General features: G+C 40.8%; 3 protein-coding genes across 42 annotated transcripts; 2 read left to right on the forward strand and 1 right to left on the reverse strand.

Annotated features, from left to right (window-relative positions):
* Positions 1–14,587: 14,587 nt before the first annotated feature.
* FIG4 (FIG4 phosphoinositide 5-phosphatase) lies at positions 14,588–116,153 on the reverse strand. Of its 7 annotated transcripts, none has more exons than XM_036317388.1 (24): positions 115,878–116,152; positions 101,821–101,919; positions 99,950–100,073; positions 94,667–94,823; positions 92,558–92,608; positions 89,000–89,148; positions 85,667–85,795; positions 83,777–83,877; positions 82,399–82,561; positions 81,905–82,002; positions 77,392–77,525; positions 75,837–75,953; positions 73,363–73,408; positions 72,534–72,682; positions 71,397–71,563; positions 66,725–66,863; positions 61,143–61,201; positions 59,771–59,918; positions 55,562–55,645; positions 53,591–53,786; positions 52,439–52,521; positions 48,145–48,231; positions 15,494–15,688; positions 14,588–14,698 (listed from the first exon to the last, which is right to left on the reverse strand). In XM_036317388.1, exons 1-23 carry the CDS (start codon positions 115,941–115,943, stop codon positions 15,511–15,513), a joined length of 2,724 nt encoding a protein of 907 aa, XP_036173281.1. In that variant the 5' UTR covers positions 115,944–116,152; the 3' UTR covers positions 14,588–14,698; positions 15,494–15,510. The 7 variants fall into 7 exon arrangements, with proteins under 7 accessions (XP_036173281.1, XP_036173283.1, XP_036173280.1 ...); XM_036317390.1 differs by lacking the exon at positions 14,588–14,698 and adding an exon at positions 102,323–102,401 and having other exon boundaries at positions 15,161–15,688; XM_036317387.1 differs by lacking the exon at positions 14,588–14,698 and having other exon boundaries at positions 15,161–15,688.
* Positions 116,154–116,951: 798 nt separating this feature from the next.
* AK9 (adenylate kinase 9) lies at positions 116,952–220,009 on the forward strand. Its single transcript, XM_036318314.1, has 41 exons — positions 116,952–117,040; positions 123,778–123,905; positions 126,524–126,587; positions 128,219–128,271; positions 128,366–128,462; positions 130,609–130,721; positions 136,327–136,515; positions 137,374–137,502; positions 139,477–139,551; positions 141,806–141,904; positions 146,607–146,746; positions 146,828–147,008; positions 152,183–152,327; positions 159,074–159,157; positions 159,248–159,346; positions 163,469–163,573; positions 164,923–165,059; positions 168,097–168,253; positions 169,369–169,483; positions 174,294–174,370; positions 177,330–177,479; positions 180,963–181,043; positions 181,532–181,735; positions 182,090–182,211; positions 186,625–186,837; positions 188,658–188,918; positions 189,810–189,934; positions 191,720–191,939; positions 192,181–192,246; positions 197,657–197,860; positions 198,225–198,443; positions 203,929–204,142; positions 207,317–207,518; positions 209,676–209,822; positions 209,931–210,151; positions 212,878–213,074; positions 214,087–214,256; positions 214,466–214,564; positions 216,579–216,681; positions 219,113–219,227; positions 219,632–220,009. The coding sequence occupies exons 2-41, from the start codon at positions 123,789–123,791 to the stop codon at positions 219,832–219,834; spliced, it is 5,712 nt and encodes a 1,903-aa protein (XP_036174207.1). The 5' UTR covers positions 116,952–117,040; positions 123,778–123,788; the 3' UTR covers positions 219,835–220,009.
* Positions 220,010–223,035: 3,026 nt separating this feature from the next.
* Positions 223,036–237,017, forward strand: ZBTB24 (zinc finger and BTB domain containing 24). Of its 34 annotated transcripts, none has more exons than XR_004968949.1 (7): positions 223,037–223,227; positions 224,107–225,089; positions 227,421–227,588; positions 228,079–228,162; positions 229,197–229,377; positions 234,815–234,896; positions 235,675–235,730. XR_004968949.1 is itself a non-coding variant. In XM_036318007.1 (7 exons), exons 2-7 carry the CDS (start codon positions 224,135–224,137, stop codon positions 236,393–236,395), a joined length of 2,094 nt encoding a protein of 697 aa, XP_036173900.1. In that variant the 5' UTR covers positions 223,038–223,227; positions 224,107–224,134; the 3' UTR covers positions 236,396–237,017. The 34 variants fall into 34 exon arrangements, 19 of the variants coding, with proteins under 19 accessions (XP_036173898.1, XP_036173907.1, XP_036173904.1 ...); XR_004968950.1 differs by having other exon boundaries at positions 223,038–223,227; positions 228,079–228,172; positions 229,294–229,377; XM_036318007.1 differs by having other exon boundaries at positions 223,038–223,227; positions 229,294–229,377; positions 235,675–237,017.
* Positions 237,018–242,481: the final 5,464 nt, after the last annotated feature.

Consider the following 242,481-nt stretch of genomic DNA (forward strand, 5'->3'; position numbering starts at 1 on the left):
TCTTCATCCTATGGACTCTCAGACCACAGGGCTCCCCTCACCCCCCCCCCCCCCACCAGTTCTATAAGAGGTGGAAATTGGGGGAGAATTTGGATAGGGCGTTCCTGGCCAAGGCCCACATGCTCAGCCTTCAGGTCGGATTCTCTTCATCTTTCATTTGAAGATCATATTCTGTGTGCCGCTGGTCAGAGGAACTGTGGGTGAATTAGTTTTGGTGAGCTTTTCTAGTTCTGTTTAGGACAAAGCCAGGGGAAATGTTTTATTTGATCCAAGCCATCAACAGGAGAAAACAAAGCAAAATAACCAGAGTAGAAGGTTAGACAAAAAGCAGGTGTTTGATTCTGACATCAAACTGTTCCCTGGGCGTTCAACATTCTGCAATGACTCTCAGAGAAATTTTCATATGTTGCTTTATAGCCCTGGACCCAACAAGGTAAAGCTCCCTTAGGAAAAACTATTACTGTCGAGTTAAAATGGCATTGCCCTTCCTGAGTCTTGTAATTACAGTCTGTAGCCTCCTTCTGGGTAAGATGATGAGTCTGAGTGTTTGACAATGAATGAGGCAGTGTGTGCACCAGGGAATCTGCAGGGGCTCGCTGCTGCCTGCTTTGCCTGAGGGTCCCAGCCACCTGCCACTTCTCCCCACGGAGCACACCTTGGCTCCCTAGATCTAGGGCAGTATTCCCAGGATGGGTGAGCCAGCCCTGACCGCCCAGCAGGGGAGGTGGGGAACTAAAAGGTATACAATTACAGCTGGTAGTTGTGGTGGAAGAAAAAGGCAAGAGCGGGGAGAGAAGAGAGAGGAGCGGGGGTCTTGTGGAGAGCGGCCTCGTGCTGATATTCTCAGGAGCCACAACTTGTCACCGAGATCACTTAGCTCTGGACATGCCAGGGGACACGCTGCTGGGTGGGAACATAAACGGTCTGTGCAGTGAAATTCTCCATTCATGCAGGGGGGGTCTGAAAACCTCAGCTGTCCAAATGCTGGGTCAATAGAAAACCTTTCCGTCTGTATTGTCACATACAGCACAGAAAGAGAGTGGGACTTGCACACAAATGACTACACAAGGAATTCCAAGTCCCAAATGATTGGGGGCATCTCTTCCCAAGGCCCCCACGCCCAACCCGGGCCCCTCTTCCTGTTTCTCTTCCCCAGGAAGAGGACTTAATTCCACCTTTTGAGAACAGGGCTGCCCGGAGGATGGGAGCCAATCAGAGTACAGCTGAATTCGTGGTTTCTCCCAGTTGGCATCACTGTTGGGTGCATTACTAGGGCAATGTATGGGGGACTGGGGTGGGGGGAACTGAGCAGAGTCCTCTTCCTCTGTCTCCTTACAGGAGGAAAGGATATAAGTTTTGTGTGTACATAGAGGCCTTCCTTTATAAGAAATGGAGACCCAGAGAAGTGAATGGGCCTTAGAGTTTCTAGGCCATTTCAACAAAAATGATAAATTGTGGAGATGACAAAACAAGGGAAAGGGGGTTTGGGCGGGGGCAGTACATTGTGGGAAAGTGACCAGGAAACATGAGGGGAATTAGTGGGAGGCAAGGGTTGTTTTGGAAGGTTTGCTTGTACACAGTCATCTGTGGGTCGACTTCCCCATTTCTAGGGATAAGAATGTTCTTCTTTTCCAGGTACAGGGAGGGCACCTTTTCACAGGAAATTTATGCCCTGCTCTTCGGTAGAAAGAAGGAGGTCAGAGAGCCCTTCCTGCATCTGGTATTTCTCCACTGTCTTCACCTCAAAGTAATCAAGATGCAGAAGTGGCATATTTGGGGATGGCGTGTTCTGAACCCCTGCAGTGTCCTTGCTTATTCCTGTTTTCCAGGGTTGTGTCCTTGTCCCACATGTTACTGGGGAGCCTGTGGGACACTGGAACACTCTGCTAGAACATCCGTCACCCCCACTGTAATCAGCCTTTGGTTGGCACCGGCCACCACTAAGAACCTCCTGTTCCCTTCTGCAGGCTGTCCACACCCATCAGTGACTTCTGAGCCTCACTTACTGGGACTTGCTGGAACAGAATTTAGGGGTCTCATTGGGGAAGTTGAAGGGTCAATCTGCCTGAGCAGATCATGCAGCCACTCCCCTTCTAGGTTGGGCCTCAAGGACACCCTGTGCTAGTCTCCTGAGCCTTTTCCACCCAGGTCCTGGCAGCTGAATGCAGGAAAGGAGGTGAGTGCTGGGCTGAGCCCACACTCCTGCAGGACTCAGCAGTCCCACCCCTGCTCCTTGTGGTGTCCAGGACAGCTCCCCCCAAGCCCACCCGGCCTCCTCCGTGCTACCTGTGGGCTCTGTATAGGTATGGTTTACCATGAGACTCTTGGTTTTCTTTTTTCCCCCATGACCAAGTAGACTTTATTTCAGGAATATAAGAAAGACTTTACATTACATTAAAAAATCATTTAATTGATCACATTAACACAGTAAAAGAGAAAAACCTCGTGATCCCTTTCAGGTGTTTCAATGAGTGGATCTCTCAGATGTGTTTGTGCATTGAGTAGGGAATCCTTTGTTGAATTATAGCTGTTCAAGCTGTTGAAACATCAAGGGAAGAGATCGAGGGTCCCCTGACACCGTTATTCCTCTGATGTCCACGATTCTTGGTTTTCTGACAAGCAAAGCCAGAGGAGCACACTTGCAATGCTCCCAGCTAAGACCAACCATGTGGGACACGACCGTGTGGGACACGTGCCTGGAATACATACATACAAGGGGTTTCTACCGCTTCTGAGCCCCCTGGAGTCAAGCTTTTGCTCCTGGTCTCTAATCCTGAGAATCCAGAAGGGGCCTGGGCCCATTCGCTGCACAGCCCAAGGTTTCTTAGCCGCGTCTCAATGTGGGGCTAGTGTACTGCCAAGCACTGGTAGGGGCTGCAGCATTTGCTCCTCAGTGCTGCCTGCCCACATGGGCTGTTTCTGAGCCACCCTGTCTGACCACTGCTTTCCTGTCTGTTCGCATCTATGCCGTGCACATGGGCAGAGGAATTGTCCTGCTCAGTCTGGAGCATGCTGGGTTCTAGCACCTGAGAGGCTGCCCAAGGCCCTGTCTGCCACCATGTAGCCATTCTGTTTCTGAAGTCTGTTACTGAAGTTCACCACCCCCCGCCCCTTCCCCTTCCGCCCCTCACCCCCCCTCCCCTCCCTGCAGAGCTCTCAGAAAACACATCCTCTGTTCTGGAATCCTCAAACCCACCATTAGGATTTACCACTTCCCCAGCCCTGGAAAAAGAAGGCTGGACTCTGTTTTAGTTATTTGTTTCTACATAACAAATTAGCCCAAAATTTACTGCCTTAAATCAACCATTTTTAAAAATTATATATATATATATATATATATATATATATATATATATATATATATATATTAGAGAGAGAGAAGAAGGAGAGGTAGAGAAACATCATTTGGCTGCCTTCTGCACACCCCCTAGTGGGGATAGAGACCACAACCTAGGCCAGTGATGGCGAACCTATGACACGCGTGTCAGAGGTGACACGCGAACTCATTCTTTGGTTGATTTTTCTTTGTTAAATGGCATTTAAATATATAAAATAAATATCAAAAATATAAGTCTTTGTTTTACTATGGTTGCAAGTATCAAAAAATTTCTATATGTGACACGGCACCAGAGTGAAGTTAGGGTTTTTCAAAACGCTGACACGCCGAGCTCAAAAGGTTCACCGTCACTGGCCTAGGCATATGCTCTGACGGGGAATTGAACCAGCAGCCTTTTAGTGCCTGGGCAAAACAACCTTCTATTTTTTTAATGTTCATGGAATCTATGGGTCAGGAATTCACAAAGAGCACATGGTACACCTTCCCTCTCTCTGCTCTGACGTCTGGAATCATCTGGAGGCTTCTCCCCTCACATGTGTGGCTGTGGATGGCAGCTGTCAGCGAGGACCTCAGCTGGGCTGCTGGCCAGAATATTCCCCAAGACCCTTCCAGTGACTGGCTTCCCCACGGCATGGCTGCTCGGGGTCACAGGCAAGTGTCTCAGCCTCCAAGCAGAGCTGCATGGCCTTGTAAGAACTGCTCTCAGAACCCACACAGTGCTGCTGCCGCCGCCTTGGCTCCCAGCTACCCACACGCAAGGGGAGGCGACACAGACCCACCTCCTTTGGGACAGCCATCACCGTCACTTTGTAAGGAGAGCATGCGGAGCGAGGGACGTTGTTGTGACCACAGCCCATCTCTCTAGGACCCTCCAAAGTGTATTCTTATTTCCCCACCATCTTTTTTCCTAGTGTGTGTGTGGGAGTGGTGGGTAGGAGAGAGGCAAAAAACAGTTCCTCTTTCTCTCTCTCTCTCTTTTTTTTTAAAATCCTCAAACAATTCAGCAATTCCAATAACCGCCCGTGCCACTGGCTCATGGAAGCCAACACAGAAATGCCCCCCTGGCTTCCTTTGCGATGGCTGTGGTCCCTAACTGGCCCGCTGAGGGGGGAGGAGGAGTGAAAGAATGAACTATCAGGGGAAAGATCACTCTCTCCATGTATTATCTCACCACGAGGAAAATAACATGCATCCCATAGACTTGTGAGAACAAAGTGAGAACCTATGCAAAGCCCTGGAAATCGGACTTGAACTTGCCTGTCCTTTCCCTGCGGGGACCACGCCCTGCAGGGCACGGCCGGCAGCAGAGTTGCTGATGCTGAGCAGGGTGGACCTGAGGAGAGTGAGTTAATCAAAACCTGGACTTGACGGCGGGGATACATAAGTCGTCCTTGACGAGCATCTGGAGAGAGAAATGCTATTTCCAAAGCCCTTTATGGCTCTAAGCTGCCTCGCAGTCTCTCAGAGAGTCCAGTCCACTCACCGGCTTCCCGGTGCCCTGAGAGTCAGAGAGTCACACCGGCGTCTCCTCATTGCAGACCAGACCAGCCGTGTGAGCTGGTGGGGAGGGCAGCTTCGGGGGGCATTTGGCTGGCCTCAGTGCAGAGGTGACTTTTCCAATTGTGTCTCCCCGAAGAGTGGAGTCTTCAAAGCACCCCAGCCTGTGAGTTACAGCTAAGTACCACAGCTGGGGGCCACACGGGCAGGAATAGAGGCAGCCCCTGTTGGCAAGGAGTCACCTCCCCCCCCCCACACCTCCCCCGTGGCCAACCCACAGTAAGGCTGTGGCCAGCGGTCATGTTCACACATGGCGCCTGCCTCGAAGATTGTTGTGGATAATTTGTTGCCTGCAGTACCAAAGAAACTGTTAATATCCCCCCTGCCCTTTCTTCAGAAAGTGGGACTAAAGTCAAACTCTCAGAATGAAAACAATCTTTCAAAAACGTGTAGAGAAATTGCTTTGTCATTTACAGCAAAAGGAAACGTTTACCTAAACCCTTTCACTGAGCAAGCTTTTCCCCTCTCAGCGCAGGGAAGAGGCTGGCAATGGGCTCAGACTGGGTTGTCCTTACCGACGTGGGAAGCAGAAAATGTGCCGCCTTTGCTTCTTGTGGTTTAGGCTGTAATGTAGCAATTCTCAGCTTTTTTGTGCGACCACAGCATTTTCTCTAATGCTGAAAGGCTTGGTGATGCATGTGAAAGTGTTGACAGATGAGAACAGCGCAAAGCCCTCCAACAACCTTTGCAACACAATCCTCACTGCGAGGCAGCGATGATTGTTGGGTTCCTCTCATCGCCTTCCGCACATTTTTGCAGTTTGGACAGACAGTTGCTGCCTGGACGCCTCTTAAGTGCTCTGCGGCCCAGTTCCCCTACAGTCCCACATGTGGAGGTCCTCTCTCTGGAGGGCACTTGACTGTGCGCCACTTCTCCCCTCTTGCCGGTTCCTCACCACCTGCCCAAACAGCCCAGCTCACCTTCTGTCTCACCACACACCCGGCTCCAGGGACACGCCATGGCCTCTAAATGAGTTACATACACCGATCAAAGATCGATAGCACATGTGTGAAGGGGTTGCTGCCCCAATGAAGGGCCTCTGGACAATGTGTCCACATGAAGCCTTGTTTCCAGTCTTCTCTCTACCTAACCCCCGAGTCCTGCGGCCTGGGTACCTCCTGTGTGTGTTCTCGCCAGATGCCCTATACTTACCACATGTCCCCACGCTTACCATTATGGATCCAAAGTGCCCTTTTCAACTCCTTGAGGAAAGGAACTCTTGCCAGTGTAGTTTCAATCTCTAGCAAAGAGCCTAGCACATAGTAGGGGTTCAGGTCTTATCTGATAATGGTTCAACTTTGCCACATGGCAAGAGCTGCCTTTTCCTTTTTGTAACTGGCAGGCACACTTGGGGAGACCTGGTCCCTAATTCTACAGTCTCTCTGTGTGTCCACACAGTCTACTCATAGCCAATGCACCAAAAAGAAAAAAAAGAAAAAAAAAGACTTCGCTGAATGAATTATCTGGAGGTGTGCTTAAGCCAAAGAGTGAATGGATGTATTCATGTTGGTTAGGTAGCCACTGTATTATCTTTGGAGGGGACTGGGACCTCTTAAGATAGGGACGTAGGTGACTGACTGTTGTGTGGTGGGGAATGGGAAGGGTCAATGTCCAGAAGATGTGCTTGTGGGACTAGTCAAAGTGCTGGGGGAAGGCTACCCAGGCAGAGAGTGTTTGGTTCAGAAAGCCCTGGAACACTCATCCCTGGAAGTGTCGACACTCGTGGCTCACTCCTAAGGCTGAGGACTTCCTCAGGCCGGGTTTGTCTAACTGGGCTACCTCCCATGTTCCGGGGCTCCCATCGGCCAGATACAGGCCCTAGGGCTCCACCTTCCTACGGGGTTCCTGCAGGGTTCCTTCCTTCCTGATCTCGGCCCTGCGATCCCCACCCGTCAAGGCTGGGCGGAATTCTACATCCTACGTGGGCCCAAGAACGCTGCTTTCTCAGAGAGGAAGGAACCCGGCTGTGTATTCCTTTGAGGGAAATATTCGCCCATTACAATTTCAACATGCTATTTCAGGAACACATTTCCCAAATAAAGAAACAGCTAACCTTGTTGGCACTTTTTAACTTGAAACTGACCTCTGTGTATTATCACATGCAAGGTAACTGCCTCATCACCAGGTTTCATGGAGCCGACATGCATTAACGGGATCGTCACAAAACCAGGGCAATCAAGAGCCCTGACTCCACTCCGTTAGAGGCCCCAAGGGGCGTATCCAGCAGACGGGGCTGCTCTGGAGGCCTTGAGCAGGAGCAGCAGTGCACAGGGCCAGCGCTATTGCCCTGCTCTTCTCATGCGGAGCCCAGCCTCACATTGTGCTTCAAGTTCTGCAACTCAGTGTGCCCGGCAGCCCATGTACTCAAAATAATAATGGTTCTTAAAGATTCATAAAGGCTTTTTATCACACGTGACTTGCCAACATGTGGTATCTTTTCTCCATGCAATCAGAGTCCAACTGCTAGAAAGGAAGTCTAAAATACATATTAGAAGAGACCTAAGGATTTTACATATCGCATTCTGAGCTTATCAGAAACCTTAAGAGAATGACTTTCTAAAGTGAAAACAAAATGATACTCATGGGGCAGTGGGGTCCTGAAACCGTCAAGGCCAGGGGGCAGCACTTACCTGCCAGAGCTGGGAGGCTGCTCTTACTATAATGACCAGAAAATGGGACAGAGAGCCAAGGCCTGACCCACAAGGTGAAGATGAGAAAGCATGATGTCCCAGGGGAAACACATAGATGGCAACCAACAAGAACACTGCTTAACAACCAGAGGAAGAATAAAATGCCAGTCCCTTGCTCAGTTTCCGGACCTGAGCAATTTTCTGACGTAGTTACCCACTGACTGAAGAAGGGGCTGCAGCCGTAGGAGGAAGGATGCTGCAGTGCTCCACAAGTATATCCCATGGCAGCTCCTCCTGTCTTTCCTCAAAGTGGCCTAAGGCCACTTACTTGAGTGACTGGGCCATGGGGAAAGGAAACTACCCAGACATTTCAATCACAGACCTGAGATACAGACCTGAGATGGCACTGACACCTGGAGAGGCCAAGTGTCATCATGACACCTCCCCTTCAGAGTGAGGGATCACAGGGGCCAGGTGATAAATAGAGACTAGGCCAGTGATGGCGAACCTATGACACGCGTGTCAGAGGTGACACGCGAACTCATTTTTTGGGTTGATTTTTCTTTGTTAAATGGCATTTAAATATATAAAATAAATATCAAAAATATGTCTTTGTTTTACTTGGGTTGCAAATATCAGGAAATTTCTATATGTGACACGGCACCAGAGTTAAGTTAGGGTTTTTCAAAATGCTGACATGCCGAGCTCAAAAGGTTCGCCATCACTGGACTAGGCTATAGTCCAGTACACTGTGGACCCACTGGGTCTGTGGTGGTCATTTCCACAGACTTTGCTGCATAATTAGACCTGTCATACTTGGCAGTTGGTGTAATGTCCACATTGGATCCTTGGGCTGTGGGTGAAGAGTTCTCAGAGTGGGGTTAGCCAAGTGGAAACCTTTCAAAAGACTTCCTCCTCATGGGCCAAGATCATGCATCATAAAATACCACACCCCCGGCATAAGGTGGAGATTAGTGCCATGATTAATGGAAACAATAGTTTTGTATAGTCCTGGATGGGTCCTTCCTAGTCCCCCGAGTGCCTTAGGTCCCCTGAGTTGGTGTAGGTGTGGGACATCACCATAAGCAGCCAGTTCTGACTCATATCCAGAGGGGCCCGTTCACTGTGGCTGCCAACCCTCCCAAAGTTGATTTTGTTTAAAAATAGTAATAAATTTACCCTAGTAAGTATGTAAAATAGGAGTCCTTAATGCAGGTAATAAAGTGAGTTCCTTGAATAATTTTTTTTAATGTACAAGACTCTCAGAAGGTTTATAGAGACATTTAATTTTATTATTCCAAAGATTTCGATCTTTGTCCCAAAGATTTCATGAGGAAAATATAAAATAGATTTTTTACACAAGCTTAATTGGCCTGAAATGATGATTTAAAAGGTCATATACTTCCATTTACTAAATGTTTTCTGTGAACAAGCTGACCTGTGAATTTCTCTCTCTCTCTGAAGATACAGACAAAATTAAATGTTTTATTGAACTGAATTAAAGATGACTTCATAATCAGGGAAGAGAGATTCATAAAGGCTTTTTATCACACGTGACTTGCCAACATGTGGTATCTTTTCTCAAACTGAGTTTTCAGAGGCATTAGATTTTACAGAGGCAAAGCCAAATGTAACAAAATTGTTATCCAGATCTTTTGGGGGAAAAACAGACCTCTATAGCTAGTTCATCTGGAAATAGAAATATAATTCTCCACAGTTCAGTGAATAAAAAAACACCACATTAATATAACCTCTAGCTTTTGTTCTCCTGCTAAAAAGCCATCAAAAGTAAATAAACAGGGATTTTAAAAAGTACATAGTTAAGTATTTTCAACATTGTCAATATAATTTTTAGTATGTTTCAAAGACCAAATCCAACAAAATTAAGGTTCTGCACTAGCTGATTTTTTTGGATGTGACACATAAAAGCAAAACCTATATTCACATAAACCTTTCTCCTCCAGAAAGACAAGGCACATAGTACTGTACTCAGAACATCCCTGCTGGTAGCAGAACCATGAGACAGGTTTGGGGGTGAGGGGTTGAAGGATGGCGCAGTCAAATCTCCCTCAAATGTCTTTTTTATTTTTTAATCAAATGTATTGGGGTGACATTGGTCAACATGAACATATAAGTTTCGGGTGTGGGTTTCTATGTTACAAGATCTGTATACTGCACCGTGTGCCCAGATGTCTTTTAAAACAGGCACAAGTGAACATTTTCCTAAATGGGTTAGACACTCAAAAGCAACAGGATGATTGAAGTCTCCTGCTGGTCCAGGGTCTCATGTTACCTGCCACTCACCCTCGGGGCATTCTCTCAGCAGCACTTACGGAGGGCCTCTGGCGTGCGAGGTGCAGATGAGTGCAGCAGGGCTCTGCTCTCACAGTGCTCCGTCTTCCTGAGGAGACAGACTCCTAACATGCCCTATAGAACGTATGCTAAGTGCTGTAAGAAGCCAGGATGCTGGAGGCACTCCGAGGAGAATGTGTCCAACAGAGGCACTCTCTTCAAGACCCTCAGGGGTCCCACTTGTCCACAAGTGAACACTCATGGCCTGTAGTCCAGTGATGGCGAACCTTTAGAGCTCGGCGTATCAGCATTTTGAAAACCCTAACTTAACTCTGGTGCCGTGTCACATATAGAAATTTTTTGATATTTGCAACCAAAGTAAAACAAAGACTTATATTTTTGATATTTATTTTATATATTTAAATGCCATTTAACAAAGAAAAATCAACCCAAAAAATGAGTTCGCGTGTCACCTCTGACACGTGTGTCATAGGTTCGCCATCACTGCTGTAGTCTCTTCGCAGAGTAGTCCTCAAAATGTGGCTCGCACACCCCATTCTCATAATGAGACTAAGGCATTATTTGCCTTTCTCACTGTATCGATGTTGGCACTGATTGTGCAAAAGCCATGTGGGTGCAACTGTTGGAGCCTGAGCAGGAATCAATGTGGGACACTAACTGGACTGGTAGCTTCACCACTGTGCACTTTCGGTAGATAAGCCACCCGCTGCACTTAAGAATGTCCCCGATAAAGCAGAAGAAGTGGTTAATTTTATTAAATTTCCACCCTTGAGTACAGTCTTTTGAAATATTCTGTGTAACGATATGGGAAATGCACCCAAATATAATGGTTACCTTGAGGAATATTGTAATTGTTTGAGTTGTGAGCTAAAGTAGACACTCTTTCCAAGAAAGACCATTTTTACTTGAAAGAAAGACCATCAGACAAACTGCAGTTATCAGGCTTGGTTCTTTGGCAGCCTTTATTCTTGAAAATGAATAAAATGAGGCTGCCTCTTTTTATAGGGAAAATTGGGAGTATTTTGTTGCCAAAGATAAATTTGAGCTTTCAAGCAAAGATTAGAATTTTGGAAAACTGGTATCCACCACTATGAGTTTGGCAGCTTCCCAATGCTTAAAGTTGGCTATAAATGAGCTTGTACACATTTGAATGACCTCCTTGCCTCATTGAACTTTCCAAATGACCAATGCATTTTGCTGCAAAATTGGGCATGGGTAACAGATCCATTCTATGAACAAGAAAGACCAACAGATTTTAATGTCACACACTGTGAAAAGTTCATTGACAGTTTCAGACTCCACAATGCACCTAACCTTTAAGAAATTACCAATTGAGTGTTTGTGTATTAAGAAAGAATATCCATAATAATCTAAAAATCCTCCTTTTTCCAACTCATCTGTGTAATGATGGATTTTCTTTATACCTTTTAACCAAAACAACATGTCAAAATAGATCAAATACAGAAGATACAAGAATCCAGCTGTTTTCCATTAAGCCAGAAGTTTAAAAGATTCCTATATAATAAAAGCCTAATATACAAATTGTCCCCTCGGGCCATCGTGGGAGTTCAACTGCTTGTTATGACGTGCGCTGACCACCAGGGGGCAGCACGGAACATGGCGGGCGTCAGTGACACAGAGCTGGCAACAGGCGGGTGGCAATGGAGGAGCTGCCAGCTCTGGTGGGCCCCGACAAGAGTGGGACCACGGTGGGATGGTGGAGCAGGTGAGCAGTTGGCGCCAGGCCAAGGTAGGTATGGGCCCGATTACCCTGCCCATTGCCCCACAGACGGTGAACAGCAGCCAGCAGGCCCCCATCTCCCAATCAGGGCCAGGCCCTGGGCTGGGACGGGGACCTGGGGGTGGGTGGCAGCCACCAACCTCCTGTGGCACCTGGGCGGGGGGCTGCGACCTCTTGCCAGCTACCTAGGGGTGAGGGTGACAGGGATGGAGGTGCAGTGGGAATGCGGGGTGTCCGCAGAGCTTTCTCTCACTCTCCCTGCTACCCTCCCCTAGGTTTCCAGGGCTCGTGTGCCAGGGAAGACCCCACGCTCAGGTGCCGGGTGCCCGTGAGGAGCCTGCCCCGCACCTGCGCGGCCTCTTCCAGGTGAGCAGGGCTGCAGCCACTGGGGACTGTAGGGGCCGGTCGGGCGCCCTGTGGGTTTGCACAGGGGCTGGTCTGCGAGGCTGGCCAGGAGAGAGCATGCTGTCCACCTGGCTTCTGTGTGGTTCTGGGTGGCCCAGTGGCCCACACTGTGCCCGGCCTGTAGCATCTGGCTGCGCTCACCGCATCTCTGCATGGGGACTCGGGCGCTGTGACTCAGGTGGAGGGGGACGCACGGGGGCCCGGGGGGCCCAGGTGCTGCCCAGGGCCCAGCGATCAGCTGGGACCTGCCCTTCCACGCCAGACACTTGCACTTTGATCGCAGGCCAGGCCTAGGGACAGCACCCGTGCACGTATTTCGTGCACCAGGCCTCTAGTTTGAGATATAAAAGAATGCCAATCATTATTATTGTTGTTATTTTTTTAAAGTTACTTTTCACACACACAAAAATGCTATTTGACATGTGATGGGTTTATTATGTTTTGTTATGGAGAAGTTATTTTTAATAAAAATATGCTGTTTATATTAAGATGGGTTGGGTTTATTATTATCTTAATAAATTTATACATATTTCAAAGCATCACTTTCAGTTTTTATATGTGATAAATATTGGTAGATAGGACCCATATAAACAAGAGCTCTTTGGGATCGTCAATAATTTTTAAGATTGTAATGGGGTTCTAAGAGCAAATGTTTGAGAACTACTGAGTGAGCCTATCAGGTCCTTCATAATCTCACCTGACTTATCTTTCCAACTGTATTTGCCAACCTCTCCCTCCTCATCTATCTTCCCCTCTTTCCTCCACTATCTCCATGCCCAGCAGTGACTAATGACTTCCAGGCCCCCTAACAGTCTGCTTGTTTCCATAGTTCTTTTGCATGCCTTCCCTGCTACCCTATGTGTCAAGTTTTCAGTCCTTCTCTTACAACCAAGTTCAGTAAAAATTCCCCTGGAAAGTTAGTTACACCCTCCTTGGGGCTATGTGCAGAGCAGTGATCTTGAGAAATTATTTTGTATGAGATTGTCCACAAAACTGCTTTCTCTCTATGCTGCTGAGTCCTCAGGGCAAGGAGCAGTCTTCCTCCCGCTTAACTCTAAACTCCAGCAGCCAGCGTGGCTCCCAGCACATGCCGGTGCTCAATAAAGTCAAGAAAAGGAGAAGCAGGGAGGAATTTCAACTCTCTCCTGCTCTGACCTAATGACTCTGGGTCAGAAGGAGGGATCACAGTGGGTGGTGTGCAGGGGAGGCACTCCACAGAGATGAGATGTACTAGACAAAACAGCAGGTGCACACACAAACGCTAGCTGCCCAGCAGACACACAAACCTTCTTCTTTGCCCCAAACACTTCCAGAAATGTCTTCTAAGATAACCAGAGATCCCCTCCCACACACGTGAGCAAGCACTCCCTCCCCTCCCCACAGGAAATGACTCAGAATCCAGCTGGTGTAGCCCCAGGTGGCACCATGAGGCCACTGCTCCCTGAGTGCAGGATCTTTGGAATGCACCTGTCTTAGCTATTCTGCCACCTTGGGACCAGATGGTAAATTCTATCACCAGCCCAACCACCTCTAAAGTACAATTATTGTGGTGCAGGGGTAGGGGGAGGCAGGGGACAAGGGAAAAGAAAACTTTGTATTTAAATTATAATTCCCATTTTTTTAAAGGAAAAAAAATGATGGTAGGGGAGTGCTGGAATTATTTGCTTTTTAGCAGGAAAAAAAACTGCAGACAGAGGCACTTTCCTTATTTCTACAACTAACCTGGAGGCCAAAGTGTTTGTGACCCTCCCCCCATCATCCAGGCCAGGTTTCTCTTGCTTTTCATCAGCATTCTAGCTGCTGCCTAGTTTAGCAAATCCTGTTTCCCAGTCCTCTTTCTCTACAAGCTAATGCAGGTGGTTTAGTTTTGTGTTTTTCTTTATGAAAAAGTCTTCTTCAACTACTGAGGATGAATTTCAGACTACAGTTCTTATTTACCAATTGGATGGCAATTACATCAGAGTCCACTCAGATGAATGTACCAAAGAAATGAACCCGTACAAGTATTTTGTGTGGGGGTAGTAGTTAAATGATAGCTGACTGTTCTTTATTAGTAAACTAGTGGCCCTGTGCATGAAATTTGTGCACATTAAAAGGAGATTAATTAGAGGAAATATTTTACTATTGCTATTTGCCCTTTCTCTGTAGTACACGTGCCATTTCCAAAATAATCTACTGCCTCTTCCGAAGGGAGCCAATTCAGTATCAATAGGGAAGTAAAATAGATAATGTTCTCTTCAATAAAGGATCCATTTAACTGTACCAAATATCAGTTAGCTCTATTGTTTGTGAGGCAGGAGAGATTGAGAAAACAAATAAAAAATGCCAGGGGCAAACTAGAAAGAGAGAATATGTTTTAAAACGTGAATGTATTTTAAATGAGCAAAACATGACTTCAAGAAAAGCATGTTTGGGACATTGGGCTAGTTTCGCCTCCTCTGGCCACGCTAAGCAGTTTTATTCTGAGCAGACAACACCAAATTCCTCTTGCCTATTATTTTGCCATTTTTTCATCCTGGCTTTATGATGGCATCAACCAAATGTGTCTATTCTTAGGGGCTTAACTTTTATCTGCAATGTAGAATCTTCCACAGAACCCCAGAATCTCGGGTTTGCAGATACCTTCAAGGTCACTTCGGATGATCAGTTTCCTTCTCCCATTAGATGCTTGGTTTTCTTCTCTATTTTATTTATGAGGAGGGAGAACTGAGACAACTTGGGGGAAAAGCATAGACATAATGAGATCAAACCATTTGTGTTAAACTACTAGAAAATGCTGAATGTTGTCCGTGCAATGTTGAACTGAACAGAGAACAGACCGTATGTGCACATGATGAGTCAACCCCGACTGGACACCCAATGTCAAATCATGTAACACAGTGGCACACTATAAAACTTATGCAGGTAACTGGTTTTTCATGTTTAATTTTACATAACTTCATATCTATAGAAAGTTGGTCGGGATAGTTCAAAAACCTCATGTTTACTTTTTCCCAGATTTACAGTGACTAGTATTTGGCTCATTAGAGAGCACTTTGCTGACATCTTTATCCATAAATATTTAAGGGCTTCAAAGTAATACACTTTTTTATCAAAACACAAAGTTAACATAAAAACTATCAGAATAAATTTTAAATATATGTTAACTACAAAGAAAAATAATCTGACTTCATTTTGCAGGAATTTATTGGTCTCTCATTTTTTTTTTTTTTTACTGTGGTTACTCCTAGACCCTACTATAGTGCCTGGCACACAGCAGGTGCTAAATAAGTACCATTAAATTAATTTCATAATGTGATGATGTGATACTATATTGACCGCATTTCTAAGCAAAGCATTTTTAAAATAAAGCAAAGACAATGACAGCAAAAATAGTCAGTCATTTCTTTATAACCTATAATTTATAATTCACCAGTTTCAAAAAGAGGAAAACCCTTTAGATGTAAAGGACTGCCAGGAAATCACCCTTTTAAAATGAGACAAAGCAGATGACAACATAAGCAAACGGACTTGGTTGGCCTCTCTCCTCACAGGTAGCGGTTTCGGATGTACTCCCGGTACACGAAGGAGTCTTCCTTCCCCAGGGGCTGCATGATACCTTCACTGGCCTGGATGTGGGCCTGGAAGATCTCAGTAGATTTTCTGTCCACTCTTGGTGGCTGAACTTCATAGATATTATCTTGTGAGAAAGCTGAAATGGGTGTTCTACAACAGAGAAGAGAAGAGAAGAGAAGAGAAGAGGGCTACATTAAAGAAAATAAAGGAAGGACCACAGGGAGCGGGGGTCTCAAAACGTCTGAGAGCTGCTGACCTTGAACATGCGGACTTAGCAGTAACGACGGGCTATAGTGACCTCTGTCCCTCTGGGCTGGCTTCCTCCCCTGCCTAGAGGACAGAGCTGGGCCAGCACCTGCCCAGGGAGCCTTTCCTGAAGCACAGGCTGGGCAGGCACCCTCCTCTGTTCCCACAGCTGTGGGCACACCCATGTCTCTGCACCCGTCTCCCCCCTCACATGACTGGAGAAACTTCTGGTGGGGGCTGTAGGGACCATTTGCTCCTTGGCCACATACAGGCACTCTATCATTTTTTTGTATGTGTATATTGATTCTGTATTCTGCAACTTTATTAAATTTTTTTATTAGTTCTAACAGGTATCAATAGTTTTTTAAAGGAAGATTTAGTAGGAATCTGTGAAGTAGAAGATACTAGTAATTCCCATCTCACAGGCTGGTAAGAGGAATAAATGAGTTTATGCGTGTGAAGTGCTCAATTAGCACAGTGCCTGGCACACAGTAAGTGCTCAGTAAACGTGAGCCATTGTTAATAACTATAGGTGCATAATTCCTTGTCTGCAGTTCTGAAATCCTAAAAGCTTTAATGACCTAATGTTACTTTGCTGGTAGAACCTGACCCAATGGAAACTCATTTGGAGGCACAGCCTAACCTGAACTGACAATACTCATCTCACTTCTTCATGGGACTGTTACGGTATTTGATGATCAGACAAGGCCTCGAATCACACTGGGGATATTATTATAAGGCCTATGTGCCATCTTGGTATGTGAACATCCCCCAAATTCTGAATTCTGAAACACATCTGGCCTCAGGCTTTAGGATGAGGGATTGTGGATCTGTCATAGGCAGCTTCCTTCCTTTCTGAGGTGATCTGAAAAGCACCCAAGAATCTCTCTATTCAAAAACACTCCTCCATTCCCACCCACCTAGCCCGCTGTAGTGCGTGAAATTGCCATCCACCCCTTGGGGAAGGCGCTGCCTCCAGAAAGGCCTTGTCATAATGCAGCCAGGAGTCTGACACACCCTCCACTCAAAGAAGGCTGGGCACCCACTAGTTATTACATTCTTAACTGGAGGCAGGTCCTCAAGGGATGAGTCAACCAAGTCAGGTGCGGTGCGGAGTGAGTATGTGCAGAGGGTGGGTGGAAGAGGCCACCGATGGGGGAGGATGGTCATCTAAAACGACGCCGTGAGGCACTGGGAGTGCAACTGCAACACCCTGGACCGCTCAGCCCAGGCTGGGCCTCCACGGGGAGGGGAGCTCTCCCCATCAGGGCACCAAGATGACACAAAGACAAAGTCATCTTTGTCCAGGCTGGGGTCCCAGGAGCTAACCTCCGTTGTCTGCACCTTGGTAACATATTTAAACTCAAATCTGATATATAGTTTATGAAATACTCCCTTTTTTTCAAAGCACTCTTGGTAATGTCACATAATCTCAGACTGGATCCTCATTTAATTAAACAAAAACCAAAGGATAAAATGGTTTACTCACAGTTTTTTAAAAAAAAATCAATGGCCAAGGTGAAAGAATCCTGAGATTCTGAACCTCAGTCTGTACACCAGCCTGGCACTCCTGCTCTTCTTCAAGATAACAAAAGTCACTGTTATTGTAATTTCTGTGGCTGACACATTATAATGGTGAGTAATTAGGATGAGTAATATATGAACTCTTCTCAGTTTTCCCTCACAAAAACACAGCAACTCTACCGTCATTTACATAATTCAAAGTGAGATGCTAGAATCCTTCAACGATTGATAATATTCAGTCAAATCATTGTAACCTGACCTTTAAAAAGGAGGCTCCACTAGCCTTTTGAGAGATTGTCATCAGAGCGCCAGCCACAGTAACGCCTCCTGAACCACACCCTCTCCGCCTGTCTGTCTCCTCCCTCTCACATCCCTCTCACATATATTACTTTGATTTTCGCACCCATCCTGGAATTATACTCTCCATTTTACAGATGGGACATTTAAAGTTAATTTTTACATAGGACAAATGGTTTCTATCCTGTCTTTGAAGCCAGGCCTTTGCCAGGAACCCTCTCTGGGTGAAATCACACCAGACGTCCAATGAATGGAGCAAGACACGGTCTGGGAACTAAATCTTAATGTAGCCAAGAAGGGAAAATGCCAGGTCACCAAAGGCCTCCGCTGAAGACACAGGCAGGCAGGCTGCAGGAGGTAGCAGCCTGGAGCCCAGCGACTGCCTGGCCACATACGGCCAGCACAACACAAACAGGGCCACAGACCAGCCACTGCCACCCGGTGCCCGGGCTTTCGGTGAGCAACCAGGAGTCCTCACCCTAGTTCTAGTTCTCAGTAACTGCTTCACTGCGCGTGGAGTCAAACCATTACAAACACTCTAAATACGAAATGCCGAACATGGGCCTTAAATGGCACCAGGCTGAGTGCTGGTGGAGTGTGTGTGTGTGTGTGTGTGGAGGGGGGGGGGGGCGGGGGGGGGAGTTTCAGGGCTCCAACACTACCTCATCAGTTTCAAAACAGTGTAGGGAGTCAGCAAATGTATCAACCTGCCCGCCGCCCCCCCCCCCCCCCGGGTCCTTTTTATTCTTCTAGATTCAAAGTCTATATTAAATAACAAAACTGTAATATTAAAATGTTTATTAATGGATTTGGGCCAGAAAGAAGCTTAAGGCATATCTATAATGAGAATGAGTTCCTCAGTCTTTTTTCTGTTTTTTCAGAGAGAGGACAGGAGAGGGAGAGAGATCCAAACATCCATGAGAGAGAAACATAGATCAGCGGCCTCCTACACGCCCCCACCTGGGGATCGAGCCCGCAACCAGGGCATGTGCCCTGACCAGGAATCGAATGGGTGACCTCCTGGTGCATGGGTTGACACTCAACCACTGAGCCACAGCAGCCGGGCATGTTCCTCAGTCTTAAGGCTGCGGTTTTCCAAGTGTGGTCCCCAGACCGGCAGCATCACCTAGAAACTTGTTAGAAATGCACGTTCTCAGGCTCACCCAGACCGACTGAATCAAAAACCCTGAGGGTGGGGAGCAGCAAAGGTGAAACAAGTCTTCCAGGTGGTTTTGATACTTGGTAAAGTTTAAGAATCTTTGGTCTAAGGAGACCAAAATTATCTAAAATGCCACACACAAAAAAAATCTTTTTGTGGACAATGAGCAAAACTGAATATTTTAAAGCAAGGTATATCTTTTTGAATGATATATTATCACTAACTCTACCGAGAAAGCATCATTTAACATTTGTAAACATAATTATAACAACTATAAAGAGAAGCAGCAATATTAGATTCACCACACATTTGCTATTTTTTTGTTGGCTTACACATATCCAAGGTGGGGAAAAAATACAAGAACATCCAAGACCCTCATAGGGCCTGCTGGTTGGCATTTTGTCTCTGAAGGCACTGGGCAGAGATGGAAGTAAAACCACTAACATTCCCAATACTACTCGGAATTGCCTTTTTATTAGCTTACATGGCATCTGTTTCTATATGGAAAAGAAAAAAACAACAGTATTTAAACACTAAATGATGTGAAAACTTTCAGGCTCATTTCTTTTTATCTACAACTAGAGGCCTGATGCACGAATTTGTGCACAGGTGGGGTCCCTCTGGGTGGCCTGCAGGGATTGGGCCGAAACCCTCAGTCTAATGCTGCCTGCAGCTCCTATCTGCCACTCCAGTCCTGATCAGGAGAGGCTTGTGCTGCTGCAGCAGCACTTACCAGCCATGAGCCCTGCAGTCTGGTGTTCTCCCAGTGGGAATGGCCTGTGGGATTGGGCTGAAATCAGCTTTCCAACATCCCCTGAGGGGTCCCGGATTGTGAGAGGGTAAAGGCCAGGCTGAAGGACCCCACTGGTGCACGATTGGGCCGGGGAGCGACCAAGGGAGGGCTCTAGGGGGTGTCCAGCCCATCTCGCTCAGTCCGGATTGGCCAGACCCCAGCAACAAGCTAACCTACCATCTGAGCATCTGCCCCCTGGTGGTCAGTGCACATCATAGCGAGCGGTTGAGCAGCCTTAGCATATCATTAGCATATTACACTTTGATTGGTTGTTCTGTTGTTCTGCCGTTCTATTTGCATATTATCCTTTTATTATATAGGATACCTAGGTCCATCTTTGAGGAGAGCTCTGCATTTACCCTCAAGGAATGTTACAGTCTTGTTTAGAATAATGTATTTGCCAGCTCATTTGTGGGCTGCTTACCCCATACTGCTGGGTGCACTCAGACAGCGAGGCTGGATGGCACTTAGCCTTGACTGCAGTCCCCATTCACAGAAGGGCAGCCCTTCAGACAGAAATCCATTAGACACACCACATGTTTTTAAATGAAATCTTACTGGTGCCCTGCCATGCTCTTTCTTAAATGTGGTATTACTCACTTGGTTAAAATCTGACCATGTCTGATAATAACCATATCTCACACTTGGATGCAGAACTAATATTTGAGTCCCTTGTAAAGTTCAATTCCTGTTAAAGTAAAACTTTTTTTCTGACTTATACCCGGTAAACACATGTTGGTTTCACAAGAAAATATTTAATTGGTCAGATTGAAATGTCTTCTGAATTTAGTAATGCCATGATGATTTGCAGTTGGTAACAGAAGAACTAGATAATATTTGTATAATTTCAACAATTTTATATACGGTATGTGATACTTTTTCATATGTTAAAATCGTGCACTTTTCCTATCATTAGCATTTTGGCATACATCAAATCCCATGTGGCGTTTCCAGAAAATTGAGTAATGGTTCTAAATACAATATATTTCCCTTCTAGTGGTCCCTTCTGTTGCTACCACAAACTCCAAGTTTTCTCCCAACATGGCTGTTTTCACCTCACCAAATCATTCTTTGTCGGTCATGACCAAGTCACAGAATCGAAAGAATATCATAGCTGAATAAGACCTTACAAAATACCTCGGCCAACTCCTTTATTTGCAGATGACGGTCATCATTAGGTCCTTTCTCTTGTTACTTTCTCTACTTTCTAGGAGAAAACTATAATTAAGGCATGTTCATGGCCATCAGATGCTGTGGGCTCAGTGGAACAAAACCTCAGCAAATGCTTGACTAGTACGAGCCCTTGATCATGAGTCTATTTGTCTTTCTGCCAGTTTTGTAATTTCTATTAGGAAATAATAACCCTTATCATCAAACAGGCAGAGGGGCCTATGGTACACATTGCCATGAAATGGTTTTCTCTCTTTCTAGCCTTTAATATTTCTCAGGCCCTTGAGCCCTTAGTTTGTGGATGCCATTCTAATAGCTTATTTCTGTGACCATCTATTGCTTCTTTTGAGCCCCCTTGTTAGGATGCTTGTATCTTCACAAGTTACGCATATACACGGAAGTCTAGTCATGAATCTATTCTACCAAGGTGATATAGTTGCTTTTTCATGTTGGAAAAAAATCAAGCTAATGTGCTTAGAGGTGGTGCCTGTAGGGCAGCAGAAGTACAACTAGCCTTAGGGACATTAAAACATGACTGCTTATCAGCTATGCTGTTACTGCAGCGAATGGGAGACGGCTAATATACCAAGGACCTTACCCCACTCTCTAATTCGGGTGCTTTCCTCATTCTTGCCTAATGGAATTTCATCGCCGCTAACAGCAATGGCAGTTGTATGTTTCCCATTCTCTCCCTTTTGGAATGAGGGTTTTTCTCTCCGTTTGCCATTGTATGTTGGGAGCAGACAGGCAATCTTTTTGTTTATAGGTCACTAGATTAGAAGTCCTCATCTGGGCCTGGTAAAGACAGCTGCATTAACCCCAGAGATCCTGGACTTTGAGTGGGATGCAATATCTTAGTGGGAGGGGGAAGGGGGTTCTACTTATAGCGAGAACATATTCATGGATAATTGGATAGCTAGAGAGGTAGGCTGTGACAGATAACAGATTACTTTTTTAAAAATTCTTTATTGTTTAAAGTATTATATATAGTATTACATATGTCTCCTTTGACCTCTCCTCGGCCACCCCTACTCCCTAGCACATGCCCTCACGACCCTAGTGCCTATGTCCATTGGTTATCCTTATATGCATGCATACAAGTTCTTTGGTTGATCTCTTACCCACCCCACTCCCGTGCCTTCCCTCTGAAGGTTGATGGTCTGTTCCATGCTTCTCTCTCTCTGGATCTATTTTTATTCATCAGCTTATGTTGTTCATTATATCACACATATGAGTGAGATCATGTGATATTTATCTTTCTACAACTGGCTTATTTCGCTTAGCATAATGCTCTCTAGGACCATCCATGCTATTGCAAATGGTAAGAGTTCTTTCTTTCTTACAGCAGCATAGTATTCCATTGTGTAGATGTACCACTTTTTTAATCCACTCATCTGATGATGGGCACTTAGACTGTTTCCAAATCTTAGCTATGGTAAATTGTGCTGCTATGAACATAGGTGTGCATATGTCATGTCTGATTAGTGTTTCTGGTTTCTTGGGATAAAAAATTGAAGTTCCATTTTGAATTTTTTGGGGAAACTCCATACTGTTTTCCACAGTGGCTGTACCAGTCTGCATTCCCACCAGCAGTGCACGAGGATTCCTTTTTCTCCGCATCCTCACCAGCACTTGTTGTTTGTTGATTTGTTGATGATAGCCACTCTGATGGGTTTTGATTTGCTTCTTTTGAATGATTAGTGACTTTGAGTATTCCATATAATAAAAGCCTAATATGCTAAGTGTCCGGTTGTCCATTCAACCAATCAAAGCATAATATGCTAATGATATGCTAAGGCCACTCAACCGCTTGCTATGATGTGCACTGACCACCAGGGGGCAAACACTCTGGTAGGTTAGCTTGCTTCTGGGGTCCAGCCAATTGGGACTGAGCGAGGAGCAGGCCTAAGCCATCAGTCGGACATCCCCCAAGGGGCTCCCGGACTGCGAGAAGGCACAGGTCGGACTGAAAGACCTCCCCCATCCCCAACACACACACACACACACACACACACACACACACACACACACACACGCACAAATTTCGTGCACCGGGCCTCTAGTGTTTTCATATGTCTCTTGGCCTTCTGTATGTCTGCTTTCAAAAAGTGTCTATATAAGTCCTTTGCCCATTTTTTGATTGGATTGTTTATCTTTCTTTTGTTAATAAGATGTATGAATTCCCTATAAATTTTGAAGATTAGGCCCTTATCAAATATAAGATTGGCAAATGTGTTCTCACATGCAGTGGGCTTTCTTATTGTTTTGTTGATGGTTTCTTTTGCTGTGCAGAAGCTTTTTATTTTGATGTAGTCCCATTTCTTTATTTTCTTTTTAGTTTCCAATGCCCTAGGAGCTGTATTGGTGAAGAAATTGCTTCAGCATATGTCTGAGATTTTGTTGCCTTTGGATTCCTCTAGTATTTTTATGGCATCCCATCTTACATTTAAGTCCTTTACCCATTTTGAGTTTATTTTTGTGTATGGTGTGAGTTGGTGGTCTAGTTTCATTTTTTTGCATGTATCTGTCCAATTTTCCCAATACCATTTATTGAAGAGACTGTCTTGACTCCATTGTATACTCTTGCCTCCTTTGTCAAATATTCATTGAACATAATGGCTTGGGTTGATTTCTGGGTTCTCTGTTCTGTTCCATTGGTCTATATGTCTGTTCTTGTGCCAGTACCAGGCAGTTTTGAGAACAGTGGCTTTGTAATACAGCTTGATATCTGGTATTGTGATCCCTCCAACTTTGTTCTTCTTCCTCAGGATTGCTGCAGCTATTCGGGGTCTTTTTTTATTCCAGATGAATTTTTGAGAGTTTGTTCTAGGTCTGTGAAATATGCCATAGGTATTTTAATGGGGATTGCATTAAACAGGTTAGATTTCTTAATAGCCACTTGAACTCCCCTTCTAGCATGCAGAGGCTCTAAAGCAAAAAATAATTTTGTTCCCTTCAATTCAGGTTCAAAATGTGATTTACATTCTACCCACCACTTGTACTACAGAAGGCTAAGATTTGGAACTGAGTCATATGTAAAGAAGCAAGATATACAGTGTCCATTTTGCAGACTGTGGCAGAGGTGACAAGGTCCTGAGTTGGCCCCTGCAGTGGCAGCTTCCTGGTTATGTCTGAGGTGGCTGGTTTTTCAGCCAGCAGCCACGGTGATAGCTTCCTGATCAGGGCAGATGCAGCAGCCACTTCAAGAGTTTGCCACGTGGTTTTGGGAGTTGTTCCTGGAAGTTGGTCTACAGTCGGTTTCTTTGGCTCTCCTGTGATTCTGAGAACCACCTAAAACCCTATAATAAATCACTTTCTGTATAATAAACTACCTGGAGTTGATTATTTATTTCTGCAACTGAATTCTGACCACCATAGCCAGCCAAAGAGCAAAGCGCATCAGCTCCAGCTCTCTCTTGCTTTACCCAGGAGCAGGCAGCCAGGCTAGTGGGAAGGGGCCACTTGCAGCTACTGAAGGGACAGGCTGCCACAGCACGTATATGGATGGCAATGGAATACTTTAATGCCTAATGTCTTGGCCATAGTCATTTATATTTTTATTGGTCCAGGTACAACAAATGACAGTGGTTTTATATTCTCTTTGAAAACGAAAATGTTATTTGTGTTTCTAAAACAAGTTTTGGTTTTAGGGAAATAAAGCAGAATGCCTTTTGGACTCGAAACAGGTAAAATGTTGTCAATTTAGAGTGCAATTTATAAACTGTATGGTTTCCCTCCATCTGCAGAGCATATTATCTTTCTAGTTGTAAAATGAAATGCAGTTTTCCTCTGTTTTCTGTTTTGATGACAAAGACCGGGGAAGTGGCCAACAGTATCTGGTGCCACTGGCCACGGGGACTGGTTATCTTACACATCCTGGGTCTTTTCTGCCAATAAGGACAGGCTGCACATTACAGGCATAACAGCTGTTCTCAAAGGACAAAGAATGAGGAGAGCATCCCAACAGAGGACAGACCCAGGTGGGGAGTTAAAGGCTGAGGGGTCAGCAGGGCTCCGTGTGCAAGGGTAGCCTGAAGAGGTATGTTGGAGCCTGAGCAAGAAGAGGCAGATGTAGGAATCCCTATGGGGGAGGGGTCTGCAGCCCAAGGGGATGAAGCAGGCATTCATGAGGGTGGGTGTCTCGCAATAGAGTCAGAGCCTGAATGGAGGGCATCCACATTTGGGAAAGGGTGGATGCAGTGGAGATGGGAGACTGGGTATGTATGGAGGAATGAATCAAATAAATAAATATAATATGGGTAACAGGCGCTCAATCTCTCACTGGAGAAGAAAACACTAAAATGGAAAGGGAAAAAGGTAGAAAAAAATGCTGGATACCTATAATTAGAGGTGTCAATATGAACTTAGGGATTTAAATATCCTCCTATATAATAAAAGGGTAATATGCAAATCAGCCAAACAGCGGAACGACGGGTCGCTGTGATGCACACTGACCACCAGGGGGCAGACGCTCAACGCAGGGGCCACAAGTCAGGTTGATGGCTGGCGAGCACAGCAGCGGTGGTAGGAGCCTCTCCTGCCTCCGTAGCAGCGCTAAGGATGTCTGACTGATGGCTCCTGGACTGCGAGAGGGTGCAGGCCGGACGGAGAGACCCCACTCCCAAGTGCACGAATCTTGTGCACTGGGCCGCTAGTATTATTATTATATAATATACTATATATACACATACACACACACACATACATATATACACATACAAATATATAGTATATACATATATATGTACACATTTACATATACAGGTCTGCATATACTTACATATATATGTATATGTAAATGTGTGTATGTTCTATGAATGGTCCTGGCAACAGCAATGCCCCAATGCAATAGGCAAACCTAATGCCCAGATCTTGGCTTTATTACCATTTTCCACTAAAAGAAACCAGAGAGCCTTAGAAAAATTACTGATTTCAGGGTTAGAGCAAGTACAGGACATGATGAGATTAGAACAACTTGTGCCAGAAATCAAGGATGTGCTCAAAAAATGATGAGGACATGTCCTAAGCACACACTAGCCAAGTTTAAGGCATCTTGTGAAATTTGGGACAATTTGAACATCAACATAAAAAATGATAGCAACAAATTATCCCCCATTGAATAACACAGGAGACCAAGATCTCACAATGAGAAATATAAATAAATAAATAAGTTTAAAGATCGATGAAGGAATATTTACATAGTTTCAAATTAACTCCCATAAAATATTCACAAATTAAGAGAGAAAATAAAAGAGAAACTGCAGAGTAGAAAAGCCCAGGAGATATCACTTTAATCAAGGGATTGAAATAAAGACCATTAATAATGGGATGAACTGAAATTGTGTGTCACCTGATAGGATGCAATGAAAAGAGCCCATGCTGCCAACTGGTGTGGCTCAGTGGCTGAGTATCAACCCATGAACCCAGGAGGTCACAGTTCAATTCCCGGTCAGGGCACATGCTGGGTTGTGGGCTTGATCCCCAGTGTGGGGAGTGCAGGAGGCAGCCAATCAATGCTTCTCTCTCATCATTGACGTTTCTTTCTCTCTCTTCCCCTTCCTTTCTGAAATAAATAAAAATATATGTATATAAAAAATAAAAATTAAAAAAAAAGAGGCCAGGATCACTTCTGTGCTATTCCTGCCTGTATTCATTATGTGCTGTAAGCCAACAAACACTTATGTCACAGTTTCTGGGGGTCAGGAATCTGGGAGTGGCTTCATTGGGTGGTTCTGGTTCAAGGTCTCACAAGGTCAAAGTTAAGTTATTTGCCAGGGCAACAGTCAACTCAAGGTTTAACTGGGGCTGAAGAATCTACTTCTAAGCTCACTCAACATGGTTGGCAAGGCCTCAATTTCTCACTGGCTGTTGGCTAGACGCCTCAGTTTCTTGCCATTTGGGCCTATCCAAAGGGCTGCTCACAAGATGAAGCATGCTTCCCCAAGAGCAAGTGGTCCAAGAGATCACTTTTTAAAAGAAATTTATTTTATTTTTTCCATCACCTTTTATCCCCTCTATGTCCTCTTCTACCTCACCCATCCCCCTCTGCTAGAGATCACTTTTGTAACCTAATCACTTCTGCTATATGCTCTTGATACAAAAATTAACTCTGGCACAATGTGGGAAGAGACTAAGGGTCTGATAACAGGAGGCAGGGCCCATCTGAAGTCTGGCTAACACTGCCAAAGATACACTGAAGCATGGTGGCAACCATGCCTGGTGGGAATTGCTGCTTAATATTTTAACCCTGCTGACTTGGCTTCTGTCGTTATTTGCTTGCTAAAACAATAGAAAAGTTACTTTGATTTTCTGAACTTATGTATGCTATCCCAATCGATTGAATACTGCATTGTTGGTGGTTTGAATATCCCATTGATTGTGATCTTACTGGTTATCGAAGCACATTCTTCTGTACTTGGAAACCAGAACAGCACAATTACCCTAAATTGCCTCAGTGGCTACAGATACTGTGTTCCGGTTGACTCAGTGGACCCAAGACCAGGACAACACAATTATTCTAAATTGCCTCAGTGGCTCCAGATAATGTGTTTCCGTTGATTCAGTGATCCGAAGACCCAAAACTATAATTAATCTTTATAGATAACTAACTTGCTCAATTTTGCTTCTGTAACTGCTTTGTGCAAACCAGGTTCCTCATTCCAAACCCAAAGATGTAATCAATACCTTTGTGATTTTTGCCTATATAAATCTGTGTTGCGGCTACTTAATCACTATGAGATTTGAGAGAGCAAAATGCCCCCTCGTAGTCCCGGATTTGAAATAAATTTGACTCCTTAATTCGACTTCTTGAGGCATCCTTGTGTGATTTGCGGGGTACATGACAACAACATAACCTGAAGATAATCATGGCAAACCCAGATTGAGGGCTATTCTACAACATAATTGGCTTGTATTTTTCCAAGTGTCATGGTCAGACCAGATGGCTTCACTACTGAATCCTACCAAACATTCAAAGAAGATTCCTATCTTTCTCAAACTCTTCAAAAAATTGAAGAAGAGGCAATACTTCCTAACACATTTTATGAAGTCAACATACCCCTGATACCAAAACGTGACAAGGATAACAAAAAAGAAAACTACAAACCAATATCTCTGATGAATATGGATGCAAAAAATCCTAAACAAAATACTAACAAACAGAATACAACAATATATTAAAAAAATAATATGCCATGATCAAGTGGGGTTCATTCCAGGGGCACAAGGATGGTTCAACATATGCAAATTGATCAATGTAATACTCCACACTAACAAAACAAAGGATAAAAATCATATGATTTAACAATAGATGCAGAAAAAGCATTTGACAAGATACAACACCCATTTATGATAAAAAACACTCAATAACATGGGTATAGAAGGAAAGTATTGAAAGGGGGAAGAAATAGAATGTTAGGGAACCAGCTAGTATTGTAAGAAATATTAAACATGCTCTGTTAACTGTGATTGTTTTATTCTGATTAAAGAAGACACATTCTACCCTGGCTGGAGCTGACCTGGAGATACAGCCCTTCCTCCCCATTTGGAGCTGCCTATTATCATGGAAAGATGAACAACTTTGCTGCAGAAACCAGAATCGACAGCCCTTTGAAGGTCCCCAGCCCTTTTTGCACACCTGCAGGCCTTTGCAAACCACCGGCCTGCTTACCTGTTAATTGCCCATCTGGCACTCCTTTTGGCTATTTCCCCATGTAACCCCAGCCCTTGCATATCACTAAGCCCTCTGAAGACCCCTAGTCCTTTTGCATATCTGTAAACTGCCCTTTTGCCTACTTTTCCTTTGAATTTCTATGTGTATATAAGCAGCTGGCTAATGGTGGGCAGCAGAGCAGATTTTTATGGATAACCTGCTGCTCTCCCATCCTGCCAGCAATATTGGAATAAACGCTCATATATGATTCAACCCTGTCTCTGCTTAATTGGCTCAAGTAGTGACAGGCAGCATGGACCCATTGTTTGTCCGATTACAGTATCTCAACATAATAAGGTCATATATGAAAAACCCTTAGCCAATATCATACTCAATGGTGAAAAACTGAAATCTTTTCCTCTAAAATCAGGAAAAAGACAAGGATATCCACTCTCACTATTCTTATTCAACATAATTCTGGAAATCCTAGCCAGAGCAATCAGCCAAGAGCTGGAGGTAGCACACTGCTGGCTTCAAATTATACTACAGAGCTACTGACAGTTTTAATTTGAATTTCCCTAACAACTAGGGAAATGCAAATCAAAACTACAATGAGATACCACCTCATACCTGTTAGAATGGCTATTATCAACAATATGGGTAATAACAAGTTGGAGAGGTTGTGGAGAAAAAGGAACCCTCATTCATGCTGGTGGGAATGTAAACTGGTACAGCCGCTATGCAGAACAGTATGGAGGTTCCTCAAAAAAACTACCAATACAGTTACTATATGACCCAGCAATTCTTCTTCTGGGTATCTACCTAAAAAACTCAAAAACATTTATTTGCAAAGATATGTGCACGTCTATTCACTGCAGCCAAGATATGGAGACAACCAAAGTGTCCTTTGATAGCGGATTGGATAAATAAAGTATGGTACATATATACATGAATACTACTCAGCCATAAGAAAAAGTGAAATACTGCCATTTGCAACAACATGGATGGAACTTGAGAACATTATGCTAAGCAAAATAAGTCAGTCAGAAAAAGCTAAGAACTACATGATTTCAGTCATATGTTCCATATAAAACTGAAACTCAGAGACACAGATGGACAACAGAGTGATGGTTACCAGAGGGAAGGGGGTGGGAGGGTAGTAGAGGGTAATGGAAGAAGATTTTTGACTTTGGATGGTGGGTACACAATGCAATGAATAGATTATGTGTCATAGTAATATACACTCGAAGTCTATATGACCCTGTTAGCCAATGTCACCCTAATAAATTTAATTAAGAGTCATGGTCCTGAAAATCAGGGAAGACTGGGGGACTGTTCCAGAAGGAAGGAGACTACAGAGACATGACATTTAAATGCAACATGAGATGTTACACTAGAGCTTTTGGGGATTAATGATATTAATGAAACAACTGGCATAAACTTGAATGGGGTTTCAATAGCTTCATCGGAGGATAGGCTGGTAGTTTTGATGTTAATTTTCTGATTTTACTAGGTTGTATTGTGATTTTGTAGAAGAATTTTCTTATTTATAGGTAGTACCGTAATACCTACTCAAATGTTAGGGAGAGACAGAATATGAGGTCTACAACTTACTCTCAAATTGTTTGGGGGGGGGGGGGGAATGTTCTTTGTTCTGTAATTACAGCTTTTAGATAAGTTTGAGATTGTTTCCAAATTTAAAATGTATATAAATGATAAAGACCTATGAGAGAAATTTAAAATTGTCTAAGTTAAAGTAGAAAATCGTACTTCTATTAGGTAGAATTATGTAACATTGATATTTTTGTAGGTCAAAATGTGTGCATATTGGTAATTTCATATGGTTCAACTTAATACAGAAACTCCCAACAAACTAATCAACATCAAAGATAATGAAATTATGGATTTCAATAAAAATGCAAAACAATGCTTTGTCCAGAATCCCCAGCATCTGCATCTCTGCAGCCCCCGTTTCGTCAGCACAGAGAAGCTGCTGGAGACTCAGATCTTAGAAACAATATCTTAATTTCATATTCCCTTTCAGGTCCTATTTCTTTGTACCCCTTTATAACATTTTTAAAAGAATGGTTTCTACTCCCCATGTCCTCTCAATCACTTCCCATTTTTTCCTAAATTCACTCCAAGTGGGCTTGCAAAGTTACTGCCGATAAACATTTCCTCATAAAGGCCACCAACAGCCTTCCAGTTAACTTTTCTGTATTCAACAATGCTGCCCACTCCTTCCTTCTTTTTTTTTTAAATCCTCACCTGAGGATATGTGTTTTTTAAATTGATTTTAAAGAGAGAGAAAGGGGGGGGGGGGAGGAGAGAGAGAGAGAGAGAGAGAGAGAGAGAGAGAGAGAGAGAGAGAGAGAGATGTTAACACCCATGTTTGCCCTGATGGGATTGAATCTTGAAATCTGGGTATGTTCCCTGACCAGGAATCAAACCTGCAACCTTTTTAGTGTGTACTAGGAGGACGACGCTCCAACCAACTGAGCCACCAGGCAGGGGCCCTCTCCTTCCTCCTTGAAACATTTTCTTCTCTTGGCTTCTGTAAAACCACACTTATTTTAAATTTCTTATTTCTCTCTTTGGTTACTTCCTTGCCCCCTATAAGTTATCCTCCAGAAAGTACCCATAGTTATCTTTTAGAGATGTGAATCAGAGCCTTCCACTCTTTACCGAAAATCCTTCAGCGTCTTCCCACTGGACAGAATAACGGCTAAGCTCCTGAGGGATCTGGCCCCTACCTGTGCCTGACTCCATCCATGCACACTCCTCTGGACCTCTCATTCAGCCTTCTGCTTGCATCTCAAACATGCCATGCTGGTCCTTGCCCTGGTCTTTTGTGCATGTTCTCTCTGCTTCGAACACTCTTCCCAGTCATCTCTGGCCTCCTTTTCATTCAGGTCTCAGCTTGAACGTTACCTCCTCGAAGAGACTTTCCTTCACATCCTAATCTAAAACAGATCACTCTCTTCCATCACCCTGGTTTGTGTTGCTCAGGGCATTTATTGAACATGTAATTGTCTTATTTATTAGTTCAGTGTTTGTCTGCATACCCCAGAACATAAATCCCCTGAGGCATCTTGTCAGGTTTGTTCTTTATCGTATCTCCAGTGTCTCAAAGAGTGCCTAACACATAGCAGGTACTTAATAAATATTTGGTGAATAAATGAATCACCTATTTTTTTGTTTCAAACTGCTAATGATCCCAACCACTGGACGTCCCATGGCTGTGACACTGGTAACTGCAGAATCTTAGCGATGACCTTCCTTCCGAATCATCTTGTCCAACCTCAGGTCAATGAAGAGACTCTCCGCAGCAGTGCTGACGGGCCATCCAGCCTCTGCTTTAGGCCTCTTGGCTCTGGGACAACTGATGCCTTTGACCTAATGGAATGTTTACACACCATTGTTGACAGCTCTACTTATTGAAAGATTTTCTCTTCAGTGGCCTTCAATCTTCCTCCCTGTATGTTCCCCATACAGGTCCCAAAGTAACTCAAAAAGGCCCTGCCTTCACCTATTACTTGAGGGACTGATCACAGGACTTCTAATTCTCTTTGCTGAGGTAAATACTGCCAGCTATCTCAGCACTTCACGTGACATGAAAAATGAACCAACAATGCACATGAGAAAGGTCTCCAAAATTTTAGCGGCTTAGTTCTAAAAAAAATAAAAATAAATAAAAATTTTCTAAGCATTTTATCTAAATAATAAAGTGTAAGAGTGCTTTTGGGTATTCGGAGAGCATGATCTCATTTCTCTCAACTGTTTTTCTGTTCTCTTGATAGCTGGCTTCTCTATATCACACTCTTTAGAAGGGCAACAATCACACAGCCAGGCCCACAAGCATTTTTCCTGAGGACAAAGACTTATCTTTTCCAGAATACAATTTGTGGGTCTTCATTCTCACCTCTGAAAACATTTTACATTTTACTAAGATGAGAGAGAACCCTCCCCAATGTAACTGTCTGCTAATGAGCTTTGCGGAGGGCATTAAACAGTTTATTCTACAAGTAAGGAAAGTTTGGATATTACTTCCCTTTGGGCTTTCAATGCGTGCCTAGTGCAGGAGGAAGCACGTCTGCTGTGGTTAGGCATCTGGTGCAGATCTGTATCCTGCCTGTGACTTCCACAATAGAGTAAGCACTCTAAGTATTACAGAATGAAGGAGTTAGTGGGTGAATAAAGGAAGCGATGAACCAGAAGATGTCAGAACGAGTGCTCTAGTCCAAGCCCTCATTTAACAGAGGGAGCATGGGAAGGACAGGGCAGGACCATCACTCAACAACGTCAGATGTGAGATCAGACCCACGGGCTCCCGATTCTCAGGCTCAGGCTTCTTTCCACAGGTTCATGCTGCCTCTCCTGTGCGAATGAACTAACAGTTAACTGGAAAAGTATAAAATTTTGGGGGGGTTTGTTTTTAATAACTAAATCATTGTGAAATGACTTCTTCACATCCAGGTTCCCCAACATGATTATTTTAAGCCAATCACAGCCCATGGCCCTTGGCAATGACAAGTTTAGGGATGAGCACGTGACCCAATCCTGGCCATTGAGGCATGAGAAGTCTGCTGGGCAGAGTGTGGGACTTGAGGCACAGGGAAAATGCCCCTTTCTCCCTTAGGCACGGCCATGTCTGACTGTGGAACCTGGGCCTGCCCTAGCCATCCTGCTAGCAGTCCGAGGATGGGAGAGCAAAGAGATGGAAAGACACTGGGCACTTTATGATCCTCTGAAGCTCCTGAATCAACCAGCTCTGGAACCTGCCCTGTGTGTAATCTTCAGTGAAGTCAAAGCTGTACATTATCCTAGAGGTGAACCCAGCTGTTAGATGTTCTGTTATTTGGAGCAGAAAGTATCTTACGAGGCCCAAACAATTTTTTGATAGAAACCTTTTAAAATAACATTTGCTTCCGCAATTCCTCTAAATAAACATAAAAAATAAACATTGATTCAACCAGTCAAGAACATCGTTTTGCTGGCAAGGACTGAGACAGGCTACAAATGTGGTAGTGCCTTGGCTGCCTCAGTGCTGCATACTGACATAAATGGTCACCTACTCGATGCCTTTGTAGTGTCAGGACACTTTATCTCTTAAAAACATTACCAAGGACCTCAGTAAGCTTTGGTTTATGTGATGTTGTATCTACTGAAATTTACTATATTAGGAATTTAAAAATATTTATTAACTTACTTAAAAATAACAATAAGCCCAAAATGGACATAATGTGATATATTTTAAAGAAAAATAGCCATATTTTCTAAAACAAAAACAAAAATTAGTGAAAGGGATAGCAATGTTTTACATGTTTGCAAATCTCTTCAATGTCTTATTTAATAGAGAACAACCAAATTCTCAAATCTGCTCTGAAATGGTCATGACATGTTGTTTTGGTTAAAGTATATAAATTAAATCTGACTTTAGAGGGATATAGCTGGAAAAGGAAGCATTTAGTAGCCCTTCCAAATGATCGTGGATACCTTTCTTTGATATTACACCAACATTTGACATGTTTCTGAAAGGTTAGTTGCAATGTGGAATCTGAAACCATACCAATAAACTTTTCATATGATTTTATCTTAAAATCCACTGGTCTATCTTGCACTTGGAATACGTTTTCTTATCCATGGATGATTTTTAAATAGCATGCATTGGTCATTTGGACAGTATTGGTTCATGGAGTTATGAACATCTTCCAAATGGTAACAATTTCATTATACAACTAGAGGCCCGGTGCACAACATTTGTGCACTCGGGCGGGGGGAAGGAGGTTGTGCTGCTGCAGAGGCAGAAGAGGCTCCCACCACCGCCGCTGTGCTCACCAACTGTGAGCCCTGCTTCTGGCTGAGCGGTGCTCCCCCTGTGGGAGCACACTGACCACCAGGCGGCAGCTCCTGCATTGAGCATCTGCCCCCTGGTGGTCAGTGCGTGTCACAGTGACTGGTCGTTCTGCTATCAGGCTGAAACTGGCTCTCCAACATCCCCTGAGCAGTCCCAGATTGCGAGAGGGTGCAGGCCAGGCTGAGGGACCCCACTGGTGCACGATCGGGGCCAGGGAGGGATGTGGGAGGTTGGCCAGCCAGGGAGGGACTGTGGGAGGGCTCCAGAGTGCGTCCGGCCTGTCTCGCTCAGTCCCAATAAGCTGGACCCCAGCAGCAAGATAACCTACTGGTTGGAGCGTCTGCCCCCTAGTGGTCAGTGCACATCATAGCAAGCAATTGAGTGGCCTTAGCATATCATTAGCATACTACACTTTGGTTGAGCAGTCGACCGGACACTTAGCATATTAGGCTTTTATTATATAGGATTTAAAAAATCACACTTATTAAGATTGCTACCAATCTCATCAGAAAAACCTTCAAGTAGTGTTCATGATGGTGGATACAAGTTTTACAAAATTTTGATTTTGGCTTATCGTTGTAGACAAAAACTCTCAATTGGTTTTCTTAAAGTAAAAGTCTTATTTTGTTCATTTCTTTAGAAAGTGTCTGCCAAATACCTAAGTCTGAAGAACCACAGCTTGTCTGTCATCATTACTTCAATTGGTGTTCATGAAAAAAGTAGCAAGTCCAGCTCACAACTTCGACAATCTTACAAGTGCTTTTCCTTGAGACAACCATCATATTTTGATAGTCAATCAGAGTATTTTATGTAGTATGTTTCCTGTTTTATCACAATAAATACTAAAAAGACATGCATTCGAGAGTTGCTACTTAATTTTTACTGCTTCATCAAGGACTTGTCAGTGGCTAGCCTGCCTCCCTCCCTTCTCTCTCTCTCTCTCTCTCTCTCTCTCTCTCTCTCTCTCTCTCTCTCTCTCTCTCTCTCTTCTATAAGTGTGTAGCAGTGAAGATAATGATCGCCCACTGAAAGGGTCTCAAGGCCCCCAGGAGTTTGCAGATCATACTTTCAAACTCACTGCTTTATGCTTATCTTTCCCCTTTTTTCTTCTTTTGGTGACAACCAGCTAGATGTCACTATTTGTTACTATCCATGCCCCTGTGGGAGGCTCCCCCAGTTTTAGCTGCACCCAATAGCAGTATGGGTTGGGGAAATTCCAGCTGTCTGGCTCAGGGATCGCATGTTATTGCACTTAGTGTTTAAGTCTCAAAGAAATGAATTTGAGTCCTAGCTTTGTCATTTAAACGTTTTATAACTCTGAGCTGCTGACTTATTCCAGGCTTTATTTTCTTATAAAAATCAGAGGACTGAATCCAAAGATCTCTAGGCATTTTCCAGTTCTCGGATGTCATGGTCCTGATAGGTGCTAAACGCATGCTAACAGGATATTCTCAGAACAGCATCTAGCCCCTCTCTACACAAGTTTGATTATATATTTGTATCTCTAGAAGCCATTATAGGCAGGCTTTGGGAAGAAAGATGTATATGAAAAATCCAGATGATACCAATTGATGTACTTATTATGAGACTTTTGAGAAACACCCAAGATTCCAAATGTGTAAAAAAAAAATTAAAGGCTAAACTGAAATAATAAATTTAAACTAGTAAACAATAAATTCAATTTAATTATATCATCAACATGATCTATAAACAAACCAACCAATAACTGATTTTGTTTCAGCAGGAGAAAACTGAGAAGAGTATTGCCTACTGTGTTAAAAATGTTCAAAACAAGTAAAAACAAAATATTTGGGCCAATAATGATGAGTTGAAAGCATGCGTGTGGGACAAAGTTACTAGTCTGAGAAACTTCAAATATAATCCTTTTTAGAGTTCCCCAAAAGATACCTAATATAACATTTTAGCTATCTGCCAAATAACTTTTCCGATCTGCTAAATATTTACTGATGCTTCTGAGATTATCAGAATGTTTTTCCTACTTCTATTCTATTATTAAAATTAAATGTATCCAAACACACTAACTGTTTTAGTCAATCTATTTTCCTGTTTTCTTACCACATGATAAAGAAACTACCAATTTAGCTATTCATCTTTTGAAACAAACCTAAAAGAGTTTTATTTTCAAAAAGTATTCCTTTGATGTACAATGCTTAAAAAGCACTAACTGACTTTATTTTGATATTAAGTAATGAATTTTAATAATTATAAGTGACAAAATAAAAAGGTTAACAATATCAGGATAGTCTCAATCCCTCTTGTTTTTTTTCTAGATTAAGAACAAGATACATTTTATTCAGATATTTTGGGGCTTAATTGTGTTTTGGTGACATCATGCACACAGAATAGACACTGTGACCCTTCACTAATGGATGTAAACCACCTTACAAAGAGTGTTTTGCAAGCTAATGAGAAGTGTGCTTGAGAGGGAAGAATTTTAAAAATGTAAAAATTTTCATTCTTTGCAACTGAGATCAAACTGCCATAATTTTTTTATTATAAGATTTCAAGCGTAAATTACATATAAAAAATAAAGCAAAATTTTTAGAGCTTCTTGTATTTGGAAACAACAGGTAAATGAAAATCAGGAAATCAGGGTTTTAATTCTAGGTATGTTGTTCAAGGGACTCCGAGAGCTAGTTACATTACAGGGGAAACTAGATAATCACATGTAAAATAATGAAAACAGACCCCAAACTTACACCTCACACAAAAACTAACCCAAAAGAGACTAAAGACTTAAATGTAAGATGTGAAACCATAAACTGCTGACAGTAAACGGAGGGGGAAGGCTCCTGGAAACTGGTCATGGCAATGAATTCAAGGGTATAATACGAAAAGCACAAGCAACAAAAGCAAAAATAAACAAGTGAGACAACATCAAATTAAAAAGCTTCCGTGCAGCAAAAGAAATGATCAACAAAATGAAAAGGCAACCTAGAGAATGCAAAAACCCCCACAAAACTCAATAGCAAAACAACAAATAATCCAATTTAAAATTGGCAAAGGACTTGAATAGAAATTTTTCCAAATAAGACATAAATGGCTAACAGGAACATGTAAAGGTGCTCAACATCACTAATCATCAGGGAAATGCAAATCAAAACCACCATAGATATCATCTAACAATTATCCAAGTAGCTATGAGAGAGAGAGAGAGAGAGAGAGAGAGAGAGAGAGAGAGAGAGAGAAGGAACAAGTGCTGGCCAGGATATAGAGAAAAGGGAACCCTGTACACTGTTGGTGGGAATGTAAACTGGTACAGTCACTATGGAAAACAGTATAAAGGTTCCTCAAGAAATTAAAAACAGAATTATCATATGACTCAGCAATCCCATTCTGGGTATTTACCCAAAGAAATAACACAAACTTGAAAAGACATATGCACCCCATGTTCATAGCAGCATTATTTACAGTAGCCAAGACATACATGGAAGCAACCTAAGTATCTACAGATGAATAAATGGGTAAAGAAGATGTGATATATGTATTACTCAGCCATAAAAAATAAGGAAACCTTGCCATTTACAACAACCTGGATGGACCTTGAGAGCATTACGCTAAATGAAATAAGTCAGACAGAGAAAGATAAATACTGTATGATCTCACTAATATATGGAAATAAAACAAAAACCCAAACTAACAGAAACAGAGAACAGGTTGTTGACTGCCAGAGGCAGGGGTAGGAGACAAGGAAAATGGGTGAAAGTGAAGGTGGTCAAAGGGTACAAACTTCCAGTTATCCTATATAGTAAAGAGCTAATATGCTAATTAGACCGAACAGATGACCCTCCAGACAAAGCCAGGGCTGCGAGGGCCGGCCGAGGCAGCCGGGGCTGCAAGGTCTGAGCCCCTTGCACGAGTTTCATGCATTGGGCCTCTAGTAAGATAAATAACTTCTGAGGATGAAACATCCAGCATGGTGACTACAGTTAATCCTGCTGTCTTGTATATTTGAAAGTTGCTAAGCGAGTAGATTTTAAAAATTCTCACCACACACACCACACACACTATGTGAGGGGATGGAGATATTGATTAACCTTCTTGTGGTAATCATTTGGCAGATATCCATACTAGAAGCCCAGTGTACGAAAATTCCTGCACTTGGGGTGGGGGGTCCCTCAGCCCAGCCTGCTCCCTCTCACAGTCTGGGACCCCTCGGGGGATGTCCACCTGCCAGCTTAGGCCTGCTCCCCCGAGGGATTGGGCCTAAGCTGGCAGTCAGACATCCTTCTGGCAGCCCAGGAGCCTCGGAGGATGTCTGACTGGAGGCCTAAGCTGAAGTCAGACATCCTTAGCGCTGCAGAGGAGGCGGGAGAGGCTCCTACTACCGCCACTGCGCTCGCAGCTGTCAGCCCAGCTTGTGGCTGAGTAGAGCCCCCCTGTGGGAGTGCACTGACCACTAGAGGGCAGCTCCTGCATTGAGCATCTTCCCCCTGGTGGTCAGTGTGCATCATAGCAACTGGTCATTCCCAGTCACTCTGCTGTTAGGGTCAATTTGCATATTACCCTTTTATTATATAGGATATCACATCATTACATTGTACACCTTAAACTTACACATGTTATGTCAATTATATCTCAAAAAAAAGCAGGAAAAAATTAAATTTAACTTTAAAAATCATGATCATATTTTAGCCTGTCCTAACATAATGTATAATCTTATATAATAAAAGCCTAATATGCTAAGTGTCTGACCGTTCATTCAACCTTTGGACCAGTCTCTATGACTCGCACTGACCACCAGGTTAGCTTGCTGCTGGGGTCCGAATGATCAGGACTAGGCGAGACAGGCCGGACATGCCCTGAAGCCCTCCCACAGTCCCTCCCCGGCCCCGATCATGCACCAGTGGGGTCCCTCAGCCTGGCCTTTGCCCTTTCACAATCAGGGACCCCTCAGGGAATGTCTACAGGCCAGTCCAAGGGACCCCACCAGTGCACAAATCCATGCAACAGGCCTCTAGTTAACTAATAAGGACAGCAATAGTTGGTCAATTAAAAAATCCTGAGATACCTGCCAAGAACTCTGAGTTGTTACATCTACAACTGAAAATAAACTACAGTGAAATAAAAACTTATAAACATTTATCATCTGCCTTGCCATTTGCTTCAGTTTGTTAACCCTGGCATTTCTCTCTTTCTCCTTCACAATTAATTTTGTACAATATTCCTCCAAAGAGGTAAAAATATTGAATATCAAATATTACTCATTTGTAATTTACCTAATGCTTACTGTGTACCTGGTACTGAGCTATGGCCTAGGGATACAAAGCCCTGGTCTTAAGTAACTTAAAGTCTTTTTCTATTTGTTTTAAATTTAAAATACCACATAGTGGGTTCTAATCAAGGATTTCCTATTCCTATAAAATTGGGAGGGATGACAGAAAGATTTTATAGAATATGAGCAGCCTTTTAATTATGAAGACAATACAATTAATTTTCACAGTAGTATTTCTCAATTTTTTTCATAAGACCATATGAAAAGTAAATAGCAATATTACAATATTAAACATGAAAAATTACTGATACAACATTAAAAGACTATCGGTGAATTTTATTTATTTATTTAAAATATATTTTTATTGATTTCTGAAAGGAAGGGAGAGGGAAAGGGAGAAATAAACATCAATGATGAGAGAGAATCATTGATCAGCTGTCTCTTGCATGCCCCCTACTGGGGATCGAACCCACCCAGGCATGTGCCTTTGACTGGAATCAAACCCAGGACCCTTCAGTCCACAGGTGAATGCTCTACCCACTGAGCCAAACCGGCTAGAGCAAAAGACGACTGGTGAATTTTAAACACAATTAGGACTTAATGGGATTTGTATTTTATTTCTAAAATCATGTTTACAAGCCCCAAGGGGTTCTGAGTCACACATAGATGATAAAGCTACATTTAAATATAAAATTGAAATGTCTTTTTCTTTATTGTCACCAAAAATTTCTCTTAACTGTAAGACTTCTCGTATATCGTCAAAGAAAACAAGGGCAAAGAACATATCATACCTGGGCACACATCTTCATTGTGCAAAAGCAATGCTTGCCGGGAAGCCACAGTGACATAGCACAGCCTCAATAATCATTCTATCTGCCCCAAATCTTCCCACCCACCTTCCATACATAAATGGATGATCATTCAGTAAAGTAACAAAATATCAAAAGGTTAAACAGTTACAAAATGTGTTCCTTGTATACAGAGCTAAAAAAACCAGTGAGTAATACCCCTCACATGCCATATCAGCTATCCAAATCTGTTCCCACAGGCTTATCCGGCTTGCTCAGATAAAAAAATAAGTGTTTTATGGGCTAAAAATACACTTAAAACCATAATAAGTCCTTCTTATCAGTAATTACAGGATTGTTTTCCTCTTTAAACTGACCATGAATCTCCAGGAAATTTCAAAGCACCTATAATAATCTATTTAACCTCGACCCTCTTCAGAGAAAGTTAAGAAATTCCACTTACTTGCTTTTTAAATCAAGAGCAGAATAAAACTCAATTGCTGAATCTGCTTAATCTAAAACCTCTTTAGCTCCAGAAAATCATGCCGGATGTCCTATAATCGTCACAAAAAACCACCTGAGCCTCCAAGTTCGGTTTGTCATGTATTTCCAATCCTGGTGGGTGACCCATCACCATAGCTAGTTAACCAAGCTAAAAAACTCCTGCCTCTCACATGTCCTTCACACACAATCTATCACCAAGTTTCACCCAGGCCTACAGCAGCGGTTCTCAACCTGTGGGTCGCGACCCCTTTGGCGGTTGAACGACCCTTTCACAGGGGTCGCCTAAGACCATCCTGCCTATCAGATATTTACATGATGATTCATAACAGTAGCAACATGACAGTGATGAAGTAGCCACGAAAATGGTTTTATGGCTGGGTCACAGCATGAGGAGCTGCATTAAGGGCCAGAGGTTGAGAACCACTGGCCTACAGAGTGTACGTTTACAAAATAGCCCCTTTCTTTATTTCAACTGCCGATAGTACTCTAATCACTTTGTCCCATTTCCTACAGATATGTTGTTTACCTCCCTGCCTCCAATCCCTTCTCCATGCTATTTCCAGAGTGACCTTTCTAAAATGCAAATATAAGCCTCTCACTCCCCTGATTAAAACAGGCTTTTAATAAAATAAGGGTCACTCTCTCTCACTTAGCACCTCCTCCTGATCCTGTTCCTGCCTGCCTGCATCTCTCGCCTCCTCCTTGATTATCCCTGGTGTTCGACACACAGGATTGATTATGTATGGGTCTCCTAGCCTTCTTCAACCAGACAACTTCATCGTCCCCTTAGGCTTCCCCCTGCCCAGGAGCCTGTCTGATGTGTATTCTTCCCGTAGTCCCACAGCCTGCTCTGCTGACACCGGCACACCTCCCCACCGCCTGGAGTAACGCCAATGGACACCCAGCAATGTACACCACAGAGGCAGGAGCTTTATCTCATCCAACCATGTCTCGGAGCACTCAGCCTGGCACGGAGTGAGGAGCGCTCAATAGCTACCTGTCATTCAGTGCTTTTAGCGTCTTACCAGTAAGGCAAGTACATCTTACCTCACAGAGATCTATGCTCCTGAAACAACAACAACAAAAACCCATGTTAAGGGGAGGGGGAGGGGGAACCTAAGACCTTCTGTGAGCCTGTGACAGCTTCCCTAAATGGTATGCTTTGTAGTCACCAAAATAAAACAGGCAATACACGAAATTAAAAAAATATATATATGAAAGTCATTGTAGATGCCTTCAATTAATAACACCAGTGCCTACAATTAAATTTACATTTATTATTCCTTATAGGCTAGAAACCTTTCAGGATAGCCCTCCCTAAAAGTTTCAACGAATTCACGGGTTCACTAAACTTACCTTGTTTAACATAGGATGCAGATGCCATTGTAGATAATATTCACACAAAGCAGCATTCACTTTACGGAATAGCTTTTTCGTTCTGACTTCCAGCTGTAGCTTCCTGCTACCTCCATCCGGTGCATGCTCATCCCTGCTCTCAGTTCACGCTGAGTCACGAGTGTGTTTCCTAAGACCCACATTTATTTCGCCCACGATGCACATACCACAGAACCCTCTCTTCTCTTCCTGTCCCCCGTCCTGACCTATCTTCTCCTTTTCTAATTATTCCCCATAGGAATCACTCACACATACTGTCATTCAATCAACAAACATGTGTTAAGTGCCTAGCTGCCAGGAGCAGACCCTAAGTTTTTAAACTCGTGTGGTTCCAGAAAAGATGCATTCATATAAATCCAACCGGTGACTGCCACCCAAAGTAAGAACTGCACTTCCCATGGCAAATCGGCACGCACCTCGTTATGTGTATGTATTGATGAAGCTGCATTTACGCACAGAAACAAAATTTCATGAAATAAGGCTTAACCGTACTACATGCCACACACGGGAACTTTCTACTGGATTTAGTCCGTTTTACCTCGTTGCACTGTGTGGAGGCCTACTAAGTCAATTTCATGACCCACTAATGAGTCAAGAATGACAGCCTGAAAAGCAATGTCCTAGAATACCGGAAGGAAACTTGTGTTTTTGGAGAGATTACTATATTTCAAAAACAACAACAATAAAAAACTTGCTGGAGGGAATGGAGAGAGGATGGTGAGGAGAAGGAAGGAAAGAAATAAAAGTAAAAGAAATGGGTTGGGGGAGCGGGGATGAGACAGAACAAGCTAACTTAGAAATAGAAAAGATAAAAGGGAAAAGCCAGGGAGGGTTAAAGAGAAAGAGAAGAAAAGTAAAAGCCAGAATGAAAAGAGAGACGACTGTTGAGGTAATTTCTGGGGTGAGGGAAGACGTCACCACCTCCTTGGGCTGAGGACTGCCACCTATCAGCTCCTGCCTGTGGGGGGAATTAGCAGATTAATCATTGATCATGGCCTCCCAACTGCTCTAATCCTTAAGCCTTTAAAGACTGTACTTCCTGGTGTCTGGGAAAGATAACAAGGTTTACCCATTAGGGTAGACATGATTCTGCCTGCAGCACAGAAGCCAGAGCACTGTCTGCAGAGGACTAGAGGAAATCAATGGGGGGGGGGGGGGGGAGTACCCACAGTGACTTGGGTTTGGGGCACATTGTTGGAAATGCTTTCATGACCAGTGAATAACGTGGAGCTCATCAGGGCCCTGGTGTCACACCCATCTCAGCCGTGTGTGCTAACTCTGCCTGGAGTCAGCACACACTAACTGACTCATGACACACTTCCTGGCCAGAGCCCATCCCCAGGGGCATACACTCTGTAAGGTGTACTTAGGGAATAAATTCAATGTTCAATCCTATGACATACTTATTTACCTTATATTACCTTTCACCTCATCCTGCATTGGAAAAATCCTAAGTTAGACAGCATTTATCCAAACTCTACGTGTCACATTTTGAACCATTTCTTGGAGATAATTTCTAAATGAGTGAGACATATTCCTGGAAAAGGTGAGCCACCAGAATAGCAGGCACTAATAATATGTGTGCTCATGTTCTTTTTAACCTATAATGATTGGCATGTGTTGCTTGGCCAAAAACTCCCCGAGAACTGGTAGGAGTATAGAATGAGCACAGGTTGGTCCCGCCCGCCCCTGCACAGCAAGCCCTGCCACTCGGGCCTTCTCACTCTGCACTTGCTTGTAGGTGCAAGTGGAAGCAGAATAGAGAAAGAAAAAAAAGCTACGCTCAACCAAAGGACTTGTATGCATGCATATAAGCCTAACCAATGGACACAGACACCAGGGGGGTGAAGGCATAAGTGGGGGGAGGGGGGAAGAGGGAGAAGGACACATATGTTATACTTTAATCAATAAATAAAATAAATAAAAAGTTTTTTAAAAAGCTAAAAACTTGGTGTGCTTTTTTTTCTCTCTCTTTTATCAGAAGACATTAGGGGAACCAAAAAACAGAAGAGGGCAGAGAGTGATTCTGAGCAGAAAACAGAATAGGGGAAGAACTAGAAATGTTCAGGGTTGAGGGTGAGAGGAAGGAACCCCTAGGAAGATGGCTGAAAAGAGGGAGACACTGGGTGAGGTTGCTTTCTAGGGATGCTCAGGGGGCCTCATACAGACTGTGACAGCAATGGAAGGGATGGGGGAGGCGGGAGAGATTCAGTCCATTTCAGCAAATATTTACTGAGCCCTCAATTTCAGGTACTCTTCTGAGGGCAGCAGGGGACACAAAGATGGGCTACCCTCTAGGAACTTATAACCTATAACTAGGGTGGCAAGAGCCCTAAATAGCAGCAGCACTGTTCTAATGATGGCTAAGCCAGCTCTACACCATGTCCCGAATCAAGCAAAGTATGCTTGCCCAGAAAGTGTGTCCACATTAGGGACAGGATGCTGGGGACTGGGAAAAGAATAAGGTATGTACTACCTTAAAGTATCTTTTAAAAGTCAAGATCAATAGAGCAAAAATATTGTGTCTGCATATAGATCATGTCAGAGAATCAAAGGGAGAAATGTTCACACTAGTGATAAAGTATTTTTACCATTGTGGTTTTAAAAGTAACTGCTAACCCTAGGCATTTATAGCTTAGTGATGGAGAGCCAGCCTGCCTGAGTTTAAATCTGGGTTCCTTCACTTGCTGTTTGACCTTGGGCAAGTCACACACTTCTCTGTGCTTCAGTTTCCCATCTGCAAAATGAAGGTAATAGGAAGACCTACTTGATGGATTATTGTGAGGGTGGAGTAATACAGGTGAAGGTATGTGGAACAGTGCCCATAACACTGAGTGCCCTGTAAATGTTGGCTGATGTCACTTCTCCCTGATCACCAAGTGGTATGGATCAAAGGCAGGGGTCACACTCAAACAAAATACAGCTCTGAGCAGCTGACAGTGCAGACAGTGTTTGGGTATAACATCTACTTCTAAAACATGTCCTGCAAGACCTTGGGTGACAGTTCCCAGCTCCCCCATCCAGGTTTCTGTACCTCTGTTGCTGTATTTATCTCATATTTAGAAAAAAAATAGTGGCTGCCTCATGATTTCAAGAAAAATTTGTTATATTATGAATTATCCAGAAATGAGTAGATACATCCTATATAATAAAAGGGTAATATGCAAATTGACCGAATGGCAGAACAACAGATTGCTATGACACGCCTGACCACCAGGGGGCAGATGCTCAATGCAGGAGCTGCCCACTGGTGGCCAGTGTGCTCCCATAGGGAGCAGTGGCGGCAGCGCTAAGGATGTCTGACTGACGGCTTAGGCCTGCCTCACCAGGAGCGGGCCTAAGCTGGCAGTTGGACATCCCCCAAGGGCTCCCAGACTGGGAGAGGGCACAGGCCGGGCTGAGGGACCCCCCGAGTGCCCAAATCTTGTGCACCGGGCCTCTAGAAGGTATATAAACTTAAAATAAACTTATTACCATTTCAAAATCTACTAGAACTTAACACGTAACAAGATGAGAATTTTGATTATCTCATAAATCTAAATTCTCTGGGTTTTGTCATAGCTTTAGAAATCTAGAAATTATTAGTTGACATTTTAAGAACTAAGTTGCAGTTTCAATTTAAAGTGTACACCCATGCGCACACACAACAACACTCTTGAGCAGCTGCCATGACAACATAATGCCGAGCCTACCAGGCTCTCTGTTATCTTGCTGCTGATGCTGTGCAAAAACACACTCACATTAGATTCTTTACCAAGTAATTGGAAAAGGTTAAGAAAATCTACATCTACTAGTACATGGTTCTCACATGTGTTAGAACTCAGAAAAGCAAGTACTAAATGTTTTAAGAGAAGAATTTAAAATTAGTAACTGCAAGCTCAATTGTGGATCAAAGTAGCCCCTATGTTAAAGAGAACGGGGAAAAGGCTTTTCTTGTATTTTGTATGCTATATCCATTTCATCAGCTCCTCCTCCTAAATTGTGCCATATTTTAATGGAATAATCAATTTGTATAATACAATTTGGTTAACAGAGTCTCTTATTTTACTAACACATTTAAATACTTTCCTTCTTTGGCCACATATATTTCAATTCATATGGGAGCCCACACTTCCAAATGCTAGTTAGACATAAGAAAGAAAAACTGTCTCTAAGTTAACTGGAGTCTGTGTGTTTATAAAAAGAAGAAAAAAGTAAAAAAAAAAAAATAGTGTTGAACAGACAGTCAAACCTCAGAGGGAAGGCAGGGGAGGGTAGAGGGTAAGAGATCAACTAAAGGACTTGTGTGCATGCATATGAGCATCACCAATGGACACAGACACTAGGGCAGTGAGGGCATGTGCTGGCGGATGGGAGTGGCTGGGGAGACATCAATGGGGGAAAGAGGAGACATATGTAATACTTTAAACAATACAGGATTAAATTAAAAACAAACAAATAATTAGTGACAGAGAGAGAAAGAAGGGATAAGCAGCCGTTTTGAAGGTTGTGATAAAACACTGCCTTGGTTCTCCTCCCCCCGCCGACCGGTTCTGCCTCCCTTGCAGGTCTCTGTCTCGACTGATAGACCCAGACCCCTCAAGACTCAGCTATAGCTCTTTTCTCTCTCTACTCTCGTTCCCGAGGTGGTCTCACCCTTAGACAATAGCTTCAATGGTCATCCAGGTGCATTTACAGCCCCAGAAGGCTCTCTGTGAGTTCCAGGTCAGCTGAGTCAACTGCTTCCCAAACAGTCCACTTGGATGCTACTTAAAAGACAAACTGGATCCTTCTGTGGTGCTCCTTACCTTGGCAAATGGCAGCTTTGAATGGTCCTAACACAGGTATACTCTATACCTATCTGCTAAATGAATAAATGGATGAATGAATGAATCAATGAAACCTGTTACACAAACCAAACCACCTAAGGGGCATCCTTGACACGGCCCTCCTCCTCCATGATGGGTCAGTATCCAAGTCCTGTCCATTTCACCTCCTAAACATTCCCCAAACCCCTCGCACCTCCAAACTCCTCCCAGCCACTGCTCTCTCAGGCACCAGCCTCTGCCTGGATTGCCATAACAGCCTCTCCACTCTCAATCAGCAACACACGATGTAGTACACAGTCAAGTTGGGCTGTTCCTATCTGTTACATAATTTAGTGAACTGGTGAAGTTGGTCAAGAAAGGGGAAGCTCATCTTTACTGAATGTCACCTATATGCCAGGCACTGATCTGAACACCTCGCACACACTAATCTCCATATGGACCCATTTCCTGGAAGACCTCAACGGAGCATATGACATCTGGAGCCTCTCCGGGCCACAACCTTTGCTGTGTCCAGTGCCAACAGGCAGAGAATGATGACGGTGATGATCACTGCTTATGGAGAACTTTTTCCAGACACTGGCCTAAGTGCTTGGTATTCTTTCATTAAGCCCACCTACAAAGCAGGTGTGATTACTGCCCCACTTTGCAGATGAGGAAACTGATCTACACAAGACTTGTTATTTGCTCAAGGTTAGAAAACAACACAACAAAACAAGTGGTAGATCTGCGATGCTGTGATTCAGGATATGAAACCAGTTCTGTTTAAGAATTTACTGAACACCTGTTTAACTTACAGTAAGTTATCCGAACTGGTGAGGATATACAGTTAGAAGAGACAGGCATCCCTGCCTTCAAGGGTCTTGCATCAAACGTGAAGAGCCCGTCTGCAGGGTCAGAGCTGCTTTGTCATCTCAGCTCTCCCCAGTGGAGAGCAGAGTTCATAGAGAGATGCCTCCTTCAACTACAATCTCACCTCCAAAGGGTGCACTTTAAGTCGAGGCTGCCATCTCTTCTCCGCCCCCACAGCTACCCAGTTTTCCTCAGATAAGGTACCAGGAGAAGATGTTTATGCTTATACTAACATGATGACAAGACGTTTTTCTTACAAAATCTTTATAAAAAAGCACCGTGAATGGCATGAATATAGGTGTTTTTTAAAGGTCTAATCTAGTACTCACAGTTTTATAACTCCATCTGGGCACCTGGAACAGAGCTGCTGGCTGCTCTTGTCCTGCTGATGTTGACTCTGACCCAGCTGAACAAATCTACAAATTACAATGGATAAAAAGTGAGCTAGGGAAGAAACTATTGGCAATACAGTCAGTAAAGCATGGGATGAGCTTTCAAAGGACAACAGTGTGCTTATGTCAGAAAAGCCCACAAGAGCACCCCATGTAACAAGACTGCTCATAGATGGTTGCCTGATTTTAGAACGGGTCTGTGAGAAGGAAGAGAAATTCTGCTTAAAATATATCAGAACCATAGATACAACAATGATAAGAAATGTGCACTACATTGCGTTTCTATTTATTTAAACATAATTAAAAAAAAAAAAAAAACAGAAGCAATTGTTCCTGAAGCTAAGCAGCTGATCTCTCAGGGCCTCACATACCTGAGGGTGGCCATGGCAGGAAACATGGGGAAATGAGAGGAGAGGTTTGCGGTGAGACAGATGACAAGGACAGGGCGGGACCAGGCTGCGGACCCATCCCCTGCAGCAGACGCTGCTGAGAACCCAGGATTTGGACTCAGTTTCCACAGTACCACAAGAATCGCCAAGTATTCCCCAGTTTAACACAGATGGAGAGGACTGACTGCCACTGTATACCACCCCTCCTTAGAGAAGACTGGGGCAACACCAAGCCTGTATTAAGGCTGAGAGCCACAGGGAACTGCCCGGGGCCTCAGCCGGGTAAGAGGATGCCATGATGGCAGAGGGCCCCCAGCTATTTCTCAAGAGCAGACCTGCCTGAAGCGTGGCCTGCAGTTTTGCTCTACGTGCCCTGAGGAGGTCCCAGGGCAGGATACAGGGCTGATTCCCTTTTCACTTTTCTACTATTTGAAATATTTTCTTTTGATGGCTAAGGATACTTTTATAATTTACTTTCTTAAGTAGCTTTTTTAAAGGTCAAGCAAAGTGCTGTAGAAACTAGCAATTATTAAATCACGGGCTACTGAAAAACTTTTAAATAGCTTACTTTTATCCAACTTTATACTTTTACCAAGCGAACATTTTTGATGCATTTTTTAAAAAAGAATTTCACATAGCATTTAATATTTGTACAGAACTTTAAACTTAGCAAACCATGTGCACGATCATGGCCAGAATTAAAAAAAAAAAAAAAAAAAAAAAGATTTGGCAAAGGTCTGAGGCTTTGAGGAAGTCAGTAAACTTCTAAGTCTGGTCAAAACAGCAAACCAAAGATATCAGAAAAGATGTGGGCAAAGGGAGGTACAAAGACTAGGGCTCAATAATTAGAACAAAACTATTAAACTGAGAGATCTTCAGGAGTCTAAAGATGGTTGAGGGTCAGCATAAGAAAAAAAAGGCAGGAGAGCAGGTAGCAGGAAGACGGGCTGTAGAAGCCAGTTCTGGCTGCATCGCCTCCCTCCCCACAATGTCCTGTGGTCGCCCAGGTGGCGGCTGTGACAGGCAAGCCAGGCGACCACACCATCTTCACATGCACAAACTCTAGTGAGTCAAGCCGAGTGGGTGCAGAACAGCAGTGGGAGAGGGTGCCTCACAATACAGGGCAGAATCCATGGGCTCTCGCCCTGTCCTGGAAGCTCCGCTTTCTGGGTCAGAGGAGGCAGGAAGAGCCCCAGGACCCAGCATCATAAGCAGAGGCAGCTGATACGATCACGAGAATGAAGAGAATGGCACAGACTAAGATCACAGACACCCCAGAAGCACAGGACAGGTCTCCTGGGTAGGCCACTGCATGGCTCTTCCCGTGCCCTCAGCCTTTAGAGGGATAATAACATCTTTTCAGATGCTGTCTAAAGAACAGGTAAAACGCTGTGAAGTGTTATACCCCTCAAAGGAGGAGGTGTTGAACTTCAGAACACCAAGCACAGAATCTCATTCCAGAACATGGGCTCCTTCCTTCCTGCATAATCCCTTCCCCGCAGGCCTGCCCTGGCACCTTCTGAGACTGTTTCCCAGGGGTGTTGTGGCTGAACAAGGCTGGATCTCACTCCCCAGAAGGGAGAACTAGAAGTGGGCCTCAGGGGCAATCTGAGCTACAAAGGCTGCAGGTGGAAGTCATGCCTGAAGCAAGAGACACTTTTTGCTTAATTCACATGAGCCCACATTTCAGTCCTTGACATGTGCACTCACGCTCTCTGCACTAGGCAAAGTCATATTCATTCCTAACCCCAGATAATGCATTCTTCCAGCCGTGCTCCTGACAAAGGCCAGCCTCAACCGGTAAACAGTTCAGCTGCACTGCTGACAACGTGAGGAATAAGCCACTGCATGTCTGTGTCGGGTGAGGAGGGTGTGGCTGAGTCCTGAACGACTCAACTTGCCTCTGGTAAGACAGCGATGCAGTCACACCAGTGTCTTTGCGGTCAAGAAAGGCTGTGCATTTTTGTATTTTACATGTTATATCAGTGATGGTGAACCTTTTGAGCTCGGCGTGTCAGCATTTTGAAAAACCCTAACTTAACTCTGGTGCCGTGTCACATATAGAAATTTTTTGATTTTGCAACCATAGTAAAACAAAGACTTATATTTTTGATATTTATTTTGTATATTTAAATGCCATTTAACAAAGAAAAATCAACCAAAAAAATGAGTTCGCGTGTCAGAGGTGTCATAGGTTCGCCATCACTGTGTTATATAGCAGGTCTTACTAGCTTGAAGGAAAAAGCTGACAATATTTGGTACAACGGATTCTATAAATGCAATACCCTCCTTAAAAAGGAATGGTAGGTCAGTGCTCATATATAATACAGAGTTTACATATGTCAAACTTATATGAATGAAGGACCTCTTTATAGAAGTATCATAGCTCTATATTTAATGAAAGCCACTGCGCTTGTGTTTTTTTGTTTTGTTTTTTTTTTAAATATATTTTATTGATTTTTTACAGAGAGGAAGGGAGAGAGATAGAGAGTTAGAAACATCGATGAGAGAGAATCATCGATCAGCTGCCTCCTGCACATCTCCCACTGGGGATGTGCCCGCAACCCAGGCACATGCCCTTGACCGGAATCGAACCTGGGACCTCTCAGTCCGCAGGCCGACGCTCTATCCACTGAGCCAAACCGGTTTCGGCTGCGCTTGTGTTTTGATTGGAAATTCCTTTAGCGTCAGATGTTTAGAAGTTAATAATATCTGCCACTGAAATTCACATCCATAGAAATGTTATACTTTCACAGAACTTTGTGTTAAGAGGCACTGTGCATGCAGAGTTCATTTCCAGTTTGACAGAACTGTACTTAATTCTCTATTATCCTTCACTTTTTAAGGGCTGTCCTCTAATGAGAATATGTTCTATCTTATTGTTAAAATCTAATTACATCTGCTTTAGAATTTTCTAAGACAGACCTTTGCGTCCTATACATGTGAATTTTGACACAATTTCTACTAATAAAATTCCACTGAAGCAGTGAAAAAAAAAAGCCTTCTCAAGGCTTGTATTAGGCTGAGGGGGTGTTTACAGTGGACCCATCAGTTTCCTGAGGATTTCCAGGTGAGGGGTTCCTTTGATTTTTTTACAGAGAGGAAGGGAGACGGATAGAGAGTTAGAAACATCGATGAGAGAGAAACATCGATTAGCTGCCTTCTGCACACCCCGTACTGGGGATGTGCCCGCAACCAAGGTACATGCCCTTGACTGGAATCGAACCCAGGACCCTTCAGTCCACAGGCGCTCTATCCACTGAGCCAAACAGGTTAGAGCAAGGTGAGGGATTCTTTTGAGAATCTCATAACTACTAATCTTCTCAGAAAAACACACTTACATGCAAAAGTATGCATGTGATTTCAGGGAATGCCTTTTGGGGGATCCTCTCCCCCAGCTAGACATGCCTACCCAAGGGCTATAACATCCTGAATCAGCTCCCTTATATCGTTGCTTCCTTTTTCCTCCTCAGACACCCTTCTCACCAGCAGCCCAGAGCTAAAGTGACTACAAGGTCCTCAATCGGCAATATCCCAGGTTTATTTTGTACCTGATACTGAGGACTGTTTACTGTAGAACTGTGTTTGTACTTCAGTTTACAGCTTATATGTGGGCAGTGAAAATACATGTACTCATCATAAATTTTTATCTTAGGCAGTAGGTCCTATTCAAATATAAATCAGTGTTTCTGAATTTGACCTTCTAAATGCTATTACTATATTTCAGATGGAATTCATTTCCTTCTGTATTGACTATTTTAATTTTTTAAAGTTATACTAGATATGTTATTGCAGTAATACATTTGCATTTTTTTCTCAGTCTCTACATGGAAGTAGTTTACCTTGAATAAATGGAGAGATCTTCCTCTGAGATACCATCGAAGAGGTTAATCCCATATACCTCTTTCATGGGCTGGACCACATTCTGGGGTTAAAAAAAAAAAAAAGGGGGGGACCAGGAAAATTTTTAGACATCTAGAATATAAATTATTTCCAAAGATGAAGAAAATGAACCTGTGAATTTTCCCACTAAAGGAATCATAATGTTTCTTCAATCTATTCATTAAACTTCTCAGTTAATGCTTTTTTAAATTTGATTTTATTTCCACTAAAAATAGTTTGTTTTAGGGTAAAAAATAAAACACTGCTAAATAATTATTAGTGGTGTTTATATAATAAAGGAGTTAGCAAAAATTTCTGCAAAGGGCCAGATAGTAAATATTTTATGTTCTTTGGGTCATACCATTTCTACAGCTACTCCTCACCTCTGCTGTTACAGATAACATATAAGCAAGTTAAAATCAGTGCCAATAAAACTTCATTTACAAAAACAGACAGTGGGCTGGATTTGACCAATTGTTTGTAGTTTGCCAACTCCAATAAAACTTTATTTACAAAAAGAGACAGTGGGACTTGACCAGTCATTTGTAGTTTGTCAACTACTAGGACAATAGATTCAGTTCTTGCATTATCACACTTTGTCATATCAACCTCTAATGACTTTCAGCTATGTCTAGAAATCAAATTTCCCCCAAAACTAGATTAGTTTCTTTTGTTGTTTACTTTTATTTTCCCTTACTGTACTGGTAATATCAAATTGAGCAGGATGAACTGCCCACTGGGGCTACGCAGAGATGGTGAGGCCCAGGTCCAAACCCTGCATTCCAACAGTGTGCTGAGCAAGGGAGTGAACGAACTGCAAGTGGGTGGGCTGCCCAAAGAGGCACAGGATTCTCTTAAAAACTCGGAAGTAATAAGAATTTCACTGTTACATCTGGGAGCAAAATTGCAAAATGAAGCCATTTCCATTTTGTCTGTCTATGCTGGATGTCTTTATCTCTGCAGTGCCTCCAACACCACACATTACACATGATCTCATCTCAATGGTGTGAGATAATGTGACCTTTTCTCGCTCTCAGCCTTTCTCCTGAGTGGAACTTAGAGATGGTTCCCCAGTGCCTCACGCTGGACCACGTGCGCTCCTCTCCCCACACCTCGGTCACTTTGGCACTGTCCCCCGTGTCAGTCATCTTCACTGGGGTGGAGCGCTGAGACACAGAGCCCTCCTCCTCCCGGTCGGTCCCGGAGTCGTCATCAGAGCTGCTGGACACAGCCTCCTCGCTGGGGGGAGGCGGGGCGCTGGCCGCTGTCTTCCGCTGTAATACAGCCTCTTCTCTATTGCTTTTGTTCCTTTGAAATGATAAGTATGAAGGTGAGCATCTTTAAACAGAACCCTCAACATTCACTGTGCATCACTCTGTCCCAAAACCTTGGTCCTGGTGAAGCATAAGAAAATGACTGTGAGAAACTAGTTTCTGAGATCAAGTCGTGCTGAAGGGAAAACCTTCATGTTTTACCATGTACAAGTATGGGCTCTATATGAATTTCAATCCTGTTATAAGTTCTGGAAGAAAACAAAGTACATGCATGCAAACCTATGCAGAAAAGTCTCCTGGCCCCTTGGCTATTGTGCCTTCTTTTGGTAACTGAAATCGGTACATTCAAACTTTATGGTACAATAATAGGCTATATGTTTTGAGATATTAGCAAAATTACCTATAATTTGTAAAAGCTTCAAGAAAAGGTCAAAAGCCAAATCCATGTATATTTTCTTCCCTCCTGTGATTTCTCTCAATCACAGTATCAGCTAATTATTTGAGAATATGAATAACTGATGAACATGAACTACATTTTAAAGTTTATTGTGTTATTAGTAAATAATTATATTTGCTGAACATCCCTTCTAAGAGTAGGGAATAGATTGGGTGGGGGGAACAGAAAAACTGACACATAAAAATATTTACTTTTATTTTACTTCCAAATTTGAGAATTGTAAGGATATTGTTTTAATTCAGAAAATATTTTATAGTAATATTTTGGCTGTTATGAAAAATGCTTAATATTTCACTCTTTGAAAAAATTATCTACAAGGGACTTAAAATACCATAATATTCTGAAATGTTCTAGGACAGGCCATGGGTTAGATATTATAGAAAAATTAGTTTCTGACTTTCTGCAACTAAAAATTAAAGTTGCTAGCACTTCTGTGGCATACACTAATATAGCTGCTCATTTATGTATTTGTGCCAGGAAGTCTTTGAATTCTAAACTCCTGAGGACATCCTTTCTTTTAAATGCCTTAGCATCTGGTCCAGGGTTTAACATGTAGCTATTTAAAGTTACTTATTTTAAGCCACAGAAATGATGTGTCTAAAAAATACTAATAAATACCCAATTTTATAAATCACATGTAGCTGAAATCCAATTAGGACCCCATGCACACACTAAATACAATTAGGACTCAGTATCTACAGTCTGGCCAGGGTTTCTGGTCAGGGTCATGAGAAAACCTTATCACTGGGATTATTCAGGTCCGTGGCAGTAATAGAGATTCTTATGCTAGAACACAACACATTTCGCTCCAGTCTCTAAGCATGAAGATATAAACATGATTTGTCCTCTTCCCTGAGTAATTGGATATAAAAAAAAATAACTGTCTTCCCCAAAACAATGCTACAGTAATACACAGAAAATCTATTAATCTCTGAGCATTTTGTTTTAATGCTTATTCAGGATGCAAACAAAAATAAATACTATGAATAAAACAAAAAACAAATACTATGACTATAAAATTTTACCTAAGTATTTTATGTTGAGGGAAATAGAGGATGCTGAGTTACTTATAGGACATAACACACAATATCTGCTACCAGTCTTTATGCCATCTGTGATAGTCCTAATTTAAAATAATAAAATGCACCATGTTACTAAAATTTCCGTAAATTCTACTCTCCATGTTGAACACTTTAGTGATCCCAGTACTATAAATAAACTACCTGTATAGATGCAATAAATGGACTGTGTCCCAAACTATGTGAAGTTATTAGTTTTTGTGGAAATTATATTGCAAGTGCTATATTATTTTACATGAATCTTTAAAATTTCATTCTATATGCAAATCTTACCCCAATACTGATTTTCCAGTTTCATCTGGTTTACGCACAGTAAATGGACTTGGATCAATGCCAACAGTCTTGGGCATAAAGTCCCTGAAGAAAGGGGAAGAAAATTCCAAACAAATCACTATACATCCAGATAAGGATGGCTTCCATTCAGTTCACATTTTTATACTATTCCTTCTTAGCCCTTGCAGCCACATACAGGGGTGGGGCAAAAGGAGGTTTACAGTTGTGAGTACACAAAACAGTTTATTCTTGTGCCATTATTTATTAATTATGGTATTTATTTGTATTATAACTATAAACCTACTTTTGTTCACCCCTATATATTCAGAGCCAAATGTTCAAGGGAGCCTAGGTGATCTGGGTCATAAAACCCCATGAACTAATGGCACTTGGTGACTTCAATGGTATCGATCTTCAGCGTGAATTTTCTTTATGATTCTGAGGCCCAATGGTTATGGCTTTAAGATTTTGTTTACTGGAACAGAGTTGATATCTGAATTACTGCTAAGATGTATACCTTCCGGTTATGGATCATGATTAATTTTCAGGTAAAATTAAACTCATAAAAACCAATGATGAAACACTAAGCCACTCAGTTTATGGATAATGTTTTTATTACACTATCCCACCTAAAGAGACTGACATAATGATAAAAAACACAGTGGTGTGAATTAAGTATCAACTTCTACCCCATTAGGCTACGGTTAATTCATTAAAACACCTTTGGAACTCTTCAAATAGAAACGTTTAATTTACCACCAACTAAGAAGCTGAAGCTGGTTCCTCACCATGGATGTCAGGCCTACCGATCACTGTTGAGGCCAGACCCCGCTCCTCACTACATGCCAAAAAGGCAACAGTTATTGGCAAGGACGCTGCGCCAAGTGTGACCCAGCATTACATTTTTTGAAAGAAAGTAATCTTGAATCTGACTCAAAATGTCTCTTAAACAGTTTGATATTTTTAAAAATTTAAGTGGTTTAGTATTTCTTTCTTTTGAACATATACAGCTGATCCTCATTTGTCGACTCCATATCTGAGAATTTGCTTACTAACTAAAACTTATTGTAAACCCCAAATCAACACAGAGCTTTCATGATCACTCCCAGACATACGCATGCACAGAACAGTGAAACATTAGAGTAACCCAACACTCATGCTCCCAGCTGAGACCGAGCAAGGTGACACCCTGCCTTCTTGTTTTAGCTCTCATGCTGTAAACACGCATCCTTTCCACAGTCTACTTGGTGCCATGTTTTTCATATTTCTGTGCTCTTTGTGTGTGTGTGTGTGTGTGTGTGTGTGTGTGTGTGTGCTCTCACTGCTAAAATGGACCCCCCACTTAGTGCTGAAGCTGTCTTGTGTTCCTAAGCATAAGCAAGTTGTTATAGAGAAAAGAGTGTGTTGGAGTAGCATCACTCAGGCATGAGTTGTAGTGCTGTTGGATGCATGTTCAATGTTAATGAATTAACTATATATTAAGTAAGGTATCTTTAAACAGATACACACAAAACACGGTTATGTATTGAACGGCTGACAAAATGACCAAAGGCTTACAGGAACCTAACCCTATTATTTCTAGGAGCAAAGGTTCATTGTTCGTTAATTTAGTGTCTGCAGGAACTTTACAGAACATAATTCCTGCAAATAAAAAAATCAACTGTATATCTGTATGTACACATGCATGCAACATCATTCACACTTCCTTGAACTTGAAAACTTCTAGAAATGACAATGACAGTTAAAACTGCTAAACTTTAACATGTTTAATTGAAAATCAAGCAAGTAAGAATTCCAAATTTCCCATCTAAAACTGAAGCAAAATGTAGAGTAATTTCTAGAAAAAAAACACACACATAAATTATGTTTCTACAGCCCTAACCGGTCTGGCTCAGTGGATAGAGCGTCAGCCTGCGGACTGAAGGGTGCCAGGTTCGATTCCGGTCAAGGGCATGTACCTTGGTTGCGGGCACCTCCCCAGTACGGGGTGTGCAGGAGGCAGCTGAATCGATGTTTCTCTCTCATCGATGTTTCTAACTCTCTATCCTTTTCCCTTCCTCTCTCTAAAAAATCAATAAACTATATATATATTTTTTCTCCCCTACCCCCCAGTGTCTTATGTCCATTGGTTATGCTTATATGCATGCATACAAGTCCTTCGGTTGAACTCTTACCCCCCTCCCTCCTGCCCCCCAACCCTCCCCGACCTTCCCGCTGCAGTTTGACAATCTGTTTGAGGCAGCTCTGCCTCTGTATCTATTATTGTTCAAAAGTTTATAATGGTCTCTATTATCCATGAATGAGTGAGATCATGTGGTATTTTTCCTTCATTGACTGGCTTATTTCACTTAGCATAATGCTCTCCAGTTCCATCCATGACGTTGCAAATGGTAAGAGTTCCTTCCTTTTTAGAGCAGCATAGTATTCCATCGTGTAGATGTACCACAGTTTTCTAATCCATTCATCTACTGATGGGCACTTAAGCTGTTTCCAGATCTTAGCTATGGTGAATTGTGCTGCTATGAACATTGGGGTGCATATGTCCTTTCTGATTGGTGTTTCTGGTTTCTTGGGATATATTCCTAGAAGTGGGATCACAGGGTCAAATGGGAGTTCCATTTTCAGTTTTTTGAGGAAACTCCATACTGTCTTCCATAGTGGCTGCACCAGTCTGCATTCCCACCAGCAGTGCACAAGTGTTCCTTTTTCTCCACATCCTCTCCAGCACTTGTCGTTTGTTGATTTGTTGATGATAGCCAGTCTGACAGGTGTGAGATGGTACCTCATTGTTGTTTTGATTTGCATCTCTCGGATGATTAGTGACTTTGAGCATGTTTTCATATGTCTCTTGGCTTTCTGAATGTCCTCTTTTGAAAGGTGTCTATTTAGGTCCTTTGCCCATTTTTTGATTGGATTGTTTATCTTCCTTTTGTTAAGTTGTATGAGTTCCCTATCAATTTTGGAGATTAGGCCCTTATCAGATATGACACTGGCAAATACGTTTTCCCACACAGTGGGTTTTCTCGTTGTTTTGTTGATGGTTTCTTTTGCTGTGCAGAAGCTTTTTATTTTGATGTAGTCCCATTTGTTCATTTTCTCTTTAGTTTCAAGTGCCCTAGGAGCTGTATCAGTGAAGAAATTGCTTCGGCATATGTCTGAGATTTTGTTGCCTTTGGATTCTTCTAGAATTTTTATGGTTTTCTGTCATACATTTAAGTCCTTTATCCATTTTGAGTTTATTTTTGTGTATGGTGTAAGTTGGTGGTCTAGTTTCATTTTCTTGCATATATCTGAATATTATGTTTCTACATGTACCATGTGAGGCTTAGGTACATATATGTCACATTTGAAGAGACTTTAAATACAAAAATATAAACTTTAGTATTAAACATAATAATCAAGAAGTAATTTGTTTTGCCTGATTTTCTTATTGTAGTCTCATAATTTTTTCTCAAAGTCTCCCCCCACCACCCCCAGCCTAAAAGAGACACAGAAAACTGAAGTATGTTCAAAGATGACAGACCAGGATGGAAAGTCTGAAAACATGTCACATGAGTTATGAAAAAGAATGAGGACTATTTACCTGAAAAAAAAATTGGTTCCTCAAGTATTATAGAACTGTCATATAGAAGAGGAACTAGACTTGTTCTGTGCTTAATAAAAACTGTAATATAATGACAGCCACCATTTATCAGTCACCCACCTGTGTCAGGTACCATGTTAGGCACTTGGTATATGTGTGAATATACATGTGTGGTGTCACACGCAACCCTATTGATATGAAATGAAGGAACTGAGACTTAGATAAGTTGAATCATTTTCTTAAAGTAACACAGGTAGGCAGCGGCTGGTCTAAGATTCATATCCTGCCCTTTCTAGTATCAGCGACTATGGTTTTCCACTAATTATGTTCGCTCTCAATTTCGATGTTCACGTTTAAAAATTGAGTTTATTTCAAATGACAAACTAGAACCAATGGGAAAAAGATTTCAACTTATCAAAGGGAAGAAGTTAAACCCAGTTTTCTAATAATAGAAAGGACTGCCTCCTGAAGTAGTTGGCTCCCAATCATGGGAGGTATTCAGAGGCTGAACAACCACCTGCTAGCAGGCTTCCAAAATAGATTTCTGGTAAAGTAAGACACATCTATATAAACAAGGAAAAGTATACTTCCCAAATCCTTACAGTGTCAGAGTACTCACAACATACCGTGCGGAACTTGTCATAGCCAAGCAAAAGGTATCATCAAAGCTACTCAGTTCATATGGGCGGAAGAACTCATTGTGGATGTCAATCTCTTCTTCGTATCTGTGAAACTTCTTCACTATCAACTTCTTAAAGTTCGCAGCACAGATAACTAAGAGAGATACTGCCTGTTACTCTTGAAGCCCTTAGATTACACGCGGCAAACATTTCTGTAACATCAACAGTGTTCACAGAGAGTGCACTGAACGGAGTTCAGCTCCTGCCTCTGGCACGCACACACTGGGAAGAGAAGCGATATGGGCACAGAATAGACAATGCAAAGCTGAGCGGGACAAGGAAGCAGGAGGGCCTTTGGGAGTCAGGGTGGAGGAGGCAGTTATTTTAGAAGCTAAGTTACTCAGCTTTTTAAATTATTTTTTGTTCTTAAATACCCTCTTCCTTCTACGTAAAAATCATGTAGTTATTTCACTTAATTTTCCTTTACGTTTCAAATCCTGTTTATGACCACTGTTAGTTAGACTGTTGAAGTCCTTTCCATTGTTCTAGAACAACCAAGCCTTCATAGCAATGAGTTATGATTTTACTCGGAATTTCAGGGTTACAAATAATTAAAAATCAATGAATAATGTATTAAGAACAAAAAATCATTTTCAATCTTCTTACTTCATGGCCTTCACCACCCAAAATTGGAATGGTTGACCATGACTAGACGGAGTCCTCAACTCGAGTGTTCCAGGTTGGCAGTAGATCTTACAAGAAAACAGGCTAACCCAAAGTCAGGGAAATCAGTCAGAGCCAGGAATAAACTCTACTTAAAACTGGGCAATTATTTAAATTTGGAAACATTATCCTAATGTACTGTACATTTGAGGGTATTCTTTTAACACAAAAATATTCCTGCCTTTCTGACAAATTAACAAAATGTAAACTTTAGTGACTAAAATGTACTTTTATAACCACACTTGTACCTTTTTTCACTGCTTAGATATAGGAAAAGTTTTTATTTCTCCTGGTGAATGGTTTTCATTTCCTCCCCATTCTCCCCAAATATCTAGAAATATAGTCAGTACTAATTTAAAATGACAAACTAATATATCTTGTAAATATTTGAGGGACCTATCTAATAATTGAAAGACACAATACAAGACTTTGACCAACTTAGATACAAGAAGTATAGCACAATCCCTGCCCTTTAAAAACTGAGATCTCAGGATATCTTAGCTTATCTATTCTAACAGCAACATATGATACTGAATAGGCATTCATTGCTTTCTAATAAGAAATTATATGCAAAGAATTTAATGCTTTGAGCTCATTTAGCAATAATTCCAAAATACATTAGTATAAAAACTAAAAGAGAAAACAGTGTACCTACCTTCATCATAAGGCAGTGGCAAATATTTTATTACCTCTGGTGTCCACCAGTGAGTATAACTATAAAATAAAAAATAAGATAAGATGGACCCAGATGTAAATGTTGGTTTTCTACAATTCACTGGATAAAAGGAACTGAACAGCCTATAGTGAGATGCTGCCTCATATGTCAAAATCAATTTCTTTTTCTTTTTAAAAATGTTTGTGAAGCTTTTGGCACAGTGAGTCTTCAACATGTCAATTCTTGTCCCAACCCCTTTCTTGTTTCAAATGTGTCACAGATCTATAAAAATCCATAAACATATCTGAGGGTCAAGATGCTCTGATGTACTTACTTTTAGATGAAACAGATTTGGGTTACTCCACCAGGCTCTGTGAGCTGCTGTGTACCCTCCCTGGGCCTGTGCTGCATTACTCTGCCACCAGGTGAGGAGCAGGGCCCTGTCCCAAGTCCCACAACCAGGATTCTCTTGCAGGTAGTTATCTGAGAGTTAGATTACTTTTCTATTCTGCTCTATGTGTATGGGTCTGTGTGTACAGTTCATTAAAAGAGTTAAGCAAAGTCATTAAGTGAATGGGTAGCCCTAAACAACAAGTTCGTTCCCTCAGAAACTAGTATAAGCTGTGTTAATCTCCAATTCTAAGTATTCACTACGTGACCACAGAGGCCAGTCAGAGTGAGGTAGGGAATTTCAATCATATAGATTTTTGCTAGAACACTCATCCACCATGAGCAGAAAATCTGAAAGAATCCTGAACTGCCTTCTCTCTGACTTATGAATTTAATTCTAAATCAAATTCTTATGAAATGGATATTTAAGGGGTAAATGCTATATCCAAGTTCATAAGAGCTAGGGAGGGGAATGATATGAAATGGCATATCAAAATTTTCAAAAGGCTCAGATAAAAGAGCCTATAGCCTAAACTGCTAAAAAATGTAATTTTAAAATAAATGAAAGGCTTTCTAAAAATAAAATGCTGACATCAAAATTTTGAATAATTCCAATTATGAAGAATGGGGAAGTATTTAAATGAAATAGGCAACACAGAGAACTCTCCTAGAGATGGCAAGTGGAATACATAACCAAGGATGGCGAAAAAAGAAGCCTGAAGCCTAATGAACTGTGAGGGAGGAAAATGTTGCAATAACAGGAAAGGCTCCTAAAGTTTTGCTTGAGATTAAAGTTGTGCTTTAGAGCAGTATTTCTCAAAATTCAATGCACACACAAGTCATTTGGAGATACTGTCAAAAGGCAGGTTCTGATTCAGCAGGTGGGGCCTAAGACCCTGCATTTATGACAGCTCCCAGGTGATGTCAAAAGGGCTGGTCCTCAGACTGCTTTGGAGCAGCAAGGCTTTGGAGCATGAAAAGAACAGAAAAGGGATAAGTCTGCTGCTTGCAGACTTATTAGTCTTTCAACATTTATTAAACACCTGCTTTGTGTCAAGCACCACTCGGTGTGTTAGAAAGACCATGTTAAAAATAATGACAGAGAAAGTAGAGTTGCTCAGCTCCAGTATCGTTTCTATCTTTACCAGCCATGATGAGTTTCATGCTGGAAAGAGAAAAACACAAGATGAGCAGGAACCATACGCAGCCCAAGGGACAGAAGGAAGCGATAGGGCATCTCTAACAGCATTCAAGTCTTGGTACAGTTGAGATCAATACTCTTCTAAGGAATAGCAAAGAATGGGATTTAACTGGAAACGGGCAAATGTAGTCTTGATGCTCAGAGGCAAGAGGGTGATACATTCCAAAAGATAAAAAAATCAAATATTCACTAGAGATATTTTGTGAGTAACCTAAAATGATGACCAGTGACTTCTACGAATCCACATAAATTTACTCAAACAAGCCACACCAGGCTAATCTCATTTCTTTTCTGGTAGGAGAATCAGACTATCAGATCAGGGGAATAAGACATGGGCTAACTGTTTGTGTGTGTGTGTGTGTGTGTGTGTGTGTGTGAGAGAGAGAGAGAGAGAGAGAGAGAGAGAGAGAGAGAGAGAGAGAGAGAGAGAGGTGTAAGTTCTATTTTGCAACCTCGGCAGATGAGGAAAGCACAGAAAGTACCAGCTAGTATATGGGGAACTTACTAAAGAATTTTGCTCACAATTGTCTTACTTACAAAAAAAAAGAAACATTATATAAAAATGTCTTTTAACTCAGAATGCACCATGTAGAGAAAAATAATTAAGAGAATTGTATTAGCGATTTGAGACCAGGCCACACATTTTTTAAAAATATTGTTAAACTGTGTTTCCCTAAGCAACACAATGCAACGTAACAATACTTTTTAAAAGTCCAACTCCTCTGAGTGGGTCTCAGAAGCAAAGAAGAACTGCCTGCCCTGGGGGAAGATGAGTGGCGTTGGGTGGAGGATGAGAACGTCTGAGAGGACTGAACCTGGGACGCGGAATCTTCAGTACCTCCACCATCAGGCACTGCACCGGGACAGAAATCTGCTTTGGGACCAGGGGTCAGAGGACTAAGACGCAAGTTGGTGCTGCTTCTTCCTTTGCATACCAACAAGTAAGCGTCTTTTCCCTTTTTCATTCCTTAGTACTAAGAGTGCTCAATGCCACCGGCACACATAGGAAGGTTAGGGAGATTGAAAAGACTAGTATTTGATTCCCCTAGCTAGCTTGAGAGTCCTCTGAAATAACGTATATGGACTTTAGCGAAGCAGTCAGTATCTGTGAACAAGATAGAGACGTGGGCAGAATGACAGCATGGTGAAGTGATGACAATATGGTAAGTTACAGCTATTTAAATGATTGCAACCAACAATTATGAAACAATTTTAAAGTGGAAGAAGGTGTCTGGTGCTATCTCACAGGGGCCTGCCAGCTACCCTATTCTATACGACACTTTCCATCAAGGACTTGCATTAGGATCAAGATGGCCCGGCTAATTAAATCTCAAGAAGCTACAAATCTAGAGGTGAACAACTAATAAAAAGGATACACATTTCAATACTTTTGTTTGGAAGCAAGCAGAGCGTACATGAGCATGACACAAATGGTACAGGAAGAAGGTATGGCAGCAGGACATGTTAAAAAAGACTTGGGAGTTCTGGACAGGGAGCTCAGAGAGTTAGCAATGTGACCGCAAGACACTGAAAGCAGCTAATGGAAATCTAACACTTAGTGATAAACACAGGATACCCAGGACAAAGGGAGAAATGGTCCCAGTGGCCCACAATAATTGGCACAAATCAGACCAAACTCTACTACCAGACACAGACCTGGGGACCACAGTTTACAAAGAACATGGCATTGACTAGAATACATACAGGAAAGGGCATTCTGAATGCTAAAAAGGCTATAAGTTAGAGAAGGTGAGATTTTGAAAATGTGTGAACTTGTCTTCAAACAACATTTTCAGGGGTTAAATAACAGGTCTAAAGTCACACACTTACAGAAATTCCAACTCAGCTCTACAAAACGCTGAAGTTCACGCTCTTGTCTTGTTAATGCCTTTGGTAAATTGTTCATTTCATCTGAGAATTATAATACTCATTTAACTCTCACTAAAATAACCAGTATAGGTGAGTAACACTAGCAAGTCCAAAATAAAACACTGAAATTTATCTTACAGTATTTATAAGTACTGCTTATGGGTAACATCAATTGTTGATACCATTTTGGTTACTAACATTCTGGAGGAAGAAAAGCAAAAACAGGAAACCAAATCAACTGAGAGCCATATTATCTACTTTGATAAAATTTTGTTTTCAGTAGCAGGCTTATAGCTGATGCTTACTGAATCATCTAACTAGCTGAATAATCTCAGTCAAGGCACATTCTCTCTGTACCTCAGTTTCCTTTGTTTTAAATAAAATGGATGTAACACCAGCTTTTTTTTATCCCCACAAATAAGCTCCAATACTGCCTGCCTCAGGTATGTAACTCGAGATAATATCCTGGCTAACTTTTGCAGTAGAAAAATCGAGTTTTGGTTGTTCCCAAGTTGTGTAGAAATAGCTTCAATACTTTAAAGGCAGTGATTTTTCAACTGATGAGCCAGAAGAATTTTTCTTTTTTTCTTTTTTTCCGAGCCACAAGAATTTTTAAAACATGCAATACCTGACTATTGAAGTCAGGGTAACTGATTTATTTCCCCTTAGATTGTCAAGTTTTAAAAAAATGACAACAGCCAATACAACAATAACTGTCTGGTGTGAATGAATCAAAATTATTTGTCAGATTGGCTAAAGATATAACATATTTTTTGGTGTGCCACAGACTTTTAGTAATTAGTTTAGGTGTGCCATGAGATGGAAAAAGTTGAAAACCGCTGCTTTAAGGTAAATTTCAGAAAATCAACCACATTTGCTAATAGTCAATTACATCACCAAAGCTAAATATAGGTACTTACACTCATCTCTCATGAAATAAACATAATTAGTTCTAAATTTTCTATCAGCAAAAATTCATATAGACAAGCATTTATTAATATTAAAGTGAATGTAAGAACCAGCTTGCTTCATTAATAGGGAAAGTAAGCTTAAATATTAAATTGGTTATTTCAATAACAAATTTGAGAAACGTATAAATTCTGACACTTCCTTAATATTTTAAAGATTCCTGAAGTAACAGAATTTGATAATAGCTGTAACACCAGCACATAATTAGCACAGACTATCAATGACCCCTCTCGTGTTTAGGAGGCATCGGCGCACAAAATAAAGGCTATGTCAAACTGATGCTAGGAGAGAAGAGCTTTATGAAAGAGAAATTGACATGTGAGCAGAATGGACCAGGCTCCAACCTCATAGATGTGAAAACGCTGCTCCTGTGGCCAAATGGATTATATTAGTACATGGCAACTCATGAACAAGTCTTCTCACTAAATCCTCACAATGACTCTGTGAGGTATGTCCCATCGTATTTTGCAGACCAGGAGAAAGGTTAAGTAACCAGTCCAAGATCACACAAATGCAGAGACTCCAACTCAAGTCTACCTGACCTTGAGGCCCACACTACAGGGTGTGCTGTTAAAATGTTTCAGGTAAACTGTTCATTTGTCTTGAGAATATTAATTCCAATTTTACTGTCATCAAAATAACCTGTACTGGTGAATGACTCCAGAAAGCCCAAATTCAGTGGTAGGGGTGACGGGCGTGGCATCTGCCATGACAGTCACTCTCTCATCTCCTGTGCTTCCTGGAGGAAGGAACACCAAAGTGATGCTACCGAGACCCCACACTTGAAAAACCAAAGACTGGCTCCCTAGACATCAGAATTGTGTAGAGTCCCAAGTTTGTAGGAAGCACTCAACGATGATGTTGATGGTTGGCTGTAGTGGAGCTATAACTTACATTCACGGATGAAGTTCTGAAACTTTTTATCTTATGGAAAATGCAAGACACCAACTGTTAACAACAATTTCCCAAAGCTACTATAAGGGCCTCAAAGGTGCCAAATTTCTCATGGCAAACATGTAGGACCGCTCACTACTTAGCCTATGTGATTACTTCTCACACACACACACACACACACACACACACACAAAAGTATCTCATTTTCAAAATAATGTCAAATCTCTGAGTTTACATAGTAGAGCAGGAAGAAAAGTACCTTCTTCTTGTTGGTAAAAGTCTCATGGTGTTTTTATGATGCAGATAGAAATCTGTTGGGAGTTCCCAGAGATGAGGTTTTCCTTCAGTGGGATGGAAAACTCCCAGGAACAGATTAATGGAATCCTGTCTATCAGCATCTAAAAAGCAAAAATATGTATTTCATAAATTCCACTGCCGACATATACAACTCAGAGAATGTTTTCTCAGGAGGATATGGGAACAACTGTGATTTCACAGAATATACCTTTGAAAATAATACTATTTATACTTCAAAAGTCACACACACAAACAAAAGGTAAACTGTCACCAAGTTTTTGAGGAGAATTCAAAATTTGCTTCAAAATGTATCCTTTTACTCCATACCTTTCATAATATAGAGGATGGTGCATAAACACTGCTTTTTGAATTTTGAGAGAGTCTTAAAAATCTTTAAACACTGCCATAATACCATAGTGATTTTATTTTTAGAATAAAACATATTCTCATCATTTATTAGTTTTCTTGAAACAAATACATCTGCACTTTATTGCAAAGACAAGCAGAGACAGCAGAAACTAATAAAATAACCCAATTACTACCCATATTCTTGAATGGGTTGGTTTTGCATAGTTTCCACTTTTAATCCTCAGAAAGGTATTCTTCATTTCTTTAGCAGAGAATATGTTTACAGTTTCTGTTTCTCCCCCACCTCTAGCTGTCGACCTGGGCCATCCCTTTTGTGTTTGATAATGAAGGCAGAGTGGGCACACCGATAATAGTGTCGTTCCAACTATTCAACCACTCTATAATTACTGAAGAAAATATATATATATAGTATTTCCTCTTCCTTTTCTAATTAAGTCTTGGTAAAAATGATGCTAAGCACTGAGGCGATCTCATGAACCACCCTTCCCCTTCTGCACTCTTTTCTCCTAGCATCCTTCATTCTTTCCCCTCATTTCCTTCTGTCCATTCTTGTCTCAGAGCCCTGTGTATTCAAGTTTGGGGCAGGCATCCACAATGTAAATAATGACCTCTTTCTAAAAATGAGCACGGAACTCAAAAGATAGCACTGCAGTAATGACTGCTATTGAAATAACATTATTTCATAAAATCAACTTTCTTCCAACAGCAGTGGTGAACACAGCTATATCTGAAATTAGCAACATCGTTCTCATTGGGCTATTTGGTCGTTTCAGTAAAAGCAATAAATGAAATACGGTACATCAAGCATGTATTCGAGTTATTAGTATTTTCACAGGAAGCATCCCATTAAAACACCACTTACCTGTCAGGCTAGCACTAGTATGTAAAAGGCATGTTTTTATATGCTGAATACATTTGGGGGATTTTTGTCATTTGTTGGGAGAAAACATCAAATATTAAATGATGCAGACATTCTCGCATCCTCTTTACACAATACAAAAGTAAACATACTGCTCTCACAGTCATTACGTTCTTTATGCTTCTAGAATAGCTTTAATGGCTCTTATCAACTCATCTATGCGGTGCCTCAAAATATCTTAATTCTATCTAGAGAAGCTTTCCGTTTTTCAGTCATGTTTTCAAGGCGCTTCTTTCATCCTTTAAAACTAATAGTAGCTTCCTTTAATTTTAAGCAAATATGATAAAATGCAGGATGTGAGAAAAATAACTAAATAAAGGATATTCTTTCAAAGGTTCATAATGAAGACTTCTTGAATGCACTGCTGGTTGGTTTGTTTTGTTTTTTACTATGAAGTTTATGGTCCCTTTTTAAGCCTCGGCGATCACACCAGCCCTCATGAACCTGAGGATCTTTTCCTGGCTACTTTCAACTGCAAACAAGACATTCACCCTCAGGAAACAGTAGTATTTTGGATGTGGACAAGAGTTTAAAACAGATAGATTCTCAGTAGGACAAAATGATTATCTATTTGTGTACTCAATCATGCTTTAAAGGAAAAAAAAAATATGTGCCATTTAAACAGCTAAACATTAATCAGTTTTATTATGCACTGTACCTAAATCAGTGGTTTAGATGCTGCGACCCTTGAATACAGTTCCTCATGTGTGGTGACCCCAACCATAAAATTATTTTCGTTGCTACTTCATAATTGTAATTTTGCTACTGTTATGAATCGTAATGTAAATATCTGATATGCAGGATGTATTTTCATTGTTACAAATTGAACATAATTAAAGCATAGTGATTAATCACAAAAACAATATGTAATTATATATGTGTTTTCCGATGGTCTTAGGTGACCCCTGTGAAAGGGTCGTTCGACCCCCAAAGGGGTCTCGACCCACAGGTTGAGAACCACTGATCTAAATAGATCAGGCTTGCCATGATTGGTGTGGCAGTGGCTAGAGCATTGGCCTGCGTACCAAAGGGTCTCCAGTTCAAGGGCACCTATCTGGGTTGTGGGTTCACACGCCGCTCCTGGTCAGGGCGAATGCGGGAGGCAACCAGTCAATGTGTCTCAATTCCAAGTCGGGGCATATGCCCGGGTTGCAGGCTCCATCCCCTTTAGGGGCATGCAGGAGGCAGACAATAAAGTTTCTCTTTCATTGATATTTCTATCTCTCCCTCCCTCTCCCTTCCTCTCTCTTTCTAAAATCAATAAAAGCATATTTTTAGAAATTGTTGGTTGTTTTAAAAAAGTGCATGTGTTTTAAGCTACTAAGTTTTTAGTAATTTGTTATACAGCATAGAAAACTAATACACTTGAACAGTTGTACAGCAAACTGGCTTTGCATTTTCTCTGGTCATGAAAAAAATACTGAAAGATGACTCTTTTGTGGCTGCTTCCATGCCCACTTCAAAAGTTCCCATCACCAGAAACTCTCTTACAGTTCCCGTGGTGTGGGCACACGCATCTTTTCATATCAGTCAGTTTCTTGCAATTCCTTCTTTATGAATTCAGTGGTCACCCCCTGGTTCTTGCTGCTAGGTTCCTCTGACCAGGACTTAGGCCAACCCCATGCCAGCAGCCTCCCCCGTGGCCACCAGTAAACGTTCAAGGACCCTTTGGTCCAACCAACTTTACGAGGGTAGGCATTTCCAGCAGGGCAGCCCTCTCCTCAGCCTGTCCCTCTGCTCCAGCTTTGCTGCACAGCAGCGCAAAGCCAGCAGCTCCGTGGGGTCCCTCCAACAGCAGGACGCTGCAGCCAGCTTGCCAGAGTCCTGCTGAAGCCTGGTCTCTCCAGGCTTGCAGTAAAGGAGTCGGGCAGTAACAGTCACTACATGGCAACAGTTCCCTTCAAAGAGTCTCTTGACCAATCTTTCTTCTCCACATTCTGTAAACATTTTTATTCCTGATCTGGTTCATGAGCCTAAGACTCACAGAATCAGTCACTGCACATGCTTCTGTAAATTCTGTGCATGGGGATTTGCCTCACAATCACTTTAGTCTGTGAAATCTATTGCATTGGAAATTCCATCAGCATGGAGGCGGGAAAAGTGCCATTTTAACAACGTGTTACTTTTAGTATTTGCAAGTCATAAATAAGAAAATAACTTATTGTTAATGTTACCATTCATTTCTAGCTATTTTTTTTTTAAATCCATATTTACATTCTTAGGCAATTGAATCCCATTCTTAGACTATGAATCCCATTTAAAAGATAATGATTTACCCTGGTCGGCATGGCTCAGTTGGTTGGGTGTCAGTTTGATTCCCAGTCAGGGCACATGCCCAGGTTGTGGGCTCAATCCCCAATTGAGGGTGTGCAGGAGGCAGTAGATTAATATTTCGCTATCATCTCTCTCTCTCTCTTTCTCTCTCTCTCTCCCTTCTCCCTCCCTTTCTCTCAAAATCTATTTAAAAATCTTTTAAAAATAATAATGATTCAATGCCCTCAAACATTTTTATCTACATACTAGAGGCCCAGTGCACGAATTTGTGCATGGGTGGGGTCTGACTGGACTGGCCCTCATTGGGGCAGATCTGAACCGGCCCTGTCAGGAGGAGAAGATGGCAGGAGGTTGGCCAGACGGCCCACCCCAATCGGGGCCAGGCCGGCTGGGGGCAGGGAGGGGCTGCAGACCGATTGGTGGGTGGGGGCCGATCAGGGGCGGGGCCATCCAGGGGGAGGGGCCACGAGCCAATGGGGGGGGGCATTCGGGGGCAGGGCCAGGCAGGGGGAGGGGCCATCAGCAGTTGGCCGGCTGGCCCCACCCCTAATCAGGGTGGGGGGGCCGATCTGGGGTGGGACCAGGCAGAGGGAGGGACTGCAGGAGGTTGGCCAGCCAGCCCCACCCTGAATCAGACCGGTTCCCTGGCTGCAGTGGGTGTCATAGAGACTGGTTGTTCCGGTTGTTACAGCATTCCTGTTGCTGGCTTTATATATATATATATAGATAGTAAACAGAAATACAGAGACAGAAGCCAGGGAATCAATATATTTTGTAAATAACTTTTGCATTATGTAAAAGTTCCAATTATGGGTGGCAAAATGCAAACATGCCCTATTTAAAATACAAAGTTTATTCATGCATTTATTGAACGAATGATTATTGAGCACCTTCTAAGTGACAGATTCTATTTTACTTAAACTTTTTAAACATTTAATTTTGAATTTTACTTAACCAGATAGCTAAATAAAAGTATATATGTATGTACACACACACACACACACACACACACACACATGGAAAAAATGCCCACTGGGATAAGTCTTAGAAGTGCCTGATACTCCAGAATTACCTGAAAAAGCATTGCTGTAATACCTAGACAGGGTCTGCATGATATCTTTTGAGTGCTGGGTCCATGGCGCTATCTTCCTGTAGGTTTTTACACGATGAACAAGTTGAGAGCCACCATACTGAAGGGACAGGGTATCCCCATGATCTTCATAGAGTTCCTCAAATAACCTAAGCAAAAGAAATACAAACATTAAAGAATTTTAGAAAAAGTACTACACATTATTCACTAAGTCACAGACTCAAAACAAGGCTTTGACTGTATAAATTCTCTGAACCATTCCTTTCAAGTAGACCCTTCAACATTTTGAAGAGAAATATAAATGCAAAGTATTTTATAGGAATTGTCTAATGAGCAACAAAGTCACAGAAAACACTAAAAAGGAAGCAGGGACACCAAGAACAACCCACCAAAGCCAGACGGTTCTACCTTATTACAAGATGTCTAACTACCTGCAGCCTGCCAGACCAATTTACCTCCCACGGCAGAATTTTCTGTTCTCTCTGAATTGCCTTTTGAGAAGAACATGTTCTGGTCACAGACAGATAGGCCATATTCTTTCATGAAACTACATGTTTGAAACGTATGTTTCTTCAAGTGCCTCTTAAAGACTTTCAGTGCAGCGATGCCTGCGGATCTGGCTACTTGTAAGCTGATCACTTCCCTTGACAGCCTTTCTGACTGTTGCAGATGACCAATAACAGCTCTCACAGTATTTTCAAGAAACAATACTTTATGCAATGCCATGGATCCAATGCACAGTGAAGACAACAATCCTTAATAAGGAATCAATTATTTATATGTCTTCTATTTTAAGTTCACAATGTATGAAGGCACATTATTATTTTTCCTAATGTAGTCTGGATTTGTTTTTGTTTTTTTAAAAAAAACCATTAGTTAGGATTTATTTACTTTGGATTTGTCTAAAGGACACAGTGTTTATTGATAATTAACACACAAAACAACCCATACCAACAATACACAAGTATTTAATAGAAATAGTACAGAATTAACTTGAATAATTAGCAACATAATTTTTGAGAAGCTAAAAGGACAAACAAGTTCAAAAAAAGTCCTTATTATTAATCAGGTTTGCTTTCTGTCATTACCAGCATTCAAAAGGCAGAAACTAAGGCTTACCTGACTGCATCTGTATCAAACTGCAGATTAGGCTTGTCAATCAGTCCCAGGGAATACAGCTGATAAGCCAAAGCACATTTTCCCACCATAAACTGCGCCGTGTTGGTGCGATCTAAACAGTCCACACAGTTGGTTCGAAGAACACCAGTCTAAAAGAGAAATACCTTAAGACTTTTAGTCATTATTCAGTCAGCAAAATGACTTCCATCCTACTTAGATCTGTTTTCTTTAAGAAGTAGAAGAAATCTGTAGGCAGGGTATTATTCCTGAATTATGAACACGTCTTAAATTATGAAAGCCTATAGTTGCTGCTCACTTATTGCTGCAACAGCATCATTACACCTTCCAGTCTATATTTGAATTTTCTTCCTTAGTTTAACAAAGCACATAACAAACATTTTCCACATGTACCAATTAGTAAAATATGTGCTTTTTTTCCTGATATGTTTCCTTTACTGTACAAATCAAATATTCAGTGGTTGAGGCCATATTACCCTTAAAGCAGAATTAGTGTATATAGTGATCATACCTGGATCATTTTCCAAAGTCATTCTAACTTATTCTTTTCACATTTCGGCTATGTTTCTATTTCCAATAATGAAATTTATAATATATAGAAAAAATCTGTAGGCCATTATTATTTTAGCTGTACATATCTTCTGTAGCTTTGTAGGAGTTAAACACCAGCAGTAAGGCTTTTAAAAATTACTCCCAAGTAACTAATAATTCTGCATTAAATAAGAAGTATGTCTCTCAATGGTTGCTTTCAGAAAACATCATATACTATGATACAGATTCTATTCATTGCTTATATAAAAGTTGTCTGTACCTGCAGGCGACCAGTGGGGATCACACATCCTCCCAGATCATTCCACCTGTTTAAAAATACATGCTTTTAAAAAAATTTAATACTATAACCTGTATTCATTTTTGTTCCTAGATCGTTATTGAGACTCAAACCAACAGAGCTAAATGAGCCAACATCATCAGCTGATTCTGCTTACTTTCATCTTTTGGGAAAGTTAATATGCAAATTACTGAGATGGAAGGCTCCCCTCTAAGAAAGGAGCATCTGGCTTGTCCCATGGCCCCACACTCCGGCGTTCTGTCACCCATCTTCAACCAAAACTTCTCTTGCTTTAACTGAAGCTGATTTCTTGCTTGCATCTATAGAGATGAGTAACAATTGCAGGGCATCTTTCTGATAAAATAAAAATAAACTCTTCCAAGCCTGTCTTCTCCCCTCAATGTGCAGATTCTCAACCTCCTCCAGCTTTTCTTCATGGAGCTTCGTTACATTCCTTTGGTGGTTTTTGCAGACTTCCTTATTATTTTCCTTCCCGCTTCCATTCTTCTCCATGTGCTAGTGACTGCATGGGCATATGGTCTAAGTATGCTATCATGATATCAATATTTTATTTTAATTATTTAAAAGAAGACAATGAAGAAAAGAGTTAGCATAGCAGGCCTGACTGCTATACTCAGAAAGGCCTGTGTTGGGGGCCATATGTAAGCTGGCAAGGTCCTTGCATCTGAAGCAGCTAGCAAGGCTGGGGGGGACCCTTTCCCAGACTAGTTTGGATGGCGGTTATTAGTAGAATGAGAACAGCCTTTCATGGCTTACCAAGAAGTCTGTAACTATTTACTGAGATATGCTGTACCGAGAACTTGTCCTTCTGCTGTGTCTCTCCCTTAGAGATTAAGAGGAACAAAGAATACATTCCTCTTGACAGACCTCCTATTCAGTGTCTTGTGTATAAATAGGATTGTGTGGCTAATAAACTTGCTTCAGTTCCTTGAAAGCTGCAGTCCTCCCGATCCCACTTTCCTGTCTTTCTTTCTTTTCTCAATTCCTACCTCCCTGCCTCAGCCCGGCTCAACCTGTCAGGCTGGCCCTGACAGGCCTGCTTACAAGGTTGGCCACTGGCTGGCTTTAGAAAAGTTGAGTTCTCACCATCCCATAACAGACATGAGTGACTCACTGTGTCTAAACTGTTTGTAGAAACAATATGGTTTTGCTGAATATCCCCTTTCCTTCTGGGAGTCTGGAATGTTGGTACATGCAAAGTAGACTGCCTACAGGACCAGCCTCCAATACAAATAGACAGACAAAAAACCTGGCACTGCTTGGTCGGTGTGGCTCAGTGGTTAAGGGTCGATCTATGAACCAAGAGGTCATTGTTCGATACCTGGCCAGGGCACATGCCCAGGTTGCAGGCCCAATCCCCAGTGTGGGGTGTGCAAGAACAGCCAATCAATGATTCTCTCATGGTTGATGTTTCTATCTCTCTCTCCCCATCCCTTCCTCTCTGAAATAAAAATATATTAAAAACAAACAAACAAACAAAGAAAAACCTGGCACTGAGTCTCGAATAATCTGTCCTCATTGGCAACACATGCTGTCACTGTAAGCTGCCTGGGGAATTAAGCCTGTTCTGTGTGACTCCCCTAGGAGAGGACTCCAGAAGCTTGCGTCCGATTGCCTCTGGATTTTGCCCAGATGTCTTTTCCCTTTGCTGATTTTGCATTGTATCCTTTCTCTGTAATAAGTCACAGTCATAAGTATAATGGGCTAAGTCCTTTGAGTTCTTAATGATGAGAGAGAATCATTAATTGGCCGCCTCCTGCACACCCCCCACTGGGGATTGAGCCCATGACCGGGGCATGTGCCCTGACCAAGAATCAAACCATGACCTCCTGGTTCATAGGTCGATGCTCAACCCTGAACCATGCCGGCCAGCCAGTTGGTTGTTTTTTTTGCATTGTTTTGGCTTTTTTTTTTTTTACCATTATAATTAACTTTGTTAACTGAAAATATCTAACATTGGTTCCTTAAAAGGTAAATTAAACATAGATCCTTGATCTGAGACGCTCACAAAGTATTTTAGTACATAATGGTAATGAAGAAATATTTTTGAGCAAATGACTAACTATAGTACAATGATAAGCATTATTTTCATAAAAATATTAGTACTTCTTCTATAAGAAAAAAATTTTCCTGCTCCTATTTAATACTGAAAAATAGAATTCTCTGTAGAAAATTTTACTTTACAGAAATATTTTATATCATGTTTATTCCATGAAGCAAGATACAAAGACTCCATGGCTCCCATGTCAAGGCATAGAGCCCTTGAGGAAATCTGATGCCCACAGTGAGCATCCCTTAGGACACTTGTCTCATCTCCCCAAAGGAATAAGTTCACCCATCTTCCAAGTAGTATAAACTGTTCATATTTAGCATATTGTAACCCATAGAGAAAAAAATTCTTTAATATACTTTAAGGTTTTAAATGCCATACATACTTTTCATCTGGCCGCAAAATGCTACAGTAAGAATCGGGGCGGTTTACAAAGAAACCTGTTTTCTTCACCACATTCTCTGCGATCACATTCAGTCGATCAAGAACATTACACAGCTTGCTGCAGACAGGAGGACGAATGAGAAAAGTGAGAAGAACCCAAGTTTTAATACCTATTTATCCTCACATCTAAAGCAAATAAAGTCTATAGTAATGATATTCAGGGATTTCATCTTAAAAATCTCTGGTGTGTACTCAATAGGGACACTGTAGCAATTTCTAGAATATAAAGTATATTCAATAACTAATAAGATTTGGTACAAAGGGACACGAAGGGCCTGTAAGTTAGTATAAACTATTGGCAAACCTTCCTCTTGGCATAGTACATCCCTGCAAGAGCTTCCCCAAAGCCTCGCACTCCTCAGATCAGTCACATCAATGCGTGTTCACAAAATGATTAAAATGACTGTGAAGACAACACAATGCATAGTGTGGGTGGCGGGTGAGGAAAAGGCTGGGAAATTAATTAACATGAGTGGCACCACCCTGTAATCAGGCTTATTATTATACTTAGGGAAAGTGTGTTGTGGGTGCGTCCAACTACATTTAGAAAAAGGTATTATTTAGAAAAAGTTATAATGAGTTAAGTGCAAAACAATAAAGTAATATTTTTTTTAAAGACCTCAAAGCAAACCCACTGTGTATGATGCCTAGTAAATGAGTAAAAAGACAACGCAAAGTTAATGAAAGAAAGTTCCTTGGAGATGTTCCGAATCAGATCACGACAAGGAAGAGACGTGGGGAAGCACCCTTGGTAGAAGTGGAGGAAAGGGGGGAGGGGGAATAACAAGAACAAAGACTCAGGAATGGGACCCTGGCTGTCGCATTGGGGGCAGAGCATGAATTTCAGTTTTTCAGGAACAGAAGAGCCCAGGGAATAAAAACGTTATTACATTCTGGAACCAACCCGGTGATGGGTTTTAACATTACACCTAGGAGTGTGGATTTACTATAAACACTGGGGAGCTACTGCAGGTTCATCCATGAGTGAGATCATCTGAAAGGTGTCAGAGAAAGTGACTAAATAGGGCCAGAGAATAAAATAGAAAAAGGTGAAATGAGTGCCTTTATGGAAAGGGAGTGGAGTCGAGATCTGAAACGACTAGCTAGTTCAAAGAGAATTTATAACTGGTATAAAATGTGGGCCAGAAGCCCTAGCAGGTTTGGCTCAGTGGAAAGAGCGTAGGCCTGTGGACTGAGGGGTCCTGGGTTCAAATCTGGTTAGGGGTATATGTCCGGGTTGCAGGCTCAGTCCCCATGGGGGGGAGGGGATGTAGGAGGAAGCCAATAGATGATGCTCTCTCATTATTGATGTTTCTATCTCTCCCTCTCCCTTCCTCTGTGAAATCAATAAAAATATTTTTTTAAAAAAAAGTGGACCAAAAAAAGAATTGGTCTATTAATTTAAGCTCTCAACAGCCCTTCAGCAGGTTCATAAAAGAAACTGAAAGAGTTACATTTACTTTACCATAGAGATCCGCTTTCTGCTCTCTGCTCACCTTTTGGTGTACTTGGCCATATCCCAGGGAATGTAAATAATGGTGTGCTCAGGAGGCAGAAACTGGTTGAGGTACGTCACAGCAGCTACGAGTTCTTCACTCAGAATTCTCTCATGTTTTCTTTTCTCTCGTTCCTTTGTCAAATATTAAACATTTTCAGTGTTCTAATTACTTTAAATCAGAGGAACAGGGTTTTAACATTTTTACTTTTCAGACAAGACAAGACAAAAAGCCTACATCTTAAATATAGTGACATGAAACCTACCTGAGAAAATTAAAAGGCTGCGGTACATTTACACAATGGAATACTATGTGGCTGTAAAAAGGAAGGAGCTCTCACCCTTTGTGAGAGCATGGAGGGACCTGGAGATTATTATGAAAAGCAAAGTAAGCCAGTCAGAGAAAGACAACTATCACATGCTCTCACTCATAGGTGAGTACTTTTTAGTTGTCATGAAATTAATTAGATGACCACTGTGGAAACAAAAAAGAGTATCTATTTTGTACAGCTAAATAAATCAAATGGAGAAAGTAGAAAAGAGTTGATTTAAAACAGTGTTATATCAGTTTAGGATACACATATGTAGCTTATTTTTGCATCTGAGAAAATTAAATTATATATCTGGAATTTTTCTCAAAAGCACTTAAATCAACTAGGGAAACAAAAACTTTTTAAAATTCTTATGTCAAATCTGACATTTTATGAGATAGAGAGAAAAGATTATTTAATCAACCTTTGATCATCTTTATGCAAAGAATCTGCTTTATGCACTGTCTGCCCACAGTGGTAGTGGAAGGGCTAGTCAACCTCCTTAGGGTCACAGACGCCTTTAACAACCAAATGAAAACTTCACATATCACTTAGATTTTGCATAACATTTCAAACGATTCAGAGCCCCTCCTAAGGGCCATCCAGGGACCCAGATTAAAAACCTCTGATGTACAGTTATGCTTGATCTCAGGTTAACTTTCTATGGACCCCAGTAGCAGCACTGAAGGTGTATGGATTGCTGCAAAATGTCTGTCAACCAGTGCCTCAAATTTCCACAGTCAAGATGTGGGGGGTTAGGGGTGGGGAGCTCACAACACAGGGTAAAAGAGAAAAGAAATTAAGGAAAGTATTTCACTTTAGTAACTTCATATAGAGGCAGAATAAAGAGTAAATATCCTTGGTATCATTCTACACACACACATTCTTTGACTCCTTAATCACAAGTTAATACGGATGTCTTCCCAGTGAACTGAATAAATATCCTTTCATCCTATGAATAAAATAATGACAAAAACAACAAAATTTTATTTCTATTCCACAAGACAGTTACTTAATCTCCAAACTATTTTTAGTTAATCTCTAGTTACTGTCAGGATTTTTATGACGATGGAAAAATAGACTGGCCTTTCAATATCAAAACAAAAACAAAAACTAAATGTACTTTTTAGAAATCTGGGCAAGAGAACGCTTTACAAATCATATGTATCAGATATTATTTCCTGAATCTGTATATTTAATAGAGAATTATTTCAAAGGTCATAGACTGAATCTCCATTTAACTATAGCTTCTAACCAACCATCAGTACTCTATAACATGAAGAATATCTACAATTTAGGTGAATATTATATTCCAATAATACCTTATAATTTAGTGCTTTAGCAATAATTTATTTTTATACTATCAACATTTTATTTTCTATACATTTGCTAGAAAAGTGTTCATGACAGTCTTTGTTACTAGAACTGTCTTACTTTAATTTTTCAATTATGTATATTATAGTTACTGTTCAATACTAGGCTGAAGTTACAGATTATCCAGCTATTGCCTTATATTGTTCTGAGTTGACGAGGGGGGGGGGGGGAGAGAAGACGTGAAAATGAAACTTCTGAATTAATGTGAACAAAAGTCTAGAAACTGATGCATCTACTATCTGAATGATTTATTTTACAAAGTCAACCCCTGGTAGGATGCAATAATTACATAAACCAAAGAGCAACAAAGGGAGAAACGAAGCTGACTGCTCATTGTCCAAGGCTTCCCCTCCCTACCATCCTCCCCCTTAGCCTGGCCACTTTTAGGCCATGTTCCTCCAAACCCTTGATTTAAAACACACACACACACACACACACACACACACACACACACACACACTCACACACACTCAGCCCTCGCCCTGCTATTCTCTGAAATCCCATGAACGTAATTCCTCCCTCAGTGTTTCAGATTTCCTCCTTTCCTCCGTACCTGATGCCACAGATCACCCCTTTTCTCTCCTGTGCTTCACAGGGGATCTCAAATGGATCCTCCCCACCGTCTTTTAAACACATCATCATGATCTCTTTTATAAAAGTGATAAAAACACCAACTGTCTTCATTTTTCACTAGATACTCCCCCGGCAGGAAGTGCTCCCCCGGCAGGGGCAGGGTACTGTACTCACTGCCACCGCTGCTCACCGTCACCCCACGCCTCAGGCTGCTTCCCTCAGTCTCCTCGGTGCTGCTAGCACCAATGAGCATCTCTGCCCTTTTCATCTGACTTGACCCGTCAACATTTCCCACTGTTGACCACTTAGTTTCCTCATCATGAAGCATGTCTTCTCTTGCTTTTCATGACATAGCACTCATTTGCTTTTCCTCCTACTTTTGTCTGTTTTTCCTCTTATCCCCTAATAGACTCAGACGGCTCTCACTGGACAGTAAGATCTGGAGGTCCTCAAGACTGGACCAAAGGCCCTTTCCTCTTCCCACTCGATAGCCTGCATATGGGCATCCCATCTGTAACCACGCCTCAGAGAGCACCTGCAACAGATGAATCACCAAAGTCACATCTCGGCCAGACCTCTCCTCTGAGCTTCCAACTCGCAAACTGAACACCTATGTGCACCTCCTTTTAGAGGACTCCGATCCACATAAACCTCAGCATGTCCAAACCATACTCACGATCTTGCCCCACAGACTGAGTCGGTGTTCCCTACCTCAGTGGATGGCATCCCCATCCACCCACCCGAGTAAGTAAAAAACCTGAGAAGCAAGCCTGACATCTCTCTCTCCCTCGCCTTAAATCCTGCCCTTCACCAAATCCACCTCCTCCATCTACTTCTCTCATCTCTACCACACCAACTCTAGGAGAAACCAGAGTCACCCTTTTTCTGGATAATTATAATAACCTCCTATGTGGTCTTCCAGCATTGACTTCAGCCTTGTACCAATCCATTTGTTCTCTATGTGGAGGTCAGGACAATCTTTTCAAAACATAAATCTAATCACAATCCTCTCAACCATGCAGAACCTTCTATGGCTTTCCATCTCTCTCAGGATAAAGACCAGCCTTAACGCACCCTACAAGAACTCTCTTCAGTCTCAGTTCACAACAGGCTCTCCTGCCCTCATTCTCTGGGCCCCAGTCACACAGGCCTTTTCTTCCTCAAACACACCATATCCGTTCCTATTTCAGGGGCTCAGTACCTACTGTTCTGAGTTGAATACTATTCTCTGGTTTTTTGGACTAGTTAACGCCTCTTCCTTTGGGCTGCACTGACTCATCGCTTCCTCAGGGAAGACGTTTCTGCCACTGTAAGCTCTCATAGCACCATCTACCCATCTGGGTATCTCCGCATTACTTCATCGTCTTTTCCAACAGACTGTTAGCTCTGTGAAGGCAGGAATGGTTTCTATGGTTGCCCCGGCACACAAAAAAAGTTCAAAAATACTTGTTAAACAATGCACTATATGAACACAGGATTCCTTGCGTTTGATTAAAATGAGTTATATTTATTAACCAACCTCTCAAAATAATCTGATGCTGTTGGCTGCCGCCACAACCATAACAAAACCCTTGTTTTCCATACTCTCTTGGCTGCAGACTGAGATTCTGTCAATTCACTTCTATGCAACAAATACAGATACAATTTATTATCTGGCCTCCTGTCCTCCATCCTAGACCTTTGACCTGCATGCCTACTCATACACAAGATACGGTGAGCACACACACTGTACTCAGACAAGGAAGCAGAGAACTATGGGGCTATGCCACCACTCTGTCCACCTGCTCTCGAGCCACAACAGCACCCCCATTTCTGAATCTAGCCTTTAGGTCCTATTACTATGTATTAACCTGCCCCAGAGAGCTTCTGGATTGTCAAGGGAACTAGCTGTATCAAGGCCAGGCTGTGGCTGTTTGATCTCCATACTTCCTTCTCCAAGCTGTCCTGGAAACCAAGGCAAACTGTTACCCATATCTAGTTCACTCAAGGAAATCAGGAGACTGACACACCACATCACACTCTTCCCTTGGAAACATATCACTGATTCTCCTAGGCACCCACAGAATAGGCCACATGACTTGAAGTCAAAGGACAGCAGCTCAGATAGCTCAGACACAGTAAGCCATCGGAGCATGTTAAGTCTACAAGTCTCTCCTTCGGGGAAAGGTAAAGCCAGCCTGTCAAACCCCTTGGTGCTGGGGGAAAGGTTGCCCAGTGTGACTGAATTTCATAACCGCAAAGGTGAGCACATCGTACCTTCACTAAATTCAAGATGATGATGGGGGAGCCAAACCTCTGAAGCATCTGGTCAAAGTGAAGGGCAGCCACATGTGCAAATGGATCTGCCTGATCCACTGGGGAGAAAAAGGGAAAAAAGAATGAATACCAGAATGGAAACTATAAAGCAAGAAACAAGTATAGGGTTTTATTTTGTTACTTAATGTTTACAGAAATGCAATTCAACTAATCCACTAGTTCCATTCCCAAATTCCTCTCCAGCTTATCAACACACTCATTCATTTATTGAATTTGAAAGATTTTTACATTTCTGAAGTAATTTACTAGCAGCCAAAATAAAAGAAAAATATAAAGTTATTGTATGAAATAATATAATTATCTTCTAAATTATCTTCTTTCTAGTACTAAAATGTTGTCAAAACAGAAGCATTTATGAGATTTCCCTGATAATATTCAATTATCTCTAAATGTGTATAAAGAAGAGTAACTATTAAAAATATTGTTCCACGCACATGTAATAGGTGGCTTAGGCATCATAGTTGAAATGTCTTGAGACCAGTACAAAGGAACTGATCCTCTAACTTGTACATAAGAAGAATAACTCCCTGCAGTAAAAGACATCACAGAAGCATCGCAGAGTATTTGTTCAGTCTCCACTTCATTTGCAACATCACCCTGTAAAGAAAGGTACATGAAAGATATCTTACGTTCTTAGACATTTTTAATGAAAAAAATTTCAAGTACACAATTAAATTGTAATTCCTATTCTTAGAATGTTTTGAGAGAGATAAATGTTGATAAGGTTTCATTGTGTATATTAGAAAAGTAAAACCATTATAATGCAATAAAGTAAGGCAATTAAAAAAACACACACAGAGAATAGACTAGGAAAAATGAAATGAAATAGCCAGTAAGACAAATAGTAGAGAACATCTTGAGTGATACAAAAGGCAGAAAGGGAGAGAAAAGAAAAACAATTATAGGGAGTTATATAGGTTAGGAAGACCAGTAGAATATAAAAATCCAATTCTGAGAACCAAGGAGGAATGAAAGGACAAGAGTGAGAGTCACACAGCGTGTGATGGACAAAGAAATAAAAAAAGGGTCCTGCGGTGGCTTTATCTATAAAAGTTATATAAGGATATGACAAGAATAATTTCGAAGGCATTAAAAACATGTCTGTTGGGTTACCCTATGAATATTCAAAAGTAAATATTATAGCTACCAAATTCTGATTTTTTAAACTATTTTCATTGTTAATATAATTTTTAAAACAATGTTGCTGTTTTAAATAAGTATCAAAATCCAATGTCTCACTCACTCTGTCTACTCAATCATACATCTGTCCAAGACAAGTTTTCTATTGAAAATAGAGACGGAGCACTCAGTGGGGATTCCATGACTGATGGCAGGACAGATGAATTTCTGTTGTGTGAACAGAATAAGGAGTCTGCCTGGAGCCAAGCTAGAGCAGAGAGAAGGGGGTGAACAGCTCCCATGCCCTCCTCTCCTTATTCTTCTCAACCAGGATGCACTTCCAACAAGTGCTCCCTCCACTTACTTGTTGGGTGCAGGTGCTTTGCTATTTTAGTCCCTACACTAAATATGTACTACAGCTTTCATATAGGACAGAAGTGGTTCACCTCCAAAGCGTTAGACATTTCATAACTCCCTGAGGTATTGCATAACTCGCTCTAAGACAGCTGATTCCTCAGCACATGTGCATATGTCACATTTCTCACAAACTGCCGATACCCTGGAAAACTATTCTCTTGATAATGTCCCACATTAAGACATCCCACTTTCTAAAATTCTGCTTTGCTTCATCTGTCAGGAAAGTTGATTTAAAAGGCTAAAATGCCAGCAGCGCTGTTATTTTTTCCATCTTACCTCACAGTTTGCACCTCTCTTGAGAAAACGGGTCCCCGCAAACTTACTGGATCTTCTAGCTATTAGAGTGACATACACTGGTCGCCCATAGATCAATAGCTCTTAGAAATCAAGTTAAAGCTCTTCAGCATTCATGACAGTCACGCCAAACCAAGAGAATCATTATACCTTAAATACACATTTAAATACATCTTGTCGAGTAGGTTAAACAATACCCAAAAGCTACACCCAAGAACAAACTGCATTGGGTCCAACTGTCCTTCTGAATTGTGCAGGTATATAAGGCAAAAACAGACTCCCCTAAGGAGTGGTTTCTAAGGATTTCAGAGGAAATGGTAACCAGGTGTAGGGATACTGCTCAAGGGAAGGCCTGGTCTGTCCTTGTACCAACTAAAGGGTGTAAACAGGTACGACTCCTTCCTTAGTCTTCAGAGGCCATACACCTCTGAGAGAGCACACGTCACCTACCAGCTGGTTAAACTATGAAGCAATATATCACCCTCAGGAATGGAGTATGAAAGTGACTCAAATTTGTCACCTAACTGCAAAAACTGAATGTGAACTGTTCAACCAACGTACAGCTTATTGCTGTGTCACCTCGTTAAACTTTCTAAGCCTCAGCTTCATCTTCTGTGCAATGGTATAAGTACTAATAAAGTAACTAATTTTATTAAGTTGGGAGGACTAGGCCAGGTAATGTATATAAAAGTAATGTGTGGCCTGTAGTAAATGCTTAAAAGTACTAATTGCTTTTATCATCATATAGACTTCTAGAATTCATTAAATGCTTGATATCTAGGAGACTAGATTCGTCATTTAAACTAATGAGCTTTAAAATTATAATCTATTATGCTAGTTGCTACTTGAAAATAGCAAATTTTTAGTCTTTAAAATAGGTCTTTAAAAATCTAAGACACAAGGAAGAATGTCAACTGGACAACATGCTAGGTGCACAAACGCCCTACGTGATTTCAAAAGGGTGTGGGGAAAGCCTAAACACCACTTCTAGAAAGTGTACACATTGCCTTTCTAAACCTCACAATAGCGCTTAGTTGAAAGGTTTCAACATAGCTAGGAAATTAAATAAAAGGGGGGAAAGTATAAAATTGAACTCATCAGCTTAACCCAAGGCTACTTCTATTTAATCTATCATACCCCTTTCCAGTCAGGCTTTCATTACCTTACGCCTGAACCACTGCAATTTTTCCTAACTCATGTCCCTTATTCTAGTCTCATTTCACTTAACAGCTTGAAAATGGCTATCAACTCAAGCTTCCTAAGTACTCCTTTGTACACCTTCTTGGAAAAAAACTTTCAAAAGTCCTAGCACCAAACCCAAAGTCCTTAGTTCGACCACCAAAGCAATCTGGTGACGGACTATTTGAGTCCCTCCTACCAAGCCCTTCCCACTACATTGTACTTCCCAGGTTTTAAACACAAGCCACAAGAACATGCCCATGAACTTTTCCACCTCTACACTCACGGTGCTCCCCCAATCCACGCTCTCACTCCCTGCTCACTGCTAAGGCCTGACTTTGTTTAGGGCCCAGGCCAAGTTCAGCTTCTCCTGTGAGCCTGCCCCGGCCTCCCCACCGGTAAGTGATTCTGCTCCCTTTCTCAAATAAGAATCGTACTTCTCTCCACGTAACTTACAATGCACGTAGCATTTTCGTCCTTATTTTTTATCTTTCTGTGTACATAATAGGTCTGTTCAAGGGATCTGAATGCCTCTTTGTACTTTTACTACATGGCATTGTGGGTAAGTTTGCCAGTTGGGCACACAGCATGATAATTATAATCTTATAATTTGTAGATAGCTGTCTACAAGTTGGCACAGCATGAGGTTAATATTGCATGTCTTAAATTTTTTTTTTTTTAAAAAAAGGATACTTGACTGCCCACAGAACCCATGAATAATATACAATAGCCAGTCACGATGCACAGTAGTCTTAATTATATCCAGAAGTTCACCATTCCACACATACTTCATATAAGGCTCACCACAGATCCCAAATACACCTGAAAAATAAAAGTTGGTAACAGAGAGATGAGGAAATTGGTTGACATTCAGCTCATTTTTAAGACCTTAAACTTCTGTTTTTAACTTCAAAATAAAATGGCTGATTAATAGCATTGTCGTTTTCAGTGGGTATCATTCATATCATTGTCTGGAACGCTGTGCTCATACTACCCAAATATACAGATTTTCTGATTTGTGAGAGTTTTTAACCTAAGAGAAAAGACAATGATAGGGAAATTAAGGACACGAACAAATATATGAATAAGACTGAGAGGTAGCTCAGAGGAGGATTTGGGAGCACCGCCCTGGGGTCAGAGTGCCTGGGTCCCAGTCCTGGCTCAGCTTCTCATCAGCAGGTGACGGGTGTGACTTGCTATCTCAGTGCCCAGTTCCTCACTTGGACCTATATCATGTGGTTTTTGTAAAGATGAACTAAGTTGATAATGCACATAAAGGCCTGCGAACACGCCTGGTGCCTTAGTGATACTGTCATAGTGATAGTCATTATACGAGGTTTTTTCTATATAATGTTTAGTTTCATCAAACACGATTTCAGCATATCTAGATGCATTTATTGAACATCAAAAGTTCTATGAAATGCAAAATAAGAAATAAATATATTTATAAGATAATCGTTTAAAAGATTGCAGCAGTTCTAGATAGCAGGGAATCAATGCTATTTTTCTTCTCAAAACAGGATACACCAAGAGTGTTTATACACTATGACAAATACACTCGTTTTGATTCACAAAAATGAACTCTTCTCTGACCTTTTAAGGCATTACACAGAGCATGTATAATACAGACATGGATCGGAGTTCTGCCTTTGCCACTTATCAGCTCTGTGACCTTTGGCAAGTTACTTAACATCTCTAAAACTCAATTTGCCAAACTGTAAAATTATAATACTAGGTACTGTTCAGATTAAATAAAACAATATATGCTAAGTGACTAACACGCTGCTTGAAACAGCAGAGACTTTTTAAAAAATGTATTATTTTCTTTTTCTACCTACCCCCTATCTTCTACCCTTGCTCTCTGTTTCCTGTCAGTTTCCCACTGTGGTGGGGAGTAATGATCCCCCATGTATTTGTCCTAATCACCAGAACCTGTGAATATGTTACATTACACAGCAAAGAGGAATTAAAGTTGCAGATGGAATTAGGTTGCTAATCGGATGACCCCGAGATGGGGAGATTATTTTGAACTACCCAGGAAGGTCCACTGTAATCAGGGTCCTTATAAATGAAAGAGGAAAACAGGAGTGTTATAGCGATGTAACATGAAAAAAACCTTGGCTGACCATTGATGGCTTTGAGGACAGAACAAGGCCATGAGCCAGGAAATGCAGGCAACTTCTAGAAGATGGAAAGGACAAGAAAACAAACTTTTCCCTACATTTTCAAGAAAAGAATGCAGCTCTGCCCACACCCAAATTTTAGTCCACTGAGAACTACTTTGGACTTCTGACTTCCATAAGATAATAAATCTGTATAGTTTTAAGCCATTAAGTTTTTGGTAATTTGTTACAGCAGCTATAAAAATCTAATACACACTGTTACTCATAACTATCGAGTACAATTGCTCTAGAGCAGTGGTTCTCAACCTTCCTAAAGCTGCGACCCTTTAATACAGTTCCTCATATTGTGGTGACCCCCAATTTCATTGTTACAAATTGAACATAATTAAAGCATAGTGATTAACCAAAAAAACAATATATAATTATATATGTGTTTTCCGATGGTCTTAGGCGACCCCTGTGAAAGGGTTGTTTGACCCCCAAAGGGGTTGCGACCCACAGGTTGAGAACCACTGCTCTAGAGCGGAAACAATTAAGTGGCTTTAGAGGCTTAATTCAGATCCCAGGCAGATAATCAATTTTTATTTAGGATCACATGTAGTGCAAATGTACTACTACTTTTAGATTTTCTATTACTAAGGGTGATATTTACAAGAAATAATACAAGCAAATATTCAGGCACACATTATTTTACCCTCCACCTTTCTCTAGTAGTGTAGGTTACAACTCACATATCTGAATCAGGGGAAATTTATGTGATCTGGATGTTCTGGAGTAGGGAGGGTGCACTGGGTTTGATCTTAGCTCAAGTGATAGTCAATCCAATAAACTAACCACAATTAAGGGCAATGACAGAAATGACATTCAGTGTTAGTAACAGGCTAAGTTTTCTTAGAGTGGACCAGAACCTTTGGCAAAATGTGAATAGAGCACAGCCTCTTCTTGAGGGTCCTGCAAGGACAAACCTTCTGGAACTTTACATTACATTCTACCTCCTGCACCCACATCTTTATCACTCTCACTTGCGCTGCATAGAACCGGGCATCCAAGACACTACTGACTTACTACGTATCCCATAATAAATCCAATTCAGCTAAACTGCCTTAGCTTTAGGTCTGCAATGATTCCCTCACAACATTCACTTTAGCAATGCCTCTGGCTTTAGAGTTCTGGACCAACCCAAAAATCTAGGGGTAAAGCTAGGGATTCTGTTGTGTGACTGGTTAGTCCAGGATCTCCAGAGTCACCCTAGACTGGTCACACAATGGTCCTGCAGTGGTCCTACAGTGGTCCTGATGAGGGACCAGTGGGTCAAGCTGGGACCACAGTAAGAATAGCCTCTGACCTGCTGCACTGGCTCCTCTGGACACTGGTCATGTGATGTTAATCTCAGGCCTCGGTTTCCTACTTAGTCTTTATTTCTTTAAACGTGCATTTTACCAACTAAGCAGTTTTTATGAGGATTAGGGACTTTGTATATAAATGTCTAGGACACAATAGACAACCCAGGGTGATTTTTTTCCCTAAAATTCAGCCCATATTTAACTGGTCACTATGGGGAGTGTGGGGGGAATTGGTAGTGAGTTTTCTCCAATATTTAAAAACAAAATTCCTTATTTTAACTTCATCGAAGTATAGACCTGAATGCATTCCATAAAAAAGTACATAAAAATTTGCTACGAAATGTCAGCATACAATATTCTGGCTGGCTCACAAAATCACCTGGTGATTAATTATCTCTATGAAAATGAATTGGTCAAGTTCATATATCCGAAACAACTTCATGTAAGGACAAAGAGCAACGAGGGACGGAGATATACGAGGGAAATGTGAGTGAATTTAATGAGATGCCATTTCATGGAGGCTACATTAACATACATTAGATGTGCTGAAAACCACCTACCACTTCCACCCTGTGTAATTAATCCTTCATCTTCAAAGATGTCAAAACTCTCCGAGCGAGTCTGGGTCGTTTCTGACTTTAACATCTCCAGGGGCATTCGCAAGACAGTGAGATTATATTGAAGCGAGTGGGACAAATCATAGCTGTAACTGAGAACAGAACCGAAACTTAATAAGAATTACAAAAGCAAAAGATACTTCACAGCCTTGGCTCCCATATGGAATTAAAAACTGTGAACTAAATTACTAGCAACTGTGACTATACCTAAAAGCAATGCTGTCCAAATAAGCACTGTAAAACATAGTGAACCATACATATAATTGGAAATTTAAAAATCATTGCATGTTTGAGGCATGTGCATGTCTAGAAACGTACAATACAACACGAGTAACCTACACTCGCTGATTTGCAATGTGCATTTTTTGCTTCACACTGAAATCAACCTAACTACATGGCCTTATGCAAAGGTGTCACACTCCCATGTAGATCTGAATGTAGCTCTACAGATGTTACAATATCCACGACCACAGTGCATGGTCTGTATTCTAGTTTAACTGTGAACAAAAATAATTCTATTCATTATTAATGATGGTATCATAACTAACTTTTTGATTAAACAGGAATGAGAATGTAGCATAAGCCATTATAATGAAATATGTTTTAGAAAGTAACAGCCACCCAAGAAATTATAATAGCCTGAACAGTCTGTGTAAATAAAATTTGACTTTTAAGCCAAAAGAAGCCCATTAATACTTATTTGACATAAGTAATAATTTTTATGAGTATCTCTAGTTATATGTATTTTAGCAAAGAATTTCAAAAGGTATCAAGACTTCTTTATGTTTATACAAATTTGTAAAATATTTGTCATATTTTAAGATGGTTACAATTCTATCTGGAGACATTATTTCAATTACCACTTTATCTTTAATTTTTCATGTAATTTGTTGAAATTGATTTTGTTTCATCTGTGAAATTCAATTTTACCATAATTGTTTGATGATACCACAATTCCAATTTTACTAGCATCTACTCTCACATGGATAAAAACTGTTGGTTTTTCAATCTCAGAAAAAAAAAATACTTAGGAGTACATTTAACCAAGAAAGTGAAAATTCTGTCTGCTAAAAATTATGACATTGATGAGAGCAATTAAAGAAGACTTAAGTAAAAGGAAAGATATCTTGTGCTCATGGAACAGAAGACTTAAAACTGTTTAAATGCCCCTATTGCTCAAAGACATCTATAGATGCAGTGCAATCCCTATCAAAATTCCAATGACATTTTTCACAGAAATATTAAACTAAAAAGCTCTGCACAGAAGAAACAGTCAGCAGAATAAAAATGCAACCATGGGAGAGGGGGGAAAAAATCTGCAAACCATCTATTTGATAAAGGATTAATATCCAAAATACACAGGGAACTCATACAACTCAATAGCAAAAAATAAACAATCCAATTAAAAGTGGACAAAGGATTTGAATAGACTTGAATAGACAAGAATACACATGGCCTACAAAAGCAAGAAAACATGCTCAACATCACATCAGAGAAGCGCAAATTATAACCACCATGAGATACCACCTCGCACCTGTTAGAATGTCAAAAAGACAAGAAACAAGTGTCGGTGAGGATGTTAAGGGAACCCTTTGCACTGCTGGTGGGAATGTAAATTGGAATAGCCACTATGGGACACAGTATGGAGATTCCTCAAAAAAATTAAAAGTAGAACTACCATCTGATCCAGCAAGCTCATATCTGGGTACATAGACAAAGAAAATGAAATCACTATCTCAAAGAGACATCTGCACCTCCATACTTATTGCAGGATTATTTGCAATAGCCAAGATGTGTAAACAACCTGAGAGTCCATTAACGAATGAATATATAAAGATGTGAACAAACACACACACACACAGGCACACGTGCATGCATGCATAATGAAATATTACTCAGCTATAAAAAGAAAATCTTGCCTTTTGTAGCAACATGAATGGATCTTGACGGCATTATGCTAAGTGAAGTAAGTCAGACAGAGAAAGACAAACACTGTATGTTCTCACTTATATGCAGAATATAAAAGAACTGAGCTATAGATAGTAGAGTTGTAGTTGACAGGGGTGGGGGTTGAGGGAATAGGAATGGGAGATGTTGGTCAAAGGGTAAAAACTTCCAACTGTAAGACAAATTAATTCTGGGGATTAAATGCACCGCACAGTAACTATAATTAATGATGCTGAATTACATACTTGAAATTTGTTAAGAGTAATCTTAAATATTACCACACACACAAAATCAAAATTATGTGAGGGGTAACATGTGTTAACTAACCTTACTGTGGTAGCCATTTTGCAGTATATACATGTATGTAATCATCACATTGTATACTTCAAACTTACATATGTTTACGCCAATATCTCAATGAAGCTGGAGGGTGGAAGAAGGTTTTTTGCTTTACACTGAAGCAATAGCTACTTGAAACAATCAATTCTTCTTATTTAAAACAATTGCTTTATGCTAGCTAAATCTTAAGAATGTAGTATAGTGTTTTTATTTATTTTTTATTTATTTATTTTTAATCCTCACCCAAGGATATTTTTTTCATTAATTTTTAGAAAGAGTGGAAGAGAGAGGGAAAGACAGAGAAATATCGCTGTGAGAGAAACACATTGTTTGGTTGCCTCCTGCATGAGCCCTGACCAGGGCCCAGGCCGGGGAGGAGCCTGCAACCGAGGAACATACCCTTGACTGGACTCGAACCCGGGACCCTTTGGTCCACAGGCTGACACCCTTAGTATTGTGCTTTTTAAAGCTTACTTATGAGACACACAAACTTTACCCTACCTATTTTTACTACTGGAATGACTCGATCACAAGTCAAAATGGGGATGCAAAGTTGAAAAACATGAAGAGAAGACCACCAAACTTCAGAATTAACTCAAGATGCTATAAACATAAAATTAAGGACTAACGACTGAAAACAGATGATTGAGACAAATACACTGGAAATATACACCCAATAGACATTTGTGGAAGTGAAAATTATTTCTTTAGGAGCCCTTCACGACACAGTACTACTGTTAAAATAATTAACTTCCTTCAGGGTTTTACATCAATGAAGACATAATCCACTCTTACATAGGAGATATGTTTTAGTTATTTCATGGGTAAATGGTTCATTACAATTTTAAAATAATGCGAAGTACCCCATTCAGTATATGACACCAATAGCTACAGTACTCCAGGTCCTCTGTCAGTCCCTGTGACTCACGTCTGTACTGGTGCCTGCTATTTTGTGTTCTGCTTTTTAGTTTTGACAGTATTCTGATAGGTTTTCCCACTTAGCACAACTCTGTATCTATTAGGCCACTGGTCACATCAGTGGAAGTATAATACTCTATCATAATGCTCTACTATAATTTAGGATTGTTTTACTGTTGGCCACTTTAAAAAAAAATACAAAAAGTACTAATGTGCCCTCTGATTCTGTTTTTACCCCCTAGAAAATAATATAAACATTTAAGTGGCTGAAAGGAGAAAAACTAAGCTCAAGCTTACCTAAAGTAAAAATTGCTAGATAGATCCACATTTTGAAATATTCGTAGGTACCTAAAAAAAAAAACACAGCATATTACTATTATTTTTTCATAGCTTAACATATACTCAAAAGTACATTTATGTTTGTAAATATACTCATTAAAACTGAGGAATTCAATCCATAACTGGATTAAGGATTTCATCTGAAGCAATTTCTGTGTGTGTGTGTGTGTGTGTGTGTGTGTGTGTGTGTGTGTGTTAATCCTTACCCGAGGATATTTTTCTATTGATTTTTAGAGAGAGTGGAAGGGAGGGGGGAGAGATAGAGGGAGAGAGAAACATCTATGTGAGAGAGAAAAACATCAACTGGCTGCCTCCTGCATGCACCCTGACTGGGGATCAAGCCTACAACCAAGGTATGTGCCTCTGGCCAGAATCGAACCCGGGATCCTTCAGTCCTCAGGCCGATGCTCTATCCACTGGGCCAAATAGCTGGGGCTGAAGCAATTTCAAAGTTTGTTGGTCATCTCTTCAGAGAACCTTAACCTTACATTTGACCATTCCCTCAGCACTGATTATGCCACCGAAGGAAAATCATGTACTTGCATGGGGCACTTTAACTTGTTTTTACAATGTGCTTTGCAAATGCTATGAGTTTGGAGACAGGAGCGTAACTAAAATAAATAACCGAAATGTTTATGAATCACCATAATTTTAAATTGGAAAGTGTTTTAAATTGAAAAAAATATATATAGAAAAAATATCTACCACTCACAATAAATGTTAAAATTTTTCCATATTCTTTTTAAAGATTTTTGATTATAAATTTTTCTAAAACATTTTTAGCAAGTGGCAGACATGATGACACCTCACTCCTAAATATTTTGGGACATACAGGGTATCCCAAAAAATGTATACACATTTTGAATGATTATAAAATCAGTGTTTATTAACATACAGTTCAATTTTCAAAATTTAAAAGAATCTACAGAAATGAGTATTTTTTTTTTATTTTTTTTTTGTCAATGCCTGTTTCCAAACTGATGACCATTCTGGTCCAGGCACTATTGATAATATGAAGCAATGGAATCGCAAACATCAAGAATAATTTCATTCGGTATTTGTGTGCCCTTAATTCATCAACTATTGCCAGTTTTGTACCGTAAACTTTATATTTTATGTATCCCCATAAAAAAATGTCTAGTGGCACTTTAGGATAAATTTTCATTGTTCAAAGCTTAGTCTGGCTTCACCCATTATTTCAAATCACTTAAACCTGAAAAGGAGTGAATATTAAGTGAGTTATCAGCTGTTAAAGTGTATTTACATTTTTGGGGACACCCTGTATCTATTCTGATCAAAACCATCTTGTAAATAATCACAGTATCGTTATTGCAACCAAATTTTAATACTGATTCAATTTTACCTTGTCTATAACAATCCATATACAAACTATTCCAATAAATATCTTAATAGCTCTGTGTGTATGATTACATGCACATGCATGCATGCACATGTTTTAATCCAGAATTCAACAGAAATTCAAGTATTACATTTGGTTGTCATGTCTGCTCTAAATTCTAGAACAGTCCTCTGGCTTTTTCTGTCTTTGTTGACATTGACATTTTTGAAGAGCCCCAACCAGTTGTCTTACCAAATGTCCCACAATATGGATTTGTCTGATTTTTCCTCATGCTTAGATTCAAGTGAAATATTTTAAGAAAACTACACAGATAATCTGTGTCCTTCCCATTTTTTCACATTAAGAGGCAAATAATGTCAGTTTTGCCTCATTATTGGTAATGCTACGTTTGATCATTTGGTTAAGTATGTTTGCCATTTTGTTCCTCTTTGTAAATAATAAAGAGATTCATATAGTATATGTTGAGACTGAATGAATATTCTGTTTATCAATAATAACTTCCTACCTAATGCTTTCAGCAGCCATTGTTGATCCTCACCTGAATCAACTGTTATAATGGAGGTTTTTAAGAGCTCTTGAACAAAAGTTGTAGAATTATAAGCCAACTTTTTACATTTTTAACATAACATTTGTAATCTGTTGACTATAGTTTGCTTTCTATTTGATCTGCCACATTTTAAAAAACAGTAATTGCCACCAGTACATACCTAGCTTCGTCTGGATGAGTAATTCGTACAGAATCATTGGGTATGTAGATCATATTCGTATCTTCAATCTTATATATTGCATGACCTCCAATATCTGCCATCTTCCTCCTTTTAGTTATTAACACAATGTAATAGCCTTCTAAAAACCTGACAAAACCTACAAACAAAATAAATGTTTCCTGAACTTAGTAATGCTTTTATATACACATTTAAAAGGCAAAATAATTTTGACATATTTCCAACTTTATTTCACTCTTTGATTTGTAACCATACAAATTTTCAGTCATCTTAGAATTATTCTCTAGGAATATCTATATTAACATTTATTGCACTTAAAATCTTACTCTAGACAATTTTATTACAATCATTTACTCTTTTATACTTAGTTTCATTTCAAATAGGACTGAGGTGCTATTAGCAAATATATATATATATAAGGTTAAGAGGAGTTGTTGTCCAATGGGTATGGAGTTTCAGTTTTGCAGGATGAAAAGTTCTAGAAATCTGTTGCACAACAAGGTACAATTAGGTAACACCACTGTACTGTACACTTAAAAATGGCTAATATTGTAAATATTATACCCCCTCTGTCCCATAATAATAGAAGTTGATGAATGTAATTTGTCCCATAATAATAGTAGCAAAAGAAAATAAATATAGAACGCAACATTTATTATCAAAAAACTAGATTAAATTAAACAATAAATTAAAAATAGTACTCCTAATTTTTATTTTGAGTGTTCAGATAGTTTCTGGGTTTTTCAATAATTTCGTTACTGCATTTTAAACTTGTAGGGAGGCTCCCTTGGCTGCGAAGCTTTGCTTTCCCTGTGTGCGTGAGCTTAAAGTTATTGGAGCCATCGTTCTTCATTGCTTCCAGCATAACTTGTTGAAGTGACAGAAACGTATTATCCAGTATTTCGGGAGAAATATTATCAAAGGCTAATATGGTGCCTCTTCTGCTAAGAGGAATATGTCTAAGTTTTTCAAGTTTTTCTCCATAATCTTTGCATTTACGTCCACAGTTTTGTTTTTTTTCAAAGAATCAACATTAGCATAAGATTCTCCTTGACAATTATTTTCGGAAGCACATTTCCAAATTCTTGATATGGTCATTCTGTTGCACTTAAATTGTTTTGCAGCTAACGTAATTGCACCTTTCTGCAACTTTTCCTTTTTCTTTTGATGAATCAAGAACTGGACAATCGCAACTTGATCTTTGCTTAAAAACTCTCTTTTTTTCATCTTACTTTTACAATGGGTTGATACTCAACTGAAATAAAACAATTGATTTCGATCAGCGGATGAAATTAGAAAAATAGTTATAATTCGTAATAATTAGATTAACCTAAAAATTGAAAGATGTGTCAAAACAAATGAGAGATGTCATGAAACATTGATTTTGATCAAGGGCTTCGCAATTTTGCGCTACAACATAACTTACAGCTGCATTCGCCAATAATTCCCATTTAAATATTCACTTGCTACTATTATTATGGGACAGAGGGAGTATGATGTTTTCTACATATAGATATAAAATAAATCAGTATATAAAAGTAAAAATATTTAAAAACAAAATCCGCACAAGTTCTTAGAAACTTATAGTACTGTGCTAACATACACTGTGAATCTCAATGGGGGGTGAAAATTAAGCACTCCCTCAGATTTGTTTAATCATAGAACCTTATCCCCTTTTTTAAAAAGGAAGTTAGCCAATGGATAAATGTTCTGAGAAACATTCTTTGAAATATGTTGCGCAAAAGTATGAACAAAGTTCACTGGTTTTTTATTACTACAGGCAAAATCCAACTTGAGCCAGTTTTAAAAAAGGAATATCAAGAATACTGAGGTGAGCCGAAACCGGTTTGGCTCAGTGGATAGAGCGTCGGCCTGCGGACTGAAGGGTCCCAGGTTCGATTCCGGTCAAGGGCATGTACCTGGGTTGCGGGCACATCCCCAGTAGGAGGTGTGCAGGAGGCAGCTGATCGATGTTTCTCTCTCATCGATGTTTCTGACTCTCTATCTCTTTCCCTTCCTCTCTGTAAAAAAATCAATAAAATATATTAAAAAAAAAAAAAAAAAAAAAATACTGAGGTGATCCATAACACCAATGGGCAATATATGATTGAGCCTCAACAAAAAACTTAGTCAAGATGCATTTCTGGACATGTGCTTTATTTTTATCTCTTTCCATAGACCAGGCTCCTCCACTTCTCTGGATCAGGTACTGGGAAACACAACCGCAAATAACTCTAGGCTTTATGTCTAAAAATTTCACTGGGAAAAACACAACTTTTTTATCAAGTTCAATTCCAGAATTCCTAGGGAAGGACTCGGATTAGCCCAATATGAGTTGGGTGCCAATCCTCGACAATCAACTGGGGTCAAGGAATAAAGTCACATTTCATTGGAAGCCATTTATTTATATAACTAGAGGCCCGGTGCATGAAATTCATGCACTGGTAGGGCCCCTAGGCCTGGCCTGTGATCAAGGTCTATCTGTGGGGAAACTGGCAGGGCGATCAGGGCCCCCGCTTGCACCCACCTTGGCCTGGCGCCACTTACTCACCACCCCCTCCCCCACACCGCCCTGTGGGCTGGGGGAAGCTCCTACATTGAGCATCTGCCCCCTGCTGGTCAGTGCGCATCACAGTGACCCATCATTCCGCCATTTGGTCGATTTGCATTTTAGGGTTTTATATAGACAGACTAGAGGCCCCATGCACAAAAATTTGTGCACTCGGGGGGGGAGGGTCCCTCAGCTCGCCTGTGTCCTCTTGCAGTCTGGGACCCCTCGGGGGATGACCGCCTGCTGGCTTAGGCCCGCTCCCCGGGGGATTGGGCCTAAGCTGGCAATCAGAATCCCTCTGGCAGCCCGGGAACCCTCGGGGGATGTCCACTTGCCAGCGGGGAGCAGACCTAAGATGCAGTCGGACATTCTTAGCGCTGCTGAGGAGGCGGGAGAGGCTCCCACCACCACCACTGTACTGGCAGCCGTCAGCCTGGCTTGTGGCTGAGCGTCCTGCGTTGAGTGTTTGCCCCCTGGTGGTCAGTGTGTGTCATAGTGACCAGTCATTCCCAGTCGTTCTGCTGTTAGGGTCAGTTTGCATATTACCCTTTTATTATATAGGATAGAGGCCTGGTGCATGGGTGGGGGCCAGTTGGTTTGCCCTGAAGGGTGTCCCGGATCAGGGTGGGGGACCCGCTGGGGTGCCTGTCCAGCTTGGGTGAGGGGCTGATGGGTGTTTGCAGGCTGGTCACACCCCCTTCAGGGTGGGGGTCTCCACTGGGGTGCCTGGCCAGTCTGGGTGAGGGGTTGAGGGCCATTTTCAGGCTGGCCAAACCCCCCGGTGACGGAAGCTCCCAGCCTCTCCTTTTTTTTGTTTTTGTTTTTTTTTATTCTGAGATTTATTTACCTTCTATAATTGAAACTTTGTAGCCTTAAGTGGAGCTCAGAGTTGGCCAGGGTGGGCGGGAAGCTTGGTTTCCTCCATCGCCAGGGGCAACCCAAGCCTCCTGCTCGCTCCAGCTCCATGGCTGCCCACCGCCATCTTTGTTAGGTTAATTTGCATATAGTCGCACTGATTGGCTGGTGGGCGTGGCTTAAGGCGTAACGAAGGTATGGTCAATTTGCATGTTTGTCTTTTATTAGATTAGATAACTAGGTGACTTAGATGGGGTAGGGGGGCGAACCCAGAAAAGTGGAGGCATTGAGCAAACAAAACAATATACCCAGTAATTGCATAGCCTTCATGCAATCTTCCACAAATACCACTTCTGATAGGTAAACTTTTTATGAATGTTGGAGCATTATAAAGTTATATTTTATGTCAAATTATTGGAATGCATGTTCTATATTGGTGAGGAAGACTATATGTATTAATGCTTAGTAGGACTAAATTCTCAGCAATACACTAGTTACAATATAGTCTTGGTCAAAAAAAATTTGCCTCCCGCCCCCGATATTTTGCTTTGGAAAATTAATACTATCTCTCTAGGTGGTGGCCAGGGCTCCAAGCAATCTGGCCTCATCCAACAACTAGCCAACGTTCCAGGACCCGCAGACATCTTCATGTCTATGCCTCTGCTGTTACCCCTACTAGAGTTCTCTCCTCTCTCCCCTACATCCATCCAAATCTTGTTCCTCCTTTAGCATCCAGCCCGAGTCTCATCTTTTCCAGGAAATCTTTCCTGGCCATTCCAAATCAAGTAACCTGCCTCCTATGTGATAGTCTCCAACACCATTTAACTTTTACTACATAGCGTGGCTCTTAATTACATTCTTGGAATTGTTTCATGTGCATTAGTTTTTGTCCCTCATCCTAGTCCAATTATCCTAAGACCCCACCCCCAGGGACAACTCCACAGTACAGCAGAAACAGATCTATTAACTCACTGCAACGAGGAACAATGCACACCAGAGGACCTGTGGGCACTCATAAAGGCCCCACAAGCCAGAGCACAGACTCCCTAAAGGCCAAACCCATATCTATTCATGAATAAATAAAGGAGTTATTATTGGGTGTAAGGGAAGAGGTCAGGTAACATTTAAATGAAGAGGCCCCAACCAAAGCAAGACTGTATGTAAAGAGATCAACTTCAAGTCTGGACTTTGAAGCCAACTTGGGGTACCATTTCCTTGAAAAAACAGCACAGCTGTGGACTACTGTCCCCAGAAACCCTTATCCAAAGCTCTGCATCTGAGCTGCACATCAAGGCTGCCTCTCCGTGTCAAAGGGACTTACGCCATCCAGGCAAGAAGGGAATGCTTTGTCTCACTGACTAATTTCAACAGCAACGTTTCGGATAGTCTGTGATTCTAGAGGACAAAGTTTCTCAGTGAATAAGAAAGCAGTAGTCATTCAAAGACGGGGTTATGACACCTGAGGCTGCAGCAAGCCCTGGGGAGAAATTCCTGTCCATTTTAAAGCTGGTTTTACCTGTATCTGTTTTTTCCTGCTGATAAATGACAGGGCAGCTGCTCACAGTCCAAGCTCATTTTCCCTTTTTCATTCCTCAACAAGCCAGACAAGCAGACCCCTTAAAAGCCCAAACCATTCCTATATTATTTGTTCGTATCCTACATAAAACTGAGTACAGTGCTGAGCACATAGCATATGCTATATAAAGGCTGTTTTGTATCTGATTGGTGGATAATAAAGACTTAAACAACCAATGCCACCGATGATGGGTTATAAATATAAAGCTACGTAGGCTTGCAAACTATAAGTAATCTATGTAGATTTAAAAAAAAGAGGTAGAAGAGGGAGGTACATTTCTTACCTACAACACCGAAAGCTGAAACAGCCCGGAAGAACCCGGAGGACCCTTTCTGGCCCATCTTTGTTCTGTTTCCTAGATCCAAGCGGCCAAGAAGCTCCCTCACTTCTTGTGGCGTATATACATGCTGAAAATAAGCAGACTTAATCTGTAAGGCTGCGCTTGCTTTTTCGATTATTTATTCTTTACCCCTGAAAATTAAAAGTTGCCCATATGAATCATTAGCTATTTCACAGAGAAGAATATAATAACTGCAGGACTAAGCTACAATTTTAAAAAGCAAACAAATTCTTCAATATTAGCAATTAAGAGTAGTTACTGGATCATGTTGCTATACTAAAAACTAGTAAAACCTTATCTTCTGAACCAGAGATTTAAAGGATCCACAGACAAAGTTCAAGAAGTCTTTAAACCCCTTAAAATTATATGTCAAGTTTTGGTTATATGTGTAGATGTGCATTTTTTTATAAGAGGGCCCAGAGCTTTTCTTAGATTTTCAAAAAGATCCCAATCAACCACTCCCATCCCCAAATAAACCCAAGAATTATTACATTATATTACTAAAAACTACCATATTTGGGGGTGGGAGAGACCACAACACCAGGAGTGCAGGAAATCACAAAATAGAATGTATCTAAAATTATTATACACAGAAAATAGTTTTGCAAGAGCTTAGTGAAAATGGGTTCCAAACTGCAGCTACTAATATATTTGAAAAAACAGGAAATTACATGGATTCAGAAATATTCATAGACAGGAAATTTAATACAAAAGTAAGTTAGGCTCTCTCATTTGAAAGAGTTAAAATTCACTGTTCAACAGCATCATATTGCATTTCTCTTTTGACTAACAGCCTCATGTTTTTGTGCCACCTGAATTGAGTCTCATATTCCTGACTCTGGATAATGTAACATCTGCAAAGAACATTTTCTAGTGCACAGCGAGTCATCAGAAGAGGCCCTACAGGTGATTTTTAGCAGCATCATAAAGTCTGAAGTATATAAGTCCTCTCTGACTGCAAGTACCTTCATATTAAAGTACTAGAGGCCTGGTGCACGAAATTTGTGCACGGGGGGTGGGGGAGTTGGGAGTGGATCCCTCAGCCCGGCCTGTACCCTCTCTCAATCCAGAACCGCTGGCTCCTAACTGTCTCTGCCTGCCTGCCTGATCGCCCCTAACCACTCGCCTGCCTGCCTCAGCCCCCTCCACCACCGCTTCCTCCAGAAAGTCGTCCGGAAGGATGTCCAGAATGACATCAGGGAGGTCATTCGGCTGTCTGGTCTAATTAGCATATTATGCTTTTATTATTATAGATAGTAAGAAATAATCTGGTAGATGGATTATTAAGAGTTATTTGAATTATTAAAATGTCATCCCTTTAAGAAAAATATACTTTTATCTTATCCAAAGAGTTTGCTTTGTAAAACAAATCAAAATGAGAAGTAAAGGTCTTGCCCCAGGTTGTGTGGCTCAGTGATTGAGCCTTGACTTATGAACCGGGAGGTCACAGTTTGGTTCCCAGTCAGGGCACATGCCCAGGTTGCGGGCTTGATCCCCAGCGTGGGGCATATGTAGGAGACAGCTGATCAATGATTCTCTCTCATCATTGATGTTTCTATCTCTCTCTCCCTCTCCCTTCTGCTCTGAAATCAATAAATATTTTTTTAATGAGAAACAAACTTGCCATACTATTTGACATCAGTAATTTCTAGAAACCACATTAGAGATTCAAATTATAGCCAAGCATGAAAAATAATTGTAATTTTTAGATACATAATAAAAAAATTATATATCACTAGAAGTGTAAGGATATTTGATGCCCTTTAAACAGGTACCAACGTTTCTGTTTGGATTCAGGTTTGTAAGATACTTACCCTATCATCAATTATGACCAAATCCTTTGGTTCTGTTCTATCAATTTTCAAAACACGGTATTTTGTTTCTGCATGGTTGCTCCCAACTAGAAAGTATCTCTATAAATAAAAAGGAATGACATTAGTTTTTTAAGGCATTCTGCTTTACACACATTGAATAACCACATCAGTTTTTGAAATTAAATACATTAATAAAGTGAGGTTACTTTTTAAAAGAAATATTTCTATTAAGTATAACTGGCAGATTAAAGAAAGGCTGATTCAAAAGGTCAGTTTTAGAAATGAAATATTCTTAGTGGGGCAAGCATCAGTCTGATATCTGAAAGGTGCCCAGGAACCAGGTCAGATGAATTTAATTATATTATATAGAGATTAACCTAACTGGTGGGAGGCTGATGATTGAACCCTGCCAGGAAGGAGCAGCTCTGGTGAGAATTAGAAAGCTCCGCATATAATTAGGAATGCTGACACAATTATCACTATTAAAATATTGATATTTTATCATGTAAGTCTTTACAAATTTTCTGCAGATGGCTGAAAATTACTTCAGTATAGCAACTCTAGAAATCCACCACGAAGTTCTATAAAAGATTAAAATGAGCGTACATTTCCTAAATGGCTTGTTATAGATAAGCTACAAGAAATAATTAATATTCTTTTTCTTCTGAAACACTCCCTTGGAGCATTATACCTGAGCACATTAGTCTTCTTATATGAATACTGAGAACAAAATGAATAATAAAACTGTGGAAAATAATAATCTTATGTTTAAATGAGAATTCATTCAAGAAAACGTAAACAAGATAATTTTACAGTTGCATTTCAGAAAGTAAATAAAACTCCAATAGCAAAGATAAATTATTTAGAGATATTTTGCTTCAAAAATGTCCTTTAAAATATGGTACATTTTCAACATTGCAAAAACGGAGAAAACACTGCCACAATCAACTGGTATCTTACCATCTCATTGGTCAGCTGAGATTATAGATACACAAAGCAATTAAATAAAATTCTCCAGATAAATGACCAAACTAAAGTTTGTGGACCACAGCAACTCAGAACAAGAAAGGTTAATGTTGGTTACTACAGATGTGGAGAGTGTGAGTGGCGTCAGGACCTGAGCTGAACCTTAAAGGATCAATAAGATTTTTTTAAAATATGATTTTACTATATATCAGAATATGAGCACTTGGTTTCATTGTTTCAACACTAAATCTGTAGAAATAGATGTTTTTTCTTACTAAGTATATATCTGTTTATAAAGGTCTAATCTAGACTTCCAAGTTATAAAGAACAGAACTATGTTAAAAGATACTGGGTTCACCCATCTCAAGAAGAAGGATAACCAAAGAACTGAATCAATCCCTTATCCCCTAGGAGAGGCAGAGTCTGGAAGGCAATGCCAGTTATAATGAGGTAAGGAAAAGCAATTATAATAAAAATTAGTAAACTACCTTGAGACATCTTGGACTAGCAAGTGACCAGGACTTGACACACTGGGGAGCAGTAGAAGGGGAGGGAGGAGGTCAAAGATTCTCAGCTGGCCTCAGCTAATTCCTTCCCTGACGCCCTGCCCACCAATGAATCAACGTAATAAAACTAACTTCAGAAGAATGCTTTGTAAACTATACATGTTTGTTAGCAGAAAAAGGAGCCACCTTCTTGAGGACTTCAGGGAAACAGTTCCTGGAAGAGGAAATAGCAAGTGCAAAGACATAAGAGGCGGAAAGCTTGTGTGTTTGTTAGAAGAACAACAGTAAGTGACAAAATGCTCATAAAACACCTGACAGTCAACAGTATTCAATACAAAGGAAGCACTAGAAGAGTGTTCGTTCCCTTCTCTCCTTTGTGTGTAAGACATCAGCAAGTCTATGTCACTGTATTTGGAGAAAAGAACCAAAATAAACAAACGCACAAAGAAGCAAACCCAAAACCCAGGAAGGAGAGTACCCCAGAGGAAGAAGAGCATATGCAGAACCAGAATGCGGCCAGAAAAGGGAAGAATGTACAAATCTATTAGTAATCAGTCTTTCTCCTCCGGAGAGAAGAACATGCAAATCAACAACCATGCGTAGTGCGTTATAACAGAGGTATGGACTGGACAACACAGGAGGGGCACTTAATTCACTTGGGGAAGGTCAGAGCAAGCTATGCAGAGAGGCTGATGCTGTCCTAATATTGATATGCAGGACTTAATGTACTGAGCCCAAATAGGACCAATGATACCCACCATCTCCACCTACAACAATCCTCTCATCACCTACCCCACCCAGGCACTTTTATGTATATCTCAATGTAATGCTTACTCCTGAAGGCATTGTCTGAATTTGCTTGGGGCCTGTCTGCTTCCTGTGCAGCTCAGGAGACGGGCTAACACCATAAGCTCTGTGATTTTTAATTCTAGCCCCGTCGCACCATCTGATCCCACGGGGTAGGTGGAAGAACAACCGCCTGCCACAGGCTGATCATTTAATTTGCTGGGTAACTTTCTACAACATTTACACTAGCCCATCTTTTTTTGTGTAGGCACACAGAAAGACGGCCCTTTTTAGTCAGCCGCTCAGCAAGGCACATCACAGCTCTAAGGGAGGTAAAATCCCTGACTGAAATTCCTAGAATTTTAATAGATCCTGGGAAACCTAAAGATTAAGTGCAGTAGGATTATGATTTGCCCATTTGTAATTAAAAGGTATAATTCCTGAGATTCTAGTGGGCACATACATTACTGGCTTTTGGAGCAGACACACAGGAGGGCAGACCTATACATCTCCCATATCCACAGACCCCTCCAAAGCCTCCAGGAAGCAGAGGAACCAAAGCTAAAATCCACCCAATTCAGAAGCAGCTCTAAGTGGGAGAAAGAAACAGGAAGCAGTCTGACATGCAGCGTAAGACGCCTAAAGATTTTTTGTGCAGAGAAGAGCGACCTCGTGTGTAAGAAAACCAGAGAGAGTCCTTAGGGGCCTCCTGTGGACAGAATCACTCTCACGCACTGCCCTCTAGTGGGCAGTTGGCCATCAACTTTCACACCCAATTTTTTTAAAAAAGAGGTAACTTTTCCAGAAAGGCTTTATTTCTACTCGACTTTATTTCCTTCCTGTTAACTATATCAACTCTAGAACTATGTGTATTCTTGGACTTTGCTGCATTTAATATTTTGCTGCAAAATGGATTTCAGCATTTGGGGGAGGGCCTAAAAATTGTCCTGAAATATCTTTTCCTTAAATTCTTCTCCACTGTTGACTTTTTCTAATTTTTTACTTTGAAAATTTTTCAAACATACAGTAAGATGAACAGAATATACAATGAAAACCCATATACCCTTCACCTAGATTCACCAATTGTTAACATTTTGCTACATTTGTTTACTCCCTCCTCCCTCTTGAGATAAGCTTTTTTCTTCTGAACCATTTGAAAATGAGTTGCAGGTATCATAACACATCATGATAAAAAGCTCAAATTTTATTTCCTAGAAATAAGGACCTCCTCCAAAATAATCATAAATCTGATACAATATTATCTACATACAATCTATATTCAAATTTCCCCAAGTGTCCCTATAATATCCATAATACCTGGTGTGTGTTTTTTAAACAACAGAATTCAATGCATTGAATTTATTTACCATGTATTTTAAAAATATTTTAATCAAGCCCTAGTCGGTTTGGCTCAGTGGACAGAGCGTTGGCCTGTGGACTGAAGGGTCCCGGGTTCGATTACAGCTAAGGGCACATGCCTGGGTTGCAGGCTAGATCCCCAGTGTGGGGGTGTGCAGGAGGTAGCCAATCAATGATTCTCTGTCATCATTGATGTTTCTATCTATCTCTCCCTCTCTCCTCCTCTCTGAAATCAATTTAAAAACTAATAATAAATTAAAAATCAAATAAAAAATATTTTAATCGAGAATAGTCCCCCTGTCTTTGTCTTTCATGTTTAAGGAGTCCACATATTTTTACACCAATTTTCCTGGTTTTCTATTGACATCATTCATTTGACTGTTTACCAGTGAATGTCTCATGTGTGCCAGGCACTGGGCCAGACACCTGAGGGGAAAGGTAAATTGAAGATAGATTTTGGAGATATAACTTGCTGATGGATCAGCCGTGGGCAAACTACGGCCCGCGGGCCGGATCCGCCCGTTTGAAATGAATAAAACTAAAAAAAAAAAAAAGACCGTACCCTTTTATGTAATGATGTTTACTTTGAATTTATATTAGTTCACACAAACACTCCATCCATGCTTTTGTTCCGGCCCTCCGGTCCAGTTTAAGAATCCATTGTGGCCCTCGAGTCAAAAAGTTTGCCCACCCCTGGATTAGATCAAAAAAGGGACTAATTGACCCAATTATCTTTGTTTGAGCAACTAGCTAGATGGTGGTCCCACTTACTGATGTAGGGAGCATTAGAGAAGAAACAGGTTTGAGGGTAGTAAACCAAGAGTTCTATTTACAACATGCCCAAAGAGACCAAATGGGAACTTTGTATAAATCTGGAGCTCAAAGGACAGATCTCAGTGGGTGTTATCAGCACACACATGACATTTAAAGTCATGGGACTGGCTTAAACCTACTAGGGAGGGTGGGAGTAGAGACAGAGCCCCCAAAACTAGGCTGAGATACTACTGCATGATTTAGAGGCTGGATATGGGGAGGAACGAGCTGAGAAGACTGAAAGGAAGGGCCAGTGATGTCCTGGAAAAAACCCAGGAAGACGCAGAGTCATCAAAGCAAAAGGGGGAAAACGTTTGGAAAAGGAAGGAGTAGTCAAGACCACATCAAATGCAGCTGAGAAATCAGGGCGGCTGAGGAGAGAGAAGAGCCCAAAGAATCTGACAGCAGGAACATGTGAGTGGCCTGTCCGTGGGCAGTCTCGGTGACAGGGGAGGCAAAAGCCATGACAGAGCTGGTTGAAGAGCAAATGGATCGTCTTCTGGGTAGAGATGGAAGAGTGAACACCTCTGGTCCCCCAAACACCTCACAAAAACTACAGTAAAGTTTTTTATGTGTTTTTTTTTTTTTTTAAACACAGCCTGAAGGACAAAAGAAAGCGTGAAGGAGTTACAGGGCAAAAAAATAATAATTATTTAAAACTGGAAAACAGCCCTGGCCGGTGTGGCTCAGTTGGTTGGGCATCATCCCAGGCACCGAAAGGTTGCCGGTTAGATTCCTAGTCAGGGCACACAGGTTGTGGGCTCAATACTCAAAAATGAGCATGCAGGAGGCAGCCAATCAATGTTTCACTCTCATCTCGATGTTTCTCTTTCTCCTTCTTCCTTCCTTTCTCTCTAAAAATCAATAAAAAATCTTAACAAAAAACGAAACTAAAAAACATGCCTAAGTTGGCAGTGGGGAAGCCAAGTAGAATCCAATTAACACCACAGAACATCCAAATATGTGGAAATTTGTGGCATCTCTTTTTTTGAAAAGTATTTTTTAATTGATTTGAGAAAGAAAGGGAGAGGGAGAGAGAGAGAGACACATCAATGATGAGAGGCAATCATTGATCAGCTGCCTCCTGCATGCCCCTTACTGGGGAACTAGCCTGAAATCTGGGCATGTACCCCAACGACTGGGATTGGAAACATAACCTCCTGGTCAATGCCCAACCACTGAGCCACACTGGCTGGGTTGTGGCATCTTTTATCACTGAAGGTAGAAATGTAAAATTTCAGAAAACTAAAGACAAAAAGAAGATAGCACAGTTTCTAAAGAAGAAACACAAACCTCAAACTAAAGATCAAGTTAAAGTAACAGAAATTCTCAACAGCAACACTGGAAGGTGAAAGACAGAGACATAATCCCTTCAAAACTTTAAGGGACAATTCATTTCAAACTTTAATATAACATTAAATCTATGAATCAAACATGAGGGTAGGATGAGGACATTTTCACACATGAATGGGCTCCAAAAAATTACTATCCATGAACCCTTTCTCATGAAGCCATTGGAAGAGGTGCTCCACCAAAATGAGGGCAAAAATCAAGAAAGAGAGAGACACGGGATCTGGGAAAGAGACTGTAGGATGGTGGTGAAGGGAGCAGAACACTAGCTGTGCCGCAGGCCACGGAAACAACCAGTCCAGGCATCAGCCATGGCTTCCAGAAGATGGAACTGATAAGAATCCCCAATGTGAACGAATGTGCTGAGAGGGGCTTCCATATCTGGGAAAGCTGAGGCTGAATTCATTTTAAGTTCTTAGTAAGAACTAGGGATTATAGAAAGAAGGAAAGGACTTCTCAAGTACTAGAGCAGTTTGAAGTTCAAATAATGAAGATGGAAAGGGAGGTAAACAAAATGCCCAAAAGCAACAGAAAAAGAGAGCAGTAATTGAAGTGTACAGGACTTCCATAAATCAGGCTTGCATCAGCTGGACTGCCTGAATGCACTCATACATGAAGGTGTGGATGAATCACCTCTGGGGGTCATCTCTGAGTGTGTGTTTGCAGATGCGTTGGGGGGGAAGGGGCTGGCAGGAGTTGGGGTGGAGAATTAGTATACCAAAAGAAGCTGCATTAAAAAATGCCCCTTTAAGACAGAAAATGATCTGAACATTTAAAGGCAGAGCAACAATGTTCAAGAAAATGCTTAAAAATTCAATATATAACTTCAGCAGTGGTGACTTAATATAAGATGAATGTGTTTCAAAAATATATGCAGGAACTCCAAATGGAATACAATAGGTAACCCATTTAATAGGAAATTTTATCTCCTTTTGTAACGATAGACTAATTCATCACCCACTTTTTATCTGAGGGAAGAAAATCAGCCTTCTTAAAAAAGAAGAAATTTTAGGTTGTCTGACAGCTTCAATTAATGTTAACCTTCACTTGAACTTTCAGAATAAAGGTATTATTTTTAAAGATCACATTGAGGTTCCTTCTCACAGTCTAACAGTGTTTCAGGCCTGCCTCCTCACTTATTCCAGCAATCCCACAATCAGTAATGCTGCCCGGACAGGGAAATGGACCCTTGATGGTCAAAATGGATTCTGCAAATTCACACTTTATAGATTCAGAGCTTTACTGATGGGGACGCTTCCAATCCCCTCCAGAAACAAATGTGAAACTTTGGCACCTCCAACCATGCCTTCCAAATCAACTATGTTTCTCTCTCCCACTTACATGATTTAGTCGCCTGCGCCAAACCCTTAGCCAACCACATTCTATATTGTTCTATTCCATTCCCTAATTACACAAATCAAGGCTAATTAAGTAAGCTGCATTCCTCATGATGTGGTTCTTACTTGCTTTATTCTATTTTGCATGATGGGGTGAGGAGGAAGGAGAAGCTTTCTTTGGAACAAGGCAGGAATTACATAAACACATACCTACTTACCTACCTGCATACATACATACAAATAATTTTGAACTAGCAAGAGTAAAGATTGTCCTAAAATCTCATCCCTACAAAATACACATACACACACAAAAATCTGCCACCGTTCTATTCAGCTACCAATTTTAAAGTCAACTGCTATATTTCTTTGTTACAAAATGGTCAGTTATTGCAATGGTAAGACCCCTAGGGCATCATACATTAACCAACGGCTATAAATTGGAAAACATCTAAAGTAAACTGCTGTTTCACGCATGATAACTTCAGGTTGTTAAATCTCCTGTGGACAACTCTAGTTGCAACTCAGGCTGGACCTGGCCTGAGTTTATTTATCTATAGTCTTGGGTCACAGGACAGATGAAGGCCAGAGAGGGGTCACAGGAGCCAAAGGGCAGCATGAAGGTGGTGGGTGCCAGAGCGAACAGGTAGGTCTGGGAGGGAGCAGACCCTTCACAAGGTGATAACTACACCGCCTGCATGCCATCTACCAACCTACCTCCCTTCCCACTCCAAACACTCCTCAACTCCACCTCTAAACACAGATCACAACGACAGCCTGAACTTCACCCAATTATCCTTCTAAATCAGTGGCTCTCAACCTTGGCTGCACATTAGAATCACCTGGGAATCTTTTTAAAATCCTGATTTCTGGGCCTCATCCTCCGGAAATTCTGTTTCTTTGTTACTAATGCTGGGGCCCCAGCCCATAACAAAGAAACAGAATTTCCAGAGGATGAGGCCCAGAAATCAGGATTTTAAAAAGATTCCCAGGTGATTCTAATGTGCAGCCAAGGTTGAGAACCACTGTTCTAAATGAAGGCTTAAGACAAGAGACAGCCCATCTTGTCCACTGTCTCTTTTGTTTCCTAATGTGTAACCTGATTCCTTCATAGCCAATTAATACACTCTCACCAACCAAAACAAGAATGCCATTTCTTTCACATACTTGCTGACAATGACTTTGGTCAATCTTTCAAACCTCTGCCATTCTGACACATAACAAATGAAAATCTTTTTTTCAATTTATTGCCTTAATTAATAGCAAGTTGAATATCTTTTTATAAACATACTTCCTTTTGGGAAATTACCTATTCATGCCCTTGTCCTTTTTTGTCAGGCATTATTTTTTAGACTAATTTACAAAAGTTTTTGCATATAAGGACATAGTGTTCAGGCTACTAATACTTTCTCCATAGTCTTTTTCTGACTATTCTCCTATTTACATGTATAGTTTACATGTATGATTTTCTGCTTGTTTGTTTGTTTATCCTCACCCGAGGATATTTTTCCATCAATCTTTTAGAGCGAGTGGAAGAGAGAGGGAAAGATAGAGAGAACATCAATATGAGAGAAACACATCGATTGGTTGCCTCTTGCACGCACCCTGAGCAGGGGCCAGGCTGGGGAGGAACGTGCCCTTAACTGGAATTGGGCCCAGAACCCTTTGGCAACAGGCCAACACTCTATCCATTGAGCCAAACCAGCTAGGGTTAAATGTTTTTATTAGGAAAGAAAAAAATTAAGTCAATGATCTAAATGTCTACCTTATGAAGCAAAAAAAAAAACAACAAAAAACTGAGCCAGTTAATTTAAAACTCGTAAGAGAAAGAAAGTAATAAGCTTAAGAACAGAAATTGATTAACTAAAAAACAATCAATAGAAAAAATTAACCGAGTCAAAAGTCGATTCTTTCAAAAGAGTAATAAAACTGATAAAACACCTAGCAAGACTGGCAAGAAAAGAATGAGCCCAGACTAACAATGTTAGAATGAACAAGGAGTTTCACTACAAATCATTCAGACATCAAGCAACTGGAAAATCAAATTAGAAATTCCATTTAAGCCCTAACTGGTTTGGCTCAGGAGATAGAGTATTGGCCTGCGGACTGAAGGATCCCGGGTTCGATTCCAGTCAAGGGCATGTGCCCGGGTTGCAGGCTCAAGCCCCAGTGTGGGGGTGTACAGGAGGCAGCCGATCAATGATTCTCATCATTGATGTTTCTATCTCTCTCTCCCTCTCCCTTCCTCTCTGAAATCAATAAAATATATTTTAAAAGAATAAAATTCTATTTAAAATAGTATTAAAACTCATAAAATACTTAGGAATAAATTTTTTTAAATATATTTTATTGATTTTTACGGAGAGGAAGGGAGAGGGATAGAGAGTTAGAAACATCGATGAGAGAGAAACATCGATTAGCTGCCTCCTGCACACCCCACACTGGGTATGTGCGGGCAACCAAGGTACATGCCCTTGACTGGAATCAAACCTGGGACCTTTCAGTCCACAGACCGACGCTCTATCCACTGAACCAAACCAGTCAGGGCAGGAATAAATTTTTTAAAAAACCTTAAATTTCTACATGAAAACTACCATGTATTGCTGAGAGAAAGAACTAAAGAAATGGAGAAATATAGCATGGATTGAAAGATTTAATATTATTAAGATTCACTTCTCCTCAAATTGACCTATCCTATATAATAAAAGAGAAACATGCAAATTAACCATCCTTCCCCTATGCTCAAGCCACACCCACAAGCCATGCCCACAAGCCAATCAGGAGCGAGTATGCAAAGTAACCCAACTAAGATGGCGAAGGCCACAGAGCTGGAGCAGCAGGAGGCTTGGGTTGCCCCCAGCAATGGAGGAAGCCAAGCTTCTGGCCAGCCCTGGCCGGCCCTGGGCTACACTCAAGGCTACAAAGTTTCAATTATAGAAGATAAATAAATCCCAGAAAAAGAAAAAAAGAAAAAAGGAGAGGCTGGGAGCTTGGGTAGCCAGAGAGAGTGGCCAGCCTGAAAACGGCCCTCAGTCCCTCACCCAGGCTGGCCACACCCCTATGGGGTGAGGGTCTCCACGGGGGGGCTTGGCCAGCCTGCAAACAGCCATCAGCCCCTCACCCAAGCTGGCCAGGCACCCCAGTGGGGACCCCCTACCCTGAAGGGGGTGTGGCCAGTCTGAAAACAGCCCTTAGCTCCTCACCCAGGCTGACCAGGCACCCCAGCAGGACCGCCACCCTAATTCGGGACACACTTCAGGGCAAACCAGCTGGCCCCCACCTGTGCACCAGGCCTCTATCCTATATAATAAAAGGGTAATACGCAAATTGACCCCAACAGCAGAACGACTGGGAATGACTTGTCACTATGACACATACTGACCACCATGGGGCAGATGCTCAATGCAGGAGCTGCCCCCTGGTGGTCAGTGTGCTCCCACAGGGGGAGCTCTGCTCAGCCACAAACCAGGCTGACGGCTGCCAGCACAGTGGTGGTGGCAGGAGCCTCTCCCACCTCCTAAGAAGCGCTAAGGATGTCTGACTGCAGCTTAGGCCTGCTTCCTGCTGGCAAGTGGCTATCCCCCGAGGGCTCCTGGGCTGCCAGAGGGATGTCTGACTGCCAGCTTAGGCCCAATCCCCTGGGGAGCGGGCCTAAGCCAGCAGGTGGACATCCTCCGAGGGGTCCCCGACTGTGAGAGGGCACAGGCCGGGCTGAGGGACCCCCCGAGTGCACAAATTTTTGTGCACCAGGCCTCTAGTATATTCAATAAAATCCAAGTCACAATGCCAACAGGCTTTTTAATAGAAATTGATAAGCTGATTTGTAAAATTTATATGAAAATGCATAGGATCTAGAATAGCCAAAACAACTTTGGAAAAGAATAAAGTTGGAAAACTTACACTTCCTGATTTCAAGACTTGTTATAGAACTAAAATAAACAAGACAAGGTGGTAATATCATAAAGAAAAACAAACTGATCAATGGAACAAAATAGAGAGTTTAGGAATCAACTCATATTTATTCAACTAATTTTTCACAAGAGTGACAAAAAAATCAATAAATAATTTTCAAAAAATGAGACTGTATAAATTGATGTATTTTTTAAAAAGTGAACTTCAATCCCTAGTTGCCAGCCTCTAAGAACCCTTATCTCCTGGTATCATTACCCTGGTATAGTTCCCTCCCATTGAACTGGGCTGACCTACATAACCAGTAGGATATTGCAGAAATGATGGAGTGTGGCTTCTGGGGCTAGGTCACAAAGACATTGCAGCTCTCTCCTTGTTTCTCTTGAATCACTTTCTCTAGACAAATCCAGCTACATTTATTGCCTTCACTATCTAATAAGCATAGACAGAGCACTCCCCGAAACCCCCCAAAGGCTGGGTGCCTTGAAGCCCTCCAAAAGGTCGGAGCTAGGCGCCACCTCTGTTTGTCCAGACAGTGGTAGCTGAAACTACTCCCCCATTTATTATTATGTAAATCCTTGCTGATGGGCTAGTCTGCCTGTTGCAGGGGGTCACCTGCCTAGGGCTATGCTATAGGGGCATCCCAGATCAATAAAAGGTTGGAGAGGCCTGAGCGTTGAGAGAAGTCCTTCGGGACTTGCCGCCTGGTCCCCCAATATTGCAAAATTATCTCGTGTCTTTTTCTCTCATTTGCTATGCGGCTCCTCTTTCAGATACCGAACCCTACTCCACGCGAGTCGTGGAAGGAAACACACTCAACACATGGGGATGTCCGTGAGGTAAGGAACCAGCTCCACTTACCAAGCACAAGAGCGAGCCATCTTGGAAGTAAACCCTGCAGCCCAGTCAAGGCTTCAGATGACTGTGGCCCAGTTGACATCTTGAATGCAACTTTTTGAGACCTGAGCCAGAGCTACTCAGCTGAGTGACTCTCAGACTCCTGACCTACTGAAACTGTGTGAAGTATTAAATGTTTTCTTTTAGTTCAAAGCCCTCATGTTTTGGAGTAGTTTGTTACAACACTGAGTAAATAATATAACCCCTATATCACACCACACACAAAATTAATTTAATATGAAATACCCTTAAACATAACACTTAAAAGCATAAATCTTTTAGAGGAAACAGGAAAATATATTTGTGATCTGGGAATAGGCAAAGATTTCTTAGAACACAGAAAGTAATGACAAAGCAAAAGAAAAATAGATACATTAGACTTTATTGAAATTTAAAACAACTGCACATCGAAAGATCATTAATATAATGTATACATAGATCAAATCATCTCATTGTATACTTTAAGTATTTTACATTATTGTCGATTATACCTCCAAGAAGCTGAAGAAAATGGTCATAAAGAAAATGAATAGGCACGCCACTGACTGAAAGAAAAATTTACAAAGATATAAGCAGAAAGGTTTTTTTTTGAGTAATAAGCTCAAAGGTTAAGGGATGTCAATAACTTAGAAAAAGGCATAAGATTAATGGCAACTAAGTAGATCCTAGGAGCTAAAAAAACAAACTACAAGCCCAGCCAATGTGGCTCAATATTGAGGGTCAACCCATGAACCAGGAAGTCACGGTTGGATTTGCACATGCCTGGGTTTGGGGCTCGATCCCCAAGAGGGGATGTGCAGGAGGCAGCCAATCAATGATTCTTCATCATTGATATTTCTATCTCTCTCTCCCTCTCCCTCTCCTTCTCCCTTCCTCTCTGAAATCAATATATATATATATATATATATATATATATATATAGTAGCTGGATTTGTCTAGAGAAACATATATATATGTTTCTATATATTTTTTAAACTGTAGCCGTTATGAGGACCAGCAGTTTTGACAAGAGAAGGGTTGGGACATTACTAGATGAGAGAACAGCAAACACAGAGAAAGGGAACTGGAAGAAATACAATTTTACTGCAGAATAAGGCACAACAAAGAACATATCCAATCCTTGGTAAATGTTTGCTGAATTGATATTAAGTTAGATATAAGACTGGAGAGACTAGTTGAGGACCAATTATATATGGCTTTTAATGACAAACTAAGGAATCCAGCGTTTACTCTCCTCAGAATGGGGACTCCTGAAGGTTCAGAGCAGATGAGCTCTCTAGTACTAATTGTGCTTTAGAAAGAACACTAACACCTCAGTCAGTGCTCATGAATGCTCAGCTTATTAATGAAATTTCTGGGTTTTCGGTATAGTATTATATTTTTTAACTAATCTGTCTCTATTTGCCAGCCCATTGTACAGAAAGCAGAAGGTTTGGCTTCAATGTCAAAATGATACTTCTGTATGACTCTACTCAAAGAACGGAAATATTTGCAAATGCCTTATATTAGATAATTTCATCTTCTGGTCTGGATCCAAGCAAAATTAATTTGGAGTCAACAGTGTTACTACACTAATGATGACCTTAGGCAGACATGCTATTACAACCATGTTAAAACTGAGAAACTGTTAAGTACCTTCTTGTACTCTATCTAGTGAAGACAACCCAAGTTCCACTTAATGTGCCTTATAAGACATTCCATAGCATCAGAAATCTTGTTATATGCAATCTTGTTATCATGAAGTGTAATTTTAAACACAGACCCTAAAACCCAATTTTAAAAAACTATGCTTTATTTTCCAACCACACAATACCCATGCCTGTACTGTAACGAGAGAACCATAGAACTCGAATAAACTTTTTGAAAGTTGAAAAGAATCCAGTAACTCCTACAGAGCAGCATGAACAGTGTCTGAGATGCCACAAGAACCTGTTTTCAATATGTTCCCACCGCATCTTGTAAGTGGAAACACGTACCAGCAAAAGCACCAGTGTCTTGGGTGCTATCACTGGGCAAAGCCCATTCCGCAAGGCTGGGACGAGGGACCTGGGGGTAGGGGGGTGCTGCCTCCGCCCTAACCGGTCCACTCGCACTCGCCCTCCATCCTCCCGCCCGCGCCCCGCGCGCCGGTACTCACAGCTCGGGTCTCATACAGAACCAGCTTCTGGACGGAGCTGATGATGGGGGCGGCGGCCACGGGCATGGTCCCAGCAAATAGGAGCCCCCAGGGCAGGGCACCAGGCCGCAGCCCAGACTGCGGCAGCCTCCGGATCGCCCCAGAAGACCAGAAAGAAGACACCTCGGACCCTAGACACCAGGTCCAGCCGGGAAGAACCCCTCCTGGGCACTAAAGATAAAGATGTATTTGACTGGCTTCAGCTCAGGGTTTCCGGATCCGACGCCCCACCTCCAGGCAAGCCCCGCCCCAGGGCCAGCGGGGCGGGGGTGGAGGCTGTACCATCGGGAGGCGGGCGGCGGTGCCCGGGCCTGCGTGCTGCCGGGGAAGGAGCGAAGGGCGCCGTCTTTGGTGCGGGCGGAAGAAAAAATGGGCGGAGACGGTGCCAAGTTAGTGCAGCCCCTTGTTTGTCTGACCTTCTCTTTGGGAAAAGGGAAGGCTTGGAACTGGGTTGCTTCTTTTGAAGCGCTTCTCCGAGTTGCAGACAGAGCCATTCCCAAGTCGGTCTGTTTTTTTCCGGGTCTACGTCTGCCGTTATGTTCCTGGGAACCTGCTTGGTGATGGTGCTTCGCTGATGTCAGCGTTTCCCCTCACATCCCTTTGTTTCCTGTTTTACCCTCATCGTCCGGAGGGTGCATGCTCCAAGGACTTTTTTTAATCACCTGAAGTTGGCAACGTTGGGCTTGGCCATCTATTTGTGCCGGAGGCTACCCATTTGTAAATTCTGCAAATGGACTGGGAGGTGGAGCGGCGCGGCGCAGGGCAGCACCGCCCTGGGAGCCCCGCCGCTCTGCGTTAAGGTGAGGTTCCTCCCACCTGGTGTGTGTGACCATAAATGGGCAGTGCATGCGCCCTCTCTGGTCATCGCCTTCTAGATTTGCGAAAATATAGTGTGTTGTAATTATGAATACCAATTTAGGTACAAAAGTGAATATTTATAATAAAACAAATTACAGCCGCACCGCCGATGCCCCGCCCCCAAGCCCTGAGCCCTTCCCGCCCCCTCCCAAGCGTCCTTGCGCGCTGCCCCGCCGGGGTTCCCCGGGCAACCGCTCAACAGATCCGAGGGTTCCCGGAGGCGGCTGTAGCCCACAGCGGGGTCCGCTGGGGTCCGTTGCGGCCAGGTAAGTAGGGATGGTAGTTTATTGACCCAATGCATTTTGGTACAGATTGAATGGAAGTCCACCTCCTGCGGGGACCCCAGGCCAGTTATTTTTCTTGCAAAAGTAAACTTCGAAATCTCCACAAATTCCGCTTTTTAAAAATTTTTCCCCTTTCAAAAACTAATGTTTTCATTCAAAAAACATTTACTCAGCACCTACTATGGGAGCATAAGATGAATACTGGAGTGGCAGCTAATCTGGCCTAGGCAGAGTGCGAGGTTTTCCAGGAGTGGGGCCCCGTGTAACCCTCAGGACCCAGTGCTAGAGGGTTTTTCAACTCCTAAAATTGTAAGGACACTTTAAAAATGTACATTGAGTTATAGTGTAAACACATAATGTGATATTAGAAATTATATGATATAATGTGACATTAGAGATCATATAAATTCAAAGTTGAAAAATTACAGAACTTTTAAAATAAATATTTAATCATTTTAAATTTCCTTTCACAGTTTGGTACTCCTACTATTAAGAACTAGATAGGTGACCATGTCAGTTTTGGTATTTTGCATTGACTTGGATCTTTTAACTAGGGAAAAATATTTAGCTCTGTTCCATGTATAATGGAAACCAACACTTCTGAAAATGAGTTAAATATTTGCATAATGTTTTTATTTAGGATAACAACTCTTAAAATATTTGTTGAATTCTGGTTTTCCAATATTTAGTTTTCAATTATCCTATATAATAAAAGCCTGATATGCTAAGTCTCCGGTCGACCAGTTGGCCATTCAACCAATCAAAGTGTAATATGCTCATTATATGTTAAGTCCACTCAACTGCTTGCTATGATGTGCACTGACCACCAGGGGGCAGACGCTCCAACCAGTAGGTTAGTTTGCTGCTGGGGTCCAAGATGGGCTGCACAAGCCCTGGAGCCCTCCCACAGTCCCTCCCTGGCTGGCCAACTGCCCACGTCCCTCCCCAACCCCTATTGTGCACTAGTGGGGTCCCTCGGCCTGGCCTGCACCCTCTCGCAATCTGGGACCCCTCAGGGGATATCGGAGAGCCGGTTTTCTCCTGATGGCAGACTGACCGGTCGCTATGACGTGCACTGACCACCAGGGGGCAGACGCTCAATGCAGGAGCTGCCCCCTGGTGGTCAATGTGCTCCCACAGGGGGAGTGCCACTCAGCACAGCAACAGTGGCGGGAGCCTCTCCTGCCTCCGTGGCAGTGCTAAGGATGTCCAACTGATGGCTAAGGCCCGCTCCCCATGGCAGAGGGAACAGGCTGGGCTGAGGGACCTCCCCCCACCCCCCGCCCGAGTGCACGAATTTCATGCACTGGGCCTCTAGTTATATTATAATTAAGCATTTCCATTTGAACTTTGTCTTAGTTTGATTCAGCCAAAAACAGATCCTGAGACAAAAATTTGAATACAAATAGTTCCTATGGGGAATACTCCCAAAAACAACAGGGAAGTGAAGGAAGCTAATAAAGGGAATATTATCAAACAAATTTCTCTGTGGGCTGAATTCACTGGGGAATTCACATGGATGAATGGATGTCTCAGTTATTTCCTCTTAAGGGGCAAAGGAGCTGGTGTATTCGTTCATCAACCCCCACCAGTTACTGGCTGATTGTTAATCCCCTGGAACTTCCACTCTGCCCTGTGCTCAGGCAGAATAGGTTTTGCCAGCCAAAAAGAGCCATTAGGCAGAGTCACACATGCCAGCCAGCAGTTGGAAGTTGGGCTGGCCATGCATGGAAAAGGTATATGTCAAATAGATATGAACAGGGCAGTAATGACTTCTGCTCTGTTCCAACCTTTGCACCACTCATATCCACTTCTCCCCCATATCCCCAAGTTCACACCATCTGTCACTGATTCTTCAACATGGTGTCTGGTCCCAATTTCTAAAAGAAATGGACTCACAAAAATATGATTAGCAGGACAGACTACAGAATTCACTATTGCAATTAATCCTAAGTCTATGACTAATAATTTATCACTTCCCTCTTCTACCACTCCTTCTAAATTTTCCTTACCCATGGCCAGCATGTCTGCTGGTTCAAATTGTTTTACCAGTAGAGTAACCAGTCTTCATCCCTGAAGAGTATAAACCCCTGGTTATTATGTCCTTGTCAGGTTGTGGGTGGTTGCTACAGTTATCCATTCACTGGCTGTGACAGCATCAAGAGGAGTCTCAGAGAATCCCCTGCATTCAAGACATACATTTCCTGTCCTAATTATGTAGCAGCAGCTCTACCTCCACCAGTGTAATAACTCCTTATCAGGTATGTGGAGCCAAATATAATCAGGTGGCAGCAGCAATTTTAGGTTTAGTGAAACCTAACTAAGTGGGTCCTTTGGAAGAAGCATCTCTCCTCAGTCAAAACCAGGGCTTCCAATCCAGCAGAGCCTCAAGTTGTGAAGAAGGTTGGTGCAAACATCAAGCACAGAGTGATAACAGGGGGAGTCACTCTTACCAAATCCTTGGTCCAAAGCATGTTCCTCATCTTGAAGCACCGTGTCTCAATGCCACACAATCCCATACTGGTGCTTTAGCTGTACCTTTAAGAGGCCATTTTAACAATCTGACAGACCAGCAGCTTCTAGGTGAGGTGGTATGCAGGAGGATCAATGGATCCTCCTTATATCTTCATTACTACAAAGAGGCTCCTTTGATCCAAAGCAGTATTACATGGGATCCCCTGATAAGTGCTACAAATCCAGGCCACAGAAAGTGATGCTGGTCAAGGCACTGCAGGTAGGAAAGGCAAATCAACCATTTGTCACTGAATGGGTGTATCATATTGAGGCTCAGCCTCGGTCTCTGCAGCAGATAGGGAAGACATTCAACAGAAGTACTAGAGGAGCCTGAGAGGGAGCCTTGTTGTTGAGCACATGCGTAGCCTCCATTGCCTCCATCCCTGCCACATGCTTACTCCATGTCTGAGCCCATGCAAGCACTGAGGTGACCAAGGACAAAGACTAGTTGGCATTTACTGGATAATCACCCTGACCACCTGGTTGGTGACTGCCTCTTCTGAGATGGATGCTTTGTGAGAAAGCTCCACATATTTTGTGTTCCTTTGTTTAGTTTTTTATGCAGTATAACAAATTACCACAAATTTAGCATTTTAAAACACGCATTTGCCAGCTGATATGGCTCAGTGGTTGAGCATTAACCTATGAACCAGGAGGTCAGGGTTCAATCCCAGTCAAGGCATATGCCTGGGTTACAGGCTCGATCCCCCCAACAGGGAGCGTGCAGGAGGCAACTAATCAATGATTCACTGTCATCACTGATGTTTCTCTCTCCCTCTCCCTTTCTCTCTGAAATAAATAAAAATACAGTATGTTAAAAAAAAAATACATTTATTATCTCACAGTCTCCATGTTCAGGAGTCCTGGCATGGCTTAGCTAGATCCTCTGCTCAGGGTCTCACAAGACTGCAATCAAAGTGTTGGCTGAGCTGCATTTTTATCTGGAGGTTCAACTAGGGGAGAATCCACTTCCCAGCTCAGTCACATTGTTGGCAAAATTTGTCTCTAGGATTGAGGTCCCAGTTTTCTAACTGACTGGGGGCCAGTGGCTGCACTCAGTTTCTGAAGCCACATACTGTTCCTTGCCATGTGGTCCTTTTATAACTTATTTCTTCAGAGCCAATCAGGAGGTCTCTCTCCAGATCACTAAGATGGAGTCTTCTATAACATGATGTTATGGGAGTGACCTTTTTATTACTTTTGCTATATTTAGAAGCAAGTCACAGACTGCAGTCAGAGGAGGAGAATTATACAAGGGTGTGACTCTTTAGAGGTCCCCTTAGGGCCTAAGGCTTAGGCAGTGGTTCTCAACCTCCTGACCCTTTAAATACAGTTCCTCATGTTGTGACCCAACCATAAAATTATTTTCGTTGCTACTTCATAACTGTAATGTTGCTACTGTTATGAATCGCAATGTAAATATCTGATATGCAGGATGGTCTTAGGCGACCCCTGTGAAAGGGTCGTTCGACCACCAAAGGGATCGCGACCCACAGGTTGAGAACCGCTGCCTTGGAGTGTGATTGCCATACCACTCTCAGTTGTCCATTCACATGCTCTTCCCCCAAACTCCTTTATCTTCTGATCTTGTTCCTTACAGGCCCTTGACCAAGTGAATTAGGACCCACTCCATGTCTCCTAACCAGACGTTAAAGCATGAGTCCTGGGAGAGAGCCCACATGTCAATCAAGTCTTATCCAGTCAACATTCCCCTTCCCAGCACTCTCAGGATCTCGCAGGATGTTTTCCTGGTCTCTACTGGCACATTATAGCCAGGCCCTTCAGCTCTTTAGGTGCCTAATCCCTATTTTTCCTGTATCAGTGCCTCACCAGTTGGACTAGGCCAATGGTCAGCAAACCGTGGCTCGTGAGCCACATGCGGCTCTTCCACAAGATACCACGTGCGGGCACACACGTACAGTGCAATTGAAAGTTCGTGGCCCATGCGCAGAAGTTGGTTTTTGGAAAGGAGATAAATGGAACAAGTATACAAGACAAGTGTGGATGGGAGAGTTGGAAGGGGTCGACCTCAGCGAACGTACCTCAATCAGATTGAGGACGTTTTTAGCAAAGGCCAGCTTAGGAGTACCCTAATTAAGTTAATAACCATGTACCTACGTATATAGTTTAAGTTTAAAAAATGTGGCTCTCAAAAGAAATTTCAATCGCTGTACTGCTGATATTTGGCTCTGTTGACTAATGAGTTTGCCGACCCCTGGGCTAGGCTAACATTTGACCCCAGCTACTGCTCTAGAAGCTATGAGGGAGGGTGAAGGCAAATCTTGGTGGAAGGCAAGCATTGTCTCCTCAGGCATCTCCATTAGGCCAGGCCAGAAGAGCCTGAAATCTTCCAGAAAGGAGGAGGGGCTCCTTCTGTTAACGCAGAGCACTCAGCGGAACCTGGGGATTCAAGGTACTTTTGACATCCACCTAGGTAGCCTCATCCCAGGCCTTAGTATTTAATAGAGTTTTTTTTAATAAATGCACCATCTTTCTAAAAGGTGTAGATGCATTTTCCCCTTTAAAACTACATTTCATGGTAGTATGACTTATATTTTTGGTATAAAAAGCTTAAAATTTCAGCCCTGTCGTTCATGAAGTATTCATCTTAGGTATTTTTAATAAACTAGGAATATTTCTCGCTATGTCTTGTTTCATAATGACATCTTAAAATGATGTTAGTTATATTAAGCCCATTTGGAAATTCTTAACTTCCATAGAGAAGTATAATCAGATTCCATGTACCTGGAAGCATATAATCCCCTCAAATCCATTTTTTTTTTTTCCCTGAACGGTGTCCCAGACCACTCTGACATAGTTTTATTCCATTTTTAAAGTTTGCTTATTAAATTCTTTTATAAGGTTTTGTAATTTTTTCATAAAGGGCCTATCTATCTTTGATTATATTTAACCCTGGTTACTTATATGTTTGCTGTTAAGTCATATTTATTTTTTGTTAAAATTTTCTAGCTGTTTTTTGGTGTATAGAAATGCAACTGAATTTTGCACAATGATTTTGAATCCAGAAAAGTGGATTATCTCATTAACTCTTAAAATTTATCCATGATTGAGTTTTCTGTACAGGTAATCGGATCAACTGAGAATAATTACACATTTTTGTCTTTGTAATGACTTTAAAAAGAACTTCTTAAATATTTAATCATTAAATGTGTTTGTCTTGTTTTCATACTCTTTATCAGTTAGGGAAGTTTCCTTTATTCCTAGTTTATCTTTTATTAATAATTAAAGGGTGTTGAATTGTCCCATACTTTTTCCATTAAGATAATCATATAGTTTTTCTCCCTTATTTTAATGTGATAATTTAATGTTCTCATATTAAACGAGCCTTGAATTCTTGAGGAAAACCCAACTTGATCATGATGTTGTTATCTTTTTTATATATTGCTGGATTCAACTTGCTATTATATTGATTAAGATTTTTAAAATCTTATTCATAAATGAAATTGGCACATAATTATGCTTTTTCACACTGTTCTCTTGTTTAGGTATGGAGGTTATATGAGACCCATAAATTTATGTAGGAAGTCTATACTACCTTTTTTCTGAAAGAGAATCTGTAAGATTGTAAGACACGGAGCTCTTCAACAAAACCATCTCGTTTCTTTGTGGGAAGATTTTTAATTACTGACCCCATTTCCTTAATGGTTAAAGAACCACTTAGGTTTTCCTTTTTCTTTTTTTCCCTTAAGAAACTGATTTTTCTAAGAATTTATCCATTTTGTTTGTTTTAAAATATATTTTGGATAAATGTGTTTATGATATCCTTTTATTATCTACTAGAGGCCTAATGCATGAATTTGTGCACAGGTGGGGTCCCTCGGCCTGGCCAGTGATCAAGGCCTATTGGGGGGCCAGTTGGCTGGGAGGGGAGGGACTGCAGGAAGTTGGCCAGCCAGCCAGTTGTTCAGTCATATGACGTGCACTGACCACCAGGGGGCAGACGCTCAATGCAGGAGCCGCCCCCTGGTGGTTAGTGCATCCCACAGTCCCTCTCCCTGGACCCCTATTATTATTTTAATAGATGAGTTTAACTTATTTGCAATTATTAGCAAAAGCCATGTATTTAGTGGTATGAAACGGCTTCTGGGCTAAGTAAATTTATATGGTGTTTTAGTTTTCCCTAGCCTACCTACTTATTCCAACTAAATTAGGCACTTTAACAATCTTACTCTTTCTTATTGCAGTATTTTTTATTATGACTTTTCAAGAGAAGATAGAAGAACATCCTTTTGTGGATATATTTAATGAAGATGAAGCTGACAAACACTTTATGTTATCTAAACCTGTTTGCTTTGTTGTATTTGGGAAACCAGTAAGTTATCTCTTCTAACTTATTTGGTGTAATTTTAAAAAACACTTTATTGAAGGATAATAAGCATACAGAAAATGACGCATAGATGTACATCTGGGTGCATTTGCATGGACTGCACACACTCAGATAGAGGCACTGAACATGACAGCACTCCAGACCGTCACACTCTCTCCCTAAACACCGCCCTAGAGTATCTAACAACTTAGTTAATTTGGCCAGTTTTTGTTCTGTGTTTTTTTTCCATTTCTAAATAATTTTTATTTTTCAATTACAGTTGACATACATTATTATATTAGGTTCAGGTGTACACCCCAGTGATTAGACATTACATAACTTACTAAGTGATCATCCCGATAAATCTAGTACCTATCTCACACCATACATAGTTATTAGAATATTATGGATTATATTCCCTATGCTGTACTTTACATCCCCATAACTATGCTCTAAGGACCAATTTGTACTTCTGTTTTTAAATTGAATTTATTAGCGTCACATTGGTTAATTAAGTTATATAGGTTTAAGGTGTACAATTCTATAATACATCATCTGTATATTATATTATTTTCACCACCCCATATCATGTCTGTTCCCAACACCATTTATTCCTCCTTTACCCTCTTCTGCCCCCTCTACCCCTAATTTGCTCTGGTAATGACAATACTGTTGTCTGTCTATGAGTTTTTGTGGTTTTGTGGGGGTTTTGGTGGGTTTTTTTTTGCTTAATCCTTTCACCTTTTTCACCCAGCCTCCTTACCTCCTCCCTTCTGACATCTATGAGTCTGTTTCTATTTTGTTTGTTAGTTTATTTTGTTCATTAGATTCCACAAATTAGTGAGATCACATGGTATTTGTCTTTCTCTGACTGGCTTCTTTCAGTCAGCATAATACTCCCCAGGTCCATCCATGCTTTTGCAAAAGGTAAGATTTCCTTCTTTTTTAAGAAGTATTTATTTAGTATACTTTTTTAGTTTTTAAAGTCATAATCTTATGACTCTTATGTTACCAAATAAGAATGAAAATCACATAGTGTACTAATTTTTTTTTTGAGTGTTAGATTTCATTGTATGACTTAAAACCTGATACAATATTGGTTGTAAATGTATAACTTTCTCTCTTCTTGTGTATTATAATTGGAAAGGAACCTACATTATCTTTGGTTTTGTATTATGAAGAATTTAACTCCTCAAAGCACTGTACAATGACAAGTGTTAGCTATATGTGATCCAAGGTTACATCAGACTCAATCTGCATATAAAACTTCCAGTGGAATTTGTTGTGAGCTTCTCTGGGTATGTGAAGGGGGGACAATATTAGGACAAATGGGAAGTTCTCCCATTAATATCTGAAGCTACTGGGAGGCAAGGTGCCTCATCTTGGCCCATAATGTGTCAGTGGACCTATGCATTGTCTTTCCACAAAACAGGAAGGACCCAAAAATGGCTGTCATAAGACAGCTTGCCTTTCTAGGCAGCTCCAGTAAGGCCCTCTAGATGAGAGCTCTTTGCAACCACAGAGCTAGTTGGTAGTCACCATTAGGGGCCAGAGCTGGTTAGAGCCTCTTCAGAACAGCAGAGACCAAAGGCTGGATCCTGCTTTTTAACCTAAAGTTATACGGATCCTAGGACAGATACCAAGAAATGGTTCTAATAATTTTATTATGTTCTAAAAACATAACAGAGTTTAAAAATCAACAATGAAAGTAATCAGATGCAGCTGTTACTTCATTAACGTGATCTTTTATCTTAGAGTGTGATACTTTAAGATATTCATTAAGAAGGACTTTTTTCGCCCTAGCTGCTTTGGCTCAGTGGATAGAGCGTCAGCCTGCAGACTAGAAGGTCCCAGGTTCGATTTGGGCACATCCCCAATAGGAGGTGTGCAGGAGGCAGCTGATCGATGTTTCTCTCCCATAGATGTTTCTAACGCTATCCCTCTCTGTAAAAAATCAATAAAATATATTTTTAAAAAAAGGACTTTTTTCTATTGGGAGTTACTAAATAAAAGTCTTATGAAGTCCAAGTCTTGTAAGACATGGAGCTCTTCAACAAAACCATCTGGTTTCTTTGTGGAAAGATTTTTAATTACTGACCCCATTTCCTTAATGGTTAAAGAACCACTTAGGTTTTCCTTCTTTTTCCTTAAGAAACTGATTTTTCTAAGAATTTATCCATTTTGTTTGTTTTAAAATATATTTTGGATAAATGTGTTTATGATATCCTTTTATTATCTACTAGAGGCCTGATGCACGAATTTGTGCACAGGTGGGGTCCCTCGGCCTGGCCAGTGATCAAGGCCTATTGGGGAGCCAGCCGGCTGGGGGTGGTGAGGGAGGGACTGCAGGAAGTTGTCCATAAACAAGTCATGATTATGAACTTTAAGAAGGAACTAAAATGATGAATCTCAATATAATCACAATGATTTGACATTCAAAAGTGTTTACTACATGGAATATTATTTTGGTACAGTTTCCTGATTTTTCGGGTATACTCTTCATTTATTTTGGAAAATAGTTCACTTGATAATAGTAACTGTCAATAGAATCTTTTAAAATAAGAATATCTGTTCCACTGGCAAATAGCTATTTTATTGGGTTTTAAATAATCTTTCTTTTTAAGGGTGTTGGGAAGACAACATTAGCCCGTCAAATAGCACACGAATGGAAATGTATTCGTGTAGAAGGTAAATTTTACTCCCCTCCCCCCCAATATTTTAGTATAATAACTTTCAAATATTATACAATGAACACTCATATAACCTATCTATCGTCTGTGACTAACATTTTGCTTTATCACACATCACTATCAACCCAGTGAATTATCTTTTTATAATAGCGTCAAACATGTTTTGCCCTTTGGTAAGTCCTAGTTTTGTTCATAAAATTTAGGAGGGTTTGTGAAGGGTCTTTGACTCCATTCTGTCGCCTCCAGTTCTCTGGTTTCACCATTTAGAGCTGTTGAGGGTATGTGTCTCTGGAGTGTCTTCCTATGAAACATGAACAGAGAAGAAACTCTCACAACTGCTCTTGGGAATATTTCCCAGCACTTCATTATCTTCAGTGATAAATTTATTTTTTATTATTTATACATTGACTTACATTCTTTGCAATATATAAGGCAAGGATTGATGTCTTTATATATAAATTTTCTGATAATCAATACAACTACTTAGGGCCTCTTTGAAAAACAATTCATAAAGGTAGAAACAATAGGTAAATATAAGAAAAAAAGAGTTTAACCTCATTGTTATTCAAAGAAATGCTAATTTAAATAACACCGATCCATATTTGCCTATCAAGTTGGCAGTAAATTTTTAAAGTTTCTACAGTCATTGTTTGCAAGAATTTATGAAATGAGCATTCCATGGGCTGTTAGTGAAATTGCAATTGAATACACGTTTGGAGGGAAACAATTCAATAAATATACACACAAAAACTTTAAAAAAATAAAATAAAATTTCCTTTTTGATCAAAAAATTCATTTGTAGGAAATCTTAAAGAATATCAAGTGTTCCATAGGTTATTAGCCACTAGGGACATAGTATAGCTCCTGGTCCTCCCCTGTCATTTCTATCCCAGGACATTTTCCAGCAAGAGATGGAATATTTCCTCTTAAAAAGGAAACACTTGCCCAGCTGGTGTTGCTCAGTGGTTAAGCATCGACTCATAAACCAAGAGGTCACAGGTTCAATTCCTGGTCTGGTCACATGCCTGGGCTGCAGGCTCGATCCCAAGTAGATGGTGTGCAGGAGGGTAGCTGATTGATGTTTCTCTCTATCCCTCTCCCTTTCTCTCTCTAGAATCAATAAAAACATTTAAAAAAAAAAAAAAAAGGAAACACATTATTCAAATTTCAGCTTTAGGACCCTTTTTCTATCTGTTTTTATCTATTTTATAATTTCTTGATGCATATTTCCCTTTTTTACAACCAGCATACAAAATTAATGGGCTCTGGATATAACGGTATGGTTATAAGTAATATAGTCCAGATACTTTTGTGCAATACTTCACCATTTCCAAATCATTATCACATACACAGCCTCATCTCACGCTCATATTCTCTCGCACATTATACAGGGCATAAGCGCCCGGGGCATGGCGGTGTTTAGGAAGTTAGCTTCCCCAAGGTGGCAGAGATGGGCTCTCCGTGGAAAATACTCTGCTGCTTCTACGCTTGTGTGTAAACATGCTTTGTACCCTCTAAAGTGATACACAAATGTTCATCTTTGTTACCAGTTACAAAACACACAAATGTGTTTCTTAATTTGACAATTCTAATACCACTTTGTGCTAATATTTTGAATTCTTATTTCAGCTCTAACAATTTTGGAAGAACATATTGCCAATGAAACCGAAGCAGGGGTTATGGTAAACAAATCTAAATTTCAAAGTTATTATTTTTTTAAAGCACTGTATCACAGGTATATTATACAATAATGTAAAATATCTGTGCTTTTCTTAGTTGCAATCGATGCTGATGAGTGGTCAAAGCATTCCAGATGAACTTGTCATAAAGCTAATGTTGGAGAAGCTCAACTCCCTAGAAATCTCTCACTTTGGTATGTTTATTTCTGTGCATGGGTGGTTATCAGAGCAGCCTTAAAACTGTGCTTTTCCCAGCCAGTGTGGTCCAGTGGTTGAGCATGGGCCCATGAACCAGGAGGTCTGCTGGCTTCATCCCCAGTAGGGGGCGTGCAGGAGGCAGCCCATCGATGTTTCTCTCTCATCAATATCTCTACCTCTCTATCCTTCTCCTTCCTCTCTTTAAAAATTAATAAAAATATATTTTTTAAAAAATGCTCTGTCTGAGCAGAAGTAATTTCTGGAGTTGCTCTTTCTTTTGCCCTGGCACAGGTCCTAGAGCCTGAATTCAGTCCAGCACTTCAGATAGTTTTGCTTATTTACTTGTTTTATTTTTTTATACTCTCCTTTTGTGTGAATTAACTTTACATGATCCAATCTTCTTTTAGCATTGTGTTTTTCAGCAAAAGCTTCAAAAAGCTGCTGTGATCCTCCTCGCAGTGCTGACAGCTTCTGCTGACTGCTTTCCCATTCACCCTGAGTTTGATTACTAAGTCCTGTCAATCGGTTATTTAGGTTTCTCCGTATTAATCCACACTTCTCAGGCAGGAACGGAAACGAGAATAGCCCCAGCTTGTCCTCTGGCTCTAGTTATTGTCAGGCTTCAGTCTGCTCACCCAGCTTACCCCCTGACTGTGGACCCGAGAAGTCTCCCTGCATTCCAACAGGTTGCTGACTAGGAGCTTTGGAATTGTCTGATGGGAGGGGTGAGCTGGGCCAGGCTTGAATTCAGTTTAGGGTTGGGCAAGCTGCCCCATTCACCACAGCACCCACCTTTGTGATGTGTCAGACCTGGACGTTAACACGTCCAGAGGAGGCACTGGTCAAAGCCTTGAAAACAAGTTCAAAAGAAGTTGTTAATCAAGTGAGGACTAGATTAACGACAGGAGCCAGACCAAACTAGGGGAGTGCTGAGACAGGAAAGCAAAAAAGGCACAACAGCAGGAGGAGGCAAGCAGAGAAAGACCCGGCTCGGCTCCAGTTCCTGAGAAGGCGCGGCTGCATGCATGGCTGTATTTTTGCAGTGGTGCCTTGGGCTCGCTTGAAGAGCCTCCAATAGAATGAATGCCTCGGGATGCCACTCCTCCTGCAGAGTGTTTCAAAGATAACAGCAGGAACAAATAAGGAAGCGAAAGCCAAGCTGGAAACTAAGGATTATAGTAAAACAGGAGAGAATCATGGTAACACTCACATATCCAAACCCAAGATAACAGATCTCCCTTTCTGCTTAGGGTTGCTTCTCTGGACAGCGTCCAACGCATAGAGGCAAAAAGTAAAGTGAGAAAGTATAGGAGAAACTGACATATTTAATGAGGTTTTGGATTACCATGAGAGTTGTTGATCTGATTTTTTTTAAAATAAAAGATTGTGATCGATATCTTCTTAAGTGGGGATTTTGAGGTTGGCTTATGAGACACATTTATTCATCTACCAACAGATGCTTAGTAGCTTTTTTTATTACACTACTCTAGGCATTGTATAGGATAGCAGTTCTCAAGATTCCATTACACTTATGAGAATTGTTGAGGCTCCAAAGGAGCTTTTACTTATGGGTTATGTCTATCGGTATTTACCATATTAGAAATTAAAACTAGAACATGTTTAAAATATTTAAAAAACAGTTCCATGTTAACATAAATAGCATATTTTATAAACATAATTTTATTATTCAAAGCACAATATTTAGTGATATTTTATTTTTTGCAAATTTCTTTAGTGTCTGGCTTAAGAGAAGACCTAGCTGAATTCTCACATCTGCTTTTGCTTAGTTTGTTGCAATATATTGTTTTTGTTGAAGTACATGAAGAAAATTCAGTTTCACACAATGGTAATTGGAAAAGGAAGGGTATTTTAATGGTCTTTAGGATAATTGTGGATATTCTTGATCTTACACCAAAACTTGATAAGGAGCCCTGACCAGTTTCTCAATGGTTAGAGCATTGGCCTGTGGACCCGAAGGGTCTCAGATTTGATTCCCTGTCAAGGGCAGTACCTCTGTTGCAGGTTCCATCCCCTGCATTAGTGTTCATCAGAAATTAGATGACATTTTGTAAAGCAATAATAATAATTCCATGCTCTCACATGGGTAATATAACACTTTAAAAATTATATTTTACTCTACAGGTTATATTATCACTGAACTACCAACACTTCCACAGGATGCCATGACTACTTTGCAGCAAATAACCTTAATTAAAAATCTAGATTTGAAACCTGATATTATAATCAATATTAAGGTAAGAAGTTTTCTAGTATAGTTAACCATTCTTTTTGATGGAAGTGAAGTTAAAGGACTGTTTATAAAAATTTTAAGTAATTAGGGAAATACTAATTTATGCATCAGTCATAGGGACTGAGCTATACACTCTTAAACCTCTGTGCTTTTGCACCCGCAGCTCTATCCACAGTGGACACCTCCTTGTCTCTTGTCATCCTTTGAAAGTCAGTCAGATATCATCTCTTCAGGACTTTCCCCCAGGGTGACCCCCTATATACCAACACACCCATTAACTAATTCATTCTCTCTCCCCACATCCCCAACACATTACTACAGGAAAGTTAAATACATCTCTGATGACCATTCACATTAATCTCATCTCTCTATCACATTACCTCACTATATTGTCATTGACTATTTTCCTTCTGGACTCGGCCTTACTTGAAGGCAGGAGCCATGTCTTACATAAACTAGCTCAATATCTGGCACCTAGTTGACACCGAATACATTTTCTAGTTAAATAAAATAAAAGAACAAACAAATGATTTGGACACATGAATGTTAAAGAAGTAGATTGATTAAGAATCAAGGCTGGCTCCTGTTCCCAATTCTCTCCTCTCTCATTGGAAAGCACATTTAGGAACCTCAGTTCCTCTTTACAAAGATGATGATAACTGCCTCATGAGGTTCTGATAAGAATACAGTGAGGTGAGGACTACTTGTTTATATAAAAATGAATGATGCCCTAGCTGGTTTGGCTCAGTGGATAGAGCATCGGCCTTCGGACTGAAGGGTCCAAGGTTCGATTCCAGTCAAAGCCACATGCCTGGGTTGTGGGCTTGGTCCCCAGTGGGGGGCGTGCAGGAGGCAGCCGGTCAATGACTCTCTCTCATCGTTGATGTTTCTGTCTCTCTCTCCCTCTCTCTCTGAAATCAATAGAAATATATATATTTTTTAAAAAGAAAAGAAAATGAATGATAAGCTTTTGTATTCATACCCTGCCTGATTCTCCAAAAGGCTTGACAGCTCAAAATAAATTAGATGGTTCTTAGCTCAGGTGTTGGGACCCAGTGGTGTGTGGAGGTCAGCGTGAGAGAGATGTGGCATTGCAGTGCTGAGCACACAGCCCCCTCCACAGGTCATGGTCAGAGACCAATCGAAATCCCTGTGATCTTGAGACTGTCACATACGTGAATGTGTGTAATAGAGAGAAGAAAAGATCTCAAACAATTAACTGAAGCCAAATATAATGTCTAAGCCATGGAAAAGATAGATTGTATAGGAATTTTAAAACGTGGTGGAACAAGAGCACAAAGGCTATAGTGCCAGATGCTTACTAAATTTCGAGCATCAATTTGGTTCTAAGTTTGATGAGCCAGAGTAGAAGGGGAAGTGTGGCGAGTTACATAAAATTTACATTGACCATGAAAAGACAAGCAAGCCATTCCCCAGGGAAAACGAGTCCTATTAAAAAGGAGAGAAATATCTTACATGGATCTTACTGTAAGGATTGTTAATGCAGAGGATGAAGTCCTGAACCCCATTTATAAGTGTGATAGTGAGTGCCCATGGCAGTTTCTGCAGTGCAATCAGAGGGCCGAATGTGAGACCGAACTCAGTACAACACACAGTACATGATGGTTTAGTCCAGTGGTTCTCAACCTTCCTAATGCTGCGACCCTTTAATACAGTTCCTCATGTTGTGGTGACCCCCAACCATAAAATTATTTTCGTTGCTACTTCATCACTGTAATTTGGCTACTGTTATGAATCATAATGTAAATATCTGATATGCAGGATGTATTTTCATTGTTACAAATTGAACATAATTAAAGCATAGTGATTAATCACAAAAACAGTATGTAATTATATATGTGTTTTCCGATGGTCTTCGGCGACCCCTGTGAAAGGGTCGTTCGACCCCCAAAGGGGTCGCGACCCACAGGTTGGTGACCCACAGGTTGAGAACCGCTGGTTTAGTCTTATTTGGGGACAAAACCTGGAATTTCTAGAGCAGAAGTTCTTAGCCTGGGATCCATAATTCCTTCAGCATTTATGAACCTCCTGAAATTATGTACAAAATTTTATATGTATGTGCATTTTTATGAAATAAATGCCTATGTCTTTCATCATATTCTATAGAGTCTGTAATACAAAATATATATATATATGGTTAAGGGCCAGTGATCTCCTGCAGCAGTGGTTCTCACAGTATGGTTTCCAAACCAACTGCATCAGCAGCACTCAGAAGCTTGTTAGAAGTGCATATTCCTGCTGTATACCTGAAACTAATATAAAATAATATTGAATGTCAACTGTAATTGAAAATTCAAAAAAAAAAGAAAGAAATCAAATTCTGTGGCCCCACCTCCAAACTACGAGTCAAAAACTCTGGGGATGGCCTCCAGCTATCTGTTGAAAAGTCCTTTAGGTGACCTCTGAAGTTTGAGGACCACTGCTCAGAGGCATGTCCTTCGGACTGACCCCCTTGTTAATCAGTTTCTACAAGTGAAAACAGGAGACAGCTCAAGACAATAGTCTTTGTCAAGGACCCGCAATGTGGGGTATTCTGCGTTGTTGAATAAGAGCATAAACATTTTAAAAATTACCTGAATGGGTTGAGATTTTTTTGTGAAAGATGTGGAAGCCTAAATAGAAGTCTTGCCTCAATAAACAGCCCTCCCATTGCCACATGGCGGCCTGAAGAAATCAGAAAATGAGCAAGGAAGGTCCTAAAGTTTCTTGCCTTCTTTGTTTCTCAAAGATGTGGTACATGAACTGTCACATGAGAGTCAGTGAGAATGCTTGTTAGAATGTCTAAGCCTCACTCCAGACTTAAATCACACAAGGGAGCAGGAATGTCTATTTACAGTTCCCTATATACAGTTACACCATAATGTTTGAGACCACAATGATAAACCATCATCCAGAGTTTTTTATCCTAAAAATTATTTGGAGCAGGATAGGTAGCCCTAACCCCCATTATCATTATTAGTGTGCCACGGAACGTGGGCTGTGGGCCAGAAGCCTGGCTCCAGGTTGTGGTTTGCCCTCATGACATTGTGATCTGAGACCACAGTCAACCTGCCAGTGCATTTCTTCTCTGATCAGCAGAATGGCTTTCATCGTAACATGGGATTGCTTCTCTTACACGATTAGTTTGAGAATTGAGTCAAATATTACACATGTGAAAGCACTTTGAGAGAAGGAAATTACGTATAGACTTTGGTTTTGGTTTGTTTCTCTTTACTATCCAGACTCAGTTTTCTCATTTACAAAATGAAAAGTTTGGACTAGAATAAATAACCTTTCAGGCCCCATTGATGATTGGTATTTTATGAAATACTTCACCCATAAAACTGTAAATATTGTCAATGCACAGTATACCTTTTAGTTGAAAATATGTAGATATTCCCCCATTTTTCTCCATTCTCATCCTTTTCTTAACTTTTTTCAACTTGACATTTAATATCATTTTCTACTAGTGGCCCGGTGCACAAATTTGTGCACATTGAAAGGAAATTAATTAGAAGAAATATTTTAATATCTCTATTCACCCTTTCTCTATAACAGAAGTGTCAACCAAATTCACAATCAACAATGACAGATCAAAACACACACGTGCAATTGGCGCCAGAGAGAGCTTTAAATATATAGATAAACTTGCTTAATTAGACCTGCTTTCTGATTTAGCTAAACTTTTTCCAGCCCAGTGAAGCACCCCAACTTCTCTTTCAGGTAATTGTCAGCAACACAGCAGTAAATATCAACACAAAGCAGATTATTATTGTAAATCACGCAGGGAGAACAAAGGGCAAAATATTTAACTATAACAGTGTTTGATTATATTCTGCACAGTGAGAAAACCTGAAGTCATTTTCAAGGTCCACCATTTCTTACTTTTCAGTCGGGTCAAGTTTCTAAGCTTTCTAATTCTCCGTTTTCTAGCTAATGAAAAGAAAATAGGATTCTACCAAGTCTCCTATCTACCTACTCCAGGATTTCTGTGGGGATCAAATGAGATGAAGCACGGAAAAATGCTTCACAGACATTTGGTTAAAGTGTAAAATGTTTGTACCTGGCTATAAAGCAAGTCAGGTTCTTGGGCTAAAGAAACTCCAAGGAGGCTAGTCACTAGGGAGAGGAAGCTGGACGTTGCTACATGATGTCATTACCCAGTGCCCACAGTGACTGTTTCCCGGCTGGGCTGGGCTGTGGGCCACATTTTGTGCCATGGAGTCTTGGCAGCGTTGGCTGCGATTTGGTGGGATGCCACTCTGGGGTGGTGGCAGGGACAGTGTCCCACTTGGGGGAAGCCGAGTGTTGCTTTGTGGGCACCAGGTCCATGGTGCTTTTTCTCTGTAAATGGCCAGTGCGTGTCACAGCAGCTCCTGCTTTGAACGTCTGCCCCCTGGTGGTCAGTGCGTGTCATAGTGACCAGTCGAATGGTCGGACACTTAGCATATTAGCCTTTTATATATATAGATTAGTTTCAGGTGTCCAGCATAGTGGTTAGACATTTATACAATTTATGAAATGATCTCTCCAATAAGTCTAGTACCCACCTGACATCATACATAGTTATTACAATATTATTAACTATATTCCCTATGCTGCACCTTACATCCCTGTGACTGGTTTGTAACTACCAATTTGCACTTCTTACTCCCTTCATCTTTTTCGCCCAACCCCCCCAACTCCTCTCCCTTCTAGCAACCATCAGTTTGTTCTCTGTATCTATGAGTCTGTTTCTGTTTAGTTTGTTTGTTTTGGTCTTTTGATTCCACATATAAGTGAAATCATATGGTATTTGTCATTCTCTGTTACTTCTTTCACTTAGCATAATATCCTCTAAGTCAGCGGTTCTCAACCTTGGCTGCACATTAGAATCACCTGGGAATCTTTTTTTAAATCCTGATTTCTGGGCCTCATCCTCCGGAAATTCTCTTTCTTTGTTACTAATGTTGTGGCCTCACCCCATAACAAAGAAACAGAATTTCCGGAGGATGAGGCCCAGAAATCAGGATTTTTAAAAGATTCTCAGGTGATTCTAATGTGCAGCCAGGGTTGAGAACCACTGCTCTAAGTTCTTCCATGTTGTTGCAAATGATAAGATTTCATTCTTTTTTATGGCTGAATAATATTCCTACACACACACACACACACACACACACACATACCACATCTTCTTTCCTTATGAAATTAATTTGACAGAATCTTCCTGTGCAGGCTCAACTGACTTTCTACTGTATTTCTCTAACTCTTTTTGCTGTTTGTCTAACCCTCTTTTTTTATCTTAAAACTTCTGATGTTTATTACATATATTAATTTTGGATAAAGAAAATTGTTGATGGGGGAGGGTTGGGAGAGGTCAATGGAGGAAAAAGGAGGCGTGTAATACTTTCAACAATAAAAATTTTTTTAAAAAAAGAACAAAAAACAAACAAAAAATGTTGACATACCATAAAGGTTGTTTATATAATGAAACCTGACACAAAATAACACTTAAAATACTACATTTGCTTGGGGTTTTAAAGAATTTTTTGGTTTATGTATTGCATAATATGTGAATAGGAAGTAGAAGCATATTCAACATGTTTTAAATGATTACTAATGTTCCTTAGTGCCCTGACTATGATTTATGCCAAAAAGTTTCTGGGCAAAGGCAGCACAGTACTACCGGGTACATTTACACAAGAGAGCAGTGGGATCCGGAAGTCATTGAGAATCGAAGGAAAAAAAAGAAAGAAGCCCATAAAGAAGGAAGAGGAGAAGAGGAAGGGGAAGAAGAGGAAGAGCAAGAAGAAGAAGAGGTAATATCCCGGTACCATATACTGTACTTTTTAACATTCATGAGAATTACATTAAATGGTCGCATGGCTAACAGAAAATAGCAGATATTATATAAAATAATAATAGGATAATAAGTATGATATTGAACATTTTCAGGTCTTGGGCTGAGAACTTTTACATGTGTTCTTCCCGCTGCCTTGAAATATGATTTTCCAGAAATCTGTGTGGCTCTCTCCCTCATTTCCTTCTGGGTTCTACTCAACTATTACTTCTTCAAGGAACTCTTCCATGACCACCTGATTAAAATAGCACCTTCTCCCATTAGTCTCCCTTCCCTCTATCCTGTATTATCTTTCTTCCTCGTACTGAACACCACCTAACCTGTTATATGTTAATTTGTCTACTTGTTTATGCTCTTTATGCCCCAACTGGAATGCATGGTCCATTATCCCCAGCGACTTAGTTGGTTTTATTCACTTTAGTATTTCAAGTTCCAAGAGCTGCTTGCACATAGTGGGCACCCGATCAGTCTTTACTGAATGAGTGAATGAATGAACTAGTAGCTCAGGTTTTCGGAGGAAATCTAATTTCTTTATTTTGTCTCTAAAAAGATGATGTTCTTTCCCTGCTGTTCCATACTCATTGAGAAGTACAAAGACATTACTAAATACCAAAGTCAACCTCAAGTTTTATTCCATCTGATAAGGGACCCATACGGTGTTTAATCTCTGTTAAATAAAAATCCTCAGACTTTAATTTTCCCTTCTGTCTGCTTCTCACACCAAAATGGCATCTAGATGTAAGGAGGGAGGGATGTGGCTTATAAATTAAATAATCATTAACATAAAGATATTTAAAATCTTTTATTTTCCATTTAGGCATTTATTGCCGAAATGCAGGTGGTGGCTGAAATTCTTCAACATTTAGTTCAGAGGCCAGAGGATTATATGGAAAATATTGAGAACATCGTTAAACTTTATAAGGATATGATTCTTCATGCTTTAGAAGTAAGAACAAGATATATTGCTAAAAATGGGAATATAGATATTTGTATTCTATCACTAGTTAAATAGCTCTCACACTTATTCACCCCCACATGTCATCTTTCTGGTTCTCCTCCACTTGAATTTGGTAGAATGCTATTAGAATAAGGCTTCCTTCCCAAAGGCTGTTTCACAAAACAATATTATTTTACTCTTACAAAGCATCAGTGTTGCTGAAACATGGTAAATGAACTGCATTTTTTCAAAAGTTATTAGGGGATTCATATATGGTTGGAGATTGGAAAACCCATGCTAACAGACTATTTTTGTGAAATCATTTTCCATCTGTAATTTATGGGTTTGTCAAAACAAATGTACACTTAAGGTACATCTTTTATTCTAAAGTTTATTTAAATTGCAATCTAAAGAAGCATTACCCCCAGATTGGTTTCTGTGAGTATCCTATTCAAAGTTGGTTATATGTAAACATGATAAAGCCATCATTTTTGTAATTATTTAGCATTAAAAATATGATTACTAAGATTACAATTATGTGAAAAACATATTTTATAGGCCAAAAACCCAGGGGAGATAGCCAAATTGTGTTGAAAATTTATTCAACAAGAATAAATTTATTAAACTTGGGTATTTGGCTAGACATCATGCTAAGCAACAACAAAAATAAATAAAAAACAAGTCTTCAAGTTGCCTCTTCCCATCGGATAGAGAAACTAAAATAATTTGTTTTATGCTGTTTTATACTCTTCATATATTTTAAAGACAAATATGTGGATCATTTTAATTCTCATGATCTACCCCCCAAAATGAGAAATTTAATTGTTTCTCCTGTATATCTTTTATTCCTCTCCTCCTCCTCTCTGTCCATGGCCTTTATTATTATTATTTTTTTTTTTTTTTGTCCATGGCCTTTAAACTTAGCTTCTTAACAGCCATTTACATATCTATGTGTAATATTCTTTCCTCCTGCGTAGTCCTTAGCACATTGCAGGCGGATCACAAGCATTCTCGTGTTTTCATATGACACAGTGTTTTACATAAAGGTTAAAGGCACGTCTTAAAATTAAATACCCATTGCATTTTGAAGTTATTTATTACATGTTGTTACAAGCTAATTTCTTTTTAAAGTATGATACTTTGTAAAACGTTTTTTGTACTCATTCAATAGAAACTTATCTGGCCGCTGAGTAAAGCTAGCAATAAAACTACTGGTGCACAATGTGTTAAGTGAAATAAAGTATAATTAAAATCAGATTCAGAAAATTAGAAAACTGTATTTACAGAGGAAAATAAGCAGAGCTAGTCTCTTCAAGGGTTGGGACAAGGTCTTACATACTAGCATCCCCGATGCCCAGTGCAGTGCCCAAAGAATGGCAAGTGGTAAATGCTTAACACATGTTCAGCCAAACAAGTGATGAGATCACAAAGGGAAAAAATGATAGCTTCAATTTCATTACATGTAAGACTTCGAGAAATAAAAAAATTAAAAACCTTACTCAAAAGATAACCTGGAAATATACCCACATCAATTATGAAAAAGTCATAGAAATGATTTTTCTTAACCTGTAAGTTCTCACCCTTCTGAGATAAATAGACCACAAATATGAGCAGACAGTTCACAAAAATGAAAGACAAAAGAGTAACAGGCCTTTCAAAATTTTTTAGCTTCTCTGAGTATGAAGAAATGCTAATCTGAATAATGAAGTATCATTTTCATGATCAAATTTTAGAAGATGAACAAGGAATAAGACTTCCTAATGCTAGTGAGAATATGGTAAAGCAAACACCCATACCCTGCTGAAAGGAATAGAAGTCAGTATGGTCATTTTGAATAGCTTGAGCACTGACAACAACATACATTATGTCATGTGTGACACAATTTAGACTTCAAGATTTCCTCATAGAATATTAAGATTCTGCTCTTGTATTCAGTTTTCCCAATGATCCTAGATTATAAGGTTTCTTTTCTATTATCTGTAGGAAATAATGGCTGAACACAATCCCCAGTATTTCATTGAGCTTGATGGAAATAAGCCCCCAGAGGACCTCTTTAATGTGAGTGCAATTTTTAATAAAAATATCCCACAGTTTAGAAAATCAAAAAGTTGTTGACTGGCTTGTACTTATTTTAACAAACATCAGAAAGATATTTACATGTTTAACCATTTATTGTTTGAAACATTTATTTTGACACTTAAAAATTTGGTGTTGTATTTATTCATTTTGTTTATATTAAAATCAAAACTACACTTAAATCTAAAATCTCTGTATGGCAAAAATTGCCTCAAAGAAAAGTTAAAGCAAATAGCAGCAATAAGCTCATGATGATGCTCAACATGAGTCATTAGAGAAATGCAAAACAAAGCCATAATGAAATACCATTTCACACCCACTGAGACAGCTGAAATTAAAAAACAACAACAAAAACAGGCACTAACCAGTGTTGGCAAGGTTGTGGGAAGATTGGAACCCTCATACATTGCTGTTGGGGTTGTAAATTGGTGTGGCAGAAGGGCAGAAGCTAGTCTGGTGAGAGATAATCTGAAATTATTTGAAAATTGAAAGTCTAAGGATGAGCAGCTGGAAGGATGGATTTGACGTTACTGAGAGGGGAAGACTGGGAGGAGTGCGTTTGAGTTAGAGTGGGTGTGTGTAGTGGGTCATGAGTTTTATCTTGCATGTTTAAAACTGAGGTGACTATTAGATATCTGTGAGATAATAGAAAATATATATGGGTCTCTGCACAGAGACCAAATATATATGGTTCCTGGCACAGAGTTCCCAAATGCTTGTAGTTTCCTAAGAGATAAGAGCACTAGAAGCATCTTTGATTCTTTTGAGGTGACTCCAAGTCAGCTCCTGGATGGCCTCTGGATGGTGGATGGGCACCTGAAGGACTAGTTTGTTAAAGGACATGATAAAGGATACAGATGAACGGCCAGATGAAGAGATACATAGGGTGGGGTCTGAGAGGGTCCCGGAGCTTCTGTCCCCGTGGAGTTGGGGGGTGTCAACCTCCTGGTGTAGACATGCTCGCCAACCTGGAAGCCCAGGCCTCATACTGTTGGGATTTGATGGAGGCTTTTTTGCATAGGCATGACTAATTAATAGCTCTGTTTTAGCCCATCTCCCTTCTCTGGAGGGTAAGGGATGAGCTGAAAATTCCAAGCTGCTCTTACCTTTCTCTCACATCCTACATTCAATCCATCAAGCATCCACAGCAGGCTTCTGCTTCAAAATGTATTCAAAATTTGAGTACTTTTTGCGACACACTTTCCTCAATTCGAAGGCAGAAACTCCAGTAGGTCTGGTTGAAACTTGCCAAGCCTGTTAAGGCCCCATTTGGCATGGGACCCTAGCCCTTCTGCCCACATTCCACTGGCCAAAACAAGTTCCATGGAGAAGCTCAACACCAATGGGATAGGGAGTGTCCTTTATCCAACATGAACTAGGGAACAAGCAAGGGAAGGGAGGGGAGGGTGAACTGTGAACTCACAATACAATCTACCACAGATTACCATGTACCATCAGGACTTTGTCTACCTCACCCTCTCTCATCTCAGACTCTATGTTTCAAATTCTTCCACCGAGTGTCTGTATTAGTTGCTTAGTGCCGCCATAACAAAGTACCATAAACTAGGTGGTTTAAAATGACAGGAATTTATTCTCTCAGAGTTCCAGAGGCCAGAAGTCCAAAATCAGCATGTTGGCAGGGTCATGCTCCCTCCAAAGCCTCTAGTGGAGGATCCATCCTTGCCTCTTCTGCCTTCTGGTAGCCCCAGGCCTCCCTTGGCTTGTGGCAGCATAACTCCAACGTCTGCTTCTGTCTTCACATGGCTGTCTTCCCTCCGCCCGAAGAAGTCCCGTAGAGCTAGACCTCTAAGGACATGAATATTTGAGGACCAGAGGGAGGACTGTTATGGGTTGAATTGTGTCCCCCCAAAAAGATATGTTGAGGTCTTAACCTCATATGAATGTGACTTTATTTGGAAATAGGATCTTTTCAGATATAATCAAGTTAAGATGGGGTCATACTGAAGTGCAGTGAGCCCTATTGCAATGTGACTGGTGTCCTTATAAGAGAAGAGACTCAGACACACAGGGAGAAGTTGGCTATGTGACAACAAAGGCAGGGATTGGAGTGATGCATCTATAAGCCAAGGAGCACCATAGATTACCAGCAAACAACCAGAAGCTAGGAAGAAGCAAGGATGTATTCTACTCATGAGCTCGTCACTTTTTCAGAATATTTGAAATCCTCAAATGCCAGTTTGAACAATGTATTTAAAGATCTGTTCCTTCAATTTAGACGGTCATAGAGCGACTTAAATATCTGAACCTAAGAAGAGCAGCTGTTTTAACTAAACTTCAGAGTGCAGAGGAAGAACTGAATGATGCAATGGACAATGTAAGTTATTTTTAACTGTTTGAAAGTGAACCTTCTTACTATATTTTGTTACCTTAATTTGTATCCAAGGTTTAAAAGGAGTTTCGGAATGCCTCTTCTAAAAATGAATTTGATTTCTGGGAAGAAGCTGTAATATTATCACAATATTCTTATAGACACCAAACACAACAAAAGTTATGAAACAAAGAAAAACAATAAAAGCAGAACAACCAAATCACAGGAATAATGAGAAAGAAGAAACCAAGTTCACTTTTAAAATTTTGCAGCACCAGAGAAAGCAGAGACATAAAAGCCCTGAACTCTATAAGCACTCATTCATTTCTTCAATCATTCAACCAGCATTTTGGAATAATTGCTGTGTTCCAGGTACTGATGTACTGTGCATATGATGGTGATCAAATTATAAATTCTAAGTGCTAAGGGGGCCACAGGGCTTTAACTGGAGATTTAATCCTACTGGAAAGTTCAGTTTCCCCTATATGAATGGAAATTAAAAAACAAAACACCTGAATTTTAAATAGATGATATAATTCAAATAAAGCAATCTTTGAAGGAAAGTCCTTATGTTATCCTGTGACATGTAATCCCTAGATCTTCACGGGTAAACATAGCTGGAATATGTGCTGGGACTTCGGTAAACAAACTGGTGCTGAAAGGGAAGACAGGGCCTGAGGAGCACAGAGGCTGTGTTCTGAGCTCCCTCTTTGAGGTCATCAATGAAGGAAAAATTTAAAGGACCCATAAAACTGGAAGAATTTCCCAGCCGGAAAGGTTGTCCTTAGAAATTATTGCCTAAGTTTATAGTTCATATGATATATGACTAAGGATGCCTGCCCTCTCTTTCACAAAAGGGCAGAAGTTGTGACTGTGTACAATGGAGTCACTATTTATATGCCTCAAGCCGTGTTTCTCCCTGGCAGTCCAGACCACCTCCAAAGAGTCACCTGGGAAGCTTATCGCAAATACAGATTCCGGAGGCCCACATCCCAGAATGACTGAACCAGAATGTCTGTCTGTCTAGGTGGGAACTGGGAATGTATTTTTACAACATCCAGAGAAGATGTCTATCCCCGCTTAAGTTTGAGGAACCCCACTTTAAAGTTTGGGACACTCAAGAACCCTGGCTTATCATGCTTGATAAATCTTGAAGTTTCTGCACGTTTTGAAGGACTTTAGATGGATGCCCTTCAGCTAAAGGCAGGTGAACTTTAGAAAATCAATATAAAGGAGTTGGATATAAAGGACTTAAATCTCCAAAGGTGATTTATAAATGGCTAATAAACACACGAATAGACTCTCAAATCACTAGTCATTAGGGAAATACAAATCAAAACTCCAAGATTACCACCATTAAGTATTAAAAAGTACATATATGTATGTGTGTCCAAGAAATGGAAAATAACAAGTATTGTCAAGGATGGTGCAGCTCCTGTGTAAAACAGTTTGGCATTTTCTCAAAATATTAAACATAAATTTACCCTAAGAACCAGAAATTTTACTCCTGTGGATGTACCCAAAAGAAGTGAAAGCAAGGACTCAAACAGGTGTTTGTACACCAATATTCAGAGCAAATAGCAAGGAGGTGAAACAACCCAGATGTCTATCAATGGACATGTGGCTAAACAAAGTGTGGTATGTAGACACAATGGAATATTATTCAGTCTTAAAAGGAAATTAAATTCTGATACATGCTAAAACATCGATGAACCTTGAAAACATTTGTGCTGGCAAAATGAGCCAGAAACAGAAGACAGATACTGTGTAATTACTCTTGGGCACCTACCAGTGGTTGGCAAACTGCGGCTCGGCAAACCGTGGGTCGCGAGCCACATGAGGCTCTATGGCCCCTCGAGTGTGGCTCTTCCACAAAATACCGACTTCTGCGCATGGGCCATGAAGTTTCAATCGCACTGTAGGTGCGTGCCTGCACATGGTATTTTGTGGAAGAACCACACTCAAGGGGCCACAGAGCCGCATGTGGCTCGCGAGCCGTGGTTTGCTGACCACGGACCTAGACTAGCAAATTCAAAGGGGCAGGACGTAAAACAGAGATTGCGAGGGGCTGCGGGGAGAAGGAGAAGGGGAAATTACTGTTTAACAGGTGCCGAGTTTCTGTTTGGGTTTTTGAAAAAGCTCTGGAAATGGAGAGTGGTGATAGTTGCACAACATTTTGAGTGTATTTAATGACACTGCATTGTACACTTAATATGGTAAAAATGGTAAATTTTAGGTTATATATGATTTACCACAGTTAAAAAAAATTTTTTAAACCAAAAACATCCTTGCAGATTCTACTGTGCAGCCAGGGATGGGAACCACTGGCATAAAGGGGTGAGAGGCACAGGACCTCAGTGTGAACTGGCACCTGCTGGCGAAGAGTGTGAGGGCTGAAATGTTTGATGCGCTGTGAGAGAGGAGTGGGGTGGGGTTGGGGGTGGGCGTGAGAGTTTGTGGTGGGAGGAAGGGCAGGGCAGGCTGGCATCTGGCACAGTAGACAGTGACAGGACCGGTTTTCAAATCAGACAGATTTGGATTCCAGATCGACAGCCTACCAGCCTGTGACTTTGCTTAACCTTACCTTTTGTTCAATTGTTTGAAAAAGGGGGGCTATCCCCTACCACATGGTGTCATTATAAGTATTATATAAAATGACGCTTGTAAAATGCCTAAAACCAACAGTAATACTCAAAATAGCTAACATCTATATTGAAGGGGCAAGGCTGGCTTCGTGGGCTAGCGACCTGTGCGGTCACATGAGCCCCATGCTTAGAAGGGCCCCACAATTAGTTTAATGCTGAGCTGTCAGTCTTGAAATGTTTAATCACTTTAGAACAAAGGCTCTGCATTTTTATTTTGTGCTGGGCCCAGCAGGTTAGCTGAGCTGTGCAGGGTCATTCCCCCAATCACAGCAGAGCTGGCAGCAGCGCTGAAGAGCCGCGGCTGTGCCAGGCATTAACCGGGCAGCTGCTGGATCATGGCAGGGTCCAGAGGTTCCACAGCTAGAGGCTCAGGAGGCGAGCTTGAGTGTAGTGGCTGTAACTGTTGACTTTCCTGTGCCTCCTCTCACCATGGCTGGGTCTGGGGTCCCTCTTACAAGATCCTCTGGCCGAGTCTCTCCAAATATGAAGCCTCTGGTTGCAGGAGAGGTGGTGGTGGTGGGGCTGAGGGACAGAGTTGGCTGACTCAGAGTGAGATGGAGAGTGGCGTTGGCCACTAGCACCTCCTTTTAAAGATCTGCGGCCAGTCTCCCTATCTTCTGCTGTCCATTCCCCGTCTTCGGAGGTGCCTAGTGTCAACAGGTCATGAGCTTCTGGAGGATTCTGAAGAGTGAATGAACTGGATCCTTGTTGTCCCCACCCCCACCCCTCCCACACACACCCATCCCTGTCGCCACACTGAGCCTTTAGCTTTTTCTGATCTAAGTCAGCGACCACTCATCCATCTGCTTTCTAGCTACAAAAATGTGAGGCCGTGGAGGGTCAGCTATCACTTCCCCTGGTCTCTTCTCCCAGTCGGTGTCCTCGTGAGTTTATTCCTGTGTTCATTCCCCTGCTGTCATTTTCACGAGGCTTTAGGGAAGCATCAAGCACAAATGCATGTTATCTGCCTTGTTAAGCAGAGGGAGTCTGATAGTGTTTAAGACTCTAACATCCAGCTTATTTGAAAGCTCATCTTCTGGTAGCCCCTCAGCACCTGTACACACGTGGCTTCAGAAACATGGTCGGCTATTAAAACATTTTTCCCAAGTTGGGACAGGAAATAAGGATGATAAGGAAAGAGTGACTGCCTCCTGACTGGTCCGAGTACATCTCAGTCCCTAGCTCATCTGTGGATTCCGTGGAGAAGGGGCGGGGAGAGGGAGGGCCACCAACAAGGTTCTCAGTGTCATGTAGCTCCCCTATGCATTGGCAGTTTCCTTTGTCCTTAGCTACTTCTCCAAGCCTTCAGGTGGGGACACTCATGCAACATATCTGTACTGTGCCTGCTTCTCTGCCCTGGGATGCGGCAGTGGTCCAGGCAAGACCATAGCTCCCACTCTCATCTATCCTCCACAGTCAACTCTGGAGCAAGCAGCTAGTGTTCGATCCACATCTGAAGGTGGGAGGGAGCCAACGTGGACCCTGTCACCCTTGGCAGTTGCCCACCATGCCTTCTCTCCCCAGTTGTCTTGTCCCTGCTAAGGTAGCCCAAGGACAGTGAACCTTTCAGTAATCTGCAGCCTGTAGAGAAGTAGTTAACTTCTCTGGAGATCATCAACAGAAAGAATTGCTGAGGGCAACTTTACATTCTAGGAAGAGCTAAATAAATGCAAAAATAATTTGTATATAGCATCTTACTATTTAAAAACTTAGGTAAATTGACTAAGAATTTGGTACATTTTCAAATCTTTTCAATAATTTTTTCAGTATCTGTTTTCTGAAATCATAGAAAACGCTCTAGCTAGCTTATGCTCATTCTACCTTATAAGAGAAAATGCTCAGTAAAATTCAAACAAGGTCTTATAACAGAAATGAAAACTATATGCCTATTAAATTTTGGACAAGTACAGAATGGTTGCAATGAAGAAAAAAAGCCAAAATTTGCCTTCTAAATTTTTTCTTAGAAAGTTACAGCACTATCAAATAAGAAATAAAATAATGCCATTAATTTCAGCAAAACTTATGCCCACATATTTAATGTTTTTAATGTTTGTTTTTAATAGGATGAGCTGTTTCGTACTCTTGCATCTTATAAACTTATTGCACCAAGATATAGATGGCAGAGAAGCAGATGGGGACGCTCATGTCCTGTGACTTTAAAAGAAGGTAACATTTATCCAGGAATGGCTGACTTTTCTGTAAGGTAAGTAATAATTTTCAGAACTTAATTTCAAAACTTCCCCATATCTCTTTTCAGTTGTTTATGATTGTGGTATATTTTAAGTTTTCTAGGTAAAATGTACTGTCTGGCATCAGAAGAAACATTAAGAGCATTTTTATTGAACCCACGCCCCTATCTTCTTCCACCAATGCCTGCACCACCATTCAAAGTATTTGTATTTGGACCTCCATCTTCAGGGAAAACAACACTTTGCAATTTGCTTGCAGAACATTACAAAGGAAAGGTAGCTACTTAATCTAGCTAGCTGGCTAGCTTTCTACCTATTTAAACTTGATTATAATTTGTAGGATTTGTGAATTTGTAGGATTTGTACTGACTTTTCTTAATTTTACGCTGTCATTTGGGTCATTGTCCTTTGGGCTTGGAGTGGGAAAGGCATCCCCCTTGCTGTTCATTGTCGCTTCCAGACCATAGCCCCTCCCTGCTCCCCCAAAGCCCCAGATTTGACTGTTATGTCATACAGATGACACCACCCATTACCTCTCCTGGTTCCACGGGTCTCCTGGGTTATACCCCTCCTGCTCACCGTGGAGTGAATATGTGGACAGTTCTCTCCAACGTACTCACTCCTGTCATCATTCTTGGTGGTTTCAGTAATTACTAGGATGACCCTCCCAGCTCCCTGGCCTGCCAACTGCTTGACCTCCCCCCTCAGTGGCCTTGTTCTCCACATTCAGTAACTGAAGAGAAGTTGTGTTTAGCGTGGACCAGAGAGATAGCAGTGGAGGTAGGAAGAAGTGAGCAGATTTGGGATGTGATGTGAAGACAGAGCCAAAGCATTTGAGGAGGGATTGGTGTGTAGAGGAATGCTATGAAAGCCAGCATGGCGAGAGCATAGGGCGTGAAAGGAGGAGTGGCCCAAGATGAAGGTGGCTGAAGATGTAGTCAGAGCTATGCAGGGCCTAGGAAGGAGTCTGAATTTACTTTGAGTCCTGTTGAGTTCTTTTAAACACAGGGGTAACGTTTTCTCTTTGCTTTGAACTGTTTTATTGTAAAATATAACAAGCATACAGAAAAGTTGAAACTCACTGAACTATCACAAAACAAACCCCCATAGAGCCACCACCCAGGTCAAATAGAGAATGTTGCCAGCATCCCTGAAGGCCCCTCATGCCTCTTCCCAACACCAGTCCTCTTACTCCTCCACAAAGGGAACCTCTGCCCGGAACTTTATAGTGTTCACTTCGGTGCTTTTCTTTTATGGTTTTACCATGTAACTATATGTCCACATACCATAGGTTATTTTTACATGTGTTTCTTTATGGATGTAAACAGTTAATGTTATTTGTGCCTGGTTTCTTTTACTTAACGTTATGATTGTGATATGTACTGCATCTTATTTATGCATGGTGTTGCATATAGCTATATATTTTTTATTTTTATTGTTTTACTAGAGGCCCAGTGTATGAAATTCATGCACTTGGTGGTGGTGGTGGGGGGGGTCCCTCAGCCCAGCCTGCACCCGGCCTAAGCCGTCAGTCGGACATCTTTAGTGCTACTGCAGAGGCGGGAGAAGCTCCCACCACTGCTGATGCACTTGCCAGCTGTGAGCCCAGCTTCTGGCTGAGCAGCGCTCCCACTGTGGGAGTGCACTGACCACCAGGGGGCAGCTCCTGCGTTGAGCATCTGCCCCCTGGTGGTTAGTGCACATCATAGAAACAGGTTGTTCCGCCTTCGGGCCAAAACTGGCTCTCTGACACCCCCCAAGGGCTCCTTGATTGCTAGAGAGCACAGGCCAGGCCAAGGGACCCCACCGGTGCATGATCGGGGCCGGGGAGGGATGCGGGAGGTTAGCCAGCCAGGAGGGACCGCAGGAGGGCTCCAGGGCATGTCCAGCCCATCTTGCTCAGTCCCGATCAGCTGGACCCCAGCAGCAAGCTAACCTACCACCTGGTGGTCAGTGCATGTCATAGCGACTGGTTGACCAGTCAACTGTCTGCCCCCTGGTGGTCAGTGCATGTCATAGCAAGCAGTTGAGTGGCCTTAGTATATCATTAATATATTACACTTTGATTGGTTGAATGGCCAACTGGACGACTGGACACTTAGCATATTAGGCTTTTATTATATAGGATTGTATTATATTGATTGAATTATATTACAATTTGTTTATGCAGTTGAGTGTTAATAAAACTTGGGTTAACTCCAGTTTGGGGTATTAGGAATAATATTGCTCTAAACATTCTTATGCTTGTCTGTTAGTGTACACGTGCATATCTTTATATATTTTGGAGCTATATCTAGGGGTAAAATTTCTGGGACATGGGGATGTATGAATATATTCACTTTGTATAGGTAATGCCAACTGTTTTCCAAATTAGTTTTGCCAATTTATAATCCTGTCGGCAGTGTATGAGAGTTCTGTTAGTCCACATTCCTGCCAACTTTTGTTAGGTGCAGTCTTTCTAACTTTAGGCATTTTAACAGGTGTTTCTCACTGTGGTTTTAATTTGCACTTCTTTAATGACTTCTCTCATGTTTATTGACCATTCATATATTCTTTTTTAAAAGTATTTTTTCAAGTCTCTTGCCCATTTAAAAATTTTTTTGCATATTATCAGTAGGAGTTCCTTATATTGTCTAGATACAAGTCCTTTTTCTTTTTTATTGAATGTATTGGAGTTACATCAGTTAATAAAATTACATAGATTTAAGGTGCACAATTTCATAATACATCATTTGTATATTGTGTTGTGTGTTGACCATACAATTTTTTTTTCTTAATCTTCACCCAAGGACATGGTCAGAGAGAGAAAGAGAAGTAGAGAGGGAGGGAGGGAAGGAGGGAGGGAGGTAGAGAGGAAGGAGGGAGGGAGAGAGAAAACATCAATTGCTTGCCCTCTGTACATGCCCCCACTGGGAATCAAACCTGCAACCCAGGTATGTGCCCTGCCTGGGAATCAAACCAGTAACCTTTCAGTGCACAGGACGATGCTAAATCAACTGAACCACTTCTGCCTGGCTACAAGTTCTTTTTTTATTATAAGCATTATGGGTGTGTCCTATCATTGTGGTTTGGCCTTTCACTGCTTTAATGAAAAATGCATCATACTCTTTCATTTAAAGCTAGTCATTAAGTCCTGCCTACATGGAATGTGAGGGGAATTAGATTCCACCTTCTGTGGGGAGGAGTATTAAAGGATTTGTGGACATGTTTTAAAACCATCACAGTGTGTATCAGACAAAGGAATTACAATTTTAAAATATAAAGAGTTCTTAAAAATCAATATACAGAGGAAGCCGCAATGGAAAAAATATATAGCCAACAGACAATTTACAAAATAGATACAAATAGCCCTTAAGCGGAGAGATGACAAAAAACTAGAGATATGTCATGTCAGCTGTTAGAGTTGAAAGATCACTATTAACGACCCATTTGTGATTAGGATGGGGAAAAGTACGTTCTCATACACTGCTGCTAAGGGTCTAACCATTAGAGATGGTGATGGAAATATGTATAAAAGCCTAAAATCCATGCAGATCCTTTGAACTGTCAATTCTATTTTATAGAAACTATCAAAGAGATATACATAAGCCCTAGCCGGTTTGACTCACTGAATAGAGCGTCGGCCTGGGGACTGAAGGGTCCCAGGTTCGATTCCGGTCAAGGGCATGTACCTTGGTTGCAGGCACATCCCCAGTAGGGGGTGTGCAGGAGGCAGCTGATCGATGCTTCTCTCTCATCGATGTTTCTAACTCTCTATCCCTCTCCCTTCTTCTCTGTAAAAAAAATCAATAAAATATATATATATATTTTAAAAGAGTTATACGTAAGTATATTCATCATAGCCTAGTTTATAATATAAAAAACATATATACTTAAGTACATATTATTGGTATTTTAGTTAAATAACTTGTAATATATTTAGCTAATACAGTACTGCACATCCACTAAAAGTAATAGTATGAATGTATATTTATTGGTATGGAATAAAATAATATAAGATATTGAAGGAAAAGCAAAATGGAATCTAGAGGTATGAAAATATTATTTAAATTTAAAAGGCACGTAGAAATCTACTTGTAACAGTTAAATATGAAGAATATTACCTACCTGACGAAAGACTTACGTTCAGAATATATATAAAATTTTAATCCAATTTTTTAAATGGGCCAAAGTTGACACATGCTTAAAAAAAGAAGGTGAGTTACCAAGAAGTGCTAAAAAAGAAGCTCAAAATTACTAATGAGTGAGGCAATGTAAATTTAAACTACATCAAAGCCCTTCTTCAGACCCACTAGAATGGTTAAAATTTAAAAGATTCACAAACCAAGTGTTGGTGAGGATGTAGAGTAAATGCAACTTTCACACATTGCTGATAGGAATGCAAACTAGTTCGGCCACTCTGGAAACAGTTTAATTGCTAATTATAAAGTCAAATATATGCTTACCATATGACCCAGTAATTCCACTCCTAGATATTTACCCCAGGGAAATGAACACATGTGTTCACAAAAAGACTTCTTCAGAAATGTTCATTACAGTTTTACTGATAATAGCCAAAAAGTGGAAACCACCCAAATGTCCATCAATAGATGAACTAAAAAAAAAGATATATTCTTACAGTGATACCACTCAGCAATAAAACTGACAGATTATTGACATATACAATTATACTGATGAATCTCAAAAACATTACGATAAAGGGGAAAAGCTTGGAAAAGATTACGTAGTAACTTATAAGGAAGCATGAGGGCACTTTGGAGGCGATATAAATGTTCTTATCTTGATTGTGGTTGTTGTTATGTAAACTCATCAAGCTGCATACTTAAAATGGTTACCTTTTATTATATGTAAATTATACAAAGTTGACTTTTAAAATATATGTAACTTGAAGATATATTACATGATGCATTCATAAATAGATATATAGTCCTACATGAAAAATATGACTGAATTTCTATGAAAGCAAGTGTTGAAAAATAAATGAATTCTGAAAATAACAAAGCTCAAGTAGCATTAAAGATTTGTAAGCTAGCCCTGGCTGGTGTGGCTCAGCTGGTTGAGTGTAGTTCCAAACACCAAAGGGTTGCCAGTTTGATTCCCAGTCAGAGCACATGCCCAGGTTGCTGGTTCGATCCCCTGTCAGGGTGCATACAGAGGTAACTGATCAATGTTTCTCTCTCACATCAATATTTCTCTCTCCCTCTCCCTTCCTCTCCTTCTAAAAATAATCAATAAAAAAACATATTTCAAAAAATAATATTAAGAAAAAGATTTTTAGGGTAGATAGGTAAAGATATAGAAATAGACACAGATACAGATACAGATACATAGATATAGATATATAGATGATATAGATATAGGTATAGATATAGCTATAGATATAGATATATACTTATAGATGAACAATGTGTAACTGTGCTTATGTTGGTTTTCTCAAATATTCTTTGCAGGTAGTTGACTATGCCAAACTTGTTCAGCCACGTTTTGATAAAGCCCTTGATACGTTAAAAAAAAATACTATAGCTGAGGCCACTCAAGAAGCTATTAAGACTGTGAGAGAACGGCTTCTCACAGAAGCAGAAAATAAAAAACAAGGTGATCTGTCTTTTTTATTTTTTATTATTATTTTTTTTAAATTAAATCTTTACTGTTCGGATTATTACAGTTGTTCCTCTTTTTTCCCCCCATAGCTCCCCTCCACCCGTTTCCCACCCCACCCTCCGCCCTCACCCCCCACCCCCACTGTCCTCATCCATAGGTGCACGATTTTTGTTCAGTCTCTTCCCGCATGTTCCACACGCCTTCCCCCCCCCCAAGAATAGTCAGTCCACTCCCTTTCTATGCCCCTGATTCTATTATAATCACCAGTTTATTCTGTTCATCAGATTATTTATTCACTTGATTTTTAGATTCACTTGTTGATAGATGTGTATTTGTTGTTCATAATTTGTATCTTTACCTTTTTCTTCTTCTTCCTCTTCTTAAAGGATACCTTTCAGCATTTCATATAATACTGGTTTGGTGGTGATGAACTCCTTTAGCTTTTTCTTATCTGTGAAGCTCTTTATCTGGCCTTCAATTCTGAATGATAGCTTTGCTGGATAAAGTAATCTTGGTTGTAGGTTCTTGGCATTCATCACTTTGAATATTTCTTGCCACTCCCTTCTGGCCTGCATAGTTTCTGTTGAGAAATCAGCTGACAATTGTATGGGTACTCCCTTGTAGGTAACTGACTGTCCTTCTCTTGCTGCTTTTAAGATTCTCTGTCTTTTGCTTTTGGCATTTATTTATAATGTGTCTTGGTGTGGTCCTCTTTGGATTCCTTTTGTTTGGGGTTCTCTGCACTTCCTGGAGTTGTAAGTCTATTTCTTTCACCAGGTAGGGGAAGTTTTCTGTCATTATTTCTTCAAATAGGTTTTCAATATCTTGCTCTCTCTCTTCTTCTGGCACCCCTAGAATTCGGATGTTGGTACGCTTAAAGCTGTCCCAGAGGCTCCTTACACTATCTTCATATTTTTGGATTCTTTTTTCATTTTGCTTTTCCGGTTGGGTGTTTTTGCTCCTTCGTATTTCAAATCTTTGACTTGATTCTTGTGATCCTCTAGTCTGCTGCTGTAACTCTGCATAATATCCTTTATTTCAGTCAGTGTATGCTTAATTTCTAGTTGGTCCTTTTTCATAACCTCGAGGGTCTCACTAGATTTCTTGAAGGTCTCACTACATTTACCGGCAGTCTCACCAGACTTTTTGAGAGTCTTACCAAATTTATCGGCGGTTTCTAGAAAGTTCTTGAAAAACCTTAAGAGTGTGGTTTTGAACTCTATATCCAGTACTTTGCTTTCCTCCATTTCTGTCATTTGTGTCCTGTTTCTTTGTCTCCGCATTTTTTATGCTTTCCTGTGTTGATAGAGTGGCTTTCTGTGCTAGGTGTCCTATAGGGCTCAGTGGCTCAGCCTCCCCAGTTACCTGAGGTGGACACTCTTGGTGCACCCCTTTGTGGGCTTTGTGCACATTCTTGTTGTAGTTAAGCCTTGATTGTTGTAGGTATCACTGGGAGGAATTGACCTGCAGGCCAATTGGCTGTGAGAATCAGCTGTGTCTATGGTGGGAGAACTTCTGTGCTGAAGACACCCTTCTGGGGCAAGACTTGCTTCAGTGGGGCTTTGGTGCTCACTGAGTCTGCCCCCTGAGTGTGTCCTTTATGGATCCGAGGAGCTGCAATCTGGATGGTCCCACTCTGACCACTGAGTACACTGGCTCCTGGATCTCTAAGGAGGTGCTAATCTAGCCTCTGCCTGAGGCTACCCAGCAGGAGCTCAGCTGTGAAGCAATGCAAGTTGCCCTGGGGCCTTGGGCCAGCTGCAGTTTGTTAGGTAATTTTCCCATTGCAAAGGGCCAGGCCTTTCATATGCAAAAGCTGACACACAGCTTGGGTGAGGCGGGGGTCCCAGGGGATCAACAGGGCAGAGCAAGCAGCTATGCCTGCCCTCAGAGCCCCGCTTCTCAGTGTCCCGGCAATCACTGCAAGCACCTCCGAGAGAAAGCTACCCTCGAGTTCCGACCAATCCCAGACAGTCCAGTTTCTCCCATATGAGTCTGGGTCCCCAGAGACTCACCCAGAACTGGAGCTCAGAGCTTGAGACTCCCTACCCATTGAAAAAGACAACCATGTCCTCAGCGGCTAGCCCTCTCCACATGTACCTCCGTACCTCTGTACTTTACTTCCGCACCGCACCTCCTCTGAGTCTTGGTATGCTTTTCTCTTTCCTTCTAGTTGTAGAATTTCCACTCAGCCAGCCTTCCTGTGGTTCTGGATGATTTCCGTTTTGTCTTTTAGTTGTTTTTTTGAAGTGGTTGTGTGAGGCAGCAATTTCTGGTGTTTACCTATGCCGCCATCTTGGTTTCTCCTCTGATCTGTCTTTTTTAAATGTGTTTTTTAAGGTTGGGTTAACAATTAAGCCTGGTTACCTGCTGGCAAGGACTTGGTTTTCTCATCTTGATATCTCTGGTACCTTACACCTTAATAAGTGGTTGAATAAATGAGTCTACATCAACTTGATTCATAAACAGAAAAGATTTCAATTCTAGACTTCTAAGGAAAGGAAACAGAAAGAGCTTCCAGATTTAGATTGCATTGCTTTTATGACTCTGCCTGCTGGCCAGAGACTGAGCATAATTTATACCTTTATCTACACCAGTCATGACACCACCCTCCACCTGACTCATGGAGTTTGAGTTGTTGCTGCTATCATTGCTGTTTTAGGCTTGTATGTTAGCTCTGATTATAAATCAGATTGTCCTATTTGGGAACTATTAATTTTAAATTCAAAAGGCCATAAAGCAGTGAAACTAAAAGAAGCCTTAAGATCAATTAACGTAACTTTACAGATGAGAAAACTGAGATGGTTAAAGGTTAAATGGCTTCCTGAAACTCACCCAGATAGTAGCATAGCTGAGACTTAAACCCTGCTTCCCAAAGTTCCAGTGTTCTTTCTCCTGACCATCTGCTTCTTCCTATACCTCACTTCTTATTATATATTTAAGAATAGACACAAGGTTTGGGGTTTTTTATTTTCTTTTTTTATATATATTTTATTGATTTTTTACAGAGAGGAGGGGAGAGGGATAGAGAGTTAGAAACATCAATGAGAGAGAAACATCGATCAGCTGCCTCCTGCATACTCCTCACTGGGGATATGCCCGCAACCAAGGTACATGCCCTTTACCGGAATCGAACCTGGGACCCTTCAGTCCGCAGGCCGATGGTCTATCCACTGAGCCAAACCAGTTAGGGCGGGGTTTTTTATTTTCTGTTTTTCTTAAGGAAGAATGAGATTTTTCATTTCATGGCTCTTTTTGAAATTCATTGATTGGTTTTGGTAGAATTTATGTCTATAGGTGGCACCCTTATAATTAGTCACATTGGAACACATGGAAGTTGCTTAATATCTAAACATCTCACTTAGTGGAATACCCACAATGCAGCACTTGCTATATAATACGTGGGATATTTCTCACTTTCAAAGACCTGGAAACAAAATTTGAGATTAGCTCCAGTGTTTTAGACTAAATTTAGCCACCACTGTTTGGATTTCCAGAAGCTGTGGCAATGTACTGTACTCTAGTAGAGCCATCACTGCCTCGATTCCAAATATTCTTTTTCTAATAAAGTTTTTCTCATTACAAAAGTCATATCGGATCTTATTTATTGGGCATTTTCTGTACATTGAGGCTATGCTCAATGCATTGCATGCATTCCCCTACTTAATTCTCATAACAGGCCTATGAGGTAGGTATTTTTATCTCCACTTTCAGTACATGAAGAACCTAAGGATTAGGGGGGTTAAGGTATTTGCCCACAGTTGACAGCCAGCAAGTGATTGGGATTCAGATCTACTGGGATTCAAATCAAATTTGTGCTCCTATCCTCTGTGTCTCTCAAGGGCTCGCAGAAAACTGGAAAGAGCAGTGATACCCCAGAGCTATCCTGTTAAGAATTGGATGCATTCTTTTATTTTTAAATATATTTTATTGATTTTTTTACAGAGAGGGAGGGAGAGGGATAGTTAGAAACATCGATGAGAGAGAAACATCGATCAGCTGCCTCCTGCACACTCCCCACTGGGGATGTGCCCGCAACCAAGGTATATGCCCTTGACCAGAATCGAACCTGGGACCCTTGAGTCCGCAGGCCGATGCTCTATCCACTGAGCCAAACCGGTTAGGGCTGGATACATTCTTTAGCCTTCTCTTTTTTCTATCCATATTGCTAATAATTAATTGTGATTCTATGGTATATGTAAAATTGCATTCTTTAAAAATAATTCTTTCTAATTAATATGTAATTATTATAATAAATTATATGTTAGATGAAGATTTAAGTTAATTATTTCCAGATGGTGGTGGGCCAATTTTATAAATAACATTTACTAAATTATGCATATTTTTACTACAGATTTGAAATGCCATCTTATTAATATTAAGCTCATTGTAAAATTCTGAATTTTCTATTCTTTTCCTCTTTCTATTACAACCTTTAATATAGAATATAGTTATTAAAACTTTATGACGCATTTTAATCTAGAAATATAAGTTTCTCCTCAAAACATTTTGTTTTGAAATTATTCCTGGGTATTCTTTCACTTATTCCATAAAATGAGTGCTTAGTGTGTGCCAGGCTTTGGGATATATGTAGAATTTTGTCAAGTTCTACAACAAATCCCAGTGGAAGAAATTGTTTTCCATTAAACAATAATCTGACAATAATTAGCATCTTTATTAGTAAATCTTCTCATAGAGACAGATGAAATATCTTTTTTGTCTAATATTTGTATCCTTCTTTAATAAAAATATACACTTTTCTTAATTTTATTCCTAGATATTTTGTTACTATTGAATGAGATAATTTTTCTATTCATTTTCTAGTTCATTACTACCAGTATATTAGAAAACGTTTAACATTTGTTTGTAACTGCCCACCTTATTAAATTTACTTGCTGGTTCTTATAGATTTTTTAGTGGAGTCTCTGGAGTTTTGCAAATAATCAGTTATATCATTTAGAGAAGAGGTATAGTTTCAACTCCTCCTTTCCTGTTATTCGTGCTTATTTCCTTTCTTGACTAATTATGTGCTAGGAATTCTAGAAGGATGTTATTAAATAGTGGGAGTGACAGAGGGCCTCTTCAAATGGGTCCTTTCCAGTGTTTCTTCCTAAGGTTATTAAGTATTTTCATCTGGAATGGATGTTGATTACCAAGTGCCTTCTTGGCATCTATCAAGGTAATCATGAAGTTTTTAATCTTTTGACCTATTGATTTCTCAATTATGCTAATGTATTTTCCAACATTAAACCATTCTGATAGTTCTGAAATAAACCTTACTTGGTCATGGTATATTATTCTTACAAGATATTTTTTCTCTTGATTTTTAATCTAGGATATTTTTTCTACACTTACAAGTGTGGTTGTATATAACATTTTCTTTTTTGTGTGCTCTATTTTCAGATTTTACTATCAAGGTTTCAGTAGCTTTTTAGATAAATTGAGAAGTTTCCCATCATTTTTATGCTTGAAACGATTTAAGGAGCAAGGAAATTACTTCTTCTTACATGGCAGTGTGAGCTTTTGCTACACAAGAATACAGCATTGCCTAATAAATCTGCTTCTCTTCTTTTTCATTAGCCTATAAACAAATGAGAGTCCAACATGGTGCCTAAGGGGTTATAAAAAATAACAACAAAAAGACCAGCATTGAAATTGCATGCCATCCAGATGATCATCCAGATGACGCAGAATGAATTTATATTTTTAGTATACCATCTTCAAAATGAAAACCAAAATTAAAAAAAAAAAAATACACATAGAGAAGTCACAAAACAAAGCTTGAGACTATTTACCCAGACTACTAAGATGGCTTGCTATTCAACCTATTTGAGGCTGGACAAGATGAATTCATTAAATCCTTCAACAAATTCTAGAGTACCTACTTTTGTTGGGCACTGACCTACAAGAGGTGAACAAGACACATGAAGCTCCTGTCTTCATGGTGGTTACACATTGAAGGGGGTAGAGGGGCAAAAAAAACCCCACAAACTGGTAGAAAAAATATATAACACAGTAATGGGGTAGGTGGTGATTGGGGTAGGAGTGCTGGGGTATTAGGGTGACTAAGGAAGACCTCACTGAAGAGGAGACATTTAACAGAAATCTAGATCAAAAGAGGAAGTTAACCAGGGTCCTAGAGGAAGAACAGTGATGTAATGTCTCTCAAAATCTATAGTGATTCCTTTCACATTACATTATGGCATAAAATCATAGATTTTAAAGCATTTCACAAATTGCCTTTTTTCACCAGAATATAAAAATAGATGCTATCTCTCATATGCTACAAACTTAAAAGCTTCTTTTGAAATTCACTAATTATTCTAAATCTAATAGGGTTAACCTTTCTTAAAATTTAAAAAATGATAATACTTTTGCTAGTGAATGTTACTCCAATATATTAAGAAAAATTCACAAGTGGAGAGTATTGAGGTTTTCAAACGTAGAAAATTATAGACTAATACAGAAGATGGCAGCTAGCACGGAGCAGGCTTCCTGAAAGCCAAGCATTTTCTAAATTGCCATCATCCATTCTTGTATTTAATCCTCACAACATTGCCTTGGGTTGGATGGGGTTCATTGTGCAAAGTAGAAATTGAGACAAGGAGATCAAAGCCATGCTGACTGAGTCAGCACTCACACCCAAGTCTGTCTGACTTTAAAGCAGAGAAGTGAATCATTATTCCTGTCTCCTTACCCCAAGCTACCTTCTGCTAACACAGCCAATTACTATCTTTCAGCTTTAAAAGACAAGGAAAGAGAACTTAAAATGAAGGAGTATAGTAAAGGCTTCGAAGAGGCACGCTCTTCACTTGATGTCGATGGTAAAGAAATATATTGCTACTGCTGTATTAGCCAAAATGTTTCTAATATAAACAGGTTAGCTGATAAAGCATGTTATTCTTCCACTGCAGGGCTCATTCCGGAATCCCAAAGAGCAAGCACTGTAGAGGACAATGAAGAAGTCAAAATGAAGTTGGATAGTGATCCAACTGTTAAAACTGATCAAGATGGTAACAAAATGAACTGTTAATGCCATGCTTATGGGTCTAACTTTCATTTTATTTCATATTTTCTCATGTTTAGATTGAAGCTTAAAATACCCCCAAAATTGGAACATTCAGGAAAAAAAGACTTAGCTTCTCTGTTACAGATTTAAGCTGTAGAACCAAACTAGATTTACTGGGATGAAGAAGAAAATACAGAAACTGAGGAGTCTAATATGATTAGAACTGCCCCAAATTTCTCAAAATGTTTCTAAACATAACACAATTATTATTATGTAACTAGAGGCCTGGTTCACAAAATTTGTGCACAGGTAGGGTCCCTAGGCCTGGCTGGTGATCAAGGCCAATCAGGTTCCCTGCCTCCCCGCCTCCTCCTTCCCTTGCCACCCACGTGGTTCCCTCCCTCCCTTCCCACCTTCCCAACACCACCTTCCCTTGCTCCCTCAGCGCCCTGCCACCACTGGTTGCCTGCCATGTTCTACGCTGCCCCCAGTGGTCAGTGCATGTCATAGCAAGCAATTGAACTCTCGTTGTCCCAGTCAAACTCTCGAAGGGACACTTTGCATATTAGCCTTTTATATATTAGACTAGAGGCCCAGTGCACAAAAATGTGTGCACTCGGGGGGAGGGGGGGTCCCTCAGCCCGGCCTGTGCCCTCTCACAGTCTGGGACCCCTTAGGGGATGACCACTTGCTGGCTTAGGCCTGCTCCCTGGGGGGATTGGGCCTAAGATGGCAATCAGACATCCCTCTGTTAGCCCGGCAGCCCTCGGGGGATGTCCACTTGCCAGCGGGGAGCAGACCTAAGCTGTAGTCGGATATCCTTAGCGCTGCTGAGGAGGCAGGAGAGGCTCCTACCACCACTGCTGTACTGGCAGCCATCAGCCTGGCTTGTGGCTGAGCAGGGCTCCTCCCATGTGAGAGCGCCCTGACCACCAGAGGGCAGCTCCTGCATTGAGCATCTGCCCCCTGGTGGTCAGTGTGTGTCATAGTGACCTGTCATTCCCAGTCTTTCTGCTGTTAGGGTCAGTTTGCATATTACCCTTTTACTATATAGGATAGAGGCCTGGTGCACGGGTGGGGGCCGGCTGTTTTGCCCTGAAGGGTGTCCCGGATCAGGGTAGGGGTCCCACTTGGGTGCCTGGCCAGCCTGGATGAGGGGATGATGGCTGTTTGCAGCTGGTCACACCCCCTTCAGGGTGGGGGTCCCCACTGGGGTGCCTGGCCAGTCTGGGTGAGGGGCTGAGGCCTGTTTTCAGGCTGGTGGGCGACTGAAGCTCCCAACCTCTCCTTTTCTTCTTCTTTTATTTTTTTTAATTCTGGGATTTATTTACCTTCTATGGCTGTCACTAGCTCTGAAGCCGGCTCCAGCTTGAGGCCTCTGCTGCTGAAAGCAGGTATCTGGGGTTTGTTTAGCTTCTATAATTGAAACACTGGTGCAGCTCCAGCTCTGAGGCCTCTGCTGCTGAAAGCAGGTATCTGGGATTTGTTTGGCTTCTATAATTGAAACACTGTTGCGGTCCTGCTCACTGAGGCCCGGCTGGCTGAAAGCAGGTATCTGGGGTTTGTTTAGCTTCTATAATTGCAACATTGTTGCTTAGAGTGCAGCTTAGAGCCAGGCTGCGGCAGGCGGGGAACCTTGGCTTCCTCCGTCACTGGAGCAAGCAAGTCTCCTGTTCACTTCAGCTGCGTGGCTGCTGGCCGCCATCTTGGTTGGAAGTTAATTTGCATATTGCCCTGATTAGCCAATGGGAAGCGTGTCGGAGGTATGGTTAATTACCCTATTTGTCTTTTATTAGATAGGATAATAAATTATTTCATAAAAGTTTTCTACTTCCTTTATTGTGTTCAAATCTAACCATCATAAACACAGAGTTTTAGCTGTGAAGTGTTATCATTTGGTGCTATTTACCCCGATAAAGTTTTTCCATGCGTATCTTTTTTTTTAATATATATTTTTTAATTCATTTCAGAGAGGAAGTGAGAGAGAGATAGAAACATCAATGATGAGAGAGAATCATTTATCTGCTGTCTCCTGCATGCCCCCTACTGGGGGTTGAGCCCACAACCTGGGCCTGTGTTTTGACAGAGAATCGAAACTGGGACCTCTTGGTCCATGGGACGACACTCAATCCACTGAGCCACCACAGCCTGGCTCCGTGAATATCTTAACATAATTGAAAGCATACAGTGTAAACTATTTTCACCTTTTTTGATTTATAATGTAACATTTAATTACATTATTTCATTAGAAGATATTTTAACCCTCATTTTCAATTGCTGCACAATTTCACTATTTATAGGTAATAGTTCTAACTAGTTCTTTATGTTGGAAACTGCTAATTTTTCTGATTCTTTTGCTCCTAAAAGTAATGTTGCAATTAATTTTTTTACATAAAGTTTCACCTGCAAGTTGACATAAGTGGAGTAACTGGTTCAGTGAGTATGAACCAGAGTCAAATTGCTTTGCATAAAAGTTGTTCCAACTTATGTTCCCCTCAGTAATATACAAAGTACATGTCGTTTCCTCAGTATTTTCTCTTTTTAGATACTATTTTAATTTTTAAATTCTTTCTGAAGTTTAATATTTGTTAACCATTTATATTAATTCTTTTCTGAGGTGACCATTTTCTCTTTGCCCATTTTTATAAATTGTATGTTATATCAGTGGTTCTCAACCTTCTGGCCCTTTAATTACAGTTCCTCATGTTGAGACCCAACCATAAAATTATTTTCATTGCTACTTCATAACTGTAATGTTGCTACTGTTATGAATCATAATGTAAATATCTTATATGCAGGATGGTCTTAGGCGACCCCTGTGAAAAGGTCGTTCGACTGCCAAAGGGGTCGCGACCCACAGGTTGAGAACTGCTGAGTTATATGGTTTCTATATAGGCTTTCTATATTAGTCACTTATTTTTCATATTCTTTTTCAAAATTGGGTGGTTTGTCTTTTAAATCACCTTGCTGTTTTTGAAGTAGAGGAATGTTTTATATTTTCGTGGTCAAATCATCACTTTCCCTTTGTTGATTAATTCCATTTACTTTCAGGTTTAAAAAGTCTTCCTCTCAACCAGAGGTGTAATATATACTTACACTCCTTTTTTCTTAAATTCATCCAACCTTTTGTGGGTAGTTCTTAAGTATATCTACTATTTATTTTGTTCTATAATGTAGAGCTGATATCTTTTGTTTGGTTCCTGCTCCTGAATCAGACAGACGTGTGCTTGTCTGGTATATATTTCAAGCTTAGTAGGAATTGAACCAGGTACTGTCAAAAAGTTAGGTATGGCCCTCTTCCTCCCCTAACACACACACATACACACACATCTTAAAAGTTTGGCCAAGTGACTTCTGGGAGTTAGTTGCCAGCTAATACAGTAAGTGAGCCCCACCCCCATGCTGTCCATTCCTTCCTTGGGAGAGGCAGTCCGAGGTAGAAGCAGACATCAGTGCCTCTACCTACTGCTGGAGGGATGTCAATACTGCCAAGGTTCCCTTGTAAAAACGCACCCTCTCTGACCCATGCATCTGAGATAAACACAGCCTTGATCTCTGGAAGGGAGTTGATAAATATTTATTTCAATTTAGATTCACTGACATTATTGGAAACTGAAATTCCTCTTGACTTTATTATTGGTTAATTAAATCATCTTTATTTTCTACTGCTGATAGATATGTTTACCTTTTTTATTATTATGGTTATTATTTTAATCATGAAAGATTTAGGAACATAGTCTTAGCTAGTTTGGATCAATGGAATGAGTGTCAGCCTGTGGACCGAAGGGATCCCGGTTCAGTCCAGGTCAAGGGCAGGTCCCTCAGTTGCAGGCTCCTCCCCAACCTGGATCCTGATTTGGGCTCATGCAGGAGGCAACCAACTGATGTGTTTCTCTCTCATCGATGTTTCTCTCTGTCTTCCCCTCTCTCTTCTGCTCTTTCTAAAAAAATCAATGAAAAAATATCCTCTGGTGAGGATTAACTACAACTACAACAAAAATTAGGAACATAAATCCTGGATACCAAGACCCATGATCTTGTTTGGGAATCACCTACAATTTAATAATGTTCTTTAGGGTTGTTTTTAGGGTGTTTTTTTAAATTTTTTTTTGTTATTGTTCTTTAGGTTTGAACAATGTTTTACTCACAGATGAAAGAGAACCTAGTGAACCACCTGTACTTAAAATAAGTTTACAAGACAGTCAAGATCTAAACTTGGATTTTAAAAAAGGTAAATTAATATTTGGGTAATTTGGTTCTCTTAGATTGTGGACCTAAAAATTACAATAATTCCTTCAGAATTTGGAAGCAGAAATATGTCATTTTTTAAAAAAAATCATTAATATGCAACTTACTATATCTTAAAGGCTACACTATTATAAACAGATATGCAGGAACACAGAAAAATATGATGTGTTATATTGTTTTGATGAAGACAGGAGATCTGTCTGTCTGTCCTGCCATCCCTGGCATGTGGCTACCATACAGTTCACAATATGGCTGCTGGTGCTCCAGCCATCACATCAGTGTGCCTCACAGGAAGAGAGAAAGGCAAGGAGCACAAACTGGCACTCCCCCCAGCTGAGTGACTCCTCTTTAAAGAGATTACAGAGAAGCTCACCCAGTAATTCTGCTTGCATCTTAATTATGGGCCATCCAAGTTATGAGGAGAGTTGGACGATGCAGTGTTTCTAGCTGGGCACATTGCTGACCCCCAACAAAATCAGGGAAGTTACTAAGGAAGAGGAGAATGGATGGATATTGAGTGGAAAACTAGCAGCTTTTAGCACATTTAGTACCTTTACTGGCTACATCTGCCTCACCAGCCCCCCTTCCCAAGACCACAGGTTCTTGCTTCTCCATCACTGAGAACAGACGTCTCACTTCATGGCAGACCGGGCAGCAGGCAGCTGCTCTTCAAAGGCCCTTTGGAGGTTTTCTGGGCTGGGATCCACTGGGCTCTGGCGGGCGACTCTGATGCAGGGAGCCTTGGGGCAGCAGCTCAGGAGGCACCCCTGGAAAGACAGAGGGAGAGGAGTCAGGCCAAGCTGCCAACCACCTGTCTCACTCACATCATGCTGCTGCCTGTGAGCCAACTCAGCCGTGTAAGGAGACACTCGGATGCCATGAGGGCAAGAATCAAGTGTAACACTTGAGAAGCCAGCCTGTGTCACCCTTTCTTCTGTTCCTTGAACTTGCCCATTTCCTGTCCTCTTATTGACCCATGTAGTCTCATGCTTGAAGTTGGAAGTATTCATCTAGAAGTTCCCTAGATACTTCTGTTTTCTGGAATCGTTTGGTGCCTGCCCCTTCTCCCTGGCTTTCTGGTTTTGACTCCTGTGACTTCTTGCCTCATTCACTTTTATTCTGATGTATTGGCTCTAAGCCACTGCTCTGATTTTTTGTGATTCCTGACCTGACATTTCCTTCCAAGTCTATTTCCCCTTTCTTCTAGCATGTGAATGATAACACAAAGATAGCACTTTGTGGGGTCAGGTATCAGCAATCATGCTCTGTTGCAAATAGAATTGTCTGCTAAAAGTATGAATAGCGTTAGCTTATTAACTTGTTTTATGTTAGACTCAACAGAAGAGGTAACTGCAGATCATCCAGAGGTTCTTTCTGTAATAAATGAGTTGTCGAAAATGACAAAGGATATGACCTTTGAACATCCATATGAAAAGTATGCTGAAATCTTAGAGGAAGTCCTGGAAGAGGTAAGAAATCTAGGCTGTTCATTTATATCATTAATTTAACAGAAACGGAGAAAATGTCAACCTAGTATATGTATAATTAATTTAGTCTCATTTGACAGTATTAAAATCTGTAGCTTTCAAATTCATGTGCGTTTTATAGTCAACATTGTTATGTGTAATGTACCTCAGTTTACAATTGCTTAGGCTCTTTGGTAATTTTTATTTATCAACAGTTATGCTATATCATTTCATAGCTTTGAGATTAATTCTTTTTATTTTAAATTCTTTATTGTTGAAAGTATTACATGTCACCTTTTTTATTTAATATATTTTTATTGTTGATAGTATTACAGATGTCTCCTCTTCTTCCCTTGGACCACCCCTCTTCCCAGCCCCCACCCACCTCTCCAGATCGTCACTACCCTATTGCCTGTATCCATATGCATAGCCCATGAACTCAGTCAATAGGGTGGTGAAGGCTGGAGCAGGACCCCGGTGGAGGAGGGCAATGAGGCGGAAAAAGAGGGGACATCTGTCACACTCTCAATAATAAAGACTTTTAAACTTTTTTAAAAGTTTATTCCTGCCCTGACCAGTTTGGCACAGTGAATAGAGCGTTGGCCTGGGGACTCAAGGGTCCCAGGTTCGATTCCGGTCAAGGGCATGTACCTTGGTTGCGAGCACATCCCCGGTGGGGGGGGTGTTCAGGAGGCAGCTGATCAATGTTTCTCTCTCATCGATGTTTCTATCTCTCTATCCCTCCCCCTTCCTCTCTGTAAAAAAATCAATAAAAATGTTTTAAAAAAAAAGTTTATTCCTTATTCTCTTTGACCTAAAAACACATTTTCTAGGAATCTAACCTAAAGAAATATATATTTGGACAAAAATTTGTATATACAGATATTCATCACATGAGCTGAATGTTATAATAAAATTATAAATTATATAAATGTTTAACAGTAAGAAGATGATTAAACAAATTAAGACTTACTCATTACTCATTAGATAAAATACAATAAAATCATTAAATTTTTTTCCAAAAAAGTGAGATGGGGAAACTATATGTTGATATTGGTTTAATTTTCTTATCTTTGAAACTTGGATAGTAAAATTTTTATGAATCATTTCTATTTTTTCCATATTTATTGATAAATAATTGACATATAATGTATTAGTTTAAGGTGTACAACATAATGGTTTGATATATACTAGAGGCCCGGTACACAAATTCGTGCATGGGTGGGGTCCGGCCAGCCCGCCTCTGATGGGGGGGGGGGTGGGAGGGCCAATTGGGGGCAGTGTCGGCTGGGGTGTGGGGCCACGAGCAGTTGGCCAGTCTCGCATCCTGGTTGAACTCCCGGTCGAGGGGGAAATTTGCATATTAGCCTTTTATTATATAGGACTAGAGGCCTGGTGCACAAAAATTTGTGCACTTGGGGTGGGGGGAAGGTCCCTCAGCCCTGCCTGTGCCCTCTCGCAGTCTGGGACCCCTCAGGGGATGACCACCAGCTGGCTTAGGCCCACTCCCCAGGGGATTGGGCCTAAGCTGGCAGTCAGACATCCCTCTGGCAGCCTAGGAGCCCTCGGGGGATGTCCACTTGCCAGCAGGGAGCAGGCCTAAGCTGCAGTCGGACATTTTTAGCGCTGCTGAGGAGGCGGGAGAGGCTCCCACCACCACTGCTGTACTGGCAGCCCTCAGCCTGGCTTGTGGCTGAGCAGAGCTCCCCCTGTGAGAGTGCGCTGACCACCAGGGGGCAGCTGCTGCATTGAGCATCTGCCCCCTGGTGGTCAGTGTGTGTCATAGTGACCTGTCATTCCCAGTCTTTCTGCTGTTAGGGTCAATTTGCATATTACCCTTTTATTATATAGGATAGAGGCCTGGTGCATGGGTGGGGGCCGGCTGTTTTGCCCTGAAGGGTGTCCCGGATCAGGGTGGGGGTCCCGCTGGGGTGCCTGGCCAGCCTGGGTGAGGGGCTGAGGGGCTGAGGGCCATTTTCAGGCTGGCCACACCCCCTTCAGAGTGAGGGTCCCCACTGGAGTGCCTGGCCAGCCTGGGTGAAGGGCTGACGGCTGTTTGCAGGCTGGCCACAGCCCCTTCAGGGTGGGAGTCCCCGCTGAGGTGCCTAGGCAGCCTGGGTGAGGGGCTTATGGCTGTTTGCAGGCTGGCCACGGCCCCCAGCTACCCAAGCTCCCAGTGGAGGCTGGCTGGAAGCAGGTATCTGGGATTTATTTATCTTCTATAATTGAAACTTTGTTGCCTTGAGCGGAGGCCACAGCCAGCCAGGGCAGGCGGGAAGCTTGGCTTCCTCCATCGTCAGGGCAACCAAGCCTCCTGCTTGATCCAGCTCCATGGCTGCCGCCCACCATCTTGATTGGGTTAATTTGCATATAGTCACTCTGATTGGCTGGTGGGCGTGGCTTGGGGCATAGCAGAGGTGTGGTCAATTTGCATGTTTCTCTTTTATTAGATTAAATGTGCAAAATGATTATCACAATAAGTTTAGTTAACATTCATCACCTCATATACTTTTTTGTCTGTGTGTAGTAATAACTTTTAAGACCCACTCTCTTAGCAACTTTCAAATGTACACTGCAATATTGTTAATTATAGTCACCTTGTTGTACATTACATCCCCAGGACTTACTCATTTTATAACTGGTAGTTTATACTTTTTAACTCCCTTCACATATTTCCCCCCACCCTCACCTTAACCTCGCAACCACCAATCTATTCTCACTTTCTATGAGTTTAGTTTTTTTAAATTCCACATATAAGTGAAATCATACAGTATTTGTCTTTGTCGTATTTATTTCACTTATATTTCTTCCCTATCACTTTTTTACTTACTGATTCTCTTATGTTACACATTTCAAAGTGTTTAAATTTTTTTCCTAAAGACTTGCTTATAGTTTCTCTTTTAAAATTAAGTAGCTCTTTTTTTTCTGAAAGTCAGAAGAACTCAGAAGATAGTTAAGGTTCACAGAAAGTGATGTATCAAGGTAGTATCCTTGACTTGTCTAGCTATGATGGTAATATCAGTGTGTCATTTTTTTACAGGTAGTTGAACAAACCAAGAACAGGTTTTCTGGTGCCCCAAAATCTGGAGGATGGGTAGTGGACAACTGCCCTGTTACGAAAGAACTGTGGACAACCTTAGTGGAGAAAGGAATTACACCAGATTTAGTAATCTATTTGTCAGATACAGAAACCAACGGTTGGTAAAAATTTATCATATAAATTTGAAAGTGAAGTTTTTATTGCTGGTAATATTTTTAGTTAAAATATAAAGTGGAAAACTCTCCACCCTCACTAGGTACAAATACCACTCCAGCAATCACTTTATGCCCTGAAGGGTACACAAAATGAGGCAGCCATCCATGGAGTAGGTGACCAGGATAGAGTAGTAGGGCACTGGAGATCCCAGCAAGCCCTTGTAATTATGCTTTGGAGCTGAGAATTTAACACCCCCCTCTCAGTCAGCACTATAAATTCTAAATGAAATATATATAAATACTAGAGGCCCAGTGCAAGAGATTCATTCACTGGGGAGGGGGTCCTAAGGAGAGAGCGGGCCTAAGCCAGCAGGCAGACATCCCCCGAGGGATCCTTAGCACTACCACAGAGGCAGGAGAGGATCCCACCACCACCACTGCGTTCGCCAACCGTGAACCTGGCTTCTGGCTGAGCGGTGCTCCCCCTGTTGGAGCGCACTGACCACCAGGGGGCAGCTCCTGTGTTGAGCGTCTGCTCCCTGGTGGTCAGTGTGCATCATAGTGACGAGTCATTCCACTGTTCAGTCCATTTGTATATTAGGGTTTTATTATATAGGATTAGGCTAAGGGCAAAGATCATTTATTAGTCCTTCTTCATCTCAAATGGGACATATTAAGCACATAAAGACAGCAGAACTAAATTTTAATTATTCTGTTACTTTGTACAAAGCTATAATAATCAAAACAGTGTGGTACTGGCATCAAACCAGATGCATAGGCAAAGGGAACTGAATAAAGAGCCCAGCAATAAGCCCACATATATATGGTCAACTAATCTTTGATAAGGAGGCCAACAATATTCTGTCATATGCATTTTAGGAGGGAAATATATTACATTTTTTCATGTTTTTGTTATTTATGACATGCCAATATATATATTTTAAAAATGATTTAAGGTGGTCTTTTAATATTTTCAAGAATCTGGGCTCTACTTAAATAAATGCTTAAAGAAAAATATATTTGGATATAGGCAGAATTCATTTTTGTCAATTTTCAAAATGTATCTCACTATACTTTATAGATTTTCAAAATTAATATTATTCTGTTTATATTTCAGGAAAATATTTACTTAATAGATTGTATTTAAAGAATAAAGCTGAAATTGATGCTAAGATATTCGAGAGATTACTAGATGAAGTAAGAAAGAAAAAAAGAGAGGAAGAAGCATTAAGGTAAATTTGCCTGGCATAGTAAAACAGGTTAATGAATCTTTTATGAAGCTGTTAAGTATCTACTCATAATTTATATATGAAATTTCCTTAATATCAAAATGGTGATCTAATTGATCCAATCCTTCCTATGTAATAAAAGGCTAATATGCAAATTGTCCCCTCGGGAGTTCAACTGGGAGACCAGGAGTTCAATCACTCACTATGACATGCGCTGACCACCAGGGAGTGGCACAGGACATGGCGGCAACCAGTGGCAGCAGTGGGGTGCTGAGGGAACAAGGGAAGGAGGAGGCGGGAAGGCGGGGAACCTGATTGGCTCTGATCACCAACCAGGCCTAGGGGCCCTACCCATGCATGAATTTCATGCATCAGGCCTCTAGTTGTAAATAATTCCAAGAAAAACAGTGATTTCACAAATACTTCCAGAATCTGTAAAGTACAGAGTTGTGGATGTTTTCATGGTGCCAAATCAAATTTATCCTAAATCAAATATCTACTCTCAAGAGACATTGCAAAAAAAATAAATAAATGAACAGATAGGATTTTTTTCTTTTTACCATATTTATCTGTGATTTAAAAAACTTCGCTAACTGGAATCCATAAATTGAAAAAATAACATGCTAAAAAGCAAATGAAAATACACTTGTGTGATATGACTAAAATCCAAAGCCCAACTAAGTTCTAATAAGGAAAACAAAAGACTAGTTACTTACTACACAGGTTTAACATTGAGTTTATTCTCCAATCAGGTTGCGATGAAAAAGGTTTAGGAATGTGAACTCATATCTATCTCTTCATGACTGGGGTCAAGACTAAACTTTAATAAACTATAAGTTCTTCAGAATCGGGACTAAAGTATAATTAGGAACAGTGACGTGATTTGCTAATTGTTCTTCCTTGCTGAAATATGCTGTTAAATACTTTAAGTTTTACCCCTGGGTTTCTTACTTCTCAGTCACAAAAGCCAAGACATTTAAGAACTAAATTTCTTTATGTTAATCCACCTGTAGGAGCTTTCTCAAATGCTATTTCCTTTTCCCCTTCAGATATTAGCAATTTGAACTGGGATTTAGGAGAGCTCTTTAAACTCTTACAATATGAGGATGTTATCTAGGTTACTGGGGGGTAGGAGGCATGTAACTAATAAGTGTGTGTCAGAGGACTTTCTTCAGGGTTCATTGTTCATCTACATCAGCAATTTTCAACCTTTTTCATTTCATGTCACACACAAATTAATTACTAAAATTCTGCAGCACACCAAAAAATATATGTTTTGCTGATCTGACAAAAAATAGGTAAAATATTTAATCATTCACACCAGACTGCTGTTGTGTTGGCTATTATTATTTTTTTATTTAACAATCTAGGGGAAAAGAGGTCAGTGTCCCTGACTTAGTTGGGTATTGCATTTTTTTTTAATTCCTGCAGCACACTGGTTGAAAATCACTGATCTAAGTTAACCATTTCTTTAGGAACTTAATACAAAAATATACAAAGTATAATTTAGTTAGATTAATTAATGACATTATTTGATATGTGGAGTAAAAAGTATTATTAATTCAGAGAATAATTACAAACTGATTTACATTTATTTATAGCATCTAAAATTTTTGTTTCAAATGGAGCTACAATATTTAGGATTTAAGAGATTACCTAATTTCTTTCCAGTGTATGAGAAATAGTCAAATATTTGAGAACAGATGAAGATGTCAACATAAGAATAAAACAAAGTTTATGTGATTTCTAGACTGAGGTCTGCTACATTTTAAATAGACAAAAAATACATACATCTATACTCTCTTAAAAGGGAAAAGAGATCTCCACTTTCTCACAACTATCTACCTTCACCTTCCTATTACCATATGGAATTTTCTGAGCTATCTCTATAGTCAATTTTTACTTCTTTTGATTCTACATTTTTATATCTTTATAAAGTTCTTGATATCAAAGACTTACCCAGACAGAAGCAGACTTTTCTATGTTTCTATATATCACCTTTTAAAATTCAACATAAGTATTTCAAAAGTCAACTCCTTTTTCATATAATGCAGAAAATGAAATCTGAAATGGAACACACACAAAAATGGTCAGAGTCTCATGTAAATGCCTTGCAAGTTGGTTAGGAAACAAATAAACTTAACATGCTTAATTAAGAATTTCATCTTGAAGCCAGATATCTAAAGACATGCAGAATTCTACAGCTTTTCCAGCATCAGTTTCCAAATGTGCCCGTCAAATACAGGATAATGTCTGTCATCACCATTAGTTTTTGACTCGTATGTCTGGTTTATCGAAGTGTCTAATAACGGGCAGCAAATTCTTCTTCATTCTTGTCAGGTGTCAGGTTCTTAGCAGCAACATTCCTCATCTAGGTTTTAGATAAGGGGACTCTCACAAAAGAGCCCTGTTTGAACTGCTGATCACACAGTTAAAATGGGAAAGGAGGGTAGAAACAAGACCCAGCCATCTCAGAGATTTGGACACAAACAAAGAGAACTCAGATTTCACTAAGACTGTAGGCTGGATAACAAGAAATATACCTGTTAGGAGAAGACGTGTGGTAATGTTGTTTTTTGGGTTTTTTGTTTTGGTTTGGTTTTTAATTAAATCTTTATTGTTCAGATTATTACAGTTGTTCCTCTTTTTCCCCCCATAGCTCCCCTCCACCCAGTTCCCACCCCAGCCTCTGCCCTTACCCCCAACACTGTCCTCATTCATAGGTGAACGATTTTTGTTCAGTCTCTTCTCGCACCCCCCATTCCCCTTTCCCCTGAGAATTGTCAGTCCATTTCCTTTCTATGCCCCTGATTCTATTATATTCATCAGTTTATTCTGTTCATCAGATTTTTTTTTCACTTGATTTTTAGATTCACTTGTTAATAGATGTGTATTTGTTGTTCATAATTTGTATCTTTACCTTTATCTTCTTCGTCATCTTCTTAAAGGATACCTTTCAGTATTTCATATAATACTGGTTTGGTGGTGATGAACTCCTTTAGCTTTTTCTTACGTGTGAAGCTCTTTATCTGACCTTCAATTCTGAATGATAGTTTTGCTGGGTAAAGTAATCTTGGTTGTTGGTTGATGGAGAATAGAACCATGACCTCCTGGTTCATAGGTTGATGCTCAAACACTGAACCACACCGGCTGGGCTGTGTGGTAATGTTTTTTGAAGAGAATATATGTGACTAGATTTTCAAAGGAAGGGGAAAGGGATGTAAAGAATGCTGAATGTAAGAGAATGACAGGCCTATAGAACAGTCTTTTTTTTTTCTTTGTTGATTAAGGTATTACATATGTGTCCTTATCCCTCATGGCCCGCCACCTCCCCACTCATGCCCTCAAGACTGCCCCAGCCCTGGCCATTGTGGCCCAGAGCATTGGCCCTTGCACTGAAGAGTTGTAGGTTCAGTTTCCAGACAAGGGCACATACCTGGGTTGCAGCAGGCTCGATCCCCAACATGGCTCTCTCACATTGATGCTCTCTTGCTCTCCTCCCTCCCCTCCACTCTCTCTCTAGAAATCAATGCAAAAAATATCCTCAGGTGAGGATTAGCAACAACAATAATAACAAAAGACTGTCCTAGAGTATGTTGCTGATATGAATGGGCTCTACTTTACTTACCTAGTCTCTTATTACCTAGTCCCCTATTAAATACTTGGAACAGTTGTTCTTAATGTTATTTTTTAAAGATGCAGTCATTTTTAAAAGAATGCCACATTCTTATACATGTTTCCTTGTGCAATAGCAAGCTGATTCCTGAAGGGTAAATTCCTAGATATAAACTTTCTAAGTCAAAAGTATACACATTTTCATTTTTAATAAATATTGCCTTTCTGCACCATTTCACTAACTTTTTTATACCTGTCTTCACCATTAAGCAGGTTTAGTGCTTCCATTATAATGAAAAACAGATTCCCTCCAGATACTGAAGTTTCCATATTCTAAATCTCTTTAAATTTCACATAATTGCTCTGACTACAAAGATCAACTTACAAATTTTCAATTTATTTAATATAGAAAAAAATTTAAATGCAAGAAAATTAAATAAAATTTAAAACTCATAATGCCATCATCCAGGTAACTAACATTAACAATTTGATTAGTTTTCTTCTAATGTTTTCATCATTGTTTACATACATTTAAAACACAAATTTAAAATTCTATTATACATAGTTTTATATTACACTTTTTCATTTAAAATTATATTGTGAACATTTCTTATTTAATCAGAAGGAAAAAGTGGTACAATTTCTCATATTTGCTTTTTCAACTAGAGAGTACTTCATTAATTTTTAAAGGTTTATTAATTTTTAAAGGTTTATTAATTTTTAAAGGTTTCCTAATATGCTTGACTGGCATAGCTCAGTGGTTGAGGGTCGACCTATGAACCAGGAGGTCACTGTTCGATTACTGGTCAGGGCATATACCTGGGTTGCCGGCTTGATCCCCAGTATGTGGCGTGCAGAAGGCAGCTGATCAATGATTCTCTCTCATCATTGATGTTTCTTCCTTCCTCTCTGAAATCAATAAAAAAATATTTTTTTTAAAAAAAGGTTTCCTAATAAATACAGCTTTTCAAAGTGCAACATTCCAAATTGTCTTAAAAAAAAAAACCCAAAAAACAAACCCTGAAAATTAACTGACCTCTATATGAAAAAATTAAAGATTTACATTATGAAGTAAAAATATAATGAATTTTATGAATGGTTTTCTCTTTATTTTTACCACTCAGCCTTAAATTCTGTAATTTTGTGAGATGTCTGAATTTCCAAAGATAATTAAATTTTGAACTTTTTTTAATTTCAGAAAAATCAAAGAAGAGGCATTGAGAATAGAAGAAGAAAATCAAAAGCTATTGGCAGCTCTGAATGTGAAAACAAAAGGCAAACATAGATTGATATGGCTAATAATGTGTTATTTAATTTTGTTTTATTATTGCAAGCAACCTCAGTATTTTGGTGAATTATAGAAAGGGTGATCACATTTCTTTATTTGCCCATGAGAGTCCAGGTTTATGGCTATGGTCCTGAAGTATTTATTTGACCCGCTTTCATTCTCAATATGTTCCAATTTGGATAAAAATTATATGGTCAATGGAGTAATGGATCATAGAAAAAAGACTCCTGACACAGATACCTACTCATGCACATTAAAGAGTTTCTTTTAAGAGTACAGTTCTTAACTTGGAATCTATGGATAAAATTCAGGAGTCTATGAAACTGATTGAAAAAATAATTACAACTTTATTTTAACTAACCTTTAACTAAAATTTAGTTTTTCCTTCAACTAGTAATTCATATAGATAACAGACCACAGTAGTATTAGTGATAATTTAACTTTGTCACCAATAGAAATGAAGACATCACATTACAGTTTTATATATCTTGTTTATGTTTATCCTGATTCCCAAATTATGGTAGTTGTTAAACCAGCTTCTGGTTCTTGTTGTTTAATGAATTAGTAAAGGTGCACTATTTTCTAATAGCACAAGTTATTTTTGAAATCTTGATGACTTACTTCAATGTAGTTGACTTCTTATGTATTTTGTTTTATGAGATTGAAAGCATGAATCTAAACAGATGTCCATAAGCTTTATCAGACTGCCAAAGGCATCCATGGCTCAAAAGCGTGAGGAGTATCTGTTTCAGTTTTCCATTGCTGTGAAAAAGCCACCCCAAAGCTGTAAAACAACCCCCTTTTTATTATACACAAATTCTGCGGGTCAGGAATTCAGGCAGGGCTTATCTCTGCTCCCCAGGGACCTCGTTCTGACTTAAGGAGCCACGTTGGAGGTGGATCCTCTGGCCCCACACACACCTTCACGTGACGGTGGCCCTGATTAACATCTTTCTGACGACTTCCTGAGAGACGCAGGGTCAGAACCACCGATAAGTCACTCCCAAATCCCTGACTCCAGAAACTAGGATAATACGTGACTATTGTTTTAACAACTGTACAGTAACTTTATTGATTTCAGAGGGGAAGGAACTCAGATTATCCACGAGGGTACTAGAAAAAAAGTATTAGAACTTTTTACTTTTTTTTTTTTTAACCAAAAGAAAGAATTTAGTTGAAAGACATTTTGAGTTTCTGGTGTAGAGTACTTAACTTCCAACCCAAACCCTGGTAGGTTTTAGCAAATTATGCTTCTTCCTCTTGTGTATCACGATCAAACTCCCCACGTAACACAAAAGATTCACCACATTCTAAGTCACATATTTGGAAGCCACCGGCTCTGCGGTCCCGGTCAGACCTTGAGATCTAAGGACACTTCAGGATACTTTTCTCTGGGGACTTCATCACCCAAATTTAGATGAAAATTCCGGTTCCAGAGGCATCACACGCCACTACCATGGGATTCTGGGAAGGCACTCACTGGGAGGAAGGAAGTCCCACAAGAATCCAGAAGTCACGTTCATTTATTTTTTCACAGCATCTTTGCCTATAAATTACCTTGTTTTTCAGTCAATTTCATAATATGGTAAAGGAATTGGAAGATGGATTTTCTGACTCTACCATTCACCCCATCTTTTTCTTGAAAGACTTCCATGCATATATTTCTGATAATGGTCATCAGCAACTACAGAAAATTTGAAGTTATGCTTTCTAAATTTCCATTTAACATATGCACTAGCGTACTCTATTATTCGTTATTAGCTAAAAGAAAATATAGAGTCTATCCCAGTGCTGCATAATGCAAGCCACATATGTAACTTTAAATTTTCTAGTAGCCAAATAAAATGTAAAAAAGAAACAGGTTAAATGAATTACATTTAATACGCAATATCCAAAATACTATTTTGACATGAATGCAAAAATTATGTATGCTATAGTTTACATTCAATTTTTAATATCTTTTTAAAAAGATTCTTTTATTGACTTTTAGAGAGGAAGGGAGAGGGAGAGAAATAGAGAAACATTGATGTGATGGACATGGACAATAGTGTGGTGATTGCCAGAGGGTGGGATGGAGGTGGAAGAGGGCATGGAGGAGATAAATGGTGATGGGGGAGGATTAAAAAAGAAAAAAGAGTCCTGCTGGTGTAGCTCAGTGGTTGAGCATTGACCTATGAACTAGGAGGTCACAGTTCATTTCTGGTCAGGGCAAAAGCTTGGGTTATGGGCTTGATCCCCAGAAGGGGACATGCAGGATGCAGCCAATGATTCTCTGACATCATTGATGTTTCTCTCTCTCCCTCTTCCTTCCTCTCTGAAATCAATAAAAAATATTTTTTTTAAAAAAAAAGAAAGAAACATGGATGTGAGAGGGAAACATCACAACCCAGGTATGTGCCCTGACTGGGAATCTAACCAGCAACCTTTCGATGCACAGGACGACACCCAACCAACTGAGCCACACTGGCCAGGACTACATTCGGTGTTTCATTCTAAATCTTTGAAATCCATTGTGTATGTTATGCTATGATGCACCTCAGTTTGGACCAGCCACATTTTAAGGGCTCAATAGCCACATCATGCAGTGGCTGCATATCAGACAGTGCATGCAGTTCTAGCCATTCCCTCTTTGAATGGACATTTGAGCCGTTGCCATCTTTTTACTGTTACAATACTTAGGGCTACTGAGAACATTTCTTGTTTTAAGTGAGCCCTTAGGCTGGTGCTCCCATAGCACTCTGAGTATATGGCTATCATCCTTTACCACTACATTTTAATAGGTAGAATATATGGAAAATGTGTCTCCCTCCTGAAACCCCCTGTGCCAGAGGACAGGGCGCCACTCTACTCTTTGTGTAGGTCTCAGCACTTATCAGAGTGCCTCGCACCCAGTTAATATTCCTGACCTAATCTGAACAATAATTTGTTTCTTCTCATTTTCTCTAGGGGTCGACGAGACTGACCTTGAGGCTTATGGGGATATTGAAGGTGAGGAGAATGACATTCCTGAAGTGTCTGAGGCCCTTGAGGAGACCGGGGGGCTCTTAGCAGAGGAGCCTGAAGCTTCTGAGGTTCCGGAACCAGAACCTGAATCAGGTTAGACTTCATTGACAGCCATGTTCTTAGTTCTACGCGTGCCCATTGGGGGTGTGTGTGTGCATGCGTGCACGTGTATACTTGTGTTTATGTTAAGAAAGAGGAAACAGACTAAAAAGGAGAGATGAGCCCACCCCCGCCCCCGAGAACAGCCACTTATTCCCAACCCCACGGTTTGAAGTGTCGCAGGAAAGCTGACGCTGCCCCGCCCATCCTGGTGCTCAGGAGCAGTGCTGCCTGCGTCATTGGTGGGGTATGTTGTCAAAAAGCAGGGAATGTGCCACTAACGGTACTAACATATAAAGCTTTTTTTTTCCTTCTACAATCTCTCTCTCAATTTGTCATGGATTGATTTTTATTGCTATATAATGTCATTCTAAGTAAAGAAAAATTAAAAATTAAATTATTAGCATGAATTTTACCATTCATCCTTATATTGTGCAAGGTCATTTTTAAATAAAAATACAAGAGCACTTAACTCATATGCAGAACCACTGGAATTAACACAATTCATATTTGGCAGCTCGTACATGCATATGTATTTCGTTCTTACCAGATTACTGGTAAGTTTTGTGTATAAAACTGAGTTTTTTATTTCAGTTCTTAATATGCACATATTCTACCAACACTCTCGACCTTTAGCTTCCCAGTGATGAAGGAAAGACTGAAAGGAAAAGGAACACTGGATTGTCCTCTTTTCCTTTCCTTCTGTGTCGTCATTTTCAGCCTGTTTAGCTAATACAGGAAAGTGACCCAAGTAAGAAAGGCTATGATGGGGTTCTGTGGTCATTCATGTCTCTCTGAATGCTGTCACCTGCTTTCTGCATCTGAAGCAAGTTCTAGTTCAGAAGGAAAGCATGGTCTCTCAGGTGGGTCAGCATCTTCCCCTGCCTGCCCCCATCACTCAAGCATACTTACTCCTCCACATCATGTGTCCCCTGGAATTCTGGGGCATCAGGAACTCGCATGAGAATGAGATGACAAGGACTGGCTAACACATATTGTGCATATCTCTGTCCATATGCATGCTCTATTGTGCCATTGGAGCCTCTTTGGCTTTTGTTTACAAAACAAAGTTCAAAGATAAAATTATTAAAAATTTCAGATTGACAACCAAAGAGCATTAAACTGTGAGGCCATTCTGCATGAGAGACTGTGCAGCTGCCCAGGCCACACAGCCTTGGCGCAGCCTGCTGCCGAGGTGCCGTTTGGCAGGTTGGCGCAGGGCCAGAAGGAGTCGTTGGGCAAAGAAAGTCACTCTCAAGGCTGGAGAGTGGGCTTAAAGCAGCAGGTTAGGGTACCCAGCATGTGGGAGTGAGGCTCACAAATGCGCCCAAGTACAGTTAGTATTGGATTTGAAACTAATGCTACAAATGAAAGGTCTTCAACCTGCAGCCAAATCCATCCTGTGGCAATTAAGGGCTAGGAATCTTCTGTCAGCTGGTAGAGGAACTAGGACGAAGGGGAGTTTTCACCCTGAGAAATCTCAAGTTCAACATAGATCGTTTTTACTACAGGAATTGGCATTAGCTTTATGAGGCAAAAGTATAAAATCACATAACCCTTGTGCCCAACAGAGGAGCTAGCAGGATGAAATCCTTCAGTTTCCTTTTAAGAGTCCCACAGCTCTATTGACTTGTGTTCTCACCCAGAAACATCAGTATTTTCTTCAGTACCTAACCAATTAGGCTGACTGTTCTCCCACTCACCTACCTTTTGCAACAAGACAGGCCATAAAAGGAAAAGGGAGCTCACTGCATGGAAGAACATATTTGCCTATGACACATCTGATAAGGGGTTAATTTCCAAAATATATAAGGAACTCAGGCAACTTAACAAAAGGAAGACAAACAATCCAGTTAAAAATAGGACCTAAATATGCCCTAACCTGTTTGGCTCGGTGGATAGAGCATCGGCCTGCAGACTGAAAGGTCCCAGGTTCGATTCCGGTCAAGGGCATGTACCTTGGTTGCAGGCACATCCCCAGTAGGAGGTGTTCAGGAGGCAGCTGATTGAAGTTTCTCTCTCATTGACGTTTCTAACTCTCTATCCCTCTCCCTTTCTCTCTGTAAAAAAATCAATAAAATATATTTTTAAAAAAATAGGACCTAAATAGACACTTGTCCAAAGTGAACATACAGAAAGCCAAGAGACATATGAAAAAAAAACGCTCAAAGTCACTAATCATCAGAGAGATGCAAATTAAAATGACAATGAGATATCACTTCACACCTGTCAGAATGGCTATCATCAACAGATCAACAAATGACAAGTGCTGGCGAGGATGTGGAGAAAAGGAACCCTCATGTACTGTTGGTGAGAATGCAGACTGGTGCAGCCATTATGGAAAACAGTAGGACATTTCCTCAAAAAATTAAATATGGAACTGATATTTGATGCAGCAATGCCACTTCTGGGTATATATCCTAAGAAATCAGAAAAACCAGTCAGAAAGAATATATGCAACCCTATGTTCATAGCCCATTTTACAATAGCTAAGATCTGGAAACAGCCTAAGTGCCCATCAGTAGATGAATGGATTAGAAAACTGTGGTACATCTACACGATGGAATACTATGCAGCTGTAAAAAAGAAAGAACTCTTACCACTTGCAACAGCATGGATGGACCTGGAGAGCATTGTGCTAAGTGAAATAAGCCAGTCAGACAAGTATCACAAGATCTCACTCATGTGGAATCTAATAAGCAAAATAAACTGTTGAACAAAATAGATCCAGACATAGGAGCATTGAATGGACTGTTGAATCTCAGAGGGAAGGCGGGGATGGGGTAATGGGATGGGAAGAAATTAACCAGGAACTTATGTGCATGTATGTGCAGCCTATAGACACAGGCAATAGTATTGGGAAGGCCTGGGAGGGGCAGGTGCAGGGTAGAGGGAGTCAATGGAAAAAAAGGAGGACATCTGTAATACTTTCAATAATAAAGACAAATTTTTTTTAAAAAAGGAAAAAAACACACCATAAAATACCAAAAATGAATAAGAGAAACAGACATCCATTAAATATGACACATCAAACATATTAGAGTTCTAATATCCACAAGTATCTCATAATTAGTATTTACTAATGTAACCGGTCTAAGGGATGATTTAGTTGTATTGCCTTTTATCTCCTTACTGTTTCTCTCAGGGAACTTCGTTTTGCTGTTCTAAAGCCAGTCTCCCACTCCTTTTAGGGTCAGTTCTAGCTCATGTAGACATGACTGTTTTCAGTCAGAATTGTATGTACCATGTGTCAGTTATCCTGGTCATGGTCCTTTAGTATATTTAAGAATATTCTTCATTTTCTGCCTTGTACTATTAGATATTGTATGTCATACTTTACCTAACAAGAACCATATTTTCAATTAGACATAGTTTACACAATTTAAACTATGTTTAAAAATTTTCTTTGTGCCAAAACTTTCATAAAGAAACAATGTTTTAAAATTCAAACACTAACTATTAGTTTTCTTTCCTCAGAGTCTACTGAGGAAACTACAGTTGGAACAGAAATTCCAAAAGAATCCAGAGAGGGTCTGGAAATTACATTATCTCAAACAGGTTAGCTTATAAAATAAAAGGAGTTAGTGATTAAAGTGCTTTTCGTATTCTCCCACAAGGGTCTAGTAGTCCCTTGTTTTAGGCATAGTACCAACTTCCTACTTATTTCTTTGTACATTATATGCCAGTTGTGACGTATTATGTTTGATTTAGCTTATTACATCAGAAGTATATCTAGCCATCTAATAACACTGTTTTTCATTAAATTTTATTTTATACATTTTATTATAGTTAAAGTTGCCATATGAAATACATAGTAATTATCCAAATAATTTTATTAATAGGTAATAATTCATCTACAGCCAATACATGGAATGGAGCATAATTAAAATATGAATTTATAAATATACATTATTGCTGAGGACAATATGTGTATTTCTTTCATATGTTTTAAAAATATTATAAAGTATAAATTATTTTGGCAATATGGGTCAAGATACCATGTTTGAAGCCGCTTTTTTTTTTTATTTCCTTTAACCTTTATTCAGAAATTGTACTACCTGAGTTTCCTGAAGACGCTTATCCTGATGTTCCTGAGATGGACATACTTAAAGACGAGATGAAAAATTACGAGGCCAACTGGAAAAATCTGGAAGTAATCATCAATGACTCTTTCTTTCCAATTTTCAAGTTGGAGATTGCTGGCCAGACTCCAGAGGAGCTATTTCAGAAAGCCGTGGAGACTATGGAAAGTAAGGGCTGTGATCCCACCATTGACTGTCCAGAGCGGGTGATATGAAAAGCACTGTGCAACTTTAAAGTCTCTCTTGATGGCCCATAAAGGAGAACATTCAGTATACCTGGGGATGATGTTAAAATATTTAGCAATTCTCATAGCACAGGCACATGCCAATCAGAACAGCTGAGGCGCACAAACAGCACTGGCCAAACTGGCCAGTTGTCCCTTTAAAAATTCTAAAGGCCAGTTTGCATACACGTGTAAACTAAGAGCTCAGTCACTACAATTAATTCTCCTAATCTTTGACTACTGCAATATACGCTAATATTATTATTCTTTCAAATCTTCCTTTTTTATTTTTTTACAGAACCTTTTCAGTATGTCGCATGGGAGTTCAATATAGAAGATTATGAGGAAGAAACAGAAGACCTCCAGGCCGAAGCGGAGATTGATGAGGAGCTAGAAGAGGAGGAGGAGGAGGAGGAAGAGGTACGAGTCAGTGGGCCCTGCTCCCTCGGAGGCTGGGGAAGTCTTTCCTTTCCGCTCCAGCTCCTTCGCAGGGGTCACAGCACCGAAAGTGCGCGTGTCCAGAGTGGTAGTTGGCACTCTTGGGCCCCAGGAAAGCAAGTAGGCTTCTTCGGTTTTACACCTGAACATTTTCAATGCACTTTGCCTCCACCCCAGCTTCCCTTGATCCCTGAAATGCCAGGGCTGCTTAGACAGTATGAAAAAGTACGCCCATGAAAAAATACAAGGGAAACCTTTTCCATTTTTTTCCATGGAAAAGCTATAGATATTAGAGAGAGAAATATTCTGTACGTTCAACAGAAGTGGGTGCTTCATGTACAATACAGCAGTGGCATCTTTGAGGAGCTGCTTGCATGATACTAATGAGTGGTATTTTCAAACAGGAACAACTCATTTGCGGCCCCAGCCTACTCCCTGGTCACGAGAATTTTGATAACCATTCTCAATTGATAGCCACCTAATTCTGGCATCTATCAAATATAAAATAGGAAGTGATTTTTTAAAAAATTTGGGGCCTTATGAAGGAAACAAAATGATGTAATAAGTTAGATAACCATACAGCTGTAATTAAGTTAAACCCAAATATATGTGTGTCAAACAACAAATGTCATGTGGTGTGATTCTGATAACGTTCAGCACTTTAGCACTAAGGAACTGCTGAGCCCTTCAGCCAGGGTGGCTAACAGATGGTGGGCTTGTCCTGCCTGTACTGTGTTCAGGTTTTCTCCTTCAGTCATCCTTCTACCATTCTTCTGTATCCTGTTTTGTTTTGCAAGAGAATGTCTCTTTCTTGTGTCTGCAGACAATTCTCAAGCTGTCTATAATATTCAAAACTTGTATTTTTAGGTACGGTCTTCATTGAAAATAGTGTCCTTGCCTCACTTCTACTCTTCCTAATTTACCACAACACAAATCAGTTTTTCCTGTTGTAGTAGTTTCCTCAGGCTGCCATAAGAAAGTGCCACAAACTGGGAGGCTTAAAATAACAGAAATTAATTCTCTTATGGTCTCGAGGGAGAATTCTGAAATCCAGGTGTCAGAACGCTCCCTCTGAGGCTCTAGGGACAATCCTTCCTTTCCTCTTCCATCCTCTGGTGGCTCCAGAAAGCCCATAGCTTACGGCTGCTTGACTCCCCTCTCTGCCTCTGTCTGTGCATGACGGCCTTCTCCTCCTCTGCATCTTTTCTTTCTTTTAGAAGGACACTCGTCATGGGATTTAGGGGCCACCTGGTAATAAATTGTAAATATTATCTTGAGATCCTGAATTACATCTGCAAAGATGCTTTTTTCAAACAAGGCCAATATGGCTGCCAGGAGTTCTTAGAAATTTTGACCTAGGAGGCAAAAGAACACTCTATCCTGACATCCACCTGGAAAATAGCAAGAAAGAACTTTGCTTCTCCCATCTCAGTCAGTTGCCCTGACTAATCATAGTAACTAGCGGACTTAGTGTTGAGTGAGCCAGCCTTGGTAACATGCCCACCCAGTGACTATGAAGTGGGGAGTTCCTGTGATTGTCTGGGCCACTTGAGTTCCTTGGAATTCGGAAGAAGCAGTCCTCCATGAGAAGAGGGAGAAAGGTTCTGTTACTAGAAAAAGGAAGAAAGTTGTTATACACACAAAAGCAAAAGATATACACATCATAAGAAAAATTCTGGGAAGATATGTACTAAAATCTCAGCAGTCATTCTGGAGAAGATGGAGTAAAGGGCATTCAGGTTACCCTCTAGCTGAAAACAACGGAGAAACAAGATGAAATATATGAAACTGTTTTCAACACATGGGCGTGACTCAGTGAAGCACAGTGGTCCTAGAGATGGGAACAAATGAGGGGCACCCCACGGTTTCCCCACCTTATGGTCTGTAGGTCAGGTGCCTTGTCCAGGCCATGGTCCAGGGAGGAGCACCTAGGCCAGTGATGGCGAACCTTTTGAGCTCGGTGTGTCAGCATTTTGAAAAACCCTAACTTAACTCTGGTGCCGTGTCACATATAGAAATTTTCTGATATTTGCAACCATAGTAAAACAAAGATTTATATTTTTGATATTTATTTTGTATATTTAAATGCCACTTAACAAAGAAAAATCAACCAAAAACATGAGTTCGCGTGTCACCTCTGACACACGTGTCATAGGTTTGCCATCACTGACCTAGGCAGAGACTTCCAGACTCCTTTATTGGAGGAGACAGGGCAGAGAATCCCAGGACACAAAGCAGTTAGAGTTCACAGGGAAAAGACCAGAAGAAAAGATGTGCACACAGGAAGAACTCCAGAGACCTGCAGAGCAGAGTACTGGCCAGCCCTTTGCCGGTTAGAAAACATTGGAGAGGAGGAGAGGGCAAAGGAAGTACCAACTGATGAGATTAGAGGGACCAGTACTGAGATCTCAAACAAGGCCAGAAATAATGCCTGTTCCCACTAACCACTGGGTATTACTCAAAAGGGTCTAAGCCTCAGGGATGGGGATAATTAAACCTGGAATAGTGCACAGCAAAAAATAAAAAAAAAATAAAAGAAGAACTGCTGATACATGTAACAATCTGGATGAATCTCAAAATTATTATGCTAAGAGAAGCCAGACAAAAGAGAAAACATACTGTATGAGTACATTTGTATAACATTATAGAAAATGTAAACTCATTATAGTGAGAGAAAACACAGCCGTGCTTGCCTGGGAGTGGGGTGGGTCGGTGGCAAATAGGGTTAGAAAAGAGGCATGGACAATTATGGTCTTGATGAATATGTGGTGATGGTTTCAGAGATAAACACATATGTCAAAACTATCAAATAGCATACTTTAAATATGGACAGTGTTTTAATGGCATTTACACCTCATAAAGCTGTTAAAAGTATTAATGGTGGTTATAACCACCATTATCGCTAAATGATGGACATATAAGTAATTTTTATTTTTTAAATTAATTAGTTCTTGCCTCTCCTCCATCTCTTCTTTTTTCTCCTTCCATAATACTTATTATTGGTTAGGTCTCTTGGATCTATCCTCCCAATATCTTATCTTTTTCCTCATATTTCTCTGAAATCAATAAAAATATATTTTTAAAATATATTTTTATTGATTTCATAGAGGAAGGGAGAGGGAGAGAGAGATAGAAACATCCGTGATGAGAGAGCCCACAACCCAGGCCTGTGTCCTTGACCAGAATCAACCCAGGACCCTCAGTCTGCAGGGGCATGTGTCCTTGACCAGAATCAACCCAGGACCCTCAGTCTGCAGGCCAACACTCAATCCACTGAGCCAAGCTGGCTAGGGATATATATATATATATATATATATATATATATATATATTTTTTTTTTTTTTTTTTTTTTAAGAGAGAACTCATGGACTTGGACAACAGTTTAGTGAAGGCGGTGGTGGTGATAGAGATGTAAGAGGGCAGAGAGGGGATAAATGACTTAAATTTTTTAAAGAAATATTACGAGTGTTAATATAGTATTGGAAGGAAAAGGATAAGAGAAAATTTTTATTCTTTATGCACTGTGATGTGTTTTGGATAATTTTATAATAACCATGTATTTTATAACAGAAAATTACCTTTAATGTACTTCCATTGCTTTAAATAAATTGCAAGAATTCTTAAAGAACTTTGCACAGTTTCTTTATTTTTCATAAATAAAAATATGTTACATATTTCTAATTGTAATGAAATAAAATATTTTCAAATTATTCTATTTTTTAATTGAATGTATTGAGGTGATTACATATTCACTTAGTAGAAAACAGCAAATCCTGAAGCATCTCCCATCTCATTTTCAATGGGTAAGAATTTGTGACCCTGGCTCAGCTTTTACTTCTTAATTTTATTTTAGAAACTGATTCTGTACCTAGCACAACCTGGGATTTTTCATTATACCTATGTCTGCGGAGGGCTGGGGACATCCTGATTCTCAGTGCTACTTTATGTTCTTTATGAAAATAAAGAAGCTTGGCTCTTGCCAGTTTGGCTCAATGGATAGAGCATTGGCCTTCAGACTGTAGGGTTCCAGGTTCGATTCCGGTCAAGGACATGTACCTTGGTTGTGGGCACATCCCCAGGAAGGGGTGTGCAGGAGGCAGCTGATTGATGTTTCTAACTCTCTATCCCTCTCCCTACCTCTTTGTAAAAAATCAATAAAATATTTGGGGGGAAAAAAGTAAAGAAGCTTGAGATGTGAGCTTAGAGGGATATAAGAAACTGATTTTTTAATTAATTCATTAAGTGGCCAGTATAAGAACTGGCCTTTAAAAATTGTTTTAAATATGTATTGTTATGGTTTAAATACTATTCAAGAGACATTTTTAAGTTCCCCCTTTAGTATTGCATCAAAATACTTTTTAAAAATATTCTCCAAATGTTAAATAATATTTCTAGAATGAAGACAGAATGAAAGAGAAGAAAAGACATTTGGGAGACACAAAGCACTTTTGTCCAGTAGTTCTCAAAGAAAACTTCGTCCTACAACCAGGCAACACAGAGGAAGCAGCTAAATATCGAGAAAAGGTCTACTACTTTTCAAGTCCCGAGGCTAGAGAAAAATTTATGGAGCATCCTCAGGAGTATGTGGCTCACAATGAACCATTAAAGGTGAAAACTACATTATTCTTATCCTCATGATTGCTCCTGTTACCTTTTTAGGGACTTATTATATCCACCATTTTATTTGGTAGTGAAGTTCCCAATCTGATATAGCAATATAGTGAAAACATCTAAGTTCCAAGAACAACTTTTTGGAATATAACCCAAAATAATTATCAGTTTTGATTTCCACTGTAATGCCTTGTGTCAAACCAGTACTTAATAGCTGTCTCTCTAGCTGAAACAAAAAGACACAGCTGAATTTATTGCTTATAAATCTGTTGAATTTATTGTATTCCTTAACCGGTTAGTCTCTCTGAGCAGAGCAGTCTGCTGATCATAAGACAGGATTCGGGCAAGTATGGGATTCAGAGATTCGTGGCCTTCAATGGGTTGACATCCTCTGTGGAAGGGTGATTACTCAGGTGAGACTGCTGTTAATCTGGTTCCACCAAGAGTCATGATTATAGGGGCAAATTCATGCCCGATTGCTTGACTCTCAAGAGCAGGGACGACCCTGATTCAAAAGATGGCAAAAGAGTGTTCCGAAAGGTGAGTGGTCCTTGTCAGTTAAACTGTTTTAAACTGGTTTAAGTAGCTATAGAACAATCAATCTTTTCCTAAGTTTGTAGGGACATTTTTATCCTTACTTATTTCCCACTTTGGAACAATTTTCTACATTCTTTAAAAAGTATTTTATTAAAGTGCCCAGCTGGCTTGGCTCAGTGGTTGAGCATCAGCCTATGAAAGTGGAGGTCATGGGTGGGGGCACATGCTGGGGTTGTGGGCTCTGTCCCCAGTAGGGGGTGTGTGGGGGGCAGCCAATCGATGATTCTTTCTCATCATTGATGTTTCTATCTCTCTCTTCCTCTCCTTTCCTCTCTAAAATCAATAAAAATATTTTAAAGTATTTAAAGTATTTAAATATTTAAATTAAATATTTAAGTATTTAAAAATATTTTAAAGTATTAAAGCCAAACACAAAAGAACAAATACTGTACAATTCGACTTATACAAGATACCTAGAATAAATTTATAGGGACAGAAAATAAGAGTGGTTGCCCCGGGCTGGGAAAAGGGGAGAGTAGAAGTTGCTGTTTGATGGGTTCAGAGTTCCAGTTTTGGGTTAATAAAAAAGTTCTGGAGAGAGATAGTGGTGATGGGTGCACAACATTATGAATATACATAATGCCACTGAATTTACACTTAAAATGGTCAAAATGGTAAGTTTTATGTTATGTATATTTTAACGCAATAATAAAAGAACACATTGTGGCAATATTTTATTTGTTTTTAAAAACAAAGCACACACATAGTAACACCAGCTCTAAACAAGTCTTCATATTTATGTTTTACTTTCTCATCTTCTTCCACATGGGTATATATTGTTTCTAGTGTATATAGTATTTATAATATTTTTCTCTTAATGTTATATCATAGAAAGTTTTTGTATTTCTATAGAGCTTATAATGGTTTGACATATCATTTTAATATAATTTGTTAGACTTTTTATCATGCTAAAAATGTATCTTTCCATTCGTTGTAAATTAAAACTTAAAAAAAACCCAAACTAATTCTATTTTATTAAATGCCTTTTGGCACAAGATATCAAAATAGTCTTATGATTGTTAATGCTCCCTAAAAACTACCGTTGATGTAATGCATCATGTTAATTGATCTCCTAATGTCAAAACAGCCCTGAATTAGTTAAGTGATAATTCAGTCTTAGGGAAGACAGTTAATAAGCCTCTTTTTTTTAAATAACTCAAAACTTTCTTTCCTTTATTCTCCCTTACCCCACATCTCCCTGACCCATCCCCCTGTGGCAGGCTCCTCCATTAAGAATATGCCTTCTGGGTCCCCATGGCTCTGGCAAAACTATCTGTGGAAGACAGTTAGCAGAAAACTTGGGCATCTTTCACATTCAGTTTGAAGAATTTCTACAAGAAAAAATGATGCTCAAAACTGAAAAGAAAGTTGGACCTGAATTTGAAGAAGAGGCTGAGGAAGAACAACTTGCAAAACAAGAACTTGAAGAGCTTGCAATTGAGGCCAATGTCACACTTGAGAAAGAATATGCAAATAAGCCGGTAGTAATATTATAACTCTCTTTGCAGATAGTTGTGTTTGCTGGTATTACTTTTGGAAAGTAGGATATAAGGGGTATAAAACTCTATAAAGTTTCCAAGAAAAAGAAAAATATTAGCCCATAAAAGTCATTTAAGAGGCATCCTCCCCAGGTTAGATACAAATCTTACTGCTAATCTATAATTAGCAGTGAGGGACCCCCACCCACCCCAGTGCACGAATTTTCGTGCACCCGGCCTCAAGTCTATAATATGAAATTACTGTTTCGCAAGACTCCAATAAAAACCAGAAACGCTTTCCCTAACAAGGCTGTTGTATAGCATTAATTTGGGGCTACGTTATTTGATATATCTGAACTAGACTCTAAGGCTTTTTATTATTGTGTTCTCTGTATTTTTGCTTTGTCATAGATAGATAGATAGATAGATAGATAGATAGATAGATAGATAGATAGATAGATAGATATAGATAGATATGTATATTTTTAGAGAGAGAGAGAGGAAGGGAGAGGGAACAAGAGAGAAAAACATCGATGTGAGAGCAAAACATCAATCAGCTGCCTCTTGCACACCCCCCACTGGGGATTGACCTGAGGCCTGGGCTTGTGCCCTGACCAGGAATAGAACCGGCAGGCAACCTTTCAGAGCGCAGGACGATGCCCAACCAACTGAACCATACCAGACAGGACTCTGTTTTTGTCATCATGTATCATAAAAATCTGCCCCAGTGCCAATAGGAATCTCAAAAAAGCATAAATATTAAAAGGTTTAAAAGCAACAATATAAAAAAAAATGTCCTGAGAAAAACAGGTGTCATCTTAATCAACTATGTAATAGAGTATTGTTTATTCATATAGTTCTGAATTTGTTTTATTTTCTGATTTTTGTGTTCAGCCTCCAGAAGTGCAATTTACAGAAGAAGAAGAAGCAATCAGATTATATTTAATGGAAAATGAACCATTGCCTCCCGAAATTCTAGAAAACATTCTTTCTGAGTGGTGGCATAAAGAACCAATACGGTATCTTAATTTATATAGGATTATACATTGATTGACTTTTCTTTGCCTTATTCTCAAAACTCTAAAACAGTGATGGCGAACCTTTTGAGCTCGGCGTGTCAGCATTTTGAAAAACCCTAACTTAACTCCGGTGCCGTGTCACATATAGAAATTTTCTGATATTTGCAACCATAGTAAAACAAAGATTTATATTTTTGATATTTATTTTATATACTTAAATGCTATTTAACAAAGAAAAATCAAACAAAAAAATGAGTTCGCGTGTCACCTCTGACACGCGTGTCATAGGTTCGCCACCACTGCACTAAAACATAATACAACATAAATTTAAAAATGTTCTTCTTTACTCTCATGTAAATTAGTGATTCTATACATTAAAAACATCTGGGATATTATTATTTTATATATTTATTTTTATTGATTTCAAAGAGGAAGGGAGAGGGATGGAGAGATAGAAACATCAATGATGAGAATCATTGATTGGCTGCCTCTTGCACGCCCCCTACTGGGAGTTGAGCCTGCAACCCGGGCATGTGCCCTTGACCAGAATCAAACCTGGGAACCTTCAGTCCCCAGGCCGACGTTCTGTCACTGAGCCAAACTGGCTAGGGCTGGGAAATTATTTATAAAATACTGATGCCAGGCCCCAACCCAAAATAACTGAATCAAAATCTTTGGGAGTGTAGCCATTTTTATGGAAATTTGCCCATTTAATTAAGGATAGAAAACATTTTAAATGCCAGTTAAGGGCTGAAACTGTCAAATGTTAATGAAAGCTCTGTTCATATTAAGAAAACATATCTAAATATAAATATTTAAACAAACCAAATTTTAGGTAAGCATAATAAAGTTTCATTCACAAGGGGACCAATATTGACTTTCTCAATTAAGCAAGGCCAAGTTCTCAAAGCCTAATTATTTGTTTCGTGTATGTGCGTGTGTGTGTGTGTGTGTGTGTGTGTGTGTGTGTTTAAATATATTTTTATTGATTTCAGAAAGTAAGGGAGAGGGAGAGATAGAAACATCAATGATGAGAGGGAATCATTAACCAGCTGCCTCCTGTACGCAACCCGGGCATGTGCTCTTGACTGGAATCAAACCTGGGACCTTTCAGTCCGCAGGGTAACGCTCTATCCACTGAGCCAAACCAGCTAGGGTAAAGTCTGATTGTCTTATAGTTAGTTACTTCACAATGAACATGTGTTAGCATTCTCGTTATTGTCATGATTCTTCAAGTTTCATCATACTTAAACAAGTTTGATAAGCCTATTTGGTTATAATCATCTTAATACATATAAGCCAGGATACATACATACATAATTGTCATGAGTTACAAGGGGACCCAGGGAAGGAAGTATGAATTGTCTCATGAAAGGAAGCATCATTAAAAGAAAAACTACTGAAGGGTGGCTTCCCACTAAAGGTCAGCTGGTCAGACCTACCTCTTTATAAAGGGTAACAAGTTCCTTAGGCTGGGCATTCCTCCCAGGCAGAGAATTTATTTTCTCTTAATTTTCATCAAATATTAAGACTATTTATAATTAAAGAGAACTTATCTACATTATAAATATAAGAATAAAATATAATTTTAATTTAATTCAATACATTTGAGAAAAGACACATCATGTTTATGCAAGTAGAAATATTAAAAGAACTAAGAGAGATTACTTTTTAGACTACTCATTGCACATCTTATAGGAAGTTGAGATTTATCAATACTTTTTTCATTTTTAAACTAATATTTATAATGTAATGTTTAAAATAAATTATGCAATTCATGCCTAGTTCCACAGGTTTTATATTAGAGGGTTTCCCACGATATCCTGATGAGGCCCAGCTTCTAGGGGAACATGGATTTTTCCCAGATGCTGCTTTTTTAATACAAGTTGATGATCAAGATGTTTGTGATCGGCTCCTGCCTCCCCAAATTGAAAAGTGGAAACTGAAACAGAAGAAGAAATTAGAAAGGAAAATGCTCATTAAAGAAATGAAGGCAAAAATCAGGGTATGTATCTCGTAAAACAGTTTTAGAGTAAATTTTTTCTGTGTCCTATATTATAATCCTATATAATAAAAGGGTAATATGCAAATTGACCCTAACAGCAGAACGACCACGCAACCAGTCACTATGAGGCGCATTAATCACCTCTCAGTCCCTTTCCCTAGCCGGCAGGCTCTGATCGCCCGATGTGGGCTCATTAGTTTCCATTATTCATTACAATTTTTTAATGTCTGTTTTTTTATAGGATGATATGATTGCTAAAAGAAGGGCTGAACTTATAGCAGAGAAAGAGAAAAGAAGGAAAGAGGAGGTAAGTAAAACATTTTTTAAAAAAAGCAGGACAGCCATTGTGTGTACGTGTCAACAGTATAAAATAAAAAGAGGCATTAAAAAGTACTGAAAGAAATAGAGTTTATGTGCAAGTAGTGAGATTATATATCATTTTAAATTTTTAGAGAAAGAGGGAGAGGGAGAGAGAGAGAAACATCAATAATGAGAGAATCATTGGTTGGCTGCCTCCTGCACGCCCCACATGGGGGATCGAGTTTGCAACCAGGCATGTTCCCTGACCAGGAATCAAACCGTGACCTCCTGGTTCATAGGTGGATGCTCAACCACTGAGCCACTCCCAGCCAGCCTCATTTTTATTTTTTTATACCTTTTGTTATTCCATGACTGTTTACAATGACCTCTTACTATTTTTGAAATCAGAAAAAAAAATGAAAGAAAACCACTAGAAATGGTTGAGTAATCTAATGTAAAATATAACACTGCTTTAAACTATGCTTCTTTCGGAGTTTTAGTTTTGCTTTCTCACTTCCAGCCATGCCATAGGAGATGGGCTGGAGTTTGGGATTGAGGTCCAGACAGGGAGCCTGGGAAGCTGCTGCAACTAAAATAGAGATTATCTTGTGATAAGGGATGCAACAGGGCAGAGCCAAGTGAACCCTGGGTCATGTTCTGTGCAGCATGCTCAGTACAGCTCCTCTCCATCTGCTGATTTTTTTTAAAAACATAAACCTTGAAGACTATGGATTTTTTTGTTTAGAGAGGAGCTATTTCCAAATTGACCTTGCTGACCCAAATGCTACAGCCAAACTAGTTCAGAGGAGGTGTAACTAGACCAGCTAGTTCTGTAAAGGACCCAAAGGTCATTATACAGTCAACTTACAAGTAAACCTGGTAACCAAGGCAAACAATAAGATAGTCTCTGCTTCCTTCCATTTTTTTCTGGTTTAAGGCACTCTTGTATCATCTTTTCAAGGCTGACTCTTCTGTAATCTGATTTCCATCTACATAAAAATTTAACTCAACAAAAGAGGAAAAACAGAAAATAGGGCTGGCTACACATGCCACCATATGTCACCCTGGTGTGGACATGCTCGAAGACTCCTGATACAATCCAACTGTAACTGTGGGTCAAAACATTGCAGAAGAGGGGCCGGAAGAATTATTTCTTTGTCCGAAGTATTTACAACCAAAAGTTGATCTTAAACTATTAGACGGAGAAAGTTATGGCACCATCTAAGGACCAAGAGCCCCCTTCTTTTGTTTTGATCTTCATTCATGCAGTCAGTTCATCAGTAACCTTAATGGAGCACTTACTACCTGCCTGATGCTATTTTAGCACTAGACAATCAACCCTGAACGGAATTTACAAAGTCTCTGGCCTAATGTCCATTCCCCGAACAAACATGTTCTGAAATTCTACTCTGTCAAATGAGTCATGCTAATGTTTAGGATAAAAAAGACAGGCACCTGCCCAGCTGGTGTGCCTCAGTGGTTGAGCATCCACCCATGAACCAGGAGGTCACAGTTGATTCCCTGGTCAGGGCCCATGTCCACGTTGTAGGCTCTATCCGCACTGGGGGACATATAGGAAAGAGGCAGCCGATCAATGCATCGTTAGTGTTTCTATCTCTCCCTTCCTCTCCCTTCCTCTCTGAAATAAATAAAAATCATATGTAAGCCCTAGCTGGTTTGGCTCAGTGGATAGAGAACGTCAGCCTGCAGACTGAAGGGTGCCAGGTTCAATTCTGGTAAAGGGCACATGCCTGGGTTGTGGGCTTGTTCCCTAATAGGGGGCATGCAAGAGGCAGCCAATCAATGATTCTTTCTTATCAATGATGTTTCTATCTCTCTCTCCCTTTCCCTTCCTCTCTGAAATCAATAAAAATATTTTTAAATATATATTTAAAACACACACACACAGACATCCTAACCTGGGACCAACTACAGTTAACTACCTCTAGCCCTTGGGAGTCCTTAGTGGTCCCCTTAAGAATCACCTCAAATGCCTCAGGCATATTAATTACCAAAGGATTACAGACTTTGGGATGGAATTGATCTAAACTGGTATAATCTCTCCAGTTCTTTCTGAATTTGTTCATTGATGGCTACCCAGTGCCTAACATAATGCTGACACATAGCAGGCACTAAACTTACAGTTGTTTTGTTGCTATTGTATAACACTGAGCATTATTTAATCTCTCTGAGCCTAGGTTTTTTTCATTAGAAAATGGGAAAATTGCCCTACCAGCATGGCTCAGTGGTTGAGTGTCAACCTATGAACCAGGAGGTCACAGTTCGATTCCCGGTCAGGGCACATGCCCAGGTTGTGGGCTTGATCCTCAGTGTGGGGTGTGCAATGGGCAGCCAATCAATGATTTTCTCATCATTGATGTTTCTGTCTCTTTCTCCCTCTCCCTACCTCTCTGAAATCAATAAAAATTATTTTTAAAAAAAGAAAATGGGAAAATTTAATAATACCTAGTTTCCCTAATTAATGGTGCTTTAATTTCCCTTCTTGGCTAGTCTTCAGTTACATTTTCTTTTCCCTAAGAGAATTAGTTTCCAGGATACATTTTATAAATTCATAAATCTTATAAATTTTCTTACTTTATAACTTTCCCATTTGTTAATATTATAATGTGAAGTTTCTTAATATTTTCATTCTAAGATTCACTATTCCATCTTATAAATTAAATAGGTTTTTGTAAGTTAACTCTCCTGAGACTTAATCGATATATTTTGCCTAAGTGACTGAAGGACAGGTCGCTATGGCGCGCACTGACCACCAGGGGGCAGGCGCTCAATGCAGGAGCTGCCCCCTGGTGGTCAGTGCTCGCTCCCACAGCCAACCTCCCCCGGCAATCCAACCTCCTGTGGTCCCTCCCTTTACTGCCTGTCTTTTTAGCAGCAAATAAAACATGTTAGCATTAGAAATAGCTTCAGTCTCAAGGTGACTGCAGGCATTAAATTCATAGGAAAATGTTGCCTTCGTGTGGAACTTTAGTCTCCAATTGTGACTAAAGAATATTTTATAAGCCAACCCCCTTCATCTCGAGATTTACATTGCGTCTCTTCCACCTCCTCAGAGGCTTTCCCTCTGCTCTTACTCCTCGCTGCGTAGTCTTGTCTCTCTTCCTGTCCACTGGCTCCTTCTCTGGTGCCTGTGTCCCTTCTAATTTATAAAATGTAGAGCAGTCACAGGCAGAAGAAAGATAGGCAGAGGCAGGACAGGGAGCCGGGCAGCACATAAGCAGAATTGTGCTTATGTGAGTAGTTAATAGAGAGATACATACCCAAGTACTCAGGTGAGCACAAGTTCATCTGAAACTAAAGTGTCCTCAGCTGGTAGTGTGGGCTCATCCCACCCCACTTCCAATGATCCGTAGAAAATCGAAGCTCAGGATTAAAAATTGTTGAAGTATAAGAAAAAGAGAAAAGTAGCAAGAGACCAAGTGGTTTCAAAGTTCTAACAAAAAAAAAAAGAACCAGAACTGAGAAACACTATCCCATTGCCAAGCTCCTTTTGTAATGAGAGGAAGGAGTGTAGACAGAACAGGAATGGGCCCTTATTCTCTCATCTTCCTCCCTGCACCTTACAGTTCAAATCCCAGCTCCAGACACCTTTTAAAGGCACTAGGGTCTAACCCAGCATGTCAAACTCGCAGCTCCCTGGCCGCATGCAGCCCACAATGAATATTTTTGCAGCCCAGCCAACATAACCGTATGTTTTAATAAAAACTTAAAAATTAAAAAATTAAAAATTTTAATAAAAATTTCGTAAATTGCCCTAGCCAGTTTTGCTCAGTGGATAGTGTCGGCTCCCCAGGTTCGATTCCGGTCAAGGGCACATGCCCAGGTTGTGGACTCGCTCTCCAGTGGGTAGCATGCAGGAGGCAGCTGATCAATGATTCTCTCTCATCATTGATGTTTCTCTCTCTCTTTCCCTCGCCCTTCTTCTCTGAAATCAATAAAAATATATTTTTTTTAAATTTCGTAACTTAATTTTTACAACATCCTGTTATACATAATTATTAATAACGAACTACAACGTTCACTAATGACTGATTACTATAATCGTGTTGCATTCATTTCCCTACGCACCTTACACACAGGTGCACCATTTCTCTCCCCTAATACTAGCAGTGAATATTTTAGCAGCCGACTGCCATGTCATTAGTCTTGGACTGACTTGTTTGGTGTGCACAACAGGAAATATTTCGCTTTCGGAGAACAAGAAAATAGGTTTATTTGCGTTATGCTTATTAATTTGTGCAGTTATTCAGTGTCTGGTAAGTTAATGTTCAAGAAAAATACTAATTTTTATTAAAATGTTCTATTATTTTATGTTAACAACTACTCATTTATTTCAGCTCTTTGTACTCAGCACGTCTCTATCGAAATAAACCTACGTTTCTATGAAAATTGAAGCTTTTGCTTTTTGTGGCCCACATGAACTTAAGCCTTGTTTATTTGGCCCATGTGAGCCTTTGAGTTTGACATGCTTGGTCTAATCAGTTAGAAAGACTAGGAAATATCAAGCTACTCAGAAGACTGCAGGCAAGAGGTGAGAGAGCAAACAGTGGAGTGAGAGCAGAAAGGATGAACATTATTTCAGATGACAGTCCTTGGAAACCGGGTGTGCAGAGATGGAGTGTAAGAAGTCAGAATAACTTTCAGGTTTCCAGCTGGGAGGCAGTGTTCTAATTGAGACAGGGAATACTTCTGGGAGAAGAGTTTGGAGGCAGTGCAAAAGGACCAATATTATGAGGCTCAATAGTATGCCAACTGAACTACAGCACTTAAAGCCTATGCAACACCACCTCGTATCAATATTCTGTCACTCTTTAATAATCACTTATGTATTGTCTTGTTTCCTCAGATAGGCTGTAATCTCCTAGAGGGCATGTACTCTTCTATTAGTACAGCGCGTTATGCAAAGTAACAACCATAGCTACAACAGCAATAATAGCTATCATTTGCATGCTTACTATGTGCCAGACACTCTCCTAAGGGCTTTACATGTATTAACTTTAATGTCCACAACAGCCTCGTGAGGTGGGTCCTTTTATTATTCCTATTGTACAGTTGAGGAAACTGATCTTGTCCAAATAACACAAATAGTGAGTGCTTTAGACTCTATGGATCGCATTAAGTATTTTTACTGAAGACCATCAAAAATATACCAGTCTGACAACCATACACAAAAATAGCACTTAATATCCTGTCAAATGTATTTCTTTATGGGATCACTATGGTGTCAGAGTCTTAAAGGTATTACATTTCTGGGTGCCAGACATTGAAAGTTTTACTATGTTATGAGATGGATGTTGCTATGCCACACCAGCTGAGACCCAGCTATTACAGAATATTCCAGTTAGCGGTGTCACTTCTCACACACGTTTAGTAAAAGTGACTATTTCCTCCCTTAGCTTGCTAGAGAAGATGAAGAAATGAGTGACGAAGAGACAGAAGATGATGATGATATTGACAATATCCTTGAGGAAGAATTTCCGAAAGAGGAGGAAGTAATGAGTGAGGAAGAAGAAGAACCGGAAGCTGATGCGATTGAACGCCTGAGAGGTGACCTGTTAGACAAATTTGAAACAGATACACGTTATTTACAAGGAATACAGGTTATTAATTTTTCTTCATTTTTCATAATTCATAAAATGACGTTCGAGCATGAAACAAAAGAAATTTGGTTTATGCCTTAGTTTCTTTTGAACGTTTCTAAAGAAATGTCTATTTTAGGGCCATATTTCCTTTTGTCAGCACTACTTAGAATTATGAAAACAAGTTAATTTATTTTCTTAATAAGGGCAACATGGGAGCCACAGAGGTCAAAGGTTCTAGCTGCCAACATGCAGTCACACAGAAGCTGAAAAGTATTTGTGCTCTCAACTCGTGTAGACAGCCACCAGCAATGTCTGTCTGCCACTGAACGCTATCAGCCTTCTTCCCACTAAAAATATTTGGCTTTATGCTTTTTCTCATCAGGATGAATTTGAAAAGTCTTTGATACCACTAATTGTCATTAATGGAGCTCGGAAAATCCACATTGTACAATATTTATTGAATAAAAGACTGAAACCACTGGTGGAAAATCGGGCAAGCATTTTTGAGAAGTGTTATCCAATATCATCACGCCTTGCCCAGAAACTGCTCAGCTTTACCTATAAATATATTAGCACATTCGGCTACTGGGACCCTGTAAAGGTAATGTCAGGAATGTGACGTCTGAAAGCCATGTTCTTTTATTTTATTTCTTAAAGTATTTCTCTAAGAAGACAGTGGATAATTTAAACAATTGTAAGCATTGTACAGCATTCTTTTTCTTTTTAATCCTCACCCAAGGATATATTTTTATTTATTTTAGAGAAAAATGAAGGGAGAGGGAGAGAGGCAAACATTGATGTGAGAGAGAAACATTGATGGGTTGCCTCCTGCAGACACACCAACTGGGGATCGAACAGACAATAGTATGGTGAAGGCCTCGGAGGGGAGGATGCAGGGTAGAAGGGGTCAGTGGGGTTGGGGGGAAAGGACTTCTGTAATAGTTTCAACAATAAAGATAAATTTTAAAAAATAAAAGCTCAAGGACAACCAGAGATTCAACCCACAACCTGGGTGTGTGCCCTGACCGAGAATTGAACCTATGACCTTTCAGTGCATGGGAGGAACTACACTCCAACCAACTGAGCCACACCAGTCAGGGTCAGAATTCTTAAGTAGTAATAAATATATGTAGTTATTTTGCCTTTCTATAGTGGGAAAAATAGTTGAAAGGTTTAATTTCTTTTATTTCTGTAGAACTAACCCAATTCCAACTTGGTTTTAACTTTGCAGCAGAAGAAGATGGTAGTGGGAATATTTGAAAACTAAACATCTAGAGCTGAATTCTGATACTAATTTGCTATCTAATTTTAGACAAGTCATTTAACCTCTTTGATTCTGTTTCCTCGCCTGTAAGCTAGGAGAATAATGTCACCAGACCACTGTGATCAGCTGTAAGAGTATAAAGTCCTATGGAAAGTGTGAGACACAATACAAAATGAGCCATTGGTGTTCATAACAAAATTATTTCCAAGTACTTTGTTTTTATGCAGTGTGTACAAATAGATTTAATCCAGTTGGAACTCAATAACTTCAATTGTGGCATTTTTTTATTTTAATTTTTTTCAGTTAAGTTGACATTCAATATTTTATTAGTTTCAGGTGTACAGCATAATGGTTAGACATTTATGTAACTTTCTATGAAGTGATTCCCCCAATAAGTCTGGTACCCACCTGACACCATACAGTTATTTCAGTATTACTGACTGTGTTCCCTATGCTGCAATTTACATCCCTGTGATTACTTTGTAACTCCCAATTTATATTTCTTAATCCCTTCATCTTTTTCACCCAGCTCCCCAACTACTCCCCTCCCATCTAGCAACTATCAGTTTGTTCTCTATGAGTTTGTTTCTGTTTTGTTTGTTCAATATTTTGTTTTTTAGATTCTATATATAAGTGTAATCATATGGTCTTTCTCTGTCTGACTTATTTCACTTAGCATAATACCCTCTAACTCACAAATGGTAAGTTTTCATTAATGGTAAGTTTTAACGGCCACATAGTATTTCACTGTGTATATGTGCCACATCTTCTTTATCTAGTCATCTATTGATGGGCACTTTGATAAATGTTAGGAAGTGAAATTTCTGGGTCATAGGTAGTTCTATTTTTAATTTTTTGAGGAATCTCCATACTGTTTATCATAGTGGCTGCACCAATTTGCAATCCTACCAACAGTGCACAGGAGTTCCTTTTCTCCACATCCTTGCCAACATTTGTTATTTGATGACTTATTGATTACTAGAGGCCCGGTGCACAAAAATTTGTGCACTCGGGGGGAAGGGGGGTCCCTCAGCCCGGCCTGTGCCCTCTCACAGTCTGGGACCCCTCGGGAGATAACGACCTGCTGGCTTAGGCCTGCTCCCGGGTGGCAGAGGGCAGGCCCAATCCCTAGGTGCAGCCCCTGGTCAGGCTCAGAGCAGGGCCGATTGGGGAGTTGGGGTGCTGCCCCGTCATGCACAGAGCAGGGCAGATTGGGAGGTTGTGATGCCACCCTCAGTCTCGCTCAGGGTAGGGCCGATTGGGGGGTTGGGGCACCGTCCCCTGTCACACTCAAGGCAGGGTCGATGGGGAGGTTGCGGCTCACCCCTGTCACGCACAGAGCAGGGCCAATCAGGGGGTTGGGGCGCTGCCCCCGTCACACACAGAGCAGGGCCCATCAGGGGGTTGGGGCACCACCCTCTATCACCCACAGAGCAGGGCCAATCAGGGGGTTGGGGTGCCGCCACTCTCACACTCAGGGCAGGGCCGATGGGGAGGTTATGGCTCTACCCCATCACACAGAGCAGGGCCCGTGGGGGGGGGGGGGGGTTGGGGAGCTCCCCCCTATCAGGCACAGAGCAGGGCTGCTCAGGGGGTTGGGGCCCCGCCCCCTGTCACACACAGAGCCGCAGGGCGATCAGGGGGTTTGGGCGCTGCCCCCTGTCACGCTGATCCCGGTGCCGGGAGGCATATTACCCTTTTACTATATAGGGTAGAGGCCTGGTGCACGGGTGGGGCCGGCTGGTTTGCCCTGAAGGGTGTCCTGGATCAGGGTGGGGGTCCCCACTGGGGTGCCTGGCCAGTCTGGGTGAGGGGCTGAGGGCTGTTTTCAGGCTGGGAGTGACTGAAGCTCCCAACTGCTCCTTTTTTTCTTTTTTCTTTTTTTTATTCTGGGCCAGCTTTACCTTGAGGCTTGGCTCCAGCTCTTAGGCCTCCGCGGCAGAAAGTAGGTTTCTGGCCTTTGCTTACAATGTTGCGAATCTGCTGGCTGAAGTCCGGCGGTATTTGTTACAATGTTTCTTAAACTGCCCTCTCAGAGGCCTGCAGCCGCAGGCGGGGAACGTTGGTTTCCTCCATCACTGAGGCAAGCAAGCCTCATGTTAGTTTCAAGCTGCCTGGCTGCCGGCCACCATCTTGGCTGACAGTTAATTTGCATATCTCGCTGATTAGCCAATGAAAAGGGTAGCGGTCGTACGCCAATTACCATGTTTCTCTTTTATTAGTGTAGATAGTCAGGATGGTTTTCAACATATATTAATCAAGAACATGCCAATTCTAGTTCCTGGGAATAAAATAGTGAACAAAAAAGACAGGGTTTCTGCTGTTGTAGAACTTATATTCCAGTTAGGTTGATGGGGAAGGATAGGCAATAAATAAGTCAACAAGCAGATTCTTATGGGATGGCATCAAGCATAAAGACAATAAAAGAATGTCATCTAGTAGTGATTTGCTCACTCAACCAGATTACCTTCAAATTTCTATTAGTGATGTAGCACAGTGGAGAAGACATGGCCTATGGAGCCAAACTGAGTTCAAAACCACTGCTTAATAGCTGAGTAAACTTGAACACATTGCTTAACCTCTCTTAGTCTTTCATGTTAATACAATTGAATAAAAATAGTCCCTACCTTAAAATATTGTTACAGTGATGAAATGAGTTAATTACTGTAAAGTGATTGCAACAGTGCTTGGGTTTTTGTTTGTTTATTTGGTTTTGTTTGTTTGTTTTTTGTTTTTAAATATATTTTATTGATTTTTTTACAGAGAGGAAGGGAGAGGGATAGAGAGTTAGAAATATCAATGAGAGAGAAACATCGATAAGCTGCCTCCTGCACACTCCCTACTGGGGATGTGCCTGCAACCAAGGCACATGCCCTTGACCAGAATCGAACCTGGGACCCTTGAGTCCGCAGGCTGATGCTCTATCCACTGAGCCAAACCGGTTAGGGCAGTGCTTGGTTTTTTGTATGTACTCAATTAGTATTAGTTGTTGTTATTAATATATACTATTATTATTGGTTGCTGATAAAAAAAGAAAAGTATTTTGGAGGATAGGTCCAAATGAAAACCATATGCATGTTACTTGAAACCTCCTTCTTGATTGTTATTGACACAGTCAGTTTCAATTCTACTTAATTTTGCTATTTTCTTTATCTTAATCATAAGAGAAACCTTTTCAAATTTCATGCTAAAATGTAAAAATACTGTGACAGTTCCCTGCATAGAGGATTGGATAGAGTTAAGCAGGTACTAGAATCACCTGGAAAGCCTATGAAAAATCGACATGCCCTAATGTTCTCTGAGATAGGTAAGATAGGAAAAGAAGCAGGCAAAGTTAGAAGCCTAATTAGGGAGAAAAAAGGGGTCCGTGTCCAGGCATAATTAAGATCTGATAAAAATGCCTTCTGGAGAAATGAGTGCATGGCCATAGGAAGGGTTCAAGCATATCAGGAATCATTTGTCAGGCTGTTAGGAATCTTCCTTGGCACCTGACAATTTGATATTTCTGATTTGATGGCACCGTGAGTATTAGTGTCATCTTACTATAAGGATTGACACTTAATTTTGTAATTTGAAATGGAACCATTAAATGTTCAGCTTTTCTTTTATTACCAAATATAAAACATAGAACAGACATTTCCACCCCATTCCTGAGTTTCTCCATATCCATAGCATTCACTCCCAGCCGTGAACTTCATTCCAGCCCAACAATGATAATGTTGACAATACCCTGGACTGCTGGCAGCTGCCCTGGCGTAGCTCTGGGGGAGGAACAGTGTTACCATACTGTTTCACATCTACCCTGTCAAGTCCAGGGATGGCTGATGCTTGGCCATCTGATGCTATAAAAAAAAGACATATAAACCTAGCATCGGTTCATTACCCAGTTCTCATCAACAATGCAAAGATGTGGGATCCCTCCTCCTCCTCCATTCCTTCCCTACTCCTTAGGCTGCCTTTTACCTGGATATTTTTCCTTTTGTGGCTCCTGTTGATTATGTGAGTGGGAATTTGTCTTATAAAAATATGAAAGAGAAGCCTGTGGGATTTGTCCTACCGGTATATCCTAAAAGATAACTCAGCCCCCCATCCCCGACTTGTCTACTCAGGCTGACATAACAGAATACAACAGACTGGTGGCTTCAACAACAGAAATTAATTTTCTCACAGTTCTAGAGGCTGGAAGTCTAAGACCAAGGTGCCAGCAGGGATGGTTTTCTGGTGAGGCCTCTCTTCCTGGCTTGCAGGCGACCACTTGTTGCTATGTCCTCGCACAGCCTTTCCTCTGTGCTCATGCACTCCTGGTGTCTCTTCCTCTGCTTATAAGGACACCAGTCCCATTGGATTGAGGCCCCACTCTTAGGACTCATTTAACTTTAATTACTTCCTCAAAGGCCTATCTCCAAAGTCAGTAACTTTGGGTGTTAGGCTTTTGAACTTTGCATTTGGGGTAACACATTCCTATCCATCGCCTTACCTGAGCAATGGACCTGTTTGTAAAGATAAATGTGCCCATGAATATATCCCAACAACTTAATACTCCTTGGCAGAAACATTGCATATTCACACTAAAAACATTATAAAGGAAATCAAAGAACTCTAGTAGTCATAAACTGAAAGCCTCTTGAGAACGTTGACGTACGGGTATAAAATAATTTGTTCTTTGTTCACAATTTTTAATATTAATATTTGATTACAATTAGTTTTCTTATTCTATAAGGAAGATTTTCTTAACCTACAAATTTTATTTTTAAATATATTTGGGGGGGAAAACTATGTAAATTAAAACTAACTTTCAAATTTAATTGTGTATCTATTACAGCTAAGTGAAGGAGAGACACTCAAGTCAATTGAAAGTCCAGATAATCCATTTTATCCTGTAATCCATCGTCAGTATATTTACTTTTTATCTAATAAGGAAACTAAAGAAAAATTTATGAAGAACCCAATCAAATATATTCGCCAACCCAAACCTAAGCCTAATATGCCCATTAAGATCGCAATTGTGGGACCTCCAAAATCTGGGAAAACTACAGGTAAGGATGTGTTTGTCTTTGTTATCCATAAGCATAAAAGAATGCACTGAAAAGTAGTGCCACATCACCAGAAACCACCTATCCGAATTAACTCAAAAAGAGATAGAAAACCTAAATAGACCAATAACCATTGGAGAGAAGGCTTTCAAAAATATACCCCCACTCCCAAACAGCCAGGGGCCTAATAGTTTTAGAGGGAAATTATAGCAAACTTTCAAAGGGCTAAAAACTCAAAAGATCTTTCCTGTGGCTTTGGGTGTTTTTTCCATCTTCGCCCAAGAATGTACTTACTGATTTTAGATACAAGGGGAGGGAGGGGGGAGAGAATGAATGTGAGAGTGAAACATCAATCTGTTACCTCCCACACACCCCTACTGGGGATCGAGCCACAACCTAGGCAAGTGCCCTGAACAGGAATCGAACTGGCAACCTTTCAGTGCACAGGATGACGCTCAATCAATTGAGCCACACCGGCCAGGGCCTTCTTGTGTTTTTATAAGCTTTTCCAGGTCAAGGAAAAAGACAGTTAGCTTCCTGATTTATTTTCAATTTCTTTTTATTAAGGAATATGGTCCATATAATCTAAAAGGTATAAAGAATACAAATTACTTTTTACATTAGCATAATCCTGATATCAAAACCTGACAAAGATAATATAAGAAAAGAAATTACAGCCCTGATCAGTTTTTCTCAGTGGTTAGAATGTCGGGTCTCAGGTTTGACTCTGAGTCAAGGGCATGTATTTCGGTTGCAGGTTCTAGCCCGGGCTCTGGTTGGTGTGCGAGTTGGAGGCAATTAATCGAGGTGTTTCTCTCACATTGATGTTTCTTTCTCTATCTCCCTCTCCTCCCTCCTTCCACTCTTTCTTAAAAAATCAATGGAAAAAAATATCCTTGGTGAGGATTAAATAAAACAAAAGAAAAGAAATGAACATAATCAAATAACAGTATATTAAGATTATATTAGCATAACAAGTATATTAAAATATTTTTTAAGTATAATCTACTGAATTAATAGTTTAAAGAGTAAAAATCCATTATATTAATTATTGCTGAATTGAATAAGGCACTTTGTAAACTATATTCCTATAATGTTTGAATTTTTTATATCTTTGGACTCTGTGTGTGTGTGTGTGTGTTTGTGTTTAAAGGCAAATAGTTCAACAATAGGTTCCTGTAATATTTCCAAATGATATGGTAACAACACAAACAGTGGTTGTGGCAATAAGAATAGAATGGACAGACTAGTGCAGCCACTGTGGAGAACAGTATGGCGTCTCCTCAAAAATTAAAAATGGAACTTCCATTTGACCCAGTGATCCCACTTCTAGGAATGTATCCCAGGAAAACAAAAACACCAATTAGAAAGGATATATGCACCCCTATGTTCATAGTGGCACAATTTACAATAGCTAAGATTTGGAAACAGCCTAAGTGCCCATCAGCAGATGAGTGAATTAGAAAACTGTGGTACATCTACACAATGGAGTTCTACGCTACTGTAAAAAAGAAAGAACTCTTACCATTTGCAACAGCATGGATGGACCTGGAGAGTATTATGCTAAGCAAAATAAGCCAGTCGGAGAAAGAAAAATATCACATGATCTCACTCATTTGTAGAATATAATGAACAACATAAACTGATGAACAAAAATAGAACCAGAGACAGGGAAGCATTGTACAAACTATACAACCTATGAAGAAAGGCGGGGGGCGGGGGGAGGCGGTTGAGGGGGTAAGAGATCAACCAAAGGATTTGTATGCATGCATATGAGCAAAACCAGTGGACACAGACAGTAGGGGGGCAGGGGGCAGGTGTGAGGGATTGTGCTTGGGGGAGGGGGTGGCGGGGGAGAGGTCAGTAGGGGGGAAAAGGAGAAGTGTACTACTATTTGTAATACTTTAAACAATAAAATAAAATTTTAAAAAAAGAATAGAATGGAAAGGGCTGATACAGGGGATATTTAAAAGAAAAACAATGGACTTAATGACTCATAGACTAGAGAATGAAGGGAGGAGATGAGGGCAAAGATCAATTTGTCAACAGGAAAAATAAAGGGGAGTTCTGTGTCCCACCTCTACAGATGAAGTTTGTTTTGCTCATTTAAACTTTTTAATGTGACAAGAGCCTTTAATGGTCCTATTCTATATGTTTTACAAAGATAATGATATTTCCCAAAGTGAGCAGAACATGGGCATTCAAAATAAGATCCCACAACCACAGCAGAAAATGAAAATGGAGACAAGACCTTCTGATTTCTCATTTCTTTGTGGAACTAGAAGTTGATTCTTTAACAAAAATGTCAAATTGTAAAAGCTTAATTATTTTCAGAACTTTAAAAAAATAGGTTTGATTCTAGCATTTGTGGCAAAACTAAGACTAAGGGTTCTGCCAGTCTCTGTTTTGGGTGATCTTAACTGTAATCAACTAATCTGCATTCCTATGGGATGAGATGGGCCTCTACCCACTGCTATCTCTAGAGGAGGGCAAGGTATATGGACCCCAACATAGCACTCCCACCTGTAGTACTAGTTCCTGGAAGCCATTGCTTGGTCTCATACAGAAGAAGCATAGGCCAAGGTGAGTCTTCTTTCAACCAATGGCAACTTCTACATGACCTTGGACAAATCACTCCATTTAGTTGGGCTTCAGTTGTCTCATATATAAAATTAGAATTTCAATATCCATGCTACCCATTAGGTGGAATAGTTGAAAATATCAGAGTTACAGAAGAAAAATGGCCTCATAATCTGTAAATTACTATTTAAATGTCTAGTATGCCATTATAATTTATGAAAATTATTTCCTAGAGGATTAACTGAGTTATTTTGGACATAATACCAAACATTAATAGTACACATTAAATGTAAAGCTCTCAATAATTTTGCTACCACATGCAAAAGAAGGCAAAGAAAACTTAAGTGTTGTTGAGTTATGAGAAAAACCCACAGTTGGTTCATTACCCAGATTCATCAGCCACATACCTGAAGTATTAATAATAATTGACCTTTGACAGTATTAATTCAGTAAAATGTAACAATTTTAATTTTCCAAATTTCTTTGAGGAATGTGAAGATTAGTTTGCTGTTAATATTAATTGCCCATAATCTGCCACTAAGGTTAACTGATGACTTTGTGAAATGGAGTAAGTTTAATGTTTTTAATGTTTTCCAGTTGCCAAAAAAATTTCAAGTGAATATGGCATAAAGTGTTTGTCAGTAGGAGACGCTTTGCGTTCCGTGTTAAGCAACCAACCAGACACAGAGCTGGCACTTATGTTAAATTGGCATCTTCATAAAGGATTGACAGTACCTGATTCTCTGGCTATTCAAGCCTTAGAAGTATCTATGATGCACAGTGCATGTAATACCACAGGGTAAGCGGGGAACTGGAGGGGGTGGTGGACTCATTCAAAAAATTCCTCACTGGAATTCAAAACACTTGTCTTAAATAGGGTCTAAAGCTCTTATAAAAGGTGTGTTCTGCTTTGGTGTGTCAAACTTTGGGTACCTATATGGTCACATATTTTAGTTTTCTACGGGGCTAAAACTTGGCTTGAACACTGACAGGCCAGCATAACAAGCTGGCCACTTGACTCTCTGCAGCAACCCTGAGTCATCCAAAAGTCTCTGGGCTTGGACTTTCCCGTTGATTGGTGACAACTGTCCTGATCTAGCTCTGGGGGAGAAGTGATATTACCACACTGTTTCATAGTGTGACCTCCACAGATTCGTACTGCCTCCTGGAGTGATGGAGAAGTGGCCCTCCCCTGTCACGGGAGCAGTGCCCCTTCCCTGAATGCTACGTTTGGACAGGAGGGCTGTCTGTACTTGAGTTATGCCTTCAACTTAAACTCCTCTGCTCAGCCATTGCTCCCTCGGTGCAGGCACTGGTCACACCCAGTAGTAAATGACGGGGAAGCCCAAGGCCCTGCTCTTGAGCCCAGGTCACTGACCTAGATTCTCTGATTTACTCAAGGTGGTTTTATGTTAAGGAGTCTCTGCCCTTCCCTGCAGCTGCTGCGTAACCAAATCCTTGGAGAGTTCTCCTAACTTCAGTTATGAGGGAGCAGATTCTGGGATGTGGATATCCTATAACTATGTATCAAAGGAGTCTTTTTCTCCTCAGAGAAGATCCTGGGGTTTATGCAAATTGAGTTACCCCTCCCTGGAGGTCAGCTTTGCACACAAGAAATCTCAGTAAGAGCAATCTTGTTTGAGTCGCAAATGTTTTCTATTTCACCTTCATACCAGGAGAGTGACTACCTATTTTCCCTGAATTTCCCCAATCCGGAGGGCCCCTTAAGTAACCCTTCACAGGAGAGAGAAATTGAGCTACTCTCCATTAAAGACAACGACAAGGACACCCCCATACATTGTCTGTTAAGCTTGCGTGGCTAGGTTAGTTTACACTTTGCTGGACCAGGAAACGTGGAACTATTTAGTGGCTAGAGAGCTGCTGGGAGTATTGAAGGAAGGCCTCCTGTGACTTACACCAAACTATCCCTTCCTGATGACCATCAGCCAGCATCTCCCTGATTTGGGGGACCACTCCTCCCAGAATTTATGAACAGCCTTTACTCCTCCTCCCAGTTTGATAGTAACACTCCCACTATTTCAAACTGTTGGACTAGTCAAACCGGTTTGGCTCAGTGGATAGAGTGTCGGCCTGTGGACTGAAAGGTCCCAGGTTCGATTCCGGTCAAGGGCATGTACCTTGCTTGCAGGCACATCCCCAGTGGGAGATGTGCAGGAGGCAGCTGGTTGATGTTTCTCTCTCATCGTTGTTTCTAACTCTCTGTCCCTCTCCCTTCCTCTCTGTAAAAAATCAATAAGATATATTTCTTAAAAAAAATTTTGGACTAACAAATTCTCCTTCATTTCTGCCCAGTGGCATGATGGGTCCTGATGGAATGACTCTCTCCCAGAAATATAGGGCTTCTCTCACCACCTCTTCATCTCCCCTTCCACACACCCTAGCCTCCCCAATTGAATAACACAGTTTTTACAGTATTAATGTTATCTCTCGAATCCTGCCAAAACCTAGTTCTATGATGCTAAGTGTATGAGTTCAGAGCCGTGTGCCTGTGTATGCTGTCTTCCTCCTGAGCCTTGAGCTGACTAAGATAAAAAAAAATAGAGAGAGAGCCCCATCGGGTGTGACTCAGCGGTTGAGCAGCGACCCAGAAACCAAGAGGTCACCAGTTCAATTCCTAGTCAGGGCGCATGCTTGGGTTGTGGGCTCGATGCCCAGTTGGGGGCGTGCAGGAGGCAGCCAACCAATGATTCTCTCTCATCATTGACATTTCTGTCTCTTTCTCCCTCTCCTTTCCTCTCTGAAATCAATGAAAATATATTTAAAATTTTTAAAAATAAAGAGAGATAAAAAGAGTGGAGTGCAAAGAGGATAGATCAAGTTACTTAAGGAAGAGCATAGAGCTACTCATAAAGAGATAAACTGGTCTGGTAGAAAGAAAGGAAGGTCTGAGAGAAAAGAAATCTGAAATTTTTATTTTCATGTTTCTCCTTGTTAGTGTTATCATCGATGGATATCCAGTAACCAAGTATCAAGTGAGTCTTTTGGAGGCCGAGTCAATCATTCCCCTGATCATCTTTGAGTTGGATGTACCTTCCAAGGAGATTTTCAAAAGATTGCTCCTGGAAAAAAAAAAGGAACAAAGGTAATGGGATGGGATGAAAATAGCGATTAAGGAATGAACTTTAATCATCCCGGGGGAAAAAGTATGTTTTAAACAGCGTTTTCCATTCCTCCTCTATTTCTCCATTAGTTTGCCTTATCCATTACACAATAGCTCACAGATTATAGCTGTCAAGAAGTCCAAGTACCACAAAAATATTGTTGAGATTAGGCAACATTACCAAGAACAACATCAGAACTGGTATGTGATTGATGGTTTTCACAGCAAATGGTGGGTATGGAATGAAGTCATTACGAATGTTAAAATGGTGAATGGATACATGCAGACATACCTGGAAAGAATAAAAGAAGGTAAGAAAACAGTTAAATAACTGTTAAAATAAAATAAAATATGAATTTAAAGTCTACACACACGGCTCATCTTACTATAATTCATTCAATTTGAACATTTGTTCCCACATTTTTAATCAGTATTTTATATATATAATAATTTCCAACTTTTGTGGGCATATATATTTGTTTTAATAAATTACGATCATCTTTGAGTGCCTGTGTGAACCTAGCACATAAAATTAATGCATGGTTTTCCACTAGAAGAGTTCATGGTGTTTGGGATGCTATGTAAGAAGCTCTTTTCAAGATTGCCAGTTATTGAGGGCAGTAATCTGTGGAATGACACTTGTCAAAATTTTATTTAGGAATCAAGAATTGAAGTTATCCTTACTGTTTACATTCACTATGGTATTATATAAATGTTGAGTCTATAAAAAATTAATTCAGCATAAAATGTCTTTTTATCTATATTTGGAATCTATGAAAGAAAATGGTTGATTATATATGCCTATATGTTTCTTGATTTTTCTCCAAAAAGACACAAAATAGAAGAAAAGTTATCTACACCTGATTATCTCTAAAAAACAGAGACTCCAAACAGTTCATCTGGAGGGGGTCTCAGAAACATCTGCTTAATGACTTTGTTTAACTTTAGAAACTGTAGAGAAGATATAAAAAGGTATGAGAGAGCAGCATGGCCAAGAGAATCTTGTACAAGAAAAACTGCAGTGAGATGTTGATGATAATTGCATCACTGAATCTGACTTGCTTCATTATTTGGGCATAACCAGTATCTCTGGTTCCTGTTGGTCTGCAGATTGGGACTTTGTTTTCACCTGAGTATTATAAGACATGAAGATAAGCCCTAGCTGTTTTGGCTCAGTGGATAGAGCATCAGCCTGCGGACTGAACAGTCCCGGGTTCGATTCCAGTCAAGGGCACATGCCTGGGTTGCAGGTTTGATCCCCAGTAGGGGGAATGCAGAAGGCAGCCAATCAATGGTTCTCTCTCATCATTGACATTTCTCTCTCTCCCTTCCTCTCTAAAAGCAGTAAAAGTATATTTTTTAAAAGTATGTGAAATGAAGATAAAGAATGCAATCAAAGGAAGAATTGAGTTTTTATAAACCCACTAGAGGCCAGGTGCATGAAATTCATGCACTGGGGATGTGGGGGGTGTCCCTCAGCCCAGCATGCACCCTCTCCAATCTGGGACCCCTTGGGGGATGTCCGACTGCTGGTTTAGGCCCAATCCCGCTAAACCAGCAGTCAGACATCCCTCTCACAATCCAGGACTACTGGCTCCCAACCGCTTGTCTGCCTGCCTGCCTGATTGCCCCTAACCACTCCCCTGCGAGCCAAATCACCCCAAACTGCCCTCCCCTGCTGGCCCGGTTGCCCCCAACAGCCCTCCCCTGCTGGGTGGGTCACCCCTAAATGCTCTCCCCCAGCCACCCTGGTCACCCCCAACTGCCCTCCCCTGCAGTCCTGGTCCCCCCAACTGCCCTCCCCTGCCGGCCTAGTCCCCCCCAACCGCCCTCCCCAACAGCCCAGTTACTTCTAACTGCCCTCCCCTGCTGGCCTGGTTGCCCTGAACTGCCATCCCCTGCAGGCCTGGTTCCCCCCAATTGCCCTCCCCTGCCAGCTTGGTCCCCCACAACTGCCCTCCCCTACAGGCCTGGTCACCCCCAACTGCCCTCCCCTGCTGGCCTGGTTGCCTCCAGCTGCCCTCCCCTGCCAGCCATCTTGTGGTAGCCATCTTGTGCCCACATGGGGGAGGCCATCTTGTATGAGGGCATGATGGTCAATTTGCATATTACCTCTTTATTATATAGGATTACCAATAACTTTTAGATAACATCTCACTAGTAATACATTCCACAACAGATTTTGAAAGCAAAAATCATGCCTCATTTATTTTTCTGTTACCTTATTTTACCCTCGCTGCCTTAGATTAGGTCCTCATTCCAGTGAAGTATTGGGAAGAAAACTCTCAAACTTGTCCATTTAAGGAACTTGGGCTTTTAAAAATAGACTCCTTAGGTTAAACCTAGTCACTTTTGGATAAATGTTTCTTCACTTCTTTTGGGTGACATCTGGGCATAGGGGGAAGTTTGTGTTAGTAACATCATGTCAACAAACTATTTGTACTTCCTAAAATCTGTCCATAGAAAAATCAAAAATATGAAGCAAATGTATATGTGTGAGTGGGTGTATGTACCTATGCATACATGTACATATATGTGTGTATATATTTTAATAATATATATAATTTATAATAGCTAAGAATTAAAAACAAACAAAATATTCATTAACAGATAAATGGTTAAGTAAACCATATGTATATTTATAAAATGGGGAATACTATACATCAATTTTAAAAAGTAGGTAAATCATATAACTGATATGGAAAGATGTCAAAGACCATAACTAACTGATAATAAGTTTTACAGTATAGTGGCATAAGCATACTGTATGCAAAAAAAAATACAATACACTTGTGTACGTGCAGCTATGCAGAAAAGGTCTGAAAATGATGCAAACAACAGTGATTACCTCTCTTAGATGGAACTGTGAGGACAGAGGTGTGAAGAGAAACTTTTACTTTTTACTCTATTGTTCGGAAATATAGAATGTGTGTGCATTTGTATGATGCTGTGTAATTGAAGTTATTTTAATTTTAAAAATTATTATGTTTTCTATGAAAAGATGTATGTATGCTAATAGTTAATCTCTTGATAATAGGGAAAGCTGCCTGCATTGACAAGTTATGCATCACACCTCAGGAACTGATTTCTCGCCTGGGCGAGTTTGGACAGTTCTGCCCGGTCAGCCTGGCAGAATCATATGAGCTAGTTGATTGCTCAGAAATGGAGAGCTTGGAATTTGCCGCAGAATTCAGAGGGCATTATTATAAAATGGGTTCTCAGGAAAAACTGAATGTAAGTTTATTCCTAACTCCCAATATTTCCTAGGGAAAGAAAATTCCTGTTTCAGAACTCATCAGCTAGGAAGGGGTGGGCACAGTTGTGAACACCAGGAGCTGGGCACCAGGAGCCTATTGAACCTGTGGCTTTGGGACCAATGAGGCAACTCAGAAGCCAGTCCTGAGACTGCATCCCAAACATATTGTAGCACAAAGTAGATGTTCGGGGTCAGTGATAGGCCCTCAGCCTGGGCCAACTTAACAGGGAGGGAGACCCAACAGTGAGTGTCACCAAAGGAGGGGACGCTTGCTGAGCCACAGGAGAGCACCCAGGGGGTGGGATTCAGCTCCAAGAGTGCAGAAGGGAAGTCCAAGTTAGTAGAAATGAGCAATGTTTCCTGTTTTACACTTTTTTCTGTCACTAGAATTCTCTGTATACCTTATTTTTCTGTTTAATGGAACAGAATGCAGATTTATTCTAGTATTATGATTGGTAGTTGAAAACTAACCGGATGCCTCTGAACATTTTCTTTGCCTCTGAAGAATTAGAGTTTTTTGATCACTTAATTAAGGAGGCATTCTTTCTGCTTATTTAAATGGTAATCACAGAATTTAAAAACCGGAAGAACGTGCATCTGCTCCGCCCCTCCATTTTATAGCGTGGTAACTAAAGCAAAGGACATGCACGTAGTTCATTATACTGCAGGACAGGGAGACAAGTGGGCAGGGACAGTGTGCTCTCCAGTACCTGGTACATAGTAGGAACTCAGTAAATGTTTTTTTATGAATGGAAGAGCAAGCGAGTAGATTAGGAGAGACCTTACATGTGATCACTTGGGAGTATTACTGTAAGGAATTTCCAGCCAAGGAAGGAGTTATGGTAGTGCTGAGAGCGACTCTCAGATGGTTTGAGGGACCAAATGTTGCTTCTGAAAATGGAGGGAGTACCAGGAGAGCCTCAGTGGGTTTTTGGTTGGCATGGTATTCCTGGTTTAAATGGTCTTATTGCTATAATTCTGTCTTTATAGAAATTTTTGGAGAACCCAACATTATATGTGCCTCCATTAGCACCTCATCCACTCCCACCTGCCGACATGATCCCCAAGAGGCTGACCCTGTCAGAGCTGAAGAAGCGGTTCCCTAAGTGTGCTGAGCTCCACGGCTACTGTCCTGTGACCTATCAGGATGGAAACCAAAGGCAAGTCCTCGTGGAAGCACAGGATGAGATCTCTACTCGGAATAAGTGGTTCATTTAACAGTCTTAACGTTGTGATCAAAAGGTCACTACTGTTTAACTGGAAAATATTCTTTCTTTCTTGAGTTGCATAGCTAGAAAAATAAAACATTTGACATTTTATTGACACAGTCCTGCATATTAATTATACTATGAATTTTTTTGTCTTTCAGATATGAAGCCCTAGTACCTGGGAACATTAAGTATGCCATAGAATATCGTGATCGTATATACATTTGTGAGAATAGTGAAAAACTTGAGAAATTTTTGAGGTGAGACCATTCACTAAGTCACATATTTCTTGAATATCTTCTTAATGTTCAGTGTACCATGGTGGGATAGATATGTGTGCACACACATACATACACATATACATGCATATGCACACACATATACGTACATATATGATGGTGAACAAGGTCTGGTCCCTGCTGTTCCAAAGCCTGAGGCTCAGAGGTAAAAGAGACGCTAAGTACCTGATAAGAAAACAGGATATGATGGGGTTTAGGGTGGGGAAATACCAGGAGTTGTGGGAAAGCGTAGCCTGAAAGTCTGACTAGATTGTCTCTTTGTGAATGAGGAGTGGGACTTGACTAGGTAAAAGAAAAAGGGACAGGCTTTAACCAGAGGGACCGGCTTTAACCAGAGGGGCCTACAAACCTGGCCCAGGCAATAACAGAGCTGCAAGAAAGTCAGCATGGCTAGATGTGATGTGGAGAGGGAAAGGAGCAGGAGGGGAGGCTGGAGATAGTGAGCCGGGCCCAAGTGTGGAAGGTCACGTAAAATCACCATCAACCACTTAGACTCGATTCCATGGGCAGTCGAATACACTGACTGGTTTTGAGTGCTATAATCAAATTTGCTTTGGAAAGAGATCATCATTGGAACATTGATGATGGATTGGAGGCAGGAATACCAGCTATGAGGCTGTTGGAGAAACCCTGTCCAAAATACTATAGCATGTTTGAGGTCGCCCGTGAAGGGTAATGTGGGGAAATCAGCAGGCTTAGAGCAAGCCCAGAGAAACACCGACAAAGGACTGTCAGCAGAGCCTACCGGGGAGAGTGAGAAGGAAGAACCCACAGAGAGGTGAAAGGAGAGCCAGCAGGGGAGGCTCAGAGGTGAAGGCCAGAGAGTCTCTGGGAGGGTGTGGCCAACAGGTGTAGATGCTGCTTGGAGGCGAAGCAAGACAGCATTTGAAAGTGTGTCAGATTTAGGTTATAAATGGTCACCAGTGACCTTGGCACGAATGGCTTCCGTCGAATAAAGTGAGTAGTAGCCAATTACAAAGTGTCAAGGAGTGGGTGCGAGGTGATGAAATGAAGGCCTTGGCTGCAGCCCAGAGTTTACAAGCACAGATGTCTACAGTGTCAGGAAGGTGATGTAAGTGAGGCAAGCAGGTTGGAGGTGAAGCAACAGGAAGTAGTGGGGTCTGCTGCCCACTCAATGGCAGGCGCCCCAGTTAAAAGGGCAGCAGCTAGTCATCTACTGACAGCCATTTCTGTTTTTCACAAGAAGTTGGAAACCACATTTCTATTAATTTTTCCCTGATTTTTAAATGTTTGTGACTGACTCAACATTTTTAAAAAATAATGTGTGGATCAAATCACATCTGCAGGTGGAATCTGTGCAATAGTCTGTGATCTCTAGTGAAGTACACTGTTTGAAGAAGTTTAACTGTAAAAAAAAAAAAAAAAAGACATTAGTTGCTGGAAGAAATTTGAGATTGAAGGACTGAGGTGGTTTTTCTTTTTTATTTCTTTTTTTTCCCCCTAATGTGGGAGGTTTGAGCATGTTTAAAGGCAGATGCATGGGAAGATCCAATGCATGGGAAAGAAATGCCAAAGGTGAGAGGGAGAGAGGAATGCTATAGTGAGATACCTAGGGAGAGGGGAGAGTGGGGATCCAAAGTGTGGGTGGAGAATGATGATAGGTGAGAAGGAAGCTTCAGCATGCAAAGAGGAGCCTGTGTGGGGCTTTGCTGGTGATAAACAGTTTAGATATCTTCTCTTCATATAGCATGGCATCTGTGTAGGGGATTATTTGGGAGAGTTAGAAGTTTGAAGAGAATAAAGAAAATTGTATATAATTGCTGTGAAAAATGAGAAAACTGAGAATAGGTGAGCTAGGGACTGAGGCAAACGTGATGGTCATGAATTTCTAAAAGCTCCACTGGAGAAAATGGGTAGTGAACATATCTTTTCATTGTCTCTCCTGTATCTACATGCCTGTATACACACAGTGAGTCTATCTGTGACCATCATCTAATGAACCTTGTGTTTTTAGAACACCACTGAAATACTGGAATCAGAAGCTTCCATACAAACTTCCTCCATTAAAGGAACCAATACATCTCACTAGTCTTCCTTTGCCTGGATATCTGGAACAGGTTCAGTTACACTATTTTCTTTCTCTATATATATACATTGGAAGAGTAAAATTTTTTAAAATATATTTTTATTGATTTCAGAGAGAGGAAGGGAGAGAGATAGAGGAATAGAAACATCAATGATGAAAGAAAATCATTGATAGGTTGCCTCCTGCATGCCCCCCACTGTAATCAAGCCTACAGCCTAGGCATATGCCCTGACCAGGAATTGAACAGTGACCTCCAGGTGCATAGGTTGATGCTCAACCACTGAGCAATGCTGGCTGGACACAATGACCTCGTCTTTAACAGTAATTTTTGTTTTGGTAGATGAAATTCAAGGCAGAGTTTTCTGATTTTAAGCTGAAAATCCCACTTTAACCATTTTGTTTATGGGTGCTTATGAAAAGATGTATGCAATATCTACTTTTCAAATACCTGCACTAAAGTGGAGAGTAGATTGTCATAAAATTATTTACATTTGACATATGGTTTGGTTTGTATTTTGAATTTCAGTATCTGTAAAACATTTTCTTATTTTGAAATGTACAGATCCAGTGTCTGAGAGGTTTATTTCCAGCTTCAGAGTTATAGTGTCTTTGAAGCTATCTACTGAAGTCACACTTTATTTATCTAATCTAATAAAAGAGAAACATGCAAATTGACTGTACCTCCACTACACCCACAAGCCACGCCTACAAGCCAATCAGAAGCAAATATGCAAATTAACCCAACTAAGATGGTGGCAGCCACAGAGCTGGAGTGAGCAGGAGGCTTGAGTTACCCCCGGCAATGGAGGAAGCCAAGCTTCCCGCCTGCCCTGCTGTCCCTGAGCTCCGCTCAAGGCTACAAAGTTTCAATTACAGAAGATAGATAAATCCCAGATACCTGCTTCCAGCCAGCGTGGCCTCCGGGCATGGCCTCCACTCAAGGAGGGGCTAGGAGTTCCAGGACCTGGGCTCTGCTCAAGGATACAAAGTTTCAATTATAGAAATTAAATAAATCCCAGATACCTGCTTCCAGCCATGGCTGTGACCAGCCTGAAAATGGCCCTCAGCCCCTCACCCAGGCTGGCCAGGCACCCCAGTGGGGAACCCCACCCTGAAGGGGATGCAACCAGCCTGAAAACAGCCATGAGCCCCTCACCCAGGCTGGGCAGGCACCCCAGCGGGACCCCCCCCACCCTAAAGGGGCTGTGGCCAGCCTGAAAACAGCCCTCAGCCCCTCACCCAGGTTGGCCACACCCCCATGGGGTGAGGGTCCCCGCTGGGGGGCTTGGCCAGCCTGCAAACAGCCATCAGCCCCTCACCCAGGCTGGCCAGGCACCCCAGCAGGACCCCCACCCTGATGAGGACACCCTTCAGGCAAACCAGCTGGCCCCCACCCATGCACCAGGCCTCTATCCTGCATAATAAAAGGATAATATGCAAATTGACCATAACAGCAGAACCACTGAGAATGACTGGTCACTATGACACACACTGACAACCAAGGGAAAGATGCTCAATGCAGGAGCTTCCCCCTGGTGGTCAGTGTGCTCCCACAGGGGGAGCCCTGCTCAACCACAAGCCAGGCTGACGAATGCCAGCACAGCATTGGTGGCGGTAGCCTCTCCCGCCTCCTCAGCAGCACTAAGGATGTCCGACTGCAGCTTAGGCCTGCTCCCTGCTGGCAAGTGGACATCCCCTGAGGGGTCCCAGACTGTGAGAGGGCACAGGCTGGGCTGAGGGACGCCCCCCCCCCCCGGGTGCACAAATTTTTGTGCACCGGGCCTCTATTCTAAATATAAATCTTTTTAAACATAGTAAAACTTAACAGCAGCCAACTACTGTTTCGTACTCTCTCACAAAAATTCTTAACCACTCGGTTTTTTTCAACTCTCCTGGATATTTCATCTTCAATCTTGTTTAATATCAAAATGTAAGATGAGGCTCACCCACAGAGGGTTTCGCATAAAGGCCAAGTTTCATCAGGAGGACCTCAAACCTTATTTGCCTGCCCTAGGCTCTGGAATATTGACTGCAGTGATCTCTGTGGTCTCTGAGAGTCCTGGTCAGGTGGCCAAAGGTCCAGATAGTGGAGGCAATCTGGCCAGTTCTGAGTAATGGAAGCAGAGATGGGCCAAGACAACTCAAAGCCCAGTGTCCCCTTCTTTCTTTTTTAATGTTGTGTTATGGAAAATGTCAAACATATAAAAATAGAGAGAATTGTGTAATGAAGCCCATGTAGCTATCACCTCGCTGGCACTACTAACCCAATTTATAATTTTCATTTTTCTTAACCAAACGTATTTTGGCTTTCTTTTATGTTGGCTAACTGGTCATCTAACCATAAGTTCCATTCCTCACCCCAGGAGATTATTAGAGGCAAAGAATAGCCTCTTTATCTATTTGCCACTAAGAAAATAAATCACTCAAATATACACACGATTTAAATTGTTTCCTATCTGCAGGGTATCGCAACTTCTCTAATTAAAGCAATGAATGCAGTAGGATGCTTAAAACCCAAATTTCCTTTCTTAAGTATAAAGAAATCCGCGCTACTCTATATAGCATTTCATCTAAAAGGTATGTCTTTTTTAATGATATATTACTCAGAAATAACACTAATTGTAGTATCTGTGATAAACAGGATTGTTGAGCTGGGTTGGTCTCTTGAATGGTTGGTGTGTGTGTGTGTGTGTGTGTGTGTGTGTGTGTGCGCGCATGCAAATATTTTTACAAAAATACCAAAACTTAATTTCTAGTTTTTAAAGCAGGGACTCTGCGTAATATAGTCAGCTCTCAAAAATTCATGCCATAGAGGAAGGTGAAAAGGCTATTATGGTCTGAAATAGAATAATCCCCAAATTTTGCTTGGGATTTGGATATCTTCTCAGCTCAATCACACATACACAGTTTCTCTTTCTCTGTAATTTAATGATTTACTAACCTAACGGAAAACATTCACAAGTCTGTGAACTTTTCTACAGCCTTTAATCCCAAAGGTTCTGAATATACAAGAAAAAAGTATAAGAAGAAGATGGAGCAGTTTATAGAGAGATGTGAACTCATTACATACCTGAGTGCCCACATGACCAGAAAATACAAGGAACCTCAGTTTAGAGCTATTGACTTTGATCATAAATTACAGACCTTTCTCTCTCTCAGAAATATAGACCCAGTTAAAGAATAGTTTGGTTGGGTGACTGCAGCCAGCATCTCAAGAGTTATCTGAAAGGCATAGAGGGAAATCAATTGAAAATCTGGCCTCGGATGAACTTCTCCCTCCTGAGTGAGACACCATGGCTGCCAGACCCCAAATAGACTCAAAGCTCTGCCATCCAGGAAGGAGTGCTCTTCTGTAAGCATAAGTTTTAATACCATTTTAAAGTTTATTGCTCTTGGTCTGAAATTTGATGCTTTAACAAAATGGTTATTCCATTTAGAATTCCATTTAGAATATTCTGGTAATTCATTTTACTTAATAAATCTGTTGTTCATTTTCCTTTTTAACACTTGCAGTTAAAAAGTCAGTCTCTGTTAAAGAAAATTACTCAGTAAATGTTAGAAAGCTTCAAGAAACAAAATTAACATTGATATCAATAAAATAGAAATGTTGGTTACACTTTTGAAATAAGTTGTTTTATGAACATAAGATGCTTTATCATATTCCCAACAAAAATAAATGGCTTTTGAGATAACTACATGGCTGCCTCTTTTTTTTTTTCTTTAAGTATTCAAGAAGGCATGCTTTATACATTATTTATAATTTGAAATCACCTGGAGTTTTGAGAAGAATGAAATCTAGAGTCTTATATTACATTATCAAGAAGTATGTGCAAGAGGAAAAGTTACTAAATTGAATTTGAATGAGATCTAAAAAGTAAGATTATCAGTTTTTCAGCAGTAGCATAAGAAATCTAGAATGTGAAGTAGCAAGACTGGCTTTTTAAAAAAATAATTTTTAAAAAAGCAACCTGTATAATCTTAGGTAAATCTCAATTTCTCTGAGGCTTTGTTTCTTAATCTCTAAAATTACAGATTTAGCTATTTTCAGCTTTATTGAGGTATAATTGACAAATAAAATCATATGTACTTAAAGTGTCCAATGTGGTGATTTTGATGTGGGTATACATTGTGAAATATTTACCACAATCAAGTTAATTAACACATCCATCACCCCACATAGTTATTTTGTGTATGTGTGTGTGTGTGTGTGTGTGTGTGTGTGTGTGTAGTTAGTACACTTAAGAACCAAATTGCAAGTATGCAGTACAGCACTGTTAACTATAGTCACCACTGTAATTGAGTCAGTACGGTATTGGTGAACAAATAGACAAATCAATGTTAACAGAGAAGCCACCAGAAATATACCCACATAAATATAGTCAATTGATCTTTAACAAATGAGCAAATTGAACATCCACATGCAAAAAATGAAACTAGACACAGACATTTTACCTTTCACAAAAATTAACTCAAAGTGGATCACAGATCAAAATGTAAAATGCAAAACTATAAAACTCCTGGAAGATAATAGATAACTTTGATTATGGCAATTACTTTTTAGATATCTCAGGCATGAAGCATGAAAGAAATGATTGATAAGCTGGACTTCATTAAAATGAAAAACTTCTGGTCTGCAAAAGACACTGTCAAGATAATGAGACAAACTATAAACTGGGAGAAAATTCTTGCAGAAGACATCTGATAAAGGACTGTTATTCAGAATATACAAGAACTCTTAAAAGTCAGTCAAATAACCCAGTCAAAAATAGGCAAAAGACCTGAACAGACACTTCACTAAAGAACATATGCAGATGGAAAATAGCATATGAAAACAATGCTCCACACAAATACGTCATTAGGGAAATGCAAATTAGAACAATGAGATACCACTACACACCTATTAGAATTGCCAAAACTGCCCGACTGGCGTGGCTCAGTGGTTGAGCCTTGACCTATAAACCAGAAGGTCATGGGTTTGATTCCCGGTCAGGGCACATGCCTGGGTTGGGGGCTTGATCCCCAGTGTGGGGTGTGCAGGAGGCAGCCAATCAATGATTCTCTCTCATCATTGATGCTTCTATCTCTCCCTTTTCCTTTCTCTATGAAATAAATAAAAATATATTTAATTAAAAAAAAGAATTGCCAAAACCCAGAACACGAACACCACCAAACACTGGCAAGGACGTGGAATAAGAGGAACTCTGATTCATTGCTGGTGGAAATGCGAAATGGTACAGTCACTGTGGAAGAGACTTTGATAGTTTCTTATAAAACTACACATATTTTTACCATCAATAACACTCCTTGGTATTTACCCAAATGAGTTGAAAACTTATGTCTACACAAAAACCTACACAAAGATGCTTATAGCAGCTCTAGTCATAATTACCTAAACTTGGAAGCAACCAAGATGTCTTTCATTAGGTGAATGGATAAATAAATTGTGATACATCCAGACAACAGAATTTTCTTTCCCCAGTAAATCTTTAGAGTTAGGCATTAACTTGAATTTTCTTTACTTTCCTTTAAGCTCAGTTATGCATTTTCTGTTGTCGTTTCTATCTATCTCATTATGGAAAGCGTTTTCATAATGTTAACTTTCCATATCATCAGAATCAGGCATCTTTTCCAAGGAGGGTTGTCAGATAAAACACATGATGTTCAGGTGAATTTGAGAGATCGCCTCTACTCCTGTGAACTGTTGGGAACAACATTGCAGCTAAGACTAGTTAGAACCCTTTAATAGTCTACTGAAGAAAAATTATGAACGTCTGAAGAAGAAGAATTTTAATCACGGTAGTCAAGAATTAAACCAGACACTAAACTCATTACATACTTAATCTTGTTTGCCCCCCAGCAACCCAACTGAGTAGGCACTAGTGTTAACATCTCTAATTTCCAGGTAAGGTTTAAAGACGCTGAAGATCGCTCCGTGTCCAGTCTCACTAGAGCGCTCTCTTCAGTCCCTTGGACCAAGGCATTGGAAGTCGGGGGTAGGTTACGGGGTGGGTAGGAGGTTGCAGAAGGCCGATGTGAAACAAGTTTGAGGCCAATCATGGAGGAGGAGGGGAGGGAAGGAAGAAGAGGGAAAGGAAGGGAAGAAGGACGAGGACATAAAGGCGATTTCATTCACTCATTCACATTCGAGACCTTCAAGGGAGCTTCGGCGTCTGGGGTGAGGAGCTAAGGGTCTAGTAAGATAGAACTTCCACAATCGCAGGGTGACAACGTCATTCCTGCCCACCTCTCCCAATTCCCTGCAAACACTGGACCCGTCTGAGCTCTGCAGGAGGCGCCGCCGGGGACCTCAGGCCCCGCCCCTCCCGCCCCGCCCGCCGGGGGGCGTCTCCGCGGGCCACGTGGTCCGCCGTCGGCGCGCGGCCGGCTCCCGGCGCCGGCGCTTCCGGGTTGGCAGCATTTGAGGCGGTGGCGGCCCAGGAGCTGAAGCCCGGGAGGCGCAGGAACCCCAGCTGCAGGCCCGGGGGAGCTGGAGACCACGAAGGGCCCGGCGCGGGCGCGCCCGCCAGGCCGCCCGATTGGCCGGCCGCGATCCACACCTCGCCGGGCGCCCCCAGAGGTAGGTCCACCCCGGACCCACCGTCCGTGTCCACCCCTCCCTCCTCCGCCGTCCGCTCCCCGGCCCAGCCCGAGGGGCTCGGCCCGGAGGCGGGGTCCCTCCCGCGCCGGCTCGCAGCTCAGCCGTCTCCGGATCTGGCATCGTCCACCCGCCTCTGCGACGAGCGCCGCCTGCCGCCAGCCTTGGGCGTCCCACGCAGCCCTTCGGAAGCGAGGCCCGGCTCCGGCGTTATTATTTAATTGCAACTACCCCCCCAACCCCCCCCAAAAAATTCACTTCGCACATGCACGTCTTCTTCGCCCTTTTCCTATTTGTTTTCACAGAACTAAATGGCTCATACTCTGTGAAATCTAGACACTGTAGTTCTCATTCTGATGTTTGTGCAACTATGGCAAGTGAGTGCCGGGAAGGACTTTCAGGGTGATTGATCCCAACCCCTTCATTTTGCAAAGGAGAAAACAGACCGGCCCAGCTAGATAATGGTACAGCAGGAATGAGAACCCAAAGCTGAGTTGTTGTTTTTTTTTATATTTCTTTATTGATTCAGAGAGGAAGGGAGAAGGAGAGAGAGAGAGAAACATCAATGATGAGAGAGAATCAGTGATCGGCTGCCTCCTGCACACCCCCCACTGGGGATCGAGCCCGCAACCCAGGCATGTGCCCTTGGCCAGATTCGAACCCGGGACCCCTCAGTCCGCAGGCTGACGCTCTGTCCACTGAGCCAAGCCGGCCAGGGCCCAAAGCTGAGTTTTTACATAGGCTTACAAATGGTCAGTAGTGAGTGTCAATTAGCAAGGTGAAGTGAATGGCAGGTTACTTTGGTGTGGGCTTAGCCTTGCTAGTGCTTCCCCCTCTTTAAACGTCGCTTTCTTGTTTCAGGCTTCATGCTTCTTGGTTTCCAAAGAAAATGGCAGAAGCAGCAGCAGAGCGCCCCGGGCAGCTTGTTGTGCACTCAGACACTCACAGTGACGCTGTCCTGGCCAGCTTGGAGGACCAGAGGAAGAAGGGCTTTCTCTGTGACATCACTTTAATCGTGGAGAACGTGCATTTCCGGGCCCACAAAGCCTTACTGGCGGCCAGTAGTGAATACTTCTCCATGATGTTTGCTGAAGAGGGGGAGATCGGCCAGTCCATTTATATGCTGGAGGGCATGGTGGCCGACACATTTGGTATCCTGCTGGAGTTTATCTACACGGGTTATCTCCAGGCCAGCGAGAAGAGTACAGAACAAATCCTAGCAACTGCTCAGTTCTTAAAAGTCTACGACCTGGTAAAGGCTTACACGGACTTTCAGAATAACCATAGCTCTCCAAAGCCAGCGACGTTGAACACAGCTGGTGCTCCAGTGGTGGTTATTTCTAATAAGAAAAATGATCCGCCAAAGAGGAAACGGGGAAGACCAAGAAAAGTCAACAGTTTGCAAGAGGGGAAATCGGAACTGGCTGCGGAGGAAGAAATACAGCTGAGAGTGAACAACTCAGTTCAGAACAGACAAAACTCTGTGGTTAAAGAGGGAGACAATGGGGCACTGGATGAACAGACTGTAGCGAAAGAAATGGAAGAATCTGAGCCTGCTTGTGAGCCAGGTAGAGGGGAGGGAACACCCGCTGAAAAAGATGAGAACTGTGACCCTAAGACCCAAGATGGGCAGGACCACCAGACTCGGTACAGCAAGCGGAGGATTCAGAGATCCATCAAACTGAGAGATTACAAACTTGTTGGGGATGAAGAAGATCAGGGGTCAGCCAAGAGGGTCTGTGGAAGGAGAAAGCGCCCCATTGGCCCTGAGGCCCGTTGTAAAGACTGTGGCAAAGTCTTCAAGTACAATCACTTTTTAGCAATCCACCAGAGGAGCCACACGGGTAATTATACTTTCACAGCTTATTGGAATGTGTTTTGGAGTAGTGATGATAATAATAGTTTTCATTTATTGTGCAACTTCTAGGTCATGGGCATTGTAATAACGCCTTTACACGTGTAATTGCATTTAGTTCTCACAACAGTCCTGTGAGAGAGGTTATATTATCCCCATTATACAGATGAAGAGACCAAGTCTTAGAAAGCTTAACTTGCCCAGGTTACCCATGTAGTGACAGAGCTGGGATTTGAACTCAGGCAGTCTGATTCCAGAGCCTCTTATTTGTAGTTGTTGCTTCCAGGGTATAATATTCAGGTATCGAACTCTAGCCAAATGCATCTGCTTTCTGACTCTTGAACATTCCTCATCTTGGCCATAGCTATGCTTTTGGTCTGTGTGGACAGCTTTCTCACTCAGCCATTTAGCTGTAAATGTCTTCTTTTTGGTCCCTCTAGCCCAGTCCTGGCCAAGAGACCCTTCAGTGATGATGGGAATATCATTATCAGATATAGTGGTGGCCACTAGCCACATGTGGATTTTGAGTATTTAACATGTGGTGTGACTAAGGAACTGAATTTTTAATTTTATCTTAAGTCATTTAAATGGTCATTGTATTGGACAATGTAGCCCTAGCCAGAAATCCCTTCTTCATTTGAACCCTCTCTTATACATACACTTACCTAACTCATTCTGCTTTGGATTTGATTGTAGTGCCACTTAAATACCCTTTAACTTAATTGTAAGCTTATGTATAGGACTGATGCTTATGTATAGGACTGATGCGTAAGTCTTCTGTCATTCAGCAGTTTGCTGTCATTTGACCCAGTAGTTCTGACTGTGGTTCTGAACCTGGCTGCACCTTAGAATTACCGAGGGAACTTCTAAAACTACCAGTGCCTCGGGCCCGGGATTTTGATTTAATTGTCTGGAGATTTGGTGTTTTCAAGATCAATGAGAACCCTGAATTCTGGTTCTTTGAACAAAGTCGACACCTAAGGAATACTTGTTGAACTGTAATACAGCATAGTTTAAAGAGTTAGGTAGTTCTACGAGATCTTTTAAGGAAAATAGCACATAGGATCTTCCCTTTTGCCCAGTATTCAGAAAGTTTCCAGTGAATCACATTAGAGTGGGTCTCTGTAAACTCATAACTTTCAGTTCCAGAAAGTTTCCTGGAATTATTTCATAGGTGATTTCTCCTCTCTGTTTTCTCTGCTCCCTTTTTGGAACTCCTGTTATCTGATTGTTGAACCTCCTGGACCCATCCTCTAATTTCCTTATCTTTTTTTCTCCTATTTCCACCTAGAAGATATCCGTGTGTGTGTGTGTGTGTGTTTCTACTCTTATGTTTTTTGCTTCTAGGTGCTTATTTTTCTCTAAATTCTTTTTTGTATTAGAGTTCTTTCTCTTTGTTTCACAGTGTAATATCTTACCTCCGAGCATGTTAATAATAGCATTTACTTATTTGTTAGGTTTTAACATTTTCGTCACCTTAGGCAGTTTCTGTTTTCTGCACGTTGCCTTTTTTCTTCTTGTTTGGCATCTGTTTCAACTACTGGAGGCCTTCTTTAAATGATGATTTAAAAACATAGTTTTGTAAGAATGGTTTTCTAAAAGCTACTGGCAATTCTGCAAGTATGGAGAAGGCTTGTAGAAAACAGCCTTGCTGGGGGTGGCGTGGCTGGCCCCCACTTCCTTGCTGATGCTCTCTTACCTTGGGCTCTTTTACTTTGTGGGCAAAGACTTTCCACTCTCCCACCTGGAGGCTATAGGCTCCTTGCTGCCAGGATCTAGAGCAGGAGGGAGAAGAAGGCTGGCGGGGGAGAGGGGTGGGGGTGTCTCATCATCTCAAACACAAAGTTTGACCTGTTCTCCCTGTGGTCGTCCCACTCCACTGGACTGGGAGACCTCTAGTCCAGAGACCCTTTGCTTTACCCTCTATGGAGAACAGTCTCCGTCTTCTTTTGAGAAGAGGGCCAGTCTCCTGGCTCCGTAGGGTAGGAGGCTGAATCTGAGGGGTCTAAGCAGCTTTGAAATAGACTGTCACTTATCCTCCTTACCCCCATTTTCAGAGAGAACAGGTGCCACCAATTCCTGAGTCTTATTGGAGGCTCTGTCTTCAAAACTAGGTTGTATCTCAGCATTCCTCACTGCTGCCATCCGATTCATCTCTTTCAGCTTGCAAAATTGTATTGCTGATACTGTTTCCCCAGTTCATTGGCCTTTTGGATGTGTGCCTTTTAAGAGAAATCCCTTTATTGTTACTTTAATTTGCGAGTGAACAGAAAGATGTGCAGATTCTTGCTTATACAATTTTCTGGGGCTCTTATTCTAGGGGAGCGACCTTTCAAATGTAATGAGTGTGGAAAAGGCTTTACCCAGAAGCACTCCCTGCAGGTCCACAGCCGGATTCACACAGGCGAGCGGCCATACACCTGCACTGTGTGCAGCAAGGCTCTCACCACCAAGCACTCGCTGCTGGAGCACATGAGCCTGCACTCAGGTAGCCGGGCTTGCACAGGAGGGCACCAGGTTCCCATTCCCCGGGTGGGCATTACCATGATCTAACTAGTCTCTTCCCAGGCTGGTGCCATTTCCTGCATGGTGTCATTGAACAACAATTATGCTTTTGTTAGAGTGAAGTTTACAGTTCTGCATAGCATCGAGCCTTAGCGAGGACTTATTATAAACTGGCTGCAGATGTGTTTCGTTTAACCACCAGAACTTGGAATTATTTTACTTCAGATGCCTTTGGGGGACACTTGAATTCTCCAATTCTACCCCAGTCTCCACCACTCCCCATTGTCTTCCATGCCTTTGCACATGTATGTTACTGGGGTAGACTCTGAAGGCATTTGGGTTTGTAGACAATTCACTTGTATCATTTGTAGAAAATGGGGACCTGGGCCCACTATGGTATTTACCATATTAATGAGCATTCTAGTTCTTTATAGTTTTTTGCATGTTTTAGTGTTTTGTTTTTTATTTGGCAGGACAGAAGTCTTTTACCTGTGATCAGTGTGGAAAATATTTCAGCCAGAAAAGACAACTAAAGAGCCATTACCGAGTCCATACAGGTACAATAAAGTGAGAGAAAATTTGTATTGGTGGGGGAGAAATGCAAATAAAAATTATTTCTGAAACACTGGGTTTATACTATAGAAGATAAATTAATTAGTATTCAGGAAAAAGCCTTAAAAGCCATCTAAATTAGATGTTCTTGTGTTTATTCTCACTACGTTGTGGTTTGTGTTTAATTTTTATTCCATAGTTTTGTTGCCACACACAGAAACCCTACAAATTAGTACCTTTCAAAAGTGCAGCTTGACTGTGAGGTGCCAGTGGATTAATTGTTAGTGGTGCCTGGAGAGAGATGTCACTACCCCATAGCTGTCATCCAGACTTTCTCCAACCTGGCTCCACCTACTGGCCTTTTTTTCCTGACAACCCATAAGAAATGAATGGGAGGTTTGGAATGTCATTTGAGATTAATTGGCCATAGTGTACCAGTGCTTCAAGGGGAAAAGGAGATTATACTTAGGAAGATTGGAAGGGTCCCAGCTTTCTTAGGAAGCAGTAAATTGAAATGCAGAGGAAATTTTAACTGTTACCAAATTAATTAAAAATTATTGTGGTTTTATTAAAGTACCATATTTAAAGTGGTTATCTTTCAGGAAATTGTTGTAACACAAATCTCTGAAGAAATGTAGGGAGAGCATATATGCATTAACACTGGTTTTTTTTTCCAAGAGAACAAATCTATTTTATTTATTTACTTTCCAGTAAGTTTAAATCCACGAGGGGTACTGCATTATACTGGCGCTGTATCCATTGGCCTTAGCAGGAAGGTTGCTTTGAAATTTAGCACGAACCTTGTCACTGTTTCCATGAGCATGAGTTACCTTCCCCAGGCGACTCTGGTTTTGTCTGGTTTGCCAGCAGGTGTCACTGTTGTTTTTTGTTTCACACACATAGGCACATCTCTTGCCCAGAGAGAATTCAGTTTCAGGTCGAGCACAAGCACCTTCAGTTTTAAGAGCTGTGTGTTCCCTCTGGGTCTGGAGACCCCACTTATAGCTGGCAAAAATGGCCTTGGCCCACAGCCTTCCAGACGTATTTGTCGTTATAGAAGTCCTGTTCCCAGCAGGCCTCCAGGGCTCCAAGATGGCGGAAAGAGGCACTGACACTTTTTTTATTGTTGCGACAAGGCCACTCATTACCGGAATGCAACCACTGCCATCGCAAATTCATGGACGTGTCTCAACTAAAGAAACACCTACGAACACACACAGGTAAAACACTATCTCATCCTTCCTTTCTAATATACTTTATATTTTCAGGAGAGTTAGGAATAAAATACTTGGAGTACCCTCCCCAGATAGTTCTTTGTAAATTGGGTGGGAATTTTATAATCTACTAGTGGCCCGGTGCATGAAATTCGTGCATATTAAAAGGGGATTAATTAGAGGAAATATTTTAATAATTGCTATTTGCCCTTACGCTATGATAGAAGTGTCAGAGATGAAAGAAAATTAGTAAAATGTATATGAAAATCTTCCTCCTGTCAGACTCTGGGGTACGCCGCGGGACCCAGAGTCAAGTCCCTGCCTACCCGCGGCACCTCAAAATTGCGTGAGACCCAGACCCACCTGGCCCCACCCCTATTGGGCGAGATCCAGACCCGGCCGGCCCCACCCTTGTCAAGCCCCACTGGGTAGGGGGCGCAGCCTCAGGTCCCCTGGTCCGGTGCCGGGGCGGGGGACACGACCTGAGGTCCCCAATCAAGCCCCGCTGGGTGGGGGTTGTGGCCTGAGGTCCCCCATCAAGCCCTACCAGGCGAGGGGTGCAGCCTGAGGTCCCCTGGCCTGGTGCCGGCGGGGGGGGGGGGGGGTGCAGCCTCAGGTCCCCTGCCCCGGCCCAGCACCACACAGCCTCAGGTCCCCTGCCCCGGCCCAGCACCCCACAGCCTCAGGTCCCTGCTGATTGCTCGTTAAGGCTTGTTATAGGAACTCAGCCTCTGCTGTGGGTGCAGCCATTTTGTGTTACGGAAACCCCCGCCTCCACTGTGAGCGCAGCTATCTTGTGTTATGGAAACCCCACCTCCGCTGTGGGTGCCGCCATCTTTGTGATGGTGTGATGGTTAATTTGCATATTCCCTCGTTATCAGATAGGATAAGCCCAAGCAGAATGCTGTCAGCATTTGTGGGGAAGTAACATTTCTGTAGATTAGCAAAACAGATTACTTACTGAGCACTTTTTCTAGGGAAATTTATCTAATACCACAAAAGAGTACAAATCAGAGTCTGGTTCCATGTTTCACTCTTAACCCTACTAGACCGCTGTACCGATTTTTGGTAATTTCCACACAAAGGTGGAATATTGGCGCTAGATGAAAGGTAGATGAAAGGTAGGCCTATTTTCTACAATGTCTCCAAGTCCCATCTTATTCTAACCACTTGTTTGCATGTAACTAACATTTTTCTATATCATGTTGGTTTTTTCTCTTTAATGCTCAGGAGCCCAGGTATAGGGGACAGTTAGGTTCAGGGCCTCAGGTCTGGTAGGATTAATTTATCATTCAAGATTATCAAGATACTTTTTTAAGAAAAGGAAGTAAAATGAAATATACCAAGGTGACATAGGCACTGAGGATTTTGTTTTTGTACTTTCTCGCCTAGCATCAGTATTTATAACTTTCTTTTTATTAAATTGCTTGGGGTGACATTGATCAACATGAGCATATAGGTTTCAGGTGTGGATTTCTATGTTATAAGGTCTGTATATTGCATCGTGTGCCCACCATCCAAAGTCAGATTTCCTGTCACCTTATATTGGGACCCCTTTCTCAAGTTTTCACAGCACCATTTATTGAAGAGACTGTCTTTACTCCATTGTGTTTCTGGCTCCTTTGTCCCTAGTTTGGTGCAGATATATTAAGAAGTGTTATGTGTGTGTTTTTTCTTTTTTAATATATTTTTATTAATTTCAGAGAAAAGGTAGAGGGAGAGAGAGATGGAAACATCAGTGATGAGAATCATTGATCAGCTGCCTCCTGCATGTCCCACACTGGGGATTGAGCCTGCAACCCAGGTATGTGCCCTGACCAGGAATTGAATCCTGGTTCATAAGTCACGCTCAACCACTGAGGCACGTTGGCTGGGCATGAAGTGTTATGTTTGCCCTAGCTGGTGTGGCTCAGTGGATAGAGCATCAGCCTGTGGACTGAAGGGTCCCAGGTTCGAATCCGGCCAAGGGCACATGCCTGGGTTGTGGGCTCAATCCCCAGTAGGGGACCTGCTGGAGGCAGCCAATCAATGATTCTCATCATTGATGTTTCTCTCTCTCCCCTTCTCCCTTTCTCTCTGAAATCAATAAAGAAATATATTTAAAAATTTTAAAAAAAAGAAGTGTTATGTTTGATATAGTGTTCCCTTTATCATTATAAAGTGTCCATCTTTGTCTCTTGTTATCTTGAAATCTACTTTGTCAGATATAAGTATGACTACACCTCCTTTTTTATGGATGTTATTTTCTTGGAGAATCATTTTCCACCCTTTTATTTGAATCTACCTTTGTCTTTATAGCTTAGATGTGTCTCTTGTATGCAGCATATGGTTGTGTTCTGTTTTTTGGTCCACTGTGCTACTCTGTCTCTTTATTTGTGAATTCAGACCATTTACATTTAGGTTTATTATTGATGTATGAGGACTTCCTATAGCCATTTTATCTTTCTTTTCTGTTAGCTCTGCCTCTATCCGTTCTTTTCCTTTATGTTTCTGTCTGTTGTTTTTGTTTGGTGGTATTCCATACTTCTTTCCTCTGTTTCCTCTTTTGTTAAGCTGTATGACCTGGTTTGGGGATTTCTGTGTATGGTTACCATTAGGTTTATAAAAAATGAAGTTGCATATATACTGTAGTTTTTTTCCTTTTGAGTGTTTCTGATCTTCATCTTCCTTTGCCAGTTCACACCTTTCCCCCCTCCCCTTTTATGTTTCTGTTGTCACAAATGATCCCTGTTTATGCTGTAAGTTTTTTGGTGGTATTGCTCGTCGTGCTGTGACCATAATGTTCTTTGTTTCAGGTAAAATAACTCCCTTAAGTATTTCCTGCAATGGAGGTTTTCTGGTGATAAAATTCCTCAACTTCTATGTCTAGGGACAACTTTATTTCTCCTTCATATTTAAAGGATAATTTTACAAATTGCAATACTATCTAAAGATTAAAAAAAACAATACTCAGAGCACATGAACACATGGACCGGTGTGAACAGAGGCCTCGTAGGCTTTGTTTTAAATGTTTAGCCAGGAGACTTGTGATGAGTTAAGTTTATCCACTCAGATAAACTAAAGATTTTTCTTACTAGAATTTGTGGAGAATACAGTCTTATAGGGCCTATAGGCTAGATCTGGGACCAGGGTGTTTCTGTAGTCATTTGTATTAAAAAAACCAAACAAACAAAAAAAAACCACTTCTTTTTCCTTGTTTTTTCTTCAGTCTTAGGAATTGAGATGATAAAAATGGGTGGGCTTTGAACTGCTTCTACAGCTGCCTTTCTGGTTTTGCAAAGATTTGTAAGATAAAGATAATTGCTTTCAATTCCCAAAGAGCTGGGTTGTAACTTAAATGACATCATAGGTTAGCTACCCATCCAACTACATCATCCCTGAGTTGCTTTTTCCCTCTGGTTATATAATTTTATTTTTAATTGTAGTTAATAAATCCTTTCAAATGTCATGTTTCAGCTTGAATAAACAGTAATTATTTCTGACAGTGTTAAAGTATTCCATGGACTCGAGAGGGTGCAAAGGTTATTACCTTCCCAAGTCATTCCCTGTGATAGCCTGCATGTCACAGGGAGGCAGAAAACCAAGCCCAGCTCTTAGGACAGAGGTAATAGTTATCCCTGGGAGAAAGGATCAGTAGCCATTTGGCCTGGATTTGGGAAAGAAGGAAGGGACGATGTGAAAGGATCTCTCACTGCGCTTAGGTAATCTATTTACAAAAACTTGCTTTTTCATTGAATTTATTTGGGTGACATTAGGTTAATAAACTTATATAGGTTTTAGGTGTACAATTCTATAACACATCATCTGTATATTGTATTGTGTGTTTGCCACCCTTCAAAAACTTTTGGGGATCCTCCTTGGGTTTAGGAAATTCTGTAATTATGGTCCTCAGATTGGCCTTAGACCAAGGAGTGAAAGATATCCAAGGATAGTCACCTGTAAGGAGTACCATCAGACTTACAGACCTTTATTTTAGCTTCCTCTTATAACTTTAATTTTTATTAGCCTATTAAAACAAAAATCTTCTACAGCAAATGTGTTAATGAAGCTTTTTAAAATTTTTGAAGCCTTCTGGTGGCTCTTGCATACAATGAAAAATACTGTATCTTATTTTATGTATTTGATTTGGAAGCCCTTGCTTTTAAGTGCACTTTTAAAAATGATCTAATCTAATTGAAGCATTCCTCATAATTGCTATTGTAATTTTAGGTTTAATTTCTTTTAGGATTAGCAGCAGTTTGATTGGCTATAAATGTTCTGAACTCCTTTAGTCCCACCTTTGACACTTCCTGACAAGTTTCACCTTCCAGATGTTGGGTTGATAGATGGTACCATATCTCATTAAACCTGTCTCAGTCGTTCCTAGAGGGTATCACAGTCTGTCACTGTAGGTGCAGTATACAAACTAATGCTGAATAAACACTGCCGAAGCTTTATTGATTCTTGTGAGTCTTAGTCACCATCCTGTGAAATTCTTTCACTCAGCGAGGATTTCTGGAATAGTGTGCCGGGCCTGATGCTAAGAGTGAATCAGCCTATAAATTATCCTACATAAGAATGGGGTGGGGGCGGGGCTAGATAATAAATAACATGACAGCATTGTGGGAAAACTGACTCGGGGAAGTGGACTAGGAGTGTTGGGCTGAGACAGTGCTTTCAGTGGTGAGGCGGCCTCCTGGTAAAGTGACATTTGAGCAGAGATTTGGGATGAGTGGCTCATGCTGGGAGACCCCTAGGGGAGACCTGCCAGGGCCAGGGGATGTGAATTCAGGGACTCTCCAGGACCCCTGAGAGGATGAGTCAGTGAGCAAGGGGAGAGGGCTGGATGAAGTTAGGGAGGCTTCGGATGAGAAGTGGAGGTGGTCGGACAGATCTGATTCCTTGTAGGCCAGGGCTTTGGCTTCTCTCTGGATGGGCACCATTAGAGAGTTTGCACAGGATTCTGAAATGATCTGACTGTTAAGACTGGGCAGCAGGGACAGAAGGAGGGGGGCGGGGGGAGAGACCCATGATGAGGCTGCTGCACAGAGATACCAGTGGCCTGGACCAGAGGTGGCAGTAGATATGGTGAGGAGTAGTCAGATTCTAGATATATTTAGAAAGCAGATGTAAATGTAAACAATACGAAAGTCACCCTAGTGATGGGTGTCCTTATGAAGGTCAAGAGGGCTGCTTAACCAAGCAGTAAGGCATGAGAGTCTTAAGTTATCCAAGGGTGTTTCCCACAGATAGTCGCTTACCTCCTTGTTTCAGTTTTTAAGCTTAAGGGAAAGAACCATACCTACACTTTCTCTGCATCCTCCTGGCACCTAGCACATAGTAGGTGCTTATTGAGGATTCAAGTGGTTTTGCCTTTGTTCTTTTTTACATTGTGAAACTATGGGGTGATGTTTGCCTTTGTTTTACATTGAATGTGTATTTCTAAATGCTTTTCCTTTTGTAGGTGAGAGGCCATTTACGTGTGAAATCTGTGGCAAATCTTTCACAGCAAAGAGTTCTCTTCAGACCCACATCAGAATCCATCGGTAAAGTTATGCAGATATGTCTCTTGTGTAGAGTCCTCATTCAACCCTGGCATTCAGTAGGATGACATTCATTACATATATAATTCTTTTCCCCAAATTATTACGCTGGTAGAATTTTCTGTGTAGTTTATAATTTTTAAAAATCTTTTCAATAAAGAATTCCTCACTTAGGCAAAATCAGGAAAACCGATGTTGGCCAGCAAAAGTTTGCACTGTTAATTTCATTTCTTGAATTTTGGTTTGGTCTGGGGGCAGGTCCAAAGCTTAAATCTTCAGTCAAAATAAATATTAAATTTAATGTTTTCTGAGTGAGTGTTTTGTTCACAAGACTTACTTCTAAATTTGATTTAGTATGTCTTCTAACAGCTTCACAACTAGGAGCTACTCATTTTAATGTTGAAATTGGTTGTATCTACTTACTTGGCCATCAGAGTAAAATGGCTGTGAGAACTAAAACAAAGCAAAAAGGAACTAAATATGTAATCTGTAAATATTTACTTATCTAAAATAAATACTATGGAATCATAAACTTTTATCACATCTAGTCCAACCCCACCCACCCCCCTTCCTCAGACACCACCCCCACCTTTTTTAATAAGATTAGAAACTGAAGCCCATGGAAGTTGTGAGTTGCTCCACGTCCTTAAGTGAGTAGGAGACCCCATGACTTATGACTCCCAGTCTGGTTTCCTCTATTCTTGACTGCTTCTTCCTCAATAATCAGGAAGTAATACATAGATCTTTCTGTTTTTAATATAAAACATGTGTTTCCTTATAGAGGAGAGAAGCCGTACTCCTGTGGCATATGTGGCAAATCCTTCTCTGACTCCAGCGCCAAGAGGAGACACTGCATTCTGCACACGGGCAAAAAGCCTTTCTCCTGCCCTGAGTGTAACTTACAGTTTGCTCGTTTAGACAACCTGAAAGCTCACTTGAAAATCCATAGCAAAGAGAAACATGTAGCGGATGCCAGCAGCATTTCCAGCAATAATAATACTGAAGAGGTCAGGAATATTCTTCAGCTGCAGCCGTATCAACTCTCTACATCCGGAGAGCAGGAAATACAGCTTCTTGTAACCGATTCTGTACATAACATCAATTTCATGCCTGGTCCTAGCCAAGGAATCAGCATCGTCACTGCAGACAGTTCCCAGAGCATGACTGCAGACCAGGCTGCTAACCTCACGCTGCTCACACAGCAGCCAGAACAATTACAGAATTTAATTCTTTCAGCTCAACAGGAGCAAACGGAACACATCCAGAACCTCAGTGTGATTGAAAGCCAGATGGAACCCTCGCAGAGCGAGCCAGTGCACGTAATCACACTTTCCAAGGAAACCTTGGAGCATCTGCACGCCCATCAGGAGCAAACAGGGGAGCTCCATTTAGCAAGTGCTGCACATCCGGCTCCGCACCTGCAGCTGACGCAGGAGCCTGCTCCGCCACCACCCAGCCCCCACGGGCCACAGCCCACACCGCTGAGCCAGGAGCAGAGCTGACCTGGAAACACGTCTGACTGCTCTGCTGCTCTCTTCTCCATATGCCAGCTGTACCTGGATTGCGGGCTTGACGTCAGGCTTCCTGAAATGCTTGCTTACAGGCCCTTGCAGAGATGTCGCCAGCTGATAGCTATAATGCTTTCCACCCAGGCGGCAAGATGTGTGTATCATGTCCCATCTATAGTACTGATAGAGATTTAGCATTTTACTATTGACGAGTAGTTTTCATTTCATCTACTACATCTCATTAAGACTTGGGTAATTTTTCTTTGGGATATCAATTTAGACTTTTCCATAAGTACTAAAAGCTCACAGCCATAGGTTCTTGTCTTGCTGACCTTTCCAGTTACATTTTTCATTTTTTTAGGGCAAGGAAGTCATATGTTGAATTAGGTAGAATGGCTGGTTCCACTTCCTTATTTCTCATAGGCAGCACTATTGCCTCTACAAGACAAGTCGAACTCCCAGACCTGCAGAGACACTTGATCTTCATAATGAAGTTAGAGCTTTCTTAATTGTCCTGGAATAATTTTATTCGACATAATTTGTGTTAAATATACTGAATTGTAATTGACCTCTGAAGATGTTGACCTGTGTATTATGTCTGATAAATTTCTGGGTAGGAACCTATAAGCTATTTTTATTGCAAAGTAGGTTAAATTCCATAAAATGGGCACATTATTTTTTAAAATAAATATTTCTTATCTTAAAATCATTGAGCCTCAGAGAATTAGTAGCCAACATGTATCTGTAATTATTATATGACTTTAGATAATTGTCAAAAGATTAAATTATGCTTGGGTTAGATTTTCCCAACCCGGCATATTTTATTTTATTGACTATTTGGACTGCTTTCTCTCAAGTAAGTTAGTAGAGAATTTTTGAGAAACGAAGTGGGCACTGGTATATGTAAGTTAATGCTGGTGGAGAGTAGGGGTGATTTACCCTAAAATTAACAGGATCATCACATCACCTTTTTTCTTATTTTAGACACCTTTGATTTCCACCTGAATCAAATTAAGTTTGGAGGTTAAAGTAATACAGAATTGCTCAGGTTTGAGAGGAGGTGAAAGCATTTTTCGAACATATTTGCCAAAATATGTTTTATTATATATAATTGACAAAATGATTTATATGTATCAACCAAAGTATCTTAAAGTTCGATGACTGTATCCAAAGGAAATGTTAAATCAGACCTGACTAGAGCAAAAGTATTTTTGCAAATATAGTTATGCCTTAAATATTATTTCAGGTTCTCACCTTAGTTATTTAAACTGTTTACTTAACCTTATTCTTAAAATTCAAAGCCTTTCCCAGCTGTTCAAAGCCTACTGGCCCACATTTTCTCCAGGATATAAATAGTATTCAAGTAAATGAATTTTTAACTACTCACTCTCGGTAGCTGGGTAATTATTCAGGAAATATGGTGAAGTCACATTAACTAGCTATATGACAGTCTACCTCTACGCTATGAGAAATTTAATGTGAACCACATATGTAATTTTAAATTTCTAGTAGCCATAATTAAAACAAAAAGAGGGGAAATCAAGTTTAATAAAATAGTTTATTTAATCCAACATTTGCCAAATAGTATCATTTCAACATGTAATCAATATAAAAATGGATTAATAAGATTTTATATCCTCTCTTGTGTATTACGTCTTCAAATCTAGTGTGTATAGTATACTTACACTCATTTTGGATGCTAATGTTCATTGGGCATGCTTGATCTATATTTATAGTTCATGCATTTTACAGTTAAAACTATATATATTCAAGTAGTTGTGGACAATTTTTTCAATAACTGAAATGAGTATCGGTTTTTTAAATATAGTAAAATTAAAATTCAAACCTAGTTCCATGGTCACACTCGCCACGTGTGGCTAGTGGCGTGTGGCTAGTGGCTGTGTCTTGTACAGCACAGGCCAATCTGTTTCTAGCTTGAGAGCCAGTCTCAGCCATAAAAATATCTTCAGGAAGAGTTCTGGGTTGTTTGACCGTCTGTGAAAGGGAAATGAGAAAATGATAGCTTTATATATCTAGCCTTGCCTCAGTGTCCCAAATATATATTCTGCCCCTTTGAATGAAATTCTGAATTTTTTTTTTAATCCTCAATTAAGGATATGTTTTTATTTTTGTTATTGATTTTAGAGAGAGGGGAAGGGAATGAGAGAGAGAAACATTGATGTGTGAGAGAAACATCAGCCAATTGTCTTCCATATTGCACCCTAAGCAGAGATTGAACTGCAGCCTTTTGGTGGAAGGGACAATGCTCCAATCAACTGCGCCTCCCTGCCAGGGTGAAATCAGTATTTTAAAGTTCAATGACTGTATCCCATGGAAATATCGTGTACGTAAAAACATTGCTATTGTATATATGAGAAATTTATGAGTGTTCCACAACTCATTTTTACTAAAACGTGCAATTTTTTAAATTGACTTAACAAATACAGAAATACAAATTGTACTTTTTAGGAAATCTATACGCAGTGGGGCCTTGACTTACGAGTTTAATTCCTTCTGAGACCAAGCTCATTAAGGAGCTCGTTAACTCAAATTACTCTATCAACTCAATGCAAAAAATCAGCCAAGAGACAGCTGGTATCTCAAAAAACTCGTTAGTCGGGACATTCGTAAATCAAGGCCCCACTGTATATAAAAGCCTAAGCAACCATTATGACTGGTCAACCAGTAGCTATGATGCGCACTGACCACCAGGGGGCATACGCTCAACGCAGGAGCTGCCCCCTGGTGGTCAGTGTGCTCCCCCAGCCAACCTCCCATGGCCAGCCAACTTCCCCCTGCCTGGCAAACCTCCCGTGGTCCCTCACCCCTCCGGCAGGCCCCATTTGGCAGCCAGCAGACCCCAGCTGGCCCGGCTCCGATCAGGACTGGGCAAGATGGCCCTGATAGGCCCTGATTGTTGGCGAGGCCTAGGGACCCCACCTGTGTATGAGTTTCGTGCACCAGGCCTCTAGTAGTAGAATGTTATGCTTTTGGACTACTGAAATGACCTTTTCACTTACAAAAGTGAATCTGGTTTTCTCAGTAGTAGGCTATCCTTGGAAAGCCTTGAGCTCTTACCGTCAAAATAAGTTATTCTTATGCATGCCAGTGTTTCTCCAAACACCTCCTTCTACCTCTCCTCTGTATTTTCTGCAGTTGGTTCTTGTAAGTTTTGTGAGCAACCAGTTGAATAATGCTGAGGAATATGAGACTCATTCTAGATGCTTACATTTAGATTTTCATAAATTGGAGTAATAATTTCTGTCACGTATGCAGGCCAGGAGCAAAACCAGCTGCATTAAGTCTAACTCTTGTCTTAGTGCTTCTCAAATTTCTTCCATGTCACAGTGCACAAAAAGTAGGCTTTGTACAGTACCCTGCGGTTAGAGGACTCCAGTCACCCCTTGCCATGACTGGCATATTAGCTTGCTAGAGCAACATAACAAATACTATAGACTGGGTGACTTTAAAAAGCAGAAATTTATTTCTCATAATTCTGGAGGCCAAAAGTCCAAGAGGAAGGTGTTGGCAGAATTGGCTTCTTCTGAGGCCATTCATTCCTCCCTCTTCACATGGTCTTCTCTCTGTGTGTGTGTGTCTTAATCTTATAAGGGTACCAGTCATGTTGGATTAAGGCCCACCCTAGTGACCACATTTTAACTCAATTACTTTTTTAAAGAGCCTGACTCCAAATAGTCACATTCTAAGATACTGGGGGTTAGGACATCATTGAATTTATGGGGGACACAATTCAGGCCATAACCACTGGCATTTGGAATGTGTTGGGAAGCAGTATCTGGGACACACCTGTAACCCATTAGAACCACATCTTATTTTACTTAATCTTCACGACATTCCTGTGAGGTTAGTAATATTATGATAACTGTTTTACAGATGAGAACACTGAAGCCCAAACAGATGAAGTGCTCAGGGCTGGGAGACCCCACTACGCTGCTTCCACCCAATAGCAGCTATCACCAGTCTGAAACGTTCAGCTGGATTTCTCTCTACATAGGGTTTGCTTAATGGAATAGAACTTTTTAAACTAAAATTTAGGGGTTTTGTCTGAAATGTTAGCATATAATCATAAACTTCTTACATGATACAATAGTAAAAGTTATATAGTCTTTCTCCTACAAAACACTACCATATTAATTTGTTAGTATTTTACCATTGATTTAAAGCTTTATCAAAATTTATCAATTAGGTGAAAGTTACTACTAAAGTGAAAATGTCTAACCTAACTTGAACCTCTGTAAGTGAGCCGTTTTGTCAAACTTCTGAGGATATTTTACATTCAGGGCAGATTCTTACGTTTGCTGCCCTTATTTGGAAGTATTGAGGTAAATTTTCATCCGTTTCCAAATTATGCCTAAATTTTTAAGAATTGAAAGAACACTCTGTCTTACTTTTGTAAATAGGGTTGCAGGAATAACCTTTTTAAAATTCTCCCTTGCCTTCCTTTTGTAAACAGCACATATCAAAGAATGACCTCCAAAAGAAGCTGGAATGTCACTGCAATAGTTTTCTTGCTTTTGTATTCTTTACACGTAATACAGGCAGCAAGCACTTTTGTTGATATGTGTGACACACACACACACACACATATATATGTGTATATATATATACACGCATATATATGTATATATATATACACACATATATATGTATATATATATACACATATATATACACACACACACAGTATAATTGTCCTCACTTTTATTTTTTAAATATATTTTATTGATTTTTTACAGAGAGGAAGGGAGAGGGATAGAGAGTTAGAAACATCGATGAGAGAGAAACATCGATCAGCTGCCTCCTGCACGCCCCCGACTGGGGATGTGCCCGCAACCCAGGTACACGCCCTTGATCAGAATCGAACCCTGGACCTTTCAGTCCGCAGGTCGACGCTCTATCCACTGAGCCACACCGGTTAGGGCTGTTCTCACTTTTAAAACTTACATTAATAGAGCTTTAAAATTAAAGCTCATTCAATCACATTTTTTTAATACAAAATGTAAGAACTTGATCACATTTAGGTAACATTTACTAGAGATCTTAGCTTTATTTACTTATTTTTTTAAGTGAAAAGTACTTTTCTACATTTGCCAAATTCAATGTGATGTGTAGAAGGGGGAAATTTTGAGCAGCAGTTAGGTTGGGGAACTCCCTTGGTTTCAGAACATGGATTTATTATTTCTTTTGAATTCTTAATATCTATAATATTAGATTCTTTTAAAAATGGATTTGAAGATTTTCCAAAAGAAAAGTTGGGCTCTTATTTTTGTTTTTTTAGTTCATTTGTATACTTTTATCCTTATAGCTTCCTTAGGCTAAAGTAGAGTTAAAAATAAATGTACATTTTTAAAATTCATCTCTCAATTCTAGTATGCTTAAGTGACTTGCAGACAAATTTTTCCTATAATTTTAGTATTTGATGTGTAAAAGCATTCTCATGACAAAAATGCAGAAAAGTATTTAAATTGATCCTGAACCTATTTGTATTTTTAATCTTAGCAGCTGCAGGGGGTAGAGGCTCTTGTGTTGGAGTCTATGCTTTGACTTCAGGGGAAGGTACTTGAATAAAAAGCAGCTTAAAGAGGGATAAGGTTGCAGGGAAGAGTGAAAGAAAGAGGAACTTAGTTTTGTTGTGATTTATTCATCTTATCAGCCAAGAAACAATCCTGGGAGTCATTCTTGATAGAACCCTCCTCAGCCCCCTGCCCACCCAATCCATCACCAAATTATCACTTGCACCTCAAACTCTTGTTTAGAATCCATCCACTTCCCCCATCCCACAGCTGCACCAAGTCCTCTTGCCTGGACTCCTGGCAAGGCCTTTCTCCCCCTCCCCCAACCCCTTTCGCTACTGGAAGTGGTGATTTGGGCTCGCCATTGTGATTGGATATTGTGTTATCATGGCAAATATGACCATGTGTCTGTTCTATTTTAAATCCTCTGCAGTTTCCCATTGCACTTAAGATCTCCAGTCTAGCTTCCTCTTGGGCCCCTTTCCCATTTATTTAAAAAAAAAAATTTTTTTTTTTTTTTATTGATTTCAGAGAGGAAGGGAAAGG

Source organism: Myotis myotis, unplaced genomic scaffold (assembly GCF_014108235.1).
Source record: "Myotis myotis isolate mMyoMyo1 unplaced genomic scaffold, mMyoMyo1.p scaffold_m19_p_7, whole genome shotgun sequence".
Lineage (NCBI taxonomy): Eukaryota > Metazoa > Chordata > Mammalia > Chiroptera > Vespertilionidae > Myotis > Myotis myotis.

Excerpts from the sequence above, each read along its gene's own strand:
- FIG4 (XM_036317388.1), bottom strand. The coding sequence starts at position 115,943 with ATGCCCGTGGCCGCCGCCCCCATCATCAGCTCCGTCCAGAAGCTGGTT. Across the intron at positions 73,409-75,836 it reads ATTTTGCGGCCAGATGAAAA|GTGGAATGATCTGGGAGGAT; the intron begins GTATGTATGGCA and ends ATTTTTAAACAG. Across the intron at positions 15,689-48,144 it reads CCAGATGGAGTTATAAAACT|AACACCCATTTCAGCTTTCT; the intron begins GTGAGTACTAGA and ends TCTCTGTTGTAG.
- AK9 (XM_036318314.1), top strand. The coding sequence starts at position 123,789 with ATGACTTTTCAAGAGAAGATAGAAGAACATCCTTTTGTGGATATATTT. Across the intron at positions 128,463-130,608 it reads CCTAGAAATCTCTCACTTTG|GTTATATTATCACTGAACTA; the intron begins GTATGTTTATTT and ends TTTACTCTACAG. Across the intron at positions 214,565-216,578 it reads AAACTTGAGAAATTTTTGAG|AACACCACTGAAATACTGGA; the intron begins GTGAGACCATTC and ends TTGTGTTTTTAG.
- ZBTB24 (XM_036318005.1), top strand. The coding sequence starts at position 224,135 with ATGGCAGAAGCAGCAGCAGAGCGCCCCGGGCAGCTTGTTGTGCACTCA. Across the intron at positions 227,589-228,078 it reads GCACATGAGCCTGCACTCAG|GACAGAAGTCTTTTACCTGT; the intron begins GTAGCCGGGCTT and ends TTTATTTGGCAG. Across the intron at positions 229,378-235,674 it reads ACACCTACGAACACACACAG|AGGAGAGAAGCCGTACTCCT; the intron begins GTAAAACACTAT and ends GTTTCCTTATAG.